Source organism: Phytophthora ramorum (assembly GCF_020800215.1).
Source record: "Phytophthora ramorum isolate Pr-102 chromosome Unknown Phyram_PR-102_s0002, whole genome shotgun sequence".
Lineage (NCBI taxonomy): Eukaryota > Oomycota > Peronosporomycetes > Peronosporales > Peronosporaceae > Phytophthora > Phytophthora ramorum.
The window spans coordinates 244337-518500 of NW_027150648.1; the positions used below are offsets into that span (position 1 = coordinate 244337).

Below are 274164 nucleotides of genomic sequence, written 5' to 3' on the forward strand. Positions count from 1 at the left end.
GGGTACACAAGGTGAATACAAGGTTCCGATCACGCTTGATCAACGGAGTACCCTCTCCGATAGTCCGCAGTCCGGGCGTACCGCTAGCAAGCCTAGGATCGCGACAGCAATTTTCGTGAACCCGCTTCGCCACACTACGTCAATCAACTTGAGAGGCGGTATCACGAGTCGTCCCGGACTGGGACGGTTCAACCGTGCCGTATAGAAGCGAGGAGCTAGACAGGAGTCATAACAACAGACGCAAGCAAACCGTAAATGCAAAAATACAGCTTGTTACGTTGGTTTCTGGGTAAATTCACGACTGATCCTTCTTCTTTATCTTCTCAGCGGGAGAAAGCCGGCCTCCCGACTGCTCGAGTCATCCACAGAACGCCAGCGCATCCCACGCGGCGTGATGACTGCACGCGCGACACCCCTTCTCCTTCTTGTCCTTGTCCTTTGTCTTCTTCAGGTTCTTTGGCTCGGGGCCGACGGGTCATATCGCCCGTCCGGCCGCTGCTTCTTTGCGGAGTGCCGCCGACGCCGCCAGATCGGTTGTGGGGCCGGGCAGGCTCAAAAGCCACTGTTGATCGTTCCCCTGTCCCACAGACCTCATTTCGACCAATAGTGTTTGACCCAGTTGGTGTCGTACCCTTCCGGAATCCGAGACCGGGCCTGATGACTGCCCTGTCTCTCTGCCTCTTCAAGTTGCGTCAGTGTTGACCCATCCCGCCGACGGCCGGAACCGTGCCCAATACGGTGACCTCCATTTTCCCTCGTAACCTCCTCCCCGATGAAAACTCGCCGAGACGCCGCATCTCGATCCGCTTGCATTCTTTCTTGGAGCGCTCGTTGTTCAGCTACCAGGCCGCTGCGCGTTCGCACCTGTCGGCGACTTGCGGAACCGCTTCCCCCGTCCATTTTCCAAAGGCCTCGCTGAGCCGCTGAACTTGGTCTGTAATGGGCCCCTCCCATTTACATATGTAGGTAGATCTATATAGGTAGATCTACAAAGTAGGGACAAAGGCACGCGGCTAGCGTGTGCCTCGTTGTCATCCTGTGATTGGTTGAAAGTGAGGAGCCAGACCCATTTCGATCAATCAGGTGTCGACCTGCATTTGAGTGGTTCACATGGATCCGAGGGCCATCCGCACCGGTACCAATAATAAAACAGCGTTGATTTTACCCTAGACTAAACACTTGGTCTCAGTATACCTGAGCTTGTTGGACGCTTCCTCACTGCTATGTGTAAGCTAGTGACGGGCACTCACCTGGCCCGTTACATGGTCCAGCTCCTCACAGCGTCGCTGCCAATCCGCATAACCATCCATTGCCGTCTTCATCGGCGATCGACCGTCCGTGGACGATTCATATCATCTCCACAAGTGACTAGTTACAACTACAGCCAGGATGACTACATTCCAGGCTGCGACCGTCCGACAGAGCATCTCCCTTTCACCACCATTCATCACCAATAAATAGACGACCACTACTACCGCCAATACCCCAGGTAGACCTTGGCACGCCCATTCCATGCATTCATAGGCAAACAGGACAGCGCAGAACATCGAGTATAACACCAGCAAGGTCACTCCTTCTAGCACCTGTAGTAGCATCCAAGATCGGTCGACAGAACGACGCACCTCCACTAACGTTACCTGCCGATACTTCGCCGTTTCCCTGCCGTCAGTCAGTATCGATTCGGGTAGAAACACACACTAATCGGTGTGGAAAGCGTCACACCATTTGAATAGGAGTCGCCCGAGACCCATCTCGTGCTCACAGCGGGCTTGGAGCACCACCATCGGCGTAGCTCACAACGCCTCGTAAGTCTTTCACCATAGCGACTTCCAGGGCTGCTCCTGAACCATCCTCCCCCTCACATAACTTCTGTATCGGCGGAGGCAAGCTGTGGCTAGACAGGTTCACTTGTACACCGCAAAACCCACGACTTCGAACAACCGGACGGCGACGTTCCTAATGGGTTCAGTGACCGTCCATAGCATGTCTCCGACGCACAGCCACAACCGCTCCTTCTTGTATCGCAGGATGGTTTCGACGGTAGCCTCGAGGCCACCTCCAGCGTTCATCTAACCCATCCCGGGGCAGTCTTCGCTCGTCACCTTTGTCCGTCTCGTAGCAAAACTGAAACGTAGACTACGAGTGAGAACGGCTATTAAGCCGGCGTTCGTCTTTATCTTTCCAGCGCTTGAATGTAAGACCCAGAACGGTCCTAGCTGTCTCAGTAGATGTCCATCAATCCGAATAGGAGAAGTTCCGACCGTTCTCGCGTAGCCCACCGGTAGCCAGTTTGGACCCCGGTCAGACCGGTAGTCACCTACTTCTTAAGAACCGCATTAGGTAGACAGAAAGTGACGAGATCAGAAATCCGACGAACCGGGTCAGATTCTATCCATCACAGAACCACTATCCTCGTCCGAGCTCATTCCCGAACTTGCTCCTCCGCGCACACCCCTCCCTTAAGATGACCAAGACTCTTCCTCACAGCCCCCACTTCCTCCAGCAGCTCATCATGGAAGATGGAGCCGATCCTTAGAATGCTGATTCGATCATCCGAGCTCAGGCTGACTTCTGGGCCCGAATGCGGTCCCTGTTGGCGGTGAATGGAGCGACCACGGGGTTCCGCGCTCGACGACCTCACCGTGTCGGTGCTCCTCGACGAGGCTACGGCTCTGTCCACGGCGGTGCACCTCCTGCCACTGGTGTCAGTCATGCAGGTCGGTCTCTCTCTCGAGCATGAAGTCTTCTCTCCTGCTCATATGACCGCGGCCACCTCCTCCACTGTTTCTTCGGCCGTCCCCACCAAGGCTTCCAAGCGCCCTGCCACGCGGAGTTCCACCAAGACCATGTCGCCGCCCAACAAGAAGCAGCGTGCCAGCGCACAGAAGACTCCTTCGCCCGTTGCGTTCTCGTTCGACTTGGCCTGTGACACACCGGCCAGTATCCGACGCGACCTTGCGCGTTTGGTAAAGCAGGCAGCCGCTGAAGGAAAGGGATCCTTCCGCTTGGCGTATCCGTGGCGCGGGCAGCGTGATTGGTACGCCCCCAACGGCTTCGCGCACCTTCATCTCAAACAGTGGCGCCTGTGGATGAAACACCGCCGCACCTTCTTCGTTCTGGCGTTCTATGCGCCCTCCAATAAAGCGGAAGCACGTCACAAGGCGAAGGCCAGCGCCATACAGGGCCGGTTACAATTCCTGAGTGCGAACATTGAAGTGTTCGGCTATTATGACTTCATGGATCGATACGAGCACGAAGCCCACGACAACTTGATGTGGCTCGGAGGTAAGGCTCCCAAGCACTCGGCAGACGCCAAAGACTCAGGAGACCGCCCACAAGAGGATCTCGTCACACTGTTTCGCCGTGACCGACCTATTTACGACCGTACCATCACCAGTACTCTGGATCCGTTCACAGTCGACGAGGACGGATGCAGATCCATCCCCGATTTGCTCGAGCAATTGCAGGCCTTGGACCCGACGCGCAGGCCCCATTTGCGACTTTCAGACAAGGCCCTCGCCCGCAACGCGTTGGATGTCGCCGGTGGCGACCCTCCCGTGCCTTATTAGGTCGGCAATCGGCCCAGCGGGTCCTGGAAGAAGCTCTTGTCCGACTGCACGCTTCGCGCTACGCAGGCCGATGTGGCCAAGCCAATCCTCGCTGGAGTCAAAATCTGGGTCGAAGACTTGAAGCCGTACAAGCCCAGCGAGAAAGGCGATGATGGCTCAGACTTTGAGGACGAGGATGAAGAGTTCATGGTGTTGCCGCCGACGCCTCCGGTCTAGTCGAAGAGTGCGAGCCAGCGCATCAACGAGTCGCCGGATTCATAGGAGTCAGGTGACCAAGCCGACGACGAGGAAGCAAACGACAAGAACGGCGAGTCGTCCGGCACCCCCAAGTCCGGCAGAAGCGGGAAAAAGAATTCTTCGCCGACGCCTTCCAGTCCCCTGAAGACCGGCGCACCCACCTCTTCGTCCAAGTGACTGTACGCGTCCCGCGCACTTACCAGGCAAATGTAGACCACGACTGAGACGTTGCAGGGTTCCGTTCCATATTCTTCTCGTTTGCCTTTGATTCAGTAAGAAACATCCCCAGTCTGGTGCTAAAATTTAAAAATAGAACATGCAATTTATCTCCGTTTTCTCCTTGAGTTCCAAATCCATAACTCCATAACCGTCTCATAATTCTCAAGGAAGAGTAACGAAGGTCGCATCATCAATAAGTCTGCGTCGTCGACTTCCGCATTGGCATCCGCCAAGCGAGCACTTCGACACAACGCAGTCAACCGTCCTTTGGCCCTCTCTGCTTTCTCAAAAGCAGTGACCAGTTCCACATATTCGGGCATAAGTGCCACCCGCGACAAACAAAACGTTTCATAATTCCCAGTCAGAGCCAGATACTCGACGGTAAAATCTACCGTCCGCTTTGCCACAACTTCTAGCAAAGGAGAATCCTATTCTACAATTACTGTGCCCCCTTGCCCAACCGTCAGGCTTTCAGTGAAGCTGGACGGTGGCAAGTCCGACTCCTCAAGCGGACCATCCTCAGCTTCCTCATTTTCTTCTATCCCCTCAGGCACATCATCAGTATAGGGGCGAGTCCACCTTCCACGGATTTCCTTCAACCGGTTGACATAGATAGGAACCACTTAAGCATGGTGCGTCGGAATATCGATCCGGTACACGTTCTCCCCGACTTTGGGTACAACACAGCACGGACCGTGCCAGGAGAACGCTAGCTTCTTCGTTCGTACTCCCTTTCACTTGACTCGGAACGGCTGGTACACCCAAACCTGGTCACCCTCCGCATATCTCACCTCGACTTGTCCTCGCAGTCATCGTTCGTGATGATCCTGTGCTTTCACCAATTGACGCTCTACCTTTTATCGTGAGTCCTTCAGAGAGCACTTCAGTTCCCGACGATACCGTGCCACCTCATTACTTCTCCATTTCTTCCCGAGATTCAAAAACGCAACGTCCAGCGGCAACACCGGATTTCGACCGTACAGAGAAAATGGGGGAGTCACCCAGCGCTTCATCGTAAGCCGTCCAGTAGGCGAACAATACTCTACGCAAATATACATCCCAATCCGTCTGAGCTTCGCTCACATGCATCTTCAGCATCCCGATAAGCGTGCCATTGAATTGTTCCACCAGGCCCTGGGTCTAAGGATGGTACGCAGCACCGTACCATTTCTTGATTCCAAGAGTCTGATAAAAAGACTTCGCCACCTCCGACGTGAAGTTTGACCCATTGTCACTTAACAACCGAGCAGGCACACCGTGCCGCGAGACCACTCCATTCACCATATTTTCGACGAACGTCACCGAGTCTAGACGGTTGAAAGCGAACGCCACTACCCATCTAGTAAAGTAACCCACGAACACCAGGATATATTTATTGCCCCGGTCCGTCTCCGGGAGAGGACCAATAGCATCCACTATCACTAACGAAAAGGGACCGGTCAAGTCGACGACAGGCGTCTGTTGCATTAGCCCAGCGTTCCAGGGACGGTGTTCTTTACCGCTTCCACACTTGTTGCACTCTCATATATACTCGCCAACGTCCTGCCGCCATCCTGGCCGCGTGCCGATGCACTTTCTCCAAGGTCTTCGTGAGCCCCAAATGTGAAGACAGTAAATCCGAATGACACCGTTTGCACGTACGGTATGTGTGGCGTTGGGTTTTGGAGCCGAACTGTCAAGGTCCGGCGGACGTTGCACCTTTCAGTGAACGCCGACAGAGTGCTGGTCTCATTTCGCGCGCTATAGTGACCTAGGAACAATAGTGACCGAGGTCTCGGCTGGGTCTAATAAAACCCCGGCCGAGGTTAAAAGCCTCGTTTGTACCTATTTCGTGTCGTACCCTCGGCTGTGTAGAGCCGGCTATACGATTTCCCATAGAGATCTGTTTACACTTGATATTTGTATAGAGATATAGGACTAGCTAAATGATGACCTACAGAGGCTCTCAGAGCTGTAGGTAAAGAGAAATAAATCAGCAGTCTTCCCCACAAGCCACCAAGGGTCAAGTCCGTCTTCGGTAAGTCTAGCTAGCTTGTCTTAGGGTCTGGATACGCTCGGCTGCGTGGGATGCCTGTCAGCGAGCTTGAGGTCCATTGAACCGAGAGTGTGTTGCTGGTCAGTCCAAGAGATAGGAGTGGCCGAGAGTTAGGGACGACGGGTAGAGTCGGTCCCTATATATTGGTGGGACCCGAGTGTTCCCAAGTGTATTTCACTACCCGCCGAGGTTACCCTCGGCAAACCCGTATCAGGCGTGACTGACAGTACCCTTCCTTCTGAGGGACTGCGGGGGTTCGCGCGAAAGCGCAATATTGCATTCTAGCCCTCGCTCGTAGCTCGTAGTGCAGGTTTTATGGTTGACCGAACTCAACCTTGGTATACAGAGGTGCTTGCAACCAACCCGGTGTAAGGGATCGTTCCTGACCTTCAGGTGTTGATCCAACGTTCGCTGACCTTTCGCGAGGGAAGCGTGTGTTGCTGGTGGGACTGATACCGTTCGGTAGTGAGATTTTCTGCGTGTTCCTACACGACAACTGGTGCCGCGACCCGGGATTGGTGTGACCTTCTGTGTGTCTTGGTTGCATATAGGTTCTTACCTTAACGAGCATTCGAGAGAAGAAAGAAGAGAAGAAGAGAGAAGATGGCGAAAGAAGCGAAGTCAGTGGTACCAGCAACGCCGGTGAGGTCAAGTGGAACGCGTACCGAGGGTTCGGGGCGTTCCGGTTCGTCGTTCGCGACGCCGAGTACGTTGGCGTCGATCAACGAGCGTTCGGACAGTTTTGATGAGCCGATGGACTATTCTGACGCCAAGGAAGATGACAAAGAAGATGACCTGGAAGAGAAGGCAGCAATGCCCGAGCTTTCGGAAGCCGCTGCAGTATCTGCAGGACGCAGCGGAGGAGTGAGGTCGCTTGCGCGAAACCTCACCGAAGAGTTGAACGAAGTGGCTGGTCCCGAACCAGCCAACGGTTACGACGAAGATGGGTCCGACGATCACCGATCGTCGGCGATGGCCGAGGATGCGAATTCTCGGCCGAATAGCGGCCGGCCTCCTCTTAACGGAGACACCCCGGCCGCCAACCGAGTTCTGGGTCGATACCTAGAACTCATGAAGGTGAAGAGCAACTGGATGCGATCCTTCGCTCCAGAGGTTGTTCGCCAAGCCATCTGGATGGAGCTCGGTGGAGAATTGACTGTGCCCGTGGAGGCGTGGAATACTCGGCCGGTGGCCGAGGACACGGTGCAACTCCTACGCGCTATGGGATGTGAACCCCAAGTGTTCCCGTCGGAAGCAGACCTCCGAGCATGGGCACCCGAGGACGCCGCTACGGCGCTTCGCAAGTGGAAGCAGAAGCTTCGGTCGGCCTTCGGGGTGGCCGAGGCGGGAGTTAGCCGTCCACCGAACGTCCGCCACGCATCGGATCCGGTCGACCCGTCCATGATTCCATTGCCCTCGACCCCTGGGAGACGCCCCAGGGAGTCGACCGAGGCCGGAATATGTTCGGCCCAAGGTGCGACGTCGACGTATTTCCAAGACTCTCACATGGTGACGCCAAGGTCGGTCAGTCGTACAGAACGACTGGCGAGAGAGGCCGAGGGATATCGAACCGCTCCGACTGCTGGACGAAGCGCAAGTCGGACGCGCAGCCGACGTTACGACCTCCGCGATGACTCATCTGACGAAGATTCGTTCGACGTCGGAGACGTCGGGGGTGACTTGACGGGAGAGTGGGCGCGCCAAATTCGTGAGTTGAGCGCGGTGGAGAATGACAGTGCGACACCGAGGCTAGAGATCGCCACGCATCTCCCACTCGGAAACATCAAGCCGTACTTGGGACTCCGCGATAAGAGCGAGAAGTCCATGCAGTGGCTCCGAGCGTTCATATACGAGATGAAAGGGACGCACACGCCGCCCAACGAAAGGTGCATGGCGTTTGAATTGAGCCTCCAAGATGGTGCTGTGCATTGGTACCGACAGCTGCCCCGCAAAACGAGGCGCACGTGGAAATTGTTGAGCGATGCGTTCATCAAGTACTACTGTGCGAGGTTCAACCAGTCTGCGAAGGCTCGGTACTACTTGGCCAAGCGAGAGGAGAAGGAACATGTGTGCGACTACCTCAACCGACTTAACGGTTATGCTCGCAACGCCGGAGTGCAGTTCGAGCATGGCGGTCGTGATGCAAAGGACCACGTCGAGCACTTCTTGGATTCGTGCGAAGACCGAGGTCTAGAAGAGCGTCTGTGCCATGTCCGAGTTAAGAACATTCACGACCTCGAGGATATGATCAATGATATCCTTCGTCGCAGGGAGCGAACATCTGGACGCGAGTCCTCGGTCCGCCGCCCTCGAGGGCAAGAGGTAGCACGCCGACGCGATGGTGGACGCTCCGAAGATCCGCGGGACGGCTATCGCCGAGACCGACGTCACCGAGACGACGACCGTCATCGAGAAGACCGTTACCGAGACGATAATCGTCGCCGGGATGACCAACAGTATCGACCAAGGGTCACTCTCACTGACGCACTGACCAACATAGTGACAGCACTGAATGCGGGACGCTCGGCGGACGCGCGTGGAGAATATCCAAACGCATACAACGGCGGATATGATGACACCGAGGAGTATGGGCCGGAGTCTCACTCTGGCGATGACGACCGATACTCCGAAGCGTACTCGGACGATGGATACGCGTCGACCGAGGACCGAGGCCACGTGGCTGCTGCAAACGACTCTGAACGTCGCAATGCGGCTGAAGGAACGTTCGCTCGCGCCGACAACCGTCGGCCGAGGGCAAGTAACGACCAACGCCCGTATGACCGAGACGACCAGCGCCGAAACTCCACCGGACGCGATGGTCGACGCCAATATGGCCCATGCGCCGTCTGCGGAGGACTCACCCATTCGGCTCACTACTGCTTTAAGCGATGCAAGATGTGCAAACAGGTTCATGATGCCGGGAAGTGTGAAGCCTTCCAAGAACTCACGAATCTCCTCCGAGCTGAGGTCGAGAAGAAGGACCTCTTGCCGGAATTGCAGGAACTCGTCTATGGGAGTCATTTAAACTAGGCAGCCCGCCAACTGAAACTGGGTTGGTCCCAATCGGGCTGCCACAGTTAGCCAAACCTGCGCTGGATGCGGACTATATGTTCGCATTCGCAGGTGTGAGCAAACGGCCTGATGACTTGAATATGGAAAATGTGAAAACGACGGAAAATGTAAAGGAGAGAGGCTTCAGCCTCGGTGAGAGTGAACTGAATTGGCGACGTACGGACGGAGTCGAAGTGGAGTCAACCGAAGCTTCGATCCTCAGCAAGGCCAAAATCGACCATCCATCCCGAGACCTCGGCCAGACGATTAAACTGTTATCTGGCGAGAGAATGGGGTGGTGGTCATCCCAGCGCTATGACAAGAGAAAGCGATTGCGAGCCCTCGTCAATGGGGCCGTAAACGACTCACGAACGAGGATTCTACTGGACACTGGAGCGAATGTCAGTGTGATTTCCGCGTCATATGCGAAACGGTTGTTCTTGCTCGAAGTTCAGGACCACGGTAGGAGTCTGGAAGTGCGGGGAATTAACACAGGGGTGATGGAAACCCGCAGACGAACACTCGTCAAAGTCACCCTGGGCTGGGAACGCGTGTACGAATTTGAGGTATGGATTATGGATCACAGCGCAGGAGTTGATGTGGTCTTGGGAACGGACTTCATGATTCCTGCCGAAGTCCGGCTGGATCTGTTCCACGGCACTGCGAGATTACCGGACGAGGTAATGGTGCCCTTGGTGAAGTCGCAGAACCCAGCAGAGGCCGAGCCCTACAGCATGCAAGTGACTGGACGCCCGACCGAAGACTTGTCGGTCCCAGGGCGTGAGTGGCGAGATTTTAGGTTACCACGACGACGGCCGCCTCTGACTACTCATGACGTTTGGGACCGCCGGATTGGAAGCTTGGTGCCCACTGTAACGAGGTCTCGACGGGGGCAGCTGACGATGGTGAGACTAACAAACGTGTCACCGAGGATTGCTCACTGCGCGAGACACGAATCGGTACTGCTGTGGGTGAAAAAGGGGGACCTGCCGCAAGGAGATGGATACACTCGTTTGAACTCCGCTAAGTATGAGGAGTGGCAAGTCCTGGCGTACGCGGAGTGTCGAGACGAGACTTTGTTCGCGCGGGAACGCAAACTCTACGAACGATGGTTGGCAGATCAGCCACCAGCTGTAGAACAACGAGACTATCCGACACCTCGTGGCATCCTACCTCGACCATCCGACGACTTGGGAGGCCGAGACGAGGGCCAGATAAAGTTCGCAGATAGGAGTGCTGAGGAACCGACGGAACGAGGCCGAATGCCGTTGACGACTACGATGCGATCCTCTGACTAACCCGTTGGGGGTAGTTGGGTCGGCGAGGACGACGACTCGGTTGGCTACCGACACCTCTGATGGTGCGTATACCATAAAGAAGAATCCACACCAGTCCTCGGTGATGGCCCGGAGACCCGATTGGACTCTGCCTTTGTGGCCGTGATGCATGAGATTACCACGGGGGACGGTTCAGGTGGTGAGAACACCGATACCAATGCGTCCGAACATTTGGCGAATGAGATCGAGTTGACGGACTATGCGCACTAGTTGGCGCTTCTACCGGACCTGACCGAAGCCTCGAGAACGGTCCTGGATTATTCAGGACTGAATGTTCAGAACCCGAGCGCGACTGCCCGTCAACAAGAAAGTCTCGCTGCGGTACTGAAACGACACAAGAAGATCATGATTCCGAGCAGGAATGCTCTGCCACCACCAGCGTACGGTGTAGTGTGCGATATAGACGTGCAGGGGCATCCACCCAATAAACAGAGAGCTCGGAGAACACCGCTCTGACACCTTCGGAAGCTGTACGAGCTTCTGAAAGGCTTGCTGAAGGATCGCCTAGTGGCGTTTTCGGGCAGCCCATGGGCGTCGCCCATCATGATTGTGCTCAAGAAGAATGGAGTTGATATTCGATTGTGCATCGACTACAAGCTGGTAAATGCAGTTACGGCGATTATGGAGTACGCCATGCCGTTGGTTGATGACTTGTTGACCGACCTGGAAGCCTACCTATGGTTCTGCTCGCTTGATGCGGCCAGTGGCTTCTGGGCCATTATGATGGCGATGCGAGCCAGCAAGGTCTCAGCCTTCGTCTGTGCGCTCGGACACTTCGAATGGCTTCGTATGCCGTTTGGATTGAAGAACGCACCGATGATTTACCAACGAATGATCAATGCTCTGTGGGGATTTGTCCAACCCAAAGGCGGCTGGCTCCACTTTTCGGAACTTATGCGAACGGCCGAAACCCACGCCGAGGATGCACGGACAGGGGTGACCGACCCTTCATTGCGACAACCCGAGGATTCAACAACTCGGCCGACCAAATTCGAGGCCGACCGAGAGTCCTCGGTCACGCTTGAGGCAGTGAATCAGTTAGTGAACAGCCCTGTTGCCGACATGTTCTCCACCGGAGAACCGGATGAATCCTCGTTGGTGCCAGTGTTCGACCGGTGGTCGTTTGTCGATGATATCTGTTTTGGGTCTGAGACTTTCGACGCGTGCCTAGAGACGCTAGACCGACTGCTCCAACGGTTCACCGAATGTCGCATTAGTGTGAGCTTTACGAAGAGTATCTTTGTCCAGCCGAAGGTGGCTTTCCTGTCACACGAATTCTCTGCAGAAGGTATTCGGGCCGATACCAAGAATATGAACGCAGTGACCGAGCTGCCATTCCCTGCTTCGAAAAGGGGATGCAGTCTTTCCTTGGTGCGCTGAATTACTACAGTCGGTTCATCCAAGACGTCGCAGTGTATGGAGCAGCTTTGTATCAGTTGAAGGACGAAGACTTCACACCTAGTGGCAACCTCTCGGCGACCAAACGAAGCTTCGCGGCGCTCCAACAGAAGGTTGCGGAGGTACCGATCCTCCGGCACTTTGACCGAGACAAGGAGGTGCATGTCACGTTATTCGCGAATGAGTGGGCATTGAGCTCCACTTTGATGCAATACCATGATGACAAGCTGCACCCGGTTCGATTTTGTGGCCGAGTCCTCAAGGACGCCGAGATGAACTACCACCCGGCCAAGAAGGAGGTCTTAGCGCTACTGCTGGTGTTGAAAGTGTGCTACTCCCAGTTGGTGGGTCGGACCATCCACGTCTATACGCGTTTTTCGACGCTCGAATGGGTGCACAAATCCAAGACACTGTTCGGTCGAGCGACCCACTTTGCGGTTATGTTGTCCCCGTGGCACCTGGTGGTCAACCGAGTCAAGGAACGTGATTGCACGTTTGCTCAGCTTCTCCAAGCTGGCCTCACAAGCTTCGTAGAATTGGAAGACTCGTTAGCCCCGGTTACACCGCCGACGACAGGGTCACCTACTGCTCGTATGGACCCCCCCCACTTGCTTTATGCCTGCCTACCGAGGTCCTATACCGGATTTGTGATGTCGTTCGATGGTTCGGCCAAGACCGAAAAGAACGGTGGATACGGCAGTTGCTCGTGGATTTTGTGGAAATTACCAGAATGGACGGTAGTGACGGCTGCGAGTGCTTATCTCGAGACTACCACGGTAAACCTCGCTGAGTATGCTGGAATGAACAACGGCATCTCGGCTGCGCTCGAACATGGAGCCGAGAATTTGGTCATCGTTGGAGAATCGAGTCTCGCAGTTCATCCGTTCCTAGGGGTGATGGCATGTCGAAAGGAGTCTCTGATGGTACAACTGAATCGTCACCGAGAACTCACGACCAAGCTGCGGTCAGTGAAGTATTTCCATGTGGTCCGAGAATTCAACGCTGCGGCAGATTCGTTGGCAAGCGAGGCTCTCAGCAGCAAAGAATCCAGCATAGCTTCGACCGAGGCTAGGAAATTAGAATTGGTCGAGCTGAACCGGATCGGAGAGGTCATCTATGAACCCTCAGTACAGACCACAGCCGAAGAGGAACCGGCAGTCAGCTTCGCCCGAGCCCAAGTAGCCCATGGAATCTCCCGTGACAAATTTGTTTTCGACTTTGTGTGGGACGAACCAGACTACCTAGCTGCAACAACCAGACACCAAGCAAAAACAAGGAAGAAACGAGTCCGGTTTGCAGATGAAACTTCGGTGATAGGGCCGAATGATGCTGCTGAACGAGACGAAGCGAATGGTGTGATCACCGAAGCTCAGAACGAGCTGAGAGCCGAGCAATCGAGCAACGAGGCGGACCCTGGCGCTCCGAACGTAGAAGACGTTGACCCTGTGGTTATACAGGAAGAGCGCCGGCGACGAATCTCCGCCGCCCAGGACGAAGAACTGAGATGGTCGAACCTAAAAGCGGTGAGGAAACAGACCTAAGCTACAGAGCAGCCAGAGATGCTTGGAAGATGGCCGACAAGTTCGTACTTAGCGAGGATAGGGTACTGTATTTTCTTGGAACGAACTGTCGGTGGGGCAACGAACGCCGAGAGGAGACAACGATGCGTCTAGTGGTGCCCACAACGATGATTCAGGAAGTACTACGGAGTTGCCACGACTCGTTGGAAGATGGTCACCAAGGTATCGGTCGAACCTACCACCGAGTCAAAGCAGACTATTTTTGGATCGGACTATATGCAGACGCCGAACGACACGTCAAGTCCTGCCCCGACTGTAGTTCGAGCAAAAGTCGACCACAGTTCCGAGGCTATTCGCCAGGAAGCGTCTTGGCAGAGCGACTGTTCCAGATGGTGTCGATGGATTTTGTCATACCATCACCGAAGTCTCGTCGAAGCAATTCAGCTTTATTACTGTTCCAGTGCGCGTTTACAGGATTCGTCATGGGTAAAGCTATGTCAGACACTACCGCTCTGAAGGTCGCACAGGCTTTCGAGGAAAGCGTGTACCGAAGATTCGGAGCACCAACTCTAATCCGACATGACCGAGACCCTCGCTTCATGAGCGAGGTGTTCCAGGCCTTTGCAGAAATGATGCAGTCTCGGTCAAGAGCGACCCTGAGCTATCGGCCGGAGGCGAACGGACAGCAAGAGAGGCCGGTGAAGACGGTCATGCAATCGGTGCGGGTGTACGCAGAAGACCCGCTGCAGCAAGACTGGGACGAGATCGCGGAGCGATTGATCTTCGCTATCAACAACTCTCAAGATGGCACCCGGAAGGACACTCCGTTTTACCTAGTTCATGGGTGGGACGCACAATCCACGCTGCGAGCGATGTCATCGTCACTCAAATGAGGATTCGGAGGCCAGACTGACGCACTGGCATGGCGCCGAGAAGTGAACCGGCAACAGGAAATCTCGTGGAGAATGGCAATGGAGTACCAAAGTGTCGAGAAGGCTCGGAGGGTGAGAGAACATAATGAGTCGCTGGAGCGGCGCGAGAGTGCTGCAGTACCGAATGTCGATAAAAACGAGACCTCTGACGAGTTACAGGTGGAGACGGGGGCAACGTCTGACCCCACTGTCGAAGGACCGAGATCTCTGTTCCAACCTGGAAGCAGAGTTTGGTTGTATATGGAACGAGTCAAGCCAGGGTTGACCAAGAAACTGGCCCACCGATGGCATGGGCCATTCAGGATCAAGAAAAAGATTGAAGAGTTTGCGTACGAGTTGGAAGTGCCAGACCGAAGTGGGTATAGGTTCTACCCGGTGGTACACGTGTCCCGACTCAAGGCCGTCAACGAATTCGGAGACCGACCGAAGAGTCGGTTAGCACCTGAAGTGACCGAGGATACGAGACTGGACTTCGATGAGGAGTTGTTGCCTGAAGATAGCTGGGAGCCGGACCAGCTCGCTGGCGAATATGAAGTTGAAGCCATCCTCGATGACCGATCCCCGTTGTCGACGAGCACTAGCCGTGCTGTCCGAGAGTTCAAGGTGAAGTGGATTGGGTATGACGAACCCACGTGGGAACCTGCCTCAAATTTATCATGTGACGGACTACTTTATGATTATCTGCGGACTCGGCGCAGCGAACGACGATTGCAGATGGTTTAAGTTGCTGACGAGAACTAACCTGGAGAGCTACCGAGAGTTGAACTGTCTACGGGGGTGATACAGCCTGTAGCAACAGATGAAATTTGCTACTGTATCAAAATTGCGAGTGACCGACTATTGATTGCTACCAAGCCTCTGACGAGGCCTGGTTGCGACGTCGGTTGACGAATGAACTGCCTGCGGAGATGATGCAGCCCGCAGTGACAGACGAAAACTGCTACTGCATCGAATTCGCATATTTACATGGACATGACACACTTTCGAATGGAATTGGATTAAATGGAATTACTTGGAGCTCAAGAACTGCCGCTACGGATGACTACGGGCTTCGGACGGCACACTGGCAGCTTGAGGAACGAATGTGAAAATTGGAGGGGGCCTGACCGAAGCCTAGACCTCAGTGGTCGACGCGAGGTTGGCCAAAACATCCAGGTCTGACCCTAGGGGAGGGGCCGACGTGTTGGTCGGTGCTGGAACCGGGGAGTGACCAGGCGAAGATTCGGAGACGTCTTCATCGGCTTCCTCCTGGTTCGGTTGGTCGGGAGCACCACCGACGGAAGCCTGGGCAGCCCATGGAGCCGTCACCGACGACGACGGCAACGAAGGATCCACCATCAAACCCGACACCACCTCCGCCTGAGTCATCCCTCGGGGCACGAACATTGGCACCTGAGGGTTGCATGGGGCGAACGTGGTGTTGAGCGGGTGGCTAGCCGGCGCGTCGACCCAACAATTGCGCCACGGCTGCCTGTCGTCCAACGTGGCGAGCTCTCCGAGCCAATCGTCTGACGCCGGAGCCCACTCAATTACCTCGAACGAATATTGTAGGTACATAGGCTCCAACAGAAACTCGGTAATCGACTCGCGAGGCTTGCCAGTGCGTTCAATGCACCACTCCCAACAGCGGCACAGCATCTGTTGGCGGATGCGGTCGGCACGGAGGTAGCGGGCTTTGTTATACTCGGTCCAGGCGGCACGAAGAGCAACGACCGACGGATCGGTCGCCCCAAGTCTCTGTGCCTCGCTCCGGAGATAAGTCTCAACGGCAGCTACCTGGACCCAGTGGCGTCGTTCCCACAAGGCGAGACCGAGGTCGTCCGATCGGTGGAGATGCCTTGGAACTGGCGCCACATCTTCACGGTGCGTGCAAGCCCGCTGGCGTGAATCGAAATCTTGGACCCTGGCGGATTTTGGTCCAGCCCGAACAGGCATGGAACCTCCGGCATCTTCTGGCGCACTTGCTGCCATGGATGGTCCGGGTCGGTCCAATCAGCCAGAGCCCGGATCCCAGCGACCGAGCATGGGGACTCGACACCCTTTGCGATGGGTGGAGTCACGCTCTGGTTCTGGATTTGGCACCAGGCAGTTTGTGCGCCTGGTGTCGTGAACCCAGGGGTCAAGAACGGGTTCGCCAGCATCGAAAGACGCTGGGAATCCACGCTCCCCGGCACCGTCGGCACGGGCGGAGCGAACGAGTTCGGGTCCGTGCCAGGAGCGGTCGACAGCGTGGTCGTGACCTCGGAGTGCGCGCGACGCGTCGCAGACCGAGCAGCCGAAAGGTGTGCGCGTGGCTGGCTAGCCGACGCTGCAGAGGCCTCGGGAGCACCCGCAGCCGACCCAACCGGAGTGGCCGGTGTTGGAACCGACGAGACCCAGGGTGGCGCCGAAACTGGTGGGCCGGCCGAAGTCACCGGGACGGCGGGCGACTACTCAACGCCAATGGCCGGAACCAGGCCAACAATATCATGACTGGTGGGAGCCACCGAAGGCACGGAGACCTTGGAAACCTCGGACGACTGGCCAGAGCCGAGGATGAAGTCGTCCGAAGCCTCCAGAGTCTACAGAGCCCTCATCGAACGCAAATTAGCCAGCACCGAAGCGCTGCACGACGGGCGACCGTCATGCCGCGGTGGAGTAATCACCGGAGACGAAAATGGCACGGACGCCGGAACCGCAGCCACTGGAGCTTCGGTGACGACCTCCTCCCCCGACAAGTCAACGCATTCGGCTGAAGACGGAGGCACCGAAGAATCCGGGGCAGGCGTATGCGCTGGAGACCCAGATGACAACCCCGCCGGAGAGATCGGCGAGGGTGCAAGGGTCGACCCAGACATGGGAGATGTCACGGGGGTCGACCCAGAAGCGCCCGAGGGTCCACCTTGAGCGCGAGCTCGAAGGTAGACCGACGGTCGGCCCAACCGCTTGCCAGCGGGAAGAGCCGACTTCGACGGCGAGCTCGGAGAAGAGCTGCGCTGTCGGAGACGCTTACGCCAGTCATGCCGACGCCTGGAGACCGAAGGGATGAGCGGCAAGTCATCCGACTCATTGCTGTCATCCCCGGCGCCGGCGGACACCTCGGCTGGAGCCTTGGTCTCGTCGCCAGAGTCCATGGCAGCATCGGGGCTGTCCTCCGAACTCTCGGAGGAAGAACTCCGACTGCGCTTGGAGCAAATGCTCGGAGGCGACAGTCCGAGCAACTCCCAGTCGATGTCCCCTGCGGTGATACCTGATAGAGGAAGCATGAAGAGTTAGAGGATGAGAGACGACCGAACAAGTGGAGACCGAAGACTTACCAGCAGAGGCAAGGACCAAGGTGTCCACGTCCAGATGGTGGGCGGCCGAATGGCGACGCGAGATGGGATTCACTCGCTTCAGGCTCGCATTTTCTGTCTGCAGAGCCTGCAGCTGATATGGAACCGTACCCACGTAGGCTTGAGCAGACGCGGCGAGGTCGCTCCGATGCTTGGCAAGCTGCGCCGTGTACGCAACGAGGCCAGCTTTAAAACGCTCCCGATTCTTCTGGACCAGTCGCTGAGAAGCCGCCGCCGAAGCCTCGGCAGCTTTGGCGCGAGCCGGCAAGCCTGCCATGATGTTGGTATGGTGCCCGAGAGCAGCATTAGCGGTGTTGTGGTGCCGGGTGAGAGCCACGTGATCCTGCCGGAGCTGACGCAAGGTATCCATGGCCTGGTTGCTGTCGCTCGACGCCTGGGCGCAGAACACCTCAACCTTCTCACGCTGCTGCACCCCTGCGTGCAACCGATCCTCGGCGTCGGCGCACTGGGCTTGCAGCCGAGCGATCTCATCCCGGAGGGAGATGATCTCCTCGGGCTCGGCAAGTGAGAGCCGAGCAGGCGCAACGGCAGCCGACAGAATCTCACCGAGATCTGTGGCGCTCTCCAGACGACTGTCCATGACAGAGTCGACGCGTCGTGGACGCTGGCGCGCGACACCGACGGCCAGGTGACCCAGCTGCAATAGCCGCCGCTCGATGGACGAGGGGCCCGAAGGCTCGGCTTGAGCACTACGGGGAAGATCACCGTCGGTGGGGTCAGTCTGACACCCGACCGAGGAGCTGTGGGTCGTCGGGGACCCCGGCGGTGTTGAGGCAACCGCCAGAGTGGCGCCAAGGAGGTACGCCAACACCGGTGAGGATCCCGGTGATGACGGAGGCGTGGGTAGGGACGAACCCTCCGCACCCCCGCAGCCAGAGGCGTGGCAGCCGGCGACCGAGGAACGGTCCCCGATGCTCCAGTGGAGCCAGAAGTAGCGGACGGAGTGCCGCTAGCTTCCTGTGAACGTGGATAAAGATGGAGGCAAGCACCGAAGGGTCAAACAAGGTTCGAGGAGCATGAAGAAGAAAAGAGAGACAGGAAACGAACCTCTTCGGAGGTGTCGAGAACAAGAGGAGCGGCGGTCGTAGCTCGGCTCAGCAACGGCGAGTGGCGAGCCATCAGGGCGCGATCAAGAGGCGCCGCGACGCGCACTACTTGCGGAAGCTTGCGTCGAGGCGGGGGCAGTTGTGGCGTTGAGTTTTGGAGCCGAACTGTCAAGGTCCGACGGACGTTGCACTTTTCAGTGAACGCCGACAGAGTGTCTTGATTGGCTGGTCTCATTTCGCGCGCTATAGTGACCTAGGAACAATAGTGACCGAGGTCTCGGCTGGGTCTAATAAAACCCCGGCCGAGGTTAAAAGCCTCGTTTGTACCTATTTCGTGTCGTACCCTCGGCTGTGTAGAGCCGGCTATACGATTTCCCATAGAGATCTGTTTACACTTGATATTTGTATAGAGATATAGGACTAGCTAAATGATGACCTACAGAGGCTCTCAGAGCTGTAGGTAAAGAGAAATAAATCAGCAGTCTTCCCCACAAGCCACCAAGGGTCAAGTCCGTCTTCGGTAAGTCTAGCTAGCTTGTCTTAGGGTCTGGATACGCTCGGCTGCGTGGGATGCCTGTCAGCGAGCTTGAGGTCCATTGAACCGAGAGTGTGTTGCTGGTCAGTCCAAGAGATAGGAGTGGCCGAGAGTTAGGGACGACGGGTAGAGTCGGTCCCTATATATTGGTGGGACCCGAGTGTTCCCAAGTGTATTTCACTACCCGCCGAGGTTACCCTCGGCAAACCCGTATCAGGCGTGACTGACAGTACCCTTCCTTCTGAGGGACTGCGGGGGTTCGCGCGAAAGCGCAATATTGCATTCTAGCCCTCGCTCGTAGCTAGTAGTGCAGGTTTTATGGTTGACCGAACTCAACCTTGGTATACAGAGGTGCTTGCAACCAACCCGGTGTAAGGGATCGTTCCTGACCTTCAGGTGTTGATCCAACGTTCGCTGACCTTTCGCGAGGGAAGCGTGTGTTGCTGGTGGGACTGATACCGTTCGGTAGTGAGATTTTCTGCGTGTTCCTACGCGACATAAGGGTATCGCAGGCACGGTCAATGATCGCGCCGGGCCTACTCTGGCCGGCAAGTTCACACGTCTCATCAGGAGACCTTCAGACACTTCAAATTTAGGCGCTATTTTCACCACACGAGCTCGCAGGAACGGGTCCAGAGGCAACGCACGATTCGTCAAGAAAGCTACCAGAGCCTTGATCCATGATACATTATGTTGCTCCATCCAGAACAGCTCGCTATCCAGTCCGAACGTATCAACGGACGGACACGAAGCGTCCAGTTCAGGACCGTCCTCACCAGGGCCATGATCGACATCCGCCTGTTCTTCATCGGACTCTTCACGCTTTTCCTCAGTGTCAATATCACCGTGATACGGTCCACCGGAAAGTTTCCCTGGTTCTGAAGGCTCTCCGACTAAGTCGAGAGTCTCGTCATCGGCGATCTCCACCGGGTTCAACAAGTCAGCTAGAGTTAAAGCGTTCACTGAGTTAGCAGTCAACAGGGAAAGATCATCAACATGCCCCATCATCGTTTTGGGCTTGTGCTGCACTTTGAACTGGAAGTTTGACAACTCCATCGCCCAACGGGCTAGTTTAGCGTTCGTAGTACGGTTTCCAGGGCTGAAAATCCAAGTCAAAGCCTGGTGATCCGTATAGAGGTCGAACTCGCGCTTATCCAGGAAACATCGAAACTTTTGAGTTGCCCATACAACACCCTAAAACTCGATCTCGGAGATTCCATCCATCTTGTGCATCCAATTTTTTCTGAGAACCGGTCAGGAGTTTGCTCGCATAGGCGACGACACGGTCTCGGCCGTCCACTTCCTGCTTGAGGCACGCTCCAACGTCATACCGAGGCGAGTACACAAACAATTCGAACCGTATTTTTGAGTTGGGATAGATCAAGATAGGCGGCTTCACCAACGCACGCTTGAGTTGTCTGAAAGCGGGTTCACATTCAGCATTCCAACCGAACGGAGCGTCCTTCACCGTCAATCGTTCCAACGGCGCAGAGATCGAAGCGTACCCTGGGACATATCGTCTGAAGTAGCTAGTTAGACCGAGGAAATACCTGATCCCATGCACATCTTGCGGCCTCGCCACGTTCATCACCGCCTTGAAGTTCTCCGGGTTCGGGAGAATACCTGTCGGGGTCATGATATGACCGAGGAACGCTACCTGGTTCCGTCCCCAATGGCACTTTCTTATCTTCAGCTTAAAACGAGCTTGTTCGAACCTCGTGAGCACTTGTCGAACGCGGACCAGATACGACGGGAAATCTTTGCTGAAGATGACTTAGTCGTCTAGATACACCAAGCAAATACGCCACTTGAGATCCACTAGCACAGTCTCCATCACCCGTTCAAATGCCGGTACCGCATTGCAAAGACCGAACGGTATGACCATCCACTCATAAAGACCGTACTTGCAAGTGAAGGCAGTCTTAGCGATACTGTCCTCGTCCATAGGCACGTTCCAGTAACCGGACGCAATATCCATGGTTGAAAACAACTGAGCATCACCCAAAACATCCAGGACATCATCGATCAAGGGAGTAGGGTAGCAGTCTTTCACGGTAACGGAATTCAACCGTCGATAGTCAATGCAGAACCGTATTCCACCGTCAGGCTTCCGGATAATCAACATCGGGCTAGCCCAGGGACTGATCGAAGGACGAATGATCCCGAGTTGTAGGTACTGCTGAATCTCGGCTTCCATTACCTCACCTTCTGCTACCGACACCTGGTACGGTTGCTGCTTGATAGGCGCATTGGACCCCGTGTCAGTACGGAAGTGCAGTAGATCTGCCCGTCCGGGAGCCTTCGAGGACTCGACAAACAGACTATCGAATCGATTTAACTCCGTCTGGAACAAGGCATTTTACTCCGTCGACAACTTTGACTGAGAAAAGTCAGCATTCATACTCCCTCCTTTGTCTGGGGCACTTCCGGTTTCGTGGCACTCTCCTTTTGAGCCACCGGCTCCGTCTGCTCTTCAACAACAGACTTTACGGTGTCCGGAGGATGGTCTTTAGCCGGCACTATCTCGGATACCGGCTCATAGTTTGCTTGAGGCTTCGAAAATCTAAAGGCCGACTCAGGAACTACTGACGTCGAAGGGACAACCGTTCCCTTACGGATTCAGATCTCATCCGTGGTTGCATCGCAAATTTCTACGATGATCTTTCCTTTTTCAACTGTGCACAGCGAGCAGGCCACACACAGAGTTGGTGGTAACCCAAGTGATCCTTCAATAAGTGCGGTCGACTGGTCGTCAACATCTCCAACTACTTCCGTCGTCACCAGTGCTTGACCGTGCGGAGGCAGCCGGACCGAAGTAGCCATAGTTGGCATAAACGAATCATAAACCACCGCTGCGCCCAACGACAATACTTCCCCGGTGAGTTTTAAAGTCATGGTTCGTTCCGCAACGTCAATCACCGCGCCGAACGCACCAAGCGCATCGACTCCCAAAATCGCGTCGACATGCAAGTTGTGAGCTACCAAGACTCGGAGCGTGATCTCCATGGGACCGAGCCGCTTGGTCCAGCCACGAATGCGCACCGGATGACCGGACGAACTATTTACTCGGCCGTCATACCGCTCCAGTCGCTCAGTAGACCGCCCTAATCGCATCATTACCAACTTGTCCACTAGACACAGAGTAGCATAGTATCCACCAGCATATGCGATGGCAAGCAGTCAATATAGCCGCCTGACAAGGCCCACAGAACACACAACATCTCCTCCACTCCAAGTGTTTCCACATCCTCCTCTCCTCCTTGGACACCATAACCATTCGGTAGGTTGGCCGTGACTGTCTTCGCAAGACCGGTCCGCTTAGCACGGCTAGTGATACGACGGCAAGGGCCGATCATTTGCACATAGTGCGATATGTCCTCTACACGCTCGGGCCTTAGCCACACGGACCTCAATTCCTCAGCCGATTTCCCATATAGAGTCGAACAATCAAAGCACAGCGGTTTTCAAGACCGACGTCTTCGTTGTCTCCGACGGGTACTCTTCGGATTCAGTCGTCCAGATCGGTTAACCAGCGTCTTCCAAATCGACGAGCCGTTCTCCTCAAAGTAGGTCTTCACGTAAGAAATTACAGGGATCTAAAAATCACCATCCAGGCCAAGTTCTTTATAGACACAGTCAGCGTACCAATGTAGACGCACGAATTCCAAACAAGGCACCTTATCTCTCAGAGGAGGGACTTGCACTGGTGGGAGGACGGATCCTCGCATCTCCGCGAGCGCGCTCCAATACTTCCTTCAATAAACGGTAAACGGCGACTTGAGCAATATTCCTTACCGCCGTCGGGTTGATCACCTTTCGATTCAATAAACCGACCATAAATTCATCTGCACGGGACACTTCAGCGTCGGTAACCAGTACGACGTTCTTGAGAATCGTTCTCTCGTCCGTCCGCATTTCGTTCAGCTCCTCCACACAGATTCCGACGGTTCCATCGTTACCGTCACTCCCGGAGCCCTTCGAGTTTTCACTCCATCAACGGAGGACACCTTCCCATCACGCACTTCGACATTATCAGCGCTCGCCACCACCGCACTAGGGGCTGTTTCGGCTTTTAGGAAGTCACGGTTTGCTCTTTTGGCTTCCTCAGAGCTTTCTAGCGTGTCACGGAACCAGTCCTGCCAATACTCAGGAGACGAAGTACCATCCAGAGAAGCCGTCCGTGTCCGTTCCAAGATATACAACGGAATATCCAAATACCGGGCCATGTCCCCCAGGGACGGTTCCTTATCACTGTCTTCATTCTGCTTCATTCGACGTTTAATTTCCACCTCGTCCAAGGGTAGAATCGGTCTTCCAGCTCCTTTTTATATTCTTCCGCCTCTGGCAAAGTCTCAGTTCCAGCCAGGACAGTTGCTTCCGAACCGGGTTTACATTCTTCTAAAGTGTCGAATTCGTCGTCAGTGAAGAGTCGAGCATACCGGGGCCTATCTTCTCCCGCACAAATCGTCTTCTCCGAGAGCCCCTCGTCCTTGGACTTCTCCGTGACCAAGGCACATGGTTTTTCTTCACGATCCGGTTCAAGCGTCCATTCCGAGAAAAGAACCTCCCCAAAATCATCAAAACCGTCGTCCCAGTCCTCTTCCTCGCCTGACCACACATCTTCCTCACGGAGCACGTAGAAGCAACCCCCACGGAGTATGCACCTCGACAGCACTGTAGGACGGACTATTGACTTCCTTTCACTGATCGTCACGGTCCTGGCCAATGCGGGTTCGACTTCCTTCCCCATGTCAACCGCCACCTTCTCAATTTTCTTCTTCACAGCAACCTGAGTAACCTCTCCTTCCGTAGTCGTCTCAATCGCGACATTCACCCTTTTCGTTTCCTTCACAGCAGTAACCCGTAAGACGTTCGTCACCGTCCCCTTACTAGCTGTGGTAAACTTTCCCCCGCAGGCACTATAGGCGGAGTACATTCCTCGTCGTCCTCTTCTATTGACTTCGCAATGTCTTCTTCTTCTTCAACCAACCAGGTCATTTCAACCGTACCCGGCTTGACCGTTTCGTTCTCGTCCTCATCCATTACATCGATAACCGCGCTTACTTCGTCATTTCTTCCACGTTCGTCCTACGAGCCACTCACCAAGCAAGAGGAAGGGTTAAATCTTTCCTCCCCTCACTCACGCCACCTTCATTGGCTATTACCCGCGCGCATAGGGACCGAAACGGAACCACCATTCCGCGGCATCATTCCTTTCATAGACCGTAGCGTAGGACATGCTGCTATACCGTGACCGATTTCTTCACAGAAGAAGTACTTGGATGACGAACGACCTGCATACCCCAAACTCGTCCGGCTTCCACCACTCCGCGCAGACTCACACTCAGTCCGAATATGACCGTATACTCCACAGATGTTACATGTCATCGACTGGCGTTTGCACAGGGCGCGACCGTGACCTTGGTAGTTACATCGCCCGCATACTTGGAATTCCATCCTGAGTACGGTTGTCGTCGGCCATCGAAATTCCACGCAGTCGGCGACTACTTTCCTTGCAGCGCTGGAGGTATAGGAGGCGGACCGGTAGTAACAGCTGCTACAGGAGAACGGTTTCGAGGTGACCGAGACGGTTGGTATCGGTCAGCCTGCATTTACTGCTGCCACAGTTGTTACTGGTCCATGAAGGACTGGAGCCTCTGGGCGAGAGCACCGACAGAAGCCAACACCGGCGTCTTCTTCTCCTTCTTCTTGGACGGTCCCTCATCCGAAAATTCTTCATCTTCCTCTACAGGATGGTACATATCCCTGACCATCGGCCATTCGCAGGCTTCTGGGATGTCCGATGTCAGACCCGAGTCCAACGTAGCGAGTATTCACTTGTCTCGAAGCCCTCGGCGGAATAGTTGGTACCTCATCTGAGGGTTCGGATAGTTCAACGACTCACAGAGGTCCGAGACACGGTCTCCCCATTCTTCCACCGACTCACCACGCTCACGCTTAGTAGTCTCCAACCGTTCCCACAACTCGTCAGCCGTCCGGCTGAGAAATTGGTTATGGAACCGCAGCTTCAGCGTATCAAACGTCTTAATGCGGGAGTTACCCCACCACCGTTCCGCTTCACGTCCTTTCAGCTTCTGACGGAAGACTAACAACCGTGAATTGTCAGGCAAACCGTCCGTGTGAACGGCAAACATATCCCAGAAGTCACGCGCTTTTTCCACCGTAGCCGTGTCCGAATAGAACATAGGCAACACCTTCACAGCATTGGACACCAACGTCGACAAGCCGTAGACACTAGTCGCCAGAGATGATCAGCTAGCAACTGTGCGCTGCCTGATTCGTGCTGACGGGGTCGGTCCCTGTTTAGTAGGACGGTTCTGACTCGCTTGACGAGGGCGGTTCTGCCGGGTCGACGTGTTCTTGCTGCCGTAGACTTCACTTGCTGCCCATGAGTACCGTGAGTTCCACTACTCATGTTAGGCGGACCGGTCGCACCCGTATAGGCACGGTTAGTCTAGCCTTTCGTCCTCGCCCGGGGTTTCCTTACCCCAGTTTCCTCGCCAGAGGAGCGACAGCCCCCAGTTCCAGTCACGGTCTGCTGCGAGCTCCAGTACCTCCAGCCAAACACAGGACGGTTGGGCTGACGCGCCTCGGGCCCTGGGTACCGCAGGATGAAACCGCTCGGGCTGCGGGCCAGCGGAGCGTCGTCAATCTCCGGCACCTCGTCATCCGAGTAGAATTCTCCCACGTACTCCACTTCCCCATAACTGCCATATTCCTAGGAGTCGTACGCTTGACCAGAAACCTGAGACCGGTCTCGACCCGACCCTCGCCTCTCGGACGGTCTACCACCGCCCTGCTCCGCACTCGCACGAAGCTCACTTTCTTCCTCCACCCCAGGTTCCATCTTGACTTGCCTCTCAGGGTTTTCTTTTTCTTCTTCCATCAACTCTCGCATCACGGACGACTGCTCCGTCCGTCGGCCGGCCGACGTCGACCGCTTCTCTTCATCTTCTTGCTCTCCAACTTCCTCATCGCTCAAGGTATCTCCTTCGTACCTTCATTGACTGGACGCTCTTCATACTCAGCGTCTCCTTCTTCTCGATTATCACTTTGCTCAACCATCTCGACCTTTCTTCAATTTCAATTCCAATTTCACACTGCGCGCGGGCTCTGCGCCTTGGTCTCCGAGACCGTACTCTTCACGCCGTCCGCTGGAACGGAAGATCACCCCTTTCATGCCTTGTCGTGCGGCCTCCAACGTTTACTTCTAGCGCGGCCGACGAAACTGTGCTGCATGACTTACACGCACCTAATTCAATGCGAAGCATGAGTCCCTCCAATCCACGTCCAGACGCTCAACCAATACTCCCCAGCTCTACTCACTTCACGGCAGGTAAACCGTCCCCTGCTTTTCCACCACGTGTTGCGAGTCGTCCCGGACTGGGACGGTTCAACCGTGCCGTATAGAAGCGAGGAGCTAGACAGGAGTCATAACAACAGACGCAAGCAAACCGTAAATGCAAAAATACAGCTTGTTACGTTGGTTTCTGGGTAAATTCACGACTGATCCTTCTTCTTTATCTTCTCAGCGGGAGAAAGCCGGCCTCCCGACTGCTCGAGTCATCCACAGAACGCCAGCGCATCCCACGCGGCGTGATGACTGCACGCGCGACACCCCTTCTCCTTCTTGTCCTTGTCCTTTGTCTTCTTCAGGTTCTTTGGCTCGGGGCCGACGGGTCATATCGCCCGTCCGGCCGCTGCTTCTTGCAGAGTGCCGCCGACGCCGCCAGACCGGTTGTGGGGCCGGGCAGGCTCAAAATCCACTGTCTATCGTTCCCCTGTCCCACAGACCTCATTTCGACCAATAGTATTTGACCCAGTTGGTGTCGTACCCTTCCGGAATCCGAGACCGGGCCTGATGACCGCCCTGTCTCTCTGCCTCTTCAAGGTGCGTCAGTGTTGACCCATCCCGCCGACGGCCGGAACCGTGCCCAAGACGGTGATCTTCATTTTCCCTTGTGACAGCGGGCTGAAGTGGACAGCGCTGCTTCAAGAAGCCAGACTGTCGCCACCACCGATCGCCAAAGGAAATATATCCTAGTTAACCTGTTCCTCCATGTAAGCTGAGTCAGGCACCAGCTGCCTGACCAGCGATCAACATCAAGTTACCCTTGTCCTCGACTGGCAGCCGCAGGACACATTAGGCCCTTTGTGATGTCGTCTGTGATCATTCTCTGGTGTCAACTGCGGCGGAATCTAAGCTGAAACGCTCGGCATCCACTGCACAGCCCCCGATGCTTGGTTTCCGCTGCTATCGGCGCAACACGTCAATCAGTCTCAGCATCAACTATTCACATCGTCTTGGATACAGCGATAGCCAACTGCTACTCGTCCATCAACGCCAGGTGAACTTAGCAGGGCTAATAGCTACATGCACAGGCAGTAACTCGGCTAGACCCACTACTACCTGCATCATGGCGAAATAGTCTCCATCGGCATCGGTCCTTCGCGACCTGGAAATTTGGGCTTGTCTTGACCACCGGCCGTCGTCAACAACATCTCACCACTCGAAAGCTACCTGCGGCGGCGGCGAGAACGACGTGGTCGATGCTGCTCAGCACGCTGGGGCTCCGACGTGGACGCACCCAGCGCAGTCACCGGTCTTGCATGTCGATGTAGGGGCAGTGGAGGGCCACTGCTCCCATCCCTGATCGATCGAGTCCGAGTGTATCGAGGTCCATCCCCAACGCACTCAAAGTGACACCATCTTCCTGCTCCACAGGATTCGGGCATCGCTTTCTACCAGATTGTCGACTTCTTGTCTCCACGTTGCTCTGCAGCACCCTTGTTCCGCTGGTAGGAGAATCTACTGGGACTTCGACCTCTGCTTCTTGCGAAATGGTCGTCAATAAGTTATCCCCAGTCAGCTTTGCCCTGTGCTCACCGAGCTTTAGGTCTCCAGCTTGAGCTACATAGTTACTTGTCAGTACACGAATCTCTCTGGATAGGTTCTGAAGTGGTTCATAGGAGTCTTCAATCAACTCCAACCCTTTCCAGCTGACCAAGATGTCGTAGTCATTGGTCGCAGCATTCCACTTGTGCTCCTTTAGGCTGTCCACGGCGAGTAGGATTCCTTGCGAAGCTACATGCTCCAACATCTCTATCCGTCACCTCGAGACCATCATCCCCGTACAGCTTCAAGCGTAAATCGTGTACGTCGAGCTCGTCCCCTATTACCTGGTGCTGAACTCTGAAAGAGTGCGTGTCGGCCCATCCAACTCTGTACGACCACTTGCAGCTTGTTTGCATGTGTCTGGTCAACACGAGAGCGTAGAACAAAATCACCCTCGGTGACGTTGACCAGGGCCTCACCCCGTCTTCGCTTCTGATTGAGGAGGCGCTGTTTCTCGCGTTGATCTTCTACGGCGTTATGCATTTTGAGCAAGCCGCTGCGTAGATTGTCCAGATAGTGCTCACTTTCAGGAATAGTCTGCATCTCGCCACTCTCGGGCAAGTAAAATTCCCTTAGCGCCGTCGGGCACTGCAGACCTGTGAACAACTCCACCGGCGCGTGGTTTTCAGCAAAGGCACGGTGGTGTGATTCAAACTTGACTGTACCATCGGCAGAAGGTACACCCAGTCCTTGTAGCTGGTCTTGTACTCTAGAATCATAGCTCAGATAACCTGAAGAATTTCCCTGTTGACTCGTTCGACGGAGCCATTAATCCATGGGTAATATGCTGGTGTGAATGTCTGCTTCGCGCACAAACGACGACACAATTCACTCACAATTTTATTCTTGAAGTGACTGCCGTTATCGGATATCCACACTGGCGGAACTCCGAACCGTGCGTGCCAGGTACAGGAAGTCAAAATGTAGAACTTCATTACGAGAACTGCAATCTATCGTCTCACCCCATGGCCTGGGGACCCCCCCCCCCCCCCCCCCCCCACGAGAATGTAGACACAGTAGACACTGCTTCACAAAGTCCGCGATATGTTCAATCACAAATAGTCGGCGTAGTTGGTCGTCATGGCGTGTGATAGAAGGTATGGATCTTGACACCGAAGCTTGACGGAGCGGAGGGAGGGCAGCACTCTGGGCGAGACCGGAGCGGAGACTGGAAACCACTTGAGGGGTAGAACGAAGATTCGAAAGTGATTGATTGAGGTCTTTAGCTCGCTAGCCATCTCGCTACTCTAGACCTACAGGATACACACTACTTGATTCTTTACTGGATACTGAGTTACTTCAGCCAATCAGAGAGCGCCACGTCGAAGCCCATCTTGTACCTACAATCTTGTACCCACAGGTGGCGTAATCGACAGTGGCGTAATCGGCGTGGGTTCGGATTGGAGCGGTTCGGGTTAACCGGTTCACGGTCAACAACCGATACCAAACCGGCAAACCTCCATACCCTCAATAGCGTGTTGGCCACGATGGCCTTGGGCACCACAGTGTGCCACGATACAAAGTCGTTGTATCAGGTCCTTGGCATTCGTTGGAACCCAAATGCGATTGTCGATCACAAGGATGTCATCGTCATCACGGACAGCATCCGCCGGAGGCTGATGTGCACATTGAATGTCAAAAATCTCCACGAGCTTGGGCCAATCGAAACTTTTGTCGCCCAGTGATCGTAGAGGCGTAGGCGTAGTACTTGTAGAGGCAGGCGTAGTTCTGCGACGACTTGCGCTAATCCTCTTCACCGAAACTGTAGGAGTGTGGTTACCAGCCCAACGGGAGATCATATCTTCCCAAATCATGTCGGGGCCTGGCACATGCTCAACCACGTAGCGAAAATTCATCAACTTCATCGACCACCGAAGAAGTTTGCCCCTCACATGTTTCTTGACACTGTCGTGGGGGGCGAAAACATGTACGAGGTTGCGATGATCGCAATACATTAGGAAGGTCTTCGGGCGCAACAACAAGTAGTCAAGCTTGTCGCACGCAGTCACAATAGGGAATGCCTCTTTCTCAATCACAGTCCAGTTTAATTGACTGCCCGCAAAACGTTCCACTCATGCAATGCAGTAGGCGGTGCTGCTGCTCGGTAGCAGGCACCTTTGAATCAAAGTTAGTCACTTAAGTTACCAAAATTGACCATCCAACATCGAATGCATCATTGAAAAGGCAGGTCACAGCATCATAATCCGGGAAGTCGAGAGTGGCTGCGTTCGCCAATATTTCCTTCACTGTGTCGAATGCTTTGCTTTCGTCGGCGTCCAACTCCAGTTCGATACTGGCAGCGGCTTGGCGAATACGTTTGGTATCCGCGAGGGCTGCGTCAAGTCGTTTCTGGAGCGGAGCTACGTGCCGTGCATAGTCCACTATACACTCACGCATCCAATTTATGGCGCAAACAAATTGCTGGAGTTTCCCAGCCGTCCTTGGATACGGCATCGAGCGGAGTGTGTCTATACGCTCGGGGTCCTGACGTACGCCTTCATGGTTGATGATTTTCCCGCACCACTTGACCTCCGTCTGGGACAGGCTCGATTTCTTGACGCTGAACTTCAATCCGACCTGGTTGAGCAACCCGAAAAACTCTGCAAGCTTGACGAGGTACGTCTCCATGTCAACGGCATACAGAAGTAGATCATCGATCCAGATCAGGAGATGTTTGTCGAGCAGGCTAGCAAAACAGGTCTTCATTGTCTTCTGAAAATAAATGGCTGCGTCACTACAGCCTTGAGGAACTAGTCGAGGAGTGAAGATCTTCTCATCCGTCATCTAAGAGAAAACCTCCTGACAAGGTTCAGCAAGTGGCAATTGCCATAATCCTTTCAGAAAATCAAATAGTCCAAAGTGTTTCATTCCACGTGCATTCTCCATGACTAACGAAAGAACAGGCATCACGGCAGCCAGAACTTTAGTCATATCGTTCACCGCCCGATAATCCGTTGTCTGGCACAGGTACATCAGGTCCACCGACGGGCACGACAGGACCCGCCCAACGACTCTCAGCGTTCTCGTATACCATTCCTGTTTCACGAGACGATCGTTAAATTCATGTTTAAATTTCCGCCTATGAGGCGGGTACTTGCGGGGCTCACACTTCGTTGGACAAGCACCGTCCCGTAGACGCACTTCCAGCGGTGGAACATTTGCTCGTAGATCGTCACGTAGCTCCAAACGCCACACGTCGTACGCATGTGCGATGGTTCGCAATTTCACCACATGATCGAGAGGGAATCTATTTTCCACTGCGGCGAAAATATCATCATCACTCGATACTGACTCGGTCGGGTTCACAGACATCTCGTCTGCCTCCAGCTCAATTGAGTCGCCACTGTTTTCATCATTTCCATGGTCGACCAGCTGTTCCAGCTGTCTATTGATGTCGATGTCCAGCGGCGTCAGCAGGTCATTGCCAACGATGAACTCGTCGTCGTCTACGTCGACGATCAACACATCCACCGCACTCATAGGCTCCACGGGCCTAGCAGCAGTGTGGATCATCACATGAAGACTTGTCTTGAACTCAGCCTTAACCGATGTAGCACCAAACGTTTGAGTTCGTACGGGTACGTCGAGTTGCACCGCTTCCACACTGGCGTCCGCAGCGCGCAGCAATTTCCAGTGGGAGCGGCCACTCATCATACAGTCTAATCCGCTGTCAGGACAGTAGGGTAGAGTCAGCACTCCGTTCAAAGTCACATTTCGTTCAGAGTCTGGCAGCATCTCGCCAAGGCGTTTCAGGCGCGCTTTCTTCGAAATCCTAGCCTCGCGTAGCTGCTTGAACAACTTCTCCTTCTCGTCCTCCGTCGCCTTGACACATTCACACAGCCAGTGCAGTTCCTTGAACTTGGGGCATGATCCAGGCGGTGGGCGTGAAAACGAAGTCTTCGAATCACTTCTCAGCGTTGGTTTTACTGTATTTGTAGCAGGTGATGAAAGCACCGAGGTCGACGTGAACTTCTTGTCGTTTCAATGTCTCTTCTGCTTCTGCTTTGCAGGTTCAGCAGGTTTGCTTCCTCCTTGGCCACGGTCTGTTATCTCCTTCTTCTTCTGCTTGAGTCACTGATACTACGCTCCTGATCAGTCGGCAGCTCCACTATCAGCTCGAAGAGTAGTCTCGGATCCGTCGCTGCAGCCTTATTCGTGAAACGGACACACTGGTATACCTCCTTCTTCAGCGAGGCTGGCAGCAGCGATGCCATCAGGCGTTTGCACTGCTAGCGGTTTCCGTCGTTTCCGCTGAAGCACTCGAACAGTCCATTGTCCATGACGATCTTGTTCATCTTCTTAAAGTAGTCGAGGACGCGGGCTTCGACATCTCTTTCACCCACATCCATCTTCAATTCGATCTTGAATAAGGCCTAGATGTCAGGCAACGTGTTGTTCTTCACGCTGGTAATGTTGTGCTCGATCACGCAGTCAACATTCCCTCCGTAACGTCCGTCGAAGATCTGCGCAACTTGAGATCGCAGAACACGTCCAGCAAGTCACGGTCGAAAGCACGGGCGATTATTTCCACCATGGCGTCATAGTTCTCGCCAGTAACTCGACACTACGCTTGCAGTTTGGCCTCGTACTCCCTCCATTCTCGTTTCCACTTGACGAGTGACTTATGAGAGGTAGAGTCGATCCGCGGCGGTAGAACCGGCGTGGACAGTGGAACTGAACTGTGTGGCAAAGCGGGATCGCGAAATTTTCTGACGCGATCCAAGCTTGCCAGCGGTAGGCCCAGACTGCCGACTATCGGAGGGGGTACTCCGTTGATCAGGCGTGATAAAAAAAACCTTGTAGTCACCTTGTGTACCCGACGGCGGGGCAGGTTACGCTCTTCCGGTGTTCACTGAAGGCGTCAGTGCGTGACCAAGGGGAAGTTGGAGCTGGACTGCTCCTTCCGGGGAATGGGTGGGTGACGGCCACGCGGGTATCCTTCACGCGGTCGTCGGTTGGCGGTGATCGGGTCTTGGGACAAGTCGATCACGTGGAGGTTGTCCTTGGGGGTGAGCTGTTGTAGCCCTTTCCGTTGCTTGCCGCCTCCTCTAGCGGGGTCTTGAGTTGAGATAAGAGTATGCGATCGCCCGCTGGTCAAGCTATTCAGGTCTGCGTGGTGTCCTTGGTTGACTGGGCGGGTCCTTCGTCGGGTAGGCCAATGTAATCCCTTCCCCGGAAAGTATGGACGCCACTTATGCCTTGCAAAGCAAATCAGAATCACTTAACCAAATGTAAAGGCCCTAACGATCTCTCCCTATTCTGCTCTCTCCCTATCCCGCCTGCGCATCTCTTGATTGCACACCGTAACTTGGCCTGATGTACCAAGATCTTGGTACCCGTGCCGAAAAGATTGGTCCATTGTACCCACAATAATTGTGAGTACAGATTGCGTATCGAAATTTTTATCGCATGTCGATCTGGACCAGATCGCGTATCGAAATGATTGCTCAATATCGATCTCGATCAGGTCGGCATAAATAATTACGCCATACTCATCAGGTCGACATGTATCCACTTCAGGCCGGAGGTGGATGTCTTCTGAACACAACCGGACACAACTTGACATAACTGGACACAACTGGACACAACCGGTCATAACTGGACACAGCCGCCATCCTTCCACCGCGATTCCTCCAAACGTGATCTCATGCAATCAGTCCTCCAGGTCGCTCAATCCTTCAAACTGGCGAGTCGCTTCACCTCAACTGTGTCGCTCATTGGGACCGTCGGATGTAGCCATTCTACGCCGGTTGTAGATTCTAGATTCCACTGAGCGGTGCAGTACGGTTAGCGATACACGCAGGCAGTAGAAATCTCACTAACTAATTCTTTGTAGTATATACCGGGTCTGGATATCTCAAAAGCATCAATATACTACGATGCGGGGGCTGAACCCGCACGGAAAGGTAGCATAATGTATTGATGGACACCAAACAACCGCTTGCCAGGTTGATGGCGAAAGATGAAGTGAGTGAGAGCTGGCTTTCGCTCAGAGTAGATTCATGGTTAGTTGCTACGTCAATCAACTTGAGAGGCGGACCGAAGTGGACAGCGCTGCTTCAAGAAGCCAGACTGTCGCCACCACCGATCGCCAAAGGAAATATATCCTAGCTTACCTGTTCCTCCATGTAAGCTGAGTCAGGCACCAGCTGCCTGACCAGCGATCAACATCAAGTTACCCTTGTCCTCAACTGGCAGTCGCAGGACACATTAGGCCCTTTGTGATGTCGTCTGTGATCATTCTCTGGTGTCGACTGCGGCGGAATCTAAGCTGAAACGCTCGGCATCCACTACACACCCTACCTGAGTTCATAGTACGAAAGCAAGTAGTAGAAGCAAATAACGTCAAATCCGGTTGTGGTGATAAATGCTCTGTCATTTCCAGCGCCATAGATCGCCTCCCATGTCGTTCCATATCGTGGCTCAGGGTGGAGATCGGCTCTCGTGAGGTAGTGTTGGCCGCACTGACGATCACGCCTCTCCCTGGCCTTTGGCGGTGAGTGCAAGCATCAGAATGAGCACAATGCTCTCGCCGTTGCCCTCGTAGCTCATATTGCTATAGATGCGGAACAAAGTGCTGCGGGTGGGCACGTACTTTTCTTAATCTGTGCGCACTAGCTAAACCTATGTTTGGCGTCCTAGAATAGCTGCGGGAATCGCTCCAATGGAGGGAATCGCTCAAGATATTGAACGGCATGGAAGGCGATCTACGGCGCTGGAAATGACAGAGCGTTTATCACCACGACCGGATTTGACGTTAGCTGCTTCCACTACTTGCTTTCGCACTATGAACCCAGGTAGGGAGCAAACAGGCTATGGTTTGAGTTGTCACCTTCATTTTCACTTAGCACCGGAGGAGTGTGGGATTCTGTCGAGTGGCTGTCCTCTTCATTGCTCAAAGGTCTTTCTTCGCCAACGTCGTTCTCCACAGGCACCTTTTCTTCGATCCGGCGCTGGATTTGACGGGCCACCCGGACGTTTTCAGGGCATCTTGGATCCCCCGTTGGCTTCTTGCATTTAACAATGCTTGAAATTTCTTCTTGAGCGACACCAGTTTGCGCTCTGCGCGGTTGGTTTCGACCGCATAGTCTTTATAGCTGTGCCGCACTGGCTCCTATTCATTCGCACCCGTCGGCAGAACGTCACTAATGAACTCCAGGAGGACGTCCACATCGTGGGGGCTATCATTCTCGATACCTGTGACCCTCCCGCGCCTTGTCATGATGCTTGTGATTGCTGATGCCAGCTCAAAGGCTTGAATAGGTTCTTTTACGCGCCTCCACGTTGAGAATTCCCAGCTTCTGCTCGCTCCACTGCTGTCGCTCGGCCTCTGTGTCCACCTCCGCATCCGTGATGAGCAGTCTGGAGTCTTGAGATTGATGCGGGACAGATATTGATGCGGAAACAGAATGTGGCTTGTTAGTTGAAGTTATTAATATTGACAGGTAGGGCGCTTAATTGAGGTCATTTTATCCATGTCCGTAGGTTTATTCCGCCAAAACCCAGATCCATGATCTGAAGGGGAGGGGGGGGCTCTTTCAGATTTTGAGTCTGAACCGCTGCCTTTAAACAATTGAAGAATAAAATTGTTTTTCTATGTATGGGGTAGGGTAAATCATATCTGAACCAATTCAACTGGCTGTGGGAATCGCTCCGTTTACCCATTCGCGACGCCCTTGGATAAAATATATTATACAAGGTCAAGATACTCCGATCTAACAGGGCACAAAATTCGCCCTTTAAGGTTTTCACGGTACTCGCGTGAGGCTTGAGTGTTGTTCACTTTCCTCCCGGCTGCGGGATAGAGAAAGCCGGACGGTCTAAAAGGGTACAAAATTCGCCCTTTAAGGTTTTCATGGTAGTTTCCAAAGACGCAGCGGATTGGCTCATTTTTTCTGTTCTTGCGGCGACTAGACAAATTCGACGATCATTGGTTGAAATTCAACGAAATTTACGCGGTACGAAATCGCAGCCTTCGTGAAATACCATACCAGTCTCGTCTCCGCGCGATGGCGCGGTTTGAAGCTGCGTACACGTCACTACGATGGCGACGCCAGCTAGTTGCCCTGGGTTAGCGAGGCAGGCAGCCTGCCGCAGGCTAGCCGCGGTCTGTGCGGGAGCACAATATACAGTCGTATGGACGTCTAGTGCAGTGGGGAAAGGTAGTTTAGCAGATGAATAGATAGACCAGAGAATTGTGTTTACAAGGCTGGTTAGCAGAGATGAACGCTGAACTGCTGTGCGCTTGGCTACTATGAATTGTGAGTTTTACTGATTTGGTCTTTCATATATGCATCTGATTGGGAAATGCTATGCCTGTCTATTCTCGCTCTATCAATAAGCACCAATGGGAGTAAATATCTCTGTCTCACTCGATTTACTCATCTAAAGAGCCCCTGGGGTGAATTTTAGTTTTGGCGCGAACCTATAAAATGATCACCTTCCCAATCCAATTGGTATCAATTAGAGTAATGAATAAATGATGTCTGGCATCATGACTATATTAATTTATGCCTTGAGACATGAAACCCATGCCGCTTGCAGGCCACACAACCGATTTTTCTCCCTCGCGGGAATGCCGAAGCGCGAAATATCGTAGAGAAGCGTCCACGTCGACGGGCGCGCCATCTAGCGAGCGCTGCAAGCGATCTGGGCGGTGTCGTCGCATTCAATGATGTGTGGTCATGGCTCAAGAAGTCTGGCTGGTATTCTAAACCGCCTCTCAGACGTAGTCTGGACCTGCGCTATCGCTACATTCGACCGGATGGTGATGCAGATGGTCAAGAAGGCGTCGATTACCTTCTTGGCGAGGCTGATGTTCTTCGGTACGCTGCCGCGCTCACAAGTACGAGTCTTGCTTGTGTGAACGTGCGCGGCAGTGGTGTTAACGACGCATGAGGGTTGTTATGTCATCAGGAGGCAGTAACGACAACGGCAGCAACGAGCTTGCCGAATCCAGGTCAAGAGTGGACGAAGATCGAGGAGGACGCGAGCGCGGGCGAGGCAGTGATGGCCCCGATGGCAGCCATGGCGTGGCACCGGGTGCGTATTCGACTTGATTCAAGAGTAATGACTGCAGCTGATGATGTTTGTGCGTGGTGGTACGTAGCAGCATCAAAGACGGCAGCGGTAATCTGGCGGCATCCAGGCCAAGTGTGGATGGAGCTCAAAACAAACGCGGACACGAGCGTGGGAGTGGTGGTAGCGTCGGTGAACGTGGCAGCGACGGCGGACGTGGCGGTGGTGGCGGACGTGGCAGTGGAGGCCGCAGCGGTGGAGGTTGCGACAACGGCCGTGGCGATGCAATGGGTGCGTAGTTGTCTTGTTGCCGTGAACTGTTTAAGCACTCATTATGTATGTATTAATATGAATATTTTTATACTTGTTGTAGTATCAAACGCTGTTCCTGGGACGCCACAAGCCACAACTCGGGGGCAAACGCCCGACTCGTTACATCAGACCCAACCAGCGAGGACACCTCCGATAATGATGCAGGAGGTATACATGAATAAGTTGGTGACATTCACTCCAGAGCGCGAGACCTGGATGAAGTCCAAGCTTTACCGCCCTATCGGACCGGCATACATTGTGGAGCGTGTTTGCCGACACCCGATGCGAGGAAAGTTTGCGTCACTGTTTAAGATCCGCAGGCTGGATACTCAGTTCCAGAACGCCGTGGAACACGTGAGTGTCGGATGTGTTCAATCCGGGGCGGAGAACTACAAGGAGCTTACCCGGTTGAAGGACAACCCAGACTGGCAAGGGCTGGTTACGGGTGATGCCGACGATGACATTGACGTGGATGATGACGACAATTTGCACGTGGTGGAAGAATACAGGGAATTTGATCCGGGTGTTTTGCTTCCTGCCAACATAGAAGAAGTCGAAGCGATTCGAAATCTGCGATTTGAGCCCAACGGAGAAGTTGACGCGCCGACTGACCTCTACCAGCTTGCCGACGGCTCAACGAAAACGACCCTTCTACCACAGTATAAACACCTGTTTGAACACTCGGTCACCTCCAGATTTTTTGCGTACCTGCCTCTGTACTTCTGGCGCCAAGTGCTGTTTGAGACGAACAAGTGTTCTATTGTGCACGACATCAAAATTGGAGCGCCATTCACACTCGCGGAGCTGATGGCGTTTCTGGGCATCATGTTTTATATGGCCTTGAACGACAAAGGTGAATATGCGCACTACTGGGGTCAACAACCAGAAGACCTGATATTTGGTGGGAACTCCGTCTCGCTGGATAGCGCGATGTCTCTAAGTCGCTTCAAACTTCTGCGGTGCTGCCTGAGTTTCAATGCTGTACCGTCCACACTGGATCGTGACGCTGCTGCTCGTATCCGACCTCTACTAAACTTGCTGAAAGTGACTGGTGGTCTCTATGTCAAGGTTGGACGTAATGTGGCTTTGGACGAAGCCAGTATAGCGTGTCGGGCTCGACAAGGAAGGCACATGATCGTGTTCAATCCCATGAAGCCAACGGGTAAATACCATTTTCAGTTCTATGCTGCCTGCTGCTCATCTATTGCTTTAAGCTACAAGCTACATTGCAGTAGATGTGATATTGGCGACCGGCCCGATGGTGTAGTTGGACAGGAAGAAGCACTGTCGCTGCGAGTAGAATTTGACAAGGTGTCTAAGATTCGACAGCACGTGTTGGGGGTCGTGAGGCCATTTTTCGGTACTAACCGCATCATCAACATGGACAATTACTACACTTCGGTCCAACTGCTTCAAGAGCTGAAGCTCAAAGGTCTTTACGGTCGAGGAACCATCAAATCTAACAGCAAGCACTTCCCTCGTCACACGATCCTGGATGATTCTAAATGTACGCGCGGCGACCTCCTCCAGGCCATCTCCCATTATTATAGCATGATCGCTGCGTCATGGTGCGACGGCGACATCGTCAACATGGTGTCGAATGCCGACCCATGTACGATTATACATGTCTCAAGAATGGTGGGCAATTCGTCACAAGAATTTGCTGCTCCGACATGCATAGGTCAGTACAATCAGAATATGCAAGGGGATGGACAGGTTGGACCAGATCCGAGGCTGATTTTCCATTGCAGATGGTCACTCCTTCAAGAAGTGGCATAAAAAACTTGCCTTAGCAATGATAGACACTGCTCGATCAAATGCGTATTCGACGCGGCGGCTAGCAGGAGTCGGTCCTCCTGCGCGTGATCCACATCGCGAATTTGTCATGGATTTGGCGTGTCAGCTCATGGATGGCAAGTGGATCGAAGCTCCCAGCGAAGGTCGTATGGTGTACGGAACTAGTTCACTAAACAATGCCGTGGATGTGGAAGGCGTTGAGCCGACGCCAGTGTCGACCCCCAGCGCGAACGTTCCCGTCCAGCGATTCACTGCCGTTGCCTCGAAGCAAATTCACAGCAAGAAGAGCCGGAAACGACGCAGATGTGTTGTGTGCCGCTGGGAGGATCGCTACCCGACAGAGGTAACAACATACTGCCTTACCCACAGTGTGTTCTTGTGTCGAGAAGTAAACGAGAAGCCCCCAACGAGCTGGATGTGTCCACAGCAATCTGGACATGTTGGGATAAATTTCACAGGTTTTATTTGCTCCAAGATCTGTTCACCGTGAAAGGTAACATTCGCAGGGGCTTGTCACTAGCTCAAGCTAAAAGCGCTGCTGCTGAAAGTAATCCTACCAAGCGCAACCTACCTGAACCAATCTCAAAGCCAGACGTTGTGCGTCAAATTATCATATACTGTAGCTTCTATCGTCGGTGGGTGAGCTGCTTAAGCTGGCTCGATGCTGGCAAGGTTGTGCTGTTGCCGCTGCTGGATGGGCCGGTGGTACTTCTGCTGGCGGTCCGGTTGTGCCGCTGCTGCTGCTGGATGGGATGGTTGTGCCATGGTGATGGTGTCAATATGATGTTGGCCAAGCTATTGGTGTTCGTGCAGACGCGTTCCTCGTAGTGCTCAAGAAGTTTGTAGTATTGGTGGTATTATCACTAACTTTTGTTGTAAGTATAGATCGGGGTCAAATTAGACTTTCCAGCTGCATTCTACCATCCGTTCGTCGGCTAGCTTCCAGCGGAGACAGAATAGTTGCAAACATCTACCACTGTGTCACGGACAGAAACGAGCAGTCGCAACAATAATTCATGCATTTGGCATGGCGCTAAGTTCTTGGGCTACAAATAGCTTTGCTGATTCTTTGAAAAGAAAGTAATTCGCGTAGATAATTGTAGCATCAGAAGTTGGACTTCGTACAGACAGTGCCACGCCTCGTACATCTGTAGCCTTCATGACCACCTTCCGCAGAAATGGGAATGAATCAGCATATCTTTGAATGTACTGTTCTCCGAGAGTACACAAATCAGATCGAACTTCGACCCCAACACATTTGCTGGTGCAGGTAGTAAGAGCAACTTGAGTTAGTACATTGCCAATACCAGCTCCCACATCAAGAAAGATGTCATGCGTGTTCAATGGCCCCAGATCCGTGATCATGACAGCAACCCCGGATGGCAGCAACTCCCCCGCGTTGTCTTGCTTTCTACCAGCGTCTTGGTGAATGTCTCCTGCAGTAATATTGCTAAATGTCGAGGCCAGAACTCGTATTGCGTCATGCAACGGGAGCAACGAAGAGCATGACGTTGCTGGCAATCGGGGCGGAGCCTGAAGTTCCACCACTACACTGGCCGACTGCGCTTCCAACGCATTACCAGGTCTCTCCACCCTGCGCACGCCGACGGCTCCAACGCGCAGATCAACTGCTCCATCGCCGGAGGTATCGACGAATCCAACGTGCCGCCCAACTGCTCCATCACTGCACTGCTCGACGGCTTCGTCACCGCAGCCGACCGCTTTGTCACTGCGCCTATTTGTTGCCTCACCACTGCATTGCCTGATGGCTCCACCTTCCGCCTCACTTCTACGCTTCCTAATGACCCCACGTTTAGCCGGGCATCTGTAGACGACAGCAAACATCGCTCTGGCGCTGATCCACCAAAAAAGCATCGCGGAAAGTCCTAGACGAACTTACCATACGTCCGCTTGAGAGATGCGAGACGCAGCCGAAGCTCGGCAGCTGTCCGCTTAGACTTGGTCATGCGTCGCACCACGTAAGCCCATGTGATCCGAATGCCTTCCTTCTCAAACTCGTAGGCGATCTGAACAAGTTGTTGTCTTCCCAATCGCGAAAGCTGGTGCGCATGGCAAAGGTAGTGCGTGTATCTTAATTTAACTATAGCTCCACTGCAACTGAATGATGCATGTGTATAGCTGTTTGTAAGGCCGCCGCGACTGGCGCTGAGGGGAGGGTTGACTCGGTAAGATTAAAAAAAATGATGGGGGATCCTCAGTTTATGAACGCAAATGGGTGACGTCGCACGTATTTTATAGAGCCAGACCAAGGCACGCGCTTGCACCCTCTGCTGTGATTGGTAGTAACAAAATTCGTGAGTACGTCAGGCCTCAAAAAGCTAAAGGGCACAAAATGCGCGTCTCATTTGCACCGTGTTTTGCAAAAACCCTAAAAGGGCGAAAAAAGTATCCTTTTAGCGCGAAAGGGTTAATAAACAAAATTGTTGGGATTCACCCTGAAATAAATCTCAGTCTTGGCACGAGCCTGTTACACATCGGTTATATTAACCTAGCAAGCGAGATCCACTCCTAAGAATGTATCTTCCTTCGTCTTAAAAGTAAAAGCACGTGTTGAAGTGTTCTACGTTCCTTCCGTTTTCGTGTGCGGCGCGGCATTGCACATGCCACTCGGTGGGAAGTCTCCCGAACAGATCTAACGAACATCAATATGATGCACCGAAAACAGAGGCGAGCTTTTACAAACGGTAAGCCCAGGGGGCCTCAAATTCATGATCCTTCGATTGTGAGAAATACTCTCCGTGTACTTGCCACGGCCTTACTAAAACTAGTATTAATGGTTTCGGCGTCCCGTCATCGTTTTCGTTTTCAGTGAGGTACATTGAGTCACTTAGAATTCTAACGACTTCTGATGTCCGTTCTAGCTATTGCCTCTATGTCAATTGCTAGCATTCTCCCGGTCCAGGCTTTCGCCTCGCCGTCACACACCGGCCTCCTTTGTGGCAGTCGGTCACGGCTTCCGCTTGAGCCGTGTCTTCTATTTTTCCAAGCCAGGGTAACATGTCTATCCCCATATTCCTGAGCACTGTCTTCCAGCGTTGGTCTGCACTCTTGCCTACGAGTAGTGTTCGTTGCATACTGGCCCTTTTCGTCAGGCGTCCCGTCACATCAGCACAGCGCCTCTTTGGTGAGCACGACACTCTTTTACCGAGACGTCTTCGCGTAAATAATGGTAGTGTCATCGCTGTTTGCGTTCATAAGAAAACACCAGCCAGTGTCCGAGTTGCCGTTTCCCGTTTGTTCAGTCGTATCCCAGACCCTGGGCCAGAGGCACCCTGTTGGTTATCAAGGAATCGGTAGGAAGAGCTCATTCGAAAATCTGCGCTCGACCAACCAAGAAGCATCGAAATGCTTCTGGACTTGCCCTGTCGGCCGCCGTTGCCCTGGCGGTGCTCACCTCTCCTGCCAATGCCCACGGGTACCTCGAAGAGCCCAAGCTGAGTTGGACCAGTGGAAGTGCCAACTCTGGGTGGATTACCAAGGTTGACAACTACTGGGATATCGGCTCGGGTGGAGATCAATGCGGCCTGTACAAGACCATGGCTGCGGAGAAGAAAATGACTGTCCGCGATGTTGTGCTGGATATTGTCAAGGGCCAGAAGTGCGGTAACACCGACGACAGCGCAAGCCCTCAGCCAATTCCCAGCGATGGGAAAGCGAAATGGCTGGGCAGCGCAGGTGGTGGCTTCACGCACGTTGGCCCCTGTGAGATTTATCTCGACGACACGATGGTGCTCCACAGCGACAACTGCCAGGACGACTACCCCGGTGGTGATGTCGGGTCGACTCAAACGTCGGACATGCCGGTGGACTACTCGTCGTGCAACGGGAAGTGCACCTTGACCATCTACTGGCTGGCGTTCCAGAACGCCCAATGGCAGGCGTATGGTAAGTCGGCTACGTTTGCAGTGCTGTGGAGCCTGTTTCTGACTTGTGTTTCTGTGTGTCTATTGTAACAGTCAATTGTGCTCCCCTATCGGGAAGCGGGTCTGCGACTCAGACGCAGTCTACCGCAGGTTCATCCACGAGCGCTCAAGAGACACCGGCGACGCAGGGGTCTTCGTCGGAACAGGAGGAAGCAGACTCATCAGCAACCGAAGCACCTTCATCGGAGCAGCAGTCCACCCAGGCTCCTTCTTCGGAACAACAGTCGACTGATGCCCCTTCTGCCGAACAACAAGAGACCCAGGCGCCGGCGACCCAGGCTTCTTCGGAACAGCAGTCGACTGAGGCCCCTTCTGCCGAACAACAAGAGACCCAAGCCCCGTCAACTGAGCAGCAGTCAACTCAAGCCCCGTCGACGCAGACCCCTTCATCGGAGCAGCAGTCCACCCAGGCTCCATCTCCGGAACAACAGCCGACGCAGGACCCTTCGCCTGAGCAGCAAGCGACCCAAGCTCCGTCAACTGAGCAGCAGCCCACCCAAGCACCGTCAAACCAGTGGACCCCTACTCCGTGGACCCAAGCTCCATCGTCGCAATGGACTCAGGCTCCGTCTACGCAGTGGACTCAAGCCCCGTCGACCGAGCAGCAGTCGATGACTTTCAACACGCTTAACGGCGAAACAGGTACTGTTCAGCCTTCCTCGAACCTTCGTAAGTAGTTTGTGGCATGCTCCGTGGTTATAGCAGTATACCACAGCAACGTAAATGTAGTCCGCGACCTCACAATTACCGTGATGAGTTGCCTGTGAATCCATTCAGTACATTTCTTTGGAAACGGTTGGACTGTACTTTCGGGTAAACTAGAACATAGCTCATCGGATGACAAGATCCAGACAAGCCACGTGCGAGTCAAGGACTGTAGAATCTTCGGCTGGTAAAGAAGCCACGAAGATAGATTCGCTTGGGGGGCATTTTGCTTTTCAATCTCGAGCAGCACGAGATTGATAAGCGTTACTGTCGACGGTCGAGTGGGTCAGCATCTCTGCCGAGGCCTCAGTTGCCTGATCCTCAGGACGGAACTTTCATCTCCCGCATCGTACATACATGTAGGAGTTGTGCTTGATACAATTTGAATTCTGGAAGTGCAAGCCGGTTTATGATCTGACGCAATTGTTAAAGTAAATGTAATGATTTGCAGAGGATTACGAGAGCGGAGGATAGCGCAAAGAGTAAGATAGAGGAGGAGGGTGTCAGATTATACAGATTGTGGGGCGAAAACATACAATCATGGGGTCATTCCATACTGGATGGGGTCTCGCCATTCATGTTGTGTCGAATGGGTATCGGTTACACAAGTGGTGTTTCCGTTTGCCTGCTGGTCCGCTGTGTTGTGCTGAGCTACGTATTTATACTCAAGTGCCTTCATAACCTAGAACTCCCATGGATATACGTGCAGAAGCAGTTCGCAATTCGCGCTCTCCGAATGGCCGGTGTAACAGGATCTTTCCTTCTCTTGGACGCGAACCCCCATGTAGGACCAAGGCTGGAACGAGGAGCTGCTCTCCGTGCGTCAGGGGGTGAAGGCCACCACCTGGCAAGTGCCACACAGTTCTTCATAAGCCACGGGAGGCGGACATGGTGACCCCGCGGACCTTCAAAGAAGGACACACACCAACTCGCGATGGACCTGGCGGACTCTTCGCGTTGAAGAAGATCGCATCGCCAAGGCGCACCAAGGCCCCAGTAACCCTCGGAGCGCTCAGGACAAGCAAATACCAAGGCGCATTGACATGGTGAACCCTCGCGCACACGCAGCTCAAACACCAAAGCACGAAGGGCATGGAGACTCTCCACGTGCTCAAGATCTCACACACCAAGACGTATCGGGTCTGGTAAGCCCCTCGCGTTCCCGTTCAAGCACCAACGCATAAAGGAGTTGGGACCCTCGCTGCTCACGATCCCCCCCCCCCCCCCCCAGAGTGCAATACAGCAATCCATAGACATACATACCTCTTACCGATATCGCCCTCGAAAGGGACTCAGCAGAGCCCGACCAACGGATACAGCAACCACCGCATCAGTGTCTGAATACTCGTCTTGGCGTGAAGACCCAGATCGACCGAACAAGACCTCTCAGAGAGGATCCACTGTAGCGGATATGGTACACCCACCGCATGAATGACTGAAGGAAAAGACCGAGGTAAAAGCTTCGAGGAAGACAGGCAGATCTTTGACGTCTGCCTAAGAAAAGACATCTATAGGAAATAACATAAGCATCAAATAGTAGGCCGCTTAGCCATGGATATACATAAGCTGCTGTTTGTACACCTGGTCGAGAGAGGCAACGCACGTCGAAGGGGAGGATCTCGTCCAGAAAAGAGTGCAAACAATGAGCGAGACTATCAGGCGTAAGCTGCATGTGTGGACTAGTCTGGTTAGTGCTGAACAACTCATTGATCATTGCATGCAGTGCTTGCTCCTCTTGTAGACGCTGTTGGGCTTGATTAATCAGAAGCCGCTCTTTCAGGACATCCACCTTGTAGCTCAACGACTTGGATAGCTTTACTTGAGCCTTTGCGGTACGGTACTGCATAGACAGCTCCTCTTTATCCCGCTTTGTACCCTTCACACTTGTGGACGATCGCTCCGCCGCCGTGATGCTAGTTTTTGAAGACTTCGCCGAAGTCATATTCCCGCTGGACGGCTCTGGCTGTAGCTCTATCTCCGAGGATTTACGATTGCTGACCGAGGGCGCTCAACGAACTTATCAAGCGCCTGCTCGACTTTAGGGCACTTCGACAGCACATCATAACACACGATGTACGCGAAGTGATGCTTGTTGCACTCGTAATACAGCGCCAACGTCTTCTTCATGGTGCCCTGCTCTGTCAACACTGTCGCAATGATTCGACTCGATTCGAATAGCCTACATACTTCGCAATAGACCTTTGAATCTGGCCGTAATTCGCCTGAAGGCTTGATCAGGATCGACGTTCCAAGATCTTCGCTGCTAGAGCAGCGGCAATGGGCTCAGATCTCAAGATCTTCCACTGGGTCATAGTTCGTCCCCGCACTACCTTCTCTCGTGCTGCCATCTCGTCTCGCCACCAAGCAATGATCGCCAAACACACGGATGGTCGCCCACTCACTTCGCCAGGTTCAATATACGGAAGTGTCAAGCTGACACTCCCGTATATTGAACCTACCCTGTTTATGACTGTATATTTTGGAGCCACCGTCTGTATACAGTAGAAGATTGAGAAGTGAGGACTGGGAGTCCTAAGTAGGGATAATAACCCCTTATGTGCCATAAGTTGACTGATCTGCATTGCATGGGATACTAATCCCTAATACTACTTGAGTACTATGAAAAAACGTAGGCACGGAGATGCATATTTTAACAGCACATCAACGTGACCAATTAGTCTATACGAGTAGATTCAGGCTCTTTTTTTTCAAAACGGAAGTAGATTGAAGTCGGAATACATGAGATCTTATTCTTGCTTGGCATGCTGAGTGGGATTCTTTACTTTGATCCTTCAGGGTACAGCCACGGCTTCACAAGTTCCGATATGATCTCGACAGGAACGGTAGGGGTGAAGTGAGCGATGCAGCACTGTCTGGAGGCATTAAACGAGCTGCCGGACTCGTTTCAACTGCCTCGCGACCCTTGCATAGCAAGATCATCGTGAGCAAGTGCCATGTGATGGTTTCGGAATCCGTGTCTTCGTCCTGATGGTTTTGCTCGATCTACTTGTACGTGGTCTACATTTTGCCCTGGATCTACTTGAGTAGATTACTAATAACTGCTCCATCGCTTTGCCAGGCGAGATACTTTGTCATCAAAAATGAGGTGCTATTTAAATAATAAGGTACATGTAGCATCATTATATTTTGATGATGCTATCATAGTATCGTGCCATTGTATGTGCCTATCCAAACACATTCCAGCGCAAAGTTCGAGCGCATATGTTTAATGTGTGTACGGTACCGTATTCGGTGTGCTCATGCAAGACACACCACTGGTGAGCTGTGCGCACAAAAGCAACTTGTCTGGTGTGATTCAAGGTGCTTTGCCGCTACTGTGTGTCCTTACGCTCTTATAAACTGCTACTTGAAGTAGGTTTGCCATCATTGATGGTGTTGGTTTGCCATCATTGATGGTGTTCAACGACGAACACATCGTATTACGACTCGTAAAGGGCATTGTACGTATGTATGTAGTTATCCGTTAGCAGATGTAAAGAGCCTTTACATCAGCATCCCGCGATTTCCTCACCGAACAGGCTTTTGCCTGTGGGTCAGGCTGACCCAAGCCAGAGAATCGAAATCGCACTTGGCTTTACGAGACACTTTTAATTTTTGCAAACACCCGAACGCGATGCTGACTGGAATTGCTCTCTCGTCCGCCATTGCCCTGCTGGCTTTTGCCTCCCACGCTGACGCCCACGGCAATCTCAAGGAACCCGAAGCGACTTTCGAGGATGGCGCACCTACCGTCGAGTGGGTCACGCTGATTGACAACTACTGGGACATTGGTTCTGGTGGAGACCAAGTGGGCAAGTACAAGACCATGGCGGCGGAGAAGAAGATGAGCGTACGTGACGTTGTGCTGGACATGGTCAAAGACAAGAAGTGCGGCTACACGCGCACGGACGTGGACCCACAGCCGATACCCACCGACGGAAAAGTCAAATGGTGGGGCAACGGCGGTGGCGGCTTCACCCACACAGGTCCGTGCGAGATTTACATCGACGATACGATGGTGCTCCACGGCGATGACTGTGAAGAGGAGTATCCCGGTGGCCCTGATGGTTCGAACAAGATGTCGGAGATGCCAGTCGACTACTCGTCTTGCAACGGCGAGTGCACGCTGACCATTTACTGGTTGGCTTTCCAGAACGCGCAGTGGCAAGCGTATGTGAACTGCGTCTCGTTGAAGGGAAGCGGCTCGGCGACGCAGACCCAGACCCAGACGTCGAGTGCGGAGTCGTCGGCTGACCAACAGACGACAGAGGCGCCTTCAACGGAAACTCAGTCAGCTGCGGGATCATCGACTGGAAATGAGTCGACGGATGCTCCTGCCGCGACGACTCAATCCACGGAGGCGCCTTCAACGGAAACTCAGTCAGCTGAGGGATCTTCAGCTGGGACGGAGTCGACGGATGCTCCTGCTGCAACGGAGGCCCCGTCCACCGAGACGCAGGCGACTCCAGCTCCGGCAACGGAGACGAAATGCAATGCCCCCGCCCGTCGTCTCCGTAAGAAGGTTACGGTCCTATGAGTGATCCAGTAATGTCTGGAAGTTACAGGTTCTTCCGAAGAGAACACAAATAGTGAGTGAGTTTGAGCAAGAGCCTTTGATGTCAATATGCCGTTCCTAAATGTGCACACTTCCGAGTCATTCTACATTTGTTAGCTCCCTCGATTCCCTCGAAAATACTGTCACCGGCATGTCATCCATGACCCATTGGTGTCCGTCTCGGCGATAACAGATGAACAGCAGCTGATAAACGGCACCGAGCTCCTGTACCACGCTCGCTGCGCCAAAGAAATCCCCGCGAATGAAAGTCAAGACATGACACAAAGATCGGCCTTGCACTCGCCCAGTCGAGGGTGCCAATTGCAACGACACCAGAATTGAGACCAATGCCGCTGGATCCAGTCGTGGCAGCTTTTACCATTCTCCAAACTCGTCTTGACCAAGCAGAAGAAGAAATTTCGCAATGCTTTCCGATGTTGTTCTGTCATCCGCGGTCGCGTTACTGGCACTTGTGACCCACGTTGATGCCTGAACCAACGTTTATGGACAGCAAGTCCACCGTCGAATGGGTCGCGCAGGTCGACTACTACTGGGAGGAAGTGGGCTCCGGTGGCGACCAAGTCGACATCTTCAAGACCATGGCCGAAGAGAAGAACATGAGCGTGAAGGATGTCCTTGGCACTGGAATATCCGTGTGGCTACACGCGCACGGATGTCGATCCGAAAGCAATTCGGACGGACGGTTTGGCCATTTGGTATCGCAACGACGGCGGTGGCTTCACACACCAGGGCCCCTGCGAGATCTACCTCGACGATACCATGATCCTGCACGGCGACAACTGCGAAGACGAGTATTCGGGCGGCGCTGATGACTCGGGTATCATGTCGGACATGCCGATCGACTACTCATCCTGCAATGGTGCTTGCACACTGGCCATCTACTGGCTTGGTTTCCAGAACGAACAGTGGCAAGCTTACAGTGAATGGGTGGAACAGCAACTTCCAGCAGTCAGGATGGGGCCACTGTCAGTGCAGCGACTGCTTCAAGTGCTTCCGCGACGACGGCAAGCGTGCAAGCGAGCGGCTCCACGGCGAACGAAGCGAGCACCGAAACGACCGAGGTCACTGTCACTGAAATTTCGACCACGGAGGCCCCAGCAACTGAAGCCGCTGCGATGGAGATCACAGGTTCAAGTGAGTCGATTACGAAGGCTCCTGCTATGGACGTCGCCGCAAGTAGACAAGCAGTTTAGCAGTGGGAAGAGGAGTTATGTGTTGAGTACAGACTGAGCCTCCTGCTTATATGTATGATAAGCCTTTGGAGCGACGTTCGCATGAGTATTGCAGCTCAGCTCTCAATGACTCCCAAAAGCCAACAGTTCTCTTTTGCTGTTGCTTACTACACGAACTGAGACCCACCGGCACCGGCACCTAAACCAGCCCGAACCGAGGATGGCGCGTCCACTGTTGACTCGATCGTTCAGATTGACAACTATTGGGACGTAGATTCTGGCGGCGAGCGAAGTGGTAAAGTCGCACGCACCTCTTTCACGTTTGAGGTTCACTACGACGTGCATTCCGGTGGTGCGACAACGCACTTTGCTTCTTGGCTACAAGAACATTATGAGAACGAATGCTGCAAAGCGCCTCGCTACTGTCTAGATGCCACGTCAAACTACGATAGCCTCTCTTGAACCTCTCAGGTTGGAACCTTCACTCAAACTGTCGCCCCCCCCCCAAGACTTGCGTCGGAAAGTGCTCTACATGTATTAATGTATTATACTACACCCCGGAAGGAGTCCGGTTTGTACCGACTGTTACTTGCTCGTTCCCTTGACGAGATCGGCGCCAGTTACCACATTCCAGTTACCTGTGGTAACTTACCACAGGTATCCAGTTGAACCCTTCCAACAGTGAACCCAGTGACCGCCATAGCACACAAAACTTACATAAATTCAAGTTGTTCGCCCCAATGCCCCTCTCATTCGCCGTTTTAGTCGACGCCCCACACCACGATCGCCATAGTCGCAGCATCACCTCGGCCGGACTAAGAAATGTTCCACATCCCGGCCTTGGTCTACGCCTTCCTGTCGGGCCATCACGTGCCTCCCATCACAGAACGGGATGTGCTGCGGACAGAGCGTCCACAAGATACGGACGAGTTCCACGAGCTCTTCCGGAGGACATCCACACGCCTCCGCTGCATCCACACAAGTCTCATCGGCCGTGGCGTAGATAATTTGCGTACAAGTGTGGGGGTGTTGGTGCTGTTCCAGCGACTGGTCGCGAGGTTCCGAGCCGCCGTGCACAAGCACGCGGCGCTCAATGTGCTGGTGCGGTTTGTCACCAAAAGGTCGACGCTCGAGAAGTTGCAGGAGCTGCACGGGGTGATTGACCGCTTATTTGGGTATTTGGGTCTACTGGAGGACCCGGAAATGGTCACGTGGAGGGAAGAATGGGACGGTGACTGCGACCGCATGCACAAACTCTTCACCCAGCGCGTGGACCAGCCCAAATTCATCGTCGCCCGCCTGCCGAACGCAGAGATCGCCGAGATGTTGGCCATTCTCAAGTTTGAACTGGAGTTCCACAGAGACGAGCTGTCCCCCGAGCAAGAAAAACTGATGAAAGACACATGCGTCAAGGTGATGCGGTGCACCAACGTGAAGGTGCCCAGGATCTCTGCTTTTTACATCCCGACCATGGATGTGGACCTCGGATCGCACTATGAGAGTGTCCGAGACACAATCTGCGATGTGAAGCGAGGAGTGTACGACCAGGAAACGCGCCTCGTGGCTCAGTATTTGTACGCGGATAGATTGTATGCGAGGCAGCTTTTCTGGCGCGCTACTGAGATTTGGCACGGGTTCCAGCACCCGAACGTGTCCAAGATGCTGGGCGAGTCTCTCGTCCAGAACCAACCGCTCGTCGTGTGGGAAGATGCCGCTGCTCACGGCAATTTTATCCACTTCTTCGCCGGAGAGCACGACAACCACCAAAGACGCCTGTGGCGGATGTTTTTGCAGGTTGGACACGGGCTGAACTATATCCACCAGCAAGGGCAGACCCATGGAAATCTCAAGTGCTCGCACATACTCGTAGCTCGGAACGGCACGCCTAAAATCTGCCACTTCGAGCTGAGTAAAGGGTCCACGGTGGGTGGTGTTGATCGCTGGAAAAGTCCCGAGTACAACCTGGGTACGGGTATCGACCCGTCAAAGGCAGGGGATGTCTACGCCTTTGGACTGTGCATTATCGAGGCGCGTTCAGGGGGTATTCCGTATGGCCTAGAATGCGACGAGCATGTGAAAGATCAGCTTCAGCTGGGGGATTGTTACCCACGACCTGAAGATATGCGCGACGATGAATGGGACGTCGTCAAGCGGTTCGTTGCTCACAACCCGAACGATAGGCCCACGATGGCTCAGGCAATCGAGATGCTGGAGGAACTAGCCTGGAAGGAGGCTCTAGAGGAGGAAACTGACGCTGACAGAGGTGTCAAGACGGCATGACGAGGTCTGCCGTACCAAAGTGTAAGCGAGAAAAGTGAGCTTTGAGAAGCATGAGCTTTTCAAGATTGTACAAGTCGAATTCCGGCGGAAATGGATAAACTCGGAGCGCCGACACTTAAAGTGAATTGAATTCGCGTACAGTCGTACGCATGATGAAAAGCGGCTTCGTTGATGAAGTAGATATGGTATCTAAACTACAAAATCTTAAAACTACTACTAAAATGTAATACACGTGACAAACTGCAATCAAGATCCTCATCAGTTTCACTTCAATGGGCAGGTACGTTACTTGCATAAAGGTTGCAATGGGTGGATAGGATACAATGGAAGTATGAACTGGTCTGAATTAGGTGATCAACGGGAAGGGGGGGGGGGGGGGGGTACACGTGGCTTTTAGAGCCTGACCCAAAGCTTCCTCTCTCTAGCGGAATTGCCGTATTTGCCTGGAAACTGTTTTGTTTGTTTTCAGTGAGGTACATTGATGTCACTTAGTAAAACTAACGACTTCCTATGCTCGTCCTAGCTACCGCCCTTATTTGCCTGGAAATTCTCCAATGAATGGGACACCAGATCTCGCTCGCCAAGTTCACACACACTCCACGCAACGATCCAATACCTCCGGCATCGGCAATTGCCGTTTTAGTATCTCCGTCAATTGCCAAATTTATCAGGGCAGCAATGCTGTTTTCTCGCTCGCGGCCAGGACCACCGATTTGAAGAAGTCCCACCAACTCAACAACTCCACCAGATTTTAGCATCGCAGAGATTACAGGAGACGTAGCTTTGAACGCTATGTTCACCAATGCTGCTGATGTGTCTGCTCTAGTTCTCCTCAAACTAAGCTCGTGAGCGTACCTGATTCAGTTTGAACCATGGCAATTAATCAGGCCGTCTAATTTCTCGTGAATCTCGTCAATATCCTCTTCAAAACGTGGTTGCAATACAGTGTTACCACCATTCCTTCCTTGATCTGCCCTTGGCATCATCTCTGATGTCCAAGCCCACAAGAAATTTCGTGCAACTCTCTCCAGAGAGAGTGCGTCCGGTCCTCTCCGTCACTTTCATTTTCATCGGGCTGCCATCATGAACTGCACGTGATGTAGCTGCTGCGTTGTACCACGGCACTCGACGCAGCAAGATGTACTAGTGCAGATACGGCTGGAGCTCTTGTCGTGCGCTCTCGATCGCCAACAGCAGAAGCTCACGCATCGGTCGCCTGGGGTAGGACTCGCATTGGATTTCCACAGCGTCATTGCAAGCAGGAATGTCGCCCTCGAATGATGGCGCTCATTGGCCAGCGATTACTCGCGCACAATAAAGTAACTTACCGGCTACAAGTGTTTCTGTACCCACTGATTTATATAGCAATCGTTTCCCGCCCGACTTTTGCTCTCGTCAGTTGCGAATTTCGCCCTTGGACGACACACTCCGCCCCCCCCCCCCCCCCCCCCAGAGCGTTATGGTTTCCTCGTTGCAAGCGCTCACTGAGGCCCTCCGAGTCTTGAAAGAAAATGTGGTCGTCCTGGCGCACCAACTCATGCTGCAATCTGTACACGCCCGTGCCACTCGCGTAGGCGAGCGACTTCTCGCCTCGGTGGATCCTAGAAATGTATCCACTCAAAGAGTGAAAACTTCACCCAAAGACGCGGCCGTCACAACATTCCACGAGGTGGTGAAGACTTTGCAGCAATTTGTGACGACGTTTGCCAAGACGGACAGATTTGTGTTCCATCTGGCGAGTATGCGACGGATGTTCCTCGACCTGCACGCGGTCGGAGTGAAATTGGACTATATTATGGAGGTTGGAGGTCTTGAAGATATCGTGAAGAAGGAGAAAGAGGAACATTGGGAGAAGCAATTGCAGGCTGACAGGGAGAAGGAGGAGGCAGAGTTGAGTACACGTGCGGCCAAGAACGCGCTGCCGTTTGCGAGGAAGATGTTGCCCCATGAGCCTATGGAGGCGTTGACGCTGCTCAAGTTTGAGATTGACTTCTTCAAGCCTGGCAACTCCACCAAGCATGTGGCGAGCATGAAGAAGGTGTTTTTCAGCGTCGTGAGGTCGTCCAATGGGCGTGTGGCGAAGATCCCGGACTGGTACATCCCTCCGAACGCGATGAATTATTCGCGGGAGAAAGCGATGCTGGGATCGGTGGGCACGACGCACCGTGGAGTGTGGGAGGACAGGAAGCCGCCTGATGGGAAGAAGCCTGAAAAGCACGAGGGCGATGAACTGGAGCCGACATTGTACAATGTGGTGGTGAAGAGACTCCTCATCCACGCAGACGCAATTGAAGTCTTTCGACAGGAGGTCGAGACTTGGTTCATGATGGACCACCCGAATATCCTTAAGTTGTACGGCGCGTCGCACTGCAGTCGGCCTGCGCTTCTTGTGTTTGAGGACGCTACCAATGGACCTCTCGTGAATTACTTGGCTCGTATACGACAATCACAAAATGGACCAAAATTAAAGTACGCAATTTGGAACTTGCTGCTGCAGGCAGCGCTCGGTTTGAGATATTTGCACAAGAACAAAATTGTCCACAGTAATCTGAAGAGTGATAATATCTTGGTTACTGCCGGTGCCCAAGTGAAGATCGCGGATTTCGGACTGGGGATGCTGGCACTGCAGAATAAAGCCGTGCAGGACAAGAAATTCCTCGAGCTTGGATGGCGTGCACCCAACTGCCGTCAAAAGAAGATATTTCGCCGTCCGGCCTTTCTAGATGATATCTATTCGTTTGGACTATGCATCCTGGATATACTGGTGCCTGAGCTTTCGTCAATTGAGCAGGATAAAAGTCTAAGCACACCGAAGCATGTTGGCGACGAAGGCTTTGATCCTTTGTCGAAAGTAGTGATGGCAAAAATTCCTAACGATGGCAGCAGAAACTTGATTCTCGATATGTGCCAAGAAGACCCGGGAGCTAGGCCACCGCTGAGCAAAGTGATCTCGCGCCTGACAGAGTTGCGCGACACTGTGGCATTTGATTAGGAAAAGAGCACTACCTCCTATCGTGTCACCGGGGACACCACACCTACCTGGAACTCGAATGAAGTTGTCTGGGTGCCCTGTCGCCTGACAGTTCGAGCTAGATCGTTAGGTGATCTCACGCGAATACGTTTGCGACCGGTGCATCGAATTTTTTTTAGCACTTCAAGACTACGGTAAGACTCACCGGGTGAGTGGCGCTTACCTGCACATTGGCGGAATTGAGCGCGCCTGCAAATGGATTGAGCAGAAGAATAGCTATGGCAAGCACACAGCAGGCGACAGGGGTCGACATACGGAAACGGGGTCTAAAACGACTACCAGACAAGTAGAGAAATGGCGGCTCAATGCGAGGTGATGTAGGCGTACGGGCGTAAAGCAGAAATGAGGAAGGTGGAGTGGGCAAGGTAGGCGAGGGTGGTGAGAACGAACAAGCAACAAAGTCGATGCCCGGAGTGCTTGTATATTTTTTAATTACTCGAAGATAGGAGATCTCCATGAGCGAAATGGAGAGAGATCCTTGATACCTTAAGCATGCATGTTTGACAGGAATGCACAAAATTAATTTGAGCAAGATGCCAGTCTTCTTTAGCTTGTGTAAGCCAAACGTGGGATTGAAGACAGTCCTGATTGTAAATATGCGCAGCTATATTATTGCCGCCTCTATGCCTTGTGAGCGCTACAACTGCTCACCCGTTGAATGGGTAGCATTCTCGCAAAGCCGCTGGCACCCCCATCCGAGCGCCCATGTAGAACATACGTCGACGTAGCAACTGCGGTGCGAAATTGTCTGGCAGTGGGGTAGCCCCAAAGCCGCGAAGGCACTCGTTCGGCCAGCCGTCTATAAAATCTGTCTTTGTCTCGCCGTTCGGAGCACGCTTCTGACGCGGCGAAATGTAGGTCGGATTGGTGTTGTACAGCACGTTAGTCGTGGCTGTGTGGTGGCTCGTGAGTCCTTCTGCGAACGGGTCCAGCAGCGCCTTGCCGTTGACGTATAAGAACTCGGGGACGTCTTCCTCCACAGGCATAAAATGCGCGATGCTGCCGCACAAGGAATCCTTGTGTGTCCCTAAGTCGTTGTTCGTGGAGGAGTCGATGACGCTCACACCCCACGGGGAGAAAAAGTATTCCTGCTTGGCCAGTTCGAACGCCAGCCAAAAAGCCTCCTTGTCGCCGTAGGAGAAGGAGTTTTCAAAGCGCTCCTTGGTAATGAGCCACCACAGCGCCTCCATCGCCTGTCCAGCCCTCGCTTTGTCCACGACCACCACGGACGAGTCCTGCTCATGCTCCGTCTCGCCCCGATACGCGAAGGACTGCGTCAAGTGCTTGGACGGCTCGTAGCCGTCTCTCACACCAATGCTAGCGTAGTCAAAGTTGTGCAGCAGGTTCAGCAGGTACGAGGTGTCGTTCTCCGTCTGCCCGTTGAAAAAGTGGTCCCCTGGGATGACTCGGTCGTAGAAGAACGTCGTACCCGTTCGAGTGTACCCCTCAGTCTTTCGCAGCGCCGCCGGGTTACGCATGAACATGTCGTCCACGTCTAGCAACATCACCTCCGTGGAGTCGGTATGGTAGAGCGCGAGCGGCTTGATCCACCAGCTGCGGAAGTGCCTGGCCGTCTCCTCGTTCAGCGCGCCACGCTCGACCAGGTCCGAGCACACGTCGACGATCTCGAGTCTGGCGTCCGCTTCGAACAGCATCTCTCTCGACTTGACGGACAGCTCGTCCGGGAAGCAGTGGTACACCTGGATGAGCTCGTGATTGCCCATGCAGCGCAGTTCGCGCACCAGCGAGAGCCCCATGGGCACCACTCCGTCGTGCATGCAGAGCACCACGGCCTTGTCCCGCTCGACGCTGCGGTCGAACTGGGCACCGCGCGCTCGGAAAAGCGGCGGGCGCGTCACCAGCAGCGACAGCAGATAACTCGCTGCGGTGACGGCAGCAGTGGCGTACAGTAGGAAGAGTCCAACTCGGCGACGCAAGGAAGGGTCCACCTCCGACGGTTTCGAGGTGGACTTGGTGAAGTGGACATCTCCAGCTTCGAGGTCCTGCTTGAGCTTCTGCTTGGGCTTGGCGGCCATTTGCACTCAGCAGGAAGACAGCGCAGGAAAAGTGAGCAGAGGACCGACAGAAGGTGAATGGCCTCTGTAAAAGGCTAGCCATCCGAGCCGTTACGCTGTATTAATACCACCTTGCTGTTCGGTCCAAAAACAGAGCTTGCATTCATAGCAACGGGGATGTTCATCTTGTGTATAGTTGTACGTCGCTGTTAAATCAACTTTGTATGTACTTATTTATTCGTTTGAATAAAGTTCTAACTATTGGTACCTTGTTATAATTATATTATATAATATGACAGTTCTATCAGTATAATCAGTCACAACTAAATCGGTCCGTAAACCGGAGTCCACACCTCTTCCTCCAAGCCAAGTGGCACGATTTGCTAATGCTTCACACGATCATAACTCGTCGCAACGTGGCTGCTATCGGCTCGCACACCTTTCTCTGTAATTAACCTTGCCGTTTGTAAGTCGGCGTCCATCCCCTGCAACCCACTCTCAAGTCTGAACTACAGTCTCCATGTTGGGCGGCAGCACGGTGCTGGGTCGCCATGGCGGGCGCGGCGAGGACTCTCGGGGCTTTTTCTCCGACTTGCTGGCGCCAACCGACTCGTCCAGGAATCGCAACCGTACACTCAACTACTCGCTGGGGCTTTTCGTGCTCTGCTGCGTGGCCGTGGCGTCCACCACGCTGGCGTTTAGCGTGCTCAGCTCGGCGGACAGCCACCCGCGGCAATGGGCCAACTCGGGCGGCATCCACCAGCGCAAACACAAGACGACGGTGACGCGATTCGACGCCTCAGTGTCGCGGGACAAGGGCGTCGTCATGTGCATGCACAACGCGGCGGTGCCCCTGGGCCTCTCGTTGATCCGGGACCTCCGGTGTCTCGGCAACCACGAGCTGGTCCAAGTGTATCACTGTTTCCCCGACGAGATGTCCGACGAAAATCGAGCGCTGTTGTTGGGCTCCGATGACAGAGTGGAGATCGTGGACGTGTGCTCGGATCTCGTGGACCGCCAGGTGCTCAAGCGCGAGACAGCCGAGAAGTTCCGGAGCTGGTGGCTGAAACCTTTGGCGCTGTACCACACGGACATTACAGAGGTGCTCCTGATGGATGTGGATGATGTTTTCTTGCGCGACCCGGCGGTGTTGAGATCGACGGACGGGTACCAGCGGACGGGCACGACGTTCTTCTACGACCGCGTGCTGTGGAGCAAGGAGTGGTTCAACCAGGAGGTGAACAACTCGACGTATTTGAAGACGATGCTGAACGAGTTCAACTACGCCGCGTTTGGACTGAGTGAAGGCGTGGAGATCCCAGAGTATTTGGAGCGTAGCTACGCGTACAAGGGGGAGGCGTCGCACGAGCAGGACTCGTCCTTGGTGGCGGTGGACAAGTCGCGGTCAGGACAGGCTATGTTGGTGATCTTCTGGCTCATCACGGTGCAGCGCTTCGAACGCGAGTTCTCGTTCGGAGACAAGGAGACATTTTGGATCGCCTACGCGCTGGCAAAGCAAGAATACTTCTTCTCGCCGTGGGGGCCAAGCGTCATTGAGTCGTCGCGGAATCAAGACATGAAGAACCACCCCGACTCGCTGTGCGGCAGCTTGGCGCACTTTATGCCTGTGAAGGATGACACGCCTGAGCTGTTGTACGTAAATGGTAAGGCTCTCCTGGATCCGTTCCCAGAAGGCCTCCAGAACCGAGGCAAAGCGTCTGCGAACGTGCTGTACAACCCCACGCCATCCTACATCACGCCGCGGCAGAATCGTCGACCGAACGGCGGCACTTCGACCAGCTACGATGGGGAGTTCCCAATGGAGTGCCTCATTGGCTTCGGCGCAACGCAGCTTCCGAGCAACTTTGCACCGCAGTTACTTCGTAGGCGCATGTTTTACATGGGCATTCGTATGGACGTAGTTTCTGTTCTGGACTCGTGCTACGCCTTTGAAGCATCGTAGGCCCACGCAGGCAAAGGCTGATAATAAAATAAATCGATTGAACTTTATTATCGCAACCGCGCTGTACCCGTCGGTATGAGACTAGAAATCAAAGCATGTTAGCGCTCGCTGCTGAGAGAGGCGATGTCAAAGTTAGTCAGTCTCCACCGAGAAGCTACAGCTACGAAAAACAATTGATTGATTTCACGAACACGCACTCATAAATGTATTGCATCATCGATTTTTCTTGCTGCAACTCGAGTAAGAGTCCTAGTCGTGCTACTACAGCAGTAAGAAACGATTGCACTTCAACGAGCATGTTGCACCGTCGAGAAACAGCAATTAGACTGTACTGGTCTTCTTACGCAGACGGCGAGCAGGGGCATTGCACTTCGTGTCCGTCGTGGGAGCTTCGGTCTCGGATGGCGGTGCGTCGGTCACCAGAGTCGTAGCAACGGGAGCATCAGTCGTTGGGGCCTCCGCCGTCTGCGTTTCGGTCGTTGGGGCATCCGTTGTTTCCGTTCCAGCCGACGAAGCAGCAGTCGATTCTGTCTCCGTCGCCGGGGCTTCCGTTGTCTCCGATGAGGAAGCTTCAGATCCCGTTTCAGTGGACGAGGCAGCAGTCTGCGTCGTCGATCCGCTTCCAGTCAGAGGAACGCAATTGACTGGGGAAAGGCAAAAACAAGGCATCAGGAATACACATAATACAACATCGCTGCACTCCACAGCGACGTACCGTACGCCTGCCACTGCGCGTTCTGGAACGCCAACCAGTAGATGGTAAACGTGCAGTCTCCATTGCACGATGAGTAGTCCACGGGCATGTCCGACGTGACGGTTGATCCGACGTCACCGCCAGGATAATCGTCCTCGCAGTTATCTCCATGGAGCACCATCTTGTCGTCAATGTAAATTTCACACGGACCCGCGTGCGTGAAGCCACCGCCGCCATTTCCAAGCCACTTGGCCTTTCCGTCAGTAGGAACGGCCTGCGGGGCAGCACTGTCATCGGTTTCGCCACACTTCTTGTCTTCTCCGACCATGTCCAGCACGACGTCTCGTACGCTCATTTTCTTCTCCGCCGCCATGGTCTTGAACAAACCGCATTGATCGCCTCCTGATCCAATGTCCCAGTAATTATCGACCAGAGTAACCCACCCAGGATTGGCACCAGGCATCCCGAAAATTCGATATATATTTATTGCAACACGAGGAAAGAAATACGTATTTGTTTGTCAGGACAAAAGGAAGGAAATAAATAACTGCAATCCAAGAGTTAGAGCAGTAAATTACTGCAATAGTGTTCGTCAAGTTCATCTCCTACATGCACTGCTCGGCAGTCGCCACATCCCACAGGCAATTGTTCACCTTCAAAAAGAGAATCATCTCCAGCATCAAGGGAGACAAGCGATGACGCTCGTGGCGTAAAACGGCACGAACCACGCTAAAGAGACGCTCCCATTGGAGGTTGGTGGTACCGCCCCTAGCAGCGTGTAGGTGGCCGCAATGGGCCTGTCCGATTGGATGGAGGGGAGAAATAAGTTACCGAGAATTAAGATTATAAAACATAAATTACTGACCGAACTAGGAAAATTCCCAAAATAAATTATTGATACGTAAGATGCAAATATATTTCCCGCGATATCTATTTTTCGGGATCCCTGATTGGCACTGCCACTTGTCCAACTCGGTTTGGGCTCTTCAAGGTAGCCGTGAGCGTCGGCGCGTGAGGCGAATGCCGCTAGGGCGATGGCGGAGGAAAGAGCGACGCCAGCGAGCATCGGCTTTGGGTTTCTGGGTAGACTGCAAATTGAAAAGTGACAATGCTCAGACGCCCGGTTTGAGAAGGCACGGCTCGAAGTCTTTACGCTGTCGGTACGGCATCGATGATCGCGTTGGAGGACGTTAGTTGAGCTCATTCATACATGGATTAATACTTAGACGTCAAACGGCACAACAATTGAGCGACGAGCTGATCGTTGGTACGCTGCAGTCATGCGAAATTTCGTTATCGCTTGAGTCCTGCTGGTATAACGGAAGCTGCGCAACCACTGACTTTGCCTTGGACAAACACATAAAACGAAAGCGACCACCGAACAAGCCTTTCCTTCCTTTTGCGGGGGTGGTTTCTCGGTGAGGAGGTTCTTGAGGGTGGAAGTTCCTGCGCGTTGTGCCAATCTCTGGAAAAGATGAACGCTGTATGGCCCGCTTTAGTCCTGATGAGACGCTTCTACACAAGTTGAATTTCCGTTGGCGCACTTCTGGTCGTGGTCACTAGCAATCGTCATCAGTCTGTCAACCTCTTCGAGTATGATCTTGAAACACAACACAAAACATCTTGTTGGGTCTTGGAGTCTAGGGAATCACCTGCTCGAAGGATCAACTTGCATTTCTGGCAGATTTTGCTGTCTCCCAGCTAGTGAGGTAAATATTTGGCCCACTAGTGTTAACTCTTTTGGTAAAGCCAGCTCGCGGTCAATGACGGGGTCGAGCAGGCCCGATTGGGAACGAAACATCTTCGGGTTTTAGGATGGCTTTACGTAGATACGATTGATGCTGGTCCACATGTATGTAGCTTGCTCCGGCGGCCTCATGCTGTGAAACCCCCGTAAAGAAAAACCGACACCAAAACGGACAGCTCGAAGATACTAAAAACGGGCTAGTATCGTTGTCCTTGCCGCGGGCGCTGTATTTGACTCAATTCGAAGAATATCTATACACCAGATCACAAAATGTACAAAGTGTGTTCCTGAGATCACGATGTCATAGTCACTTACAAGCAGCCTCTATACTTCTTGTTGCATTGAATGCTGTGGCTGACACCTCGAGATCTGGATTGTAAACTAGTTTTTGGCACCCATCGACGGACTTATAGCTAGGTGGCAAGGACTAACGAACTAGATATCTTCTTCCCCCCTGACTTGCTACAATGGAGAAATTTCATACGCGCCCAGCAACAGACTGAAACGGCGGCAATGCTCTATTTCTCGGCCAGCACAAGCACAGAGAGCCGAAGAGCCGCTTTTCCAAGATCCCATGGTGTTGGTTCCTCTGCCGTCGCCTCGGCCGCATTCATCTCATCAGGCTCTGACGACCGAAAATGGGGTCGGAAGCTGGTGGTAGGTGGCCTTCTATTTGCTGATATGTGTGTTTCCTATAGAAGCTTTTTGATAATATAAAAGACGTCATTCGCTGGGTTGAATCTGGTTGATCTTGTAGCGTGAAGTTGGTGAGGTAGACCTGCAGCGGATCCGGTATTCGTCTTTGTTGTTGGAGATAGAATGTGCGTGTCGTGTGTGTTTTGCCAGTGTCCGAACTGCTTCCAGGTCGTGTTTTGCTGGTGCACTCCATTGCACAGCGAAAACTCTTGGCCCAGTTCCTGGGTGTGGCCCGTGGTTGTAGTTGTGTCGGGCCGGTCGGTTCATGGACGCAGAGCCACTCACAGTATGAGCCACACGCCTTCGTTGTGGGTCACCAATCCACTTCACTGTGAGTGGCTCTGCGTCCATGAACCCTCCCCTCCGGCTGCCATTCACAAATATCATCAAAATTGTCCGCAATATCCTGCATCGCATCCGTTCAGCTCAGTTTCACTTCGGCCGCCTGCTGCGCAAGCCCCGTCCACCCTCCCATGGAATCCCTCTCATCGACGGCCAGCGCGGACCTCCGGGTGCTGCGCAGTCCGCAGCTCTCCCCGCGCCCGCACCAGGTCATGTTCCAGGCCGTGCACCAGCTCGCGTTGGACGTGGGGGCAGCTCTCGTCCAGCAGCTCGCAGCGCAACCCCCAGCCAGGAGAGGGGTCGGCATCTTCCGCCGCCACAGCAGCGCGTCCACGAAGAAGCCCCAGAAGGACAAAAAGAGGCTCATTTTCGCCAACGCCAAAGCCCGTTCCGCTCCAAAGATCGAGCGGGACTTTTCCCAAACGGATCCTTGTTCTCTACTAAGCGATATGGAGTCGCAAAAGGCCTCAAAAGTGCCATTCGAGACGGCTGTGGTCGTGTTTCATCAGGTGGTGAAGACTTTGCAGCAATTTGTGACGACGTTTGCCAAGACGGACAGATTTGTGTTCCATCTGGCGAGTATGCGACGGATGTTTCTCGACCTGCACGCGGTCGGAGTGAAATTGGACTATATTATGGAGGTTGGAGGTCTTGAAGATATCGTGAAGAAGGAGAAAGAGGAACATTGGGAGAAGCAATTGCAGGCTGGCAGGGAGAAGGAGGAGGCGGTGTTGAGTACACGTGCGGCCAAGAACGCGCTGCCGTTTGCGAGGAAGATGTTGCCCCATGAGCCTATGGAGGCGTTGACGCTGCTCAAGTTTGAGATTGACTTCTTCAAGCCTGGCAACTCCACCAAGCATGTGGCGAGCATGAAGAAGGTGTTTTTCAGCGTCGTGAGGTCGTCCAATGGGCGTGTGGCGAAGATCCCGGACTGGTACATCCCTCCGAACGCGATGAATTATTCGCGGGAGAAAGCGATGCTGGGATCGGTGGGCACGACGCACCGTGGAGTGTGGGAGGACAGGAAGCCGCCTGATGGGAAGAAGCCTGAAAAGCACGAGGGCGATGAACTGGAGCCGACATTGTACAACGTGGTGGTGAAGAGACTCTTCATCCACGCAGACGCAATTGAAGTCTTTCGACAGGAGGTCGAGACTTGGTTCATGATGGACCACCCGAATATCCTCAAGTTGTACGGCGCGTCGCACTGCAGTCGGCCTGCGCTTCTTGTGTTTGAGGACGCTACCAATGGACCTCTCGTGAATCACTTGGCTCTCCAACGACAACTTCAAGCGGAGAGTCGCAGAGAGAAGCGCAAACGTGCTCATGAATTGGAGCAGCAATGGCCGTATCGCAACCAGCGGCACGCGCTGTGGAGCCTATTTCTACAGGCCGCGGAGGGATTGCTGTATCTGCACGATGACCGCAGACTGGTGCACAGTAACTTGAAAAGCGATAATATTTTGGTGACAGCTGACGGTCAGGTGAAGCTGACGGACTTCGGGCTGGGGATGCTGGCGCTGCAAAACCACGCTGTACAGGACAAGAAATTCCAGGAGCTTGGTTGGCGCGCGCCCAACTGCCGCCAAAAGAAACTGTTCCGCCCGTCCTTCCAAGATGATATCTACTCGCTCGGTCTGTGCGTGCTGGATGTGCTGGTGCCCAGCCTCTCTTCAATTGTGCAGGCCAAGAGTCCAAATGGCCCGGGACGCGTTGGAGAGGAAGAATTCGATCCGCTGGCAGACAGCGTGTTAGCTTTGATTCCTGTCGAGACGCACAGGGAGCTCGTCGTCGACATGTGCCAGGTCGAGCCAGAAGCTAGGCTGACGCTGGAGCAAGTGATCTCGCGCATGCAGAGGATGCGCGACGAGGCAGCTCTGGAGCCCGCGGATTCGAGCGAGTGCTGCATTCTTTGAGCCGATGGAGTTATGTGGTGTCCCACCTTGGCTTTTGCTGAAGGTTGGTCGTTATTTATTTATTTATTAGCGCTGCGCAGGTACTTGTTCGTGTCCGTCATAATGAAACTCGTTTGGATGGTCTTGATCTGCTCCACGTTGCTGAACTGATGCCACCCGATGCATCGCTGATACGCCAAGAAAGAACCTAGCAGAGACCTTCGCAACGACACGCGAAGTGCCATATATCACTGCGTCTGCTGAAGCCACTTCAACCCAGCTCTCACTTCCAAGTGATGAATCCGCGCTACCATTGCGTCGTGCAGATTCAAGGTGCAAAGGGTGCAAGTTGCAGTGCAGGCTAAAAGCTTACCCACAGCTCTAGACGCAAGGCCCAGCCAAGGATATCTTTCGAGAGTTACACACTGTAGCTGTAGTTTTGTAAATTTTGACTTTTAAGACGCGTGTCGTGCGTTCTTCTCGGCGAACGGGGAGGCAGACATCAATGCACGGATGCCATCAGGTACGAAGAGAGTTTGTCGGTTCGTAGTATAAGCAACGCGCACTTTTTCGCGTAGAGACGATCGCACTTTCCAGATTGGCAATGGCGGCCGTTGCGACCCGTGCCGGAGAAGGCCGTGCGCTGCTCCTGCTCGCGACCAAGCTCGCGCTGATCTTCGGTTGTGCTGTGGGGATCGTATTAGGCCTCTGCCTGCTGCTGGTGCGCCGCGTGCGCGAACATGACGCGGCGCTGGGGCTCGCCACGTCGAAACTGGACTCTCTGTCCGTGCGCAGCCTCTCGTCGCTCGAGGAGCTGCAGCGCTCGCATGAGACTTTCCAGCACGTGTTCACCGTGCAGTTCCCACTGGCATTGACCTGCTTCACAGTGTTCTACATCCTTAAACAGGTGAAACAAGGCAACCCCAAGTATACTTAAATAAGTGCGATCATGGAACACTAACGTTGATGCTGATGACAGACGTTCGCCATCCCCGGGTCGGCACTGCTCAACGTGTTCGCAGGAGCCTTTTTGCCATTGACGCTGGCTTTCCCGTTGGTGTGCACCTTGACGGCGTGCGGGGCGTCCTGCTGCTACTTGTTGTCCCAGTCGCTGGCGTCCGAGGAGATCGTGCTGAGTTTGAGTGAACGAGTGCTGCCGGGCAAGCTGCACACGCTCAGACTCAAGATTGAAGACGCGAGAGAACGAGGCCAGCTGCCCTTCCTGCTATTGTTCCTAAGGGTCTTCCCGTTCACGCCGAATTGGTTCCTCAACATAGCGAGTCCGTGGCTGCAAGTGCCGCTGAAGCTTTTCGCCCCATCGGTGGCGTTCGGGCTGCTGCCGTACAACTTCGTCACGGTGAACGCTGGCGCTATGCTGTCGACGCTGCGGAGTACGAGCGACCTGTTGGATCTACGTACAATGGGCTTGCTGGTGGTTCTGGCAGTGGGGATGCTCATCCCGGCGCTGCTCAAGAAGAAGGGCGTTGAAGCGAAGGACGAAGCAGACGAGATCGATGTTGACGGCCAAGCTGAGAGCAACAGCAAGAAGATGGATTGAGAGTGCTGTACGTGGCGAAATGAATCCTTTCAAATGATACCTGCGTGATATTCTGAGTTGACCTGGGTATTTTGAGAGTGCTAGTAGTACAATGTGTGGATGGTAACTTACACTAGAGCTGTCCTTCCGGCCTCGTGTGGCTGTGCTTGGCTGCTGCTATCTTGCCCCGAGTCTGTCGTTCCTCGATGCTCTCCGTATGCAGCGTTCTGTCGAATGCTTGAATGCAATGCCGGATCTGGTCGGCTGCAGCGATGCAGCCTTCGAGCTGGAGTGGCGCTAACTTTTCTGCATCTGTACCGCTACGTGGCAGCAGTCCATGAATTTGTGACTCCAAGTCGGGTCTTTCTGGTCCAGGGTGATTGACGTCTCTGTCATTTGCATCCGTGACAGGAGTCGGCACGACCGAACCGGCCGTCAATACCGCAGGAGGCTCATCGCACAGCACTTCATCGATCTCTCCTTGCAGCTGCTGCTGGAGCTCGATCGAAGAGTCCTCGTCCGCGTTTAGAAATGCGCACACTCGATCTCTTGTGTCGGCTGGAGTACTTATGTCGCTCGTGATCCACACGCGACCAGGGAGAGAGCTGGTATCCAGCATATCTTCAATCTTGGAAGCGATTTCATCACGATAGCGCGTCACAGTCGCGAAGGGAATTTCCGATCCAGTCGGTGGCGCGGGGGCTGCTAGCAGCTTCGACGGCGGGACCAAATTTGCACGGGCGAAGCAGTTCTCCAATAAGTCATCGGGTACCTGACCCCAGGCTTGATCAAGCAAACGTGCAGCATCCAGCAACGTCGGTCTGTGGCCAAAATGAACGCCTCCGCTATATCCGTTATCACTCTTCTCAGCTGCTTGGAGTGCCGCCTTCACTTCCTGGGGAGCGTTGTGGTACGACAGCGCACTCTGCACCAACAGGTACTTGTACTGTGCCTTCAGTACAGCAACCACACTCATCTGCAGCGGTCTCCTCCACCAAGTCTTCAAACTAACCGGGGTAGTACCAGGAGCGTCCACCGACCCAGGGGAGGACTGCGTTGTATGTGGCAGGAACACTGCCCGAATCCCTTCATCTTCAAAATCTCCCTGGTGTCCGGGTCGCTCTCTGTCCACAACTAGCAACACCGGTTTACTCGTTCGTTCACGCACAAACGGTACGAACACCGAGCTATACCATCTCCCGAATGTAGCTCGATCCAGCCACGCTCTCTCCTGCATCAAGTACGGCGACGGGAAACTCGAAGGTCTGCCCGGTCGAGGCGTTCCTCCTTCACTTGGCCCTTTTTCCTTCCCGACCAGGCAGATCGGCAGCGTCACCCGTCCTGTCGAGTTGCAACTCACCACCAACGTCACCCGGTTCCTCGTCTTCTTCTCTCCGACCAGCTCTGCATCGAATGGCAGTGCGTCATAAAATAACGACGTCTCTTCCACTGTAAAGATCCACTCGGGGTCGTACTCCGCCATGACGGCATGCAGTTCCTGCAGTGTCTTGACCTCTCTAAATGTATACCCACTGTTCTGCTCGGTCGTCACCTCTGCGCCGCCCACGAAGGCTGTGCGGACGCCGTAGCGTCGACTGAACTTGTCATACCAGCCCCAGCTGGCCTTGAAGTCATCGGGGCGGATGCCCATAGCTCTGGCCACCAGTTTCGCCTTGTCGATCACCACCGAGGGCGAAATTTCGGCTCTGGCTCGCTGTCGGGCGTCGATCCACGCCACCAGCGTCCTCTCCAGCTCTGGGAAGCGTGGTGTGGGTCGCCGGTGCACTTGACCTCTCCTATTTAATATTGCCGAGGAATTGGCCCGCGCCTCGATATCGGCGGATGCAGCCACCACGCGGCGAATAGTCTTCTCGTCCACCTCATAGTCGCGCGCTAACTGGCGCAGAGAGAGCGGCGGCTCTGCGCTCTGGTGCTTGCGGATGATCTCCAGTCGCTGCAGGTCGTTCAGCCGCGGGCCCACGCCGCGGCCGCGCTTCCGCTTCGTCGCCATGCCTCAACTTGAGGCTATGCTATTCGACAGGTCCTATCGAGATACATACGACCCAACTCATTTTCAATTTGGAAATAATGGCACCAGGTGAAGTCAGGAAAGGTTTCTTGTGCTGTTGCGGTATGTGCTGACGCTCGTTTGCCAGGAGGTCGCGTGCGCAAGGAGCTCGAGGAGTGCCAAAAGGACTCGCAGCTGTCGGGCGTCACAGCCGCGCCCGTGAACGCGGCGTCGCTCTCGGAGCTGCGCGGCTCAATCCAGGGCCCAGCGGCCACGCCCTACGAGGGCGGCCACTTTGAGCTGGAGATCATCATCCCTCCCAAGTACAAACACTATAAAATGTGGCAGAAGACGTGCAATGGACTAATGCTGTGTATTACGCAGGTACCCGTTCGAGCCGCCGCAGATGCGCTTCATGACCAAGATCTGGCACCCCAACATCTCGTCGCAGACTGGAGCCATCTGCCTCGATATCCTCAAGGACGCGTGGTCTCCTGCACTCACCATCAAGACGGCACTGCTGTCCATCCAGGCGCTGCTCTCAGCGGCCGAGCCCACGGACCCGCAGGATGCAGAGGTGGCCAGGATGTACCTGCACGACCACGAGCAGTTCCTCAATACTGCGCGCTTCTGGACCGAGTCGTACGCCAAGCAGACGGACACAGGCGACGACGCGGCGCTCTCCAGGCTCATGGACATGGGCTTCCCTGCTGTACGAGCTGCAGAATGTTAGGCTGCTGAGTGGGGATGCTAATTGGGTTTGTGTGTGTGTTGAGCAGGACAAGGCCAAGGCTGCACTATTGGCGGCTAACGGCGACGAGAACGCTGCGATTGAGAAGTTGGTCAGCAGCATGTAGCGGCCTAGTTAGCCCTCCCTTTCGGGGCGTGGCTAGCTGAATGTATAGATTACTATTAGCTTGCCACTCGCTTGCTGTCTATCTATCCGGTAGGTGCCAAAGGGCTACTTCTTCTTGGGCTTCGCTTGAGTTGTGCGGCCCGCTGTCTGCGCAGATACCTTCTCCTCGAGTTTCTTCTTGAGCAGTTTGCGCTTGTCGCCCGTCAGCTTCTTTTTGGGAGCGGCCGCTGATCGTGTCGCCTGCTGTTGGAACGCTGCCCGTTCGAACTTACGCACAGCGTCGCCGCAGCCGTGCACCTCGGGCAGTGCGTGGTCGTAGCAGAACTTGAGCTTGCAGAATTTGCACACGCTGCCCAGCATTGTCGTGCTCTTCTTGCAGCGACTCGAGCTCTGGAACGCGCAACTTGAGCTCTTGCTAGCCTGTCGAGTGAGGAACCCCAGCTCATCCTCGCCGTCTTTCAGCTCGTCTACCGGAGCTGTGTTGACCGTTTTCGCCTGGCCCTTTTTCTTCTTGTTCTTCTTCTTGCTCTTTTTGCCGGGAGGCGTTGGCGCCGGCGGTGGGACCGGCTGTCGAGCAAGCCGACTAAGGTGGAGGTCGTTCAACAGTGAGTTAGTTGCCTTGAGATCGCTGCCATCGTCCGGGGTGCTTTGCTGGGACTTGAGCTTGTGCGTTTCAGCACCATCGTCTTGATCTTTATCGCTGTCGTGCTCGTCGGCTGAGCTATCGCTGTCAGAGTCCATCAGCTGGAAAACACTCTTCGCTGCTACAGCCTTGTCTTCCACCTCGTCATCGTCTTCTTCCTCCTCAACGCCGACTGCAGTGCCAGCCTGTGCCTTTGTTTCAACTGTCTGCGCTTTCTCTTCAGGTACAGGATCTGTTTCCTTCGTCTCAGCTGATGCAGATGTAGGTTCCGATTTTACTTTCACCGCTGCTATACGTTTCTGTTCCTGTTTAGCCTTCGTCTTCACCACGTTGGCTTTCGGTTGGGTCTTTGAAGGCGAGGTGACTGGAACTGGAGCAGAAATACCGCGCGGTTTGCTTTCGCTTGCAGGGGCACTGAGAGACGAGAGCAACGCCTCGTCCACTGTGCCTTCCACCACATCTTCATCCAGATACTCTTGAGCACTGCGATACTCGCCAAACGTTTCAAAGTGCTTCACTAGCACAGCCAGAAACTTGTGCGACGAGATAGTATCGGTATCGCACACCACTGCAACATGGCGTTTTGCACGCGTGATGGCCACATTCATACGCCGATCATCGGCAAGGAAACCCACCTGTCTGTTAGCATTCGAACGCACGAGACTCATAACCACGGCCTCCTTTTCACAGCCCTGGAAACCATCCACCGACCGGATTTCAAGCCTCGGGTAGTTCTCTAGTAGTAGCGCCTTCAACGTCTGCACCTGCTTGTTGTACGGCGTGATTACTGCCACTTCGTCCTCTTTCAGGCCAGTTTCCAACAGCGCACGGACATGTCTAGCTACGACGCGCGCCTCGCCCTCGTTAGACTTCGATAGCTTGAGGATGTTGCGGCTTTTATCGTCGTCATCGTTAGTATCTTCCTCGAGTTCACATCCTGCCGTGTCCAAGAGCAGCAGAGTCGCATCCAACAGCTCGTCGTCTTTCGTGATGTTGACATGTGGTAACTCATGCAGCTTACGCTTCGCCACGCCCTCGAAACTCTCGAGCTCACCCTTGTACATTGCCTGTGAGCTCCACTCGCTAATGTTCTCGTGCATACGGTATTGGATGTTGAGCATTTTCACGATCCTCTGCGTGCTCGGGAAGCTCGTGATTCGGTCAAACAGCGTTACCTCCAGGCCTTTCGCTGCTGCTGTCTTTGACTTGATGGTGGGTGGCAGCTGCAAATGATCACCGGCAAGCACACATCGTTTGGCCTTCAGTATAGGGACCCAGCATGACGCCTCGAGTGCCTGTGCTGCCTCGTCAATAATAACCAGGTCGAAGGTCACACCCTTAAGCAGCTTGGACGCCGCACCCACGTTGGTAGCGAACACCACGTTGCTGTGTTGCACGATATCGCCTACCACCCTCTGCTCACGCTCTCGGATTTCCTTGCGGTTGGCCTTCATATCACGGCGCAGCTGGTACCGCACGCTCTTGTCGCGTGTCTTCTGCAACTTTGTCTGCATCGACGACATCTCTTTCCGGATATCGTTCACAATATCCGTGCCTTCCGCGCTCTGAATCTTAGCGTCCAAACAATACTTCAAAATCTGCGGCAATACACGCGCCGGGTGACCTACGCGCGTAAGCCTCAGCTTCTTTCCTAGCACCGAGCACGTACTCGCCAGCTTATCCAGCACGTTGTCCACCGCAATATTCGACGGTGCGCACACGAGCACCTTCAAGTCAAACTTGGTCACCGCCTGCAAAATGAACTCGACCACCGTCGTCGTCTTGCCCGTGCCTGGCGGTCCATGAATCAGCGCCAGATCTTTCGACGCCAACGCAAACCGGATCGCGTCCACTTGAGACGCGTTCAGTCCCTGATTGAACGGCGTGATCTCCGGCAGCGGCGTGTTCCAGCTCGGCTCCTTCTCCGAAAACACCCTGCACATACAAATCAAGCTGTCAGCAGTTATAAGCCACTCTAAAACGTACTATTGCTACCTACACGTCGACCACGGCCTGAGCAGCTCCGAAGTCAAATTTGGTCATTTGGTCCAGCGTACTCGTCAATTTGACAAAAGTTGCATTGTTCACCAGTCGGTCCAGGGTGATACCAGCTGCAGCCCCCAGCAGCTCCACTTCGTCCACGTCGTCGTGGTCGCTGTTAACTGCCACGGAGAGGCCCTTCTCCTCCACTTTTGACACGATGCCCGTGGGCAGCTTCTCCGCGCTCTTGTGCAGCCGGATCTGCACCAAATCCCCCACCGAGAACTGGTGTGGCTTGGCCTGGCGCAGACTGAGCGACGGGAAGGAGAATTGCAGCAGTGTGCGCCCGAAGAGGCCCGTGGAATAGCGCGCGAGCGTCAAGTGCGTCAAAACGTTCGGGTTCTCGTGGTCGTCCAGCGTCGCCAGTTCCTCACGCATGGCCTGCATTTCCTCCTGCTGCTCCAGCGACAGCAGGCGACGCGTGGACGCCACCCATGACTCCAGAGACACAGGATGCAGCGCCCCAGCGTCGTCCGCAGCCTTGCTCTTCCTCGGCATCTTCACGCTGGGGTACTGGCGTAATAATGATCATGGTGTACAGCACACAAATTGTGTATTTTAGTCAAATCAGATCCGCGGAAGAGGAGCTTCTTGGTAGAACGCGACCACCTCATCACTATCCTCAATTGTCATGGCGGTGGGCACGACGGACCCGGAGACCAATGGACTGCGGCGCCGCCACGTACAGGGCGAGAACCAGGCGGCGGATGACGCGCGCCAGTCGACGCCGCGCCGCGTCGCGAGGGCCCCCAAGGGCTTCGTGGAGCTGCTCATGTCCCCGCTGAGCTTCGTGTTGGGCGACGGGGAACCCGAGGACCCGCAGGCGGCGGCGCGCAACTTCACGCACAGCCTGAGACGCCGCTACGGGGAGAACGCGACGCCGCGCTTCGAGCACACGTCGTTCCGGGACGCGGTGTCCACGGCGCGGACGGCGTCCAAGTTCCTGCTCGTGTTCCTGCACTCGAACATCCATGACGATGCAGACGCCTTCTGTCGGTAAGAGCTCAAGAGCACGAGAGTGGTGCATTACAGTTGTAGAGCAACGATCTGATTGGTTGCCCATGTTGATGTTGCAGCAAGGCCATGTGCACCGACAGGATGAGCGCCTACCTGAACAACAGCGACTGCATCGTGTCGTGGGCGGGTTGCGTGCAGCATGCAGAGGGCTTCGGAGTGAGTTTGTCGCTCGGGTGCGCCACGTTCCCGTTCCTGGCACTGCTGTCCTGTGTGTCGCGTGGTGTTAACGTCGTGGAGAAGATCACAGGTGGGTGGAAGAAGGTGCAGGTTTTTTCTTAGGGGAGGAGGCTGACGTTGTTGTGTTGTTTGGTGCTAGCCAACCTGCCGGCGGACGAGATTATCGAGAAGCTGAATGCGGCGGTGGACCGCAACAACCAGCTCTTGGCCACGGCGCGCCACATCCGCCAGCAGCGGACGGAGGCGCAGATCTTGCGGGAACAGCAGGACCAAGAGTACCAGGAGTCGCTCGCGGCTGACCGTCGTCGTGAGCAAGAGGTGCGAGAGCAGGCTGAGCGTGAGGAAATGGAGCGACTGAGGGAGGAGGAAGAGCAACGACGTGCAGAGGACGAGGCTCAACGCGTCGAGGAGGAGAAAATCCGCCAGGAGCAAGCGTTCAAGGCTGAGATTGAAGTGAAGCGCGCTCGGATCGCGGACGGCCCCAAGTCGCGCGTACCTCCGCCAGGCGCTGACTACAAGACGGCAGTGATCAAGTTCCACCTGCACAACGGCACCCGCCTGGACCACATCTTTTACGCGCACGACACGCTGAAGACCGTGCGCGACTTTGTCGACGTGGAATTCTTTGACCGCGAGATCCCAATCCGAAACTACGAGCTGGCCACCAACTTCCCGAAAAAGGTGTACGGCCCGGAGTTGCTGGATGTATCTCTCACGGATGCGGTACGTGCTTTGACTGCTCCTCTTTGCTGCAGTCGCGGTAGACTAACGTCATGCATGGTTGATGTGAACAGGGCCTCGCGCCGCAGGCGCTCGTGTATGTGCAAGACCTTGACTCGTAGCCCCGTTGCGCCACCATCTCGAAATGCTAAATGCCAGCCCGAGCGAGTAACATCCCCCGTGGGGATAATTTAACATCCGCCGCCTTGTTACCTTACTTAGTACTACATTTTATTGCTTGGTAATGGGAAACAGCGATTCATGCATTGAATGGTCGAGCTTCTCTATAGGGGGCTACGAATGCAAGTGATTCTCTGAAAGTACAATAGGTAATGCGTGGGCTCTAGCTCCTCTAGAGCTGGAGCGAGCGTTGTTTGCCCGATGCCGCACGGTACATGCGATCATGCAGCGCAGCGGCCTGCTCGTGGTGTTCAGAGGCAACGCCAGTGATGACTACGCGCTCCACGCCCTGCACGTTTTCGGACCAACGCAGCGAGTCGAAGATGCGCTGCGACGCCTCCGCTACGTCTCCACTCGGCGAGAGGTCGAGATATGCCCGTACACGGTCCTTCAACCTCGCCAGCTTGCCATTGAAGTCAATCACGACCCAGCGGCTCACATCCTGCTTGCTCGACGCGTCCATTTCCTCGGCCGCTCCCACCTGATACAGATACGTGTCCACATCGGGGGCGTAGTGCGTGATCATCTGTCCGGGGGCCTGTTGCGCCTCCTTGGTCTGCATCTTGGCCTCTTTCTGGATGGTCACCACCTCATACCGCCCTCCTAATAACTCTGCGTTCTTCTGCAGCACCTGCTCCAGTGCCAGTTCCGACACACCTCCGCGACGGAACACGATGAGCTTGCGTTCTTCGGGGACGATCTTCACCACCGTCGACTCGATGCCGACCTCGCAGCATCCCTCCTCGTCCGCTTCAATGACACTGAGGTTCGCACAGGCACCCAGATCGTCCATCACATGCTTCGCCGTCGTCGGGGACACGTGTCCGAACCTGTTAGCACTCGGTGCAGCCACTGGCACCTTGGCTTCCTTCAGCAGCGCCTGAGCGATGGGGTGTTTGGGACAACGCAGCCCCACGAAGCCCGTGTTGGCCGACAGCGTCAACGGCAGTTCCGGGACCGCCTTGGCGATGAGCGTCAAGGGTCCGGGCCAGAACGCCTTGCCCAGACACTCGAAGACCTCACGACCCGAAGGCGTCAAGTCCACGAGCTTCACAGCGTCCTCCAGAGCGGGGACGTGCACGATCAGTGGATCCGTGAGCGGCCGCGCCTTGGCCTCAAAAATGGACAGAACAGCCTCAGGGTTGAGCGCGTTGGCGCCCAGACCGTAGACGGTCTCGGTAGGGAAGGACACGAGCTGTCCGAGCTTGAGCTGCTGTGCCGCGAAGGCGAACCCTTCGGCGTCTGGTTTGAGCAGGCGTGCCATGGTGGAGAGGAAGCAATTGCGAGCGCTACAGATCGAGGTGAGACGTCGCGACAGGTGCAAACGGAGCGAACTCGTCTTGGGTTGGAGGTGGTGCAAGCGGCAGCGAGCGGGGTCCTGGCGCTGCGGGGATACGGCACGGCGAACGAGATGCACGTGCCTTTGATGGCTGGCGACGAGCTCCGTTTAACGAAAGTACTGTGACTCCGGATAACACGATCCAAATCATCCGGATAACGACATCCTGCAAGACTTGAGCGAAACGTATTTCTTCGCGAGATACTTTCCGCTTTCAATTTGTTCACACCTGGTCGATACAGCAGGCAGGCAACAAATGGCACTGCGACAGCATGTCGATTGCCAACAGGCATCGAACCTCTTAAAACAGCCTCGCCAAAGCGGTGCCGTAGTGTAACCAGCAGAGCTCCCGCACTCGTTCATTTCCGTATGTCCGTCAACGCACTTGGTAACCATCAGTTCAACAGCAGACATGTTCATATGCTTTGTGAAGACTCGCAACTCCACTATCCCGGGCTCCATATGAATACCGGACCCAACCGGCACATGCCACCTTCAAAATTGGATAGCCACCTCTCCCTCCTCACGGCGAATGCAAAGCTAGCAGCGCACCACACTCGTCACTCTCAATTCCACTCCCAAGCACTCAAGGCCACTTTCCTCTCCCCTTCTCAACATAATGCAGTTCTTCCAGGTCCTCGTCATCGCCGCCCTCGCCGTAGCTGGTGTCAGCGGTCAGGCTGCGACTACTGGAGCTACGACGCCTGCTGTCACCCCTGCGACTGGCGCCCCCGTTACTGGCGCCGCCGCCACCACGGCAGCCTCCGGAACTGGTGCCACCACCGCCACCGTTGGTGCTTCCGGCAGCGTTTCAGTTGACACGTCGGTGGGCTCCTCCAGCTCGACTGGCTCGGTGAGTGCGGGCGACTCGACCACTTCCAGTTCAGCCACCGACTCCTCGCTCAGCTCAACGACCACGGTGTCCTCGATCACGGGCGACTCGAGCTCAACGGCAGCTTCGGCTTCAGCCAGTGCGTCAGGCTCGAGCGGTGCGTCTCAGATCACGGGCGCCATGGGTGTCACTGCTGCTAGCATCATGGTCGCTGGCGCGTACTTCCTGTAAGCATCCACAACCCGAGTGGGCTAGCAATTCGTGATATAGTGCACAGAATACAATCCATTTCGACTTGTAACTTTCACTTCCCGTTGCACTCGTCTTGAAGTCACGCTCAAATGGCTACATTGTACCCAAACTTGATTTTCATAACCGGTTACACTTTACGCTCGTCCGTTTTCATTCCTCGACATTCGCAAAAATGGACCAGATCAAGTTGGTGATCAGTGGCGCTGGTGACAAGGTGGCGGGCGCTGCGAGCGATGCCAGCAAGAAGTTGGCGAGCGTAACCGGCGACAAGAAGGGCGCGACCAAGGCGGACGCGCCGGCGTCCAACCCTTCGGACTCGCTCCCCAGCACGTGCCCGAGCCTCACCAAGCAGCAGCGCATGGTCGGCTTCGTGTCCTGCTTCGTGCTCGGGTACCTCGTGAGCTTCGGGGTAATGCAATTGGCAGTGAATTGCCTACGGTAAAGAGTGGGAGCTAACGTGTTCTTGGACTAATATTCCTATTTGTTGCTTTTGCCAGTCGACCTTCGCCTTGATCGCGGGCTCGGACAATGGCACCAAGTTCGGCATCACCTACACTCTCGGCAATATCATCTCGCTCTGCGGGTATGTGGTTGGATACTGTAAAACTGTGCTGAAAATCTGGCAGACTGACGTTGGGTGGTGTTGACTGTTAGCTCGGGCTTCCTGGTTGGTCCCAAGCAGCAGGTGAAGCTCATGTTCAAGCCCGTGCGACGCATTGCGACCATCGTCTACCTGCTGATGATTGTCGTGGTGTTCACAGTCGCCATTGCCGTACGTCGCCTCGTTGAGAATTTGAAAGTATTGCTGTTGGCGCTTATGCGATGAGTTGTTTTGCGAAATACACAGGCGCCGGAGCTGGGTCTTGTGGTGTTGTTGCTGGTGCTTATCCAGTGCGCGGCCGCGGTTTGGTACGATTTTGAGAGATTGAGTTTGTCGGCGATTGGTTCTAACGTTGCTCTGCTTTTCTGAGGCAGGTACTCAGCAAGCTACGTCCCGTACGGACGCAAAATCATTGCGGGTGTTGCCAAAAAGCTTTGCGGTACCGTCGTCTAAGTTTGTCGACTCAAGCGCTGCAATATTCCACTCCAAGCTTTCGCAAAATACACGACAGTTCTTCCTATGACCAAGATCAGCAGAACGAGAAGAGGACACTGTTTGCAATAGATCATTCCGTTTATTTACTACCTACGTGCTATGAGGAGCTAACAACGTCAAAGGCGACAACAGGACGGTCACGGCCAGCTTGCCGCCACGAGGGGGGACACGGTGCCTTGCACGAGCAAACAGCATGCCCCCTTCCGTTGGCGCAATAGTGCTAGCTGTGGGCGTCCTAGTTGTTGCCGTAGTAGGTCGTGTTGGTGTACACGACCATGTCGTACTCCGACGGGCAGTACGGGAACGTCTTGTCGCTAACAATGTCGAGGAACAGGTCGTGGCCGGTCGTGTACGTCACGTATCCGCCGAGTCCGGTGCACACAACGATGATGAAGGCGCCGATGACCTTCTCGTACCAAGGAGTGCGGTTCCAGAACACCTTGAGGTAGAAGAAGATCGGCAGGATCATACACGCGAGAGACACGGCCCAGGCGCCGACGAAGTCCGAGAAGTCCATGAAGTGGTCCTTGAAAATGATGGCCAGGACAAGCAGAACCACCACAACGCAGATGCGCAGCGTCACGTACTTCATGATCACTACGGGTCCGCTGTTGTGGTACTCGTTCAGCAGCGCTTCAGGTGTCAGGTCGTGCTCAGCGTCGGCCATCGAAGTAATTGAGGGGCGGCCGGTGACCGTAGGCGTGCCGTCCTTCTCGCCGACGTGGCCTTGCGGGGTGCTGATGACGTTGAACGCCGGGGATTCCTCGTCCATAGGGGGGAGCAGAGGACGCTTGTGCATGCCCAGAATCCCGCGCTCAAGGATGTAGAGCACGGGGTTCAGGATCACGGACATGGCGATGGTGATGTGCAGCTGCATGAACATGTAAGCCAGCACGACAGCACCGCGGTTCGCGTCCAAGTTCAGCGCCGTGCCGTTGATGGCGAACAGCAGGTTGCCCGGGATCTGGCAGCCGACGTACGAGTACGAGGTCTCGCCGATGATCAGGAAGCAGCAGGCAGAAAAAATCATTGTGGTGGCAACCACGCGAGGCATACGCTCGGGCTGCGAGTGCTCGCGCTGCAGAGCAGGCACCAACACGGCGGCGGAGTAGGCCAGCGCGAGGTTACCGAAGGAACTGGCGGCTTCGCTAAACTTGATCTCCGGGTGGGGCACAGACGGGTGGTCGTTGCCAATGCCCACAGCAAGGACGGCAATGGCGATCGCATCAGCCAGCACGGTGCCCAAGCAGCCAGCGAAGGCGGCGTACGCGCCTTCTTTCAGGGTCGGCGTCACGATGACAGGCAGCAGCATGGCAGCCATGATGATGCTCCAGTACTGCGTGTCGAAGGCGCCTGGGGAGATACCGTCAAGCAGAATCCCACCAAGCACGAGGTACGCGCAGGGCACGAGGAGGCACACTCCGAACTGCGCGAGCAGCACGAGGTAGCGTCCGATCTTGCCGCAGCACCACTCGCCGACATCGCCGTACGTCTTGAGGTGCTTGGGGGCCGCCAAACACACGCGCGAGATGGCCACGCACGAGCAGACATTGGCGAAGCCCATGAAGAGCAGCGCTACCGTCGCGATGGGCGCGCCGGAGCGGGCAAAGTTGGCCGGGAGACCCAGCGTGCCGATGCCGTACACGGTGCAGAAGAAGCTGAAGGAGATCTTGAAGTCCTCGAGTGTGAAGAACGGCATGTTGGCACCGATGTTAAGCCGCCGTCCGAGGTGGCGGAGGGGGAGCTTGGGGCCAACGGAGAAGAATCGGGAATGAACGGAGGCTGGCTGCCACTCGGATGCGGAGACCTCGTCGAGAGACGCAGCCCAAGCACCAGCAGTGAGCACACACGAACAGAGGCAGGCGGGACCTTCGGCGACATCACTCTGCGCACGCTTCCAATCAGCGGAGACCGAACGTGCCTGCGCGGGTGCTGAGTGGCTCCGTGAGCTGGCGGCTTTCGCCCCGTCGATTCGCCAGGCCGGTGGATGTCGCCTCCATGCTGCGCACTGACCGTGCAGGGCTTCTTCGTGGCTCGACTATTTCATGGGAACAAAAGTCTCCGCTTGTGACGCGGAGCAATGCGTGGCGGAGGACTCGCCCGCGACGAGCGCCGCGACCCGTCTCTGTCAGGATGAGAGACAGATCTGTCGACGAACAAGGGGGATGAGCGATAGTGCACCGGCACAGACCTGCCTCGTCACAAAGTGCGGGCGATCGACTGTTAAGGCGAGACGAGAACGCCACGGGGTCGCCGCAGCAAGCGCGGCGGGACAGTTTGATGGTGCTGCGAGCTGTCGAGAACTGGAGCCAACTCTCTCGCTCTCTCACAGCGGCGCGGATGGTCGACATTTATGCACGTGTTCGGCTAGAGAAATCGCCGAAAGCATCCTCGTTCACTTCAACTCGATGAACACCGTTGCCACGACAGGCAGCACAAGAAATCCGCTGACATGGCAATCCTCGATCACGATATGTAGCGAGGCAGTCATCGCTTGGATTGCGCTTCCTGTCACTGTCTCCGTCACTGTCTCCGCTGATCATCGCGACTCACCCTGTCGATTGCCTCAGTCGACTGCCGAGGCACTCGTTTGCTTGGCTAGGCGTGGATTGATGAATTCTCAATTCGGCCTCGCGGTGCGCTTTGCTCTGTGTGCTCTTCTTCCTCAAATTTACAAAATCCCAGTCGCACACATGCCATTCGCCATTTGAACGGATTCTTTGGCTTTCGGTAGTGGATCGGGAAACAGGTTAGCCGAGGTATCACAAAAAACTGAAGTTTGTCTTGCTGGACAATCAAAAGACTGTTGTGGCGACACGTACTGCAGAGTCGTGGTTTGAGACTTTCGCATGAGCCGCTCGAACTTCAAGCCTCGAAGCAGCTCCTGATGTAAGCACAATTAAACCTGCACATTCAGTTGAATAGATCATAGTGTTTATTACAAGAGCATATTGCCAGGGCCAGCTTGACACCACAGCGATAGAGCGGTGTTATGCGTTAGCACAGCAGCACTCCACCACTTCGTTGGCGCAATATGCTAGCCGTGGACGCTCTAGTTAGCGTAGAAAGTCTCGTTCGTGTACACGACCATGTCGTAGCCCGACGGACAGTACGGGAACGTCTTGTCACTCACAATGTTCAGGAACAGGTTCTTGCCCGTCGTGTACGTCACGTATCCGCCGAGACCGGCGCACACAACGATGATGAACGTGCCGACGGCCTTCTCGTACCAAGGAGTGCGGTTCCAGAACACCTTGAGGTAGAAGAAGATCGGCAGGATGATGCAGGCCATCGACACAGCCCAGGCACCCACGAAGTCCGTGAAATCGACGAAGTGGTCCTTGAAAATGATGGCGATAACAAGAAGAATGACAACGATGACGATGCGGAGCGTCATGTACTTGGCAGTGACCAGCGGGCCGCTGTTGTGGTACTCGTCGAGCAGAGCCTCAGGGGACAGATCGTGCTCGGCATCAGCCAGCGAGGTGACAGACGGGCCTGGGTTGACCGAGGGACGGTCCTTCTGGTGCGGCGTGTTGATGACTTCAAACGCCGGGGACTCCTCGTCAGCAGCAGGAAGAAGAGGACGCTTGTGCATGCCCAGAATGCCACGCTCAGCGATGTAGAGCACGGGGTTCAGGATCACGGACATGGCGATGGTGATGTGCAGCTGCATGAACAGGTAGGCAAGCACGACAGCACCGCGGTTCGCGTCCAGGTCCAGCGCCGTGCCACCGATGGCGAACAGCAGGTTGCCCGGGATCTGGCAGCCGACGAAAGCGTACGAGGTCTCACCGATGATGAGGAAGAGGCACGCGGTGAAGATCATAGTCGTAGCAACCACGCGAGGCATACGCTCGGGCTGCGAGTGCTCACGCTGCAGAGCAGGCACCAGCACGGCGGCGGAGTAGGCCAGCGAGAGGTTACCGAAGGAACTGGCCACCTGGCCAAAGTCGAAGTCGGGGCTGATCACGGACGGGTGGTCGGAGCCGATGCCGTTCACGAGCACGCCAAGAGCGATAGCGTCGGCCAGAACCGTGCCCAAGCATCCAGCGAAAGCAGCAGCAGCACCCTCCTTCAGAGTCGGCGTCAGAATCACGGGCAGCAGCATACAAGCCATGATGATGCTCCAGTACTGCGTGTCGAAGGCACCCGGGGAGATACCGTCGAGCAGAATTCCTCCAAGCACCAGGAACGCGCACGGCACCAGGCAGCACACACCGAACTGCACGAAAAGCACGATGTAGCGGCCGATCTGGCCGCAGCACCACTCACCGACGTCGCCGTAGGTTTTGACCGTCTTCGGGGCAGCGAGCATCACGCGGGAGATGGCCACGCACGAGCAGACGTTGGCGAAGCCCATGAAGAGCAACGCGATCGTGGCGATCGTAGCTCCCGAGCGGGCAAAGTTGGACGGCAAGCCGAGCGTACCGATGCCATATACGGTACAGAAGAAGTTGAAGGCAATCTTGAGGTCCTCGGAGGTGAAGAACGCCATCCTGCAGCCGTGTTAAACGCACGACGGTCTCGACTCTTGCGTTGAAGGGACTTACTTGACCGGAGCAAAACGAGAAGTGGACGTGGCAATGGCTGCAGTGCAAAAAGGCTCTGGGTTAATCTGTGCCTTTCGAGAGACTCGCCTCCAGTCGCTGCGGCTTGCCAATCACCGCACACGCAAGCACGGGTGTGCAACGCTGACTGGGCAGCTCGGCTCTCAACGATAGGACAAGTCGCTGGTGCCGGCTCCACATTGCCAGCGCGAGAGTATCGGCCATAGCCCGGGTCTCCGCAAGTGACGCGAAGGCTGGCAGGACACCGGATTGGCGGGCCGATGCGAGCGATGCTCCGTCTCCGTTAGCTTTCCCGCAAGAGACAGACCTGTGGACGAACGAGAGATGATGGGCACGCGCATAGAAAAACTGAAGTTTGGAAGAGCCGGTCGTTTACACTTGATCTTTGTATGCCCCTGTGATGCGCCAAAACGTCCGGTTCCGGTGCAGAAGATCGGAGACGGTTGATATGTGATCGCTCCGATTAAAATTGCAACGCCTTCGTGTGGCCGCTGGCATTGCTCGCCGACTTGCCTGTAAAACGTGCGTTGACTCTTCTAAGGGCGCTGCATATCTGGCAATGGCTTCAACATACACTGGAGGTAACTTACCAATTTCACTGACCTCGTTGCCAGCCGAACGAGAGAAGGACAATCACGCCGGCACTGCAGTGATCTCGCTGTCTCGCTCAGCGACTGGGGCTCAACCTGAGCAAGTCGCTCGCCCTGCATAAATGAGCGCAGGCGGGAAGGCGGCGATAAAATGCGGGCGGCACGAATAGGGATCCGTCCGCTGGCAAGTTGCAACAACGCGAGCATGCGAAGTTTTGCCATGGGGGACACGTTCGAAGGGGTACCGCTGGAGATGCGTCCAACAGCTTCATTTATGTGTCATGAACGACAAGATCGATGACTCGCAGGTCCTGCGTTCCTCTCGGATCCGGTGCAATTTCATCCCTCCCAAAGCGGTCATCGTGCGTCTTCACGATGGCGACTCGCTTGCGCTTGCCTGCAAGCAAGGCCAACCTTCGGCCCGCATCACTTCTCACTTAAAGGCTTTCGCACTCGTCGCCTGCGACGAAGTTATGGTATCCATTCCATTCTCATCGGCTCAAACCGGATGTTCGTGTCCCCCACGTTGTCGACGAAAACGATTTTCACCAGCTGATTGGCCTCCCAGGGTGGGCTCCACTCAGTCAGCAGCAAAGTCTCGCATGAAACTTCCTGCTTGGAAGCGCGGAGCTGAGCAAGTCGTGTCACCCACCGCAGCCGCAGCGAAGGCGATCAGACACGCGAGTCGACCTGCATGCATGCAGCTGCGGCTTGGCGTCAACTCCGCTGCTTCCAATGCTTTGTATTTATGCTTGAACATCGCTACATGTAATTGGCCTTGCAGACCAATTTGTGGAGTCCTCAACACGCTGCTGCGTTTTGTACTCAACAAGTCGGTAGCCACAGGTGATTCCTCTGTCACGTGCCGCTATGACTCACTCAATGAATTACTGTATATCCCCACACAAATCCTACCGCCTCTCTGCAATGCCTCTATGACATGCATTGCCTTGTTCACAAGCACCACAAACTGTAGACGAGCGAGCACCACGCACACGCCCGCGGAGACGAGATTCATATATGCTCACCTTTTGGTATCAAACATATTATGCTCACCTTTTGGGACGACAAATGCACTCCGACAAATGCACTCCGACAAGTGCACTCCGACAAGTGCAAAGTTCTGTATTGTCAACTCGAGGGTGTGAGGACATCGTACAGGTACACTGTATCCTGTTCTGCTACTGCTCGAGGTCGTCTCGACCTTAATTTGGAGATGGAGTCCATCAGGTTCGATGTCGTCTCGATCTTACTTTGCTTCTTCGAGCGGTAGCAGTACAGTGTATGCCCTCACCTCCTCGAGTTGGCAATACAGTGAGCCTTGCGTTGGTGCCTGGCTGTCGTGCTTGACTTGGTTGAAGTGAAACGTGATCTAACTCGGATCTGTCCGGGCGTCTTCGCATATTGTGCCCCATTTCATTCGGGGCAGGTTAACTGGGGTACATGTAACCCAGTTTTATTCGACGAAACTCCTACTAGGTGCGATCCGCTCCGCTCCACAATAGTTGGAATCGCCAACTAAGTGCGATCTTCTCCATTCCAGACACTGGCCTAAAATGAGCGCTCTCTTCCCGGCGCCCGTGCGCGCGTACACGACGTTCTCGGACGCCGCGCCGACGTCTGCGCCAGCGTCCGCGCCTCCCCCGCGCGCCTCCGCCCCCAGATACCCCCTGCGCGTCCAGCAACAATTCGTGCCGCGCCGCAACGAAGACTTCGGTGACGGCGGTGCGTACCCCGAACTCCATGTTGCCCAATTTCCGCTCGGAATGGGTAAAAAGGGCGGAAAGGGGGCCCATTCTAAAAATGGAGGCACCTTAGCCCTCCAAGTACGTGGCGACGATGGCAAAGTGAGCTACGACGCCATTGTGACGCAGCAACACCGGGACAAGACCAAAGTGTACACCAAGTTCAGCGACATTGTGGAGAAGGACGGGGACGCCTCAGCCCTTGCCTTGCCCAGTAAAGATGAGGAGGTGGAGACTGCCAATCGCACTAAAGACGCACTCCAAGCTCTAGTACAGGGCAAGGTGGCCAGCGCTCTGCCTACCAATGTAGGACGCCAGAAGAGCGCCAAGGAGACGGCCAAGTACATTCGCTACACGCCCAATGACCAGGGCACGTCGGGCGCCCCAAAGCAGCGGATTATCCGCATGGTGGACGTTGCCAAAGACCCCATGGAACCACCAAAGTTCCAGCACACGAAGGCGGTGCGTGGGCCCCCGTCCCCGCCGGTGCCGGTGCTGCACTCGCCGCCTAGGAAACTTACCGTGGCGGATCAGCAGTCGTGGAAGATCCCGCCGTGCATTTCCAACTGGAAGAACTCGAAGGGGTTCACCATTGCATTGGATAAACGTCTAGCGGCGGATGGACGAGGACTGCAACAGGTTACAGTGAACGACAACTTTGCCAGCCTGTCGGAGGCGCTTGCGATCGCGGAGCGGAAGGCTAGAGAAGAGGTCAACATGCGCGCGCAGGTGCAAAAGAAACTGGCGATGAAGCAGAAGGAGCAGAAGGAGAACGAACTGCGGGACTTAGCGTCAAAAGCACGCATGGAGCGCGCTGGTATCCGCGCGGATAGTGGAGATGAGGATGACGACCGGAACCGTAGTCGACGTCGCCGCTCCTCCAGTGCCCACAGCGACCGTAAGCGTGGTTACAGTGACGACGAAGATGACAGTGACGCCGAAGGACGGCGGGATCGTGACCGGATCCGTCATGAGCGCAAGAAGGAGCGTGAACGCGAAATGCGTATGGAGAAGCTGGGCAAGAAGGGCAAGCTAGCGCGTGATGAAGACCGTGATGTCTCGGAAAAGATTGCGCTCGGTCAGCTTCAAGGTGGTGGCCGGGCCGGTGGCAGCGACGCCATGTTCGACTCGCGGTTGTTTAACCAGTCGCAGGGTATGAGCTCGGGCTTTGGCCAGGAGGACGAGTACAACGTTTACTCGAAGCCGATGGTGGACCGCGGCAAAGCTAGCGTGTACCGCCCCAAGGGTGACGATGGTGCTATGGATGCAGAAAAGGACTATGAGGAGCTCAAGGGCGGTCACTCGAAGCGCTTCAAGGCTGATAAACAGTTCCGCGGCACAGAAGCTGTCGCGCGAGGAGGTAGTCGTGACGGACCTGTACAGTTTTCGTACGACAACGTTAAGGATGAGGATGTCGAAGACGCTAGCAAGGCTCGGGTCCCTGATGCTCACAGTGGTGATACGCGTCGGTCGCCTGCCGGATCTCCTCCGCAGTCTCGGCAGAAGGCTCGTTCCCCGTCACGATCGCCGCCACGAGCTCGGGGTCGTGGCCGTTCGCCTCCAGGATCTCCACCTCGCTCTCGAGGTCGTGGCCGTTCTCCTTCAGGTTCGCCGCCTCGCTCACGAGGGCGTGCTCGCTCTGCTTCGGGTTCACCACCGCGTCCAGGAAGACGCGGTCGCTCACCGTCAGGCTCACCACCACGCTCACGAACGCGTGGCCGTTCGCCGTCACCCTTCCGTGGCCGCGATCGTTCGGCGCCGCGTGGACGTAAGCGCTCACCTTCGCGCTCTCCTTCAATTTCGCGTGAGCGTGGCCGCCCGCGTGCGCGTTCGCGCTCTCGCTCGTATTCGCGAGGCCGCAGTCGTCGGCGTTCACCGTCCTACTCCCGATCTCGGCGCTCTCCGTCTCGCTCACGCTCTCGCAGTAGGGATGGCGACCGCAAGCGACGTCGCCGTTCACCCAGTGAAGACAGCGAGGACGACCCGTTCGGCTTGGACCAGTTCCTAACTGATGCTAGGAAGGGCACAGACGACGTACGTCGCTCACCTGGTCGTGACCGTCGTCGCCGTTAGAAGGCCAGCTGGACTTGGAGCGTCACGAATATCAAGATACAGCAGGTAAAGTCAACTTGTGACGGATGCATTCCCAAGATACGAGCATTCGGTAACGTGCAAAACTGGTGGTGTTTGCACGCACAATACATGCATTTGAGCTGATTAACCCAGTGTGTTTGCTGAATGGACAGGCCGTTTGAGCAAGGCGGTGTCTGATGTTGGCAGGGCAGCATAGATCGGAAGCAATCTCTTTGTATTATACATGTATTGTATGCACTGAGACTACCGAAGGGCACATCAGTTGAGCCTGGACATCTCGACCGCAGTTGCTCCCGTTGCGTCGCTGGCTTACAGGAAGTATGCGCCGACGGCCATGACAGAAGCAGCAGCGAGGCCGATGGCTCCCGTGAGCTGAGTCGAACCGCTCGAGCCTGACGCACTAGCTGAAGCCGAAGCCGCCGTTGAGCTCGAGTCGCCCGTGGTCGAGGACACCGTGGTCGTTGAGCTGAGCGACGAGTCTGTTGTTGAACTGGAAGTGGTCGAGTCGCCCGCACTCACCGAGCCAGCGGAGCTCCAGGAGCCCGAGGAGCCGACCGTGGTGCTGGTGTCGGCGCTTCCAGTCGCGCCGACGGTGGCAGGGGCGGCACCAGTTCCGGAGGAGGCGGAGTCCACAGCATCGGGAGTGACGGCACCGGTGGTGGTCGTAGTCGTGGCGGCACCGGTAGTCGTAGCAGTTGCCGTGGTGGCCGTCGGAGTCGTGGCAGTCTGACCGCTGGCACTAGCGACGGCGAGGGCAGCGATGATGAGGACCTGGAAGAACTTCATTGTTGTTGGAAGGGACTGGAGTCTTGAGCACTTGAAAGTGGATTTGAGAATGACATGCCGAGTGCGACGCGAGTTTAGCAAACGCAGCGAAGAGGGAGAGGTGGCGCTGCAGAGGTTTGCCATGCGATCGTCAGACTGTGGAAATATGTTTACCATGAGAGCCTGCTGTTTCCATGGTCGTAGTTTCTACAGACCAAGAGGCAACTGGCAGACCATGCGAAGATGCATAAGATGAGAAGGACGAGATCAGTTGATCGGTTGGGACTTTGAAGGTCCCCGATACATCTACGAGCGTTTGGCTTTCGTAGTCTTGGTGGTCGTCGACTTTTTGGTCGTCTTCTTGGCCTTCACCTTTTGCACGTGAATGACCTTGGGGACCGCATCCTTACGAGGCGTCGTGGACCTGGTGGCTCGGTCACTGACCCCAGCAGCACTTTCCGGCTGCAGCACTTGCTCTGTATACTGTACGCTGCTTTCATTGGGGAAGCCTGCGATGTGCGGGAAGTTGATGAGGTATCCCTCACGCACCTTGAACTGGGTCATGTAGAACTTGAGCTGCTTCATGTGCTCCGGTTTGAGCCCCGTCGCGACCGCCTTGAGCTCAAGAATCACCGGTTTGTCCAGCTTAAGGTACAGATCCACTCGCCGAGTGGCGATCTTCTGGCCCTTGTAGAAAATGGGGATTTCCACCTCGGACGAGACCGTCACGCCTCGGTCTCGTAGTTCCAAAGCCAGAGCTCGTTGGTAGGTGGCCTCGAGGTTGTAAGCGCCAAGGACACGGTAAACTTCATTGCAGATGGCTGGTAGCTCCCCTTTAAGCTGACTGGAGCTCGTAATATTACTCAGCTCCTCGGAAGAGGCGTCTTTTGGCTCTCCGAACGAAATCTTGTGCAGATGCTCCGTGAGCTCCGCGATGGCATCGCGCGTCTTGGCTTCACCAGTTTCTTCGTGCTCTTCTTGGTTGTTACCTCGGTCTTCCACCGTTGCTTCCTCTGCCAGGGAAACACTGGCGACGACGAGGGGCTCGTCCTGCTCGTGGCTCTTGCTTCTGGTGTTCATCGCGGGAGGGAAATCTCGAATGAACCCTCTCGATCTTTCCGCTCAGCGGTAGTGACTCATACAAATGCCAAGTGCAGATGAGTTGTATGCATGTCGCCTTTGTTACCACGTTATTGCCGAGGAAGCTGCACTGATCGACCGGAAACTACTTCGGCCTGCTCAACACTTGAACGATTTAAACAAGCGCAACCCCACCAAGAAAACGAGATAACTGGGGCGACGGTGGAGGTAAAAGCTCCTGCGAAATTCAAGAAAACCTACGGATACTGTGGATGGTTGTTGGTAAGTACAATATCAAAAATGAGCTCAAGTGTGGAATGTTAACGAGGCGGAATTGAAAGGCTCGTTGGCTGCCAAACGCCTTTGAGAACGTCTATAAGTCTCAACTGATCCATGCAAACTGGAAGGAGAAATCGGCACCTGAAAGTCAGCAAACTTGTCAGTAAATGGATGTCCGTCTGATAGTTTTACACGTACCAAAATGAATCACCCGATAAGTCAACGTCATCATCGCCCAAATCAGCATTTTGGACTGGACTAGTGCGGTCTGCGTTTCCAGCACGAATCCAAGATGATACAGCGACCGAATGCCGCAGTTTCGCTGCATGATGGCTGCAAGCGCAACAAATGACACGAGCTCCAGTAGCCCGTAGATGAAAACACTATCTAGCGAGCTGCTGACATTTTCCCGAGTGAGACCTTCCATCTCCCGATGATACGCTGCACTGGGCAAATGGACCATCACCAGCGTAAAGTTTGCGTAGAGAATTGGGATGAAGGTTTCCAGATATTCTGCCAGAACAAGACACTCAGCCGTGAAGAGAACTTCAAGGGATTCTTGGAGAATACCGACGCTGTCGTCCCCGACCGAAATCGCCGTCTTTACTGGTTGTACTTTGCTGCTGCTGCACCATTTAAGTTTTGGGTCGGGCAGAATAGTCGTCGACGACGCGTGAGGCTTGACAGAAAAACTGTGGAGAGAGTTTGTCCGTGAGCTGCCAAAGGAGCGGCTATCCAGTCTTTGCAGCAGCAGAGTACTGTTCTGCGATATCTTGTGAGAGCTGATGCACGACCGTAGCCGAATGGTGGAGCGGGGCCGCTCTTCAGAAGCTTCTTCTACACGGGTGCACATGGACCTAATTGCACCTAAAAGATCCCCGTTCGTTCCCCCGTTAATGGCTCGAATGCGAGATAAAACGCTACGAGTCCTTTTGTCAAGTTCGCGCAGCTCAAATGCTGTCTCGATCATGTCCGCCGCCATGATCACCACCACCGTTTTGATCGACTTTACGTGCTGCATGCACGTCGCCAAATACAGTGCGTCGAAGAAATTGACCGAAAAGGTGATTTCCTCCGGGAGCATGTCCTCTTTGGTCGTGAAGGTGCGCATATACACGTTTTTCAAGACTAACTTCAGGACAGGCAGCAGTAAAATCGTCAGCTGTTCCCATTTCGTGTCCAACGTGGCTTCAAAGAGGACCTCGAAAGCTGGGTACGCCGTCACCATCAGAATATTCACCGAGTGAAAGTTGTTGTACTCCATGAGCTGTTCTCGCTGCTTCGCAATTTCACTAAAAGCCTGAGCCCCCACGATCGCGCGGAAGACCGCCATCATAATGAGGACTACCACCATCGAGAGCGAAATTGTGAAGAAAGGGATCGGGAATGTCCAAAGCGCGGCGATTCCCATATCCGCTACTACGCTCAAAGCCGCCACACAGATGCAGAATGTCACAAGCTGCCGTGTCGAGAGTGTGGCGCCATCAATCGTGTTACCTGCGTGTATCGCCGATGTAAACGCTAATGTCCCTTCCAATATGAATACACGGATCCAAAATCCGTAGTTCGCGCTCCAACCTTCTGCGGGGTCCTGCAACGGGACACTTTCCTGAGCTATCACGAGCAAAGCCATCGGAATCGGTGTGGCTAGTATCACCAGCAGCACACGGCGCAGGGAAGTGGCTCGAACGTACTCGTCCAGCGCCAGCATTCGCTCGACGGAGTATTTCCCGCCGTAGTTGGTGAGTTGTGTTGCAAGCCAGGCACGAATAACCTTGGCCCCGCACGACTTTAAACGCGTGCTACCAACCTCTGTACTTGCAGGCTGCGGCGGCGTGCGGCTTGGCTTCCCCCCGGACGATATCTTGGGGACCATGACGTACTGACGTTGGGAACCAGAATCAACTCGTTGAAGACAATCGCTGCCAAGAGTAAACTCAAGTGGACCGTGATAAAGTCGCTGACAGTTTCTGGTAAATTTGTTTTAGAAATACATCGTACCTGGTCCATCGTGGTAAGAATGACCGATATATCTCGGACCTTCTCCAATGTAGAGGGTTCGTATAGCTGAAACGTGTTGAAGTGGTTCCTCCTTTGTTGCTGTTGATCTCGCATATTGATCCCGGTGTCCACCAGATCTGAATAATATCACTTATACTGAGCAAGACTTTTGCTTCCAATTATCCAGGAGAATTAGGCAAGAACTGGAAAAAGAAGAATTCAACATGTACGGATCAAGCAGTCGAGTGTTTGACAGCAATTGAGTTCGAGTCATCGTTCCCTCTTGACTGCATCAGGGCGATAGTTTGGTTGAGAGTGTAGGTCGAAGTCATGGACGGTCGCGACTGCAAGCTAGCCACAACTTTGAATTGTCGATCACGCGGTTAAGAGGGCATTTCAAACAGCACTGCTCATCTCGATCGTGTTGGTGGCATCCTTCCTACCTGTTTATCCTCCACGCAAAGGCGCTGGTAGCCTCATCGTTGGCGTTGGCGCCTCTTCACGCTGTCCGCCGGTCACCTTCGTTCCGTTGGAGAACCGTCAGAAACGGATGCACGTGATCACTTGCGCGGCAACTTTTGGTAGGCGACGCCTGGCGGAGGATCATGGAGACCCGGTTGAGTTTGCGCAGGCGCTTGCTTCGTATCGAAGACACCGACGCCTCCGTCGCCTCTGCGTCGGCCTCGTCAGCCCTCGTATTCAATGGCTCGAACCAGTCGCGCAGTTCCGCTGGACGCCGTCAACAGCCACAAGAGTTCGACGATGAAGATGACGAAGGAGACGGCGAAGGCGATGGCGACGAAGACGCAGACGACGAAGAGAGCGGGGACGACGAAGAGAACGACGCAGACACTGAGCCGGACACCAATGGCAGAGCGCCCAAGCACTCGAAACCAGGCGACAAGTGCCCAACTGCACGGGTCGTCAAGCTGCTTTTCAGTCGCAGTGACCCCCTTGGACGCAACCCCACCGTGGGGTTCGACTACCCGCCATCGCTCGGGGTCGTCCGAGACTACTCGGGTCTGGTAGTCGCCACGGTCGATTCACAGGAGCTCTCGTTGCTCTATCGAACGTCCTGGGAGCGGAACTGCGTCAAAAACGCCTTTGCTGCCGCGGGGTTCTTCCGAACTCGCAAGATGTGGACTGCGTGGCATCTCGCGTGGGCCAAACCGGTGCCCAAAACGCAGTTCGAACGATTCCGAGGCGACCACCCGCAGGTTTTCAACCACTTTCCTGACCCGTGGGTAATCGGACGCAAAGACCGACTCATGAAGACGCTCGCCAATTGTCGTCGGCGCTTTGGGTCAAGCTACGACTTCTTCCCTGAAGGCTTTTCCCTTCCTGATCAACTTGACGCCTTTCGTCGTGCACTGGAGCGTAACGAGGCGTTCATCGCAGGAACATTCCCCAGTTCAGTGGTGACCAAGGGCGTCGATGAGTCTGCACGAAAGAAGGCAGACACGGTCGGGCCTCTCTGGATCACGAAGCCCCCAGCCTCCGCCTGCGGACGTGGCATCCGTGTGCTCACACATCGCGACGCTTGTAAACTGTGCGAAGAGGCTCGAAAGCTCTCGAGGAAGCCCAAGAACGGGAAAAAGCCCAAAGCTTGCATCGTCCAGAAGTACGTGGCAGATCCGCTCCTGCTTGGCGACGGCGACCGCTTCAAGTTTGATCTGAGATTGTACGTCGTGGTGACCAGCTTGGACCCGCTTCGCATTTACCTTTTCCAAGAGGGGATTGCCCGCTTCTGCACAGCGCCATACTCGCTCAAGAACCCACGCAACCGCCTCGCACACCTGACAAACTACGCCATCAACAAAGGCAGCGACGGGTTCGTGGAGAACGCAGACGCCCAGCGCGCTGATGCCGGCAGCAAGTGGAGTCTCTCGGCTTTGCTACGCGCACTTCAGGCGCAGCAGCTTCTGGACGACCCAGAGACACTTATGCGGCAGATCCGAGCCATCGTCTGTAAAACGATCATCGCCGCTGAAGCGCACCTCACGCCGCTTCTTCACCAATTTGCTGGCCAAAGCTCTTGCTACGAGCTCTTCGGGTTCGACTTGATGCTCGACGCGAAATTGCGGCCGTGGCTTATTGAGGTGAACGTGTCTCCGTCTCTCATGGGCGGATCTCCGCTCGACCGCCGCGTGAAGGGCTTGCTTCTGAGCGACACGTTCCACTTGGTTGGGCTGCAGGTGCCACTCACAAACGTGCCTCGCGAGAGGATGCCCGCTGAAGTCAACACCGCGCTAGAATCGGCAACTATCCCACCAGAACCAAGTTCATCGATTCCTTCAGCAGCCTCATCAGGCAGACAGTTCCGACGCAGCAAGACAATGCGAGCCAATCCAGTAAACCGCCAGCTGCACGAGGTTGTTCTGGACCCAACGATCGAGCGCTTCGAGGCTACGCACTTAGATCTCTTCACAGCTAGCGACTGGGACACTGTGCGTGCCTTGGACGACGAAATGGATCGGCGTGGCCACTTCGATCGAATATTCCCAGCTTCATCGGGGTCTTTTCAAGCAGCAGCGGAAGAGACTGCGAGCTACTCGCGCTTTTTTACTTGCCAGCGGTATTCGAACTCGCTCTGCGCCAAGTGGATGCAAACTCCGCGAGCTGTTCGGCAGCGACTAGTGCGCCAGCATTCGGCTAGAGCCAACCCCCGCCCAGTCTCACTAGCAGGAAGCCGCCCAGGCAAGAGTATCCCAGCAACCTCAGTCAAATAGACAGTTGCTGACAATCAGAGCGCGTGTTCTAGATAGTGCCAGCATCGTTGCCTTCGTCATCGTCCTCTGATCCGTCCTCCTCATCGTCTACTGCATCTTTATCATCCTCGTCCTCTTCGTCTTCACTTTCCGTGTCAGCCTCAGCCATCACCGCCAGCGATGGTCTGGTGGCCAAACTATGCGCGGAAGGCGAAGCGTTCGGGGTCGAGCGTCTTGCTTGCCCGCCTCCAGCTTCAATCAGCGCTACGAGAACGGACTGAGCACTGCCAGTACTGGTTGCACTACCACGCGGGACGCTCAGCTTGCCAATCTCTGGCGGGACCAACGAAAGAGAGCTTGCCTTCCTGCGAGCAGGACTAATCGCGCGGTGCAGTCCGTTCAAAACTTCGTTCATACTCGCGTTTTCCGTCAACGCTACAGCGTTTTCCACTGACGGTACCTGCACCGTACCGAGAATGGCTGCCAAGGCTGAGCCTGAAGGTTCTCGTGGGCCTAGTACAATCTTGGACGCTTCCCGTGTCGAGAACATGTTGCTACGACGGCCATCATGGCCACGGTTTAGCCGAAGAGCCTCCGGCGGCAAGTCATTCATGCGGGAACTGTGCTTGACCTTGAGCGTGACAGCCACTTGCGTCATTTTCCGCTGCAACATTTCCAAAAGCTCTGGAGACGGAGTCTCAGTCCAATAGAGTGAGTGGGTACTTGAACCTCCGCTCTTTCCATTGCTGTTGCCACCACCGCTGCTACTGCTGGCGTTGGCCTCGGAAAGCTCAGACCCTCCGTCGATATGTAACGCGTCAAGGCATCGTAGCATGATGCCGCGCAGTTTAGCGTGCTCCCGGTTGCGCTGCTCGCGTAGCTCGTTGTATGACCGTATATTTGAGAGCGCGGTCTGGATACGCGTCTGCATGCCACGCTCCGTCTTCTCGCTTGCCTGCATGATGCCTCGCACGTTGGCTCGGTTGGACTTCTTCTCCGTGTTCACCGCGGACAGCTCCTTCTCCAACGTTGCGACCTCGTCTGCTAGTGTGAGATTTGCCTTATACTTCGAGAGCAGTTGCTCCTCCGTAGCTGTGAACTGCTGCTCGAAGGTCGTCAAGTCCTCAAAGCCTAGCGAGTTTTGCAAGACGCGGAAGGCCGTCTACAGAGCAGTACACAGCAGTGAATGCGTCAGTTAGGCAGACAACTCAGCACAAAACATAGGACGAAACAATTCGTACGCAGTGGTCCAACAGGGACTTCGGGAAATCAGCTTTGCTTCCGCGTTGTTCGTAGTGACCCCTTGAGGGCTTCTCACCATTACCCTGTGAGGGCGTCGTTGCTGTCGCCGCACCAGGGTTAAGCGCCACCAACGATCTGCTCAAGCTACCCGTGTCTGTAAGTCCAACCGTAGCATCTCGACGCGCCGAGTTGCGTTCCTGGACCGCACCCATGAGCTTGGACACATCGACAATCACCGCGTCTTCAGGGGGGAGATTCAGTCGCTGGGTCTCTAGTTCCACCTCAGCACGCTGTTCAAGCTCGCTCAGCTCCTCGGACAGTTGGTTGCGGACGGTCTTCGACGCGTGTATCTTTTCCTCGTAGTTTTGGTTGGCCTGTGCTACATCCTCGATGTCTTCCTGGAGCTTCTGGCGTACCTTGCGCAGAGATAGCAACTCCCGACGGACACGATCGACATCCATCTTCACTTCTTGCTGCTGGGTGACGAGTTTCATGTACTCCTCCTCAGCTTTTGATAGCCGATGTTGCATGATGGACGAGCAGTGCGCCACAGCCACATCGTTTTCACGCACGGCATTCACGCCGCGGACCTTTCGTCGCAAGCGGCCGATCTCGGTATCCAGATACGCTTTGGTACTCTCTAACTCTGCGAGCTGCTCCTTCATTAGTCGAATCTGTGTCATGAACGCTGCGTCGCTCTCGAGTAAGTGTTCTACCGTACCTTTGACGGTTGATTGGGCAGCTCCTCCAGACGCTGCAGTCACTGACCGTTTAGGGAACACCCCCCTCGTTTTGAGCTCATCCAGAGCAGGAGCCACACTTACTGGCACAGCGCTGCGACCTCGCTGGTGGGCCTCTGCCGATACGTGAGACGAAGATGTTTCTGGTACGGGTCTGTGTTTGAAAGCTCCAGCAGCTCCAGACGACTCCAACAGCTTCGTCGAGCCGAAAAGTGCCAAGCGGTTAGCAGCCGATGACTTTAAGACAGGCTTGCAAGACGTGGCCAGCACTGTGTTCGAGCTAAAGTTTCGACTCAGCCCTTTCAACGTCGCAGCATTTGTCCTCTTCGCGGCACCAATTCCATTATCACCAACTTCATCGGCATCCGTAAAATCACCCACAGTACTCAATCGAGACGCGCTGGCGCTGCCTCTTCGCAGTGATTGATCAAATGAAGACGTGCATCCTTGTAGAATCCCTCGCGAGGCAGAATGTTGTCTCCATGGCATCGTTTGCGACTCAGGAAGCTGTAGTGGGCCTGATCCGGATCGAGGGGGCAACCTTTTCCTTCGGTGGATTGGCTTTTCGGCGATATGTACCACGTACTGGTTCGGATTGTCCGGCTGTGTCTCCACTCGTTCAATGACTCCAGTTTGCTGCATCAGCTCGAGCGAGTGGCGATTTCCAAGCAAAAACTCGCGACGTTTCCCCAAATTGGTGTCCAGCAGCGCGTTGTACTCGGGAATGCTGTCCGTCGGTAAGAACCGTGTCGAAAACAGGCGCGCAGGCGCAGCTCGTTGTTGTTGATTGTCCATCGTGAATATTGAGGAGAATATCGTACACCAAAGCTTCACCTTATGCAACCATGCCCCCAAAGCCTCACCGCGAGGAAGAAACCGGAAGCAGCAAGTGAACGTACCACCCACTGATCACAGACACAGCGAGGACACGGAGCAACGCGCTTGGGTGAAGCTATTTTTGCAGGTGAGCCTGCAGCAACGCCATTACCTAGCATCGTCACACACACAAACCAGAAATACACGATAAGTGTGCTCGAAATACCCTCTATTTCGCCATCCAGCGGTGTCAGCAGCTAAGCGCCAGCCACGCAGGACTTACGTGTATAGCACATTGAGCGATCCCGACGCGCCATCTTCATGCGTTGATTCGCCACTCGGCTGGAAGAACAGTGGGCGGTCCAGCGCGCCAAGTACAGACAAGGAGGACGCAGCCAAAGGCAGAAAGCTGCGCACCACATCAACCGAAGTAGAAGACACGTCCCGCAGACTCACGAACACGCGCACACGACGCTTACAGAGCTCACCCTGCACAGCACCCAACCGAAAATGAGGTCATAACTGTACTATCAATCTCCCAGCCCGCCAAGCATCAAACCTACATGAGTTAGTAGAGCTGCCGGCACTCCAGCAACAAACTGCGGCACCTCCAGCGGTCGCACTGGAGTCGTGAGTTTCAACTCCTCCGTCACACTGGACGACGCGAGCATCCTGAGTTTCGGTCCGGACTCCCCGTCAGCGAACTGGTCCGCGTAGATCGTGCACAGCTGCGAGTCCAGACACACGATCTCCTCTGCGTCCACGTGCTCTCTCAGCTTGTTGAGCCAGGCCCACGTCGCCGAAACCGGCACTTCTGGCCCCACCAGCACCGCCAACGTGTTTCCAGGCTCCGAGACCTTCACTCCGGTCTTGGACAGGATCACCGCCGACTTCAACTCCGCCTGCAGGGAGCAGGACGGCTTCACTCACACATAAAAAAACAAAAAACTCTAAATTTAGTCGTCGGGTCTAAAAGATCTGGAAAGGGCCGTACAATGGTCTGGTCAGTGGTCACCAGAGTTCCCACTGGGGTCCAAGTCGCTGCCAGCTGCTGCACAAATTGCTGAGCGGGTGCCGACACGGCCACCACCAGCGTCTTCACTTGAACAACTTCAGACCCCACCAGTTCCCGCACTTTGCGGCTCCACTGGAAGCACGCACAAAAATAAGCACATTTCGTTACCAAAAGCAACATGAAAGTGAAACAAAAGGGTCAGGTTTACCCGGAAGATAGCCTTGCTGGGGGCCACGTCGGGCATCTCCAGGGACGAGACGTCGCATGCACGCGAGCTACAGAGATATGGGGAGGGGATCAGTCTCTTCCGGGGGGCTGTAGAGCGCTGCAGACGCCAGTAGAGACGCACCTGAACTCGCCTTCCTCGGCGAAGCGAAGTGCGAGCGCCATGATACAAAATTTGGTAATATAATTTATTATACCTGTTGTATTTTATGGGGGAAAAAACGCGAGTGGTCCCCGCGAACAGAATAAACTCTTCTCCCTGACTGGACCAACCCATCAATCAAACCGCATATGCAACTTGTCAGGGTCGATCACTACGGGTAAAGGAAGCAAACTCGCTGCGCCGAGACCCAATGAATTCTAGTGCGAACACTCGCTTGGTTGAGTCAAGGTGTTCCGGAGCCAGTGCGAGTCCCGAAGGTCTCCGCGTGGTAGTCGTTGAACGTGAACTCGCTGTAGTTGCCCGTACCATCCAAAACAAACTCACCGTTGATGGATAGTCCATTTGTTGTGGATCATTTCACTGGCCCAGTCTTGACAGGGATACCCTCGTCCTTAAACTTGTGGAGCCATTTCAGGTTCTTATTCCTCGTAGTACAACTATCATGCGGATAGGTAAAATATGAGCAAGTGCTTGTCGCTGCTTTCTGTTTTTACATGGTAGAGCATGGTAGAAAGATCACACGGTACGTACAGAAGACAGTAAGACTCCGGCTTGAAGTACTGAAAGGCGTACAGTTTACAGTGTAAGCTCTCACTCCGACCACGTGTCGTTGATTTGCATAACGTTTTAGTGATGACACCCGAGCCATACGGCCAAACGAGAGCCGTCCGAGATCTGTCGGAGCATGTCGGGTCAAACCTTCCATTCCAAAATCGGCCTCGCTCAAGTCACCCGACCCAGAAAAGCTCACGCAACATGCAGGACTGTCCGCTTTACCCGCCGAATTACCGGTGTATGAGTGACAACGTGATTTCCGATGTGGTAGTGCGGCACGCCGTCCGTAGGGGCAGCGGCCCAATCCTCATGAAGACAAACTACTCACCCCCAAGACCCAGACAGCCGAACACCCAACGTACCCAGCAATGTGCATCTCATCCTGTTGTACACAAGACGACACGGCATGAACCAGCTTCAGAAAATGACCAAGGCGTCAACAAGTTGAGTCCCGCTGAAGCAACGCTCATGCTCAATCGCGAACGCCGCAGACTGGTCCAACAACGATACCGAAGCAAATGGAAGACTTATGCTACTGGCTTGGAGGTCTCTGTCGTTCAACTGCGAGAAGATGTTCAGGGGCTAGAGCGGACGCTGCAGTGTATGAGACCCCCGAACAACATGACCGAGTCGGCTGCGTGGAATGCGGTGGTGGAGTACTTTCGCCTCTTTCGTGACGGCTTCAAGCCTTCCGTCCCCGTGTCAGAGCTTTGTCGTAACCGAGCAGCGCTGTGTGTGGACCAAGCACACACGCAGGCGCAGTTCTTTCAAGCCACACTGGCACCAGATGTGCTTTCGAACGCCGGGTATGGGCTGGAAACGGCGCTTGAAGATTGGCGGCAGGTTTCGATGCATCACGAAGACCTGACAATCGAACTTGTACAAATGCGGCGTGGAGCTGACAACTCGGTGGTTGCCTTCATGGACGGAGTTACTACAATCACTGCTGGCATGCTACAAAATGCGCTCCCCGCTTTCGGAGGGGAAACCAATTGGGAGTCGATATCTGCAAGACTTATTGGTCAGCAGATTCTGGTCCCCGCCACAGTGCACTTTCAGTGGGATAACACCACACGCCGTATTACCAGTCTTTGCTACGTGTCAGACATGCTGACCCCGCTGCTGAAGTTGTTGGGCAACTTGGAGGACGCTAGCCGTGTCCTCGGCACCGCACTCGATATCCAGTACTGGAGTAAGAAAATCAGCCGACAATGAGTGACTAGCAACTAGGACGGCACAGCAAACGCCAACACAATGTTTCGCTTTCCACCCATGTATCCTGCGTCGGGCAGCTTGCGGGTATTTTCGAGGTGCTAGGTTCGTTAGCAACCAGGGTGATTCTACGATCAATGCTATTCACTCTTCTACATTTGAATGTACGCCACTTCATAGTAGCAAGCAGCGCCTTTTGTCCGTGGCCCCGAGACCTGCCAGAAAAAGCTTGATTGCTGAGCCGACCCATTTCGCGCCCCCAAGCAACCACGCCGAGCATTCCAGTCAGCAAACGCATCGGGTTGCGACTTCGATGCCGCTCGAGATAGCATCAAATTTCTTAACTAAAACCAAGTTCCAGGCTCAAGCGCACCGGGTGAATCAGAGGTCGGAGGGGGGGCCACGTAGTAGTACAATTTCACAACACTAAACAAGTCCGTAATTGGCGACTAATTTGCACAACGTGTCTGTGAATGTAGTTGAAAGAGGTTTTCAATCATTGATAGATGACAGATTTGGTCTTTCAGATGATTTTTTCTTCACCAATTTCTGATTGACAGTCTCAGCCTTTTGCTCCGACACCACCGTGCATTTAGTGTTCTGCGTTGATAGCGGCAATCGTACAATGGAGAAAAAGCAGCCCTGGAGTCCTTTCGACGTGCTTGGGCCCAACGGCAACATCTACCACTGTGGCGTCGAGATGATACAGGAGGAGTCGGTCATTCGACTGGTAAACCAGACCACAGGCGACAAATGGTGAGGTTTCGCAGTGGAATTCTTGCTTGCTTTCCAGGATCGTGCTTACTTCCTCGTTTTGCAGGAAATGTCACGTGACTTCCTCAAACGTTAACTCTTTTCGATCGAAGAAGTGCACGGAGCTTCGTCTTCGTGGGCTGCGGCAAGTCGTAGTTGCAATTTTGCAGGTAAGATACAGTAGTGCTCAAAGTGACAGCTGCGACGCTTACTTGCCTCTGGGGTGTATTGTGGTGAACAGGAGGCGTTGAAGGGAAACATCGGTCCTAGGGTCAGCAGTTACGCGGCCAACGAAGACTGGTACACGCTGTGCTTGAAGCAGAAGTACTCGAAGTACTTCATGAAGCTGAAGCTCGAGTGCCAGATTGACGGCATGAAAGGCAGCTGGTCGTTCCCAATGAACCCAGACGACCCAGGAGCGATTCAAAAGCGAGATAGAAGACTGGTTAAGTACATTCGCGAGTCGGCCACACTCCCAGAAGAAGCCCCAGCCGACTTAACGGCCCAGAAGCGCATGAGATTGACACGTCAGCCTGTGTTGAGGACCTCAAAGTCAGGGAGTCAACCGGTGACCAAGGCGTCAACTACGCAGAAATCTGTCGGCATGCTCCAAGGGATGAACCGTCAACAGCGCCGTCTGACGAACGTGCAAACCACTTAGAGCTTCATCTACTGCCGCCTCGAATACAAAGCATACACTATTACGCTATCTTCTTCTTGCTGGGTATCGATGAGGACACATAGTGTCCACCTCACTTCAACAACCCTCCCATTGGCTATATCTCCCCTAATTCCAACCAATCCCGTATCTTCCCACTCTCTCATTGGTCGAAAACCCCACACCAACCAAACCGCCAGCAGCTCCTTGTGCTCCACCCACTCTATCAATTGTCCAGCTTGTCAACATGGTGGTTAAGGCGTCCGAGATCGCGCCGGCCGCGTACGCCGCGGGCAGCACCAGCAACGTGCAGAAAGAGGACGACCTGGCGTACGACCTGGGCAACCTGGCGGCCTTCGACTCGCACCCGTTCGCGTACCAGGGCGAGAAGGAGCTGGCGCTTCATGCCCGTGAGAATGTTCAGCTGCTGATCAACCACATCTTTGAGCTGCCGCGCGTCATGTCGGACATGGGTCCGTTGGCGCAGCTGCCGGCGCCCGAGTCGGTCCTCCCGCGTGAGAAACCGCTGCCCAAGCCCAAGGTGGAGACGCGGTGGGAGAAGTTCGCCAAGGAGAAGGGCATCGACAAGCGTAAGAAGAGCCGCAAGGTCTTTGACGAGAGCACGGGCGAGTGGGGCCACACGTGGGGATACCAACGCGCCGGAGATGACATGAAGGACTGGGCCATGGAGGTCAAGGCCGGAGACACGGAGGACCCGTGGACCAAGCGCAAGCAGGAGAAGCGCGGTCGCGTGGACAAGAACCTGCGCGCGCAGGCCAAGAACCTCCAGCAGGGACGCGGCAGGCAGTTGGCTGGTATCGCCGGCCGCACGCCCACGGGGATCCCCGTCGAGTTGATGCAGACGGAGGACGTCAAGGCCAAGCAGCGCGGCAAGGAAGGCACGACCAAGACGCTCGAGAAGGTGCAGTTCGCCACGGCGTCCATGGGCAAATTCGACAAGATGCGCGAGGGCGAGTCGGAGCGTAAGATCAAGGGCAAGCGCAACCACTTCCTGCCCACGACCGGCGCCGAGACGACTGAGAAGGAGCGCAGCATGAACGCTCTCAAGCGCGTGCTGGGGCGCGAAGAGAACGCGGGAAAGAACAAGGGCAAGTCGGTCGACGACGACGACGACGCGGAAGGTGGCGGCAAACGCAAGAAGAAGGGCAAGAAGCTCAAAAACTTCACCAAGGGCGCCACCAAGAAGCAGCGGACCAGGTAGATCTGGCACCAGCCAGAGTGGATGACAGGTGGGAGCAGTACACGACTGCCTTACTGTTCATAGAAAAGATAATATATGCTGCATGTCGAGCCAACCTACGAGTGTCTGCCTTGCTAACAGCAACGAAAACTTAACAGAGACGCAGGCTGCTGCACTGCTGCATCCGAGCTATAGGCCTGATGTCCACTCCTCACCTCTTGAAATTGATATAGTATTTATATTTATTTTAAAGGGGAGGTTTGTGCTCTTATCCTTACATACTAAACACAAGTGAAACGTGCTTAAATGATTAGTGTATTCGCTTTTTTTCTCGCACTTTTGAAGAACGCTCACATTGAACCCTCGAGTGCGAAGCGCCACCTCCCTCTGCGCGTGTATCTGCTCTCCCAGCGCTCCGTGGACCCCGCGCGCACCTTCATCGTGTAGCGCGTCGCGTGATCTTCCCTCTCGGTCCCTTTTCCCGTCGCTCTGCCCGCTGTGGGGAGGAGCCTCCGGTCGTCCACCCTGGCGACGACTCTCGACCCCAGCGCCTTGTGGGACGTTCTGGGCCAAGCCGCGTGGGACGTAGGCGGCGGACTGATCGGCCGCATGGCGCAGTTCGCGCATGGCATCTCGGCACTGGACGTGGCGCCGTCCGCGGCACTTAGTGCCCCCGTGTGGTTGCTGGGCACGCGCTACGACGACGTGGCGGCCGCCGACTTTGACGCGTACAAGCGCAGCTTCGAGGCCATTCTGTGGTTCACGTACAGACGCGACTTCCCGTCCATGACGCCCTACGAACACACAAGCGACGCTGGCTGGGGCTGCATGCTGCGCTCGGCGCAGATGCTACTGGGCCAGGCGCTGCAGCGGCGGCTCCTGGGGCGCGACTGGCGCATACCCACGGTCCTATTTGACACGGAGATGGACGCCCGACTGCCTGATACATACGTGCAATTGCTGAAATGGTTCGCGGACTCGCCCGACGTCGAGTGCCGCTACTCGATCCATCACATGGTCAAGCTCGGTATGCAGTACGACAAGCTGCCGGGCGAGTGGTACGGCCCCACGACGGCGTGTCAAGTGCTCAGGGACTTGGTGAACCTTCATAGACGGGAGTTTGGAGGCGAATTGGCCATGTACGTGCCTCAGGAAGGAGTCGTGTATGGAGATGATGTGTCGAGACTCTGCGTCTCGCATATTGACGAGGAAGTGAAGGACAAGGTGGAGACGCAGACGGCAGCACCAGAGTTCTTTGACCCGCTGCTGCACCCACCCACTGCCAAGGACAGCAGCGACTGGAGCACGGCGCTGCTCATCCTCATCCCGCTGAGACTGGGACTGGACCAAGTGAACGAACGCTACGTGCCAGCGCTGGAGAAAACCTTCGCGTTCCCGCAGAGTGTGGGGATCATTGGCGGCAAGAAGGGACACTCAGTGTACTTTGTTGGCACGCAGCAAGATCAGCTGCACCTCCTGGACCCGCACGACGTGCATCCTGCTCCGGAACTTAACGCCGCCTTCCCCACTGCGGTACGAATTGGACAAGCGGTGTTTTGTGTGTGAAACTAACGTGTGTTGTGCCCTGGTATTGACATTTGACAGACACATCTCCGAACGGTGCACTCGTCTCGCCCGTTGGTGATGAACGTGACTGGCATCGATCCGTCGCTAGCTCTGGGCTTCTTGTGCGAAAATCGCGCCGACTACGAAGACTTCGAGCGGCGTGTACGCGTTCTTCACGATGAAGTAAAGGCCGACGGTGGCATGTGTCCGTTTTCGGTGGCAGCGCACCGACCGGATTACGCTGCAAGCGGAGGCGACCTGCTCATGGCTGACTGCCTCTCGGGGGACGACATGAACGAGGAGGAGATTGCAAGTGCCTCCGGGGGTGCAGCTGGTACTGGGGGAGACGACGAGGATGACTACGTACTGCTTTGAAATGGGTCCATTTCATTGTTGACGTCCTCCTGTATTATAGACGGCTTCATATCGAACAAGCGAAGAATCGGATGGATAATGTCTTTTCAACAACGATAGTTCTCTTCCAAATAATGGTCAATAAGGCTTTCGCAGTAAAATTACTCGGCAAGACTATCACCATTGGGCCTTCATCTCTTCTACCGACTCTGGCGTCTTCAGGAACGTAACAAGCTCCAGCGCAAGAAGAAAGGCAAGGAGCTCAAAAACTCCAAGTAGGTTGCACTAGATGACAGGTGGGAGCAGCACTGGAGGGCCTCACTGTTCATAGAAAAGATAATATATGCTGCATGTCGAGCCAACCTACGAGTGTCTGTCTTTTGCCTCCGTCTACTGTACTAGCATCACGTCTTACAGCAGTGAAAACTTGAACAACCCCGAGAGCATTTGCAGACTCCCATCTAGCCACAGCAGCCTCCACCCACTGCACGAAACACCACACAACAAAAGACGTCAGCTCACTTGTCAGCACACCATTAACACCTTCAACGCACTGGGCATGTTGATTGTCCCGCGGTGATTCACTCCGCCCATTCGACGCGGGCCCCCACGCCCGTCGCCGCCACCCAAGCCGCGGTTCGACGAAGTCGATCCCTGGCCGATGTTGCTGTTCGGGCGAGTTGCCGTCGACGGGTCCTGTCGGTTGTCAACGGTTAGCCAAGAGTCCTCATGGCAACACACAGTAAAAGACAGCGCCTCTCACCGAGAAAATCGATGTCACGCTGGTGATGCATGTTATACAAGAGGTCAGCTGAGCGTATGAGGGATTATTTCCGCTGCGGTTGCGGCACGTACAAGAGCCCGACGAAGTTGATAACGCCCCAGAACGCGTCCGTCACGATGGAGATCCTCCAGGGCGAGCGCTTGGCCACCACGTCGCCTCCAGTCACGTACGTCATGTCGTCAAACAGCGATCAATTCTGGTACTGGAGCCGTCGTTTCAGAGCAACCGTTCTGTACGTAATCATGTATAATTCGTATTCTCTATCTAAACGTTGTGTGACGATAGCCAATAAGACCATCATTCTGACAGTCTCGGGCTTTGTGTGGCTCAAACGCAAAACAGGTTTCCGACACGATGGCGATGGCGATGGGCATGGCGCGCGTCTTTGGATGCAGCGCGGCGACGGCGCGCATTGGCGCCAAGAGCGAGGGCGTGTACAGCCAGACGTGTCGTTGGGCCTCCAAGAAGGCCGGCGGTTCTACCAAGAACGGCCGCGACTCGGAGTCCAAGCGCCTCGGCGTCAAGAAGTTCGGAGGGTGAGTGTCAAAAATGCGGAAGCGTCAAAAATGCGCAACTTTTCACCTAACTGTGATCATTTTCGACAGAGAGAGCGTGTTGGCCGGCAACATTATCATCCGCCAGCGCGGTACCAAATATCACCCGGGCACGGGTGTGGGCCTCGGCAAGGACCACACGATCTTCGCCACGCGCGACGGCTTCGTGCGCTTCTGGTACAACACGCCCAAGAAGCGCCAGGAGGTGTCGGTCAAGAACACGCGCGAGGTGCAGCGCGCGGTGGCCCAGAGCTGCGCTTAGAGGACAGAGAAGAGATTCAGGTGCAGACGGAGGTCGAGATGTTAACAGTGCTGGGGTTTCTTCGCTTGTATACAGCAGAGTTTGGTTCAAAGTTGAGGGCTGGCAGGTAGTATTGATGCAGCAGGTGGAGCTCTAGTGGTTTCTGGCATGCAAGTGCTACGGCCATTGTAGTCCCTCGTCTTGGAGCTCTATTTGTTGCTCGATGACGATCGGTTGCTCTTCTTGTGAAGAGCTTGGTGCTGGTGCTGGTGGCGTGTAGTCAATGTCGTGCGGACGTCGGGGGTCGTTGTCGTAGTTCTGCGTGCTGGAGACCAGTCGGACTGAGAGTTGATCGTGCACGCAGGAGCTTGTAGCGCTGTGGACCCAGCGGAGAGCGAGGCAGAGCAGCAGACACAGTCTAAGCCAGGGTTGTCCGACGGGCATGGTAGACGGCTGGTGTTTGCGGTGATTTTGAGCGCAACCGCTGGCGAGTATGAAACCCCCATGCGCACACTGGCCAAGAATCACGACGCAGTCACTTGGCAACGACGATTCCTGGCCATTTCCAAGCTGGAGACTACCGCTAAGATGAGTCCTCTACAATCTGTATGCCATCAGCATGGTCGCCCTTCAACAACGTGCATTGGTTCAAGCAGTGCCTGTACAGACTCTACAGACTCAACAGACTCACAACGACGCGCTGAGTTTCCATTAGATTTCGCGACGATCACCCCGCTTCACGAGCCGCAATCGACGGTCCTGCCATCAATGCGATGGATAGGCCTACTGACCCTTCCTGCGGCGTGCGGCTGGCATCGATCCACACATCTCGTTGCTGTGACTTCACTTCGCACATCCTGTTGTGACTCACAACTTGTGAGGCTCTCGTTGGCATGAGCTTATCCATCGTTTCACTCGCGCCGCAGGGTCAAGAGCCTTTGCAAAGGGAACTGCTAAAGCAATTCCTCGTCATCATTCTGCTGCCTGTCCCCCCTGCGCTCACCCGAGACGATCTCGAGATACAGTTGAAGGCGAGTCAGAGACGTCTCGGTTGCATTCAATCGCTCGGATAGCCTCTTAAGCCTTTCGCAGCCTGTGCTAACGAGCAAGTGATGACCCCAGTCGCGACGAGCCTCACCTGAGACTGAGGCTTGCCATTCTCACTTTCCTCCGTCAAGCACCATCCACAACTGAGTGTTCCACCAAGCAACAGCAATGCAAGTCCTCCGCTTCTTCGTCCTCGCTGCTCTCGCCGCCGTGGCGCTCGACACGGTCGCAAGTTCCCCTCAAGCGGACTCCAACACTGCCGAAGAGGTCTCGCACGACGCGCTTGACGTTATCCTCGGAGCCTCCAGCACGGCTGGCTCCGTTATCGCCGGCGCGACCGATCCGGCGTCGGGCTCCAACAGCGCACCAAACGCTGCTGCGCTGGGTGTCCTCACGACCGCCATGGTGGTAGCCACCGCCGTCCTCATGTAGACACTGCAACCAAGAACCAATAGCTCGCCGGTGGCAGCTCTAGTGTAGAGCGCTATCCAGCTTATAACGTTGCACATTCAGGCCTCAACCTCCGAGGCCTCATCGACGAACGACCCGTAGTAATAAACGTTTTGCGCTGTCTTGCTCCGACCACCCTGCATGCTATGCGTGTTGCCTTGTTGCACAGCTAATGCCGCTATGGCGACCGGTGAGATCTCATGACGGTGAGCCGAGCCTCTCGTGCGCCAATTTGGCCAGAAGCCTGGTCGAGTCGGTGGGGAAAGCCGACGTTGTCGGGATCGCAAGCTCATTTGGCCCCCCGGCTCGAGGTACATGTACGTCGTGGATCGATTTGGAGCCATCGCCTCGGGAACGTGCGCTCGGCTCTTCCTCGAGACATGCCTGAGACTCTCGCCACGACACCACACTGGGCATGTGGTGTTGTCGTGAAGCCAGTGATAAAGCCCCGGAAGTGTCCAGCCCCGCAGCGAAGTTCACCGTGAACGGCCGCGTTCACTTCAACATCACGATATCTTTTCGCCCGATGCCGCCGCACCAGTGCGGCGGGTCTTCCAGGAAGCGCCGCCTCGGTAACGGCTGCGCCACAGCTTGCTCAGCCTCCGCCCCTTGAGCTCAGTCTCACTTTCGCCCTCCAGAGCCCAAGTCTCCAGCATCCCAACTCCACACCTCTCGCCATGAAGGTCCTGCAGTTCTTCGTCCTCGCCGCCGTCGCCGTCGCCGCCGTCAACGGCCAGACCACGGCCACGGCCGGATCCAGCGCCGCTGCCACTACGTCGGCCGTCTCCTCGACGGCTGCGTCGGGTGCTGATGCGACCGCCGCTGCTACTTCGGCAATGGCCTCGACGGCTGCCTCAGGCGCTGACGCCAACGCGACGGCCACCAGTGGAACGGGATCCGCTGACGTGGGCTCGGGCTCCTCCACCACCTCGTCCTCAGGAAGCACGAACGACGCGGTCGCGGGCTCGTCGGCCTCCGGCTCCAGCGGCGCTTCGCACGTCGCAGGCGCAATGGGCGCCGTCACGGCGGCCGTGCTCGCGGTGGGCACCTTCTTCCTGTAAGCGATCGCCTCGACGCGTAATATCCCGAGTTCCCGCTAACAGTTCGACGTGCATATGTAGATAGCAGCCTTAACCACCATTAATTAAGCTCTGCCTCCACTTCCTTCTTCGTCCTAGGATATCTATTTTCACTGGTCGATTCCTGCCTTTCATCCCTCATGCACCCCGTCGCCTGGATTTGCAGGCAGTCAATGTCCTACGATGGAGGCGAGATGACCCACCGCCGATGGGTTAACCGATTGGCACCGGACTCGCCGTGACTTCGGCTGGCGTGTGGCCGGCTGGGGCAGCAGAGTCAGTCTCTCTGGCCTGATACGTCGGTGGTCCATGCTAATAGCAGCTTGCTATGCAGAGGCGGCAACCACCAAGTGCATGGTACATGTAGGATAGTGCCAACGTAGTGAGGAGGAGGCAATGCCATTGGCATGGCACCACGCACACAACACCACAGCACTTCGACAGAAAGGCAACTTCAACGACCCTACGAATTAGCGCAAAACGTCGAAGATTAGTCCTCTCGCCCAATCACATCGCGCCAAAGCCTAATTCAACCCTGCGAAAAGCGAACCCTGCGTGAAAAGCTTGTCCAACGACACCTGGAAAAACAGTCGGCTCGCACGCCATGCGTACGGCGCCATGGTCTCTCCACGTCACCACGATAGCGAGCGCTGCTCGGTTCGCTTTGTTCATTCTCACTTTCACCTCCAAGTGCCCAAGTCCCCTCCCAATCTCCACCAAAACCATGAAGTTCTTCCAGGTCCTCGTCATCGCCGCCCTCGCCGTCGCCGCCGTGAACGGCCAGGCCAGCACTGCCGCCTCCACCGCCGGATCTGCCGCCGTGACGTCGGCTGTGGCCTCGACGGCCGCATCGGGCGCTGACGCCGCCACTACCGCCGCCTCGGGCGCTGCCACGACCGCCGCTTCGGGCGCCGTGGACTCGACGGTGGGCGCCACGAGCACCACGGGATCAGCCGGCACGGTGGGCTCCAGCACGACCGAGTCGTCGGGCTCCTCGGGCGTCACGTCCTCGTCGTCGACCACCGACGCCAGCAGCACCACGTCGGGCTCCACGGCCGCCAGCGCCAGTGCCTCGGGCTCGAGCGGCGCTTCCACCGTCGCCGGCGCCATGGGCGTGGCCACTGCCGCCGTCGTCGCCGCTGCCTCGTACTTCCTGTAAACTGTCTGACGAGCTACCTGCAGTGCGAGCTCTACCGAGGATCCTGGCTCCATTTAGTTGCAGCACTGTAAAGCGCAAGCAATAGACGTATATTTGCTGTTTTCATGACTTTTGGGTTGGTGCAGTGAAGAGGGAAGTTTAAAATTTCGTCACGATGGGAAACTTTGGTGCGGAAGTATCTTCGACATCGCTTGCACGGCTGCAGATCATTTCGCCGCTCGAATCGGGCGGCTCGCTGCATTTTGATCTGCTCGCATCATGTCGAGGCTATCGCCGTTGCGGTGGACGGCCAGCGCTCTTCAACCTGTTCAAGACGCGACCTCCGATGGTGGTAGAGGCGACCTCCGTCTCGAGTCTTGCAGGTGTTCGTAGAGCTTCCAGCCAGAAGGCATTTCCCACGTGTTGCTCACAGACGGAGGTGGATTTGTACCGGCAGTCCTGTCCACGTGTCTCTAGTTCCGAGAGAGTATCATGTGATTGAAGATCTGCTCCGCCGCCACAAGATGGCGCACTCGTATGGTACACAGAGAGAGGCTTGGTTTCCGTACATGTACTCCAGCGCCACCTCTCCCTTTGCGTCGGTCGCTCCTTAGCTTGTCATTCCCAATTTCACTCTCCAGTGCTCAAGTTCCAACCGACTCCACCTACCTAACACCCACCATGAAGTTCTTCCAGGTCCTCGTTATCGCCGCCCTTGCCGTCGCAGCCGTGAACGGCCAGTCTGCTGCCAACACTGTCCCCACGGCTGCTGTCGTCACCCCCGCTGCCGGTTCGACTGCCACTGGCTCGGTTGCGACTATCACCGCTGCCTCTGGAGCTGGTGCCACCGCCACTGTTGGTGTCGGAAGCGCTGCGGTTGCCACGACCGTCGGGTCTTCGAGCGCTGCTGGATCGGTGGATGCTGGTACGACCACTTCTTCTACGTCCGGATCGTCCACGACGACGGCTTCGTCGTCCACAACGGACTCGAGCAGCTCGACGGCGGCTTCGGCTTCTGCCAGCGCTTCGGGCTCGAGCGGAGCCTCGCAGGTCACTGGGGCTATGGGCGTCGCTGCGGCCGCCGTTGTTGCAGTCGGCTCCTACTTCCTGTAAGCCGTGGACGTAGCTGATGCTTTCAAAGACCACAAGCTGTCTGTTGATTCCGACCTCGCTGTATTGAATACAAACAACTTTTATCAAACGATTCTTGGCACTTTGCGTACGTGTGATCTCATAAGAAGTCAAGGCTCTAAACTTTGAAGTCTAGCTTTAGCTTTCTGTCATTGATAGATGACAGATTTGGTCTTTCAGATGATTTTTTCTTCACCAATTTCTGATTGACAGTCTCAGCCTTTTGCTCCGACACCACCATGCATTTAGTGGTCTGCGTTGATAGCGGCAATCGTACAATGGAGAAAAAGCAGCCCTGGAGTCCTTTCGACGTGCTTGGGCCCAACGGCAACATCTACCACTGTGGCGTCGAGATGATACAGGAGGAGTCGGTCATTCGACTGGTAAACCAGACCACAGGCGACAAATGGTGACGTTTCGCAGTTGAATTCTTGCTTGCTTTCCAGGATTGTGCTTACTTTCCTCGTTTTGTAGGAAATGTCACGTGACTTCCTCAAACGTTAACTCTTTTCGATCGAAGAAGTGCACGGAGCTTCGTCTTCGTGGGCTGCGGCAAGTCGTAGTTGCAATTTTGCAGGTAAGATACAGTTGTGCTCAAAGTAACAGCTGCGACGCTTACTTGCCTCTGGGGTGTATTGTGGTGAACAGGAAGTGTTGAAGGGGAAGATCGGGCCTATGGTCAGCAGTTACGCGGCCAACGAAGACTGGTGCACGTTGTCCTTGAAGCAGAAGTACTCGAAGTACTTCATGAAGCTGAAGCTCGAGTGCCAGATTGACGGCATGAAAGGCAGCTGGTCGTTCCCAATGAACCCTGACGACCCAGGAGCGATTAAAAAGCGAGATGGAAGCGTGCTGGCCATTCGCCTCAATTGAACAAGCACTCATTGACGCCAGAATTCTTTACGAGCGACGTGCAATAGCATTTTATTTCCGGTTTGTGAAGTCTTTTAACTCGGAGGCTGTACGAGAAGAAGACATCAGTAGGTACAAACTATCGCGCCATCTTGTACGTCATTCGTTCATCGAAGCAAGGATAGGTCCAGTTTTCGAATTACATTCAAAAGAGCTTGTCTAAGAAAAGAAAGCATCCATCAGAAATGATGGTCAGTCTCGTATCTAGGAAATGTTCTCATCCAAAACGATCACTGGGCTTCATATCCTGCTTCCATTCACTTTAGATTTCCACAGTACAACCGAGACACTACTCTCCACGTCTCCAAGCTTTCCGTACCAAAGCCGTGAGCCCTGCTCCGTCTCGTTTCACCCCAGCAGCGCAATTCAAGAAAATATGGCTGAAAACGAAATCGTGCTGAACGGCTACAAATTCCGCTGTGAAGTTGAATCAACGGTAGCAGAGTCGACGATTCACGTGACGAACACAGCGACACACGATCTTTGGTACTACAGAATTTACAACTTTGCGAGGATGCGGTGAGTGATGTGATACGAGAGCCTAACCTTTTCTACTGTAAACGCTTGTGCAGGACGTGCAAAGTGACGCGTGAGAATTTGACTCGCTTCAGAACCGGTGGCATATGTCTGGATCATCTTCACCGTGTCGTTATGGCGGTTTTGCTGGTATCATTTTCTTTATCCCCTGAAGTCACGATGTTCCCACAAACACACTGACGAGCCTAAAATTATGCACAGGACGTACTGAGCGGAAATCTCCCCCACCATACTACCCAGCTTTCGTTGATTCAGGACCACTCTCCTTATTGCATGAAGCTTCGACTTTGCTGTTGTATTGAAGGAAGGAATGGAGAATGGATGTTCCCAATGATACCGAACGACGCTGGTGCCATCCAAAAACGAGAGAAGGAAAAGTCTCGGTCAAATACCCTCGAAGCTCTCGACGCTTGAGATAAGGAAGAGCAGCAAAAGTTGCACTCCATATCCACCATTAAACATCATTGATCTTTGAAAAAGTTCCCGTGAACGTTCGTGCACAGCGTTAGTGTGGTGCTGATCATCATCTGAAAACGCCATCGCAGGCTCTCAAGCTTGGGACATCAGACTTCGCCTCGTAGTTGCCGAACGCTTTCTTGAAACGCGATCGCCTTCCCGTCCCATATCTTCCGTAAGGAGTTGCGAATTGTCACCGAGCTCGAATTGCTGCGAAGCGCGCTCTAGTTTGGTTGGATACGTGGCCCCCAGACGATGCACCCATGCTCCTGTCACCCTTCGACGCAGTCGTCGACGTCGCTTTGCTTGAGGCGGACCTGCACACTCGTAGTAGGCGAACCGACAGTGCGTGATTTCTTCCTCTCGTGCATTCATGTAGATGCAAACGACCTCGTGGACGGATTTACTGCTGAGTGGACTCTCGACAGACTTCTTGGGCTTATTGACGGCTTCTCACAAAATACAAATGCAGGGTACTTTTGGTTCGTGGACTTGGGGAGCTCGTTGCCGTTGCTGTTCACTTGTACCAAAATCAACGACACCTCAGTCTCTGAATCGTTCTTCCGAAAAATCGGGATCACTAGATACGACCCTTCCTGGTGTCGGGGAAGAACACCTGCGGTTCGACACCCCAGCAAGAACCAGAGCGTATCCCCGTTCGGCTCAAGCTCCAGCTGCACAAGTGAGGGAATTCCATCCGCCAGCTTTCCCACTGCGATTGCCACCCGCTGAATTCCGCCTTCGTGGTCTCACTCGCCGCAGTTATCCCCGTGTCAACACCACACGAATGCCTGCACTGAAACAACGACTTCACCGACGCTGTCGGTGTCGAGTGCTTCGTCCAACAGCAATTTCGTAGGCTGGGGGAGAACAAAAGTCTGGCCAACGCATATCCGGATATCACAGCCCAACGTAAGCACCGGGTCCGACTCGTAGCTGCTTAGGTAGCCCTCCTTTTCGTAATTCATATCATGAAGTCTGCAATGGCCCGAGACGCCAATTCCGACGTCAGATACGGACGCACAACTTGTCGACACAGCATGGACGCGACATGTTCTCGTTGTAGCTGCTTGTTTTGGGAGCAGTATATTTGCTGCGAGACTGATCACGTCTGCTTTCGTGTCGTTTGTGACGACACCATCTCTCTCAGTCGGTGAGTTGAAAGTGCTTGCTCACATCGGACGACCCATTAGCATCAGCGCAGCCCACACGTCGCTCTTGCTTCCGATCACGACGGACTTGTACGTTGCTATCATTCCATTCGTTGCCATTTTCTCTTCACACACCAGCTTATTGCCATCACCGCAGCCTTCAAGACAATCACGAACCCTTCAAGGCACCTCCATGGTGTGCAAAAGGCGGGAACGGCGCTTGTTGCAGCTCGAGATGTCGGGGCCAATGATCTCGGTGACGCCACGTCCGAAATCTTTGCGTTTGTGTCCACCAGCACACTAAAACTACTCCCTGCACCAGCGAATGTAAACGTTTGCGGGCACAAGAGAGTGCCACAACATACTAAAGTAGTTGATGTGGTACTCAAGAGGACCTTCAAGATCACAACTTTTCCCCCGGGCGATTTCTTGTTGCTCCGCCCAGTCCTCGTAGGCGTAGCAAACTATCACCTCGAGACGAAAACTGATCCTTTCGGCGGTGGAGCCGCAAGTACCTGACAAACTTGTCAAGGACATCGTGGAGAACGCAGCCATGTGCAATGTGCGTGCGGTCGAGTCACCGTCTCTTCAGTGGCAAGCAACGGAACAGAGTAAAGAGTTGACGGAATGGCAATCCAGGCACTGAAGAGACTGGGCTGGATTCGATCGCCGAGACTCCGTCTCGTGGCCTGAAGCAGCACAAAAGACCTCTTCAGCACACCACAGCACCAACGGAAAGTGTCGATTGTCTGGGTCATCCCTCCGCTGTCGCGGATCCAGCCGGTGTCCGATCAGGGGTCGGCTTAGACTCGGTTTCACTATGCGCGTCGGCCATTATGTAAAAGCAGCTGGCTTTTCCATAGTAAAAGCGCCAGCAGGATGGTAAAACTGTGCTGTGCCCAATCTCCAGGACGGCGCCATTCGCCAAGTTTCGAGCGTCGATAGCTGAAAGGATAGAAATGCTTCGCTCCGTGGTTGCCACAGTGGCTGTGGGTCTCCTGCTCGCGCCCTCGACGGTGGAGGGATACGCCAAGTACGTCAAGCTCATCCCGAACGGCGGCGACGTGCCGGACTCGCCCAATATCGGGCACTTGGACGCGGCCGGCAACACCGGACTGAGCGACTTTGGCACCGCGTTCTCCAAGGCTGGAAACGAGTGGGGCGCGGCACTGTGCCAGGAAGACACGGACGGAGATGGCTACACGAACGGCCAGGAGCTCGGAGACCCGTGCTGCACCTGGACGACGAGCAACACTGCCGGCCTCGTCACGGACGGCGTGAGTCACCCGTCGGACGCGACCAAGATCCCCACGAGCAGCGAGCTGCTGGCCGGTTGCACTAGCAGCGGCACATCTACCAACTCCACGGGCAGTGGCGACTCGATCGGCGACGTGGTGGGCACAGTAGCCCCCGCCGGCTCGTCGACGGGCGAGATGCCCCCCGATGACGACGAGGACGACTCGTCCGAGAGCGCCGTGCTGACTGCAGGGGCCTCTATGGCGACTTTCAGTAGCTTTGCAATGGGCGTAGCAGTGGTGGCTGTGGCAGTTGCATGGTAGAAGCAAAGAGCTGCGTTGGTGTCTGTGCGGTCTGCTTTAACGTTAAACAAGAAAGTATTTTTCAGTAGATGGTGTATTATGTGTACAATCCCCTGGTAGTCGAAGCGTTGGCGTTGAGGCCCCAACAGGAAAGCTGCAAGTGGAGAAGAATAGGCAACAAAAACGTCTCGGTATGTTGGAGACGGCGCCAACTCCGAAGTTGCCTCTCCGCGCCTCAACTGGCGACTGCACTCGATGGAATTTAGTTGGGCGCCGGAATCACGAACACGATGATAAGAATCACCACCAGCAACGCGATCACGCCGTATAACTTGCACGCCTGCACAAAAGGCAACCTCTACCCGTCAGCTCCAAAAGACAACACAGTTCTCAAATACAAACTCGCCTTCTTCTTGCGGGCGTTGACCTCCCGCGCGGCCTGCTCTTCCCTTGAAATGTCTTGGGTGGCGTTATCCATTCGCTACCATTTGCACAGACGCAATAACAGTGTGAGTTTCCTTTGTCTCTGCAGTGAGTGCCTGTCTGCCTGACGTACGTTGCCGATGTCGTCGATCATGACATTCTGCTCCACGACTTCCCCGTTGATAGCGTGCGCCTGGTTCTTGAGTCCCACGACGCCGCCGTGGATCTGGTCAAGCAGCGCGTCCTGCCGGGCCTCGTCGTCCGCGCGACGGCGGTCAAACTCCTGCTGGCCGTCCATGTTGCGGTAGTTCTCTTCGGCGCGGGGCATCTGTGTGGGCTGGTGTCTTGCTACGGCGAAGGGTAGAGGGCTCTCACGGCCGAGAGAAGGAAGGCGATTGAGTGATTGTTCGCTTCGCTTATTGCGGCGAGATGACGGCAGAGATTGGCAGCTGGCTGGCTTCTTTAGTGCTCTCTAACTGTGGGAGCGGATTTTGGCGTGTCACACACAAACCGGGTACAGACGGTTAGCGAGCTGAAAGGCATCTGCCGCTATGCTGAATAGGACGATGACGTGGAGGACGATGTCGTCCTCCTCCGAGTGCAATGCATCGATGCACAACCTTCACCGACATATGAGCATACATTGGCCCCATGTGTACATGTAACGCGTGAGGACAACAAGTGAGTTTTCGGGAACGGGCCAACGGGGACCGATGCCGCTTGCATCGGCCTCCGTGCCGAGCAGGGCTCGCGTCACGGTGTGTCATACGATCCGAGTGGATCAATCTCCAGCATCTCAGGTTATGACTGCAGTCTAAGCACCTCTGCTGCTTGGATTAACTGGACCCAGCACAGCACGGGCGCCGATAACCTTCAGTTTTTCGTTGTCTATTGCCGTGCCATGTGGCCTCGTCCGGGCATAGACGGCGAACGCCCGCTTTTCCGCCCTGCCAGCCGCAGCTTGTCCTGTCGTGCTTGGTACGCGCAGGATCTGATTGATCGAGTTGTCGACTGGTTGAAAGCCGTCGCGCTCCAGTGCTGCCATTCTGCAATTTGACTTGGAGCAGCGCACTCGACCGTCGAGTTTACCCCCTTCTTCGTGAAGACTTCCACCACCATGCAGCTTTTCCGCGTGACTCTCGTCTGCGCTCTGGCTGTCAGCGCCGCTTGCGCGCAGGACGTTTCTAGCTCGACGTCCACTGTCGCGTCTGCGTCGACGAGTGCCGTGAGCTCCGGCTCGGGCTCGTTCACGCCCGAGGAGGACAACTTCGACGACCCAACCGACGTCCTCAGCTCCACCAGCACCTCCAACTCTGCCGCCTCCACAGAGACGGACGACACCTTGTTCGACGTGTTTGCCAGCAGCACAGCTGGTACCGTGAACGTCGGCAGCTCGTCCAGCGACATCGCCATCTCCACCTCGTTCGTCGACAGCAGCGCGTCCAGCTTTGGCGACACGACCGTCGGCTCCGACACGTCGGCCAGTGCTACGGTCGAGGTCTCGAGCGCCAGCACGGACACCGACGTGACCATCACCAGCAGCACCTCGGGCTCCTCGGACACGATCACCGACTCGTCGACCTCCTCCACCACGGACACGACGTCGGCGTCTGCGTCCGCGTCCTCCTCGACGGCTGCTTCTTCCTCCTCTGGATCGAGCAGCGCCTCGTCGATTGCCACCACTTCGCTCGGCGCAGCTGTGGCCAGCGTCCTCGTTGCTGGCGCTTACTTCATGTAGGAAGCCTCGTTTCCAGGTGCAGCGCGGAGCAGATAATAAATGTCCTTCACTCTTTTTCTGTAGGAGCGTTTTTGTCCAGCGGGGATTATGGGGACCCTTGTACATGTATACATACCCATTTCACCGAGGTTTCCTCGGGGTCTTCTTACCGCCGACATGGCTTGCAGCATGATTCTTCAACTTGGATTTGCCATTGCCGCCAAGTGACGATCGCCGCCACCAAATGGAGCACCTTGTCCGCCACCAACACCGCCATGGCGCCGGCCATCGCATGCCACCGCCAACTGCCAGCATCTCCAAAGTCACGGGTCGATCGGTTCCCTTGGAACTTCCCGCTGGCCTAGCGCAGAGAAAGATCCGGATGACGGCGATGTGGTGATATACGTGTTCATGTTGGACCTCAGAGCCGCTCCGGTCGCTCACCTCGACGTGAGCTGAGTCCGTGAATCCTCCGCTAGTTGTCCGTGCTCGTCGCCTGCACCAGCACCGCTAGCAATATCCACTGCCATCGCCATTGCCGCGCCATGTAAATAGCTGTCACACGCTTCCGGCAGCCACGGCGCGCAATGGACACTGGGCCATGGAGGCTTCTGCGACCGGTGCGACGCGACCTTGAAGTACAGCTCTCAGTGGAATTCAGACCGCATCGACACGCAGCGGACCACCGACCGCCATGGCATCGGCAGCTCTGCCTCCGTCGAACATCGCCGTCGAGCACCTCCGCCATGGCATGGCAGTGCCATCACGCTCCGCGTTGTTGCGCCTGCCTGCATGAGCAGCTTGATAAATGGATACGAAGACCAGCACTTCAGAGCGGAAATGCTTTCGATGGTCACTCTTTGATGGCCATGGGTGATGGGGCGCAGGTTGCAGTTGCCCTGGCTGCTGAATACTCGTCCACGGTCAGCGAGACCGCAACGCACTGGAGCTTCCCTTTGCCATTCTGCAATCTGCCAACTCCCCGCCACTTGTCCAAGATGTCCACCACCTCCACCTCCAGCTCCGTCGCCTCGTGCAGCTCGTCCGTCCTGAGCTCGCTGCTCACAGACCAGTACATCTCGCAGTGCTCGACCGACTCGGGCTACTCGTTCACGGATGCGTCCATCCCGACGCAGGACGTGATCGACCTCATGTGCGCCTCGAGCGCGTGTCTCAGCTTGCTGGCCGACGCGCAGGCCCTCAACCTGTCGGAGTGCATCCTGCCCGTGGGCGACAACATCCTGCTACTGGCCGACCTCATCGACTACGTGCCGCCCCGTTGTCCGTCCGCCTCGGGCAGCGCCGCCACCACCGCCGGCTCCACCGCCACGGACAACACCGTCTCGGCCAGCTCCACGGCCGGCAACGCCACCGCTAGCTCCAGCTCCAGCAACACCGTCACGGTGCCGTCCTCGGCCTCCAGCGCCACGACGTCCACAGCCTCGTCGGGCGAGACGTCGACGTCCGCTCCGTCGTCTGGGACGTCGGCCGCCTCTGCTGCTGCTTCCGCGTCGGCGGCCTCGTCGTCCTCGGGCTCCAGCGCCGCGGCGTCGCCTGTGGGTCGGGCCATGGGCCTCGTGTCCATCGCCGCGCTGGCTGTAGCCACCTACTGCCTGTAGACAACATAAGCAGGTTCTAGTTCACTTTAAGTTGCTGAGATCAATAGACCTCCTGCGTGTTACCAATTTGTGACTGATGCATCAACCATTTCGGTGTTGCAAAATGCAAAATGAACATTGAAGGAGCGCGCAATCGGATTGCGAGACGCACTCGATTGGAGACCACGACAGCCCCACAATGCTCTCCACCGTCGGCGTTATCGTTTTCGATCCAAAGGAGGGGGCGAGCATGAGTCGGTTGAAGTTGCTGGGGCATTTGTGAATTTGCCAGGGCGGGCGCACGTCGATTCATGCGGAGGTCTCAGCTGGTTGCCGTTGTGAGCAGTTTGCTGCCATCGGACGCAACGTGGCCGGACGTCCGACTCAAGGATGACAAGACGGTGCTCATGCTGGTAACTACAGTGACCGACCGTCGACTGGCCGTGAAGCTCATCGACTTGGTGAACCCGCAGGCCGAGGACTTCTGGGCGCGGGATACACGAGGTCGCCACGTGATCATGGACGCCTGCTCCCGGGGCGTGCATCCGTCGGTGCTGCTGCGGTTGGTCAAGTGGGCTCGGAGCCACCGTCTCAACTTGATCGGGCTCCTGTCCATGCAGGACATTGACGGTCTCGATGCTGTCGAGCTGGCGATCCAAGGAGGTCACGGATCACTGGCCTCCTGTCTACTGGGACGCCGCGTGCCGGAGTCGTACAACGTCTCGCTGTGCCCTCATTGCCCGCTCCAAGTGTTGGAGTTAGCGATTGAAACTGGCAACGAGCAGTGTGTGCAGGACGTCCTAGCCAACAAGCGCGTGGTGGGCGACCTCCAGGCAGGACTGACGGAGCGTCTGAACTTGAGAATGCGCTGGATGCAACGCCAAGCGCCCAAGAAAAGGCTTTTCAACGTCTACACGTGCGTTGACGCTGCTGTGCGCGGCAGCATGCCACGCGTCGTGCCAGCGATCTACAGCATCAACCCCCAGGAGACCCACCAGGCCGTTTGGCTTGCCGTCTGCAAGCTGAGATTGGCGTCTCCAGCTATGGTTGCTGGTCTGCATCCGGACGTGAGGCGGATGGCCAGGTCCTACCTGCTGGACAAGTCATGGCCGCAGCTCAGCGTGATTCTGCTGCTCCGACAGTGGAAAGTGGCGGCGAGGAGCGAGCACTCGAGGTCCCCGTGGGAACAGATCCGGCGCTTGATACGGTGCGGACACCGCGACTGGGCCGCTATCGCCTCGCACCCGTGGACGACACTCCCGAACGAGATGATCGCGCGGATAGTAGACTTCGTAGTGCCGTCCGAGAGGTCCGAGATGAAGCACATGAGGTTTCTGGTCGAGTACTGATACAGATGAGACTCCTCATGCGTCAGAACTAGAGAATAATGGAGAACCAAGTCGTCAGCGAGCAAGCAGCAAGAAAACTCTATGGAGAAGAAACTTCGCTATAAAGGAAGACGTGCTTGACAGAGTTTCACGGGATACATCATAATCCTCTAGCCGACAGATTGCGTGACAACAAAGTTTTCATGATCGACTTCGCGAAGCGGCACCTCATCCTGCCGACGCGTCCGAAGTCACTTTGAGCATCAACACTCGAGGTTGACTCCAGCGGATCGTCATTCCTGTACTTGCCAGCTCGGACGAAGCTCATGCGAAGGTCTCAGCTCGTCTCCATTGTGCGCGGCTTGCTGCCGCCAGACACGACGTGGCCGGACAACCACAGCGCCCCACTCAAGGAGGACAAGACGGTGTTGATGCTGGTAGCTGCGGTGCCAGATCCTCGACTGGCGGTGAAGCTCATCGATTTTGCATGTCCGCACACTGTCAACTTCTGGGCGAGAGACGCTCGAGGACGCCATGTCGTCATGGACGCTTGTGCTCGAGGAGTGCATCTCTCAGTCCTGCAGCGGTTGGTCAAATGGGCCAGGAAGGAGCGCTACGACCTCGTCGCGCAGGTGTCCAAGCGCGACAGCGACGGCTTCGACGCCGTTGAGCTTGCAGTTCGAAGAGGCCACGGAGCGCTGGCAGCTTGGCTGCTCAATCAACGGGTTCCATCCACGTACTATGCGTCGCTCTGTCCTCACTATCCGCTCGAAGTGCTGGAGCTGGCGATTGAATCTGGGCACGAAGAGTGCGTGAGGAGCATGCTTGCCAACGAGCGCGTCGTGGCCGATCTCCAGCCAGAGCTGACGGACGGTCTCAACCGCAGAGTGCGCTGGCTGCAGCGGCGAGCGACCAAGAAGAGGCTGTTCAACATCTACACGTGTGTGGGAGCTGCTGTACGCCGCGGTATGGCTGAGGTTGTGACTGCCATCTACAAGGTCAACCCCCAGGAGACCCACCAGGCCGTTTGGTACGCTGTGGCGAAGCTGCAGTCAAAGTCTCCCGACGTGGTGGCCGAGCTCCCTCCGCTTATACGAAGAATGGCCAGGTCCTATCTGCTGGACAAGTCATGGGCGCAGCTCCACATGATCGTGCTGCTTCGCCAGTGGAAGCTGCTGAATGGACGCACGAGGTCGTCGTGGAAGCAGATGAAGCGTCTGTGGAGACGTGAGCGTCGGGACTGGGATGCAATTCTCTCTCATCCGCTGTCGACGCTCCCCAGCGAGATGATTATGCTGGTGCTGGGCTTCTTGCTGCCATCGGAGCGAGCCGAGATGAAGGAGACGAGGTTCTTGGCCGAGTATTAGCTGTGTACATAGTGAATAATGCATTTGCTTGGCGTTGTTGGGCCCATGGTAGCCATGAACCCAAGTAAGTGGTTTCCATGTTGAAGCGGCATGTGGCCGCTCTCAGTTCATTCTCGCACTGACGGTCTCCGAGGAAGAGCGCCATGCGGAAGGCCGAGCTGCTCTCAACCGTTCGCAGTCTGCTGCCTCCAGACACCACCTGGCCCAGTGAACGCGACGATGTTCGACTCGAGGGCGGCACGACGGTGTTGATGCTGGTAGCACACGTACCAGAGCCTCCATTGGCCGTAAAGCTCGTCGACTTTGTGTGCACGCACACTGCCAACTTCTGGGCGAGAGATGCTTGGAGACGCCATGCAATCATGGACGCTTGTTATCACGGCGTGCATGCTTCGGTCTTGCTTCGGCTGCTCAAGTGGGCTCGGAAGCGCACTGTCAGGGTGCTCGGTCCGATGTCAAGACAGGATATCGATGGGCTGGACGCCGTGGAGCTGGCAATTCGAGGAGGACACGGAGCACTGGCGTCGTGTCTGCTTGAGCAGCATGAACCGAGTTCCCACGACGACTTGCTGTGCAAACACTACCCGCTCAAGGTGCTCGAGCTCGCCATCGAGTCTGGATACGAGCGGTGCGCTTTAAACATCCTGGCCAACAAACGTGTCGTGCACCACCTCCAGCCAGGAGCTGCGGTGCGGCTGAACCTGAGCATGCACTGGGAGCAGCGTCGAGACCCCGTGAAAAGGCTGTTTAACGTCTTCACGTGTGTTGGGGCGGCAGTGCGTTGTGGCAAGCCAAGCATCGTACACGCTATCTACAAGTTAAACCCGACGGAGACTCGCCAAGCGGTTTGGTACGCGCTGTACAAGCTGAGAGCGCAGTCTCCGGCCGGACTGACGGTGATACCTTCAGAGGTGAAGCGAATGGCTAGGTCCTATCTGCTGGACAAGCTGTGGCCCCAGATTCGAGTGATCGTCGTGCTGCGGCACTGGCAGCTTCTAGCGAAGAACAAACCCACGCTATGGGAACGGATACGGCGCCTGTCTTGCCGTGGTCACTGCGATTGGAACGCTATCGCCGCGCACCCGTGGGCAACACTGCCCAACGAGATGCTAACGCGAGTTCTGAGCTTTTTGCTGCCATCTGAGACTGCGGAGGCGAAGAAGATCGCGTTCTTGGTCGAGTACCGCGAGGAGTGATGGCAGACAGACGTGGATCCGTCTTGCTGTTCGAGAGAGAGTGGAACTCGTCTCGTCGTGATACTAACGCCACGAAGGGGAGCCGAGCCGGGATCTGCTCAAAGGAGGCTTGTGCACCGTCACCCACGCGGAAAAGCAGAGCAGCGCTGGCACGTGGCGCACTATGACCCGCGCTGGGCTCTCCATCTCCGTCGCGCGACGATCGTTGACGCTCGGTCCGTCGCTGGTACCTCGACGCCTCTATAGTTCCCATGAACACTTCCAGCCCTTTACCGTTGCAGGTGGCGGGGGATGCCGCTGGATGGAGCCATACCGAAACCGACGTGGTAAGGCGGCGGCGTCGCCTTCATGTGGCTTGCAGGCTAGTTGAAGCGACGCTTTCTGAAGTTACCTGAATCCCCTCCGACTCTACGTCCCCATCTCTGTCCTCTCCCGGTCCTCTACGTCTGCCCGCTCTAGAGCTCCCTCATTCCCAAAGTCTCCACGTGTAGATCAAGTCGAAAGCTATGAAGTTCCAGCTGCTCGCCATCGCCGTCGTCTTGGCGCTCGCGTCCTCGAACGTCGAGGCGCAGACGCTCGGAGACAGCGTCGTCTCGGGCAATGACAACGGCGCCACCATGACAACCGAGAGCATCGCCGACAGCACCGCTGCCAGCGCCACGACGGACTCGACGGCCACGTCGGACACGCACACGGCCGGCCACATGGGCCTGACCACCTCGACCACCTCTTCGGCCGAGTCTTCGGGCATCGGCAGTGCCGACAGCTACACGACCACGACGGTCTCGTCCTCGGACGCTTCGGCGTCGGTTGACGTCGGCAGCAGCAGCGTCGACGCCTCCAGCTCCGGCTCCACGTCCAGCACTACCAGCAGCTCCAGTGCCGACGCGGCCACTAGCGCGGCGAGCGCCAGTGCTTCCAGTGGCAGCAGCGACGCTCCTCGCGCCGTCCTCGCGGCTGGTACCAGCCTGCTGGCTGTCGCTGTGGCTGCCATGCTGTAAGCACCCACCTGCACGCTGCTATCTATGCTGCCTGTGTAGTGTTGCTCAACGAATGAACTACCTGTGCATCTGAACCCATGCTTGTCTGTTGTTTGGTTACCTGTGTCCTTGTCTACACCTTGGCGATGATCTTAAAACTGAGAACTCTGACGAGACGGAGGCTACACTAACTGGTTTGTCTCTTGATCACTAATGCTCTCACGTACATGTGTCAACCGCTGAAGTCGAACGAGCCACGTCTGCTGGGCGGGAACAGGTCTTCGTCGTCCTGCGTCTCCACGAACTCCTCCGTGTGCACCTGCGGCGTCGACATCGGCGACGAAAGCATCGAGCTGGCTACTGAAGCTGTGTCATCGTCCTGTCCGCGGCGTAGCAGATCCAGCTCCGTTTTGGGCTTTCGCTTTTTCCTCTGGGCCTCGAGCTTCCGTTGATCCTCCTTGTCTACCATCTGCGTGATGACGTCCACCATCTCGGCATCCAGCGGCGCCGTCGACGCACGCAGCGCTATCTCGATCAGCTTGGCGTGGTTCTTCTCCTCGTACTTAAACTTGCTCTTCAACTCCTTTCGCTTTCGCGTCGGGAACAGCGTCGCCATCATGGAAAAGTTCGGACCGACCTGGCTGAGGCAGTAGTAGAACTGCTTCGTCTCCTCCTTGCCCCAACGCTTGCCTGGGCCGTTCGGGTGGGAAGAATTGTACCGAGCGCCCGAGTGTCGCGGCGGCAGCCTACTCTCCCCACTAACGCTGCTCTCGCCAAGTGCGTCAGCCGTACGCTGAAGCTCGTCACCAAGCTTGATCGTGTTCTCCAGCACGACCATCTGGCCATCCACAATCTGCACCTGCGGCGTCACGAGCGACCCAGCAAAGGCCGCAGACTCAGACGACACTGACAGCGATCGCACCCGGTTGAGCGCATTCACGTTCAAGAGGTCGGATCCTTCTCCAGAGCCCGTCATCGGCGTGTCCAGAGCAGCCTCTTCGCGCTCATGACGTTTCATACGCCTGCCCTTGGGCACAGTGAGCGCCAGCTCGCCCATCGTCATCTGAGACGGCTCCTTCTTCAGCAGTTCCTCCATCTTGCTGCGAGGGATAATGCCACTTCCAATACCCGTCACAATAGACGAGACCGACGAGGCCGTCGAGTTGCTGCGCTTCCTGCGGGTCGGAGTCTTTTTCTCGCGCACAACCAGCGACGTGTCACCGTCCTTGCTGTTGTTCCTTTCCCCCTCCTTCTCGTCCTTCAGAAGCGACCTGGCCCACATCGTCGCGCGCTCACGTGCAGGCACGTATACCTGAATTCACAAACGTTAGCTGCAGCGTTACCAAAGCAGGACTATCACTGTCACTTACGTTCATCTCGTTCTCGGGCAGATCCAGGTCGTTCGGGTTCACGTCCTCACTCATATCATCATCCGGCTCGCTGCCTGAGCTGCCATCATCACGGTACGCCTGCGAGCGCTTGGCCGTTCTCCTTAGCTGAATGCACAGACCTGTGATTAGTTTCCATCCAAGCAGGATAGTGCAACAATTCTGCCCAGCGTACCAATTGACGCGACGAGCTGGCGCCATTGGTCTTAACAGCCGTAGCCTCGCTCGTCTTCCGTCGCTTTGCAGGCACCGGACGCTTTTTCTGCGCCGGAGGGGTTCTAGCGCGAGTAGCCTTCGGAGCGGTCGCACGCCGCGACTGCTGCGCATCAAGCTGTACATCAGGGATATCCTTTCCATCATCCGACGCAGGCTTACCGCCAAGCATCAGCGGCGACGCCGGTCCATCCTGGTTGCGAAGATTCTGTTGTTGCTGCATAGCGGAACGCCGCGGTGACTGGTGCGGCTTAATATCGAGCTTCCGAAGCAGTCTCTGCTTCATCGGGTTCGCCTGCGGACCAGTCGCCGGAGAGCTGCCAATGCTACCACCGCGGGGACGCACTGCCGGCGAACTCCCAATACTCCCGCCACGCGGACGCATCACCGGGCTCGCTCGGTACACCGGTCCCGCCGACGTGATCTTTGCCAGTCTCTCAGGACGTCGCTGCACCGGCAACACAATAGGCGAGCGCACGGTAGGCACAGGTCGTGTCCCTAGACTCTTCGAAGCAGCACTTGGTGACGTCGCCGACAGTGAGCCACCGACCGAAATCCCACCCGCGCGACGCGGCTGCGCAGCAGGTGACGCTGTTGCATCAGCAACTGTAGCAGTCGTGACAATTGCAGCTGGGTTAGATACTGCCGCCGGATTGGGCTTAGCAATCAGCGACGATTTAACCACCGTCACCGAAGCTTTGGCGACCGCTGAAGGCGTGGCGGCTGCAATTTTCACCGTTGGAGCGGCATTTCTTGCTGCAATTTTGACGCTGGAAGATGGCGTCTTTTGCGTCGTGCCTACAAGTTTCCCCGTCGCCTTCTTTGCCTGCAAAAATCAAATCAAAATCACAATTGTCCAGTATTAGTGTCTGAGTCATTCTGGAGATCCTAGAGCGAGTTTTCGACCCGAACTTGGCACCTCTGGGGTCATCATCGTCTGCACCGCATCGTTCTGGGGGTTGTCGCGTTCTACGGCTGCTGGACGTTTGGCGCGGGGCGCTAGAAGGTCGAAAAAGCGTGCAAAAAGTTAGAAAATTCCGCGTTTTGCAGCGAGTTCTCCACCGATTTGGGCCGGAAACGCACCGTTAGACGGCTTGGCGCGCGGTGCAATCGGCAGCCGCGAAGGTTTGCGGCCCTTGCTCTTGACCAGCAGCGGTACGCGCGACGCCGAGGCCATGGAGACGGCCGGAGACTCGAAGTCACTTGGCCACAGAAAATGTATGGCTTTGTCAAACGACGACACAGAACGGCAGCCGATAGGTGCAAAACAGTTTTATTAATTCAACCAATTACAGACGATTATTATCCGCCAATGAGAATGAGGGAGAGCTCCGCCCAGTCAACTGTATTGCCATTACCCATTGAAGGCTCGAGCTAAGACTCGACGTGGACCCCCTCTTTCTCTCCTTAAACACAGTACGACGGACATGGACCCGGTGGCCCGTGCGCGCGAGATTGCGGCGCGTCTGGCGGCGGCTGCGATCCCCGGAGGTGACGCGCTGGGCAAACGCAAAAGCCGGTGGGAGGTGAGTCATTTTGAGCGCTGTTTTAGTGAAATAAGGCTGTTTTTAGCTCACGACGGACTATTTTGTATGGCTTTTTGTGACAGGGCGACGGTATGATCTTTTGGCCCAAGTAGTTGCAGTTTTTGTTGTGATTTGCACACTGATGATTTTGTTCTGTGTTGACGCTGCAGTGGACGGTGGTGCACGACCTGGGCCTGGTATGGGCGACAAGAAGCGCAAGAAAGTGTACATCCCAGTGGACAAGTACCCGGACATCAACTTCATGGGCCTGCTCATTGGCCCCCGCGGCTCCAACCAGAAGCGCATGGAGGACGAGTCAGGCGCGCGCATCTTGATCCGAGGAAAGGGGTCGTCCAAGGACCCCACAGGCGATCCCGACGAGAACGAGGAGTTGCACGTGCTCATCACTGCAGATACCGACGAGTCGCTGGCCAAGGCGCAGAGTGCGGTGGAGGACATTCTGTTCAACCCGCAGCAGGCCATGAAGCTCAAGCAGGAGCAACTGCGCAAGGTCGCGGAGCTCAATGGAACGCTGAACGACAACTACGGCGGCGCAAGGAATGACGGTGAAAACCACTCGAGTGGCGGCGGCCAGGGTGGCAACGCTCACTATGGTCCTGGTGGCGACGACGCGACTATTGACATGAAGGTGCCCCGTGACCTGGTGGGCTACATCATTGGTCGTGGTGGTGAGACGATCCGCGACCTGCAGATGAAGAGTGGCGCGCACATCCAGATTGTGCGTGAGGAGGAAGGGGCTCCTCAAACGCCCGACCGCTACGTGAACATCAAGGGCAACCAGGAGGCACTGGATCTCGCCCAGAGACTCATTCAGAACCTCATCGACGAGCGCCAGCAGAACCAGGGCAACACCGGTGGCTTCCGCGAGCGTGATGACCGTGACCGTATGGCGCGCTACGGTGGCATCAACCCCGACGGCTCCGACTCGGTGGAGTTGTTGGTGCCTAACGAGCGTGTTGGACTCATTATCGGACGCGGCGGGTGCACGATCAAGGCTATTCAGCAGCGTACGGGTACCAGCGTCACCATCCCTCAGACGCCAGACCCAAACCACCCCGCCATGCGCCTGATCACCATTCGTGGTACGATGGAGGCGAAGGAGGCTGCCAAGTTTGAGATCGAATCCATGATCAATGAGGAGCCTGGTCAGCGTCACAGCTACGGCACGACATCTGGCCAGACCATTTACATGCAGGTGCCCAACGACCGCGTGGGTGTCGTCATCGGTAAGCGCGGTGAAACGATCAAGGGCGTTCAGGACCGCCACGCTGTTCGCATCCAGATCCCGCAGGTGCCGGATCCGGGCTCGAACCCACCTGTGCGGACGATCTCCATCCAGGGCCCTGCTCAGAACCTTGCGGGCGCGAAGGAGGAGATCGACATGGTAATCTTGCAAGGTGCCGGTACTCACAGCTTCGGTGGTGGCGGCGGCAGCTACGGTGCATCTGGAAGCTATGGAGGCCAGTCTGATAGCTACGGCCAGCAGCAACAACAGTATGGAAGTTATGGAGCTCAAGGCCAGCAGGACGCATATGCTTCATACTACCAGCAGCAAGGTCAGCAAGGGCAGTACTACCAGCAGGATGCCTCTGCGACCGCGACGGCAGGGGCTGCTGCGGGTGGTGACCAAGCGGCAGCGACAACCGCAGCAGCCACTGCGGACCCGAATGACCCGAATGCCTACTGGAACGGCTACTACGAATACGCTGCGTACTACGGTGTGGATGCGGCCAACGCGGCTTGGGTGTCACAGGTGCTGCGGCGCAAGCTAGTGCTGAAGCATACCAGCAGTACCAGCAACAGGCTGGAGATGGCGCTGCTGCTGCCCCGGGCGCTACTAGTGACGCACCTGCCACCGCTTCTTCGACTTCTACTAGCGACGCACCTGCGCCTTCCGCCTCAGCTGATGGCGGCGCTGACTCGACTTCGGCCCTCGGAAGCGCAACTCCACAGGTTTGTTGAGTGCATTGTTGTGTGATTTGTGTATGCGGAATCCCGTCTGTCGGTCTCGATGCTCTGTTGTGCTCGATCATCGGATCGCTCAGCGATTCGTCATGCCGTACCGCGAGCTTTTGGTTGCTATCCATGTTTATCTGAGAGTTTGTGGTTGGTGGCGAGCATGAGACGACGGAGATAGTGGCGATGCTCTTGTTGGTGAGGATGATGTTGATGATGCTTTGTCCCCTGTCTTGTGCCTATGTGGTGGTTTGGTCCATGGTCCTTGTGGTGCCTTGTGTTTCGTGATTCAATCGCTGCTCAAAAGACGCAAGGACCCCCAGGTACGGCTTAAGCGTAGTGCGTTGGTCGACTGGAATGCGAGGCTTGGGTTTTGTTCAAGATAGCCGGCGGAGACAAGGCAGTTGACGGCGGGCGGAGCAAGCGCTTGGGATCGAATGCTGAGAGAAAAGTTGGAGTTGAAGGACAAGGAGGCGTTTGCTGCGTAGTGTGTGGACAAGTTTGAGGAGCTTTGTTGTATCTGGTTGTGACCAAAGCTGAGGTGTGCTGGATCGGATTGGAGTGGGACCATTTCCGGGTACTTTTGCGTGTACGCGCGCGGACAGGTAGGCGCCGGAGAGCATGCAAGGCGTAACCCACACCAGGACACTCGTTATGAATGCAACGTTCGTTGCTCTATTGTTTGGGAGGTTGTACGTTTATTTGTATGAATTACAGGACATGTCGGTACGCGAGGAGCGCCTATTGTCAGTGACCCCGAGACCTGCCAGAAAAAGCTTGACTTTTTGAGCCTCACTTGCGGTTGCCAAGACGATTCGGATCCAGTGCTGCGCGTTGGCTGGCTTGTAGTCGTCGCCGAACTGTTCCAGCACTCGAGATAAGCGGAAGCGGAAGCTGTGGTCTGCCATCTTGACGGAGGCGTGCAGCATATCTCGGTAGTACATGATCATGAGCACCTCTTTGGCTTCGAACGGATGCTGGAACAGGTACGTGCACCGATCCGATGCGAAGGTGGCCGGACACGGGAAACGGCACTCGAGTTTGCCGACGCTGAGGCCAATGGTGGTGGCCTGAAACGCGTTCTTGTCGTGGGTGAGTTGGTCGGGCTGGGTGCGGCTACTCGATGACGAGAGAGCAGGTGCGTTGGTGCGGCCCGGCAGGCTGTACATGGTCGCAAGTTGTGCGGTGATGGCTTGTGCCCCCTGTGAAATGGACTTGAGTTGTTCGGAAAGCGATGGCCTGAGACTCGGAGAGTGCAGTGGCCGCTTGTTGAAACCAGCAGTAGCGATGCGAGCTTTGCGAGGCGGTGGTCTGTCTTGCTCAGGTTTCGATGCTGCTGTCAACAGTGTAGCTGAAGCCTGTGCTACAGGAAGCCCAATTGTTGGATGGACTTGAACGTCGGTAGTCACAGCAGCGGCGATGCACTGCGGAGTTGACCCCCGGATAGAGCGATACAGCACGTACTGCGGGAAAGTGTCGCCCTTGAACGGCGTCGCGGCCGAGGCGGCTTTCACCGGCATCTGAGACGAAATACGGTACACCCGATCCTGGGCTGGGTCGGCTTGTATGGTGCCTGTGGCTGTCGGCGTAGGAACGCAGCTAGACTTTCCACTCGCAGCGGATACTAACGCGATCTCATGGGCGGTCTTGCCTGGACTGGGAGCGACCACTATCAGTGCAGCAAGCTCAGCCAAGCACCGGAGGATGATTGAGAGACTAAAAATACGTCTTCGTCTTCACTTGGGGAGATTTTAACGGCGTATCAGCTCGAAACATCCTTTTGGTAGCTGTAACGCGAGAGAGCAACGCTAGAGAGCTCTTCTGACCCAAGCAGACTGGAGTTGCAGCCCAAGTTGTCGCTGCAGGCTGTAATGGTCCCACCTTGAGAATCTCAGTTGTACGAAACGGCATTACTATCTGCCCCGTCGTGTTGCTCTTCACGACGTCGTCGTCAACTGCCGGTCAGTGCAACGAGGGCAACACGTGTCACCGCGCAACAAGATACTTGAGCTGCCGTTCAACTGCCGGCGTCGGTGTCGTGGCGTCGCTGGCCGACTGCAGAGACAAGAGAGACTCGGATACTTGAGTTGACAATTGTGGTTGACAAGTGGTTCCGTCCAAAAAGATCCCCAACTGAAGGTTGGCCATAGCGCCCTGGACAAGGATGTGGACAGCGTGCTCGTACGCCAATGGATGTGATGCAGCCCGGTGGGTTCAACTCGTCATCGATCTGCCAGGGCCGGGAAAGGATTTTTTGGCTGTTTACCGTTATGGCAGTCTCACCTCTGACTGCAGACACATCAAACAGCCATTCATTTACTCGTTCGTCATCGATCCATCCATCTCAGTCCGTTGATATATATCAAACGGAGTGCCATTGCCTTCAGTCGAATACTTTTCCACTGCATGTCGTTGGACATGTTGCCCCTCAATTTACCCAAAAATAATCTGGCCCGTTTCCACGCAATTACACACGCCGTCTCCGTCCCGTATCAACTAGTGCGCTTGCTCGCAGTACAGTTGTGCACACTCTTTTGCACTCAATATACAAAGTGCAAATTAATCATTTCTCACAGTTAAATTCAACGTATTTTCCATCTGGTGAGATATGTTGTACCAATCTATCCATTGATACAGGAACTTAACCAACTGTACTGCTGGTCGACCTGGTCCGTTAAGAAGGGTGCATTACTCCACCTGTCGCGTCCCCCCTCTCGGAGAAGCGCAATTGCCATTCGGCATTTTCCTACCCTTCAGACGGCATTCGCTGGAGGCAGTACCCCCCCCCTCCCCCCACTTGATATGAGCACAGCCACCGCGAGCGCGACGGACCCCATGCAGCCCGCCGAGCAGGCCGAGGCAGAGGCTCAGCGCGCCTGGGAGCGCGAAATGGAGCAGGCCGTGCAGGGCCGCGGCCGCACGCGCAGCCGCTCCATCCTGGCGGACGACGAGGACTCACAGGACGCGGAAGACGACTCCAGACGCTCGCGCGCGCGCTGCTTCAGCTCCCGCGAGGTCGGCAGCGCCCAGGAGGAGGACGAGGACCGCGCGCGGAGACGCAGCTGCTCGTTCTCGGCCCTGGAGCCGCCCCGGAGCCTCTCGCGAGCCGCCGAAGACGAGGAGGAAGACGCGGCCAAGAGAGCCGCGTCGCTGAGCAAGATTTACTTGGCCGGGTCGGCTCCCGTGGACGTATCCAAGCTGCAGGACGACAGCAAGATCGTGGGCGTCAAGAAGGTGGAGGTTCTGCAGCCCACGGGCGCCTTGTCGGCGGCGGCGCTGGATGCACTTTCGGAGGGCCTCCAGCTCTCCGTAGAGAACAGTGTCATGCCCGCATCGAGTTTTGGAGGTGATCAACTCACAGAGGAGCAGCTGGAGGAGAAGAAGATGGAGGAGGAGGAGGACCATAAATTGAAGGCCGAGAAGCTGTCCGCGCGCAGGTCGCTGTCGGTCAGAGCGTCGCTGTTTAGGAACAAGATGTTCAAGAGCACGTCGAGGCTGCTGGGCAACTCGGAAGAAGGAGCGAAGTTGGAGGCGGCGAGGAATGGCAGCAAACCGCCGACCGGAGTCGAGAAATTGACGTCGGAAGTGACGGAGGTGGCGCCGCCCGTGCAACCCAAGAAACGGCATAAACTCAAGCTGCTGCTGCTCGGAGATAGCGGTACGTTTAGCTGTGAGTGTATGGATGGGCGTTGGGTGCTGATTTAGCGTTTTGGTGGCGATGCAGGCGTTGGTAAGACCAGTTTGATGCGCGTCTTCTCCGGCGACGAGTTCTCCGAGTCGATGCTGGCAACTGCTGGGTACGTAGTGGCGATCTTGTTGTGGTGATGGATTGATCTAATTTGTATTGGTTGGGGACGAATTGAAACAGGGTGGACTTCAAACTCCGACATATTAACGTCGCGGACGAAGCAATCACGCTTCAAATCTGGGATACCGCAGGCCAAGAGCGTTTCCATCGCATCACTGCTAGTACGTTTGCTGCTGCTTACAGGGGCTTGGTTGTGGCGTGAAAGATTGCTAACACTCGGTGTTTATCCGTGCAGCATATTACAAGGGCGCGAACGGCATTGTTCTCGTGTACGACGTCAGTGACAGACGCAGCTTCGACAGTACGTGACTGAATTTGTGTGACCTCGCCGAAACGAGAGGTACTAATTGCAATCTGTGGCGCAGATGTTGGCTACTGGAAGAACAACATTCGGCAGTATTCGGCCCCGTCGCAAATGCCGGCCATGCTCCTCGTAGGAAACAAAATCGATCTGCCGAACCGCGTAGTCTCGCTGGAAGAGGGCCAAGCGGCTGCAAGCCAGTACGACTGCCGATTTATTGGTACAATCTCGCAGTATGAGCCCACGTGTGACGGTGCGAAAGGTCTAACTGAAGTGCTTTGATCGTGTTGACCTACAGAAACGAGTGCAAAGACGTCGGAAAACACGAATGGCGCGCTCGAAACTATTGCGCGTGATGCCTTCATGATCAGCGTCAATCGTAAGTGTATTCAGCAGTTTTGCTACATGTACCTGATAGCTGCTCGAGTCGCGATTCTAACGTTTGTTTTTTATCTATTGCAGCCGCACTCACACAGAAGATGGTGATGGACCGGGAGAAGACGATGGCTGGTCGACGCAACAAGGAAAACTGTGTTATCCAATAGCCACTCTCGTCTCCTTCCTGCCCTCCGTCCACAGCGGAGGGCACCCCCACCAAGACCAAAGGAAACTCTTTCCGAGCACCAACAACAGAGGTTGTACAAGCATGCCGACTCGCCGTCTCACTCGGCGCAGCGATGAACGAGGCAGCGGCGACTTGGCAGCAACACACACGACACGAGCGACAGACACGAAGGCAAGCGGGTGCGCATACCCGCGAGCCGCCCACACTATAGCCCCAACTAGGCGGGGCACAGCAAAGCAAAAAATTATCCAACTGAAGTGCAACCGCAGAGGGGTAGACAGACGGCCGACGGAGCACACAAGCCGGTATTTAACGGGCGGCTGACACGAAATATTAACAACTCGCAGCGTACACCGAGTCCCCGTCTTCTATTAGCAGTGTCAACGATACTTCTACTGTTCGTCTTCCGGTGCTTTGGTCTGCACTCGAGAGCGCAGAAACTGCTCGGCCTCCGCCTTGCGCTCGGGGTTGTTCATGACCTCCATGAACTCGCGGGTCTGCCGCACTCGAGCCCGGTGTGCAGCAGTGCAGAAGAGTCTATGGGCGCGGCAATACACAAATTCGAGTTAGCTCGTTTAATGAGTAGTTTATGATTAGGTTGCGTACGTGTAGCTGCTGGCCACGAAGAGGAAGGCGCCGATCGCGTGGTCGCAGGACCTGCGCGTAGGCTTCTTGGTGCGGAAGCTGTGCGCGCCTATGAGCGCGGCCACGGAGATGCCCCACATGAGGCCCGAGCGGAAGCACGGCGGGTTCTTGAGCACCGAGTCGCTCGAGGACGCCATTTTGATGGTTTGGGCCAGAAAAGCGTGCGGAAATCCGGTTGTGTGTGACACACAATGGACAGAAAGCACGACAGTCAGCTTTTGCAGGTCCCTGTATCCACTGGGTCATCCAGACAAATGGTTGTTTGTAGTCGAGTGGGGAAGTCGATAACTCCCTGCTTGGTCCAGTCAGGGATCATTTTTTGTCTGCCTCCCTCAGGGATCTGCTCAACAACCTGAATTGCTTTTGTCGACGACCAGCACTAGCAATCGCGGTGTCGATATGACCAGTAGTCGTGCATCAGCGTTCGAGCCCAGTGATACTGAGCAAAGATGAAAGTTAGATACTCCTCGGGGACGGCACGTCGACGGAAAACGCCAATTAGCTTCCTTGTTGTGACTGGAAAACCTGTCGAACTTGTGTTTGGATGCCGACGGAGCCTCCAGTTTTTCATCACCGCCACGACGAGGTCCACGATGCGTTTGACGGAGACTATGCCAAACACAGTAGAAGCACGAGTTATCGTGATGAGCACTTGCCTCATAGCTCTCACATTTTCTGTTGAGAACTGCGAACCCCGGTTCGTCCCCGAATTTTGTGAATTGACTCACAAAGCAAAAAACAAAACGTCCGATCGCAACGGAAGCTGCGAAAGGCGGTGTTTATCAAGCAGGTCTAAGCGATTCGGCTCAAGTGTATATAGTTAGGAGATTCGTGACGCGGTTTGGTAAAGCGAAACGTAGTGTCAGACATCTAGTTTGCTACCTTGGTCTCAATTCTAGGCCCGTAATGTTGTGTCATTTTCTCAGTCTAGCTGCGCTAGATGTGCGGATTTAGCCGTTGGAAGCACAATTACACTTACGCTAGCTAGAATACGGTGAATGGATTTATCCGCCATCAATTCGTGTCATCCCTGGCATCTCCTGAGCCCTTGTTGACGTCGAGCAAGCTGCATCGTCAGCTCGCGACGAGATCAGAGCAGTATCGAAGTACTTTGCAAATGATCACAATGATCAGGATCATATTTGCGCTTTGAAGTCTGCAACCTGCGAACGAATGCTGTGCGTACACCAACAAAAATGAAGCAAATTGAAAGAGTCCAAAGCACCCCGGCACAGCGTCGATGCAACGGAAGATGTTAAATCATTTGAGCATTCACACCTCTTCATTTCCGAATCGGATCCCAAGCTGCAATTACTCCATCCGCCCACCTCGATCATGCACCTGACTTTCTTTATGATGTTGGCTATGGCTATTGCCTGCATCGGTCTCGCCAGAGTCGAGAGCTCCTCCCAGACCGACAAAGTTGCCCTCAACGCGGTCTTGAGCCTAGTCAAAGGTGGAAGCACGCCTCGTTACCTGAAAAGAACGCAGAAAACAGCAGAAGGCGAATACAGTGCTGAGGACGAAGAGAGAGGCTGGGCTGAAGTTGCGGAGAAGTTGAAACAGGCTGAGACCGAAGGAAAAGTCGAGGGTCAAACTGCCGCCGCAAGCCGATGGGAAAGTCTCGCCGCCAAGGTCAAGGAAGGACAACTCAAAAATCTCGACACTAAGCAAAACAAGTGGCAAAGCGCTTTCACCAAGCTGAAGGCGTCCGGACAACTCAAGAACGTCGACGAGGCGGAGGTTGTGAAAGTCACGGACGAGGTTGCACAGGCGCTCAAGCAGGACCCCAAGAAATGGTCCAAGCTTAAAAAGGCTTTGACGATTACGTACGGTGTAGCGCTTACGGCTCTCATCGTCCTTGGAATTGAAGGCATGATTTCTAAATAATGAAGCTGCCTTCACCTAGAACTTAAATACTTGCGCAAGCTCTAACTCACGAATTTCGCACAGATGAGAGGCTTAGCGCCTTTATGAGTAAATCTCTGGGAATAAAAACATGTTTTTGATATTACTACAGTGGCTGCTACCCATGAATCGAGTTGGCTTTTGCTGGCCTTGTTTCAGTGGCTCTTCGAAACTTCATAAACGTTTCTCCAGCTCCGGTAGAACTTCTTTTGCAATTTTATGCCAGCGCCGGTTGCATTCCGTCAACGGGATTTTGATGCCCATAGTTTTGTTTTGTTGGAGAACAGATAGCCCCCTAGGTCAACTACAGAACTACTGTACAAGTAGATACATAGCAAGTTTGGAGCACTTGCACCGAATCCACAAACTACATCAAGGGATTCTGCGTAGATTCTCGTGATACGAAGTAAACGCCAAAATCTCGGACACGTTGGCAGCCAATTCAGTTCTTAAGGTTAAGTGGCCTTCTATTTGCTGTTTATATCATTTTCCTGTATAGAAGGCTTATAAATATAATACGCGACTTTATGTCGTTCTTCTGTCTTGGAGTGTTTTGCTTTTGGTCGTGGAATTCGAATTGGCGGAGATATGCGAGTAGCGGGTCTCGTGATGTTCCTGTTGGGTCTCGTAGTTTGTAGGTTTTTGCTGTTTGTGCTCTCACCACCAGACGTACTGCTTCGAGACTTGCTTTTACTGGAGTTTCCCATTGGGCGACAAAAAATTGGTGTAGTTCTTGGTCCATTTGTTGTTGTCTTCCTTTTGTTCCGTCTTGGCGCTGAGGTGCTCCTGGATTGTTTTGTCCACACTATCAATTCGGAGATACGCTTCTGCTGCTTCCTCGTGGTGTTTGAACGCTTAGAGCCCTTTAGCCAGTATTGCCATCGCATTGCTGTGTCTTGATCTCTTGGTTGGAAAACAGAGGCTTGCCGCTTCTTTCCCGTACCACACCTTGTCTTCTTTTTTAACAAAATCCATCCTTAAACACTTGTTCCTCCGGTGATGTGCTAAAGTGATACTGCACCATCCATTTCGACAGTACCTGCGTCGGTTTGTTGGTGTCTATCATCATCACGATACTTTGACATGCGCTGAGGCAGTGTCCTTGTATTCTACTCTTCTGCTTCCGTTTCCATGCGCTGGCGACTGCCATGACTCGGTAGGTTCCTGCTGCTTGGACTGTTGCTTGTGTTGCTTGTACTGACGTTGCTTCTCCGTCAAAGACCACCTTGTTTCGCAATCTCCATAGGATGACCAGAGTCCAGATTCGCTGCGGGGGTCATTGGTCGTATGGTGTGGTGTCCGTCTTGCTATACATTGCTGTGCTACTGCTAAAAGTTCCGTCGTAATCTGTGGAGCTTTATTGATGCTACTGCTGCCTCCTCTTCTTGTCGATCGTCTGCTGTTGTTGTTTTCCCTAGCCATTTGTCCAGCCATTTGTCCACCACACCGCTTGTGCGTGTGCGCACTTCCAGACAATATGATCGATTGTTTCCATTGTGCACGTGCACTCTTCTTGAGGGCATTCCGGATTGAGTTGTCATCCGCTGTGTCATAGACTTAGCTTTCCGATTGCTGTCCTGTAGAGTGTCCAATTCTGGTAGTCCGAAAAATTCCGTGCCGGTCGCACAAGTTACCAGGGTTTTGAGTTAGCGCTGTTTCCCCTCTCTGGTCTAGCTGAAATTCTGTCGATGATCGGTTGTAATTGCATGCCGTGGTTTGTCTGAAGTATTTGGATCGCTGACGTCTAGTTGTGCTGCTGCGTGCATTGCTATTGTTGCGCTGTTTACTTTCCATGGATAGATTGCTGTCTGTGGGTTTGTGTGGAATACTAGCCCAATGACACGCTCCCATGCTGTGAGCTCTCGAAAGTCCTTGGATGCCATGTAAGATTCCGTTGTCCATCCGTCGTTCTTCAGTTCTAGTTGTAGTACTGGGTTGCTTAGTGGCTTGCTCTTGATCGTTGCTACTATGCTCCCTTCTAGTATCGTATCCATTCCCCATTCCAGCTGATGTTGAAGGTCTGGTATCGCGTTTGGTTTAATGGCACTCTCATCCATTTCCCGTAAGTTCCATGCTAAACAGAGCAGTACGTCACAGCACCATTTGCGGACTGTTACTTCTTGTCTTCCTCGCAACATCGTCGTCTGCAGTTTGGTGTTATGATGCTGCTGTGTTTCCTATTGCCGTCAACGTCTTCATGTTTATGATCATAATTTCGTTGATCCGACATGGTTGAATAAGGGGTAGTCTTGCTTCCGGAGTGGTTTTCCAGTCTTGTCGACTGCGGCCTTCTATTTGATGTTTATGTGTTTTTCAGCCAATTCAGTTCTCGGGCTATTACCAAAACTTTATGTGCAAACGGACAGTGCAAGGTATGCAATATTACGTTTTTGACCACACAAATGTTAATGCTGATAGCTCGAGGTGCCTGTGTGCCGGTGTATTGGTGTAGTACGCCCTTGCCTAGTTAGGTGAGGTCGTCGTGGTGGTTTGGACTCGGTCGTCTTCCTAGAGCGCGATGTTTTGACCTAGAAACGTTTAGCACCTTCGTTCACTTTGTGTAAATTACAGAGTTGGTCCCTCGGTTTCCTCACGCATGATGCCAAAGCTTGGGGACAGGGAAAATGCCAGTTTCGTTCATTTTTCCGACATACAATAATTGAAGCTTTGACACCATCAAGAGATTGCAACGGCGAACCTGCCACGAGAATGATTGAAGTGGTCGATGTTGTGAGACTTCTTTTGCTTTCATCTCGTCGTTACGACTGCATGGGGGTCTCTTGCCTCTGGCATCCCATCGCGAGCGCTCATTGTATTTCAAGTCATGCATGGCTAACTTTCGTTGTTGCATTCCATACATGTACAGCCTCGCTGGTCGGCTTTAATCAGTGTTTCGATGCGCAGCTTCTGCTAAATGTACGTCCAAAAAATGTTTTCGTGTACTAGAAATCATATCGCATGCTGGGACGTTGCAACTCAAATACCCACGGGTCAGCAGTGCGTTGATAGCGGAAACACATGAAACAAGGAAGACTGTCCATTCCAGTCAAACCATAGTCCTAAAGGCGCCGAATCTACACAACACGTGCTGTCTACGAGCCCATCATCCCCTGAATACCAATGACGATGAGGACCGTAAGTCCTACGCCGAACAAAATCTTCATCGCCTTCCCGAAGTAGCTCCATTTGCCGGGCTGCTTTGCGACCTCCTTCGCAATACCCTCCGTGACTTTTGCAATCTGCGCCTCGTCGACGTTCTTGATTTGGCCCGACGACTTGAGCCTGTTGAAGGCATTCTTCCACCGGCTCTGCTTCGTGTCGAGGTTCTTGAGCTCCCCAGCCTTGAACTTGTCCGAAAGACCCTTCCACTTGGAGATGGAAGCAGCTTCATCGTCGACATTCTTGAGTTGGCCCGACTGGAGTTTATCGGCCAGGGTTTTCCACCGGGAGGTGGTGGCGACCTCATCGTCGAGGTTCTTAAGCTGCCCCGCCTTGAGCTTCTCAGACAAGCTCTTCCACTTGGAGGTGGCGGCGATCTTGTCATCGAGCTGGGCCAGCTGCCCCGACTTCATTTTCTCAGCCAGGCCCTTCCACTTGGACGCCTGGTTGTTGAGTGTTCCTGCGGCAGCGGCCGCCTGCGCCTTCGCGACAACGTCTTTAAAGCCTCTGTCTTCATCCTCAGCATCGAGCTCCTCTTCCTCGGTCGATGTCTGCGAGCCCTTCAGATAGCGAGGCGTGTTATTATCTTCGACTTTGGCGACCTGGACGCCGTTGGCGCTAGCGAGATCGATGCAGCTGAGAGCGAAGGTGGCCACTACCAGCAGCACCAAGAAATTCGGACGCATAGCGTATCGAAACTAGCAGCAGCAATGGCAAGTAAGTAGTCTTGCCGCCCCAGAGCCGATTCGGAAATGCAAAGCTGAATGGTGAACTGCTCCCAGGTCCGAAGGTCTGTACACGGTTTTCTGTTCGAATTCAGGATCGGGCTGTGTCGATTGCATTTATGCACCTCTGTGCGATTTCGCAACATGAACACATGGTATTATAGCAGAGACTATTATACTACCACAATCAGTATTATATGAGGGATGTCGAGTGTTTGAATATTTGCAAAATCGTAGCTGTCGAAATGAAATCTATCGCCCAAGCCGCGCCTCTGAAACGGCAACATAATCCTAATACGAGCAAGATGCAACCTCGCTTGGTCCCGGGATTATACCGGCAAGCGTGCTTCAGCTAGGTCTTCACCCCTTCGGCCATTTTTTAGTAGAAACGAGCCAAAAAATGGCCAACACAAAAAACCATGTTTAGGTAGCTTCTTTCTTTAAACAAACCCACCTACACCGGATGCTCCAATACTTTAGTTTTTAATAGCTCCAGGTCAATATATTCAATACATGCATTCATATTAACTTACATGTAGTCCAGGACGTGGACATACACCTGACCTCCACCGTCGCGGATCAGTCACTGGCTCAGTGATTTATGCGAGGTCGGAGATTGGACGCAGCACCTTGCAGCAACGACAATACGATTTGGCGACCCGTAAAACCCCTCTTGCAAAATTGTATTGTGCTGCAGGCGCCTGGTTACAACGACATACACGTATACCAGGCTGGTATACGTGTATGTCGTGCGCACAATCCAACCGAGTACTGCCCCTCCGTCTACCGTTGCATGTAGGAGCGAGCCACTATCCTGGGCTTTGAGGTCGGTCCACCTGGTTGATCGACATGGGCATGGTATGAACGTAAACATCAAGCATCGCAGTGTGCTGGCACGGGTGAGATCTTGTGGTCGACACCAATTTCATCTGATACTTTCTATACATGCATAAAGGAGCATAACTGTGACGGCGGATGGGACATGTACCCAAATTCTGAAATTTGTGTCGCCAGTCATTTGCTCGGCCAGGAAGATGAAGCCTCACTCAGGATTGCAGCTACAGGTGCTGGCGCTGTACAAGAAGGCGCTGCAGGCGGCTAAGCGCAAGGATATCGACACGATGCGCTACGTGCGCCAGCGCTTCCACGAGGACGTGCGTCGATGCCGTTAGTTAACGCAAAAACTACTCGCTATCTCACGGATTTCGTATACTTCTGTCGCTCCCTCTCAGGCGTCGTCAGTGGACCGCAAGGACTTTGTCGTGATCGAGTACATGCTGCGCAAAGGAGAGCGAGACCTCAAGATGCTGGACAAGATGAAATCGGCGCATTTTGCGCAAGTTTCGCACCAAAATTAGCATGACAATCACTATAGATTCCGATAATTATGTCGCGACGCTGGAGGACCTTTCCCAAGCACAAGATGGACGCTGCTACTCGTTCTTTATGCTGTTTTTTGTTTACAGAAAGGAGATGATGACTACCAGTGCTGCGGTTGCAGTCAGTCCCATAATATTGGAGACTTTGGAGGCCGAGCTGGAGCCTGAGCCGGAATTTGGCTCGATGCCGCCCCCTGAAGTGCTGGTAGATGCCGGGACGGAGGACGCACTGTTGGACGCTTGCTGTAGGCTCATAGAGGAGCTTTGGTCGGTGGCTGATGCACTGGTGGACGCGGACGCTGACGAGGAGACGTAGGACCCGCTGGAACTTGCGGAGTCGTCCGTTGACAAGCTGATGGACGCGTCAGTGGAGGACGAAGTGGACGTGGAGAAGCTGCCAGAACTGGAGAGTGACAGCGGGGCGCTGGAGTTGGAGGAAGCGAACTCAGAGCTGCTGCCTGTGGAATCGGACGAGCTGCTTGACGAGTCGAGAGGGAGCGAACTGGAGGGGTCACCGACGGAGATCGACCCAGCGCTGGAGGACGAGGAATCACGAGCGGTGGCGCTGGTGACGGTGACGGCGAGGAGGAGGATGGAGAAGACCTTCATTGATAACGGTGAGTTGGACGAGAATGCTCGGCTTGTGGGTTTGGCTGGAAAAGCGACTGTGCCGACGGGGATTCTGTGTCCGTTTTGCTGGCGGATCAGCGACACGCGTTACTGAGAAACATGCGGGTGTCGAAGTGAAGGAAGGCCACAAGTCGCAATGGAACTCCACGTGCACTCGGAGTGTTGCCAACACGGGGCGGTGGACCATGTGCTCTTGTCTCTGCCGCACCAGGTGGAAAACACCATGTGACCACCAACATCGGCGCCAGTAAGTTACCTGTACGTTGACGTTCAAATGGCTCGACGATAGCATTGTCGATTTCCATCACCGACATGACCGTTAACGAGTTCGCTCGAGGCATCGTCCCATCCTGCGGAAGCATGTTTAGACGCTATTTCGCTGAGCATTTGGAAATTGCTGCTCACAGTTTGATTGACGCAATGCTCTGGTTCCGTGACCCTGCGCCTTACCTTCCAAAGGATCTCTGCCGTGCCTTTCACGCTATCATCCTTGACGGGGATATCGATGAGATGCTGGAACTTGTCGAGATTGAGCCACTACTGGTGCATGCTCGCAACGAAGACCGAGCAACTTCACTGATGATTGCTACCAGTCACCCGGAACCTTTGCGTGCTGTGGAAATGATGAAGTTACTTGTCCAGCGAGAAGCTTATCTTGGAGCACATGACAGCGATCGTCGACACCTTGATTTACGCTTGTGAACACAATGCCGGGGTCTTGTGGTGGAAAATCTTCTTCAGTGGAATGACCAGTGCGGCGGCACCAAATTTCACTGGTACGACTGTGATACCGAGGACAAAGCGCTTTGGTGCTGGCCAGCAAGCGGGCTAATACACCCGTGGCTACGCTCCTGCTGGGAAAGTTTGACATTCGATCGTACGCAAAGCAAAACCACCCCTTTAAAACACTGAAGGTTGCCATCGATTCCGGAAACGCACAACATGCATTGATGATCGCACTTCATGAGAGCATCCAAGCCTCAATTAAGACGCCTGAGATCACTCGCTACAAGGCATCCTACACTGCCGTGGACAATTTCCACCTGCACAGAAGCTGCTATCGACCAAGGCATGATCGACCTGGTCCAAGTGCTGAATCAATTGAACCGGCGAAAGGTATCACGCGCGGTGTGGTACATGATCCACAAATTCTTTTGTGATGGCGTCCACGTTTTGACAGCCGTACCGCGAGAGCTCCTACTGATCGGGAGATATTTCACCGATGCTTGGAGGTGGAAACAAGTTCGAGAGCTTTGTCTTATGCGCTACGGCTGTAACTAAGACGAAAACGGAGGCACCGGATCGCCTCCTTGCCAGTCTCCCTGACGATGTTTTCCATCGGGTTGTTGCGTTCGCGGTGCCGTCAGCATTCCAGCATCCGTCCGATTTCGAGAAGCGGTGGTGCAACTGCGACAACGTAAACGTATTTGGCGAATGCCGCTGGCACGATTGCTACAAGGCAACTCAAAGCGACTACGACCGGTTGTTCAACTACAGCGGGACTCTTTAGCGGATGCACTGGGGCTGTCAAGTGAGTGGGATCTATTGGTTGGAGTCTTGTTGTTGCACGATGCAGAAGGCGCTCTTGATTGGGACGACACATTCTTGTATCACAAGCCTCTACCAATTTGTTGGCCCCTCCTCTGTAGTCACAGCCATCCCGGTGGATTTAAACTGTTCACAATCTTCTTTCTGGTACCGTCGACTGTTCTACACTGAAGAATCAAGTCAAAAGAGACAAGAAATGGCACTTCGTGTTGATGGTCAATGGTTTGGTGCTGTGTTAGTTTGATGCTGCAGCCACTATCTGCTAGGCTTCATTTACTCGCATCCTTGAATGCAACCACCCGGTCATTATTTATCAATGCAAGACCCGAAGCGGTGTTGTACGAGAAGCATCATCATCCTTCTATACGAGAAGGCCGTGCTGGTGGCCACCATCCAAGTGGACACATTCACATCACCGGAGAGATGCCGCCATGAATTCTTGAATCTCGCCCAAGATGAATCGCCTCAAGCTGAACTTACGATGACAAGACATTCGCGGGGTTCGGGATGCAATATCAAATCGTGGCTCGAAGAGCAACTACAGTTGGTTCGAGCCTGCAAACCTACGTGCAGGCTTGGAGCTTCTGCATTTTGTATGCTTGGATCGAGTTGCACGAGGCAAGAAGAAGACCAGCACCGTCCCATTTGCAAAAGAGCTCACGTTCGGTCGGACAGTTGTGATTGTCTGCGCAGTTGGCATTATGAGTTGGAGCCTGCCATTCTACTTTCCTGGGTATCCTCTTCGACGACGCTGCACTACTCTGTGTAAGCACATCCGAGCTGGTATATCGATGGCGTGCAGGAATTGCTTCGCAAGGATTCCAGACTGGTGCACGCTCGCAACAAGAAGGGAGTGACTTTGTGATGCTTGCTGCGATTCATCCAGACGCCGCTCTCGCAGTGCAGATGATCGATGAACTCGTGAGCGAAGGCGCCTCTCTGGAACGCCGCGATCGTCGCAATCGACATGTGTTGCTTCACGCGTGTTTGCACGGCGCCGGTCGTGCAGTGATGGAAAGACTCCTCGAGCATGGTGGATACAGCATATTCAAGTGGAATGACTTTGGTATAGACGGACAAACCGCGTTACTTTTGGCCTGTGCGCGTGCTGACACGCCTATGACCACATTCTTCTGGACCGGATTGAAATTGAAACGTACGCGAAGCACAATCACCCATTCAAAGTGCTCAAGGCAGCCATCGACACCGGCAACGAACGTCACGCGCTGGAAATCGCACAGCACGAGAAGATCCGAGCGTCAATTCAGGACCCCAACGTACCGTTACAAGGGCAGTGGAGCGACGAGCTAGCATGGACGATCTCTACTTGCACGGAGGCTGCAGTCGGGAAAAGCATGATGCAGTTGGTGCAAGTGATGGATCAATTCAATTGGCGAAAGGTGTCTCGCGCGGTGTGGTACATGGTCAATCAGCTCGTCCGTGAAGGAGTGGACGTCTACGCGACAGTTCCGGCAGAGCTCCTGACGATCGGGAAGCAGTTCACGGGTGACTGGAGATGGAGCTTGGTTCGAGAGCTTTCTGCTGCGCGTTTCGGTCGTGGAGATGAAGGGCAGACTCATCCTCTGGCGCGTTTACCCGACGATGTATTCCTCCGAGTGGCGGCCTTCGTGGTGCCACCACCATTTCGACACCCTTCGGAATACGTCTCGCAGTGGTGCCGTTGCAGTGGTAGGGCTCTCTTCGGTGAATGCTACTGGCACGACTCCTACAAGCCACTCGAAGCGACTACCACTGGCCGTGCAACTGGACTGGAAGTTCGTAAACTATATAGTGATCGATCTGCCATTCGAAGCGTCCTTACCTTTGTGGTACCGCAAATGGACACAGTAAACGTCCTGTTCTCAATTTTGCGATTATTCAAGTTGCCAAGACAGCAAGTAGAAGACGAGGTGATCGTCTAAGGTGATCACCACGATTCATCTGCAGCATGCAGGTACTGGGTATGTTAGGATCACGTGATCAGAATTGGTAGCAAATCCGTGATCCTTTCCAAGACGTAATGGGATACACGGCACCTTGGAAATGCATAATCATCGCCCGATGTTCTGCTAACTTATCAGGCTAGGTATCTAGCCACACTTCCCAATTTCCCATTGAGCCATGAAGACCACCCGTAGAGCTGAGAACGAGACCTGATACTGCCTGAGGTGCTGGAACTCTTGGCAAACTTTGACACGGACGAGAACGAAGCTGACACGGACGAGAACGAAGCCAACACTGACGAACAAGAGAGTCGGTCGAAGAAGAACTCGATAGACCGGATCAAGAGGCAGAGAACATCTCGAGTGTCGACAAAAGGCGGTGCAAAGGATCTTAGCCTCGTGCCGTACTCGACGGAGTTGCAGCGTCGAAAGAGACTCGAGCTGAGAACCCTTAAAGCGAAGGCGCTCGAGATGGAAATGACCCTTGCTCAGTTGGAGAAGACCCATCGAGAGAACATGAAAAAGGCAACAGAACGATCCCATTCGACTCGATGGCGCAGTTTCGCCGCAATTACACGCGCTGAGAGACAGCGCGCTGAGCAAAGGAACCGAGGACTGAAGGCGATCCTGGCGGACCAAACGAAAGTGTATGCTTCCATCGGCAAGTTTTTCGAGAAGAAAGACGTGCTTAAGGTACATTCACGTGCAGAGAGTACGTTAACTTCTCCTGGTTGTGCTGACAATAATTTGTTTTTGCCGTAGGAAATAGACTTCGTGTTCCAGCTAGAGGTCGATAGACCGTTGCTTCAGCTCGAATTCAGTGCTGAAATTGTGGAGATTATGACCGAGGGACTACCGTGCTTATATCGAGCAATGGAAACAGAGCTCCCGAGGCTCGATAGCGAGACAACGGTCTCTATCCGCTGCGAAGGGATTCCCCTGGGAGACGGCGGAAAAGGGATGCGGATCAGCTCGATCAACCTCTGGCGTGCACCGTACAGGAGGCTGGAACCTGGATTTGGGATTATACACGAAGGTTCACCAGGATTCTGGCAAGTATCAAAGCTTCAAGAACGTATGATTTCACATTTGGAGTGGCTACCACTGATTTTGGGACTTTAGACTCACGTTTTATTGATTCTTTTGCAACAGATTCTGAAGACGACCCCAATCCTTGGGATATGAACAGCATGTCGACAATGCGTGCAGGTCTCCAAGTTATGAACATGAATCCACCTTTCGTAGATACGACGAGGGTTCTCGGACCGTTTTGATCGGGACAGCGAAGTGGTTTCTTCCCGACGGGAGCCTCCTGCTGCAAGACTACAACTGGACCGTGATTTCTCCATCGCCCTCGGACCCAGTGCATTCTTGTGTGATGCAGAATTGCTACAAACTGGAGATGGCATCGACACTACCATCCAATGCAGTTGAAGCGCAGAAGGCGATCATGATGCTCGACACAGTGGGCCTCCAAATGCGGAAAGCCATTCAGTCGATGCAAGATATTGTTCTTACCCGAATGGGGGTCGGTGGGGTGTAGAGGACAGTGGCAGATCAATACAAATATAGTACTACAAGCGGTACCCCCATGGTACAGTAGAGCAAACTGTTCAATCGATTGTATAGCTCAGTTCAGAACGTGAAAATTACCATCTCGAGACTCAAACCACAATTTCTAGTCTTACCCTTGCGTTAGCATGTATTAATAAAGCACTACGCCATCATCACGCGCAAAATAAAATCAAACAGAAGGCCAACTTACCACCTTCTAAAAGCATGACGCGCAGAAATCTACAAATCGTCAACGAGCAGTCAACATGTGGAGTTCATAATTTTTGTCGATGCGATTGATCGGTCTGCATAATCACCTACCTGACTGCTCTACCACACAGCACTCACTCGGATTAAGTTCTGAGTGAGGCCTGGCGACGGGGAAACCCCATTATGGCCACCCAACTCCCACCAGGAAGCAGCACAGCCAGATTAAAGGCGCCGTTCCGTATTCAACCGATTTACAACGTCGCAAGAGAAGGGAGACACGAGGACTACGAAGCGAAGAGAACGAGCTGCGAGCTCAGCTGGCTGAGTTGCGATCTGCACGTCAAGAGCACGTGAGAAATGCGGCAGCACTGGCGACTCAGCCTGGCACGATGAATCAGTGGCGAAGTCGCGCTGTTCTCGAAAACGAGAAACGAGCACGCGCCGAGCGTATCAATCGGGAGCTGAAAGACATTCTAGAACCGCAGATGCAAATTCGCTCTGCCATTTGTAAGACGTTGGCGAAGACTGGCACGTTCGAGGTGGGCGACTGACAATTTGTGTTATTTTGGCTGGGTTTGCTAACAATTTGAGTTTCTACAGGGAATGAGCTTTGTGGTTGGACTCCATCCGTGGTTGATAAACTTCACTCGAAAGTGTATAGACCTGTGCCGGGACTCAGCGTCAGCCAAGTTGCTTTGGATGAAATCACGAACAGTCTCGATTGGCTTCGCTTGGACACCGACTCGATGTTCCCTGTTGTTGAGGGGGGCACCGTCGTCTCTTTTCGGTGCCAGAGTCTGCCTCAGAGAGGCAGCGTGCAGATGAGCTCCATCACACCAGCGGGTTGCTCAGCACAAGAACTAGGAGACGTACTATGGCGCCATGCCACAAACCCGAAACGAGCTTCTGGCAAGTGTTTTCACTGTGTAAGTGTGTGTACGACACTGTACTAATGGTAGGTGAACGAAAGGCTAACCATTTTGATTTTGAGATGCCCACAGATCAGTCGGAAGACTCCGAGTCCACTTGATTTGAATGCCACGGCATCGCTGCTTGAAGGTGCTCTGTGTGTCAGTGCAGTGAGCTCCTTTCGCAGGTATGACGAAGGTGATCGGATCATTTGGTTGGGACTACGAAGTGGTTCCTTCCCGATGGAAGGCTTTTGTTGCAAGACTACCACTGGACCGTGATTTCGGCGTCACCGTCAAATCCACTGAATGCTTGTGTGATGCGAACCTGCTACCAACTTCGAATGGCATCGCCTCTATCAGGCGACGCAGCCCACGCACAGCAAATGGTGTACAATTCGATTAACGGTAAGATGCGCAACTTCTACCAGTTGATGCAGGATAACCTGTTGAGTGGTGTGGAATGCAGACTGTAACAATAATCACCACTCATGAATGCATTGGTACCTTAGCATTTGGCTCTTGTGTTTAACACAGCTATAACAGAAATGCCTGACACAGCAATTCAAACGGTTCGGTTTACGTTTAAAGCTTTGCCGTCCTGGCCTGCATTACAGCATCTAAGCAATTGCTTCTACCTCATGCTTCTACCTCGGTGCATACAGTTTCTACGAGTCAACTGGACATTTCAGAGTGCTCTTGCTTGCTTGAGCATCCAGCAATCTACGAAGGAGAACGCGCTTATCAGACGTGATTGTCCTCTCACATTCAATCAAAATTCGTGTGTCAGTATGATTGAACTAGCCGATTTTTTAGAGCAGCCAGCTCATCCATCTACTTGTCGATTGTGTCGGGCGAAGCGATTCTGAGCTTATTCAATGCAGTGTCCAAACTCACAATTTCTAGTCTTACGGCTTGGTACCCTTGCGTTAACATGCATTATAAAGCACTACGTCATCATAACGCGCAAAATAAACATCAAATAGAAGGCCAACTTACCACCTTCTAAAAGCATGACGCGCAGAAATCTACAAATCGTCAACGAGCAGTCAACACGTGGAGTTCATAATTTTTGTCGATGCGATTGATCGGTCTGCATAATCACCTACTGACTGCTCTACCACACAGCACTCACTCTGGATTAAGTTCTGAGTGAGGCCTGGCGACGGGAAACCCCATTATGGCCACCCCAACTCCCACCAGGAAGCAGCCAGCCAGATTAAAGGCGCCGTTCCGTATTCAACCGATTTACAACGTCGCAAGAGAAGGGAGACACGAGGACTACGAAGCGAAGAGAACGAGCTGCGAGCTCAGCTGGTTGAGTTGCGATCTGCACGTCAAGAGCACGTGAGAAATGCGGCAGCACTGGCGACTCAGCCTGGCACGATGAATCAGTGGCGAAGTCGCGCTGTTCTCGAAAACGAGAAACGAGCACGCGCCGAGCGTATCAATCGAGAGCTGAAAGACATTCTAGAACCGCAGATGCAAATTCGCTCTGCCATTTGTAAGACGTTGGCGAAGACTGGCACGTTCGAGGTGGGCGGCTGACAATTTGGTATTTTTTTTGCTGGTGTTTGCTAACAATTTGAGTTTCTACAGGGAATAAACTTCGTGCTTGGACTCGGTCCGCTGATTGATAAACCTCTCTACAACATCAACTTTAACGATGCCGCGCGCCGAGTGACGAATAGTTTGGAGAGTCTTCGTATGATGACGGACGTGGTGATTCCACCTGTTGATACCAGCGTGACCATCAGTTTTCGCTCCCAACGCTCAAGACAGGGAGCTGTCGGAGTTTGCATGGAGACACGCTCCATCACGCCGATGACTTGCACAGTGCAGGAGTCTGGAGATTTAGTCTGGTACTATATCACCAAGATCAACACGAACGACAACCAGTCCTTCGGAAAGGTAAGTTCGCTGTATTAACTCCAGATTGTGATCGAGAAGAGACACTTACACAGTAAATTGCTTGGTGTACCAGATTATCAAGTGGAATCCGACTTTGTGTGATGTGAACAGCGTGGCTTCACTACACGAAGGGCCCACAAGCGTAAATGCCGTGAACGCCTTTCGGATGTACAATGAAGGCACCCGAATGGTCTTGGTTGGCAAAACCAAGTGGCTTCTTCCTAATGAAGGGCTCTTATTTGAAGACCAGAGTTGGACTGTGATCTCGCCGTCACTGACTGATCCAACGGGAGTCTGTGTGAGTCAAAACTACTACAGAATAGAAGCGAAAACTTCGGGTTTTACTTCCACCATATCCATGGCAGCACTTGAAGCGCAGAAAATGGTTTTCGATGCAATCGGGGAGAAAATGCGAATCATGAACCAGTCAATGCAGGACATGTTTCTCACTTGCAACGACTTGAGCAGGTTGTATCATAGCTAGCGTAAGAGAAGAGAAATATAATGATTCCGATACAAGTTACTTCGAAGTACTTCGTTATTGAGCGAGCTACAATGGAGCTGCATGTACAGTACGACGCCCCCCAAAATTTCCCAAATCCCTCTACATAGTGAACACGTTTGTTTTTATTCCTGAAACCTCAAGCTGCCGACCAACAAAGTCGCATTGAAATTGGTGTCCACTTTTTTCTCTGCGCAGTGTAAAACTAAATTCACTGCTTTGCAAATCGGTGTTGTCCTTGCTCGCCTTTGTCTTTTTGGCTGGGACATTCGTAGGTGTTGGTCTGTTGAACATCTACTCACCATGAACCACAACTGGTTTAAACAGCGAAAGGTAGATTCGAAAAACAAAAACAAACAGCATTATGAATCAATCTAGCCATCGTTCTTCAATAGACTCAATCGATGCTGTAATTTCCTCGCTACTGGAGTAGGTTCTGGATCATTGGCTAAAGAAGATCGGGTTGCAGTGAGCTTCACATCGTGATGACCGCCTGAACATTTCAAGAATCGGTCTCATCAACATACTGGTCGCGATGAAGTGGACGGGTATGCTGCCCCACTTTTCGATCACCTTGTCACTCAGCCTCTGGGTTGTCGGGCGGAAAGAGTATACGATTAGTGAAAGCTGACGGGCTGAACACTTCTTGCTGAGCTTCGAGACGTCACAGGCTGTGGAATGCGTCATTCAAGTTAGCTATTGGCACTCGATCACCATTCAGGTCAAGTGTGCTCAAGAGAAATTGTCAAGTCTGTGTAAGTGCTCAGACCAGATTTGTTATACAGTGAGTCCTCATAGCAAATGAACACATATTCGGCAACCAATGAGCCTCATAAGAAATCACTTATCCCCTAGATGAACCGAGCAGAAAAATTGTGTTCCTATAGCACAGCAAAACCTAGTGCCCGAATTGACGAACAGAGCCACCGAAATTATTTGTGATCGATCTCCTTCATGGTCGTCGAAACTGTCGGTGCGCTTCTATTTAACACTTCTGTTGCACCATCTTTCTTCATCTTTCCCGCCTAAAGCTCTTCGTAGGGAAACCATCGACGCTCGTGCACATTTGACGTTGAAGCCCAGCATCTTTGAGCAAATCACTAGAAAAAAATTGGAGGAGGAAGCTCACCGACGCCTGGCTTGCTACTCAGATTACGAACTATGGCGGGAAATATTCCATTGAGCGGATGCTAACGCTTGGAGAATACACGCAGAAGGCATCTTTAATTCGCGTTCTGTTAGTGATTATGGCGACACCAGCTCCTGTCTTGTTGATTGTGATCGCACTGGAAAGTGTTCCACTACAGGATGCTGCAGCATGTTGGAGTGTCAACTACGGATTTTGGGCTCGCTTTGGAGTATTGGCCAGATCGATCGCGTACGGAACAGTCATGCACGCTGAGAGTATGGTCAATAGTGCCAAACTCTCACCGCACAAGATCGTACTTTTTGCCCTTTGCGTGACAGTGAGCTGCTTAGTGACAGTCATGGCGATTGCTGCAGGATTAGTATTCCCGATTCCGTTCATATCCATAACATTTCGATGACGATGGTAACGATTATGGGGGGGGGGGGTCCTTCCGTGCCGTTGTCAGCGTACGCGTTCCACGAAAAACAGGACAGCGAGACCAGCTTATTCGGTTTGCCAAGTTTGCGTCGGTACAATGGTCAATGTCAATGGTTTATCTGGCGTACCAGGTTTTGTTTCAGGCTGCGAACAATACACAATGGGAGCTAGTGCTTTTACTTCTCCCCGTCTTGAAACTTGCACTGAAAAATGTCTTTGTACACACATTTCCACCCAAAGAAGATATGATCCCTAAAGGCGTGATATTCACAGTAGATGTTTTCGATGCGCTCTACCTCTCGACGCCAGAGACGATGATACTGATTGTGAAGCTGCTGGAGAACTTGAACGATGCGGCTAGTGCATTTGATGGGTGTGGTATATGATAAGCACATTGAGGTTTGCATCTGCGCTGTGGTTGACTAAGCCGAGTGAACACTACCGATCGTGTATAATAAACAATTGCAACCACTAACCTGAAATTCTTGTTCTCTCTAGCTTCTAAAATTTGCAGCAGAGTAGCTGCATCCTTCTCAAACTGTTCGCTTGCACTGAAGCACGCTTACCAGGAGGATAAGTTCAATACCGTTTTGAACCGCTCCTTCTGGACTTCTTCAGCGTCATTAAATTTGGGCTTCAAAACTCCGCAACAATTCGAAACACCGCATCCGGCAGCTCAGCCACGATATTCAGCCGCACCAAGCCTCGCTTCATTGCCGAGCGATCAGGAGCATAACGCATCAAAAACACAATCTGTATCCGCTCCCAGATACAGTCCCGTCGATACAAGGCTGCAATCTCGTCAAACTCCGGTCGAACCGGTCCTGGGCGTCTCACCACATCCGTCTTCCCCCGACTGCAAGTCTCCACCTCACTACACAGTGCGAACCACGTTGCATGACCCACACAGTGCCGATTCAGTCGGTGCATCGCCTGCACAGCCCGAACCATCTCCTTCTCCACCGCCGCTGCCACACAACTCGACACCGAGACATCATCATCCCCACTCTCCACCCTTTGACTCTGATTCCACTCTCCATGGGCTGTCAACTTGTCCACACGCCGATTATTTCTGATCACCCACTGCACTTTCCTGTGGCGTAGTAGCTCTAACACACAGCGTTCGTCTCCGCTTCGAAGTGCGAAATTGAGTGCGTGCAGCGGCCCAACCTCCTCGTCTGGGGTTAAAAGATCCAAAACAGGACGCTAGGCGTCCGTGGCCATGAAGACACGCGAGTCCGAGCGCCGTTCGGCCTTGGTCGTCTCTGTCACTCCATAGTAAAACTCGGTGGTCGGAAGTACTGTCCCAGTCTAAAAGACTCTGGAGGACGTGGGGGTGGGCTCCAGAGGCACAAACTGCCATGAAAACATGACGACGATGGTCGTCCTTGGTCCGCAGCGAGGCTCCTTTGGCCAGCAGCATTTTTACTAACGTTTTAATAATTTTCAGGGACGCCGAGGGACTCGTAGCGGAGACCATAAGCGACGTCACGCGGGGACTCGACGAGGACCGCGCGTTGGCCAGTAACGGGTCATGGAACAGCAGACGACGCGCAGCGTCCACTTGACCGCGATGAAGCGCCTCATGGAAACGAGAGACGCTCAAGGCATCGGGAGGAGGCGTGCGGCGACATCGCATCGGACGAGCGCAAATTTCGAAAATGACTAACTAGAGGGTGGCATGTGTTAATATGCCATTCTTAAGTGATATAGTTATTGAGATGTTCACGACGCGCTCAGACGCCTGGAAGATCTTCTCTCCATCCTTCGGAGCCGTTTGGCCTTGCAATGGCCTGGGATGCATAGTCTGGAACAAGTTGGGCAAGGCCTGGCTTCGATGAGGAACTTGAGGATCCTGGCTTCTTTGTCTTCGTGCAGGTCGACGAAACTCAAGATGACGGCGAAGGCTTCGTCCGGGAGGAGGATCAGAGGGTGCACGGCATGAAGCTCTCGTTCTTGTCGTCGACTTGCTCTGCGTGGACGAGTTTTGCGTTCTCGAAGCAGTACAAACGCTCCAATTTGATCCCAGAGCCATGCACGACGTTGTGCACGTGCCATTGCAACGAGTTCACGGGAGACTTTCAGCTGTAGATGCTGGCCCTTGGCCTCGGTCTTGAGTCGGTACAGTGCGTACCATGTAGCGAGTCGAATGTCTGCCGGGTTGTAGCGATACAGTGCAAAAACGACGCGAGGCATGTTACTGAGGACGGCAGCCTGGACGCACGTGATGACGTTAACTTTCTGCTGCTGTGGATCTCTTGGAACCTTGTGCGTCGTGGTGCTTTGGATGAGCTCGTTCCGGATGCGCTGCTCGCGGAGGACTCGCCATACCTTGCTTTCATCTCGAGTTTCAATGGCGTCTTGCAGTAGTTGCAGTGGAAACTCGGGGTGACGGTGCAGAGCGTTCGAGCTGCTCGAGAAGAACGACCACATCGTTACGAGGACTGTGGTGCTGACACGGCACAATCAAGAGTGAGCTGCTTGGTTGCGAGGTCCAGCACAGATTCAAGTCGCCATGTTGCATCCACATCTTTGTCGGTTGTGCGTGGGGCAGTCACAAAGGCAGTCACACCATCACTCGAAAGATCTCGGTGTCGGCAAACCTAGGATACGGTACCCCTACTGTAGTTACTCGAACGGAGACCGAAGTTGGACACGATGCACGGGGGCATTGTCGATTGGACCGGGTCAGGTAAAGATGAGGATCCCTACGGCACTGTGGCCGCTTCCTCGAGGAGAAATGCAGCGGCTGTGCAGGGCAATTCTTTCGAGCGGTGACCGCAACGCGGTTTGCCGGTGTTTGAACCGCATGTGCGCTGGGGATTTGGTCGCGGTAGCTCAACCCGAGTGTCCAACGCAGTGGTCGAGGCAACACGTACAGTAGGAACCGGGGCAAGTGGCTTCTTCATTCAATAGAATAGATATGACGCTAGTTAATTGGCAAAGTACTTGTCCTTCATGACTCGACGAATCGTCGTAAGAACCCACGGATTCCACCCGCCAGGAGCGACCTCGTTGCCGTCCGGACCGAGCACTGCAGGGGGCTGCTACCGTCGCTGCCGCAATGCCCAACGGAACCGCACCAGTTGCACCGATGCTGTGGAGCACTGCACTGCCTTCAGACCCCCCCCCCCCCCTGAAATTGCAGCACTTGACTTCATCGAAGCTGCGGTTGATTCTGCAGCGATTCCAGTGGCTGTAAATCCGACTGTATAGACGACAGGTACTATGGAAGCCCCCCTACGATGGCTCTTACACCCAAACCCAACGCGCTGCTTTAGGCGAGCCAACCATTTCACTTGCGGAGAAACTGAGGAATGGCAACTGTACAATCCTACAGATTGACGGAGATTGACCCAACATCTTCTCACCGTTAATAGCGCTATGTAAAAAGTATTGATAGTCTGGATGAATCAGCGTTGCAGACGCAATATCTGGAGGCTAAAACCTAAGGTTAAACATACATGAAGTTCCGGTGCATATCCCAATTCTCGGTTGAGAAATTTGCTTAGCGTCGTCAAGGTAAAAGTGCGATGTGCTGAGACTGATCTTTGGCTCAGCGCAGTAAAGCCTTACTTGGAAGCGATTTGAAATAATCAAGCGGGGCGAATCGAGACAGGAGGGGCTCCAAGTCGGGTTGCTGACCTCGTTGCAAAACTTTGGTACGTCTAAGTCGAACGTGCGTGAGCGATGAACACTTCTTAACAATTTGTGTGGACGTTACAGACAAATGCAGTGCCATATTTGTGCTTGCACAACTCGGAGATCAAGTTGGACGAGTTCATCGTTTAGGAGCGACAACACGTTCCCTCATTTCCTCTGATGGCTTGTGGCAAACGCATTCTGCATACCGGTTCGCCGTTTTCCCAGCCAACCGTCCATTTGGTGCCCAACTCACGATTTGAGTTGAGGTCGCAGTGCGTTGGGTGGACGGCTAAAGGAATGGTCGATTACGCTGAGTCTGCAAGTGCGATCAGGCCCACATCTAAATGAAAAACGTTCAAATAGCACCCTGAATCTCACTCACAACCTTGACAAAGAAAACCTCCTGAAGCACTCAGGCGTACGTGCACGTGCGGAGACTGGAGATACATCAATTTCATAACACACTGCGACTTCCTCAACGACTGCGGAATTTCTCCGCCATGACACGACGAACTGTGTTAATTGCCCAACCATTGATCCCGGCACTTTGAACTTCTCCTCCTTGGGGATTATACAGCACCCTGCTGCACCAAATGTTGCTGAATGCCTCGCGTGCCTCTTTCTCCGTGTTGTAGCGGCAAACACGTACGTTACCCCACCCTTCCTCGGTAGCAATAACCCATTTTCCTGTACTGGTATCGCGGAGATCTTCGTACGCACTCAACGACTCGTGCTGTCCACTGCGGCACGTTTTGACAATTCCAGCGATGCCGACCCCCATCACCGTTGGAACGGAGACTGCAAGTGCAGCGATGCCCATTGGAACTGCAGCGACAGCTCCAATGCTCTGCATAACGGCCACGGCGCTCCCGCTGGTAACTGCACCCCCACCTGCGATCGCAGCACTCGACATCATTCCAGCAGCTGCGGATTCCGCCACGACACCAGCTGCGGTAAATCCTAGCGCTTGGACGACTGGGACAGTGGCGGCAGTGGCCGCGATGCCCAAGGCTGCCCCTGCCCCGGCACCCAACGCCACAGCCGATACTGGGTTGTCCATCATTTCTTCGGCTGACGGCGTTTAGGCAAACATTCGCATTTAGGATGGGAGAGAGAGCTACCTCATCTCTACATAACAAATGAAATCAGCAACAACATCGAGCACAAGGGTAAACATCAAATAGAAGGCCACCTTACCACCAAAAAAAAAAACATCGAGCACAAGGGTAAACATCAAATAGAAGGCCACCTTACCACCAAAAAAAAAAACATCGAGCACAACACCATTACCATCCATTTCAAATAAATGCTGATGCTTACTACCGGTAGCATGAATGGATGCAGCTTAAACAAGCTACTGCGGTGTCGGTGGCAGCAACAGTACATCCATGAAGCTGTCTTCCATGTACAACTTCCCACCTCCAACGTACTTGACGCTCAAAGTATCCTTCGCCTCAACAGGGATCGTGTGCACGTACGTCGTCGAAATTCCAATGGAAAAGAGGCCACACGTGTAGTCATACACACTCGCAATTTCCGACATGCCCAGGTACACTTTAAAAGCGATGTCCGACCAGCAGTTAGTGGCGAAGCGTGATCGATTGCAGAAGACCCGGCTCCGCAACTTGACTCGAGCGAGATTCGCCGAGAAAAAGTTCTCGTCAAAGTTGGGACTTGGCTTCCAATAAATCGCTTGGTTGTGACCTCCAACGGCATACGGTTTAACACTCGCGAAGGCAATTCCTCTAGTGGGTTGAGTCGCAATACCACCAATAGCAACGATGGCAGCAGCGAAAATAACAAGTGCCACTACCATGAGGCTGCGAAACAGACAATCCCCGTAGCTGGAGGATCGGAATGACCTTGTTCCGTCACAGGGAGAGTGGGTCGTGGCAGGGTGCTCGACTCAGACGACATGGTTGCGATACTGGCTCGCAGCTCGATCTTTTCACGCCGCTCAGCATCAACTTGCTCCAGCATGAAGTTCAAACTTGGTGTCCAGTAGCAGTGCTCCATCCCAAATCGCAGACGTAGCTGCAAAACAACCAGTTCCTCGACTTGTTCGGTCAAGTCCAAAACCACATCTTTATAGCCACGTCCGGTCCCCAGTGCGGCAAGCCCAATCTAGGCAAAATTCACCCAAAAATTAGTGGGAAATTGACACTACACAAATGGGTCTCCATTCATGCCTTCACGAAAGACTTGACCTTGTCCAGTGGAATCCTTGTCGTTGCATCTGCGCACAAACCCAGGGTTTCTGTCGTCACAGTGCAGGCCCTGGTAGGCAAATAGCACAATCCTGATTCTACTGTACTGCTACAGTAGCGCAGTTAGAGAAGCACTTACCATGCCTGCTCGGTTGCTCTATCAAAGAGCTCGATTTCAAATCCGCCTTCCTTGTCGACAACTCGGCAGAAGAATGGCGCGCCAGGGTGGGAAGGAAAGCAGCTAAAGGCTTGCTGCACGACACCATGGCTCTCTCGGCGAAAACGAAAGTGAGAGAACTCGTAGCAAAGGAGCTGCACGGGGGAGTCTGAGACCTTGCGAAGAACACCGAGCGCCTCTTCTCACGTCGGGCAAGAAGATACTGGAAAATATACTTGCAATCGCTGACGAAATACAAACGCCGTTCCCCTTCCGAGTTTGAAGAAAATGTATTCAAGATACGAACGGTTTGAAATCAAAGAGGTTGAGAGCTAGATGGTACGACCCTCGGAAAGAAAGCAGAACTGCTGCACGTCAACCGTCTTCAGCCTACTTACTACATGTAGAAGTGGAGAAGCGACTCGTTATCCCCTTATCCTTATTTCGAGCCGGAAGTTACTGCGTATTGGTCCAACACAAGCTGGCGGACGGCGCTCGTAGCTTGCGTCACAGTGTCTCGGACGATCCACCAGTACTTGACCACAGCATCTCTTGACTTGTGAACCACAGCAGTGCCCCACTCCGTCGCAGCCTCAACATGCGTTCCAGAGTGCTCCAAAACTTGTTTGGTTAAGCTACACAAGTACAGCCAGGACTGAGTGCCCTTCAAAGCCACAGTCTGTACCACCATTTCCTTGTGTGCCACGGGGCGATCAGCATCCTCCACTACCCACGCGGGAATGATGGCGTGGAGACGCTCCAAACTGTCGGTGGCGTCTCGAAGCTTGGCCGTCAGCATTTGAGTCTCCGTGACTTCGATCGGCTGGAGCACAAACTGGTACTCGGGTTTCCACACAACGTCAGCAATCGAGAACTTGAGCAAGAAATCGAGACGCATGCGGCCTTCGCTCATTGCGATGAGATCCACTTCGTAGTCTGTATCTCGACTTGCCTCCGATCGACCGAGACTCAGCTACAGTAGCCAAGAGGAGACTGCAATTAGCTTTGGTTTTGGTACATTAGTTTGAACACCATTAACTTACCGCGAGATAGTCCATGACGATTGCGTGTGGGATCCCAGCACCTTTCAGAGCAAAATCGTCACAGACGACACCGTGCACTGCCTAGACGTTAGTAAGAAATACCGTAGCCAAGCCATTAGCCCTTCAAAGCAACAACAAACCAACTCGTTATAGGCGCACCTCACCATTGTTGCTTCGTCTCTGATTCTCCAGCCAAACCCTCGCAGGCGACACTGAAAAGCGAAACACCGCTCCGCGCTGCGAACTGAACTCGTCTTCCCCGTGGTTTCCGTCGTCTTGCTCATGGTTCTGCAGATCTAAACCCGAAATGAGCCACTTGGTTGGTTTGTTCCCAAGAGCTCCCCGTCCCAAGGAGACAATAACGAGCAGCTCTGGTGACGGCCGAGCGTGGTGCAGCTTTTAAAGTCAAGTCTTTCACATCAACATCAATCCGACCAGAAAGCTTCGGACACGATGAGAATATTGTTTGACGTGGCCGTGCTGTAGAGGTATACTATTATAGTACACGTTGAAGTGAGAGGCTACTATTCGAAGTGTCAATTACCCTACCTATCCGTTATATCCGTGGTACACCATACAAATACCAAACCACAAGACGTCGTCGGCTGGGTTGCTTGGTGTCGGCTGGAGTCGCACATGCGCAGGGATTCACATCGACGCCGAGACTGGACTTTGTGGCTCTGCTTGGAGAGATCCCAGCTGCCTCCTGTCCACTTTCCTTCTCATCCAAATCGGCTTCACTTGGCTTTTGTATGGCCAAGTCTGGACCAGTGCAGTACTATCCCACGTGCGACGATGTCGCTCTTTGTGCTCATGTGGGCTCTACTCAAGCTCACTCCTCAATTAACCTGCCCCACCGCAACAGCTCCGAGTCTCCCGCAATGAAGTTCATCCGCTGCCTCGCTGTCGTCGTTCTGGCGCTCACCGCCGCTACAGTTGCTGCAAGTTCCTCGGAAGAGACCGGCGCCCAGGCCCGCCACATGCTCGCAATGGGCGACGAGTCCGTCATGTTGGCAAGAGGTTCCTTCCGCAGGGTACAAGGCTCCGATTAGACATCTGCTCCACAGGAGACGGCCGTGCACTATATAAGCTCCAGCGAGCTGTAACCTATTAATTTCACGCCAGTATCTCCAAATTTGACGTTTCGTCGTTACATTTTGGTGAAGTGGGGTAATTTTGGTTTAGCGAATTAGTACGGAGAGCATGGCGACGTTGTCGCAGTTGAAGGATGCGTTGACGGCGTTGGGGGTGTCGACGGCGACAGGGACTTTACGAGGAGAAGCACGTCGCGATGAGCTGGCGAGACGATTGCGGCAGACGCGAGTCGCTAGCGGGGAAGTGGGGAATAGAGAAGGTGAAGCAGGAGCACTGGACTGCAACATTTGTCTCTGGCAGAGCTTCGGAGTGCTCTGGAACTCCGTGCGATTTCGACCCAGACGCCAGGACTGAAGGGCGACGCACGACGACATGCTCTCATCCAGAGGTTGATGAATTCATACAGAGGACTGCAATCGACCAAGGGAGGAGGTTCGAGCTGTGAGGACAGTGTTGAACCTACGAGCAGCCGAGTTGGATCCAGTGACGGCGAAGCAGATGACACCAAGTCCGAGACGAGTTCGAGCGCCTACTCCACAGCGACCGATTTCTTCTTTTATGAGGCTGTTGATAGCAGAAAGAATGCAGACCCAGCGCTGCAACTGGAGGCGAAGCCGTTGATGCCTCACTTTCGTTCACACGCCTCCAAGCGAAAAGCGAGGAAACAGAACCTACTGGGAAACTCCAACGGGAACTGTTCGCGCTTCGAACAAAGCTGCATACAGCTCGACAAGAACAGCAGAACGAGATCCAGCGGGTCTTACGGGAAGCGGGGATAGAAGCCTCGTTGAGTGAGATCTCGGCTCAGCTACAGTCCTTGGAGCGGGAACGGCGACGCCTTCAGGAGAACTACTTCGGCCATGAACTGGTCACGTCGGAGATGTTGACTCCTGGCAGCAATCAGGTTCAGGTCGAGTATATCCAGGAGGACGCACTTTTACTGATTGAAAAGCGTCAAGAAGCGCTGAAGCAACTGGCGGAGAGAACGAAGGAGGCGATGGCTGTGGCGAAATTCCACGTTCTTCAGGTTGAACCAGCCAAGATGGAGTCAGCTAGACAGGAAGAGGAAGCTGTGCTCAAGCAGATCCAGCAAATCGAGTTGCATCTTCACGCTGAGGTGCCCCAAGTTCTTTGCCTCCAAGCCGAACCTCTTTGGTTTCCTCAGAACCCTCTACGCCAGTTTTGGCGCGGTGCCGATCCATGCCAAACGGTCTTCAGCATGATCTGTGGGCGCAAATGGACGTCAAAGAACGCCGAGAACTGCATATCGAGCTACAAACAGCAGCTTCATTCATATCCGACGGGACCGTGTGTTGCTGAATGCGCTCGAAAGTTTAGATCTGTCTTCACCGGCCATCCGAGCTCCATCTCAAGCTGATAAACTTGGAATGAAGGCTCGGTTCATGGAGAAAGCCAAGCGAAACCCGAGTGAGATCATGCAAGTGTATCAGAAAGCACTGGAACTCGACAACCGCCACGCTGAGAATCGGCACTACGCACTCTTCTTGTGTACTACTTGCGCTCAAATGGACCAGGCAGAAAACTACTTTAAAAAGGCTCTTGGCGCTGATCCAAGCAATGCCAGGAACCTTGCTAACTATGCAAACTTTCTCAAGTGCGAACGCCAAGACTTTGCAGAGAGTGAAGCCTGTTACAAGGAAGCGTTGCAAAAATCTCCTAGAGACGCGAACATTTTAGGTGGATACGCAGATCTTCTTGCCACTAAGTCACACGGCAGTCGTGACGATCTTCTTTGGCCCGTCGAGCTTTGAAGAAAGCATTAAGCATATCGCCCGCGCATATCCAGAACCAACTGCGACTGGCTTTGGTGCTTGCCGATTTGAAGGAGGGCGAATCTGCACAGCGTTGCTTCAAGCAGTTAATAGTCGCCGTGGAGCAGCAGACTACGGCGCAAAGCGGCGATCAGATTCGAGGCTGCCAGAGTCGGAAAGAGAACGACACACTGGCTTCCATCTACGAATACTACGCAAATTTCCTGTGCAAGTGTGGACAGTGGACACAGGCAAAACAAATGTATGGGAAGGCTCTTGCTGGACCCTCACCGGCCTTCTCTCCTCCGGAACTTGTAAGTTCTCTTGGATGTGTTCATGTATATGGAGAAGCCATCTCACCAGAACTGTTGCTCTTGCTGGTCAGTTCCTGCTTCCTGGGTGAAAGCAAACCATTTCTGCCACCGCAAAGTGATGCAGCACTGCGATGAACGGTGTTGGTAGGCAAGCTCCAAGAAGATATACGGTACATGTACCGTACCACTAAATTGATCAGGTTGAGTCACGATCCTCATGATCTATAGCAGCGATGCACGTGGGCGACGGGTATTCGATGTACATGTAGGAAATTTCCGTTCGACTACCAAGGGGGATTAATCAAAGTGCCAAGCATAAACGCGTAAGACTTCTCTGTGTAGGTGCTCCCAATAGTATATACGGTAGTACATTGAGGCAACGAGCTTCACGTGCACCGAGTCTGCGTTGAGCCAGCTCGTGTTAGCTCGTAGCTCGAAACTTTCCGCTCCATTGCGTGGTGTGCTGGAAAGCGATGTGGTTTCTCGGAAACCAACGACGCCCGTGAGTCAGGGTCGTCTAGTGATGTTGAAGCGAGATGGTGTGCCAAGCACATCGCTCTACGGATCGTGATACCAGCGCATAATCGAGGCTGGTGCTCTTCAATCGATGATTATGTGAGATCACTCGATCCTGAGATCTATCTCGGTGGACTCGCGATTCCTGAGCTATCTCGGCTGTTCGAAGCCTGCACTGCTCATTCGGTTAGCTGCCCGGGGGCAACGATCAAAGCACCGCCGATCTCTCTTTTGCTCTTTTCAGCAGCGCGCAAACATCAAGAGCCTGGACCGAAGGCATAGGCTGAAGCGAACATCTCTTTGACGAACCGGACGTCTAGTCCTTTAAAGGCATGTCAAGGACGGCTCCGCTCACCCAGCTGCTTGGTAGCACGTCGGACACCAATCTGAACAATCTGAAGCGCTATGGTGCACTTTCCGTTCGCAACACGCCTCCGAGGGGACAGGATGGTGCTCTGCAGCAGTTCATAGCTGAAGCAAGCTCATTTCCGAAGTTACCTTCTCCAGTTCACAGCCTCCAACGAACACCAAGCAACCAGCTAACCATGAAGTTCTTCTCGACGCTCGCTCTTGTTGCCATCATCGCCCAGTGCGCCGACGCCCACCAAATGCTCCGCTCTGCGTCCACCAAGTCGGTTGACTTTTCGGTGCTGAGTGGCGAAGGATCGAACTCCGTTGGCTCTATGAAGCACAAACGCCACGACGGCTCGTTCGATGGCAGTTGGGGTGGCCGCCCGCCCACCCGAAGGGCTCGTTCGACGGTAAAATGATGGCTGGATCCTTCGATGGTAGCTGGGGTGGACGACGCCACGGCCCTCACCACCCGAAGGGGTCTTTTGACGGCAGCTTCGACGGACACCACAAGTGGGCTGGATCGTTCGACGGCAGCTTCCCCGGACCTCACGGCAAGGGGCACGGCAAGGGGCACGGCTCGTTCGAAGGCCACGGCAAGGACATCCCGTTCCCTGGTAAGGGAAAGAAGGGCAAGAAACCGACTGGTTCTGGCTCTGAAGAGGCCACCAAGCAGCAGTCGACCGAGCAGCAGACGGCGTCGGGCTCGGACTAGATCTTCGGCTTCGCATCGCACAAGGCTCGGCCTTCCTCGTCCTCTGTACCTGTACATGTGTTCAACGTTGCGTAGCTCAACTTTAAATTTGATTCATAGCGGACGAGCAAATACACAATTTACAACTCTTTTTGCACGAACAAGCTCGTCGAGGCAACATGATTCTTCGTGTTTTCCTTCTTTTACTAGACATTCGGAAACGCAATACTCGTGACGTGTACAACAAAAACTGTGTAACGGGAGCAACCAACTCTGGTCTGCATGCACTCGTACGAGTCGTAGCACACATGCAGGTGGCTGCTGCTTACTCAGTAATCGCCAGAGCGCAGCGGTGGGAGTCCTCCTCCGTTTCGGCCGACAACGATGACGTTGGCGTTGCTCCCGTCACGCAGGTGGCGCCCCACACCACCAGTGGTGGTGCAGCCATGCTCGAATCCTGGGCGTTCGCGGGCGGGTTGATTAGCGCTGAAAAATCGATCGGTCGGTTGTCGGATCGCACGAAGTTGAGCTGGGCTGTCGTAAGCGTGCACTGCAGAGCTACGGCGAGGAGAGCGATAGTCGAGATAAGCTTCATCGTGGGTTCGGTAGTTGGGGAATGGTGTTCTTCGGAGGCGGTAGATTGGCAAATGGTTGTTGCTACCGAGTTGACGAAAAGTCTTTGGCGCATCGATAGCGTTCGCCCCGAACAACAGGTTATTTCGTGAGGCTCGTAGACTACGCATGATCAGATGGATAAGATCCGATCCGATCCATGCCCAAGACCCTAGCCATCGCAGCCGAAGATCAGTGTTGTTACATGTAGCGTGACTGTCCAAACCTGTTGGCATCATGATGGCTTCCACAACAGTCCTTATTGAACAAACAGTATGGCAATGTATTGAACGGTATTTACTCAAAGGTGGGCTTTCCTCCGCCCGGTGCTCGCCACTCGGACGCACGCTCACTTGGACGTAGTCTGCGTAGTCGAGCCGCTAGTCGTCGCGCTCGTGTCGGACCCCGACGTCGTAGTAGTGGACGATGCCAACCCATCGGTGGTCGAAGTTCCGGTGGCAGCGCTAGTGATGTCACCGATGCCTGTGCCGCTGGTCAAGGAGGAGAGACCACTCGTACCGGTGATGGAAGACAGACCGTTGAGGGATGAGAGCGCACTGCCACCCGTGAGTGAGCTTAACCCACCGGTGAGAGAGCTTAACCCGCCAAGGCCGCTGCTCGCGTTAGTGAGGAAAGCGAGTCCGTACTAGGTAGGGTCCCCGAGATCCCGCTGCTGCTAGGCAGCAGACTCGTGATGGAACCGATAGAGGGGACTGCCGCGCCGGCCGTCGTTGATCCGGTGAGGGCAGAGAAGTCGAGGGGTGAGTCGTCTCCCGCCCGAAGCAGCTTGCGCTCAGGGACAGCTTGCACATACTGGACAGCCGCTGCAAGGAGGAGGATAGTCGACAGAAGCTGCATCGTTGGAAGTTGGTTTTGGAGGCTGTTGGAGGTTGGGCAAATGGAATAATGAACAGCGTGGTGTTCTTATCGGAGCAGCCGAAGTTGCGCCGCGACTACTAGAAGATACGGATGGACCGACTCACGCGGTAGGTTCTCAAAGCGGCTAGAACTCGACTGCATGAACAGCCGGTTGCAGTACTTGTGGTAGTCGTGGTCTTGCCGATGCTGGCGCCAGTCGTGGATAGTGTGACGAGACGTCCCGGTAAAAGCTTCGCAATATAGTTTTTGCCACGTTTAAGAGCGCTTTCTCGAGCAGGAACGCGGCGCTTTCTCAGCTGGAATTGCTGGACCACAACTGGCATTCCTTAGCTCAACGAGTTGTATCGAATCACACACGTGATGAGCTAGGCCTAAGTTGTCCGTACCACGTTCTAACACGGTAGGCTAAGAGTACCAGGTTCCACACATGCTGGCCACGATTTGTGTATGAGTTTTGGACAGGCGAACAATGTGCCTAAGAAAATTAGGATTCCCAAAGCAAACACAACTACATTACACATCTACCTGTAGACGCGCAGGACTAAAGGTTACACGACCAGTCGCTTGACCGGAGACTTCTCCGGATCCGGCGTCGGTGTCTTCTTCACGTTTGGCCTCGGGAATTTGTTCGGGAACATCTTCATCTGGTTGGTCTTCGTTGTCTTCTTGTTCTTCTTGTTGGTCGACTTCTTCTTGTTGGTCGTCGTTTTCTTCTTGGTCTTCATTGACCTTTGCTTGGGGATGGCGACGGAGTTGTCTTTAGCCTTGTCAGTGCCCGGTCCTCGGACTTGTCCACGTCACCCGACGAGTACTTCTTGCCTCTAGTCGAGGTTGTCGTGGTCGGTGGGAGTCCTAGTCCATCCGTTAGACCTGACAGGTTGTCTGGGCCGCCCAAGAAACCCTTGTTCAAACGGTGCTACTGCCACCGCTGATTGGCAGTGACGGCAGTTTGCCATCCTTTCCGACGCTGTTCAGACCATTGCCACCAGTCAGTGACTGTAGTCCGCTCCGTCCACCGATCGGCAGTGAGTCAGCACCCGGTAGGGGTCCGCTCTTCGTGGTAGAGTCGACACCGGGTACTCCCGATGGCGATCCATGCTTCTGGGAGGTGTCTGCCAGACGCGTAAGGTCGGAAAAGTTGATGGGCGAGTCGTACCCAGACCGGAGCAACTTCCGTTCAGGTTCAGCGAAGGTGTACGTGGCGGCAAGGAGCATGAACGCTAGCGTTGATACGATCTGCATTCTTGAATGGGGGTGCAAGGTAAAAGTGGTAAGACTCTCTGGTATGTGGTCGGTCAATCCGAAAATGAATTTGGTTTTGTGAGCTTTAGCTTTGTTGGGTGTCTTTGGCTACAGCATAGCAGGCATCGAAAGCCCCAGCGAATACTGGGAGGTATAAGATTCTAGCGTGCACCGACAAGGATCAACGGACTTGCAGTTGGTTTTGATCTCTTGGTGGACGCCATGAACGCAGCCAAATGGTGAGACCCACGTGGCACAGAGTTGACGAATCGAGCCAGGGGTGATGTGCGCATGGCCCGTATGTCCACGGTAAGCTCTACGCCGAGTGCAAATCATCGACGTGAATGCGTGCAAATCCGTGAACTTCTTAGACTTATGAGTTCACGGTGGAGGGTCTGTCGTCGATTTCTGGCACTGCAACACCACGGGCGTGTACTCGGGGATCGTGGCCAGCGGCAACGGCGACAGCTCCGACGCGGCCAACGTCGACAAGACGTTCCTGCGCGGACTCACGCCCACGGATGAGGACGGCGTGGCGTCCTACACGTCCATCTTCCCGGGCCACTACACGTCTCGCGCCACGCACATCCACCTCATCGGCACGTACAACGGCACGCTGCTGGAGAACAACACGTACTCGGGAGGATACGCGTCGCACGTGGGGCAACTCTTCTTTGACCAGGACCTCATCAGCGAGGTGGAGGCCACGGCGCCCTACAGCACCAACACGCAGGAGCTCACGACCAACGCCGACGACTCGATTCTGTCGGAGGAGGCGGCAGAGGACTTCGACCCGTTCTTCGAGTACGTGCTGCTGGGCGACACGGTGTCGGACGGCGTGCTGGCCTGGATCTCCGTCGGCGTGGACATGACTCAGGCGCAGACCATCACGGCCGCGGGCACACTGACGGCGGACGGTGGCGTCATGGCCGACTCGACGGGCACGACGACTGGCGGCGGGGGTGGCGGTGGCATGGGAGGAGGCTCGGACATGGCCGGTGGCTTCGGCGGATCCGTCGGCGGACCGGAGAGTGGCAACGGCAGTGTATCGCTGGGAAGCTTGGGTGCTTGAAACACTGTCTGAGGAAGTGGTCGTGGTTGTCGAGCCCATTTGAACGCGTGCATAGTCAAGCAAATGAACAGTAAAATGTGATGTAGTGATGAGGGCGATCCGCGCTAATAAACGGTTTGTCTACGATTCGAGTGTTGGCGAGGTGGCACCGACTGTGAGTGCAGGCCTGTCGAATCGAATCGTTGTTTGGCGTGCGAGTGGTGTGATGTTGGCAACAACGTGTTGCTGGGTCGATTCAATAGACCAGTCGACTCGATTGGTCTGTGGTGGCTTCATTATTGTCAGGTCGAGGTGACGATGCCAACTTGGATTTAGTATGCCTCAAGTTGAAGTTGGACTCCGGAGCTATTCGATGTGGCTCTGCAATGTGCCTCTTCAATGTGGCTCTTCAATGTGGCGCTTCCAGCGCTCTCCAAACGACCACGACTCCAAACGATCACGACTCCAAACGACTCAAACGATCACGTTACGTAAACGACCACCTTCTCCAAACGACCACCGTGCGTAATCAATCGACAACGCTTGAGCGCTCGACCGCCTCCAAACACGAACAGCAGCACTTATACAAACGTGAACAAACGGTATTACTCCTGTATCTAGCTTTACAAATGCAACACTCCGCACCATACGCGAGACTACATCTACTCCATTCAGACGACGGGTTTCTGGTCTGGAGACTCCTCCGCCTCCGCCTTTGTAGCGGTGGGGTTGCCGTCTGACTTGTCCGTGGACGTGGCATCTGCCTCCGACGAGTACGCTTGCTTGCCGGCGTCGGCCGACGTCAATGTCGACGGTAGAGCCAAGCCGTCCGTGAGTCCAGAGAGGCCGCTTGTGATGCCGGAGAGACCCTTCGTCGAGTCCGCTCCGTAGCTGCCACTGATGGGTAAGCTCGGCAACGATGGCAGCTTGCCGCCTTTCGTCAGACCGCTCGTGATGCCGTTCGTGATCGAGCCGAGTCCGTCTCCTTGGTCAGTCCACTCGTGATGCCGTTCGTGATCGAGCCGAGTCCGTCACCCTTGGTCAGTCCACTCGTGATGGAATCCAAGCCACCGCCACCCGTCAAAGCCGACAGGGACGACAGCGCGCTTCCACTCGTGACTTTGCTCAAATCCACCGGGAGGCCGTTCTTACCTCCCTTCGTAAGAGAGGAGAGCGCGTCCGTGCTGGGCAGGCCCGACGGCAGGAGCTTCGACAGACCACCCTCGCCACCCGCACCACCGGTGATGCCTGAGAGGCCTTTTGTGAGGGAGTCGACGCTTGGAAGGCCTGGTAGCACCGCGCCGGAGCTATCCCTGCTTCTGCTGCTGCTGGGAGGTGGGGTCGGTTGCGCCGCCTCCCGTGAGCGTTGAGAAATCGACAGGCGACTCGTAGCCGGATCGCAGCAGCTTCCGCTCGGGTGCTGCGAGCGTACACTGAGCAGCAATGACGAGGAATGCGAGGGTGGAGAGAAGCTTCATGGCGGCTGTGTGTTGTGTGTTGTGTGTTGTGGGACTGTGTGTTGTAGTTGTTGGGTAGTGGTGCCTTGCAAGAAGGATACCAAATTGGAAATGAACGTCAGGAGTAGTGTGCATCCATATCCATCAGGGGTCACGATGAAAGAGAAAGCTGTGTCTCCACACAGTCAGCAGGAGCATAGTCCTTGTAATGTACTAGATCACCTGTTCATACGAATTGACTTTTGTGGCTTTAAAACGAATCGGCTGCGATGGGCCCCCGATAAGATTGAGACGATGCTGCTACGAGAGTAGTAACTATAGTTGCACTGACGATGCATGCAGCGACTTTCATTCGTGACGTACGAATCGCGAGAGGGCCCATGCCACAACGACATACCAAATGGACTTGTCCATCTGGTGGAAAGCTTGACGACTATATCAATAGCAGCGCCAAGCTGCTGGTGCATCTGGAGGTGTACGCCGGCTGTGTCCATGGACGAAAGCAGCCGCATTCGGAGATCGCCTTTCAGACCAGTGCGTCCTTGTTATTTCCTTGTTGAAAAACGGCCTGTGGCCCAACAACGAGACGCACACACGCACGGCGTCTTCGCCAAACTATAATAGTTCGGCTTGCTTTCGTTGCACAGGATCTACCGGTAGATCTACCAAATACCGGTAGGTGGAACGAGCCGTAGCGGGAAATTGCTGGGTGGAGCATCATTGACCCCGTTCGTTAAGAGAGTGTCGGCAGAGGTGAGCTGCGGTATTCGCACAAAGTGCTTCAACCTACGCGCTCCTAATGGCCAAGTGGAGTATCGTCACAGCTGTATCGCTTCCAGTCCTCACGTCCAAACAACAAAACAAGTGGAGTGGCCGTGTGCGCGACATATTGTTCGCCATTTGGTCCCGTACTATCCGTTTCCATCGCGTCTGAGCCGCGCCAAGGCCCACAGTAGCAGCAGCCCACATCAAGTCCTTCATGGGTCTTCGCCCGTCGAGGACCTTCACCACATTTCCAATTTGGTATCCTTCTTGCAAGGCACCACTACCCAACAACTACAACACACACAGTCCCACAACACACAACACACAACACACAGCCGCCATGAAGCTTCTCTCCACCCTCGCATTCCTCGTCATTGCTGCTCAGTGTACGCTCGCAGCACCCGAGCGGAAGCTGCTGCGATCCGGCTACGAGTCGCCTGTCGATTTCTCAACGCTCACGGGAGGCGGCGCAACCGACCCCACCTCCCAGCAGCAGCAGAAGCAGGGCGATAGCTCCGGCGCGGTGCTACCAGGCAAGCGTCGACTCCCTCACAAAAGGCCTCTCAGGCATCACCGGTGGTGCGGGTGGCGAGGGTGGTCTGTCGAAGCTCCTGCCGTCGGGCCTGCCCAGCACGGACGCGCTCTCCTCTCTTACGAAGGGAGGTAAGAACGGCCTCCCGGTGGATTTGAGCAAAGTCACGAGTGGAAGCGCGCTGTCGTCCCTGTCGGCTTTGACGGGTGGCGGTGGCTTGGATTCCATCACGAGTGGACTGACCAAGGGTGACGGACTCGGCTCGATCACGAACGGCATCACGAGTGGACTGACCAAGGGAGACGGACTCGGCTCGATCACGAACGGCATCACGAGCGGTCTGACGAAAGGCGGCAAGCTGCCATCATTGCCGAGCTTACCCATCAGTGGCAGCTACGGAGCGGACTCGACGAAGGGTCTCTCCGGCATCACAAGCGGCCTCTCTGGACTCACGGACGGCTTGGCTCTACCGTCGACATTGACGTCGGCCGACGCCGGCAAGCAAGCGTACTCGTCGGAGGCAGATGCCACGTCCACGGACAAGTCAGACGGCAACCCCACCGCTACAAAGGCGGAGGCGGAGGAGTCTCCAGACCAGAAACCCGTCGTCTGAATGGAGTAGATGTAGTCTCGCGTATGGTGCGGAGTGTTGCATTTGTAAAGCTAGATACAGGAGTAATACCGTTTGTTCACGTTTGTATAAGTGCTGCTGTTCGTGTTTGGACGCTCAAGCGTTGTCGATTGATTACGCACGGCGGTCGTTTGGAGAAGCTGGTCGTTTGGAGAAGGTGGTCGTTTGAGTCGTTTGGAGTCGTGGTCGTTTGGAGAAGGTGGTCGTTTGAGTCGTTTGGAGTCGTGGTCGTTTGGAGAGCGCTGGGAGAACCACATTGAAGAGCCACATTGATGAGCCACATTGCAGAGCCACATCGAAGAGCTCCGGAGTCCAACTTCAACTTGAGGCATACTAAATCCAAGTTGGCATCGTCACCTCGACCTGACAATAACGAAGCCACCACAGACCAATCGAGTCGACTGGTCTATTGAATCGACCCAGCAACACGTTGTTGCCAACATCACACCACTCGCGCGCCAAACAACGATTCGATTCGACAGGCCTGCACTCACAGTCGGTGCCACCTCGCCAACACTCGAATCGTAGACAAACCGTTTATTAGCGCGGATCGCCCTCATCACTACATCACATTTTACTGTTCATTTGCTTGACTATGCACACGTTCAAATGGGCTCGACAACCACGACCACTTCCTCAGACAGTGTTTCAAGCACCCAAGTAGACCAGTAATACCGGTGCCAGACCCTCGGAACGCATTCGTCTCTCATTCTCGGTTTTGCGAGCTACCACACAACGAACGCCAACCGCACCGGCACTTTCAGCTCAACCGCAACACGAACCGACATCCAACCAGCGCAAGCATGGCCCCCATCTACACTACACTCCTCATTGCCACCGCAGCCATCGTCGCGTTCGCATCCCGCGATTCCGTGTCCGTACACGGAGGTCAACCCGCTCACGCGCGCTCACCAACTCTCAAGCGATCACTCAAGGACTGGGCGAGCCAAGTGGATCCCGAGCCCGAGGTCACGCAGGGTCCGTACTACGTCAACGGTGAGCTCGTACGCTCCGACGTCCGCGAGGGCTAGGAGGGCGTCGACCTCTACGCCGACGTGCAGATCATCGACGTGAATGCGTGCAAATCCGTGAACTTCTTAGACTTATGAGTTCACGGTGGAGGGTCTGTACGTCGATTTCTGGCACTGCAACACCACGGGCGTGTACTCGGGGATCGTGGCCAGCGGCAACGGCGACAGCTCCGACGCGACCAACGTCGACAAGACGTTCCTGCGCGGACTCACGCCCACGGACGAGGACGGCGTGGCGTCCTACACGTCCATCTTCCCGGGCCACTACACGTCTCGCGCCACGCACATCCACCTCATCGGCACGTACAACGGCACGCTGCTGGAGACAACACGTACTCGGGAGGATACGCGTCGCACGGGGGCAACTCTTCTTCGACCAGGACCTCATCAGCGAGGTGGAGGCCACGGCGCCCTACAGCACCAACACGCAGGAGCTCACGACCAACGCCGACGACTCGATTCTGTCGGAGGAGGCGGCAGAGGACTTCGACCCGTTCTTCGAGTACGTGTGCTGGGCGACACGGTGTCGGACGGCGTGCTGGCCTGGATCTCCGTCGGCGTGGACATGACTGAGGCACAGACCATCACGGCCGCGGGCACACTGACGGCGGACGGTGGCGTCATGGCCGACTTGACGGGCACGACGACTGGCGGCGGGGGTGGCGGTGGCATGGGAGGAGGCTCGGACATGGCCGGTGGCTTCGGCGGATCCGTCGGCGGACCGGAGAGTGGCAACGGCAGTGTATCGCTGGGAAGCTTGGGTGCTTGAAACACTGTCTGAGGAAGTGGTCGTGGTTGTCGAGCCCATTTGAACGCGTGCATAGCCAAGCAAATGAACAGTAAAATGTGATGTAGTGATACAAGAGTGAGGGCGATCCGCGCTAATAAACGGTTTGTCTACGATTCGAGTGTTGGCGAGGTGGCACCGACTGTGAGTGCAGGCCTGTCGAATCGAATCGTTGTTTGGCGCGCGAGTGGTGTGATGTTGGCAACAACGTGTTGCTGGGTCGATTCAATAGACCAGTCGACTCGATTGGTCTGTGGTGGCTTCATTATTGTCAGGTCGAGGTGACGATGCCAACTTGGATTTAGTATGCCTCAAGTTGAAGTTGGACTCCGGAGCTCTTCGATGTGGCTCTGCAATGTGGCTCATCAATGTGGCTCTTCAATGTGGTTCTCCCAGCGCTCTCCAAACGACCACGACTCCAAACGACTCAAACGACTCCAAACGATCACGTTACGTAAACGACCACCTTCTCCAAACGACCACCGTGCGTAATCAATCGACAACGCTTGAGCGCTCGACCGCCTCCAAACACGAACAGCAGCACTTATACAAACGTGAACAAACGGTATTACTCCTGTATCTAGCTTTACAAATGCAACACTCCGCACCATACGCGAGACTACATCTACTCCATTCAGACGACGGGTTTCTGGTCTGGAGACTCCTCCGCCTCCGCCTTTGTAGCGGTGGGTTGCCGTCTGACTTGTCCGTGGACGTGGCATCTGCCTCCGACGAGTACGCTTGCTTGCCGGCGTCGGCCGACGTCAATGTCGACGGTAGAGCCAAGCCGTCCGTGAGTCCAGAGAGGCCGCTTGTGATGCCGGAGAGACCCTTCGTCGAGTCCGCTCCGTAGCTGCCACTGATGGGTAAGCCCGGCAATGATGGCAGCTTGCCGCCTTTCGTCAGACCGCTCGTGATGCCGTTCGTGATCGAGCCGAGTCCGTCTCCCTTGGTCAGTCCACTCGTGATGCCGTTCGTGATCGAGCCGAGTCCGTCTCCTTGGTCAGTCCACTCGTGATCGAGCCGAGTCCGTCACCCTTCGTGAGTCCACTCGTGATGGAATCCAAGCCACCGCCACCCGTCAAAGCCGACAGGGACGACAGCGCGCTTCCACTCGTGACTTTGCTCAAATCCACCGGGAGGCCGTTCTTACCTCCCTTCGTAAGAGAGGAGAGCGCGTCCGTGCTGGGCAGGCCCGACGGCAGGAGCTTCGACAGACCACCCTCGCCACCCGCACCACCGGTGATGCCTGAGAGGCCTTTTGTGAGGGAGTCGACGCTTGGAAGGCCTGGTAGCACCGCGCCGGAGCTATCGCCCTGCTTCTGCTGCTGCTGGGAGGTGGGGTCGGTTGCGCCGCCTCCCGTGAGCGTTGAGAAGTCGACAGGCGACTCGTAGCCGGATCGCAGCAGCTTCCGCTCGGGTGCTGCGAGCGTACACTGAGCAGCAATGACGAGGAATGCGAGGGTGGAGAGAAGCTTCATGGCGGCTGTGTGTTGTGTGTGTGTGTGGGACTGTGTGTGTTGTAGTTGTTGGGTAGTGGTGCCTTGCAAGAAGGATACCAAATTGGAAATGAACGTCAGGAGTAGTGTGCATCCATATCCATCAGGGGTCACGATGAAAGAGAAAGCTGTGTCTCCACACAGTCAGCAGGAGCATAGTCCTTGTAATGTACTAGATCACCTGTTCATACGAATTGACTTTTGTGGCTTTAAAACGAATCGGCTGCGATGGGCCCCCGATAAGATTGAGACGATGCCTACGAGAGTAGTAACTATAGTTGCACTGACGATGCATGCAGCGACTTTCATTCGTGACGTACGAATCGCGAGAGGGCCCATGCCACAACGACATACCAAATGGACTTGTCCATCTGGTGGAAAGCTTGACGACTATATCAATAGCAGCGCCAAGCTGCTGGTGCATCTGGAGGTGTACGCCGGCTGTGTCCATGGACGAAAGCAGCCGCATTCGGAGATCGCCTTTCAGACCAGTGCGTCCTTGTTATTTCCTTGTTGAAAAACGGTCTGTGGCCCAACAACGAGACGCACACACGCACGGCGTCTTCGCCATAACTATAATAGTTCGGCTTGCTTTCGTTGCACAGGATCTACCGGTAGATCTACCAAATACCGGTAGGTGGAACGAGCCGTAGCGGGAAATTGCTGGGTGGAGCATCATTGACCCCGTTCGTTAAGAGAGTGTCGGCAGAGGTGAGCTGCGGTATTCGCACAAAGTGCTTCAACCTACGCGCTCCTAATGGCCAAGTGGAGTATCGTCACAGCTGTATCGCTTCCAGTCCTCACGTCCAAACAACAAAACAAGTGGAGTGGCCGTGTGCGCGACATATTGTTCGCCATTTGGTCCCGTACTATCCGTTTCCATCGCGTCTGAGCCGCGCCAAGGCCCACAGTAGCAGCAGCCCACATCAAGTCCTTCATGGGTCTTCGCCCGTCGAGGACCTTCACCACATTTCCAATTTGGTATCCTTCTTGCAAGGCACCACTACCCAACAACTACAACACACACAGTCCCACAACACACAACACACAACACACAGCCGCCATGAAGCTTCTCTCCACCCTCGCATTCCTCGTCATTGCTGCTCAGTGTACGCTCGCAGCACCCGAGCGGAAGCTGCTGCGATCCGGCTACGAGTCGCCTGTCGATTTCTCAACGCTCACGGGAGGCGGCGCAACCGACCCCACCTCCCAGCAGCAGCAGAAGCAGGGCGATAGCTCCGGCGCGGTGCTACCAGGCCTTCCAAGCGTCGACTCCCTCACAAAAGGCCTCTCAGGCATCACCGGTGGTGCGGGTGGCGAGGGTGGTCTGTCGAAGCTCCTGCCGTCGGGCCTGCCCAGCACGGACGCGCTCTCCTCTCTTACGAAGGGAGGTAAGAACGGCCTCCCGGTGGATTTGAGCAAAGTCACGAGTGGAAGCGCGCTGTCGTCCCTGTCGGCTTTGACGGGTGGCGGTGGCTTGGATTCCATCACGAGTGGACTGACCAAGGGTGACGGACTCGGCTCGATCACGAACGGCATCACGAGTGGACTGACCAAGGGAGACGGACTCGGCTCGATCACGAACGGCATCACGAGTGGACTGACCAAGGGAGACGGACTCGGCTCGATCACGAACGGCATCACGAGCGGTCTGACGAAAGGCGGCAAGCTGCCATCGTTGCCGAGCTTACCCATCAGTGGCAGCTACGGAGCGGACTCGACGAAGGGTCTCTCCGGCATCACAAGCGGCCTCTCTGGACTCACGGACGGCTTGGCTCTACCGTCGACATTGACGTCGGCCGACGCCGGCAAGCAAGCGTACTCGTCGGAGGCAGATGCCACGTCCACGGACAAGTCAGACGGCAACCCCACCGCTACAAAGGCGGAGGCGGAGGAGTCTCCAGACCAGAAACCCGTCGTCTGAATGGAGTAGATGTAGTCTCGCGTATGGTGCGGAGTGTTGCATTTGTAAAGCTAGATACAGGAGTAATACCGTTTGTTCACGTTTGTATAAGTGCTGCTGTTCGTGTTTGGAGGCGGTCGAGCGCTCAAGCGTTGTCGATTGATTACGCACGGTGGTCGTTTGGAGAAGGTGGTCGTTTACGTAACGTGATCGTTTGAGTCGTTTGGAGTCGTGATCGTTTGGAGTCGTGATCGTTTGGAGTCGTGGTCGTTTGGAGAGCGCTGGAAGCGCCACATTGAAGAGCCACATTGAAGAGGCACATTGCAGAGCCACATCGAATAGCTCCGGAGTCCAACTTCAACTTGAGGCATACTAAATCCAAGTTGGCATCGTCACCTCGACCTGACAATAATGAAGCCACCACAGACCAATCGAGTCGACTGGTCCATTGAATCGACCCAGCAACACGTTGTTGCCAACATCACACCACTCGCGCGCCAAACAACGATTCGATTCGACATACCTGCACGCACAGTCGGTGCCACCTCGCCAACACTCGAATCGTAGACAAACCGTTTATTAGCGCGGGTCGCCCTCACTCTTGTATCACTACATCACATTTTACTGTTCATTTGCTTGACTATGCACACGTTCAAATGGGCTCGACAACCACGACCACTTCCTCAGACAGTGTTTCAAGCACCCAAGTAGACCAGTAATACCGGTGCCAGACCCTCGGAACGCATTCGTCTCTCATTCTCGGTTTTGCGAGCTACCACACACAACGAACGCCAACCGCACCGGCACTTTCAGCTCAACCGCAACACGAACCGACATCCAACCAGCGCAAGCATGGCCCCCATCTACACTACACTCCTCATTGCCACCGCAGCCATCGTCGCGTTCGCATCCCGCGATTCCGTGTCCGTACACGGAGGTCAACCCGCTCACGCGCGCTCACCAACTCTCAAGCGATCACTCAAGGACTGCGCGAGCCAAGTGCATCTCGAGCCCGAGGTCACGCAGGGTCCGTACTACGTCAACGGTGAGCTCGTACGCTCCGACGTCCGCGAGGGCTAGGAGGGCGTCGACCTCTACGCCGACGTGCAGATCATCGACGTGAACGCGTGCAAATCCGTGAACTTCTTAGACTTATGAGTTCACGGTGGAAGGTCTGTACGTCGACTTCTGGCACTGCAACACCACGGGCGCGTACTCGGGGATCGTGGCCAGCGGCAACGGCGACAGCTCCGACGCGACCAACGTCGACAAGACGTTCCTGCGCGGACTCACGCCCACAGATGAGGACGGCGTGGCGTCCTACACGTCCATCTTCCCGGGCCACTACACGTCTCGCGCCACGCACATCCACCTCATCGGCACGTACAACGGCACGCCATTAGGTGGCGTTAGCGAGAGATAAATGACCTTAATGTACCAAAATTCAAATTCAAATACAACGGCACGCTGCTGGAGAACAACACGTACTCGGGAGGCTACGCGTCGCACGTGGGGCAACTCTTCTTCGACCAGGACCTCATCAGCGAGGTGGAGGCCACGGCGCCCTACAGCACCAACACGCAGGAGCTCACGACCAACGCCGACGACTCGATTCTGTCGGAGGAGGCGGCAGAGGACTTCGACCCGTTCTTCGAGTACGTGCTGCTGGGCGACACGGTGTCGGACGGCGTGCTGGCCTGGATCTCTGTCGGCGTGGACATGACTCAGGCACAGACCATCACGGCCGCGGGCACACTGACGGCGGACGGTGGCGTCATGGCCGACTCGACGGGCACGACGACTGGCGGCGGGGTGGTGGTGGCGGTGGCATGGGGGAGGCTCGGACATGGCCGGTGGCTTCGGCGGATCCGTCGGCGGACCGGAGAGTGGCAACGGCAGTGTATCGCTGGGAAGCTTGGGTGCTTGAAACACTGTCTGAGGAAGTGGTCGTGGTTGTCGAGCCCATTTGAACGCGTGCATAGTCAAGCAAATGAACAGTAAAATGTGATGTAGTGATACAAGAGTGAGGGCGACCCGCGCTAATAAACGCTTTGTCTACGATTCGAGTGTTGGCGAGGTGGCACCGATTGTGCGTGCAGGCCTGTCGAATATAATCGTTGTTTGGCGCGCGAGTGGTGTGATGTTGGCAACAACGTGTTGCTGGGTCGATTCAATGGACCAGTCGACTCGATTGGTCTGTGGTGGCTTCATTATTGTCAGGTCGAGGTGACGATGCCAACTTGGATTTAGTATGCCTCAAGTTGAAGTTGGACTCCGGAGCTCTTCGATGTGGCTCTGCAATGTGCCTCTTCAATGTGGCTCTCAATGTGGTTCTCCCAGCGCTCTCCAAACGATCACGACTCAAACGACTCAAACGATCCGTTACGTAAACGACCACCTTCTCCAAACGACCACCGTGCGTAATCAATCGACAACGCTTGAGCGCTCGACCGCCTCCAAACACGAACAGCAGCACTTATACAAACGTGAACAAACGGTATTACTCCTGTATCTAGCTTTACAAATGCAACACTCCGCACCATACGCGAGACTACATCTACTCCATTCAGACGACGGGTTTCTGGTCTGGAGACTCCTCCGCCTCCGCCTTTGTAGCGGTGGGGTTGCCGTCTGACTTGTCCGTGGACGTGGCATCTGCCTCCGACGAGTACGCTTGCTTGCCGGCGTCGGCCGACGTCAATGTCGACGGTAGAGCCAAGCCGTCCGTGAGTCCAGAGAGGCCGCTTGTGATGCCGGAGAGACCCTTCGTCGAGTCCGCTCCGTAGCTGCCACTGATGGGTAAGCTCGGCAACGATGGCAGCTTGCCGCCTTTCGTCAGACCGCTCGTGATGCCGTTCGTGATCGAGCCGAGTCCGTCTCCCTTAGTCAGTCCACTCGTGATCGAGCCGAGTCCGTCTCCCTTGGTCAGTCCACTCGTGATCGAGCCGAGTCCGTCTCCCTTGGTCAGTCCACTCGTGATCGAACCGAGTCCGTCTCCCTTGGTCAGTCCACTCGTGATGGAGTCCAAGCCACCGCCACCCGTCAAAGCCGACAGGGACGACAGCGCGCTTCCACTCGTGACTTTGCTCAAATCCACCGGGAGGCCGTTCTTACCTCCCTTCGTAAGAGAGAGAGCGCGTCCGTGCTGGGCAGGCCCGACGGCAGGAGCTTCGACAGACCACCCTCACCCCGCCCCGCACCACCGGTGATGCCTGAGAGGCCTTTTGTGAGGGAGTCGACGCTTGGAAGGCCTGGTAGCACCGCGCCGGAGCTATCGCCCTGCTTCTGCTGCTGCTGGGAGGTGGGGTCGGTTGCGCCGCCTCCCGTGAGCGTTGAGAAGTCGACAGGCGACTCGTAGCCGGATCGCAGCAGCTTCCGCTCGGGTGCTGCGAGCGTACACTGAGCAGCAATGACGAGGAATGCGAGGGTGGAGAGAAGCTTCATGGCGGCTGTGTGTTGTGTGTTGTGTGTTGTGGACTGTGTGTGTTGTAGTTGTTGGGTAGTGGTGCCTTGCAAGAAGGATACCACATTGGAAATGTGGTGAAGGTCCTCGACGGGCGAAGACCCATGAAGGACTTGATGTGGGCTGCTGCTACTGTGGGCCTTGGCGCGGCTCAGACGCGATGGAAACGGATAGTACGGGACCAAATGGCGAACAATATGTCGCGCACACGGCCACTCCACTTGTTTTGTTGTTTGGACGTGAGGACTGGAAGCGATACAGCTGTGACGATACTCCACTTGGCCATTAGGAGCGCGTAGGTTGAAGCACTTTGTGCGAATCCCGCAGCTCACCTCTGCCGACACTCTCTTAACGAACGGGGTCAATGATGCTCCACCCAGCAATTTCCCGCTACGGCTCGTTCCACCTACCGGTATTTGGTAGATCTACCGGTAGATCCTGTGCAACGAAAGCAAGCCGAACTATTATAGTTATGGCGAAGACGCCGTGCGTGTGTGCGTCTCGTTGTTGGGCCACAGACCGTTTTCAACAAGGAAATAACAAGGACGCACTGGTCTGAAAGGCGATCTCCGAATGCGGCTGCTTTCGTCCATGGACACAGCCGGCGTACACCTCCAGATGCACCAGCAGCTTGGCGCTGCTATTGATATAGTCGTCAAGCTTTCCACCAGATGGACAAGTCCATTTGGTATGTCGTTGTGGCATGGGCCCTCTCGCGATTCGTACGTCACGAATGAAAGTCGCTGCATGCATCGTCAGTGCAACTATAGTTACTACTCTCGTAGCAGCATCGTCTCAATCTTATCGGGGGCCCATCGCAGCCGATTCGTTTTAAAGCCACAAAAGTCGAACAGATGATCTAGTACATTACAAGGACTATGCTCCTGCTGACTGTGTGGAGACACAGCTTTCTCTTTCATCGTGACCCCTGATGGATATGGATGCACACTGCTCCTGACGTTCATTTCCAATTTGGTATCCTTCTTGCAAGGCACCACTACCCAACAACTACAACACACAGTCCCACAACCACAACACACACACACACAGCCGCCATGAAGCTTCTCTCCACCCTCGCATTCCTCGTCATTGCTGCTCAGTGTACGCTCGCAGCACCCGAGCGGAAGCTGCTGCGATCCGGCTACGAGTCGCCTGTCGACTTCTCAACGCTCACGGGAGGCGGCGCAACCGACCCCCCTCCCAGCAGCAGCAGAAGCAGGGCGATAGCTCCGGCGCGGTGCTACCAGGCCTTCCAAGCGTCGACTCCCTCACAAAAGGCCTCTCAGGCATCACCGGTGGTGCGGGTGGCGAGGGTGGTCTGTCGAAGCTCCTGCCGTCGGGCCTGCCCAGCACGGACGCGCTCTCCTCTCTTACGAAGGGAGGTAAGAACGGCCTCCCGGTGGATTTGAGCAAAGTCACGAGTGGAAGCGCGCTGTCGTCCCTGTCGGCTTTGACGGGTGGCGGTGGCTTGGACTCCATCACGAGTGGACTGACCAAGGGAGACGGACTCGGCTCGATCACGAGTGGACTGACCAAGGGAGACGGACTCGGTTCGATCACGGGTGGACTGACCAAGGGAGACGGACTCGGCTCGATCACGAACGGCATCACGAGCGGTCTGACGAAAGGCGGCAAGCTGCCATCATTGCCGAGCTTACCCATCAGTGGCAGCTACGGAGCGGACTCGACGAAGGGTCTCTCCGGCATCACAAGCGGCCTCTCTGGACTCACGGACGGCTTGGCTCTACCGTCGACATTGACGTCGGCCGACGCCGGCAAGCAAGCGTACTCGTCGGAGGCAGATGCCACGTCCACGGACAAGTCAGACGGCAACCCTACCGCTACAAAGGCGGAGGCGGAGGAGTCTCCAGACCAGAAATCCGTCGTCTGAATGGAGTAGATGTAGTCTCGCGTATGGTGCGGAGTGTTGCATTTGTAAAGCTAGATACAGGAGTAATACCGTTTGTTCAATTTGTATAAGTGCTGCTGTTCGTGTTTGGAGGCGGTCGAGCGCTCAAGCGTTGTCGATTGGTTACGCACGGTGGTCGTTTGGAGAAGGTGGTCGTTTACGTAACGTGATCGTTTGAGTCGTTTACGTAACGTGATCGTTTGAGTCGTTTGGAGTCGTGATCGTTTGGAGAGCGCTGGGAGAACCACATTGATGAGCCACATTGCAGAGCCACATCGAATAGCTCCAGAGTCCAACTTCAACTTGAGGCATACTAAATCCAAGTTGGCATCGTCACCTCGACCTGACAATAATGAAGCCACCACAGACCAATCGAGTCGACTGGTCCATTGAATCGACCCAGCAACACGTTGTTGCCAACATCACACCACTCGCGCGCCAAACAACGATTCGATTCGACATACCTGCACGCACAGTCGGTGCCACCTCGCCAACACTCGAATCGTAGACAAACCGTTTATTAGCGCGGGTCGCCCTCACTCTTGTATCACTACATCACATTTTACTGTTCATTTGCTTGACTATGCACACGTTCAAATGGGCTCGACAACCACGACCACTTCCTCAGACAGTGTTTCAAGCACCCAAGTAGACCAGTAATACCGGTGCCAGACCCTCGGAACGCATTCGTCTCTCATTCTCGGTTTTGCGAGCTACCACACACAACGAGCGCCAACCGCACCGCACTTTCAGCTCAACCGCAACACGAACCGACATCCAACCAGCGCAAGCATGGCCCCCATCTACACTACACTCCTCATTGCCACCGCAGCCATCGTCGCGTTCGCATCCCGCGATTCCGTGTCCGTACACGGAGGTCAACCCGCTCACGCGCGCTCACCAACTCTCAAGCGATCACTCAAGGACTGCGCGAGCCAAGTGCATCTCGAGCCCGAGGTCACGCAGGGTCCGTACTACGTCAACGGTGAGCTTGTACGCTCCGACGTCCGCGAGGGCTAGGAGGGCGTCGACCTCTACGCCGACGTGCAGATCATCGACGTGAATGCGTGCAAACCCGTGAACTTCTTAGACTTATGAGTTCACGGGGGAGGGTCTGTACGTCGACTTCTGGCACTGCAACACCACGGGCGTGTACTCGGGGATCGTGGCCAGCGGCAACGGCGACAGCTCCGACGCGACCAACGTCGACAAGACGTTCCTGCGCGGACTCACGCCCCAGATGAGGACGGCGTGGCGTCCTACACGTCCATCTTCCCGGGCCACTACACGTCTCGCGCCACGCACATCCACCTCATCGGCACGTACAACGGCACGCCATTAGGTTCGTTAGCGAGAGATAAATGACCTTAATGTACCAAATTCAAATTCAAATACAACGGCACGCTGCTGGAGAACAACACGTACTCGGGAGGCTACGCGTCGCACGTGGGGCAACTCTTCTTCGACCAGGACCTCATCAGCGAGGTGGAGGCCACGGCGCCCTACAGCACCAACACGCAGGAGCTCACGACCAACGCCGACGACTCGATTCTGTCGGAGGAGGCGGCAGAGGACTTCGACCCGTTCTTCGAGTACGTGCTGCTGGGCGACACGGTGTCGGACGGCGTGCTGGCCTGGATCTCTGTCGGCGTGGACATGACTGAGGCACAGACCATCACGGCCGCGGGCACACTGACGGCGGACGGTGGCGTCATGGCCGACTCGACGGGCACGACGACTGGCGGCGGCGGTGGGGTGGCATGGGAGGAGGCTCGGACATGGCCGGTGGCTTCGGCGGATCCGTCGGCGGACCGGAGAGTGGCAACGGCAGTGTATCGCTGGGAAACTTGGGTGCTTGAAACACTGTCTGAGGAAGTGGTCGTGGTTGTCGAGCCCATTTGAACGCGTGCATAGTCAAGCAAATGAACAGTAAAATGTGATGTAGTGATACAAGAGTGAGGGCGACCCGCGCTAATAAACGGTTTGTCTACGATTCGAGTGTTGGCGAGGTGGCACCGATTGTGCGTGCAGGCCTGTCGAATATAATCGTTGTTTGGCGCGCGAGTGGTGTGATGTTGGCAACAACGTGTTGCTGGGTCGATTCAATGGACCAGTCGACTCGATTGGTCTGTGGTGGCTTCATTATTGTCAGGTCGAGGTGACGATGCCAACTTGGATTTAGTATGCCTCAAGTTGAAGTTGGACTCCGGAGCTCTTCGATGTGGCTCTGCAATGTGGCTCTGCAATGTGGCTCATCAATGTGGTTCTCCCAGCGCTCTCCAAACGACTCAAACGACTCAAACGACTCAAACGATCCGTTACGTAAACGACCACCTTCTCCAAACGACCACCGTGCGTAATCAATCGACAACGCTTGAGCGCTCGACCGCCTCCAAACACGAACAGCAGCACTTATACAAACGTGAACAAACGGTATTACTCCTGTATCTAGCTTTACAAATGCAACACTCCGCACCATACGCGAGACTACATCTACTCCATTCAGACGACGGGTTTCTGGTCTGGAGACTCCTCCGCCTCCGCCTTTGTAGCGGTGGGGTTGCCGTCTGACTTGTCCGTGGACGTGGCATCTGCCTCCGACGAGTACGCTTGCTTGCCGGCGTCGGCCGACGTCAATGTCGACGGTAGAGCCAAGCCGTCCGTGAGTCCAGAGAGGCCGCTTGTGATGCCGGAGAGACCCTTCGTCGAGTCCGCTCCGTATGCCACTGATGGGTAAGCTCGGCAACGATGGCAGCTTGCCGCCTTTCGTCAGACCGCTCGTGATGCCGTTCGTGATCGAGCCGAGTCCGTCTCCCTTGGTCAGTCCACCCGTGATCGAACCGAGTCCGTCTCCCTTGGTCAGTCCACTCGTGATCGAACCGAGTCCGTCTCCCTTGGTCAGTCCACTCGTGATGGAGTCCAAGCCACCGCCACCCGTCAAAGCCGACAGGGACGACAGCGCGCTTCTACTCGTGACTTTGCTCAAATCCACCGGGAGGCCGTTCTTACCTCCCTTCGTAAGAGAGGAGAGCGCGTCCGTGCTGGGCAGGCCCGACGGCAGGAGCTTCGACAGACCACCCTCGCCACCCGCACCACCGGTGATGCCTGAGAGGCCTTTTGAGGGAGTCGACGCTTGGAAGGCCTGGTAGCACCGCGCCGGAGCTATCGCCCTGCTTCTGCTGCTGGGGTGGGGTCGGTTGCGCCGCCTCCCGTGAGCGTTGAGAATCGACAGGCGACTCGTAGCCGGATCGCAGCAGCTTCCGCTCGGGTGCTGCGAGCGTACACTGAGCAGCAATGACGAGGAATGCGAGGGTGGAGAGAAGCTTCATGGCGGCTGTGTGTGTGTGTTGTGGGACTGTGTGTGTTGTAGTTGTTGGGTAGTGGTGCCTTGCAAGAAGGATACCAAATTGGAAATGTGGTGAAGGTCCTCGACGGGCGAAGACCATGAAGGACTTGATGTGGGCTGCTGCTACTGTGGGCCTTGGCGCGGCTCAGACGCGATGGAAACGGATAGTACGGGACCAAATGGCGAACAATATGTCGCGCACACGGCCACTCCACTTGTTTTGTTGTTTGGGACGTGAGGACTGGAAGCGATACAGCTGTGACGATACTCCACTTGGCCATTAGGAGCGCGTAGGTTGAAGCACTTTGTGCGAATCCCGCAGCTCACCTCTGCCGACACTCTCTTAACGAACGGGGTCAATGATGCCCCACCCAGCAATTTCCCGCTACGGCTCGTTCCACCTACCGGTATTTGGTAGATCTACCGGTAGATCCGTGTGCAACGAAAGCAAGCCGAACTATTATAGTTATGGCGAAGACGCCGTGCGTGTGTGCGTCTCGTTGTTGGGCCACAGACCGTTTTTCAACAAGGAAATAACAAGGACGCACTGGTCTGAAAGGCGATCTCCGAATGCGGCTGCTTTCGTCCATGGACACAGCCGGCGTACACCTCCAGATGCACCAGCAGCTTGGCGCTGCTATTGATATAGTCGTCAAGCTTTCCACCAGATGGACAAGTCCATTTGGTATGTCGTTGTGGCATGGGCCCTCTCGCGATTCGTACGTCACGAATGAAAGTCGCTGCATGCATCGTCAGTGCAACTATAGTTACTACTCTCGTAGCAGCATCGTCTCAATCTTATCGGGGGATCGCAGCCGATTCGTTTTAAAGCCACAAAAGTCGAACAGATGATCTAGTACATTACAAGGACTATGCTCCTGCTGACTGTGTGGAGACACAGCTTTCTCTTTCATCGTGACCCCTGATGGATATGGATGCACACTGCTCCTGACGTTCATTTCCAATTTGGTATCCTTCTTGCAAGGCACCACTACCCAACAACTACAACACACACAGTCCCACAACACACAACACACAACCACAGCCGCCATGAAGCTTCTCTCCCCCTCGCATTCCTCGTCATTGCTGCTCAGTGTACGCTCGCAGCACCCGAGCGGAAGCTGCTGCGATCCGGCTACGAGTCGCCTGTCGACTTCTCAACGCTCACGGGAGGCGGCGCAACCGACCCCACCTCCCAGCAGCAGCAGAAGCAGGGCGATAGCTCCGGCGCGGTGCTACCAGGCCTTCCAAGCGTCGACTCCCTCACAAAAGGCCTCTCAGGCATCACCGGTGGTGCGGGTGGCGAGGGTGGTCTGTCGAAGCTCCTGCCGTCGGGCCTGCCCAGCACGGACGCGCTCTCCTCTCTTACGAAGGGAGGTAAGAACGGCCTCCCGGTGGATTTGAGCAAAGTCACGAGTGGAAGCGCGCTGTCGTCCCTGTCGGCTTTGACGGGTGGCGGTGGCTTGGATTCCATCACGAGTGGACTCACGAAGGGTGACGGACTCGGCTCGATCACGAGTGGACTGACCAAGGGTGACGGACTCGGCTCGATCACGAACGGCATCACGAGTGGACTGACCAAGGGAGACGGACTCGGCTCGATCACGAACGGCATCACGAGCGGTCTGACGAAAGGCGGCAAGCTGCCATCGTTGCCGGCTTACCCATCAGTGGCAGCTACGGAGTGGACTCGACGAAGGGTCTCTCCGGCATCACAAGCGGCCTCTCTGGACTCACGGACGGCTTGGCTCTACCGTCGACATTGACGTCGGCCGACGCCGGCAAGCAAGCGTACTCGTCGGAGGCAGATGCCACGTCCACGGACAAGTCAGACGGCAACCCTACCGCTACAAAGGCGGAGGCGGAGGCGTCTCCAGACCAGAAACCCGTTGTCTGAATGGAGTAGATGTAGTCTCGCGTATGGTGCGGAGTGTTGCATTTGTAAAGCTAGATACAGGAGTAATACCGTTTGTTCACGTTTGTATAAGTGCTGCTGTTCGTGTTTGGAGGCGGTCGAGCGCTCAAGCGTTGTCGATTGATTACGCACGGTGGTCGTTTGGAGAAGGTGGTCGTTTACGTAACGTGATCGTTTGAGTCATTTGGAGTCGTGGTCGTTTGGAGAGCGCTGGGAGAACCACATTGAAGAGCCACATTGAAGAGGCACATTGCAGAGCCACATTGAAGAGGCACATTGCAGAGCCACATCGAAGAGCTCCGGAGTCCAACTTCAACTTGAGGCATACTAAATCCAAGTTGGCATCGTCACCTCGACCTGACAATAATGAAGCCACCACAGACCAATCGAGTCGACTGGTCCATTGAATCGACCCAGCAACATGTTGTTGCCAACATCACACCACTCGCGCGCCAAACAACGATTCGATTCGATAGGCCTGCACTCACAGTCGGTGCCACCTCGCCAACACTCGAATCGTAGACAAACCGTTTATTAGCGCGGGTCGCCCTCACTCTTGTATCACTACATCACATTTTACTGTTCATTTGCTTGACTATGCACGCGTTCAAGTGGGCTCGACAACCACGACCACTTCCTCAGACAGTGTTTCAAGCACCCAAGTTTCCCAGCGATACACTGCCGTTGCCACTCTCCGGTCCGCCGACGGATCCGCCGAAGCCACCGGCCATGTCCGAGCCTCCTCCCATGCCACCGCCACCACCACCCCGCCGCCAGTCGTCGTGCCCGTCGAGTCGGCCATGACGCCACCGTCCGCCGTCAGTGTGCCCGCGGCCGTGATGGTCTGTGCCTGAGTCATGTCCACGCCGACAGAGATCCAGGCCAGCACGCCGTCCGACACCGTGTCGCCCAGCAGCACGTACTCGAAGAACGGGTCGAAGTCCTCTGCCGCCTCCTCCGACAGAATCGAGTCGTCGGCGTTGGTCGTGAGCTCCTGCGTGTTGGTGCTGTAGGGCGCCGTGGCCTCCACCTCGCTGATGAGGTCCTGGTCGAAGAAGAGTTGCCCCACGTGCGACGCGTAGCCTCCCGAGTACGTGTTGTTCTCCAGCAGCGTGCCGTTGTACGTGCCGATGAGGTGGATGTGCGTGGCGCGAGACGTGTAGTGGCCCGGGAAGATGGACGTGTAGGACGCCACGCCGTCCTCGTCCGTGGGCGTGAGTCCGCGCAGGAACGTCTTGTCGACGTTGGTCGCGTCGGAGCTGTCGCCGTTGCCGCTGGCCACGATCCCCGAGTACACGCCCGTGGCGTTGCAGTGCCAGAAGTCGACGTACAGACCCTCCACGGGTTCGCACGTGTTCACGTCGATGATCTGCACCTCAGCGTAGAGGTCGACGCCCTCCTGGTCCTCACGGACGTCGGAGCGCACGAGCTCGCCGTTGACGTAGTACGGACCCTGCGTGACCTCAGGTTCGAGGATGCACTTGACTTCGTCGCCGAAGAGCTCGCTGGCGTCCGTCTCGTTGGTGAGGCCGGTGAGGTTGGACTTGTGGCTCGTGGACACGACGGTGTCGACGTCGAGGCGGCGGCGCTGGCGACGTTCAGCGCGGATGCTGTCGGCCTTGGCGGCTCGGCGGGCCACGGCGCGCTGCTGCAGTCGGCGCGAGGCCTCGGAGTTGGCGCAGTCCTTGAGCGAGCGCTTGCCCTCGGCCATGAAGAGTCGGCGTTGTTCGAGTCGCTCGGGCGAGCGCGCGTGAGCGGGTTGGCCTCCGTGTGCGGACACGGAATCGCGAGATGCGAGCGCGACTATGGCTGCGGTGGCAACGAGGAGGGTGGTGGAGATGCGGACCATGCTTGCGCTGGTTGGATGTCGGTTCGTGTTGTGGTGGAGCTGGAAGCGCCGGTGGGGTTGGAGTTCGTTGTGCGTGGAAGCTCGCAAAACGGAGAATGAGAGACGAACGCTGCGGTGGTTCGTTCCGAGGGTGCTGGTCTCATTGTTCCCCGGTCTACTTGCGTTGACCAGATCGCCGGTGAGGCTCACGTCATGTCCAGGTCTACCGGTTTCTGGTCGCAGAGCTCTTGTGCTCAACACATCGCTCTAGTCGTAGCACGGCTGGTCTTTGTGAAGTAGTCGGAGAAATTAACTACCAGCTGGTGCTGGGTCAGCTATCGCGATGTAACCTCTCGATATGTTGCGGGTGCCACAATACACTTCTCGGCATACTGTATAATACAACAAACCGGTTTGCCATGAGATTCCGTAACTTAAGAGGTGAATCGTCCAGCACGAAGAACAGATCCTTCGCACGAGCCTGTTCTTTGGTGTGTGCGACTGATGAGAAATTCTCATTGAGAGGCCAGGGGATTTGCTCGGTCTGTGGTTTAACATCGTCATCACGTTCACGTGATTGCAGCAATCGAGCCCGCCGGAATTTATGCAACGGTGCTCGACACCGCGAGATACTTCCTATTTGAGAAGAGCAAGACGCAGCGCAGCGCTCCGGTGTGTGCGGTACTTGGTTCTAAGTTGACTTTGCTGCCGATGGTCGCGCGCAGACTGCCTGGCAGTCCAGCAGTCGAGATGCTAGACTGTGTCTTGTGTCTAACACGTAAAATCATCCTTTCAGCTGGGACAGCCGAATAACCAACCGGAAGTCTGCTGCTCTAGAAGGTCCAGAACTTGAGGTGAGGCTTACGTCAAACTGCATCAGCTGGTGGTAGGCTGCGAGTCCGAGACGAGCACAGCTGTACTTGGAGGCAAGCAGCAAAATCCATGCTCGAGAGGCAAAGTGTCCAACGCAGCCTTTGAGGGTGCTGAAGGTAAACGAAGATAAGCGATGGCGGCTTTTTAAAATGAGAATCTCCTTCAAGTTTATCCTTTCTCATCCCAGGTGAGGGTGTGTGGCAAATCACCCACGAAGGCGCATAGGCATCATGGTTGGGCATCTTCGTTAAAACGTCGTGACGCTGCACGACTAGAAAAATATGCTTTGTCTATCGATACTAAAGCATAGTCCCTAAGTAGACTTGTCAAATACTAGGAGCCTAAATCAATGTCAAGGGCGCTTCACCACTGAGACTGGAGTTCACGTGAGTCAAACGACCACCAATCCCCAACTGGTCGTTATTCGGCGCCTTGAGCAGAAGGCGGTGGGGATAACATGTATTGTTGAGCACCGATGTGCTGTGCACGGGTGTGCCGGGCTGGCGTGAGATTTGCCAGCATTGGACAGCAGTGAATAGCAATATCCACTGAGTATGGCGTGATCCCCGCTCAAAGCTCAAAACAGATCCTGGGATCACCTGCGAAGCCAACTTTTACGTCTGCCTTACGATGTAAACTCCCGAGGTATCCTAGCGTCGGAAGGCTACTGTCGATGATCCAAACGTCCGTATCCCTCATATCACTAGCAATACGCATACTGGTGGTCCAGCAACACAACCCCCCTCAAGACCTCTCGCCGCTGGTTGCAACTCAGGTGGACGCATTCGTCTCTCATTCTCCGTTTTGCGAGCTTCCACGCACAACGAACTCCAACCCCACCGGCACTTCCAGCTCCACCACAACACGAACCGACATCCAACCAGCGCAAGCATGGTCCGCATCTCCACCACCCTCCTCGTTGCCACCGCAGCCATAGTCGCGCTCGCATCTCGCGATTCCGTGTCCGCACACGGAGGCCAACCCGCTCACGCGCGCTCGCCCGAGCGACTCGAACAACGCCGACTCTTCATGGCCGAGGGCAAGCGCTCGCTCAAGGACTGCGCCAACTCCGAGGCCTCGCGCCGACTGCAGCAGCGCGCCGTGGCCCGCCGAGCCGCCAAGGCCGACAGCATCCGCGCTGAACGTCGCCAGCGCCGCCGCCTCGACGTCGACACCGTCGTGTCCACGAGCCACAAGTCCAACCTCACCGGCCTCACCAACGAGACGGACGCCAGCGAGCTCTTCGGCGACGAAGTCAAGTGCATCCTCGAACCTGAGGTCACGCAGGGTCCGTACTACGTCAACGGCGAGCTCGTGCGCTCCGACGTCCGTGAGGACCAGGAGGGCGTCGACCTCTACGCTGAGGTGCAGATCATCGACGTGAACACGTGCGAACCCGTGGAGGGTCTGTACGTCGACTTCTGGCACTGCAACGCCACGGGCGTGTACTCGGGGATCGTGGCCAGCGGCAACGGCGACAGCTCCGACGCGACCAACGTCGACAAGACGTTCCTGCGCGGACTCACGCCCACGGATGAGGACGGCGTGGCGTCCTACACGTCCATCTTCCCGGGCCACTACACGTCTCGCGCCACGCACATCCACCTCATCGGCACGTACAACGGCACGCTGCTGGAGAACAACACGTACTCGGGAGGCTACGCGTCGCACGTGGGGCAACTCTTCTTCGACCAGGACCTCATCAGCGAGGTGGAGGCCACGGCGCCCTACAGCACCAACACGCAGGAGCTCACGACCAACGCCGACGACTCGATTCTGTCGGAGGAGGCGGCAGAGGACTTCGACCCGTTCTTCGAGTACGTGCTGCTGGGCGACACGGTGTCGGACGGCGTGCTGGCCTGGATCTCCGTCGGCGTGGACATGACTCAGGCGCAGACCATCACGGCCGCGGGCACACTGACGGCGGACGGTGGCGTCATGGCCGACTCGACGGGCACGACGACTGGCGGCGGGGGTGGTGGTGGCGGTGGCATGGGAGGAGGCTCGGACATGGCCGGTGGCTTCGGCGGATCCGTCGGCGGACCGGAGAGTGGCAACGGCAGTGTATCGCTGGGAAGCTTGGGTGCTTGAAACACTGTCTGAGGAAGTGGTCGTGGTTGTCGAGCCCATTTGAACGCGTGCATAGTCAAGCAAATGAACAGTAAAATGTGATGTAGTGATACAAGAGTGAGGGCGACCCGCGCTAATAAACGGTTTGTCTACGATTCGAGTGTTGGCGAGGTGGCACCGACTGTGAGTGCAGGCCTGTCGAATCGAATCGTTGTTTGGCGCGCGAGTGGTGTGATGTTGGCAACAACGTGTTGCTGGGTCGATTCAATGGACCAGTCGACTCGATTGGTCTGTGGTGGCTTCATTATTGTCAGGTCGAGGTGACGATGCCAACTTGGATTTAGTATGTCTCAAGTTGAAGTTGGGCTCCGGAGCTCATCGATGTGGCTCTGCAATGTGGCTCTGCAATGTGGCTCTGCAATGTGGCTCTTCAATGTGGCGCTTCCAGCACTCTCCAAACGATCACCGACGGGAAACGGACTCGGCTCGATCACGAACGGCATCATGAGCAGTCTGATGAAAGGCGGCAAGCTGCCATCGTTGCTGGGCTTACCCATCAGTGGCAGCTACGGAGCGGACTCGACGAAGGCATCACAAGCGGCCTCTCTGGACTCACGGACGGCCTGGGTCTACCGTCGACATTGACGTCGGCCGACGCCGGCAAGCAAGCGTACTCGTCGGAGGCAGATGCCACGTCCACGGACAAGTCAGACGGCAACCCCACCGCTACAAAGGCGGAGGCGGAGGCGTCTCCAGACCAGAAACCCGTCGTCTGAATGGAGTAGATGTAGTCTCGCGTATGGTGCGGAGTGTTGCATTTGTAAAGCTAGATACAGGAGTAATACCGTTTGTTCACGTTTGTATAAGTGCTGCTGTTCGTGTTTGGAGGCGGTCGAGCGCTCAAGCGTTGTCGATTGATTACGCACGGTGGTCGTTTGGAGAAGGTGGTCGTTTACGTAACGTGATCGTTTGAGTCGTTTGGAGTCGTGGTCGTTTGGAGAGCGCTGGGAGAGCCACATTGAAGAGCCACATTGCAGAGCCACATTGCAGAGCCACATCGAAGAGCTCCGGAGCCCAACTTCAACTTGAGACATACTAAATCCAAGTTGGCATCGTCACCTCGACCTGACAATAATGAAGCCACCACAGACCAATCGAGTCGACTGGTCCATTGAATCGACCCAGCAACACGTTGTTGCCAACATCACACCACTCGCGCGCCAAACAACGATTCGATTCGACAGGCCTGCACTCACAGTCGGTGCCACCTCGCCAACACTCGAATCGTAGACAAACCGTTTATTAGCGCGGGTCGCCCTCACTCTTGTATCACTACATCACATTTTACTGTTCATTTGCTTGACTATGCACGCGTTCAAATGGGCTCGACAACCACGACCACTTCCTCAGACAGTGTTTCAAGCACCCAAGCGTCCTACCGATACACTGCCGTTGCCACTCTCCGGCCCGCCGACGGATCCGCCGAAGCCACCGGCCATGTCCGAGCCTCCTCCCATGCCACCACCACCCCCGCCGCCAGTCGTCGTGCCCGTCGAGTCGGCCATGACGCCACCGTCCGCCGTCAGTGTGCCCGCGGCCGTGATGGTCTGCGCCTGAGTCATGTCCACGCCGACAGAGATCCAGGCCAGCACGCCGTCCGACACCGTGTCGCCCAGCAGCACGTACTCGAAGAACGGGTCGAAGTCCTCTGCCGCCTCCTCCGACAGAATCGAGTCGTCGGCGTTGGTCGTGAGCTCCTGCGTGTTGGTGCTGTAGGGCGCCGTGGCCTCCACCTCGCTGATGAGGTCCTGGTCGAAGAAGAGTTGCCCCACGTGCGACGCGTAGCCTCCCGAGTACGTGTTGTTCTCCAGCAGCGTGCCGTTGTACGTGCCGATGAGGTGGATGTGCGTGGCGCGAGACGTGTAGTGGCCCGGGAAGATGGACGTGTAGGACGCCACGCCGTCCTCATCCGTGGGCGTGAGTCCGCGCAGGAACGTCTTGTCGACGTTGGTCGCGTCGGAGCTGTCGCCGTTGCCGCTGGCCACGATCCCCGAGTACACGCCTGTGGCGTTGCAGTGCCAGAAGTCGACGTACAGACCCTCCACGGGTTCGCACGTGTTCACGTCGATGATCTGCACCTCAGCGTAGAGGTCGACGCCCTCCTGGTCCTCACGGACGTCGGAGCGCACGAGCTCGCCGTTGACGTAGTACGGACCCTGCGTGACCTCAGGTTCGAGGATGCACTTGACTTCGTCGCCGAAGAGCTCGCTGGCGTCCGTCTCGTTGGTGAGGCCGGTGAGGTTGGACTTGTGGCTCGTGGACACGACGGTGTCGACGTCGAGGCGGCGGCGCTGGCGACGTTCAGCGCGGATGCTGTCGGCCTTGGCGGCTCGGCGGGCCACGGCGCGCTGCTGCAGTCGGCGCGAGGCCTCGGAGTTGGCGCAGTCCTTGAGCGAGCGCTTGCCCTCGGCCATGAAGAGTCGGCGTTGTTCGAGTCGCTCGGGCGAGCGCGCGTGAGCGGGTTGGCCTCCGTGTGCGGACACGGAATCGCGAGATGCGAGCGCGACTATGGCTGCGGTGGCAACGAGGAGGGTGGTGGAGATGCGGACCATGCTTGCGCTGGTTGGATGTCGGTTCGTGTTGTGGTGGAGCTGGAAGTGCCGGTGGGGTTGGAGTTCGTTGTGCGTGGAAGCTCGCAAAACGGAGAATGAGAGACGAACGCTGCGGTGGTTCGTTCCGAGGGTGCTGGTCTCATTGTTCCCCGGTCTACTTGCGTTGACCAGATCGCCGGTGAGGCTCACGTCATGTCCAGGTCTACCGGTTTCTGGTCGCAGAGCTCTTGTGCTCAACACATCGCTCTAGTCGTAGCACGGCTGGTCTTTGTGAAGTAGTCGGAGAAATTAACTACCAGCTGGTGCTGGGTCAGCTATCGCGATGTAACCTCTCGATATGTTGCGGGTGCCACAATACACTTCTCGGCATACTGTATAATACAACAAACCGGTTTGCCATGAGATTCCGTAACTTAAGAGGTGAATCGTCCAGCACGAAGAACAGATCCTTCGCACGAGCCTGTTCTTTGGTGTGTGCGACTGATGAGAAATTCTCATTGAGAGGCCAGGGGATTTGCTCGGTCTGTGGTTTAACATCGTCATCACGTTCACGTGATTGCAGCAATCGAGCCCGCCGGAATTTATGCAACGGTGCTCGACACCGCGAGATACTTCCTATTTGAGAAGAGCAAGACGCAGCGCAGCGCTCCGGTGTGTGCGGTACTTGGTTCTAAGTTGACTTTGCTGCCGATGGTCGCGCGCAGACTGCCTGGCAGTCCAGCAGTCGAGATGCTAGACTGTGTCTTGTGTCTAACACGTAAAATCATCCTTTCAGCTGGGACAGCCGAATAACCAACCGGAAGTCTGCTGCTCTAGAAGGTCCAGAACTTGAGGTGGGGCTTCGTCAAACTGCGTCAGCTGGTGGTAGGCTGCGAGTCCGAGACGAGCACAGCTGTACTTGGAGGCAAGCAGCAAAATCCATGCTCGAGAGGCAAAGTGTCCAACGCAGCCTTTGAGGGTGCTGAAGGTAAACGAAGATAAGCGATGGCGGCTTTTTAAAATGAGAATCTCCTTCAAGTTTATCCTTTCTCATCCCAGGTGAGGGTGTGTGGCAAATCACCCACGAAGGCGCATAGGCATCATGGTTGGGCATCTTCGTTAAAACGTCGTGACGCTGCACGACTAGAAAAATATGCTTTGTCTATCGATACTAAAGCATAGTCCCTAAGTAGACTTGTCAAATACTAGGAGCCTAAATCAATGTCAAGGGCGCTTCACCACTGAGACTGGAGTTCACGTGAGTCAAACGACCACCAATCCCCAACTGGTCGTTATTCGGCGCCTTGAGCAGAAGGCGGTGGGGATAACATGTATTGTTGAGCACCGATGTGCTGTGCACGGGTGTGCCGGGCTGGCGTGAGATTTGCCAGCATTGGACAGCAGTGAATAGCAATATCCACTGAGTATGGCGTGATCCCCGCTCAAAGCTCAAAACAGATCCTGGGATCACCTGCGAAGCCAACTTTTACGTCTGCCTTACGATGTAAACTCCCGAGGTATCCTAGCGTCGGAAGGCTACTGTCGATGATCCAAACGTCCGTATCCCTCATATCACTAGCAATACGCATACTGGTGGTCCAGCAACACAACCCCCCTCAAGACCTCTCGCCGCTGGTTGCAACTCAGGTGGACGCATTCGTCTCTCATTCTCCGTTTTGCGAGCTTCCACGCACAACGAACTCCAACCCCACCGGCACTTCCAGCTCCACCACAACACGAACCGACATCCAACCAGCGCAAGCATGGTCCGCATCTCCACCACCCTCCTCGTTGCCACCGCAGCCATAGTCGCGCTCGCATCTCGCGATTCCGTGTCCGCACACGGAGGCCAACCCGCTCACGCGCGCTCGCCCGAGCGACTCGAACAACGCCGACTCTTCATGGCCGAGGGCAAGCGCTCGCTCAAGGACTGCGCCAACTCCGAGGCCTCGCGCCGACTGCAGCAGCGCGCCGTGGCCCGCCGAGCCGCCAAGGCCGACAGCATCCGCGCTGAACGTCGCCAGCGCCGCCGCCTCGACGTCGACACCGTCGTGTCCACGAGCCACAAGTCCAACCTCACCGGCCTCACCAACGAGACGGACGCCAGCGAGCTCTTCGGCGACGAAGTCAAGTGCATCCTCGAACCTGAGGTCACGCAGGGTCCGTACTACGTCAACGGCGAGCTCGTGCGCTCCGACGTCCGTGAGGACCAGGAGGGCGTCGACCTCTACGCTGAGGTGCAGATCATCGACGTGAACACGTGCGAACCCGTGGAGGGTCTGTACGTCGACTTCTGGCACTGCAACGCCACAGGCGTGTACTCGGGGATCGTGGCCAGCGGCAACGGCGACAGCTCCGACGCGACCAACGTCGACAAGACGTTCCTGCGCGGACTCACGCCCACGGATGAGGACGGCGTGGCGTCCTACACGTCCATCTTCCCGGGCCACTACACGTCTCGCGCCACGCACATCCACCTCATCGGCACGTACAACGGCACGCTGCTGGAGAACAACACGTACTCGGGAGGCTACGCGTCGCACGTGGGGCAACTCTTCTTCGACCAGGACCTCATCAGCGAGGTGGAGGCCACGGCGCCCTACAGCACCAACACGCAGGAGCTCACGACCAACGCCGACGACTCGATTCTGTCGGAGGAGGCGGCAGAGGACTTCGACCCGTTCTTCGAGTACGTGCTGCTGGGCGACACGGTGTCGGACGGCGTGCTGGCCTGGATCTCCGTCGGCGTGGACATGACTCAGGCGCAGACCATCACGGCCGCGGGCACACTGACGGCGGACGGTGGCGTCATGGCCGACTCGACGGGCACGACGACTGGCGGCGGGGGTGGCGGTGGCATGGGAGGAGGCTCGGACATGGCCGGTGGCTTCGGCGGATCCGTCGGCGGACCGGAGAGTGGCAACGGCAGTGTATCGCTGGGACGCTTGGGTGCTTGAAACACTGTCTGAGGAAGTGGTCGTGGTTGTCGAGCCCACTTGAACGCGTGCATAGTCAAGCAAATGAACAGTAAAATGTGATGTAGTGATACAAGAGTGAGGGCGACCCGCGCTAATAAACGGTTTGTCTACGATTCGAGTGTTGGCGAGGTGGCACCGACTGTGAGTGCAGGCCTGTCGAATCGAATCGTTGTTTGGCGCGCGAGTGGTGTGATGTTGGCAACAACGTGTTGCTGGGTCGATTCAATGGACCAGTCGACTCGATTGGTCTGTGGTGGCTTCATTATTGTCAGGTCGAGGTGACGATGCCAACTTGGATTTAGTATGCCTCAAGTTGAAGTTGGACTCCGGAGCTCTTCGATGTGGCTCTGCAATGTGGCTCTGCAATGTGGCTCTTCAATGTGGCGCTTCCAGCACTCTCCAAACGATCACCGACGGGAAACGGACTCGGCTCGATCACGAACGGCATCATGAGCAGTCTGATGAAAGGCGGCAAGCTGCCATCGTTGCTGGGCTTACCCATCAGTGGCAGCTACGGAGCGGACTCGACGAAGGCATCACAAGCGGCCTCTCTGGACTCACGGACGGCCTGGGTCTACCGTCGACATTGACGTCGGCCGACGCCGGCAAGCAAGCGTACTCGTCGGAGGCAGATGCCACGTCCACGGACAAGTCAGACGGCAACCCCACCGCTACAAAGGCGGAGGCGGAGGCGTCTCCAGACCAGAAACCCGTCGTCTGAATGGAGTAGATGTAGTCTCGCGTATGGTGCGGAGTGTTGCATTTGTAAAGCTAGATACAGGAGTAATACCGTTTGTTCACGTTTGTATAAGTGCTGCTGTTCGTGTTTGGAGGCGGTCGAGCGCTCAAGCGTTGTCGATTGATTACGCACGGTGGTCGTTTGGAGAAGGTGGTCGTTTACGTAACGTGATCGTTTGAGTCGTTTGGAGTCGTGGTCGTTTGGAGAGTGCTGGAAGAACCACATTGAAGAGCCACATTGCAGAGCCACATCGAAGAGCTCCGGAGTCCAACTTCAACTTGAGGCATACTAAATCCAAGTTGGCATCGTCACCTCGACCTGACAATAATGAAGCCACCACAGACCAATCGAGTCGACTGGTCCATTGAATCGACCCAGCAACACGTTGTTGCCAACATCACACCACTCGCGCGCCAAACAACGATTCGATTCGACAGGCCTGCACTCACAGTCGGTGCCACCTCGCCAACACTCGAATCGTAGACAAACCGTTTATTAGCGCGGGTCGCCCTCACTCTTGTATCACTACATCACATTTTACTGTTCATTTGCTTGACTATGCACGCGTTCAAGTGGGCTCGACAACCACGACCACTTCCTCAGACAGTGTTTCAAGCACCCAAGCGTCCCAGCGATACACTGCCGTTGCCACTCTCCGGTCCGCCGACGGATCCGCCGAAGCCACCGGCCATGTCCGAGCCTCCTCCCATGCCACCGCCACCCCCGCCGCCAGTCGTCGTGCCCGTCGAGTCGGCCATGACGCCACCGTCCGCCGTCAGTGTGCCCGCGGCCGTGATGGTCTGCGCCTGAGTCATGTCCACGCCGACAGAGATCCAGGCCAGCACGCCGTCCGACACCGTGTCGCCCAGCAGCACGTACTCGAAGAACGGGTCGAAGTCCTCTGCCGCCTCCTCCGACAGAATCGAGTCGTCGGCGTTGGTCGTGAGCTCCTGCGTGTTGGTGCTGTAGGGCGCCGTGGCCTCCACCTCGCTGATGAGGTCCTGGTCGAAGAAGAGTTGCCCCACGTGCGACGCGTAGCCTCCCGAGTACGTGTTGTTCTCCAGCAGCGTGCCGTTGTACGTGCCGATGAGGTGGATGTGCGTGGCGCGAGACGTGTAGTGGCCCGGGAAGATGGACGTGTAGGACGCCACGCCGTCCTCATCCGTGGGCGTGAGTCCGCGCAGGAACGTCTTGTCGACGTTGGTCGCGTCGGAGCTGTCGCCGTTGCCGCTGGCCACGATCCCCGAGTACACGCCTGTGGCGTTGCAGTGCCAGAAGTCGACGTACAGACCCTCCACGGGTTCGCACGTGTTCACGTCGATGATCTGCACCTCAGCGTAGAGGTCGACGCCCTCCTGGTCCTCACGGACGTCGGAGCGCACGAGCTCGCCGTTGACGTAGTACGGACCCTGCGTGACCTCAGGTTCGAGGATGCACTTGACTTCGTCGCCGAAGAGCTCGCTGGCGTCCGTCTCGTTGGTGAGGCCGGTGAGGTTGGACTTGTGGCTCGTGGACACGACGGTGTCGACGTCGAGGCGGCGGCGCTGGCGACGTTCAGCGCGGATGCTGTCGGCCTTGGCGGCTCGGCGGGCCACGGCGCGCTGCTGCAGTCGGCGCGAGGCCTCGGAGTTGGCGCAGTCCTTGAGCGAGCGCTTGCCCTCGGCCATGAAGAGTCGGCGTTGTTCGAGTCGCTCGGGCGAGCGCGCGTGAGCGGGTTGGCCTCCGTGTGCGGACACGGAATCGCGAGATGCGAGCGCGACTATGGCTGCGGTGGCAACGAGGAGGGTGGTGGAGATGCGGACCATGCTTGCGCTGGTTGGATGTCGGTTCGTGTTGTGGTGGAGCTGGAAGTGCCGGTGGGGTTGGAGTTCGTTGTGCGTGGAAGCTTGCAAAACGGAGAATGAGAGACGAATGCGTCCACCTGAGTTGCAACCAGCGGCGAGAGGTCTTGAGGGGGGTTGTGTTGCTGGACCACCAGTATGCGTATTGCTAGTGATATGAGGGATACGGACGTTTGGATCATCGACAGTAGCCTTCCGACGCTAGGATACCTCGGGAGTTTACATCGTAAGGCAGACGTAAAAGTTGGCTTCGCAGGTGATCCCAGGATCTGTTTTGAGCTTTGAGCGGGGATCACGCCATACTCAGTGGATATTGCTATTCACTGCTGTCCAATGCTGGCAAATCTCACGCCAGCCCGGCACACCCGTGCACAGCACATCGGTGCTCAACAATACATGTTATCCCCACCGCCTTCTGCTCAAGGCGCCGAATAACGACCAGTTGGGGATTGGTGGTCGTTTGACTCATGTGAACTCCAGTCTCAGTGGTGAAGCGCCCTTGACATTGATTTAGGCTCCTAGTATTTGACAAGTCTACTTAGGGACTATGCTTTAGTATCGATAGACAAAGCATATTTTTCTAGTCGTGCAGCGTCACGACGTTTTAACGAAGATGCCCAACCATGATGCCTATGCGCCTTCGTGGGTGATTTGCCACACACCCTCACCTGGGATGAGAAAGGATAAACTTGAAGGAGATTCTCATTTTAAAAAGCCGCCATCGCTTATCTTCGTTTACCTTCAGCACCCTCAAAGGCTGCGTTGGACACTTTGCCTCTCGAGCATGGATTTTGCTGCTTGCCTCCAAGTACAGCTGTGCTCGTCTCGGACTCGCAGCCTACCACCAGCTGATGCAGTTTGACGTAAGCCCCACCTCAAGTTCTGGACCTTCTAGAGCAGCAGACTTCCGGTTGGTTATTCGGCTGTCCCAGCTGAAAGGATGATTTTACGTGTTAGACACAAGACACAGTCTAGCATCTCGACTGCTGGACTGCCAGGCAGTCTGCGCGCGACCATCGGCAGCAAAGTCAACTTAGAACCAAGTACCGCACACACCGGAGCGCTGCGCTGCGTCTTGCTCTTCTCAAATAGGAAGTATCTCGCGGTGTCGAGCACCGTTGCATAAATTCCGGCGGGCTCGATTGCTGCAATCACGTGAACGTGATGACGATGTTAAACCACAGACCGAGCAAATCCCCTGGCCTCTCAATGAGAATTTCTCATCAGTCGCACACACCAAAGAACAGGCTCGTGCGAAGGATCTGTTCTTCGTGCTGGACGATTCACCTCTTAAGTTACGGAATCTCATGGCAAACCGGTTTGTTGTATTATACAGTATGCCGAGAAGTGTATTGTGGCACCCGCAACATATCGAGAGGTTACATCGCGATAGCTGACCCAGCACCAGCTGGTAGTTAATTTCTCCGACTACTTCACAAAGACCAGCCGTGCTACGACTAGAGCGATGTGTTGAGCACAAGAGCTCTGCGACCAGAAACCGGTAGACCTGGACATGACGTGAGCCTCACCGGCGACCTGGTCAACCCAAGTAGACCGGGGAACAATGAGACCAGCACCCTCGGAACGAACCACCGCAGCGTTCGTCTCTCATTCTCCGTTTTGCGAGCTTCCACGCACAACGAACTCCAACCCCACCGGCACTTCCAGCTCCACCACAACACGAACCGACATCCAACCAGCGCAAGCATGGTCCGCATCTCCACCACCCTCCTCGTTGCCACCGCAGCCATAGTCGCGCTCGCATCTCGCGATTCCGTGTCCGCACACGGAGGCCAACCCGCTCACGCGCGCTCGCCCGAGCGACTCGAACAACGCCGACTCTTCATGGCCGAGGGCAAGCGCTCGCTCAAGGACTGCGCCAACTCCGAGGCCTCGCGCCGACTGCAGCAGCGCGCCGTGGCCCGCCGAGCCGCCAAGGCCGACAGCATCCGCGCTGAACGTCGCCAGCGCCGCCGCCTCGACGTCGACACCGTCGTGTCCACGAGCCACAAGTCCAACCTCACCGGCCTCACCAACGAGACGGACGCCAGCGAGCTCTTCGGCGACGAAGTCAAGTGCATCCTCGAACCTGAGGTCACGCAGGGTCCGTACTACGTCAACGGCGAGCTCGTGCGCTCCGACGTCCGTGAGGACCAGGAGGGCGTCGACCTCTACGCTGAGGTGCAGATCATCGACGTGAACACGTGCGAACCCGTGGAGGGTCTGTACGTCGACTTCTGGCACTGCAACGCCACAGGCGTGTACTCGGGGATCGTGGCCAGCGGCAACGGCGACAGCTCCGACGCGACCAACGTCGACAAGACGTTCCTGCGCGGACTCACGCCCACGGACGAGGACGGCGTGGCGTCCTACACGTCCATCTTCCCGGGCCACTACACGTCTCGCGCCACGCACATCCACCTCATCGGCACGTACAACGGCACGCTGCTGGAGAACAACACGTACTCGGGAGGCTACGCGTCGCACGTGGGGCAACTCTTCTTCGACCAGGACCTCATCAGCGAGGTGGAGGCCACGGCGCCCTACAGCACCAACACGCAGGAGCTCACGACCAACGCCGACGACTCGATTCTGTCGGAGGAGGCGGCAGAGGACTTCGACCCGTTCTTCGAGTACGTGCTGCTGGGCGACACGGTGTCGGACGGCGTGCTGGCCTGGATCTCTGTCGGCGTGGACATGACTCAGGCGCAGACCATCACGGCCGCGGGCACACTGACGGCGGACGGTGGCGTCATGGCCGACTCGACGGGCACAACGACTGGCGGCGGGGGTGGCGGTGGCATGGGAGAAGGCTTCGGCGGTAGCTCTGCCATGGGAGGCTTCAGTGGCTCTGTTGGTGGACCGGAGGGTAGTGCTGCAACTGGATCGACGGATGCTACTCAGAGTACGGCTACGGGTGCTACCCAGACCACTACTACGTCAGGCAGTGTGGAGGGCGAGGCTGCGGAACCGTCGTGCAATGTGCGCATGCGCCATTAAGATGGCAGCTCGGTAGTCAGTTGCAGAGGTAACCTGCAACCTGCAAATGTCGTCTTAACGTGAAAAAAGTCAACGTTCCGTTGCGTGCATGCTATACTACTACAGTCTATCATTTTGGCAGACCACAATGATGCATTGCCATCAAATGCACCCAAGTTGGTGTGATAAGCACTTCGATCTACGATCTTCACGCGTTTTCATAATTATCAGCGCATTCAAGGCGCGGGCTGAGTTCTGGTGTGTCAGCTGATACTTTGGACGACAGCTTATTTTGTTCAGGAGGAGATTAGAGCTAACAACAGAATATGCACTGCCATTAACCCCCCATTCACCGATGTCAGAGGGTACGACAAGTCTGAAATCCAGAGGCGACACGTGAATGTCGGCTATTGTTTGATGAACTTTCGTATGTTTCACAGTGTATGAAAGTGTATAGTACTAGCGAGGGGAGCTGCCCAGTCCAGACATGGTCTGTCCGTGCAGCTCTCTCAAGTCTAACCATTGCTGGCCGTACGCATTGTCCTTCTACATGTACGCGCTTCAACATTGTTCTCATGAACCCAGCGTCTGCATCCGATTCGACGATGTTCTCAAAGGTGTTGTTGTTGGGTACGCCACGAGGCTTCCCTGCCGATGCTTCACTGCTCCAGCAAGCTCTCACTTTTCATTTCGGTTCGTCAAGCACACTCATCCAGTCTCCAAGCTCCAGCGCGCAAGTGCCGTCCTCCGCGGAGGCGAGGATGAGGAGGAAGAAGAAGAAGATCGCTGAAGGAGTCCCGACAGCTCGTTGTTCGCTGCTGGGGAGCTATCCGCCACATCCAAACATGCTTTCAGTCATCGTCGCTTAATGGATTCAGCCGTCGCCAGCAAAATGTAGAAGCTTGCATTGTAGCCTCCACAATGCCAGGGTGTGGCGGCTCAAAGATGAACGTCTGAAAGTAACGCTACGACCGCTCCTACGCCTTGCGCTGGTTTCATCTTTGCTTCCTAGTCTCAAAAGCTATTTTCATGTATGCACATGAAAATAACCAAATACATGTCACCCTCTAGTTAGTCATTTTCGAAGTTTGCGCTCGTCCGATGTGATGTCGCCGCACGCCTCCTCATGATGCCTTAAGCGTCTCTCGCTTCCATGAGGCGCTTCATCGCGGTCAAGTGGACGCTGCGCGTCGTCTGCTGTTCCGTGACCCATTACTGGCCAACGTGCGGTCCTCGTCGAGTCCCCGCGTGACGTCGCTTATGGTCTCCGCTACGAGTCCCTCGGCGTCCCTGAAAAGTATAAAAACGTTAGTAAAAATGCTGCTGGCCAAAGGAGCCTCGCTGCGGACCAAGGACGACCATCGTCGTCATGTTTTCATGGCAGTTTGTGCCTCTGGGGCCCACCCCCACGTCCTCCAGAGTCTTTTAGACTGAGACAGTACTTCCGACCACCGAGTTTTTCTATAGATCGGCTAGATTTCGACGAAGCGTTATTGCCGGAAGATAGTTGGATCTTGGATCTCGGATCCAATGAATACGAAGTCGAGAAGATCACGAATCTTAGATCCGGCAAGCGTACGAGATATGGGCGGATCTATCGTGAATTCCTAGTACACTGGCGTGGATATGAGGAGCCCAGCTGGATCGACGAAGCGGATCTCAACTGTGGTGCGTTGTTACACGAGTTCCTACGGGATCGCGCGAATCACAACCAGTTTGGTGTGATGCAGTCTCACGAAGAATAGTGAGGCGGGACCCGTTGGTGTGGGTTGGCCACGCCAGCAGGAAATTGAAGAAGGAACTGCAGGAAGGCTGCAGTTTTGGAAAGATGGGGTATATGTGGATTAATGAGTATGCAATCGAAGAAGAAAAAACAGGTGAGCCCCAGATCTGGATCCGGAATAACCCACCCGGAAGATCCAACGCTCTGTCGCCGAGTGGATATGCGTACGAACGTGCAAGCATAACAAAGAGACGCGACGTGTTAAAAAGGAGTGGTTTATTAAGGACGGGAAGACTACTTGACGATGGTGGAGAACTAGATCCGAGTTTCTGCAGAGATCATGGAGTAGCGGCCGGGGCTGGCCGCACGCCGAAGATTATGCCTGCGAGGCGGGGGAGGCGATGCGCTGGATGAGCCGCCGGCGAGTCACGGTAGTGGTTGCGCCAAGGACCTGCCTCATTCCACTCGTCGAGAGCCTCTAAGAGGGTGGTGGGCTCGACGTTTGGTAGGAGAGGGTTTGCCAAATTCGCGAGACGCGAGACCACGCCGGGGTACCACGTAACGTTCTCGGATCTGGTGGGAAAGTGAAGAAAATAGAGAACCAACAGGACATCCAGATCGCACCAATCATCTCGCATAGCCAAGATCAGGATCCAGAGTAGTTGTTTCTAACGATTCCCCGCATGGCCGCGGCGATGACTACGGCTCTTGCGGTAACGAGCCAACCACGGGCTAGCCAAGCATTTGGCTCGGGAAATCGGAAACGGATGCGTACTTTGCCAGTAGGCCTGCAGATCCCGTGTCTCGTGGACGAGATACTGTCAGGCGAACTCACCCAACCGACCTGCCGCAACCGGATCAAAACTGATCGCATCTCCAGGATTCTCCAGAACCTCCCAGGGACGAGTGTCCAACAGGTCGCGGACGTTCGTCTCCGTGATCAGATCCTCGCAATGTTGGCTCTCACGCAACGCTGGCATCGCGGTTTCCTCCGTCGGAAACATCCACCCAGGCGTGATGGGGAGTGTAGGGAACAACGCGGAAATCGCTATGTTCATGATCGAGGTCTGATTGAGACCTCGAACAATCCAGGGTTCAACATCTTGCATGTACATAACTCGAGGTTGAGTACGGCCCGGGATGCAAACGGAGTCCGGCCCGAAGGGTGCCGCCGGCAAGGAGGTGTCAGCCGAGCGTGAGGGACGCGGAGTGGCTGGATCAGCGCTGCGATTTGGATCCGGGGATCTAGGGGGAGGAGAACTTCCTCCGTGAAATGATCCACCCGGCGAGCCAGATGGGCCCCCAGATCCACCAGATGTCTGGCCCGAGGACGGTCGGTGAGGAGGTGTGGCATGTTTTTGACGTCGGTCCTCCGAACGTGACTGCGCCAAGGCTCGCAGAGTGTCTTAATCGAAAGCGTCGTCCGCAGCCTCCGCTGAATCCTCTTCCTCCTCTTCTTCTTCCTCGCCAGTTTCTGGAGATGACCTATGCCCCCCAGATCCTGATGCATCGGATAAAGGGGACCGCGAGGGACTTCGAGTGGAATGGGCGGAGTGGGACTCAGATCCAGGATCCGGAGACCCTCCAGGGACCTCGAGGGCGTTCTCGTCTGGATCCCCATCGGGACCCCCATGGTCATCGGCGCCAAGGAGATCCCCGTCCTGGCCACCGTCGTCGTCGATCTCGGAGAGGTTTCCTGGCGCTTCATTGTCCTAGATCTCGATCGGACGATTCCGTTTTGACAGACGTTGGGGGGAAGATCCACGGGAAGAAGATGGGCTACGAGGACGTCTCGAAGAGTCGCACCTTGGAGAATTGAGAGGACTCCTCGCCCCGCCTCCGAGGTCATCAGCGTGACCACTAGAACCCGGATATCTCGGCGATCCCGGCGGGGGAGGACTATGGCGGTCGTGCTCTGACGCCGGATGCTCTTCAAGGGGGCCCGAATCCGATCCCTCCTGACCCTCATTGGCCCCCCCAGGAGGGAGATCAGCTGCTGACCGATCGGATTCCGCCGGCGGTTGCTGATCTGGGACTGGGAACAAAGTCGCGTGCGCCCGCGCGAGACGCGGAGGCGATGCCCCCACCGCAGTAGCCACTATGGCAAGGCGCTGAAGAGCAACATCGCGTTCGATGGTCACCGCATTATTGTCGCGCGCGAGAACTGCTTGTCGGGTCTCCAGATCCGCCATCTCCCGTTGTAGTCGCGCCACAGTATCACGAGCGACATTGAGGTTGCCTCCTGCGGAAGCAAGTTGTGTGAGTTCATGGTCAACCAGCCGCAAACGGAGACGGCTGAACGTACCAAGATCTGCCAGGTGGCTTTGGAGCCCGACGATTTCACTTTGGGCACGTGTAAGATCTTGAGTTTTCTGATCCAACTCCGCCCGCAGTTGAGCCTGATCGTCCGATGCAACAGACAGATCCGCCTGTGCCAGATCCCGATCCGCGTCGACCCGTGCCAATGTGTCACGGAGGCGTTGAAGCTCCCCATCAGCGGAGGTGTGCGCCGCCGCCGCGGCTAGCGCATGGTCTCGCTCGGCTGTCAAGGCCATCAGAGCTGCGAACGGGGAAGGCGTACTGCGAATGGCCAGCTGCTTTTCGACGTCGTGCAGGTCGTCTCACAGACGTTCCAGAGTGTCTCCAGTAACTCGAAGATCATGATATGCGCTCTCAAGGGCGATCTCAACCTCACGGCGATCGTGCTGAGCCGCCTCGGTCTCATCGCCGGCCAGCTGTGCCTCCCTTGCGAGACGATCACTGTTTTCCAACTGTTCGTCGCGCTGACGGGATACGCGGTCGGGTTGGCATTCGAGACGGTAGATCTCAGCAGCTTGCCGATCGGTGAGCTGACGAAGCCGTCGGATCGGATCCGATGGCTCCCCACCCGGATCGGAATGCTCTTGCAGACGGATGACTTCATCTTGGAGACGAGATATCTCTTCCTGTTGGCGTTCGCAGGCTCGGAGGTCTTGAGTAGATCGGAGAAGGGCCGTCTGCACGTGCTCCTCGTTGCGGAGAGCCGCATCCCGAGCCTCCCTAGCATCGCGAAGCTGAGACGACAACCGGGAAATGCGGTCGGCGAGACCGCCAATCTGACGACGGAGTTGATCTGGGGTCGGAGCAGCGGCCGCCGGAGAGGTCGGCCGAGAAAGGATGATCGAGGTCGGTGGGGACCGATCCCCGTCAGGACTGCCAGGCGAGACCTGACCGGAAGCAGACATCAGGACCACCCTAGCCCACACCGGAGTCGGCGGAGAACACTGGGAGCTTGCTCGCAGTGATGCCGTTGGGCGGCAACGACTACGTGCAGGAGGCGGTTGTGGTGAAGTGCTCTCCGGAAATGTGAGCGGAAAAGAGTGAAGTAGCCACAGTTCCGGAACAGTGACAGAAGAACGGGTCCGATTGACGGATCCGAACAAAGACGACGGTACTGCCAAGAAATGTGGCAGAAAGTGCGAGATGAGGGATGGGTCCTGTAGCGGGGCTACACATTCGGTTCACCTCCTACCTTAGTGCAACATGCACTAAGGCACACATTCAGGTGACCACCACAGGGTGGTCCACATTCATAACAAAAGGCATATGACTGGTAGAAAGTAACACCTTTCTACCAATGAGAGTCATTCAATAGATAGGGGTTCTGCCAGCCATCCAATGGCAGAACCTCTCATTAGAAATATCAGTTTTAGGAGGAAACCCAATTTACAATCAATACAGTTCTCATTTACCACCAAAGCTTCCGTTTGGTTCATTTATCTAGGTTTAAGTATACTTGTGGATACAAGTATACTGAACTTAAGTAATTTACTCCTACGCTTCCTCCTACACGTGCGCACACGTGTAAGCTTAAGTAGTGGGTCTAAGCAGACCCATTACACCTGGTAGCACTTTGTAGTCCGTCCAACGACCGACTAACACGTTCGTATGGAATACGAACGCGGGGCTGAGAACCTGCCCTCGGACAGTAACATGTCCGTGGGTAGCCCAAACACGTCTGCAACGCATGTTGCGCGTGCAGACTGCCCCCACCTGTCGGAACCAGAGTGGGAGGCCCTCCAACGACTGTCAACAGTCATTGGGGAAGCGGCGGTAGCAACGATGTTGCGAACGCTATCACCGACGGAGCAACACGGAGTTGCTCTGGGTTTCATCGTGAAGGAACAGCGTGAAACCGCTGCTCGAACTTCGGTGTCGCCATCGGCCACACCGCGCGTGGAGTCATTAAAACTCCACGTAAGCAGCTACGTTGGAAGAGAGGGCGAACCTCTCCTCCGTTGGCTTGTCGAGGTCGACACTGCCATTACGGCTCGACGTCTCGTCGACCCGTTGTCGAAGGTTGCGTTCGCCATGTCATGTCTTGGCGGACGAGCGAGGAGTTGGGCGTACGGACGCCGACTCACAGATCCTACGTGCTTTAGCACGTACGAAGAGTTCAAGGAGGAGCTCAAACTAGCGTTTGAGCCCCCGCAAAACGAGTTCCGATCGAGGGCGGAGTTCCTCGATCTGCAACAGGGCAAGCATGACGTGCATGCTTACGCCCAAAGAGCACGGTACTTGGTCTCGAACATCGTGACCAACCCGATTGACGAGGCGACAAAGGTCGTCACGTTCATGAAGGGCCTTAGAGATGGGCCTGTGAAGACCTATCTCTTCCGAGAGTATCCAAATACTCTCGAGGCTGCAATTGCGCTTGCAATGCAAGAAGAGTTTAGCCTGCGGCAGGCTAAACTGCATGTGAACGCCCCACGGCTGATGCCACGACCGGTGGCAAGGCCGTCGGGAGGTCCCGAACCAATGGACCTCTCGAGTGCGACAGCTGCTGGTTCCCAGCAGCGTCGTGGATCAACGAATGTGCGTTGTTTCCGCTGCGGAAACATCGGTCACTACGCCCGCGAGTGCACAGCACCTGTGCACGCGGCGAGAAGCCGTCGTGGCGATACTGGGTATCGCCACGGGCAATCAAAAAACTAAAGGGACCAGCAGGCGCGGGGCGCCCTGCTGGTGATGCGATCGAGCGTGTCGACATCGGACACGCTGCAATGAAGATCGCTGCCCCCAGTGAGAGTCAATCTCACTGCAAGAAGCAAGATGACAAGCCGAACCTTGTCATCCTGAAGGTAAGCTCGAAGAGAGAGAAGTCTCTTCGTGCTCTAGTGGACTGTGGAGCGTCGAACAACTTTGTTCGACTGCAGAGCCTTCCAAGGCTTGACTTCGAGGAGGTGGAAACACCTCGAAGTCTATTGGAAGTGAGGCTAGCAACGGGTGTCGTTGTTAGAACCGAGAAGCGTATCGTACGCGTACGCTTCTCTTATCAAGAGAAGGAGTTCGTCGACGAGCTTATCGTCCTGGAAATGGACGATAAGTTCGATATGGTGTTGGGCATGCCGTGGCTTGCACGGCATGATCCGGTGATCGACTGGACGAAGCGCACGATCGTGCGCTTCGGGAGCAGCAGCAGCGCGACAGAGAGCGATGGCCCTGTCGGCGCAGCACATGCACCGCGTGGTGCATGCGGCCCTCCACTAGAGACAGCGCGGAATGCGGCTGTCTCCGGTCACCCCAAGCGAACGCCAACGACTGCGAGAGTCGTTGGGAAAAGATGTGAACCGAATCAGCAGGGCCTGGTTCAATCCGATTCGAGAGGGACTCGAAGCGTCCGGAGCGACGCGGTAGTGTCGACAGCTAATGTCGACACACAATTGGTCGAAAGACACTCCGCCGTTAGGCGTAGAGGTAAAGAAGACGCGTCGGCTCTGGGAGCCGACGCTGCAAGCAGTGCGGACGGTTGCAAACGTCCCGCACCGGAAATGCTTGCGAGCTCGCGTGCAGCCGGGCTGCACGACGAAGCGGTGCGCGATCAAGCCGGGCTTGAACGCGTGCGCCCGCGGGTAAAACCCGCCGGCGAATACAAGGAACAACTGTCCACGGCCGGGCCTGGACAAGAAGAAACTCGCGGAGCCGGGCTCCGCACGAGAAGTGAACGGCGCAAGCGAGAAAAGCTGCGCAAGTCTCGGTCAGGGACCGAGACGCTACAAGCAGTGTCTGCCGGGCAGACACAGGAGTTGGAGACGACCGTCGAGACATTGAGTGTCTTGACGCGTACGAGTATTGGTCTCCAATACAAGAAGATGAGGCTGGATAATCCTCCGACGTTAGCGTCGGAGTTGATGTCGCTCCCAGTCACAAGCTGGAAGCGTTTCGCTCGCGAACTGCACGATGGACGCATCGAGCAGATCTGCATCCTCTCGGACGTCGAGAGGATGACGTGTGAAGCAGAAGAGCTGAATCAGCTCATCTCTGAGGGCGCGGACGCCCTCAGCGCGAAGTCGAAGAAGGAACGCTTCGACGAGCAAGGCTGGGACTCGCTCAAGGCGAGCCCCTTTTACAAGGTCTTGCGTGAGTACAAGGATGTACTCCCGGACGACATTCCTGCGGAGTTACCGCAGGACAAGGGTGTTCAGCACGAGATTGATCTCGTGCCGGGAACGAAGTACTGCGTCACGCGACAGTGGCCACTGCCGCGTGAGCAAGTCAAGGCAATCGACGACTTCTTTGAAAGTCGTCGCAATGCAGGACAAGTGCGGGAATCGAAGTCCCCGCACAGCGCGCCTACGTTCTGTGTGAAGAAACCACAGGGCGGGTGGCGCATCGTTCATGCGTACAACAAGCTGAACGATGCGACGGTACCGACACAGACGCCGATACCTCGAAAAGATGTGATCATCGATTCGATGACCTCGAGTACTATCTTCAGTACTCTGGATCTGAGAGACGGGTTCTATCAGATCCTCATGCGTGAGAGTGATATCCCTCTCACGGCGGTAAGCACTCCGAGCGGCATGCTCTGGGAGTGGCTCGTGATGCCGCAGGGGCTGAAGAACGCCCCAGCGACGTTCAACAGGTGCGTCACGCACTTGTTGCGCTCGGTGCGCGACTTCGCACCGAGCTATTTCGATGACGTGTTCATTCACAGCCGGGCTGTGAATGGGAGATCGGATGTGGAGATGCATACAGAGCATCTCCGCAAGTTGCTTGAGCTCATGCGAAAGCACAAGCTCTACGCGAACCTGAAGAAGTGTATCTTCGGGGCGACCGAGATACCCGTACTTGGGTGTCTCGTGGGGAAGAACGGCGTACGCCCTGACCCAGGAAAGGTCAGAGTGATCAATGAATGGCCTACGCCTTCAAATGTAAAGGAACTGCGGCAGTTCCTTGGACTCGCCACGTACTTGTGCAAGTACGTGAGCAACTACGCGGGCAAGATTCGCCCGCTGTCGCAGCTCTTAAAGAAAGAGGCTGCATGGGAATGGACTGCTGATTGTCAGCAGGCCTTTAAAGCAGTCAAGCAGGGCTTGACTGAGGCGCCGATCTTGGCGGTGGCCGACCAAGATCGCCCATTCCACGTGGTGTGCGATGCATCCGATTTCGCGATCGGATGCGCACTGATGCAACTCGATCACGAAGGTCGTGATCGTGTGGTTTACTACCAATCGCGTCAGCTGAAGCCAGCTGAGCGCAATTACCCGGTACATGACAAGGAACTCCTTGCCATGAAGTATGCACTCGCAAAGTTTCGAGTGTATCTACTTGGGAGTAGACCATTCGTGGTCTACACCGACCACGCATCGTTGCGTACGGCGATCAAGTCGCCGCACATATCACAAAGAATGGCACGGTGGCTGTCATTCTTTGCTGAATACAACTTCCAGGTTGAGTACAAACCTGGAAGGTTGAATGTCGTGGCCGACGCGCTTTCGCGTCGACCAGATTATGCGGTGCAAGAGGCCGACGCCAACGCAGTTGGCGTCGTCAGGACGACTACACCCTCGTCGTCCTTGCTGGACGAAGTGAAGGCCGCATACGCACATGATGCGGATGCGAAGCAATTGGTGGAGTACTTCTCCACACCTTCTGACAAGTCTCGTCAGAAGCTGGCCAAACACCTTCGTGCCCGTGTACACCGTTATCGTGTACACAATGGTCTGCTGCTTTACAGCGCACTCGACGACAACGCAGATCGCATTGTCGTGCCGGATGATCATGAGCTGAAGCTCAAGATCACGTATGAGTACCACGATGCCCCGACATCGGGACATCCTGGCCGTGAGAAGACATATTTGCTTCTCACGCGTGACTTCTATTGGAGTCACCAGTACAAGTGGGTACGCAAGTACGTTCGTGCTTGCGAGGTATGCCAGCGCGTGAAGCCTGCGCCCAACTCGCAGGCTCCGCTTCAATCACTACCGACCCCGTCGGAGTGCTGGCAGTCCATTTCAATGGACTTTGTTTTTGGTCTTCCGCAAGACAACAAGCGGAGGACTGGTATTGTGGTCTTTGTTGACCGCTTCAGCAAGATGGTGCATCTTGCTGCAGTACCAGCCGAGGTGACAGCCAAACAGACGGCATGTCTGTTTGTCGACATGGTGTTTAGACACCATGGTATGCCACTCGACATCGTGTCGGATCGGGATCCGCGCTTTACAGCGCGATTCTGGCAAGAAGTGTTTACACTTCTTGGGACGCAGTTGTCCATGTCGACTGCGGATCACCCGCAGACCGACGGACAAACAGAGCGTGTCAACCGCGTGCTGGTTGACACCATGAAGAGCTACGCGCACTCGTTCCATCAATGGAGCGACTGCTTGCCGATGGCGGAGTTCGCCATCAACAACTCGGTGCATGTCTCGACAGGACACACACCGTTCTACGTGAATGCCATGAGGCACCCACGCGTACCGAGCGTACTCGGTGCGGTAGCTCCTTCCTTAAGTGGGGGAGGATATCCGGTTAATTCAAAACAACCGGATAAGCACGCTGATACAAGCAATGTATCAGCTGTGACGACTCGCGCACGTACTGCGCGCAGTCATGGCGTCGACAACGCAGTGTCTACGACGGGCGTAGTGTGGTGTAGGGAAACTCATATTTTGGGTATACCACCCATTCTGGCTCCACTAAGTACGTCGCACCTAATCGGAATTCGCACCTAAGCGGCGAACTCGGCGAAGCGGTCGGACTCGGCGAATCCAAGACTCGGCGACTCAGCGAGCGTATTCCACTTGGGAGTTATTCCACATGGGAGAGGATAAATCAGGAATCGGAGCGAAGGGTCGGCCGAGATCTATAACGATCCGACCCGGCGAGGATCAACTAGGAAGCTGAGTGAAGAGTCGCCAGGAGATCTATAACGACTCCATTTCATTAGATATTTGTATAGGATAAGATAGGAGACCAAAGGGGGGAGCCGAAGGGACTCCCCGAAGACACAGAGATAACAAAACAGAGCAGAATCTTCTAAGTCCAAGAACAGCGTATACTTTCCGGTAAGTCCCTGCGTGGGCTGGATTATGTCTGCCGTCGTTCCCCGAGAGGCATAGCTTGTAGGGGAATCGACTGGTAGCGCCAAGAGATCAAGGTCGGCCCGGGGTGGGCACTTCTCGCTACCAGCGAAGACAAACCTCGTCGAATCGACGAGTCGGTGGGTCTGCACAACCCAGGACACCGCAATCTTCTAGCTGAGCGTACTCTGCGCTCGGTGACCTGTAAAAGCGCTCGCGCGCCGACGTCCATCCTTTGGTGGAGGTCACAGGGTTTGAGGAACGGAAGCTGCCCCGCTCAGGCGAGCTTCTGGAGTTTGGATTGGTACTCAGCGAGAGCAGGGCCTCAACTGGACCCGGCTGGGCCGAACCGCAAAGGGAACCAACAGAACCCTGCGCAAGCCCAACAACGCCGACCTGACTCGGCGAATTGTTGTGTTGTTGCGTGGAAGCCGCACTAACGAAGTTTTTGTGAATCACAACACCACAACTGGTGCCGCGACCCGGGATTCAGGAGTGTGCTTTGTTTTCGTAGGTACCAAGTAACCAAGTTTCGAGCAAAAAGTGAGAGAAGATGGTCAAGGGATCGACAAGTCCGAGCGATGCAAGTCCGGCGACGGTCGGAGGATCGCCGCTCGCTGAGTCGAGCTCGACGAGGGCAAGCGTCGCCGCCATGGAGGCGGATGTGACGCGGACCGTCCAGTTCGATGAGTTCGACGACGATGACCAAGGAAGAGAAGAAGAAGAGAAGGATGATGATGAGGAGAAGACGGGGTACGACGGCGTGAAGACGGCCGCCGAACTCCGCGAAGAAGTGGAAGAAATGTCGCTGCAAGTCAGCCGCGTAGGGAACCCTCGACCTGTCGAGCGCAGCCTAGCGGCAGAACTCAGCGAAGATGCTGATGATGAACAAGGCCTGGCCCCGGGTGACCGACCGCCACTGGTTCCGAAGGCCACGAGGAACGCCGAGACTCCGAAAGCTAATCGAGTCCTAGCCCGACTCGTCGAGGAGATGAGAACTGGGAGCCGGTGGATGAACATGTTCGCGCCCATGTACATGTGCCAGGCTAAATGGCCGGAACTCAGCGAGGAGTTGAGCCAGCCAATCAATAGCCAGACTATTGAGCAACTCGTCGAGGACACAGTGCTGTTACTCCGAGCGATGGGCTACCGATGTGGCCACAAGCCCAGCAAACCCGCGCTGACAACGTGTAATGTGAGTTCGGTCGGGGTTGAGCTGATGAGATGGAAGCGCAAGCTGAAAGACTTGTTCGGCATGCAAGGGGAACTTAAGGGACAAGTGCCGAAGTCCCGCCGAGCTGATGAATTGCTCGACGAGCAGAAGGCACCTCCGCACGCGACCGTACAACCGTACGTCACGGAACCGTATGTGTTCCCAGAACTCAGCGAGGACCCATCCAAGGTCCCGCTACCGAAGACCCCCGAGACCAAGCGTGGAGTGTTTCGACGCTCCGAGGGGACACCGTACTTCGCTGACTCGCACATGCAAACTCCCAATAAGGTCAATGAGCAGCGCAGCCGACGTCCGATGGCGGAATTTCTAACGGATGAAGAAGCTGCAGAATTCAGACGCTTGGTGCGTGCTGATGCTGCAAGGACGTCAGGCAGAGACGACGAGCTGAGCGAGGATGACAATTACGCGGACCGACGCGAATTTGACGAGTCACCGTACGACCATATTCGTCAGCTCAGCTTCGATGGGGCTGAGAGCGACCGAGGTCAAGTGTTGGAGATTCGGACGCATGCGCCACTCGAAAAGATTGCAACATTCGATGGCAAGCGTTATCGATCTGACGACGCGTTGCAATGGATCAAGCGATTCATCTATGAGATGAAAGGAACGTGCAAGCCACAAGATGAGTGGTGCGAACCATTTTCGCTGAGTCTGGGCAAAGCTGCCAAAGGGTGGTATCGCCAGCTTCCAAAGAAGACCCAGCGAAAGTGGAGTCTACTCAGCGAAGCTTTCCTGGATTATTACTGTTCGCAATTCGACCAGTCGGCCAGGTCCCGCTACTACTCAGCGAGACGTCGAGAAAACGAACACGTCTGCGACTTCTTGCTGCGACTTAATGGTTATGCCCGGACGGCACAGATCCAATATGAGAGAGGGGGCGCTGACGCTGCTGATCACGTCGAGCATTTCCTGCTAAGCTGCGGAGATGACGACGTCATGGACCTATTGTATCCACAGCGACTCAGCGATATCCACAAAGTCGAGAAGATAATCAATCAGCGACTACTCGGCGAGAAGCGCAAGAAACAGCGCGACCGCCTGAGCACGGCCCGTAGCCGAGAACCTCGGCGAGGGGACTCGAGGAACGACCCAAGTCGTCGGAGCGAGTCTCGCAGAGATAACCGACGCGATGATCGCCGAGACGACAGACGTGACCGACGTGATGAACGCCGAAGCCGTCGAGAGGATGATCGCGATCGACGAGTCACTTTGGCAGACGCTTCTGTGAACGACCTGTGGGCCGCACTCGACAATCGCCGAGCAACAGGAGACACTGATCTATACGACTCGTCGAATGGCGGAAGTGATCTTGATCAACTCAGCGAGTCTGAATCTGACTATGGGTCCGACTACATCGACGCGGGTAATACCAGCGATCGACCCCGCTCGTCCAATGAGCGCGGGGAGTCATACCGGGCCCGTCAGAACTCAGCGAATCGCCCTGACCGATCGAATGAACGTCGAGACCGATCGGATCGCCGAGACCGTCAAGACGGGTCTCGCGAGCGACGAGCTTACGGCCCATGCGGAGCATGCGGAGCCCCAGGCCACGACGCACATTTTTGCCGCAAACGTTGCAAATTCTGCAAGCAAGTACATGACGTAGGCCGGTGCGAGCTATTCCAGCGTTTCGAGAAACTCGCCAAGTTCGTCAAAACGTCGGTCGACAAGTCTACCGTCCCGGAAGATCTCCAGGACATTTACTCGTCGAGCCATTTAAACTAGTGGGCTCGCCAACTCTGACTGGGTTGGATAAAACCGGGCTGCCACAGTCAGCTGAACCAGCGGTAGAAGCGAATTTCGTGTTCGCTTTCGTTGGTGAAGCGGAACGGCCCGACGAGTGGAGGAAGATTGACGGGGAGACGGAACGGATGGATATGGATATGGATAAGAACGACGGACTCGGCGAGTCGAGCGAAGACGACGACCGAGTAATTGGCGGTATGAATATAACTCAGCGATCGATGATCTCGATTGGTCAAGCCAAGAAATGGAAACTGCTCCCTGGTGAGCGACTCGGTTGGTGGTCATCGAGGAAGTTCGATCGCCGAGTACGAATGCGAGCTCTTGTTATGGGAGCTGTGAATGATGAACGAACCAAGATATTGTTGGATACTGGAGCAAACGTTTCCGCAGTAACTGAAGCCTTTGCAAGGAGGCTACGGTTGAAGCGATTGACCAGCCTGGATAAGAGAATCGATGTTCAAGGAATTGCGAAGTCCAAAGTGGTGACTACTTCTCGAGCAATGGTTAAAATCACGCTAGGATGGGAAGTAGCTTACGAATTCGAGGTGTGGATTATGCCCCACCACGCAGGGGTGGACCTGATCCTGGGCACCGACTTCATGATACCAGCTGGTATTAGGTTGGACCTGTACAACTCAACGGCAAAGCTTCCTGATGAGGTTGTAGTTCCTTTGATCAAGTCGTCGAGAGATTTCGACGAGACAGAGTACGGGCGCGAAGTAATCGGTGGTCCTCCGGAGTCATTAGATATTACAAGCCGAGCTATCGCCCAGTTCAAGCTTCGACGGAGGCAACCCAGCGAGTCAACTCACGAACTGTGGGTTCGACAGATGAAAGGGGTGATCCCGACGATCGAACATAATGCGAAGGGACGAGCGGTGCGAGTGTTGCTGACGAATATCTCGTCGAGACTCACGTGGTGTCCTGCTCACTTTCCGGTGATCATGTGGATTCCTCACGGAGTATTACCACGGGACGAAGGGTATGTGCGAGTGAACTCAGCGAAATATCGTGATTGGCAAATACTTGCCTACGAAGGCGCTCTCGACAACAGGCTTCTCAAGCGAGAGCAGCGCTTGTATATGGAATGGCTGAGTCGACAACCCCCCGCAGTCGAGCAACATCATTACAAAACTCCCAAAGCGATTCAGAAACGGTCGAGTCGCAGCGAGTTCGCGGATGAAGCAGGAGTACACGCACCAGAAGAACTCAGCGAGGCCCCAGACTATCAAGGGAGTTCCGCGCTTGCTGACTACGGAAAAGAAATTGATGACTCGGCGAATATACCAAAGTTGGACCCAGCGGAAGTTCACGATGATTCGCCCCTCAGTGAACCCAGATCAGACTCAGCGAGTTGGAATCCGGGACTCTACCCGGTCAATCGCAAACAAAGTTCGCTGAGTCTCACTGATGAACCACCGAAGCTAACAGTAGCTACAGCCGAGAGAAATGTTGAAGAAGAGCACGTGGTAAATCACGAACACCCTATAGTTCGTTCGTCTTCAAGCAATGATACACAAGAAAAGTATTCCAACGAGATGGACAGGGGTGACCAATGGGACCCGGGCGAATCCAACTCGAGCAACTCGATGAGGGAGAGTAAACCACAGTTACCATCTGAGGACGATGTTCAACAAGAAAAGACCGCTCAACAAACACTCGATAGCGGCAAACAATGTCTCATCGACTGTGGAGGGGTAGACATCGCTGACGACCCTGTCGAAAATCTCCGGTTACGATTCCTCAATGTAGTGAATGCTACCGAAGCGTCTGTATCAACGACCTCTGGTCCAGATGATGACACACGGCTCGCTGAGTTTGAACACTCGTCGAGCGACGAGAGTCTGACAGATTACGCGCACGAGTTGGCCTTCTTGCCCGATCTGACGGATGTCCAACCAACCGACCTCGATTATGACGGTGATAACGTTGTGTCGTCAGCGCATGACGCTGAGCAGAGAAGACAACTCATCGCCACCCTGAAACGGCATAAAGCGATAATGATTTCTAGTGGAAACGCACTCCCACCTCCAGCATACGGAGTAGTATGTGATATTGACGTCCAAGGACATGAACCGATCAAGCAACGAGCTCGGCGAGTGCCACTAAAGAACCTGAGTAAACTATACGAGCTCTTAAAGGCACTGCTGAAAGCCGGACTGGTGTCGTTCTCGAAGAGCCCTTGGGCATCACCCATCGTGATAGTGATGAAAAAGAACGGGGTCGACATTCGGCTATGCATCGACTACAAGATGGTGAACGCCATTACAGTCAACATGGAATATGCTATGCCACTCGTCGATGACCTCCTTACAGAGCTGGAAAGCTATCTCTGGTTTTGTTCGCTTGATGCAGCGAGTGGATTTTGGGCGGTGATGATGACTCAGCGAGCCCGAGAAATATCCGCCTTCGTATGCGCTCTGGGCCATTTCGAGTGGCTGCGCATGCCGTTCGGCCTAAAAAATGCGCCAATGATCTATCAACGACTCATCGATAATGCCCTTTGGGGGTACGTACAACCGAGGGGTGGATGGACTGCATTTGCCAAGAACATGCAACGAGCGGAAACAGCAGCAACAGCTCAGCGAGCGCAGCGACCAACTCGCCTATTCCGAAGTAATGATTCACCCCCCCACGGGGCTAAATTCGAAGCTGATTATCGTGCCCTTGCTGAGACAGACTCACTCCAGGAACTCATAAACAGCCCCGAGAGTGACATGTTTAGCACCGGCGAGCCCGACGAGTCCGAATTCATACCCGTTTTCGGCCGAAGATCGTTCGTAGACGACATTTGTTTCGGTGGTGCTACCTTCGATGAGTGTCTAGCCACACTTGATCGCTTACTGACAAGATTCGCTGAGTGCCGAATAAGTGTGAGCTTTACGAAGAGCATATTCGTTCAGCAGAAGGTAGACTTCCTGTCTCACAAAGTGACAGCCGACGGGATCGCAGCTGACCCGAAGAAGCTGGCAGCTATCGCTGAACTACCATTTCCGAAAACGAAGAAAGGCATGCAAGCCTTCCTTGGGGCATTGAACTATTACAGCCGTTTTATTCAAAACATGGCACTATATGGAGCGGTCCTCTATCAGCTCAAGGAAGACGATTTCATGGACGAAAGCCAGCTGACGGCTGCCAAAACATCTTTCGCTGAGCTAAAACGGAAAGTGTCTGAAGCACCAATACTGCGACACTTCGACTCGGCGAAGGATGTCCATGTCATGGTCTTTGCTAATGCCTGGGCACTAAGCAGTACAATGATGCAGTCCCACGACAACAAACTCCACCCGGTTAGATTTTGCGGTCGCGTGCTGAAAGAAAATGAAGCGAACTACACGCCAGCGGAGAAGGAAGTGCTGGCATTGTTACAGTTGCTCAAAATATGCTACACATTAGTCGCTGGGAAAACCATCCATGTCTACACGAGGTTTTCGACGCTAGAATGGTTATTCTCATCGAAAACATTATACGGGCGCGCTGTGAGTTTCGCCGTCCTGCTGTCACCCTATCACTTGAAGATCAAGCGTGTACGTGAACGAGATGTCGAATTCGCTCAGCTTTTACAAGCTTCGATCACTCCTTTCATCGGACTCGACGAGTCACTAGCTCACATTGCACCCATGCCTAAGAACTCAGCGAGTATCCGAATGGATCCCGAGTTGCTGTACGCGCGCGTGCCGCGCGACTTCGACGGACATGTCCTGTCTTTCGATGGGTCGGCGAAGACCGAGAAATACGGCGGTTATGGAAGTTGCTCGTGGATCTTGTGGCGTTTACCGAATTGGGACATTGTGATCGCCGCGAGTGCTCACCTGCCGTCAACAACAGTTCATATCGCTGAGTACACCGGGATGAACCACGGAGTCCTCGCGGCACTGGAAGGAGGGGTGACTGACCTGATCATTGTGGGCGACTCCAGGCTCGCAATCCAGCAATCCATGGGGGTGATAGCATGCAAGAAGGAGACCCTGCAAAGGGAACTAGCACGCCACAAAGAACTCGTCAAACGCCTGAATTCAGTCCGCTACCTGCATGTAGTCCGTTGCTATAACTCGGCCGCAGATGCATTAGCCACTGAAGCTCTTGAAGCCATGGCAGGACGCGTTGTCCTCAGTGGAAATCGAAAAGCAGAGCTGCGAACGCTAAACAGAATCCAAGAGAAGTTGTATGCCGTCACAGACTTAACCGAAGAAGAAGAGATTCCTAAAGTCTCGGCAACCACACGAAGCCACGCCCGTCAGACTCGCCGAGTCAGATTCGCCGAGGACGAACAAAATGACTCAGCGAATGAACCAACAACGCCAGTAGCGTTAAGGAGAAACGATTCGCCAAGGCTCACCGATGACAGCGATAAATACGACGAGTTCGAAGCAATGTACAAGCCTCCAGGAACTCAAAGAGTGATTGAACAAGGTCACACTACAATTGAGCAACAAGAGCCACCAAGCGCCCAGAACATTGACCCGTTAGCCGTTCAGACAGAACGGCGGGAACGAATATCGGCCGCACAAGACGAAGAATGCAAGTGGTCAGACCTAAAACAATACCTACGAGGTGAATTCGACGAGCTCACTCGACGAAGAGCTGGAAATGCAGGCAAAGTTGCTGACCGATTCGTGCTCAGCGAAGATGGCCTACTGTACTATCTGGGTCGCCGACGAGAGCGAAAAGAACCCAGTGAAGAAGATATGAAGCTGAGACTAGTAGTTCCGACAACGCTCATCGACGAAATCCTAGCGAATTGTCACAACTCCATCGAGGGTGGACACCAAGGAATCGTGAGAACGTATCACAGGGTGAAGACAGACTACTATTGGATTGGGTTGTATGCCGATGTGGTCAAGCATGTCCAAGCGTGTGAAGACTGCAATACCAGCAAGAGTAAACCCCACTTGCGAGGATATTCGCCAGGTAACGTAGTATCAGACAGACCATTCCAGATCGTGTCCATGGATTTCGTTATTCCATTACCAAAGACTCAGCGAGGAAACACTGCACTGCTTCTCTTCCAGGATCACTTTACTGGATTCGTGATCGCCAAGGCAATGAGCGACACAGGGGCACTTGAAGTGGCAAAGGCATTTGAAGAATGCATTTTTCGTCGGTTCGGAGCTCCTTCGCTCATTCGACACGATAGGGATCCAAGATTCATGAGCGAAGTCTTCCAGACGTTTTCTGAGATGATGCAGTCTAGGTCACGAGCCACCCTGAGTTATCGACTTCAAGCAAATGGTCAACAAGAGCGTAGTGTCAAGACGATGATCCAGACAGTACGAGTCTACGTAGAGGACCCGTTACAAGCTGATTGGGATGACATCGCAGAAAAACTCGTCCACGCTATCAACAACTCAAGAGATTCGACTCGGCGAGAAACGCCATTTTACTTGGTACACGGCTGGGATGCTCAGTCTACATTAAAATCGATGACTTCATCCATTCGCCGAGCCTCAAAAGGCCCAGCGAAACAGACAACGTCAGCAAACGCTATAGAATGGCGCAGAGAAGCAAACCGGCAGCGAGAGATCGCGCTCATTCTTGCCAAAGAATACCAACTGAAAGAAAAAGCCCGGCGAGCCAAAGAGCATAACGAATCGTTGAGCCGAGCGGAACAAGGAGCTGTTCCTTCAACGAGTAACGAAGACAATGGACAATTAGCCAAGACAAACTCAGCGAGAGATGACACAGCAACTGCAAGCGCGAACGAAGAATTAGCTGAGTCCGTGCGGTCCCTATTCAAAGAAGGAGACCAAGTCTGGTTGTTCATGGAACGGGTCAAACCCGGATTGAAGAAGAAACTTGCACACCGATGGCACGGACCTTTCCGAGTCAAGCACAAGGTAGAAGAATTCGCGTACGAGCTAGAACTGCCGGACAAGAGCGGTTATCGATTCTACCCCGTGGTTCATGTATCACGGCTGAAGAGGTGACTGAGCTCAGCGAACGTCCCACGACTCAGCTAGTAGATGGTCTCAGCGAAAACGATCGATTTGACTTTGACGAGGAGTTGTTGCCGGAAGACAGCTGGGAACCTGACGAACGAACTGGGCGATATGAAGTAGAAGCCATTCTCGACGATGAAATGCCGCTTTCGACGAGTACCGACCGAACTCAGCGTCTGTTCAAAGTAAAATGGGTGAGATATGATGAACCCACGTGGGAACCCTTGTCGAATTTATCGTGCGGAGGCCTTCTGTTCGATTACCTTCGCCAGAAGAAACGTGAAAACCGTCTGCAAATGGTGCAAGTTGCAGACGAGTGTTAAAGGCTATTGCATACGAAGATCGACTACCAACCTGTGAAGACAGCAGGCAGGTTGGAGGAATGGAATTGCTACTGCGTCATTGCATAAATTGATATTACGAAATGGATGACATATGGATTACGAAGAAACAAGAAAGAACCACCAAGACTCATCGAAATCAGCGACTAAAAGAACCTGGGCCTTGGCAATAAGAGACAACTCGTCGATGAAGAACACCAGACGAAGTCTGCGACTCGACGACCTACGACTCGTCGAAAATACCTTCAAATATGCGAATGTCCGCACGATTAGCGGGAGGAGCCGCACTCCCATCGACAGATGGAGGGCCTGGTTCATTTGGATCCACGTCCTCCTCGAGATCGAGCTCGATCTCACCGATCGAAATACCCTCGGGAGCGAACATAGGGAATTCGGGATTGCGCGGACGGAAACAGGTGTTGTACGGGTGCTTCTCCGGATGGGTCAACCACCACACTCGCCACGGTTCCTGGTCATCCAACTCGTCGAGCTCGGCGAGCCAATCTGACCGGGTAGGAAACCACGGCTGGTTAACCAGAGCATACATTGGGACAGTTGGCTCGAAATATAACTCCGGGTCGAGAGTCGGTGCGGGACCAGCTGCTGAACGAGTCGCCACAGCTTCATGAAGAGCCTTCTCGAGAGACTTCATTACAAGTCTCAACAAGTCCCCACGACGTTTACGCTCGGCGCTATACGCGAGCCACAGCGTTAGGAGCTCGGCGAGCTCGGCGACCGATCGACCAGGGTTCAAGTCGGGATGCAAACCAATGATCACGCTCAAATCTACCAACCAGTGGTTCCGCTCCCAGAGCGCCACAAAAATCTTGGTTCGGGTATCATTGTCTTGAGCCTCGTCGAATTCGCGCGAATCTCCAAGAAATCGGGCCCAAGCATCACACAAGATAGCCACTGGGTCAGTTGGCTTCGCTGACCTCTTCTTCATGTGAAGACGATGGCGAGCCAAGTCAATAGCATTTTCCGAGATGAACATGGGAGTCTCAGGAAACTTGGCGAGAACATGCTGGCAGGGGTGAGACGAGTCGAAGACCTTCATCATCTGCCGAAGGCCATCGAGAGATACCGGAGTCGACATAACTTGAGGCTTCCCGTCGATATCTTCCATCTTCACGGGAGATCGACAAGCCGTGATTTTCGCCCAGCACCGGGCAGAACCATAGTGGAAGAATACCACGTCACGAGTCTGACGCATGGCCGGAGTCTCGCGTGCCTCACGAGCAATCGCTTGCGCTGCGCGAGCACGCAATTTCGCGAGTGGCAGAGCGAGAGTGCGGAAGTACTCGGCGAGGCCAAAGTTGGTTTCGCCGAGCGAGCTTGACGCGGGCTGGTCGGCCGACGAGAGATCAAAGAAGAGTTAATCTTCTCCGGAGACCGAGGTCCCGACTTCTGAGGCCGCCCCTTCGACACCTTTCGCGGAGCTGTCGGTTTAGAGACGGGTGCTGGAGATCTCGCCGAGCTCTTAGCTTTCTTGGTAGCTCGGCGAGGAACCTCAGGAGCAGCACGTTTCTTCCGAGATGACTTGGGGGGAGCGACAGGGGCACAACCACGCTTCACCACTGACGGGACAACTCGGCGGGCATCGGCGTAACTCTGAAGTTTCCCGCGAGGTGGAGTTTGCTGAGATGAGAGATCCATAGTGCTCGTTGACGACGGATAATCGTCATCAGACTCAGCGACCATACTTGCATCCGGAACAGGAGGCAGTATCTCGCTCGACGAGACGGAAGGTGCTGCGGCTGTACCCAGAACGTCGTCATCGGCAGCGTCCAGCTCCTCGAGGACAGCATGTGTGATGCATGTAGCATTACGCGCAGCCGCTCGAGATGGGCGACGTCGGAGCGAAGCCGCCGGTTGGAGAGGCATCAGTGCCGGGGCAACCGAAGGAGCCGTGTAGACGATTATCGCCGAGCTGCTGAGAGAAGTACTTGAGACAGAACTCGTCGAACGGGCCGGGACTGAACGCGATCCAGCTGTAATGCCCCTCGACGAGCTCGGAGAGTGTGACGGCGAAAAAGCTTCACTCGACGAGTCCAACAGCTGCGTAGATACGGAAGCCGAACTCGACGAAGGGCTAGAGCTGTCGAGAACTGTAACCTGAGCCTGAGACAAGCTGGCCAACACGACCGACGAACGGGCCAGGTCAGAATCGGCCGTACTGGGCGATTCGGGTGACGGTTTACCAGAGTCAGTAGTCGTTGGCGGATCGGAGCTTGGCGATGGACTCAGCGACGGTCGCTGAGGGCGATAGCCAGACGATCCAGGCCCGAGCAGACTGGAGGCCGGAGCTCGGAGGCGCTTCCGACCAGGGATCAGGAGAGAAGGAGAATACTCGTCGATCACCTCAGCACTGAGCAAAGTGGTGGCGGGATCGAAACCCTCTTCTCCAGGAATCGGACGTTCGTAGAGACCACGGGGAACACTCTTCGAGCGACTCCGACGAGAACCAGCAGCTGTGGGGGAAGCTGGATTCGCGTATCGGCGAAGACGCTCCGACGAGGTCAGATCGCGGAGTGGTGCGTTCCGCAACTGGGAGACCGAACGACGACTTTGACGACGCGACTGGCAACGGGAATGAGTTGAGCGGGAACGACCAGATAGAGCCTGAGAAGCTGCACTCGCTGAGCTCGAGTGAGCAACATTCGCTGAGTTTGAATGAACCCCGCTCGGCGAACTGGCAGAAACCTGAATCGATGAGCTGACTGGGCGAATCCGGAGAGTGATTTCGCTGGGACTCGTCGAACCAGCCAGCTCAATCGACTCGGGGAAACGCTCAGCGAGGATTCGGCACAACCGAGCGTTCAGATGAAGATCCCGTGGATCCAGCCCAGGCACGTCAACTCCAACAAGTGCAGCGACCGCTAAGTGAGGGTCGTGCACCGGATAACGGCCATTGTGGCGAATGACTGCCTTCTGGCTCAAGATTACCTCAGCCTGTCTCGAGATGGTGCGCTTAGCGTTAGCCAGAGCGTAGTCACCACCCGAACACGCCAAGACGGCGGCCTCTTGCGCGTCGCGAAAATATTTCGTTGCCACCCCGCGGAGAACAGTCTGCGCAGCATTCGCTTCGACCAGCTGTCGACCAAGCTGATCGATGGTCTGCTCTCGAGCAGCTAACTCAGCGTTGAGACCTTGAATAGTCCTTTCGGCAGCCTGAGTTCGCTCGGACTCAAGCTGCAAGTCCACCTTAGCTTGAGCCTTGAGCTGAAGGATGGTCTTGTTGAAGGACTCGACGAGCTCAGTGGTCCTCAGCGATGCTGCCCTCCACTTCGCTGTTTCATGTGTAGCGGTGTCCAACCGGTGTAGGGTGTTGGCGGACTCGGCGATAGCGGACTCCATCCGCTTGAGGCGGGCAGCAGCGACTCGCTCGGACTTGGCGAGCTTAGTCCGAAGGTCAGCGACCTCGCTCGCTGTATCAGGAAGCGGAGCCACATCTTGTCTCACAGCCACCAGTATGTCGGCGAGTGAATTAGCGCCCAAAATGGATTGACGCAACGACGCATCGTCAGGAAGAGGAGCGCTGGTCAAAAGGAGAGAAACGAGCGAGGCCAACGCGGCGTCACGCTGCTTCTGGGACTCCTCGTGCTCGGCGAGCACACGCCGAATCTCAGCGAGGCCAGCGAATTCGCCTGCCGCGAGATTCGACGAGTCGTACCCAGCGAGGCGAGCCAAATCAAGAAGAGGAGTCGCCGGACTGGGCGAATGGGAGCGAGCAGAGGCTCTAGCTCTACCAGGCATCGACGAGACCTCTGAGGGTGGAACAGGAGCCGGCGTAGCTGGCGGTCCAGCACGGCTTGGCGAATGCACCATGCTAGCGAGTCGTCGAAAAGATCACCAGCGTAAATCTGCGGCGAAGAGACTCGACGATGAGTCGACAGAGACCAGGAGAAGACGAACGTAGCCAAACGCCTCGCAACGAAGTCGGACGAGACACAGCGAGTGTACACGTCAGCAGGAGCGATGGTGAAGCGTGGCGATTTAACGAGAAGCTACCATAAGCACAAGAGAGCGGCATTAACACGTCACGAACAAGCACAAGCGGCGCCAGAAGCAACAGTACGCACCTGGTCGACGGAAGAAGGCGACGGAGTGTTCGACGAGCTCGTGGACGGTGGTAACGAGATTTCGAACGAAGTTCCGACGGTTGGAGAGCAGAATGATGGTCGAGACACTTACCAGCCTGGCTCGTATCACGCCCGGGGCAGTTGTGGTGTAGGGAAACTCATATTTTGGGTATACCACCCATTCTGGCTCCACTAAGTACGTCGCACCTAATCGGAATTCGCACCTAAGCGGCGAACTCGGCGAAGCGGTCGGACTCGGCGAATCCAAGACTCGGCGACTCAGCGAGCGTATTCCACTTGGGAGTTATTCCACATGGGAGAGGATAAATCAGGAATCGGAGCGAAGGGTCGGCCGAGATCTATAACGATCCGACCCGGCGAGGATCAACTAGGAAGCTGAGTGAAGAGTCGCCAGGAGATCTATAACGACTCCATTTCATTAGATATTTGTATAGGATAAGATAGGAGACCAAAGGGGGGAGCCGAAGGGACTCCCCGAAGACACAGAGATAACAAAACAGAGCAGAATCTTCTAAGTCCAAGAACAGCGTATACTTTCCGGTAAGTCCCTGCGTGGGCTGGATTATGTCTGCCGTCGTTCCCCGAGAGGCATAGCTTGTAGGGGAATCGACTGGTAGCGCCAAGAGATCAAGGTCGGCCCGGGGTGGGCACTTCTCGCTACCAGCGAAGACAAACCTCGTCGAATCGACGAGTCGGTGGGTCTGCACAACCCAGGACACCGCAATCTTCTAGCTGAGCGTACTCTGCGCTCGGTGACCTGTAAAAGCGCTCGCGCGCCGACGTCCATCCTTTGGTGGAGATCACAGGGTTTGAGGAACGGAAGCTGCCCCGCTCAGGCGAGCTTCTGGAGTTTGGATTGGTACTCAGCGAGAGCAGGGCCTCAACTGGACCCGGCTGGGCCGAACCGCAAAGGGAACCAACAGAACCCTGCGCAAGCCCAACAACGCCGACCTGACTCGGCGAATTGTTGTGTTGTTGCGTGGAAGCCGCACTAACGAAGTTTTTGTGAATCACAACACCACAGTAGACACTTTAAACCACAACGGACATCACGCGCAGGCCGGGCCTGCTGCGAACAAGGAGCACGAACTGAACCAGGGGTTCAGCTCGGATGCAATGGACTTTGTCCAGCGTCGACAAGCCGTAATTCGGTTTGTCCAAGATGCAATAGCAGCTTCTGTCGATCGACAGAAGCTGAATGCCGATAACATCGGCAGGGGAAACACAAATGAATTCAAAGTTGGTTCATTAGTTCTGTTAGTTACTCAGAACCTAGCTAAACATGCAGTTTCCGATTTCGGAGCAAGCAAGCTTGCTCCGCGCTTCATTGGGCCATTCACCGTGTTGGCGAAGCATGGCAACGCGTACACACTGGACATACCGTCCAGCATGCGCTTGCACCCAACGTTTTACGTTGGGCGACTGAAGCCGTACGTGCAGCACGAGTCACCTACGTCTGGTGACTCGCCAAAGCGCTCTCGAGCGCGGCGACGCGCTTCGAGACGCCAGAGAGCCTCGTCCCGACCTCGACCTTTACGTTCGAGGCCGTCTGCGCAACCTCCGCGAGCTGAGCCTTTAACAAGCTCAGCTCCTGACGCAGAGCAGCGAACTGCGACGCTTGGAGACGCTCAACAGCCTCCAAGCGAGACTCAAGGTTTGGTTGACCAAACCCGGGGCGTCTACCCGCCCCCCCCACCCCCGTTGCGAGACGCACGCGGGGCAACTCGCTGGATCGTCCAGCGAATTGTTGGTCATCGGAACCAGACCCGAGGTCCGGTTCATTTTCGAATTCGTTGGAGAGGATTTTCTCCCCAACACGATACGTGGGAATCACGGAATGTCCTGATGGAGGACATTGCGGAAATGGTGACGGCGTACGAAGGCCGCCACCGCCACCTCCGCCGAAGGGCGTCAAACTTGGGCGAGCGCTGTAGTCGCCTACAGCACTCGGATAAGTGCTGCGAATATCCGCAGCACTAGAAGACGCCTGCGCCTGAAAACTGGCGCGCAGGGTCTTGAGGTCGTCAGGTACACACATGGACGTGTACCCGTTGATGTCCCGCTCGGTGATGCGTACTGCCCCGGGGTAGCAGTACTCACAAGCAGTGTCGTAAGGCACTGCGTAAGGAAGTCCAATGCCGACTGCACCATGGTGCAGTCGTTCAAGTTTACCACGCTTCGAGAACTTCTCGTAGCGCTCCCGCGCCTGGCTAATCCGATCGCGATAGCCAGCGGGGTTCTTGTTGAAGTTTTCAACAAAAGCACTCCAACTTTGACAAAGTGCCTGCCACTCGGGCACTTTGCTTCTGCGAGAAGTCTTCTTACTCGCAAACCATCGGAGCTCATGGAAGAGCCCGATGTAGTAGTCGCGCCTTTGCTTCGTTAACGGATCAAAGTGTACTCGCTTCGCGACGTCATCGTCAACGATGGCGTTGCACGAATACAGCGCGTACAGATTCGGTGGCGCGGTCGCACCGAATCGGCTGCCGATCTCAGACTGAGACGGCATCCACGGCTCGCGCACTGGCTCAGTGCGCGAGGCCGCAACAACAGCGGATGGAGCAGAGTCATCTCCATCCCGCGGAGTCGTTAAGGCTCCAGCGGCAGCGAGCGGTGTTCCACTGCCGCTGCGCGAACGCTTCGAGCTCGAAGCGTTCGGGTCGTCCTCGCGTGGACGACGCAGACCCACATTGGGGTCAGTGTGGCCCGGAGACAAGATGTCCTTGTCTCCTTCGAGTTCCCCCTCCTCGACTTCGCTTCCGTAGTCGAGGGGAACTCCCTCTCCACCCGGAGAGTAGATGCCCACTCCGGTTTCGACAGCAATGATCTTGCCTGTCTTGTTTCGAATGGCATGTTTCTCATGCCATCTCGAGTGGTATCCAGCAACAGAGAGGCGACTCTCTGTTGCCGCGCTTGTCGGCATCGCCGTCGAGGCGATGCCAGTAGCGGTCGTGGCTGAGGCAGCGGCCGTCGTCGCCTTGGAGGCGACGACAGCACTTGCTGTTGCCGAAGCGGCCGACGTCTTGGACGAAGACGTCGTTGGCGTGCTCATTGGGAATGAGCACGTGTTCTCCCGAAGAAAATACGGATTGACGTGTCGAGACCGGCACGTCAAATCCTAACGGGGGGATGGTGTAGCGGGGCTACACATTCGGTTCACCTCCTACCTTAGTGCAACATGCACTAAGGCACACATTCAGGTGACCACCACAGGGTGGTCCACATTCATAACAAAAGGCATATGACTGGTAGAAAGTAACACCTTTCTACCAATGAGAGTCATTCAATAGATAGGGGTTCTGCCAGCCATCCAATGGCAGAACCTCTCATTAGAAATATCAGTTTTAGGAGGAAACCCCATTCACAATCAATACAGTTCTCATTTACCACCAAAGCTTCCGTTTGGTTCATTTATCTAGGTTTAAGTATACTTGTGGATACAAGTATACTGAACTTAAGTAATTTACTCCTACGCTTCCTCCTACACGTGCGCACACGTGTAAGCTTAAGTAGTGGGTCTAAGCAGACCCATTACAGGTCCCGCCAGGGACGCCAGATCCGACAGATAGCCCGGACGAGCACCCATGTCCAGATCAAGATCGGAACCTGTGGAAAACACATCACGATCTGTGAAGCTACCAGGCAGGGAAGTAGTGCTGGGTAAGGAACCGAGGAGTGCAGATTGGGGAAGTGACGGCGTACCTGGATCAAGCTACACCGAGATAGCAAGTGCTTGGAAGCCGAGCCGACCAGATCAGGATCTGGCTCCACGGTAATGTTTGCCTAGATCATGATCTGGATCCGTGGGGAACCAGGGGCGGATCCCTGATCTTGGATCTCGGATCTCGCCCAGATCACGATCTGGCTCGGTAATGAGGCAGAGGCGGATCTCGGATCTCGCCCGGATCGTGATCTGGCTCGGTAATGGGGCGGGGGCGGACCCCGGATCTTGGATCTCAGATCCTGCACAGATCGTGATCTGGCTCGGTAATGGGGCGGGGGCGGACCCCGGATCTTGGATCTCAGATCCTACACAGATCGTGATCTGGCTCGGTGATGGGGCGGGGGCGGACCCCGGATCTTGGATCTTGGATCCGGCCCGACTGTGAAACATGGGATGGTGAGGAGCCGCAGTCAGGCGATTACATCATGGTAGCCGGTGCAGACGACGACGGGGAGGATAGTGAGATGGTAGAAAAGACGCCTAGTCAGTCGTACACCGTAGATGAGCGGATGTAGGATAGTACAAAGTATGGGATAGGACTTAACCACAAATCAGAATCGAATTTGCCCTGAACTACAAGAGTGCTTCGCCTCCGCCAAGTAACGGGAATTCCATTGGCCCTACAAGGTGTTGGCAGGACAAGGAGTGTAGCGGGGCTACACATTCGATTCACCTCCTACCTTAGTGCAACATGCACTAAGGGATACATTCAGGTGACCACTCCACAAGGTGGTCCACATTCATAGCAAAAGGCATATGACTGGTAGAAAGTAACACCTTTCTACGAATGAGAGTCATTCAGTAGATAGGGGTTCTGCCAGCCATCCAACGGCAGAACCTCTCATTAGAAATATCAGTTTTAGGAGGAAACCCCATTCACAATCAATACAGTTCTCATTTGGCACCAAAGCTATCGTTCGGTTCATTTATCTAGGTTTAAGTATACTTGCGGATACAAGTATACTAAACTTAAGTAAATTACTCCTACGCTTCCTCATACACGTGCGCACAAGTGTAAGCTTAAGTAGTGGGTCTAAGCGGACCCACTACATCTGGTAGCACTTTGTAGTCCGTCCAACGACCGACTAACACGTTCGTATGGAATACGAACGCGGGGCTGAGAACCTGCCCTCGGACAGTAACATGTCCGTGGGTAGCCCAAACACGTCTGCAACGCAAGTTGCGCGTGCAGACTGCCCCCACCTGTCGGAACCAGAGTGGGAGGCTCTCCAACGACTGTCGACAGTCATTGGGGAAGCGGCGATAGCAACGATGTTGCGAACGCTATCACCGACGGAGCAACACGGTGTTGCTCTGGGTTTCATCGTGAAGGAACAGCGTGAAACTACTGCTCGAGTTTCGGTGTCGCCATCGGCCACACCTCGCGTGGAGTCATTGAAACTCCACGTAAGCAGCTACGTTGGAAGAGAGGGCGAACCTCTCCTCCGTTGGCTTGTCGAGGTCGCCCCTGCCATTACGGCTCGACGTATCGTCGACCCGTTGTCGAAGGTTGCGTTCGCCATGTCATGTCTTGGCGGACGAGCGAGGAGTTGGGCGTACGGACGCCGACTCACGGATCCTGCTTTAGCACGTACGAGGATTTCAAGGAGGAGCTCAAACTAGCGTTTGAGCCCCCGCAAAACGAGTTCCGATCGAGGGCGGAGTTCCTCGATCTGCAACAGGGCAAGCATGACGTGCATGCTTACGCCCAAAGGGCACGGTACTTGGTCTCGAACATCGTGACCAACCCGATTGACGAGGCGACAAAGGTCGTCACGTTCATGAAGGGCCTCAGAGATGGGCCTGTGAAGACCTATCTCTTCCGAGAGTATCCAAATACTCTCGAGGCTGCAATTGCGCTTGCAATGCAAGAAGAGTTTAGCCTGCGGCAGGCTAAACTGCATGTGAACGCCCCACGGCTAATGCCACGACCGGTGGCAAGGCCGTCGGGAGGTCCCGAACCAATGGACCTCTCGAATGCGACAGCTGCTGGTTCCCAGCAGCGTCGTGGATCAACGAATGTGCGTTGTTTCCGCTGCGGAAACATCGGTCACTACGCCCGCGAGTGCACAGCACCTGTGCACGCGGCGAGGAGCCGTCGTGGCGATACTGGGTATCGTCACGGGCAATCAAAAAACTAAAGGGACCAGCAGGCGCGGGGCGCCCTGCTGGTGATGCGATCGAGCGTGTCGACATCGGACACGCTGCAATGAAGATCGCTGCCCCCAGTGAGAGTCAATCTCACTGCAAGAAGCAAGATGACAAGCCGAACCTTGTCATCCTGAAGGTAAGCTCGAAGAGAGAGAAGTCTCTTCGTGCTCTAGTGGACTGTGGAGCGTCGAACAACTTTGTTCGACTGCAGAGCCTTCCAAGGCTTGACTTCGAGGAGGTGGAAACACCTCGAAGTCTATTGGAAGTGAGACTAGCAACGGGTGTCGTTGTTAGAACCGAGAAGCGTATTGTACGCGTACGCTTCTCTTATCAAGAGAAGGAGTTCGTCGATATGGTGTTGGGTATGCCGTGGCTTGCACGGCATAATCCGGTGATCGACTAGACGAAGCGCACGATCGTGCGCTTCGGGAGCAGCAGCAGCGCGAAAGAGAGCGATGGCCCTGTCGGTGCAGCACATGCACCACGTGGTGCATGCGGCCCTCTATCAGAGACAGCGCGGAATGCGGCTGTCTCCGATCACCCCAAGCGAACGCCAACGACTGCGAGAGTCGTTGGATGGAAATGTGAACCGAATCAGCAGGGCCTGATTCAATCGGATAGGAGAGGGTCTCGAAGCGTCCGGAGCGACGCGGTCGTGTCGACAGATAATGTCGACACACATTTGTCAAAAGACACTCCGCCGTTAAGCGTAGAGGTAAGAAAGACGCGTCGGCTCTGAGAGCCGATGCTGCAAGCAGTGCGGACGGATGCAAACGTCCCGCACCGGAAATGCTTGCGAGCTCGCGTGTGCCCGCGGGTAAAACCCGCCGGCGAATACAAGGAACAACTGTCCACGGCCGGGCCTGGACAAGAAGAAACTCGCGGAGCCGGGCTCCGCACGAGAAGTGAACGGCGCAAGCGAGAAAAGTTGCGCAAACCTCGGTCAGGGACCGAGACGCTACAAGCAGTGTCTGCCGGGCAGACACAGGAGTTGGAGACGACCGTCGAGACACTGAGTGTGTTGACGCGTACGAATATTGGTCTCCAATACAAGAAGATGAGGCTGGATAATCCTCCGACGTTAGCGTCGGAGTTGATGTCGCTCCGAGTCACAAGCTGGAAGCGTTTCGCTCGCGAACTGCACGATGGACGCATCGAGCAGATCTGCATCCTCTCGGACGTCGAGAGGATGACGTGTGAAGCAGAAGAGCTGAATCAGCTCATCTCTGAGGGCGCGGACGCCCTCAGCGCGAAGTCGAAGAAGGAACGCTTCGACGAGCAAGGCTGGGACTCGCTCAAGGCGAGCCCCTTTTACAAGGTCTTGCGTGAGTACAAGGATGTACTCCCGGACGACATTCCTGCGGAGTTACCGCAGGACAAAGGTGTTCAGCACGAGATTGATCTCGTGCCGGGAACGAAGTACTGCGTCACGCGACAGTGGCCACTGCCGCGTGAGCAAGTCAAGGCAATCGACGCCTTCTTTGAAAGTTCCCGCACAGCGCGCCTACGTTCTGTGTGAAGAAACCACAGGGCGGGTGGCGCATCGTTCATGCGTATAACAAGCTGAACGATGCGACGGTACCGGCACAGACGCCGATACCTCGAAAAGATGTGATCATCGATTCGATGACCTCGAGTACTATCTTCAGTACTCTGGATCTGAGAGACGGGTTCTATCAGATCCTCATGCGTGAGAGTGATATCCCTCTCACGGCGGTAAGCACTCCGAGCGGCATGCTCTGGGAGTGGCTCGTGATGCCGCAGGGGCTGAAGAACGCCCCAGCGACGTTCAACAGGTGCGTCACGCACTTGTTGCGCTCGGTGCGCGACTTCGCACCGAGCTATTTCGACGACGTGTTCATTCACAGCCGGGCTGTGAATGGGAAATCGGATGTGGAGATGCATACAGAGCATCTCCGCAAGTTGCTTGAGCTCATGCGAAAGCACAAGCTCTACGCGAACCTGAAGAAGTGTATCTTCGGGGCGACCGAGATACCCGTACTTGGGTGTCTCGTGGGGAAGAACGGCGTACGCCCTGACCCAGGAAAGGTCAGGGTGATCAATGAATGGCCTACGCCTTCAAACGTAAAGGAACTGCGGCAGTTCCTTGGACTCGCCACGTACTTGTGCAAGTACGTGAGCAACTACGCGGGCAAGATTCGCCCGCTGTCGCAGCTCTTAAAGAAAGAGGCTGCATGGGAATGGACTGCTGATTGTCAGCAGGCCTTTGAAGCAGTCAAGCAGGGCTTGACTGAGGCGCCGATCTTGGCGGTGGCCGACCAAGATCGCCCATTCCACGTAGTGTGCGATGCATCCGATTTCGCGATCGGATGCGCACTGATGCAACTCGATCACGAAGGTCGTGATCGTGTGGTTTACTACCAATCGCGTCAGCTGAAGCCAGCTGAGCGCAATTACCCGGTACATGACAAGGAACTCCTTGCCATGAAGTATGCACTCGCAAAGTTTCGAGTGTATCTACTTGGGAGTAGACCATTCGTGGTCTACACCGACCACGCATCGTTGCGTACGGCGATCAAGTCGCCGCACATATCACAAAGAATGGCACGGTGGCTGTCATTCTTTGCTGAATACAACTTCCAGGTTGAGTACAAACCTGGAAGGTTGAATGTCGTGGCCGACGCGCTTTCGCGTCGACCAGATTATGCAGTGCAAGAGGCCGACGCCAACGCAGTTGGCGTCGTCAGGACGACTACACCCTCGTCGTCCCTGCTGGACGAAGTGAAGGCCGCATACGCACATGATGCGGATGCGAAACAATTGGTGGAGTACTTCTCCACACCTTCTGACAAGTCTCGTCAGAAGCTGGCCAAACACCTTCGTGCCCGTGTACACCGTTATCGTGTACACAATGGTCTGCTGCTTTACAGCGCAGTCGACGACAACGCAGATCGCATTGTCGTGCCGGATGATCATGAGCTGAAGCTCAAGATCACATATGAGTACCACGATGCCCCGACATCGGGACATCCTGGCCGTGAGAAGACATATTTGCTTCTCACGCGTGACTACTATTGGAGTCACCAGTACAAGTGGGTACGCAAGTACGTTCGTGCTTGCGAGGTATGCCAGCGCGTGAAGCCTGCGCCCAACTCACAGGCTCCGCTTCAATCACTACTGTGGCGAAGCGGGGTCACGAAAATTGCTGTCGTGATCTCCGGCTTACCAGCGGTACGCCCGGACTGCCGACTATCGGAGGGGGTACTCCGTTGATCTGGCGCGATCGGAACCTTGTATTCACCTTGTGTACCCGACGGCGGGGCGGGTTACGCTCTTCCGGTGTTCACTGAAGGCGTCGGTGGTTACCAGGATGGGGTGGGGAGCTGGACGGCTCCTTCCGGGGAACTGGGGGGTGACGGCCACGCGGGTATTCTTCACGCGGTCGTCGGTCGTCTGCCGATCGGGGCCTGGTGGGGCTTGATCGGCGTGGGGGGTGTCCTTGGGTGTGTTCCTTTACGTGCTTGCCGCCTCCTATGGCGGGGTCTTCTGGGGGGGGTTAAGTGGTTGCGCACCTGGCCAAGCGATCCAGGGGCTCCCGTGTGATTACCTTGCGCGACGAGGTGAGTCCGAAGTCGTCAGGAGGGCCAATATACTTCCCAGCCTGGAATAAACGAACGCCACTTGTGTTGCAAGGGAAAGCTTCTTCTTAACAAATTAAACAATGACCTCAGCTTCCTATCCCCCCCTTTACTGGATTCTTTCACCCATCTCCCGAGGTACCTTCCACAGATCTTTTACTTCCGGAATGATTGCGAGTGTACCACCAAAGTGGTACGTCACGATCGCCATTTGCGATCGGGATCGCGATCGCAGTGGTGGCCATGATCTCATATCGAAATGATCGCACCATACCGCATACCGGTATACACCGATGACTGATGGCGCCACTGTACCCATTGGGTCTCCATACCCCTACCCCTCAGGTCCAATTTAATCCCTCCAAAGTCTGCCTTCATCAACCTCCGATCGTACGTCCGGTCCCGTCCGATCCTAGCCCATCGTTGGTCCATCACGAAATTTCCGACATCCACTTCACCACAATCGCCCCCTGTACATGCCGGGGCTGCCCAACAGTCTTGGCGTGCACACTCGTCACTTCTTCTTATCGCTCCTCGCCACCACACCTCCACAGCACCATGTCGGACAACTCTTCGCCGGATCAGGGGCGTTCCCCGAACGATCCTTCTTCGCACTCGCCCACGTCAGCTTCCTCCCGATCTCCTTCATCGCCGCAGAGGGCTACGACCTCGAATTCGTCCACCGCTGTTCCTGTGGCTTCCGATGCCACCGTCACAACTCCTGCAGCTTTCTCCGAACATGTACGCCGAATCGAAGGTCAACCTGGCGATCTCTCGACCGAGTCGTTGCCTCAAGCTGGTTCCTCGTTGCCGCCCTTAGACCAGATCACCATCCGGAGATCGTTGGCTGCAGTCGAAGCCGCTCTGGATCGCGAGAGTGAGTTTCAGGCACTCCAGCGCAGCTACAACGACTTGTTGCAGTCCTACTTCGCCTTGCGACAACGTGTGGCAGACCTGGAGCACACAATTCGTTCGGCAGCTCAGTCGGCGTCCCCATTCGTCTGCTTCGTCCAACAGAAGTACGATCAGCTGTCCCATCGTCTCGCGCAGTCTATCCTGGACTTAGCGGAAACCCGAGAAGCTCTGGCCCGGAGACTCGACAATGCAACCGAGCTCACCAACCTCCGTGATCGTATGCGCCTCCAAGATCACGTACACGCGGAAGCCGTCGCTGACTTCCAAAGGGAAATCGATGATTTGGAGCGGCGTCTAACAGCTGCATTGGCAGTTGCCAGCACGACTTCTGGTGACACAGCTCTGCCTCCGCCTGGGGTCAACCCGACCACCCTTCAACTCCAATCCCAGCTGAACGTGGCGATCGCAGCCCAAGGTCTAGCGAACCGCGATCTGGATCAGGCCCGCGACTCAATTCGCGATCTCGAGACCTCCCAGAAGGCTCTCGAGGGATCGGCGCAGATCCTCCGGCAACAGGTGGCGCTACTCGAGCGTCGTGCGTCCGAATTGCGCGACCAGTTGGCGCAAACCCGACACGGTTCCCGGCGTGCCCTCGACCAGAGTCTTCAGGAACGACAACGGCTGCAGGACCTGCTGGACAAGTCCGACCAAGATCTAAGCGATCAAGCGGCGAAACTACAACGGGTGACCCAAGAACGTGATCGCGCTCGGAACGAGCTTTCACAAGCACGTACGTAATCGCGTCGATCCTTCAGTGTCCGTTGATCTAATCGCGTTCTCTTTCTTGCAGGCAACCAAGTCACATCCGCCCGCCTTTCCATAGCTCGGCTGGAGCAGCGAGCAAGCAGCCTCCAGTCTTCGGTAGCCGCCAACCACCAGCTGAGCAGCACTAATGCCGTGTTGCGTGCTGACCTCGCGACCGCCCGTCAATCCCAACAAGATCTGGAGAGCGTGCGTGATCAGCTGATCACAGAGCGAGACGGTGCTTTGCGGCGCCTTTCGGACATCACCAGCATACTTCAACCTGGCTCGATCGTTCCTCCAGCGACTCCTGTTCCCACTCCAGCCAGCGATCCCTCCCTGCTGAAAAAGATTCCATCACGGAAACGTCTCGCCAGCCGCTCTCCTTCCCGTCGCTCTCCATCAAGTCCGTCGTCTCGTCGCAAGCGGCCTCACAAGTCTCGACGTCGCCGATCTCCTTCATCCGGCGACAGCGACGATGATGACGCTCTGAACGCCGGTCTCGCTCGATCGCGTTCGTCTGGTAGACGATCACATTTGTCCCGATCGAAGCGTCGCGCAGCAGGTACCCCTAGCAAGCCGATCAACGTCGACTCTTCTAGCGATCGTGGATCGGATGGCCAAGCCAGCGACGACGGCAATAACGACGATGGCAGTAACGCTGGTGACGATGACCGCGATAACGACGATGGCGGTAACGCCGGTGACGGCGACCGCAATGACGACGATGACGACGGCGACGGCGACCGCAATGATGACGGTAACGACGGCGACAGCGATAACGACGGCGACAGCGACCGCAATGATGACGGTAACGACGGCGATAACAAAGATAGCGACCACGAGGGCGACAACGACGGTGGCGGCGGCGACGGCGGCGGTGACGGCGGTGACTCGTCCGGAGGCAGCTCCGCCGGCGACCACCACTCGGGCGATTCCGACAGCAGCGATTCAGCGAACTCTGTCTTGTCCGATGCCGAGCTCGATCAGCTCGATCCCACCACCATCTCTCGGGACCATTGGATCCCCGGGTACCGGAGTCCTGTAAGGTTCGCGGGTACGGACGTGGACCCTTGGCCTCTTTCTCCGGTTCGTCAACTCAGCGTCCGCCATTTGACGGTCGCCACGTTATTTCGTCAGTGGAGTCGTCCGCCATCTTGGCTATTCCCGCGTCGGACCCGCACTCCTTCTGCTGGCACCTGGAATCCCGACTTGATCACCCAGGCTAATATCTTGGCGTTGTATAAACTGCGACCATGGATTGTGTTGGGTCGGGCAGTTCCGCCGCGATCGTTTGATGCGACAGGATGGTTCGCGGAGTTCGTACAGTTGTACGCGGCATTCGAAGAGGAGTTTCGTCAAGCATTCTGGGAGTCTACCCACAAGCTACCGATCACCAAGGCCATGAAGTTGGCCAACCCTTTTCTGGCTAAGTTTTGGCTCGGGTGCAAACAGCGTCGATCTCGCGCCGGTCCCCGGTGGCAGACCGTCCTCAAGCATCTACTGGCTGGGATGATCGCTGGACACTGTGATCTCGACCTGCTTCTGGATCCCTTCTTCCTTCATTTTCCGCGCCAAAACGAACGATGCTTTTGGTATCCCGGTTTCGGAGCCACGCGGGCGCCTCCTGACTTAATCAACGCTCTTCCTACCGCCGATTCTGCCGACCCGTGGCGCAACCAATATCGCACACAACTGAGCGATCATCCCGGGTCCCGCATCGCACGCCTAGACGGTAAGTTTCGGTCCATCGTCGATTCTGAGTGAAGTAACCCTCTCCAAGGTCTTGATAAGCTTCTGCAATACATTCTTTCTCCTCTCTTTCCCTCTTTATTGGGTCACCCGACCCCGATCGGCCTCTTCCTTCCCCGATCGCAAACTCACAAATCACAAATTACCCCTTCCTCCGATGTGCGGCCATCCCGCACATCCTTCATTCTCCTCCTCCCCTACAGTGCCTGTTACTGCAGGGGGTCTTCCGCTTCCCCTTCATGGGACTGCATCACCTCAAATCTGTTCCGGCTGGCCAGTCCTCGTTCAAAGTCGCGCAACATAGCGCCGCAATTAAGGTCCGCCTCGTCGACCCAAGTTGGATCGTCGTAACCCTTCCAGAACACCAGAAAATCTCGATGGACTCGTCCGTAGCGCGTCCGGCGGCCTGTTCTTACATCCGCGATCTTCTCCACTTCAAACTCGCCTTCGTCGAGTGGGGTCTCCCAGCTGTCCTCCGGCAGGAGGGCCTCATCGAAATCCAGGCGATCGCTCTCAGCCACAAGCAACGGTGCGTCAGGACGATCGGGAAAACTCCGGACCAACTTCAATTTGGACACATGCACGATCGGGAAGATCCTATACTCCGAACCCGCGATCTCAAGACGTGCGGCGTGATCGTCGATCATCTCGGCGACACGAAAAGGTCCATGCCACAGGTGTGCAAGTTTCCGTGCATACCCCTCCTTGACTCGATCGAGGTGTAGCCATACCTGAGCGCCCACCGCAATGTTGTGGGGTCGCAGATCTTCGTTGTGTCGGTTGGCTCTGCCTCTGATCGCCTCGCGCAGTCGCTCACGAACCTGTTCCCGCGCTCGCTGGTAGTGTTCTTGTACGTGGTACCTCCATCGACGGGGCTCCTGATCACGTCGGCGCGTGCTGCCTAACGGTAGCGCTGCCTCCAGTGTCGATCGCGGGTCCCACCCATGGGCCAAGTAGAATGGCGTGTCGCCACGAACTCGATCCTGGGCCGTGTTTAGAGCGAACGTGAGTCGCTCCGCGTACTCGTCCCAGTCTCTCTGGTTCACGTCTGACACGTACATCTTCAGCGATCGCGTTAGAGTCTGCACCATTCGTTCGGCAGTTCCGTTGGCTTGCGGCCGGTACGCCATCGTAGCTCTCTGTTTCTGACCCACTATCCGGCTAAAAGCACGGAAGAAATCTGACATAAAACCGGGCTCTCGATCATGGCGGATAACCTCACTCGCGCCGAAACGTCGAAAGACGCATTCTTCGTAATTCTCGGCAATCGCTTGGGCCGTGCGAGAGGCGCTAGCCTTCGCGATCACGTATCCGGTGAAAAGGTCAACCCAGATTAACAGCTCTGTGTTTCCTTTGTACGACTTCGGTAGAGACGGAATGTGGTCCATGGCGATCATTTGGAATGGGTACGTAGCTTGTACATTCCCTGGCGATTCTCCCTGAATGAGGGGGCGCCCTTTCCCAGTTTCACAATCCACACATTCTCCCACGAACCGCTGAACACTCCTGAACAGTCCTCTCCAGTGGAAGTGCGCCTTGACACGCTGGTAAGTCCTCCCGATCCCTTGGTGCCCGCCTTCCAGGCTAGCGTGGTAATGATGCAGGACGTCTTGTTGTAGCGTCTCCGGGATGACCAGCCGCGCGAGGGAGTCTCGGTCCTCGTCCGATCGCGGTGTTGTCGGGCAGTAAAGCAGAAGGCCGCTTTCGTCCAGCTCGTAATCGCAGGCGGTCTTGGCGCAAGACTTAGCGTCGGTCGACGACAGGTCGGTCACCTCACCCCGCAGGTACGATTTCATATTCGCGATCCACTGCTCTTCGTCTTGGGCTTGCGTGATCCGTTCACTTCTGATGCGTTGCACGATCGCTTCTTGCAGAACTCTCGGCACTCGTCTCGACCGTCGTGCCGATCGCGTCACCGCTGATACACGAGCTACAGCGTTATTATCCTTCGGCTTCAGGAGCTCGTCCAGCCGATTGAGTGTGATCAGGTCCTGTCGATCAGCTTCCGAGGTAACTACAGTTCCTTCGCCTCGTTGAAGAGCTTCGCTAGCTAACTTGTCCGCACTCTGGTTCCAATCTCGTTTCATATGTAAGAACTCGTGTCTCGGCCACGATCGGAGCCGATCCATCGCTTTCTCGCGCAATAACAACAGGCCAGGGGCCTTGCATGCGATCTCACCACGCATTTGCCGGATCACTAAATTGGAGTCTCCGCAGATCACGACCCGCCCCCTGTCCATAGTGGACAGGAGACCGAAACACAACAGCAGTCCGCGGTATTCAGCTTCGTTCACCGTCAGATCAGGCATGTACTCCGATGCGGCCGTGACGATCGTCCATCCCGGCAGCCTCCACACGATCGCGCTATAAGCGCCACCACTGCGTTTGACACGCGCTGATCCGTCGAAACTCGCGACCAGCAAGGCTTCATCCGCTTCGACCGTAGGGGGTGGCATGGTGATCGTCTGTCGGGGCTGCTTTACTGGGGCAATTGCGATCAACGCCTCGTCTACCTCTGCGCGAGGTGTGATGCTTGCTGCGATCGCTCCCAGAATCTCATCCTCCCCTTTCGTGCACTTCCTGATCTCTAACGTCCATTCTGACAACAAAGCTGCCCAATTACCCAGTCTCCCCTGGAAGCCAGCCGAGTTGACCAGCCACGCCAGCGTCGAATGTCTGGACAGCACCAAGATCGACCTCGTCGCCAACAGTGTGTAATTCACGTCTAGCATCCGCAGGAGTGCCAAAACTTCCTTGTCGACCATCCCGTAGTTGATCTCGTTGGGCTTCAGAGTACGACTGGTGAAGGTTACTGGCCAGTACACGCTATCATGCTCTTGTACGAGTGCCGCGGAGATCGCCCACTGGCTCGCATAGACTACGATCACCGGGGTGCGATCTGGATCGAAATGTTTCAGTACCGGGGTGGACACGATCTTGGCCTTCAGCATCGTGAATGCGATTTTCGCTCGGGCCCAACGGTCAGCATCTTCTGCTCGCGTGACAACGCCCCCAGCTACTTGTTCGCCGGGGATGGACCTATTCTGCTGAACCATCTCGTGGAAATCCGCTTCGCGCAGCTCGTACAGGACAGCGGCGTAGACCGCGAAGTCTTCGATGAACCGACTGTAGTAGTTCAAACTTCCAAGGAAGGACTGCATCGATCGCAGAGTCTGCGGGAAGGGAAGGTTGCCTAACACTTCAAGATCTTTCGGATGGGCTTCCAAACCGTCGACGGACACTCGGTGTCCCAAGTAGTCTACTTTCCGTCGGCCCCAGAAACTTTTGACCACACTGATGGACAAATTCCATCGTTCGCAAGCATCGAGCAGTGCTTCAACCTTCTCACACAGCATGTCCCAAGTGATCGCAGTCACCAGAATATCATCGATGTACGATCGCCTTCCCAACACTGACGGTCCCGGCTCTGGTTCTGGCTCGCCTGAATCGAACACGTCGATCGGTTTCGACGGATCGTGACCGGCGCGGATTCGGAAGTGTCCATACAGCGCGTTATCAATCAATCGCTGGTAGATCTGTGGCGCATTCTTTAACCCGAAAGGCATACGCGTCCACTCGAACAACCCGAACGGTGTGATGAACGCAGAGATCTTTCGTGCGCGTTCTGTCATGGAGACTACCCAGAAGCCACTTGCCATATCGAGTGAGCAATACCAGAGCACTTTGTCCAAGTCTTCCAAGAGATCGCTAATCAGCGGCATGGGGTACACCATCAGTCTCGTCAAACTATTCACCAGCCTGTAGTCGATACAGAGCCGGATGTCAACGCCGTTCTTCTTGATGATGATTACGATCGGAGAGGCCCACGGTGAAGTTGACGGCGTGATCATCTTCGCCGATAACAGGCTCTTGATCAGATCCGACAGCTTCTCACGGAACTGTGGAGCGACTTTTCGGACACGTTGTGCAACAGGAGCTGCTCCTCCCACATCGATGTCGCAGACTGCGCCAACGGCAGCTGGTGGTAACGCGTTCCCCTTCCCGATCAGGAGATGTTTCCGCCTCCAAATTATCTGTCGCAGGCGATCGATTTCTTCCGGGGTGTTTGACTCAGCATCGCCCACCTGGATATCCTCGATCGTGACTTCATCGGTGGTGGTCACTACTTCCGGCAAGATTGCCATCTGTCTCTCCACATCTTCCGCGAACAGGTCGCCACCTTCGTGGTAACATACTTCTTCGTCATCCAGCGGTTCCGGATTAACGATCAGAGGCGTTTCGGCCCGGGGCACAGACTCCCTCTGGTCCGCAGTCATCTCGTTTCGTGTGGCCTGCTCTATTGGCGGAGATTCTCTCGCGTCCTGATCGCCGGTGCCACCTTCCTGATCCCTTGGAGACCCCTCAGCTTCTGGTTTCATCTCGGCGGGTCGAGGCACGGTTAGTTGTGCGACGACCGATCTCGAGGTTCCGCGGTCACGACGCAGGATTTTCATCGGTGTGTCGTACTGAGGTCGATCTACCATGGGTCCGGTAGGAGCGAGTTCATGCTCTTCTACCTCCACATGGTCTGTAGTAGACTGGAAAGCTAGATTCTGCCACTCGGCATACCTGCGCGATCCAAGTAACACGAAACCGGGAGTGCGAGGTACGCGTCCTCCTTCAAGCCACATGCCGACATGGGTGTCGTCTTGCAATACTAACTTCTGATCGCTGATATTCGTGATCTTCAGATAGCGAGTTTTCCCCAACCCTGTCACCAGACTCGGTACCCATTTATCTCCTCGAGTAACCCACAGTTTCCGGTGGCTCGACAAGATGAAACCCTTCCGAATCTCGATCGACTCTCCGACTTCCAACTGGCAATGTTCTCCGAGCTTGACCTGCGTGACCTTCTCTCCGTAGAGTTGACGTCGGCCGGCTAGCTGAATACGCACTTCGTCTGGAAGATTTATTGATCCATCAGCCAGATCGAGGCGAATGCCAGCTGGCACCATGAAGTCCATCCCCAGGATCAGGTCTTGGCCGCCTGTGGGCGGACCAACCCACGCGTCGAAGTAGTACACCAGTGATCCAGCGAGCGTGATCTTGATTCTGGTACGTCCATCCGCCATATAGGGATTCTTACCAACCCCTTCACATTCCAACTCTTGACTGTTGTCTATGTAGCACCCAACCTTACGAGCAAAGGCGGCATCCAGAATGGACACCTCGGCGCCGCTGTCAAACAGCAATGTGGCTCTTTCGTTGTTGATCTTCCCCATGGCTTTCGCCTGCCGGAATTTCTTGTCTGGCACATGGTACTTCCAATATCCTCGCGACTCTCCGTGCAGGAGATCCAGAGCCATCGTCACTTCTGATCGCGAATACTCGTCGACTTGGTGGAGGCTGGAGATCGCCATGGTACGTTTGTCATGAAGGTCACATGTATTGTCCGTCGGCCGAATCAGCTTACTCACCTCTGACTTCGACTGTTTTTCGACATATGCATAGATGCAGAACTGAGAACGCTCGTCTCGTACCGGATTCAAACCCGGCGAGCGTTCTAGTTTAACATCTTTTCAGCCGCTTGCGGGAGCATTCCACCGTGCTTGGTGGGGTTGTACCATTGACGGATCAAGTTGTAGAACTCTTCCATCGGGCACTCTCCGGCTCCGTGAATCTCGCCGCAGGCCTTGCAGACGAAGAGACAGCGATCGGTCGGGTGGCCCTTCTTGCCACATTTCTCGCACGTCAGACGCTTCCAGCAACCAAGATCGGTGTGCTTCGACGATCCACAGTGGGAACATGGCTTCCGCGGGGCTTCTCCCTCGAGAGATCCGGCTGGACGATCGAGGCGACGGTCGTTGGAATCTCGACTAGGACGGCGTTGCTCCTGATCCGAATGCGATCTGGTCGGCTGATCGGGCGTTGCCGCGAAGTACACCTTGCGTAGGTCTCCTTCTCCCTCCGATCCGCTGGTTTCCAATTCGGAGTCGCTCGAGTTGACCGTTGCGCGGATTGCGCGGACTGCGCGAGCATTCGCGGATGGGGTGATCCCCGTGGGTGATTTCTGCTTGGGTTTGATGGACCCATACACCGTCTTTCCTTGTCTCGCCTTCGCACGTTGTCGGGATCGCAGTGTCTCTTCGAGAGTGTCTGCGTCCGGAATTCTTAGCAGTGCCAGTTGGCTGGCTAGATCGCGATCGTCGAGTGTTTCGATGAAGTGATCGACGTGTTCACGGCGGACCTCAATCGATCCATCCTTGATCGAGAGCTGAGCTCGCAGACCGGCGACATTCAGACGGTGCAGATATTCCAGCGGCGATTCATCCGATCGCTTTCGCGCATGGTAGTATTGTCTCGCGACAGACACGCCACGTCCGCAGTATTGAGTCTGGAAGTTCTTAGACAAGCTCTTCCAGTTGCCGCGCGTCGTTCGACTCAGCTGTCGGTACCAGTTACGTGCGGGTCCAGTGAGCAGATCTCCAAACACCAGACACTTCTCGCCGTCAGGAGCTTGATCGCGGACAAAGGCAGACTTCAGTTTGCCGAACCAGCTTCTGGCACGATCTTCGTCGTTGTCCTTCCCCGAAAATTCCTTCAGTTCTGAGATCGCGAAGACTCGGATCCTTGTGGCTGAGAGTGTTCCGCCGCCTGTAGTCCCAGCAGATGCGACTGCGGCACGAGGGGTAGCGTCGACACCCAGGTCATCTGGATCGTATTCGCTCGGGTGCGAATGGTCCCGGCGATTCGACTCCACGGACTCCATGTCAACGTCTTGAGCTCCAGGTGGCTTGGTTTGGTCGACGACTGGCGTGGTCGAGACCGCTTGCTGTTCCTTCAGGAAACGCTCCATTGCTGCATTGAAGAACGATTGCATGCGTTCAGGGGAAGCTTGGGCTGGATCGCTCGTCGCGATAACTGTCGGCTTGGTTTCCGATCTCTCCTTTCGCGACTGTAGCATGGCTGCTCCGGTCGGCCCAAGTGTCATCCGCTGCAGCTCGATCGAGCTGTCCGATCCCGCTTCGGATGTGGCTGAGGCATATTGCGACGATCCGGTTTGGCTGCGAGTCGGTGCTGGTCTTTCACGTTGAACCGGGACGACACTACCGACAAGGGGCGTCAGCTTCGCGAACAGGCTCAGCGTTGATTCCCTGATGATTGGCAATTCCAAGTCAAATAGCTCGTTCGCGTCGAAGGAGCCGAGCACGATTCCCGCTTCTTTCAGCATGCGCATCAGCAGTTTCACCGCCTCGAGTTGGCTGGTTACTTCCTTCGGTGCCTTCACTGGACCTTGCAGTTCCCCAATTGGCTTCGGGCGCACGATCTTCATTACAGGGTCTTCGTGCAGGAACTTGTAAAGGTCCTTGTAGAAGAAGGCAGACTCCAGTTGCTCGTCCGTCCACGTGTTGCGATCCTCCTGGTCTTCGGCTTCAGACTCCGGTGCCTTCAGCTTCTTGCGTGAGGGCTTCGACTTCTTCTTCTTCGAGGTTGCGTGCGGAACTGGAGGAGTGGTTTTGGATGAAGGTCCTTCGGTTTTCACCGTCGGACCTTCGTCCGGCGGATCACGATTCGCATCGCGATCCGCGGGGGTCCCCGAGGGGACCTGGGGAGGGGTTTGAGGCTTTTCTTCTAGGTCCATCGCTGAACCTTCCTCTTTCACATCGTCAGAGCTCCTCCCGGCACTCTCACGATCAGTGGATCCTGGCGCTTTCAGCGCCGTCGGCGGCGATCCTTCTTCCGTCGACGACTCGTTCCCTGGTTCCATCTTGATTTTGACGTCTTCTTCTGTGGACTCACGGTGAAATCCCTGTGAATCACCAGAAGATCCGGGCACGCGCACCATTGTGGCGAAGCGGGGTCACGAAAATTGCTGTCGTGATCTCCGGCTTACCAGCGGTACGCCCGGACTGCCGACTATCGGAGGGGGTACTCCGTTGATCTGGCGCGATCGGAACCTTGTATTCACCTTGTGTACCCGACGGCGGGGCGGGTTACGCTCTTCCGGTGTTCACTGAAGGCGTCGGTGGTTACCAGGATGGGGTGGGGAGCTGGACGGCTCCTTCCGGGGAACTGGGGGGTGACGGCCACGCGGGTATTCTTCACGCGGTCGTCGGTCGTCTGCCGATCGGGGCCTGGTGGGGCTTGATCGGCGTGGGGGGTGTCCTTGGGTGTGTTCCTTTACGTGCTTGCCGCCTCCTATGGCGGGGTCTTCTGGGGGGGGTTAAGTGGTTGCGCACCTGGCCAAGCGATCCAGGGGCTCCCGTGTGATTACCTTGCGCGACGAGGTGAGTCCGAAGTCGTCAGGAGGGCCAATATACTTCCCAGCCTGGAATAAACGAACGCCACTTGTGTTGCAAGGGAAAGCTTCTTCTTAGCAAATTAAACAATGACCTCAGCTTCCTATCCCCCCCTTTACTGGATTCTTTCACCCATCTCCCGAGGTACCTTCCACAGATCTTTTACTTCCGGAATGATTGCGAGTGTACCACCAAAGTGGTACGTCACGATCGCCATTTGCGATCGGGATCGCGATCGCAGTGGTGGCCATGATCTCATATCGAAATGATCGCACCATACCGCATACCGGTATACACCGATGACTGATGGCGCCACTGTACCCATTGGGTCTCCATACCCCTACCCCTCAGGTCCAATTTAATCCCTCCAAAGTCTGCCTTCATCAACCTCCGATCGTACGTCCGGTCCCGTCCGATCCTAGCCCATCGTTGGTCCATCACGAAATTTCCGACATCCACTTCACCACACTACCGACTCCGTCGGAGTGCTGGCAGTCCATTTCAATGGACTTTGTTTTTGGTCTTCCGCAAGACAACAAGCGGAGGACTGGTATAGTGGTCTTTGTTGACCGCTTCAGCAAGATGGTGCATCTTGCTGCAGTACCAGCCGAGGTGACAGCCAAATAGACGGCATGGCTGTTTGTTGACCTGGTGTTTAGACACCATGGTATGCCACTCGACATCGTGTCGGATCGGGATCCGCGCTTTACAGCGCGATTCTGGCAAGAAGTGGTTACACTTCTTGGGACGCAGTTGTCCATGTCGACTGTGGATCACCCGCAGACCGACGGACAAACAGAGCGTGTCAGCCGCGTGTTGGTTGACACCATGAAGAGCTACGCGCACTCGTTCCATCAATGGAGCGACTGCTTGCGGATGGCGGAGTTCGCCATCAACAACTCGGTGCATGTCTCGACAGGACACACACCGTTCTACGTGAATGCCATGAGGCACCCACGCGTACCGAGCGTACTCGGTGCGGTAGCTCCTTCCTTAAGTGGGGGGATATCCGGTTAATTCAAAACAACCGGATAAGCACGCTGATACAAGCAATGTATCACCTGTGACGACTCGCGCACGTACTGCGCGCAGTCATGGCGACGACAACACAGTGTCTACGACGGGCGTAGACACTTTAAACAACAACGAACATCACGCGCAGGCCGGACCTGCTGCGAACAAGGAGCACGAACTGAACCAGGGGTTCAGCTCGGATGCAATGGACTTTGTTCAGCGTCGACAAGCCGTAATTCGGTTTGTCCAAGATGCAATAGCAGCTTCTGTCGATCGACAGAAGCTGAATGCCGATAACATCGGCAGGGGAAACACAAATGAATTCAAAGTTGGTTCATTAGTTCTGTTAGCTACTCAGAACCTAGCTAAACATGCAGTTTCCGATTTCGGAGCAAGCAAGCTTGCTCCGCGCTTCATTGGGCCATTCACCGTGTTGGCGAAGCATGGCAACGCGTACACACTGGACATACCGTCCAGCATGCGCTTGCACCCAACGTTTTACGTTGGGCGACTGAAGCCGTACGTGCAGCACGAGTCACCTACGTCTGGTGACTCGCCAAAGCGCTCTCGAGCGCGGCGACGCGCTTCGAGACGCCAGAGAGCCTCGTCCCGACCTCGACCTTTACGTTCGAGGCCGTCTGCGCAACCTCCGCGAGCTGATCCTTTAACAAGCTCAGCTCCTGACGCAGAGCAGCGAACTGCGACGCTTGGAGACGCTCAACAGCCTCCAAGCGAGACTCAAGGTTTGGTTGACCAAACCCGGGGCGTCTACCCGCCCCCCCCACCCCCGTTGCGAGACGCACGCGGGGCAACTCGCTGGATCGTCCAGCGAATTGTTGGTCATCGGAACCAGACCCGAGGTCCGGTTCATTTTCGAATTCGTTGGAGAGGATTTTCTCCCCAACACGATACGTGGGAATCACGGAATGTCCTGGTGGAGGACATTGCGGAAATGGTGACGGCGTACGAAGGCCGCCACCGCCACCTCCGCCGAAGGGCGTCAAACTTGGGCGAGCGCTGTAGTCGCCTACAGCACTCGGATAAGTGCTGCGAATATCCGCAGCACTAGAAGACGCCTGCGCCTGAAAACTGGCGCGCAGGGTCTTGAGGTCGTCAGGTACACACATGGACGTGTACCCGTTGATGTCCCGCTCGGTGATGCGTACTGCCCCGGGGTAGCAGTACTCACAAGCAGTGTCGTAAGGCACTGCGTAAGGAAGTCCAATGCCGACTGCACCATGGTGCAGTCGTTCAAGTTTACCACGCTTCGAGAACTTCTCGTAGCGCTCCCGCGCCTGGCTAATCCGATCGCGATAGCCAGCGGGGTTCTTGTTGAAGTTTTCAACAAAAGCACTCCAACTCTGACAAAGTGCCTGCCACTCGGGCACTTTGCTTCTTCGAGAAATCTTCTTGCTCGCAAACCATCGGAGCTCATGGAAGAGCCCGATGTAGTAGTCGCGCCTTTGATTCGTCATCGGATCAAAGTGCAATCGCTTCGCGACGTCATCGTCAACGATGGCGTTACACGAATACAGCGCGTACAGATTCGGTGGCGCGGTCGCACCGAATCGGCTGCTGATCTCAAACTGATACGGCATCCATGGCTCGCGCACTGGCACAGTGCGCGAGGCCACAGCAGCAGCGGATGGAGTGGAGTCATCTCCATCCCGCGGAGTCGTCAAGGTTCCAGCGGCAGCGAGCGGTGTTCCACTGCCGCTGCGCGAACGCTTCGAACCCGAAGCGTTCGAGTCGTCCTCGCGTGGACGACGTAGACCCACATTGCGGTCAGTGTGGCCCGGAGACAAGGTGTCCTTGTCTCCTTCGAGTTCCCCCTCCTCGACTTCGCTTCCGTAGTCGAGGGGAACTCCCTCTCCACCCGGAGAGTAGATACCCACTCCGGTTTCGACAGCAATGATCTTGCCTGTCTTGTTTCGGATGGCATGTTTCTCATGCCATCTCGAATGGTATCCAGCGACAGAGAGTCGACTCTCTGTTGCCGCGCTTGTCGACATCGCCATCGAGGCGATGTCAGTAGCGGTCGTGGCTGAGGCAGCGGCCGTCGTCGCCTTGGAGGCGACGACAGCACTTGCTGTTGCCGAAGCGGCCGGCGTCTTAGACGAAGACGTCGTTGGCGTGCTCATTGGGAATGAGCACGTGTTCTCCCGAAGAAAATACGGATTGACGTGTACTTCAAATCCTAACGGGGGGATGGTGTAGCGGGGCTACACATTCGGTTCACCTCCTACCTTAGTGCAACATGCACTAAGGAATACATTCAGGTGACCACTCCACAAGGTGGTCCACATTCATAGCAAAAGGCGTATGACTGGTAGAAAGTAACACCTTTCTACGAATGAGAGTCATTCAGTAGATAGGGGTTCTGCCAGCCATCCAATGGCAGAACCTCTCATTAGAAATATCAGTTTTAGGAGGAAACCCCATTCACAATCAATACAGCTCTCATTTGGCACCAAAGCTATCGTTCGGTTCCTTTATCTAGGTTTAAGTATACTTGCGGATACAAGTATACTAAACTTAAGTAAATTACTCCTACGCTTCCTCATACACGTGCGCACACGTGTAAGCTTAAGTAGTGGGTCTAAGCAGACCCATTACAACCAGCGCAGGCAGACCCAGGCGATGTTGTTATGGCGGAGTCGGGTCGTGCACGCGCTCGGAGTGATCACCGGTCGAGAACGTCACGCAGGCATGCACAGCCCCGAAAGTCGAGTGCAAGTGAGTCCCCGAGCGATTCCAGCTCGGATGATGAGAGTTGGCGCGAGCGTCGAAGCTCCAAGTGCCATGGTCGTTCGAAACGATCGGTGAAGTCCGAACACTCGGGCTACTCCGGAAGATCCTCGATGTCTGGTGCATCTCAGGTCGCCCTGAACGCCATGACGTCGACACAGGACGCGCTCTCCCGAATGGAGGCCAAGCAAGACGAGCTGCTAGCACAGCAGGACGCCAACATGGACCAAGTATTCCAGGCGATCCAGACAGGATGCCGCGCAAGATGAGCATCTGCTCCAGATGTTGCAGTCCCGGATGAAAGTCCCTGAGGCTGCCCCTGTCGTCCCGCAGTCTGTGACGCCTGAAGCCGTTGAGGATGTACGAGCGGAGACTGCACAGCGCGCACGTGAAGCCACCCAGGTGGAGATCGAGCAGCACTTGCAGCAGTTCCAGGCCGGTGTCGAAGTTGAGAAAACGTCGTTGTGGCGGAGCGGGATTACAAAATTACTGGTGTGACCGGCACTCGCCAACGGTTGCCCGGACTGCCGACTGTCGGAGGGGGTACTCCGTTGATCCGGTGGATCTTGACCTTGTAGCTCACCTTGTGTACCCGACGGCTTGGGCGGGTTGCACTCTTCCGGTACTCACGCGAGGAGTATCAGTGGTGATCGAGATCGGGGTTTGGGCTTGATGGGCTCTTCAGGGGATGTGTGTGTGTGTGTGTGACTACTGCGCGGATATGCTTCACGCAGTCAGTCGGTATCAGGTGTGGGATCGATCACGGGGGGTTGTTTTCCTTTGCGGGGTCCTTTACGTTGCTTGCCGCCTCCTATGGCGGGGTCTTAATGAGTTGAGACAGAAGGGAGAGCGCGCCTAGCCAAGCGATCTAGGGGCTTCCACGTTTACACTTGATTTCACTATGTGGGTTGTCGGGTCGTCGGGTAGGTCAATATACTTCCTTCCCCGGAATTCCGCTGGCCACTTGTGTCTTGCAAGGAAAATTCTGGTCTGTTTATCCCTTAAGAACTATGTACCCACTCCCCATCCTGATTCCTATCCTACGATCCACAACCCATCCTATACCTCCCGTGTACCCTTTCAGTGGTACCTTGCCAAATGATCAGCCGATCTGTACCCATCTCCTCGGCGATCGTCCGAGTGATCGCGTGTACCCATGTCGATCATCTATTCTGTAGCCATGTCCTGTGTGATCGCGTGTACCCATGTCGATCATCCGATGCAGAGTGATGGTCCCATGTGAAAGTGATGGTCATCCGCATTTTCGGACTTACCGTCCCACGGCCAGATCCACCCATCTCAGGTCCCAATCCCATCCTTTCATGATTGATCGGCCGTGACCGCCAAATTGACTGATCGCTTCGCCACAACTTGGTCCAGTCGGTCCGGACGATCTTCTTGAGCTGCCCACACCAGTTCGGGACTGGAGGCGACATCTTGAGCTTGAGCTGGTAGCCCTTCAGCTCGTCGCTTCACCCAGACTGAATGGCCAAGTTCAGGAAGCGCTCCTACCAGCGACGACATGCGGCAAGCGAGTCCTTCTCATTGAAGTCCTCTAGTGTGCTTGAGTTCACGTACTGCTTGAACGTCACGGTCGTTGGGGTTGACGAGTGTGCGGGCACACCGTTGCTCGAGCTGTCAGTGTCGTCGTCGTCATAGTCGTCACTACTGGAGTCTGGGTCCGAGTCGGGGTCAGGGTCGGGGTCCGGGCGGCCTACATGGCAGCGCGAGGGATTCTTGTGCGAGTCTTCCCGGGGGGGGGGGGCTTCTTGTCTTCGGGTTTTCGTGGCTCCTTAGACTTCGAAGCTGTTTTCGGCGCAGATGCTTGGGATGAGCTCGGCGCCGCAGCCTGGATGACTGCCTTTTCTTTGACGGCTGGCTCTCTTTTCACGTTCCCCACACCCGGGGAGCCCTGTATGATTGGGTGCTTCTGGGCTGCGGGAAGATTGCTGACTGTTGGACTCGCTGGATATTTCGCCTGACCACTTGCGTTTCCAGGGATTGCGTTACTGGATACCGTTTCAGGATTGGGGTCAGATCTGGTTCGGGTTGCCAAATCATGGTTGGTCGATCCTTGACCGTCTTGAACCTGGGGTAATGTTGCCGGTAAGTTGCTGGAGAACGTTCCGTAAGATTAGGATTGTCGTTTGGTCCCTTCTTCGGGCTTCTTCCAGGGCGTCGATTTTTTGCTAGAAAGACTCAATCTGCGCATTCAGGCTCTGCTGGAAGCTTGAGGACCACGATGTGGCGAAGCGATCAGTCAATTTGGCGGTCACGGCCGATCAATCATGAAAGGATGGGATTGGGACCTGAGATGGGTGGATCTGGCCGTGGGACGGTAAGTCCGAAAATGCGGATGACCATCACTTTCACATGGGACCATCACTCTGCATCGGATGATCGACATGGGTACACGCGATCACTCGGACGATCGCCGAGGAGATGGGTACAGATCGGCTGATCATTTGGCAAGGTACCACTGAAAGGGTACACGGGAGGTATAGGATGGGTTGTGGATCGTAGGATAGGAATCAGGATGGGGAGTGGGTACATAGTTCTTAAGGGATAAACAGACCAGAATTTTCCTTGCAAGACACAAGTGGCCAGCGGAATTCCGGGGAAGGAAGTATATTGACCTACCCGACGACCCGACAACCCACATAGTGAAATCAAGTGTAAACGTGGAAGCCCCTAGATCGCTTGGCTAGGCGCGCTCTCCCTTCTGTCTCAACTCATCAAGACCCCGCCATAGGAGGCGGCAAGCAACGTAAAGGACCCCGAAAAGGAAAATGTGGCGAAGCGGGGTCACGAAAATTGCTGTCGTGATCTCCGGCTTACCAGCGGTACGCCCGGACTGCCGACTATCGGAGGGGGTACTCCGTTGATCTGGCGCGATCGGAACCTTGTATTCACCTTGTGTACCCGACGGCGGGGCGGGTTACGCTCTTCCGGTGTTCACTGAAGGCGTCGGTGGTTACCAGGATGGGGTGGGGAGCTGGACGGCTCCTTCCGGGGAACTGGGGGGTGACGGCCACGCGGGTATTCTTCACGCGGTCGTCGGTCGTCTGCCGATCGGGGCCTGGTGGGGCTTGATCGGCGTGGGGGGTGTCCTTGGGTGTGTTCCTTTACGTGCTTGCCGCCTCCTATGGCGGGGTCTTCTGGGGGGGGTTAAGTGGTTGCGCACCTGGCCAAGCGATCCAGGGGCTCCCGTGTGATTACCTTGCGCGACGAGGTGAGTCCGAAGTCGTCAGGAGGGCCAATATACTTCCCAGCCTGGAATAAACGAACGCCACTTGTGTTGCAAGGGAAAGCTTCTTCTTAGCAAATTAAACAATGACCTCAGCTTCCTATCCCCCCCTTTACTGGATTCTTTCACCCATCTCCCGAGGTACCTTCCACAGATCTTTTACTTCCGGAATGATTGCGAGTGTACCACCAAAGTGGTACGTCACGATCGCCATTTGCGATCGGGATCGCGATCGCAGTGGTGGCCATGATCGCATATCGAAATGATCGCACCATACCGCATACCGGTATACACCGATGACTGATGGCGCCACTGTACCCATTGGGTCTCCATACCCCTACCCCTCAGGTCCAATTTAATCCCTCCAAAGTCTGCCTTCATCAACCTCCGATCGTACGTCCGGTCCCGTCCGATCCTAGCCCATCGTTGGTCCATCACGAAATTTCCGACATCCACTTCACCACAATCGCCCCCTGTACATGCCGGGGCTGCCCAACAGTCTTGGCGTGCACACTCGTCACTTCTTCTTATCGCTCCTCGCCACCACACCTCCACAGCACCATGTCGGACAACTCTTCGCCGGATCAGGGGCGTTCCCCGAACGATCCTTCTTCGCACTCGCCCACGTCAGCTTCCTCCCGATCTCCTTCATCGCCGCAGAGGGCTACGACCTCGAATTCGTCCACCGCTGTTCCTGTGGCTTCCGATGCCACCGTCACAACTCCTGCAGCTTTCTCCGAACATGTACGCCGAATCGAAGGTCAACCTGGCGATCTCTCGACCGAGTCGTTGCCTCAAGCTGGTTCCTCGTTGCCGCCCTTAGACCAGATCACCATCCGGAGATCGTTGGCTGCAGTCGAAGCCGCTCTGGATCGCGAGAGTGAGTTTCAGGCACTCCAGCGCAGCTACAACGACTTGTTGCAGTCCTACTTCGCCTTGCGACAACGTGTGGCAGACCTGGAGCACACAATTCGTTCGGCAGCTCAGTCGGCGTCCCCATTCGTCTGCTTCGTCCAACAGAAGTACGATCAGCTGTCCCATCGTCTCGCGCAATCTATCCTGGACTTAGCGGAAACCCGAGAAGCTCTGGCCCGGAGACTCGACAATGCAACCGAGCTCACCAACCTCCGTGATCGTATGCGCCTCCAAGATCACGTACACGCGGAAGCCGTCGCTGACTTCCAAAGGGAAATCGATGATTTGGAGCGGCGTCTAACAGCTGCATTGGCAGTTGCCAGCACGACTTCTGGTGACACAGCTCTGCCTCCGCCTGGGGTCAACCCGACCACCCTTCAACTCCAATCCCAGCTGAACGTGGCGATCGCAGCCCAAGGTCTAGCGAACCGCGATCTGGATCAGGCCCGCGACTCAATTCGCGATCTCGAGACCTCCCAGAAGGCTCTCGAGGGATCGGCGCAGATCCTCCGGCAACAGGTGGCGCTACTCGAGCGTCGTGCGTCCGAATTGCGCGACCAGTTGGCGCAAACCCGACACGGTTCCCGGCGTGCCCTCGACCAGAGTCTTCAGGAACGACAACGGCTGCAGGACCTGCTGGACAAGTCCGACCAAGATCTAAGCGATCAAGCGGCGAAACTACAACGGGTGACCCAAGAACGTGATCGCGCTCGGAACGAGCTTTCACAAGCACGTACGTAATCGCGTCGATCCTTCAGTGTCCGTTGATCTAATCGCGTTCTCTTTCTTGCAGGCAATGTGACGGGGGTCACACGCACCTTAGCCTTAGAGGAAGCGTTAACGCGCTAACCACAACAGACGCCTGGCGTCTCTGTTGTAAGCTTGCCTTCCAGTCGTTTCCGGGTACCGAGTACCAAACGACTTGCGAACTTCCAGGTTAGAGTTAAACTGTCTGTATTAATCTCACTTGTAAGGTTCTAACTACTGTAAACTATCTGCATACTGAACTCCTGTCTAAACTGACGATCTTCCAAATGGGTGGCCCCCATTTGATCCGCTACGGTAAGTCCGACTCCGTACCTAGTGTGATGTACACCATCGTACTTAACGTGCTGCCGAGTGCCACACACCAATTCGTGTGAAGTACGTACTCGTACTTAAGGTGACCAGTGTGAACCACACCGAAGAACAATGGGTCTCCCCCTTTCACAAGTTCTTTTGCTCGGCAACGGTGTAGGCCAGCGTGGCCCCATTACACCCTCCCACACCCAAACGGGAAGCACCTGTCCCAGGGGGAATCCAGCGACGAAGAAGGCCCTGCCTCATTCCGCATTTTGCGCCCGAGTGAACACGCACCGAGGACACACCAGGCCCAACGGGCACGCGACCGAGACGCCCACATCCGGGATGGCGAAGACAGGCGGAGCCAAAGCGCATAGCGCTGCCGATGCTAAGAAGAAAGGCGATGCCGCCCAGGCGCAGAAGCCTCCCAAACACCCGAGAGCAAAATCCGCTTCCAAGAAGCCGGGCGATCCGCCCTCTCGAGCCAAGCCTGCCAAGACCAAGTCCCGATCCAGCAGCAAGCGCACAGCGGTGCAGCTGCCCGGTCCGCAGGAGGCCAGCAGCAGCAGCGAGTCGGACACCGACTGTACGAACCCTGGGCTCATTCTTGGCGACGAGGATTGCCCGGATGTCGACATGGAGGAGGCTCCAGGAGCGGACGACCAGCATACGCCGTCGGCATCTACGGCAACGCCTCCAACGACCTCGGCCAGCGGCAAGGAAACTCCAAGAGCTAGTGGCGGGGCCTCTACGCCTGATGAAACCCAGCCGGGTGCCCCGCGGGACTCGACAAACGAAGGAGAGGCTCACACAGCGCACGACGCCCCTGATTCGCAACCTGCGGGCGATGGGCAGGTTGCCGCCGATCGGACTTCGTCCGTCACGGAGATGGAGGTTGATCAAGGCCCGATTCGGGACGCGAAGCGTTCGCCTCCGGAGGACGTCTCGAACGAGGTCGACTACGACGAGTCGGACTCCGAGAAGGGACTCGAGCAAGGGGAGGTCAACGACCCCAATGCTTCCCCCAAGCTCACGGAGCAGCAACGCGCTCTCCATCCAGGGAGTCCCATGACTCCTCGCAGCAAGGCTGCCGTTGAGCGCAACACGGAGCGAGCGAAGGCCGAGCCTGCGCGTCAAATCCCATCGACCGAGCGGGAACCGCAAGTCATCACCAACGTCTGTAGTGAAGACGACGTCCCGCTTGAGCTGCTGCAGCGCGACAACCGACAACATCTCAGCGAGCGCGCTCGAGATGTGAAGGTCGCCATCGAGCAGCGCCGAGACTCGAAGCGCGATCACGAGTCTGCGACTCCTCGAACGCGAGAGCAACTTCTCGCATTGCGATACTGGTCCTTCCGAGACTACAGCGAGTATCTCCGGCGGAGTCGGGAACCCGGGCACAGGTTGCCGCACTACGACGAGTGTCCGGTCGTCTTGTATGACGACACGGGCCTGGCCCGTCAATCCAACGAACTTGAGTTCACGCAGTGGCTCCGCCACTTGGGATATCCCATGCCTGAGTTTCCGGATTCTCCGTATCGCCTCGATTGGCTCGCCCAGCGACGTCTTCGGTTTCGTATGGCGAAGATGGTCGTCGACGGCCAGTGGCGCACCCGCAGCTTCGACCGCAACCTGCCCACCCCGGGGGTCATCCTCGAGGAGGTCCTTCAGAAGGTCCAGAAGTCCTGGCAGTCCCAGCCGATAGAACCTCGAAGTGTTCTTGGCCGGGTTAACGCCGACCGGCTCCGTGGGAACGCTCATAAGCGTCCACGAGGTCGGCGCAGTCCTCCGAGAGGCGGCTTCCAGACTCCCACGTGTTTTGATCCTCTGGATAACCGCGCCACTTCACCAGATACTGGTAGTGACCGATACGCCCGCGGCGCTTCAGTATCCTCTCGACATGATAGTAGAGAGCGCCCTCATTACCAATCAGTGGGGGCGGGGGACGCCACGGACGTGTCGACGGACCAGGACGCCTCGCGTCACTCGTCGACGTCGTACACCTCGGCGAAAGACGTCTCGTCGGCCCGGGGGAGCCTCCTGACTGCTGTGGAGGGCTGCCAGAGGCTGCTGGAGATGCAACGGACGGATCTTGTGTCCCTACGCGGTCGCGTGCATCTTGTCGAGTCGACTGTTGAGTCAAGACGGGACGTCCCTCACGATTTAGGTCGTCTCGAGCGCGGAGCGCATGATCTGCAACAGCGGGTTGATGGCCTCGAGCAGGAGCTTCGTCAGGTCGCCCACCGCTGCTCGGAGAGCGACCGAGCCCTTCAGGAGGACCGCGGTGCCCTTCGGGATCATCTTCACTGGATCCGACAGCTCTATGCCCGCGTGGGCGCACTGGAGGATCAGACCCCTCAGAGGGCCGCTGCTCCGCCGGCTGTTCCAGCCCCACCCCAAGCTGACTTGATGCAGATGATGGCGAGCGTCCTTCGGCAGTATTCGAACTCGTCGGACTCTCAGAGTCGTCTGCCTCAGCCGGGCGATAAGGCTTGAGCAAGCCCACGTAGAACGTTGGATGCGTGGCCATGGCCGATGGCAGGTCCAGCGTGTACGCGTTGCCGTGGACCCCAATGACCGTGAACGGCCCCACGAATCGTGGCCGAAGCTTGGTGCTGCCCACCGCAGTGACTGCCTGGATAGGAAGATTCTTAGCGTTTAAGAGGACCTGGTCCCCAAGTTTAAACACGTGCGTGTTCTTACGCCCTTGCCTGTCACTGTGTTCCTTTTGCGTGTCTTGAGCAGCCGCCATAGCGTCCCGGACGCGCTGTCGTACTGCTTCACTTGTCTCGATGAACGTGAGGAGGTTCCGTTTGACGGACGAACGGAGGCCTTGGAGGCCACGCGAATCTTCGGCGATAGCCTCTCCCCCACCCAAACTCGAAGCCGGTGGCAACGATAGCGGCGTACGCGGATGCCGCAAGCCATTTACGTAAAATGGGGTGAAACCCGTCGACGAATGCACAGCATTATTCAGCGCAAACTCCACTTGGGGTAGCAGCGTGCTCCACTTGGTGGGGTCTTCAGTGCAGATGCTGCGCAGTACGTCTTCCAACACTCGGTTCACGCGCTCCGTCTGACCATCGGTCTGTGGATGGTCCGCTGTGGACATGTCCAATCTCGTACCGAGAAGACGGAACAAGTGTGTCCAAAAGTGTGACACAAAGCGCGGATCTCGATCACTCACGAACGCCTCCGGGAGGCCATGGTGTCGAAAGACATTATCGACGAAGAGCTGTGCCGCTTGCGGCGCCGTCACGCTCTTCTTCACCGCGACAAGCCGCACCATCTTGCTCAGTCGGCAGACGAAGACCAAGATGCCAGTGTGGCCGCGCGTGTCCGCCGGAAGCTCAAAGATGAAATCCATGCTCACCGAGCGCCAACAGTCAGCCGGCACCGGCAAGCTCATCAATGGAGCCGACGACGATGGGGCGGGCTTCACGCGTTGACACGTCTCACACGTCTGCACGTACGTGCGCACCCACTTATACATATGTGGCCACCAGAAGTTGCGCGCCACAGACGTATACGTCTTCTCTCGGCCAAGATGGCCGCTGAGCGGCGTGTCGTGTGCCTCGTAGAGGACTCGATGACGTAAGTTCTCGTCGTTGGGAACCACGATACGGGGCTCGTCGCTTTCGTCTACCTGATAGTAGAGGAGACCGTCCGCTAGTGAGTAGCGGTGCAACCGTGAGCGCTGCCGAGCTGTGAGTTTCACAGCCTTTTCAGGCACCTTCAGTGAAGTTACGAGATCGGCGAGATCGTCATCCTCTGCGTACGCCTCGCGTAGCAGCTCATAGAGTGGGGACTCGAGATACGCAACGTGCGCCAGCTCATAGTCCGGGCGCCGGGACAACGCGTCCGCGAGGACGTTCTGCTTCCCTGGTTTGTACTCCACCGTGAAGTTATACTCCGCAAAGAAGGAGAGCCACCTCGCCATACGCTGAGAGAGGTGGGGCGACGACGTCGCTGTCCGCAAAGACGCATGATCTGTGTAGATCACGAAGGGTTCGCTGCCAAGCAGGTGTACCCGAAACTTTACGAGCGCGTACTTCATCGCCAGAAGCTCCTTGTCATGGACAGGGTAGTTCTTTTCAGCCGCCTTGAGTTGGCGCGACTGGAAAGATACTACCCGTTCTCTGCCATCGGCATCGACCTGCAGAAGGGCACAGCCTATGGCGAAGTCGGATGCGTCGCATACCACACTGAAGGGACGATCATCGTCGGGCAAAGCCAAAATCGGAGCGCTCTGCAGGCTGCTTTTGATTGCCTCGAAAGCCTGCTGGGCTTCATCGTTCCACGACCATTCCGCCTCCTTCTTTAAGAGGTTCGTCAGTGGCCGTGCCATCTCAGCGTAGTTGGCGCTGTACTTGTGTAAGTAGTTGGCAAGGCCAAGCCACTTGCGCAAGTCCTTCTGGGATACTGGCACTGGCCATTGTGCGATCGCGCATATCTTCTCAGGGTCCGCACGGACACCATCCTTGCCAAGGAAACATCCCAAGAAGGGAATCTCCTCGGCTCCGAAGATACACTTGTTGATGTTCGCATACAAGCGATTCTCGCGCATGCACATCAATACCTCGCGGAGGTGGTTAACGTGCACTTCGACAGCCGTCTTGTCTCCTGAGGCACGACTGTGCACGAAGATATCATCAAAGTACGTCTGTACGAACTGCCGCATCGGCCGGAAGAGTTGAGTCACCAATCGATTGAACGTGGCTGGTGCGTTCGACAGCCCCTGGGGCATCACGAGCCATTCCCACAGCATCCCGCTGGGTGTGCTCACCGCTGTGAGCGGGACGTCTGATTCCCGCATCAGCAGCTGATAGTAGCCATCGACCATGTCGAGTGCACTGAAGATGGTGCAGCCCGCCATGTTGTTCTGTAACACGTCCTTGCGAGGGATTGGCGTGGACGCCGGGATGGTTGCTGCATTCAACTTGTTGAACGCATGTACCATACGCCACTTCCCATTGGGTTTACGCACGCAAAACGTCGGAGACGAGTGCGGCGACTTTGACTCGCGCACCATGCCCGCGGCATATTTCGCCGCGAAGAATGCGTCGATCACATCGACTTGCTCCTTCGGTAGTGGCCATTGGCGCGTGGTGCAATATTTGGTGCCCGGCACCAAATCGATCTCGTGTCGCACACCTCGATCTGGAGGTAACACCGACGGTGGGTTATCGCTGACCACATCCGAGAACTCCTTCAAAAGGGGGTAGTACGGATCCGACGGGTCTTTCAAAATGGCCGCGCCATATCGTTTCTGCCGCGAGGAGGTCCTCTCGTCTTCCAACACCTCGGGGTCCATGACCGAGGAGGTGTTGAGCTCGATCGAATCGAATTCGCGTCGGATCAGGACCATCTCCTCGAGCACGCCCGCCTTCAGAGAGTCGAGAAACTCGACATACGAGAGCTCTTCGAGTTCCAGTAGCTCTGCTACCGCGGGCAGAACAGCTAACTTCCCGCCGTCCTTGTATTCGCCCGTGAGCATGTCCAATACCGTTGGTCCGACCACCCTCTCGGAGGGGTCTGCAATGCGGCGTCCTACGCCTGGACGTAGTCCCGCTGTAGTTGTGCCAGCTCTAGCGTCTTCTCTTGCGTGAGCTGCCGCAGCTCGAACGCTTTGCGTAGCGGGAGACCCCGCTCGACCACTCTCGGTTGCGCGAGCCCCAGCTCTAGCGTCTTCTCTTGCGTGAGCTGCCGCAGCTCGAACGCTTTGCGTAGTGGGAGACCCCGCTCGACCACTCTCGGTTGCGCGAGCCCCAGCTCTAGCGTCTTCTCTTGCGTGAGCTGCCGCAGCTCGAACGCTTTGCGTAGTGGGAGACCCCGCTCGACCACTCTCGGTTGCGCGAGCCCCAGCTCTAGCGTCTTCTCTTGCGTGAGCTGCCGCAGCTCGAACGCTTTGCGTAGTGGGAGACCCCGCTCGACCACTCTCGGTTGCGCGAGCCCCAGCTCTAGCGTCTTCTCTTGCGTGAGCTGCCGCAGCTCGGACGCCTTGTATGCCGCCCGCCCCGTGGGCAAAGGCGACGTTCTCGTTCTTGAGAGTTCCATGAGCCTCATCCTGAGGAGCACACAAAAATCCCATAGCTTCTCCCACACCCACCGAAGGCACATAAGCTCTCGAGGATGTAGAACTCGCGGTCGGCATAGCCGAAGGCAGTCCAAGTACTTCCGAAGTACCTGCAAAGTGCCGTTCGCCGCGTGGCACACGATGTTCGTGCACAAACCCGTCTCGGGAAGAGGAGGGGACATGACCCGCCAGGGCTCTGTCCGCGAGGGGTTTGTGACTAGCACCGATGGTGCGACTTCGCCAATCAATCCATGGCTCATGTTTAGTAAGCCAAGGCATGCCTAGGATAAGATCGTATCGATCATCCATGTCGAGGACAATGAACGGTTCGACCGAATTGAAGTCGTCAAACTTGACGTTTAGAGATAGTAGAACCTTCCGTGTAGACACGATGGATCCAGTCGCCAGGCGAACAGATACGTTTGTATTTCGCTTAGATGCTTCCAAAGCACTAGCATACAATGCACTGTTCCTAGCCACACTGGACTTCGTCGCGAAGTTGTAGGACGCTCCCGAATCAATCAGGACCTTCAACGGCTCGTCATATCCCTTAACGCTGGCTGTGACAACCACGAGGTTGGACCGCGCGGCGGCCACGGAGAGACACAGAAGTGTCGTCCCTGGGACTTGCTCCCCAGGAGGTGGAGGTGGCAGAGCTACCGACCTCGAGGAGGAGCGATGTCTCCCAGCAGGGCGTCCCGCACCTACTGGGAGTCGCCGTTTTCCGAAACCGCAGACTCGATCACATTGAGTGACGGAGCGGCCTTGCCGCGGCCCGTCTTCCACGGATTCGTTGGGCAGTTCCGGCGGAAATGACCAAGCTGATTACAGCCAAAGCAGCGACCACTCGCGCGTTGATTGCGCTGGGGACGAGCCGACTCGGCCGACGAGATCTCCATAGGAGTGGGATCTTCCGTCGCCTCTGCGCGACCCGCATAACCCTGCGCCGAGCGCACGCAATGATCTTCCAGCATGGCGATGTGCACGGCATCGTTGAACGTCGTTGGCTGTCTGCGGAAGAGCTCAGTCCGAACCGGGCCCGGACGGACGCCATCCATCAAGACCGTCACCTTAACGTCCTCAGAGAGGGGAGCACCTGCCATGGCAGCTTCGAGATTCTGCAGCTCCATGACATAGTCTTGAAGCGTGCGCTTTCCTTGCTTGCACCGCAAAAAGAGTGACCGGTAACGGTAGGCCACATTGGCCAGAAGGAAAGTCGAACGCAGTTCTTGTTCCATGAACGCCCACGAGGTGAAATACCCAGGAGACGAAGTCTCTCGTGCCATCGCCCATGCGCGTGCACGCCCTCCCAGATTGGAAAGCGCGAAGGCAACTTGGGCTCTTGACTCGTAGATCTGCCCAGCGCTCAGCGCTATCTCGATCTCACGAATCCAGAAGACAAGACTGTCTGCTTCTTTGCCGTCGAACGTCGGTACCGACATCCTGACGGGCTTCGTAGTTCCTTGCCGTGCGGCGTATGAAGCAGGACCCGAGGGGTTCGCCTGCGCCACACTCTGCGCCTCAGCTCGCATCGCCGTGCGAGCAGCTTCCTGTGCTGCAGTACTCACGTGAGCAATCAGCGACGATTCGTACTTGTCGAAGCGTTCCACGCGTGACCTCTGCTGCTCTGCAGGGAGGTTGGGGAATCCAGCAAACGCTGCTTCGCCCAGGAGACTGACCATCTTTTCTAGCGTAGCCCAGTGGGCATCTGAAAGATGAGGAAAATCCTGCCGGGACGGCAGCCTGCTCTCTGAGTCTTCCATCCTCAGAGAGATCTTGATTGTAGCGATCCGCGCCGGTCGCGGGAGTGACTACAAGTGCTACCAGGTGTGACGGGGGTCACACGCACCTTAGCCTTAGAGGAAGCGTTAACGCGCTAACCACAACAGACGCCTGGCGTCTCTGTTGTAAGCTTGCCTTCCAGTCGTTTCCGGGTACCGAGTACCAAACGACTTGCGAACTTCCAGGTTAGAGTTAAACTGTCTGTATTAATCTCACTTGTAAGGTTCTAACTACTGTAAACTATCTGCATACTGAACTCCTGTCTAAACTGACGATCTTCCAAATGGGTGGCCCCCATTTGATCCGCTACGGTAAGTCCGACTCCGTACCTAGTGTGATGTACACCATCGTACTTAACGTGCTGCCGAGTGCCACACACCAATTCGTGTGAAGTACGTACTCGTACTTAAGGTGACCAGTGTGAACCACACCGAAGAACAATGGGTCTCCCCCTTTCACAAGTTCTTTTGCTCGGCAACGGTGTAGGCCAGCGTGGCCCCATTACAGGCAACCAAGTCACATCTGCCCGCCTTTCCATAGCTCGGCTGGAGCAGCGAGCAAGCAGCCTCCAGTCTTCGGTAGCCGCCAACCACCAGCTGAGCAGCACTAATGCCGTGTTGCGTGCTGACCTCGCGACCGCCCGTCAATCCCAACAAGATCTGGAGAGCGTGCGTGATCAGCTGATCACAGAGCGAGACGGTGCTTTGCGGCGCCTTTCGGACATCACCAGCATACTTCAACCTGGCTCGATCGTTCCTCCGGCGACTCCTGTTCCCACTCCAGCCAGCGATCCCTCCCTGCTGAAAAAGATTCCATCACGGAAACGTCTCGCCAGCCGCTCTCCTTCCCGTCGCTCTCCATCAAGTCCGTCGTCTCGTCGCAAGCGGCCTCACAAGTCTCGACGTCGCCGATCTCCTTCATCCGGCGACAGCGACGATGATGACGCTCTGAACGCCGGTCTCGCTCGATCGCGTTCGTCTGGTAGACGATCACATTTGTCCCGATCGAAGCGTCGCGCAGCAGGTACCCCTAGCAAGCCGATCAACGTCGACTCTTCTAGCGATCGTGGATCGGATGGCCAAGCCAGCGACGACGGCAATAACGACGATGGCAGTAACGCTGGTGACGATGACCGCGATAACGACGATGGCGGTAACGCCGGTGACGGCGACCGCAATGACGACGATGACGATGACGACGGCGACGGCGACCGCAATGATGACGGTAACGACGGCGACAGCGATAACGACGGCGACAGCGACCGCAATGATGACGGTAACGACGGCGATAACAAAGATAGCGACCACGAGGGCGACAACGACGGTGGCGGCGGCGACGGCGGCGGTGACGGCGGTGACTCGTCCGGAGGCAGCTCCGCCGGCGACCACCACTCGGGCGATTCCGACAGCAGCGATTCAGCGAACTCTGTCTTGTCCGATGCCGAGCTCGATCAGCTCGATCCCACCACCATCTCTCGGGACCATTGGATCCCCGGGTACCGGAGTCCTGTAAAGTTCGCGGGTACGGACGTGGACCCTTGGCCTCTTTCTCCGGTTCGTCAACTCAGCGTCCGCCATTTGACGGTCGCCACGTTATTTCGTCAGTGGAGTCGTCCGCCATCTTGGCTATTCCCGCGTCGGACCCGCACTCCTTCTGCTGGCACCTGGAATCCCGACTTGATCACCCAGGCTAATATCTTGGCGTTGTATAAACTGCGACCATGGATTGTGTTGGGTCGGGCAGTTCCGCCGCGATCGTTTGATGCGACAGGATGGTTCGCGGAGTTCGTACAGTTGTACGCGGCATTCGAAGAGGAGTTTCGTCAAGCATTCTGGGAGTCTACCCACAAGCTACCGATCACCAAGGCCATGAAGTTGGCCAACCCTTTTCTGGCTAAGTTTTGGCTCGGGTGCAAACAGCGTCGATCTCGCGCCGGTCCCCGGTGGCAGACCGTCCTCAAGCATCTACTGGCTGGGATGATCGCTGGACACTGTGATCTCGACCTGCTTCTGGATCCCTTCTTCCTTCATTTTCCGCGCCAAAACGAACGATGCTTTTGGTATCCCGGTTTCGGAGCCACGCGGGCGCCTCCTGACTTAATCAACGCTCTTCCTACCGCCGATTCTGCCGACCCGTGGCGCAACCAATATCGCACACAACTGAGCGATCATCCCGGGTCCCGCATCGCACGCCTAGACGGTAAGTTTCGGTCCATCGTCGATTCTGAGTGAAGTAACCCTCTCCAAGGTCTTGATAAGCTTCTGCAATACATTCTTTCTCCTCTCTTTCCCTCTTTATTGGGTCACCCGACCCCGATCGGCCTCTTCCTTCCCCGATCGCAAACTCACAAATCACAAATTACCCCTTCCTCCGATGTGCGGCCATCCCGCACATCCTTCATTCTCCTCCTCCCCTACAGTGCCTGTTACTGCAGGGGGTCTTCCGCTTCCCCTTCATGGGACTGCATCACCTCAAATCTGTTCCGGCTGGCCAGTCCTCGTTCAAAGTCGCGCAACATAGCGCCGCAATTAAGGTCCGCCTCGTCGACCCAAGTTGGATCGTCGTAACCCTTCCAGAACACCAGAAAATCTCGATGGACTCGTCCGTAGCGCGTCCGGCGGCCTGTTCTTACATCCGCGATCTTCTCCACTTCAAACTCGCCTTCGTCGAGTGGGGTCTCCCAGCTGTCCTCCGGCAGGAGGGCCTCATCGAAATCCAGGCGATCGCTCTCAGCCACAAGCAACGGTGCGTCAGGACGATCGGGAAAACTCCGGACCAACTTCAATTTGGACACATGCACGATCGGGAAGATCCTATACTCCGAACCCGCGATCTCAAGACGTGCGGCGTGATCGTCGATCATCTCGGCGACACGAAAAGGTCCATGCCACAGGTGTGCAAGTTTCCGTGCATACCCCTCCTTGACTCGATCGAGGTGTAGCCATACCTGAGCGCCCACCGCAATGTTGTGGGGTCGCAGATCTTCGTTGTGTCGGTTGGCTCTGCCTCTGATCGCCTCGCGCAGTCGCTCACGAACCTGTTCCCGCGCTCGCTGGTAGTGTTCTTGTACGTGGTACCTCCATCGACGGGGCTCCTGATCACGTCGGCGCGTGCTGCCTAACGGTAGCGCTGCCTCCAGTGTCGATCGCGGGTCCCACCCATGGGCCAAGTAGAATGGCGTGTCGCCACGAACTCGATCCTGGGCCGTGTTTAGAGCGAACGTGAGTCGCTCCGCGTACTCGTCCCAGTCTCTCTGGTTCACGTCTGACACGTACATCTTCAGCGATCGCGTTAGAGTCTGCACCATTCGTTCGGCAGTTCCGTTGGCTTGCGGCCGGTACGCCATCGTAGCTCTCTGTTTCTGACCCACTATCCGGCTAAAAGCACGGAAGAAATCTGACATAAAACCGGGCTCTCGATCATGGCGGATGACCTCACTCGCGCCGAAACGTCGAAAGACGCATTCTTCGTAATTCTCGGCAATCGCTTGGGCCGTGCGAGAGGCGCTAGCCTTCGCGATCACGTATCCGGTGAAAAGGTCAACCCAGATTAACAGCTCTGTGTTTCCTTTGTACGACTTCGGTAGAGACGGAATGTGGTCCATGGCGATCATTTGGAATGGGTACGTAGCTTGTACATTCCCTGGCGATTCTCCCTGAATGAGGGGGCGCCCTTTCCCAGTTTCACAATCCACACATTCTCCCACGAACCGCTGAACACTCCTGAACAGTCCTCTCCAGTGGAAGTGCGCCTTGACACGCTGGTAAGTCCTCCCGATCCCTTGGTGCCCGCCTTCCAGGCTAGCGTGGTAATGATGCAGGACGTCTTGTTGTAGCGTCTCCGGGATGACCAGCCGCGCGAGGGAGTCTCGGTCCTCGTCCGATCGCGGTGTTGTCGGGCAGTAAAGCAGAAGGCCGCTTTCGTCCAGCTCGTAATCGCAGGCGGTCTTGGCGCAAGACTTAGCGTCGGTCGACGACAGGTCGGTCACCTCACCCCGCAGGTACGATTTCATATTCGCGATCCACTGCTCTTCGTCTTGGGCTTGCGTGATCCGTTCACTTCTGATGCGTTGCACGATCGCTTCTTGCAGAACTCTCGGCACTCGTCTCGACCGTCGTGCCGATCGCGTCACCGCTGATACACGAGCTACAGCGTTATTATCCTTCGGCTTCAGGAGCTCGTCCAGCCGATTGAGTGTGATCAGGTCCTGTCGATCAGCTTCCGAGGTAACTACAGTTCCTTCGCCTCGTTGAAGAGCTTCGCTAGCTAACTTGTCCGCACTCTGGTTCCAATCTCGTTTCATATGTAAGAACTCGTGTCTCGGCCACGATCGGAGCCGATCCATCGCTTTCTCGCGCAATAACAACAGGCCAGGGGCCTTGCATGCGATCTCACCACGCATTTGCCGGATCACTAAATTGGAGTCTCCGCAGATCACGACCCGCCCCCTGTCCATAGTGGACAGGAGACCGAAACACAACAGCAGTCCGCGGTATTCAGCTTCGTTCACCGTCAGATCAGGCATGTACTCCGATGCGGCCGTGACGATCGTCCATCCCGGCAGCCTCCACACGATCGCGCTATAAGCGCCACCACTGCGTTTGACACGCGCTGATCCGTCGAAACTCGCGACCAGCAAGGCTTCATCCGCTTCGACCGTAGGGGGTGGCATGGTGATCGTCTGTCGGGGCTGCTTTACTGGGGCAATTGCGATCAACGCCTCGTCTACCTCTGCGCGAGGTGTGATGCTTGCTGCGATCGCTCCCAGAATCTCATCCTCCCCTTTCGTGCACTTCCTGATCTCTAACGTCCATTCTGACAACAAAGCTGCCCAATTACCCAGTCTCCCCTGGAAACCAGCCGAGTTGACCAGCCACGCCAGCGTCGAATGTCTGGACAGCACCAAGATCGACCTCGTCGCCAACAGTGTATAATTCACGTCTAGCATCCGCAGGAGTGCCAAGACTTCCTTGTCGACAATCCCGTAGTTGATCTCGTTGGGCTTCAGAGTACGACTGGTGAAGGTTACTGGCCAGTACACGCCATCATGCTCTTGTACGAGTGCCGCGGAGATCGCCCACTGGCTCGCATAGACTACGATCACCGGGGTGCGATCTGGATCGAAATGTTTCAGTACCGGGGTGGACACGATCTTGGCCTTCAGCATCGTGAATGCGATTTTCGCTCGGGCCCAACGGTCAGCATCTTCTGCTCGCGTGACAACGCCCCCAGCTACTTGTTCGCCGGGGATGGACCTATTCTGCTGAACCATCTCGTGGAAATCCGCTTCGCGCAGCTCGTACAGGACAGCGGCGTAGACCGCGAAGTCTTCGATGAACCGACTGTAGTAGTTCAAACTTCCAAGGAAGGACTGCATCGATCGCAGAGTCTGCGGGAAGGGAAGGTTACCTAACACTTCAAGATCTTTCGGATGGGCTTCCAAACCGTCGACGGACACTCGGTGTCCCAAGTAGTCCACTTTTCGTCGGCCCCAGAAACTTTTGACCACACTGATGGACAAATTCCATCGTTCGCAAGCATCGAGCAGTGCTTCAACCTTCTCACACAGCATGTCCCAAGTGATCGCAGTCACCAGAATATCATCGATGTACGATCGCCTTCCCAACACTGACGGTCCCGGCTCTGGTTCTGGCTCGCCTGAATCGAACACGTCGATCGGTTTCGACGGATCGTGACCGGCGCGGATTCGGAAGTGTCCATACAGCGCGTTATCAATCAATCGCTGGTAGATCTGTGGCGCATTCTTTAACCCGAAAGGCATACGCGTCCACTCGAACAACCCGAACGGTGTGATGAACGCAGAGATCTTTCGTGCGCGTTCTGTCATGGAGACTACCCAGAAGCCACTTGCCATATCGAGTGAGCAATACCAGAGCACTTTGTCCAAGTCTTCCAAGAGATCGCTAATCAGCGGCATGGGGTACACCATCAGTCTCGTCAAACTATTCACCAGCCTGTAGTCGATACAGAGCCGGATGTCAACGCCGTTCTTCTTGATGATGATTACGATCGGAGAGGCCCACGGTGAAGTTGACGGCGTGATCATCTTCGCCGATAACAGGCTCTTGATCAGATCCGACAGCTTCTCACGGAACTGTGGAGCGACTTTTCGGACACGTTGTGCAACAGGAGCTGCTCCTCCCACATCGATGTCGCAGACTGCGCCAACGGCAGCTGGTGGTAACGCGTTCCCCTTCCCGATCAGGAGATGTTTCCGCCTCCAAATTATCTGTCGCAGGCGATCGATTTCTTCCGGGGTGTTTGACTCAGCATCGCCCACCTGGATATCCTAGATCGTGACTTCATCGGTGGTGGTCACTACTTCCGGCAAGATTGCCATCTGTCTCTCCACATCTTCCGCGAACAGGTCGCCACCTTCGTGGTAACATACTTCTTCGTCATCCAGCGGTTCCGGATTAACGATCAGAGGCGTTTCGGCCCGGGGCACAGACTCCCTCTGGTCCGCAGTCATCTCGTTTCGTGTGGCCTGCTCTATTGGCGGAGATTCTCTCGCGTCCTGATCGCCGGTGCCACCTTCCTGATCCCTTGGAGACCCCTCAGCTTCTGGTTTCATCTCGGCGGGTCGAGGCACGGTTAGTTGTGCGACGACCGATCTCGAGGTTCCGCGGTCACGACGCAGGATTTTCATCGGTGTGTCGTACTGAGGTCGATCTACCATGGGTCCGGTAGGAGCGAGTTCATGCTCTTCTACCTCCACATGGTCTGTAGTAGACTGGAAAGCTAGATTCTGCCACTCGGCATACCTGCGCGATCCAAGTAACACGAAACCGGGAGTGCGAGGTACGCGTCCTCCTTCAAGCCACATGCCGACATGGGTGTCGTCTTGCAATACTAACTTCTGATCGCTGATATTCGTGATCTTCAGATAGCGAGTTTTCCCCAACCCTGTCACCAGACTCGGTACCCATTTATCTCCTCGAGTAACCCACAGTTTCCGGTGGCTCGACAAGATGAAACCCTTCCGAATCTCGATCGACTCTCCGACTTCCAACTGGCAATGTTCTCCGAGCTTGACCTGCGTGACCTTCTCTCCGTAGAGTTGACGTCGGCCGGCTAGCTGAATACGCACTTCGTCTGGAAGATTTATTGATCCATCAGCCAGATCGAGGCGAATGCCAGCTGGCACCATGAAGTCCATCCCCAGGATCAGGTCTTGGCCGCCTGTGGGCGGACCAACCCACGCGTCGAAGTAGTACACCAGTGATCCAGCGAGCGTGATCTTGATTCTGGTACGTCCATCCGCCATATAGGGATTCTTACCAACCCCTTCACATTCCAACTCTTGACTGTTGTCTATGTAGCACCCAACCTTACGAGCAAAGGCGGCATCCAGAATGGACACCTCGGCGCCGCTGTCAAACAGCAATGTGGCTCTTTCGTTGTTGATCTTCCCCATGGCTTTCGCCTGCCGGAATTTCTTGTCTGGCACATGGTACTTCCAATATCCTCGCGACTCTCCGTGCAGGAGATCCAGAGCCATCGTCACTTCTGATCGCGAATACTCGTCGACTTGGTGGAGGCTGGAGATCGCCATGGTACGTTTGTCATGAAGGTCACATGTATTGTCCGTCGGCCGAATCAGCTTACTCACCTCTGACTTCGACTGTTTTTCGACATATGCATAGATGCAGAACTGAGAACGCTCGTCTCGTATCGGATTCAAACCCGGCGAGCGTTCTAGTTTAACATCTTTTCAGCCGCTTGCGGGAGCATTCCACCGTGCTTGGTGGGGTTGTACCATTGACGGATCAAGTTGTAGAACTCTTCCATCGGGCACTCTCCGGCTCCGTGAATCTCGCCGCAGGCCTTGCAGACGAAGAGACAGCGATCGGTCGGGTGGCCCTTCTTGCCACATTTCTCGCACGTCAGACGCTTCCAGCAACCAAGATCGGTGTGCTTCGACGATCCACAGTGGGAACATGGCTTCCGCGGGGCTTCTCCCTCGAGAGATCCGGCTGGACGATCGAGGCGACGGTCGTTGGAATCTCGACTAGGACGGCGTTGCTCCTGATCCGAATGCGATCTGGTCGGCTGATCGGGCGTTGCCGCGAAGTACACCTTGCGTAGGTCTCCTTCTCCCTCCGATCCGCTGGTTTCCAATTCGGAGTCGCTCGAGTTGACCGTTGCGCGGATTGCGCGGACTGCGCGAGCATTCGCGGATGGGGTGATCCCCGTGGGTGATTTCTGCTTGGGTTTGATGGACCCATACACCGTCTTTCCTTGTCTCGCCTTCGCACGTTGTCGGGATCGCAGTGTCTCTTCGAGAGTGTCTGCGTCCGGAATTCTTAGCAGTGCCAGTTGGCTGGCTAGATCGCGATCGTCGAGTGTTTCGATGAAGTGATCGACGTGTTCACGGCGGACCTCAATCGATCCATCCTTGATCGAGAGCTGAGCTCGCAGACCGGCGACATTCAGACGGTGCAGATATTCCAGCGGCGATTCATCCGATCGCTTTCGCGCATGGTAGTATTGTCTCGCGACAGACACGCCACGTCCGCAGTATTGAGTCTGGAAGTTCTTAGACAAGCTCTTCCAGTTGCCGCGCGTCGTTCGACTCAGCTGTCGGTACCAGTTACGTGCGGGTCCAGTGAGCAGATCTCCAAACACCAGACACTTCTCGCCGTCAGGAGCTTGATCGCGGACAAAGGCAGACTTCAGTTTGCCGAACCAGCTTCTGGCACGATCTTCGTCGTTGTCCTTCCCCGAAAATTCCTTCAGTTCTGAGATCGCGGAGACTCGGATCCTTGTGGCTGAGAGTGTTCCGCCGCCTGTAGTCCCAGCAGATGCGACTGCGGCACGAGGGGTAGCGTCGACACCCAGGTCATCTGGATCGTATTCGCTCGGGTGCGAATGGTCCCGGCGATTCGACTCCACGGACTCCATGTCAACGTCTTGAGCTCCAGGTGGCTTGGTTTGGTCGACGACTGGCGTGGTCGAGACCGCTTGCTGTTCCTTCAGGAAACGCTCCATTGCTGCATTGAAGAACGATTGCATGCGTTCAGGGGGAGCTTGGGCTGGATCGCTCGTCGCGATCACTGTCGGCTTGGTTTCCGATCTCTCCTTTCGCGACTGTAGCATGGCTGCTCCGGTCGGCCCAAGTGTCATCCGCTGCAGCTCGATCGAGCTGTCCGATCCCGCTTCGGATGTGGCTGAGGCATATTGCGACGATCCGGTTTGACTGCGAGTCGGTGTTGGTCTTTCACGTTGAACCGGGACGACACTACCGACAAGGGGCGTCAGCTTCGCGAACAGGCTCAGCGTTGATTCCCTGATGATTGGCAATTCCAAGTCGAATAGCTCGTTCGCGTCGAAGGAGCCGAGCACGATTCCCGCTTCTTTCAGCATGCGCATCAGCAGTTTCACCGCCTCGAGTTGGCTGGTTACTTCCTTCGGTGCCTTCACTGGACCTTGCAGTTCCCCAATTGGCTTCGGGCGCACGATCTTCATTACAGGGTCTTCGTGCAGGAACTTGTAAAGGTCCTTGTAGAAGAAGGCAGACTCCAGTTGCTCGTCCGTCCACGTGTTGCGATCCTCCTGGTCTTCGGCTTCAGACTCCGGTGCCTTCAGCTTCTTGCGTGAGGGCTTCGACTTCTTCTTCTTCGAGGTTGCGTGCGGAACTGGAGGAGTGGTTTTGGATGAAGGTCCTTCGGTTTTCACCGTCGGACCTTCGTC

General features: G+C 55.4%; 58 protein-coding genes across 58 annotated transcripts; 35 read left to right on the plus strand and 23 right to left on the minus strand.

Annotated features, from left to right (window-relative positions):
• Positions 1-43076: 43076 nt before the first annotated feature.
• Positions 43077-43879, plus strand: KRP23_1622 (uncharacterized protein; the record flags this gene model as incomplete). Its single annotated transcript, XM_067886279.1, has 2 exons — positions 43077-43164; positions 43236-43879. The coding sequence occupies 2 exons, from the start codon at positions 43077-43079 to the stop codon at positions 43877-43879; spliced, it is 732 nt and encodes a 243-aa protein (XP_067748955.1).
• Positions 43880-50477: 6598 nt separating this feature from the next.
• Positions 50478-51935, plus strand: KRP23_1623 (Tyrosine-protein kinase Fer; the record flags this gene model as incomplete). Its single annotated transcript, XM_067886280.1, has 1 exon — positions 50478-51935. One exon carries the CDS (start codon positions 50478-50480, stop codon positions 51933-51935), a length of 1458 nt encoding a protein of 485 aa, XP_067748956.1.
• A 1459-nt stretch (positions 51936-53394) lies between these two features.
• On the plus strand, positions 53395-54927 carry KRP23_1624 (Dual specificity protein kinase splB; the record flags this gene model as incomplete). Its single annotated transcript, XM_067886281.1, has 1 exon — positions 53395-54927. One exon carries the CDS (start codon positions 53395-53397, stop codon positions 54925-54927), a length of 1533 nt encoding a protein of 510 aa, XP_067748957.1.
• A 686-nt stretch (positions 54928-55613) lies between these two features.
• On the minus strand, positions 55614-57002 carry KRP23_1625 (putative alpha-1,3-mannosyltransferase MNT4; the record flags this gene model as incomplete). Its single annotated transcript, XM_067886282.1, has 1 exon — positions 55614-57002. One exon carries the CDS (start codon positions 57000-57002, stop codon positions 55614-55616), a length of 1389 nt encoding a protein of 462 aa, XP_067748958.1.
• Positions 57003-57501: 499 nt separating this feature from the next.
• Positions 57502-58944, plus strand: KRP23_1626 (putative alpha-1,3-mannosyltransferase MNN14; the record flags this gene model as incomplete). The annotated part of the gene is made up of 1 exon (XM_067886283.1): positions 57502-58944. One exon carries the CDS (start codon positions 57502-57504, stop codon positions 58942-58944), a length of 1443 nt encoding a protein of 480 aa, XP_067748959.1.
• A 321-nt stretch (positions 58945-59265) lies between these two features.
• On the minus strand, positions 59266-59747 carry KRP23_1627 (uncharacterized protein; the record flags this gene model as incomplete). The annotated part of the gene is made up of 2 exons (XM_067886284.1): positions 59266-59588; positions 59660-59747. The coding sequence occupies 2 exons, from the start codon at positions 59745-59747 to the stop codon at positions 59266-59268; spliced, it is 411 nt and encodes a 136-aa protein (XP_067748960.1).
• Positions 59748-62554: 2807 nt separating this feature from the next.
• KRP23_1628 (LEAF RUST 10 DISEASE-RESISTANCE LOCUS RECEPTOR-LIKE PROTEIN KINASE-like 1.3) lies at positions 62555-64339 on the plus strand (the record flags this gene model as incomplete). The annotated part of the gene is made up of 1 exon (XM_067886285.1): positions 62555-64339. One exon carries the CDS (start codon positions 62555-62557, stop codon positions 64337-64339), a length of 1785 nt encoding a protein of 594 aa, XP_067748961.1.
• A 583-nt stretch (positions 64340-64922) lies between these two features.
• Positions 64923-65876, plus strand: KRP23_1629 (Transmembrane protein 41A-A; the record flags this gene model as incomplete). Its single annotated transcript, XM_067886286.1, has 2 exons — positions 64923-65225; positions 65298-65876. The coding sequence occupies 2 exons, from the start codon at positions 64923-64925 to the stop codon at positions 65874-65876; spliced, it is 882 nt and encodes a 293-aa protein (XP_067748962.1).
• Positions 65877-65988: 112 nt separating this feature from the next.
• On the minus strand, positions 65989-67866 carry KRP23_1630 (Tigger transposable element-derived protein 2; the record flags this gene model as incomplete). The annotated part of the gene is made up of 1 exon (XM_067886287.1): positions 65989-67866. One exon carries the CDS (start codon positions 67864-67866, stop codon positions 65989-65991), a length of 1878 nt encoding a protein of 625 aa, XP_067748963.1.
• Positions 67867-67943: 77 nt separating this feature from the next.
• Positions 67944-68720, plus strand: KRP23_1631 (Ubiquitin-conjugating enzyme E2 27; the record flags this gene model as incomplete). Its single annotated transcript, XM_067886289.1, has 4 exons — positions 67944-67953; positions 68012-68186; positions 68248-68575; positions 68643-68720. 4 exons carry the CDS (start codon positions 67944-67946, stop codon positions 68718-68720), a joined length of 591 nt encoding a protein of 196 aa, XP_067748964.1.
• A 104-nt stretch (positions 68721-68824) lies between these two features.
• On the minus strand, positions 68825-71900 carry KRP23_1632 (DNA-binding protein SMUBP-2; the record flags this gene model as incomplete). Its single annotated transcript, XM_067886290.1, has 2 exons — positions 68825-71297; positions 71362-71900. The coding sequence occupies 2 exons, from the start codon at positions 71898-71900 to the stop codon at positions 68825-68827; spliced, it is 3012 nt and encodes a 1003-aa protein (XP_067748965.1).
• Positions 71901-72033: 133 nt separating this feature from the next.
• On the plus strand, positions 72034-73438 carry KRP23_1633 (FAS-associated factor 2-B; the record flags this gene model as incomplete). The annotated part of the gene is made up of 4 exons (XM_067886291.1): positions 72034-72398; positions 72479-72666; positions 72736-73319; positions 73391-73438. 4 exons carry the CDS (start codon positions 72034-72036, stop codon positions 73436-73438), a joined length of 1185 nt encoding a protein of 394 aa, XP_067748966.1.
• Positions 73439-73668: 230 nt separating this feature from the next.
• Positions 73669-74760, minus strand: KRP23_1634 (Threonylcarbamoyl-AMP synthase; the record flags this gene model as incomplete). Its single annotated transcript, XM_067886292.1, has 1 exon — positions 73669-74760. The coding sequence occupies one exon, from the start codon at positions 74758-74760 to the stop codon at positions 73669-73671; it is 1092 nt and encodes a 363-aa protein (XP_067748967.1).
• A 1331-nt stretch (positions 74761-76091) lies between these two features.
• Positions 76092-76973, plus strand: KRP23_1635 (Vesicle transport protein SFT2B; the record flags this gene model as incomplete). The annotated part of the gene is made up of 5 exons (XM_067886293.1): positions 76092-76328; positions 76417-76502; positions 76574-76691; positions 76767-76828; positions 76895-76973. 5 exons carry the CDS (start codon positions 76092-76094, stop codon positions 76971-76973), a joined length of 582 nt encoding a protein of 193 aa, XP_067748968.1.
• Positions 76974-80067: 3094 nt separating this feature from the next.
• Positions 80068-80667, minus strand: KRP23_1636 (uncharacterized protein; the record flags this gene model as incomplete). The annotated part of the gene is made up of 1 exon (XM_067886294.1): positions 80068-80667. One exon carries the CDS (start codon positions 80665-80667, stop codon positions 80068-80070), a length of 600 nt encoding a protein of 199 aa, XP_067748969.1.
• A 3065-nt stretch (positions 80668-83732) lies between these two features.
• Positions 83733-85324, plus strand: KRP23_1637 (SNW/SKI-interacting protein; the record flags this gene model as incomplete). Its single annotated transcript, XM_067886295.1, has 2 exons — positions 83733-85218; positions 85305-85324. The coding sequence occupies 2 exons, from the start codon at positions 83733-83735 to the stop codon at positions 85322-85324; spliced, it is 1506 nt and encodes a 501-aa protein (XP_067748970.1).
• A 20-nt stretch (positions 85325-85344) lies between these two features.
• On the minus strand, positions 85345-86653 carry KRP23_1638 (uncharacterized protein; the record flags this gene model as incomplete). Its single annotated transcript, XM_067886296.1, has 2 exons — positions 85345-85801; positions 86535-86653. The coding sequence occupies 2 exons, from the start codon at positions 86651-86653 to the stop codon at positions 85345-85347; spliced, it is 576 nt and encodes a 191-aa protein (XP_067748971.1).
• A 433-nt stretch (positions 86654-87086) lies between these two features.
• Positions 87087-87860, minus strand: KRP23_1639 (uncharacterized protein; the record flags this gene model as incomplete). Its single annotated transcript, XM_067886297.1, has 1 exon — positions 87087-87860. The coding sequence occupies one exon, from the start codon at positions 87858-87860 to the stop codon at positions 87087-87089; it is 774 nt and encodes a 257-aa protein (XP_067748972.1).
• Positions 87861-90745: 2885 nt separating this feature from the next.
• KRP23_1640 (Tubulin polyglutamylase TTLL4) lies at positions 90746-92777 on the plus strand (the record flags this gene model as incomplete). The annotated part of the gene is made up of 2 exons (XM_067886298.1): positions 90746-91761; positions 92714-92777. 2 exons carry the CDS (start codon positions 90746-90748, stop codon positions 92775-92777), a joined length of 1080 nt encoding a protein of 359 aa, XP_067748973.1.
• A 120-nt stretch (positions 92778-92897) lies between these two features.
• On the minus strand, positions 92898-94773 carry KRP23_1641 (uncharacterized protein; the record flags this gene model as incomplete). Its single annotated transcript, XM_067886301.1, has 2 exons — positions 92898-94010; positions 94090-94773. 2 exons carry the CDS (start codon positions 94771-94773, stop codon positions 92898-92900), a joined length of 1797 nt encoding a protein of 598 aa, XP_067748974.1.
• Positions 94774-95925: 1152 nt separating this feature from the next.
• Positions 95926-97051, minus strand: KRP23_1642 (uncharacterized protein; the record flags this gene model as incomplete). Its single annotated transcript, XM_067886302.1, has 5 exons — positions 95926-96135; positions 96210-96566; positions 96641-96793; positions 96870-96936; positions 97011-97051. The coding sequence occupies 5 exons, from the start codon at positions 97049-97051 to the stop codon at positions 95926-95928; spliced, it is 828 nt and encodes a 275-aa protein (XP_067748975.1).
• A 2390-nt stretch (positions 97052-99441) lies between these two features.
• On the plus strand, positions 99442-100230 carry KRP23_1643 (uncharacterized protein; the record flags this gene model as incomplete). Its single annotated transcript, XM_067886303.1, has 3 exons — positions 99442-99572; positions 99637-99739; positions 99811-100230. 3 exons carry the CDS (start codon positions 99442-99444, stop codon positions 100228-100230), a joined length of 654 nt encoding a protein of 217 aa, XP_067748976.1.
• Positions 100231-100474: 244 nt separating this feature from the next.
• KRP23_1644 (Ribosome biogenesis regulatory protein-like protein) lies at positions 100475-101449 on the plus strand (the record flags this gene model as incomplete). The annotated part of the gene is made up of 1 exon (XM_067886304.1): positions 100475-101449. The coding sequence occupies one exon, from the start codon at positions 100475-100477 to the stop codon at positions 101447-101449; it is 975 nt and encodes a 324-aa protein (XP_067748977.1).
• Positions 101450-102037: 588 nt separating this feature from the next.
• KRP23_1645 (Cysteine protease ATG4B) lies at positions 102038-103369 on the plus strand (the record flags this gene model as incomplete). The annotated part of the gene is made up of 2 exons (XM_067886305.1): positions 102038-102961; positions 103034-103369. 2 exons carry the CDS (start codon positions 102038-102040, stop codon positions 103367-103369), a joined length of 1260 nt encoding a protein of 419 aa, XP_067748978.1.
• A 440-nt stretch (positions 103370-103809) lies between these two features.
• KRP23_1646 (Selenoprotein K) lies at positions 103810-104307 on the minus strand (the record flags this gene model as incomplete). Its single annotated transcript, XM_067886306.1, has 4 exons — positions 103810-103832; positions 103903-104044; positions 104112-104130; positions 104204-104307. 4 exons carry the CDS (start codon positions 104305-104307, stop codon positions 103810-103812), a joined length of 288 nt encoding a protein of 95 aa, XP_067748979.1.
• A 179-nt stretch (positions 104308-104486) lies between these two features.
• Positions 104487-104948, plus strand: KRP23_1647 (50S ribosomal protein L27; the record flags this gene model as incomplete). Its single annotated transcript, XM_067886307.1, has 2 exons — positions 104487-104668; positions 104738-104948. 2 exons carry the CDS (start codon positions 104487-104489, stop codon positions 104946-104948), a joined length of 393 nt encoding a protein of 130 aa, XP_067748980.1.
• Positions 104949-106142: 1194 nt separating this feature from the next.
• On the plus strand, positions 106143-106406 carry KRP23_1648 (uncharacterized protein; the record flags this gene model as incomplete). Its single annotated transcript, XM_067886308.1, has 1 exon — positions 106143-106406. One exon carries the CDS (start codon positions 106143-106145, stop codon positions 106404-106406), a length of 264 nt encoding a protein of 87 aa, XP_067748981.1.
• A 695-nt stretch (positions 106407-107101) lies between these two features.
• Positions 107102-107485, plus strand: KRP23_1649 (uncharacterized protein; the record flags this gene model as incomplete). The annotated part of the gene is made up of 1 exon (XM_067886309.1): positions 107102-107485. The coding sequence occupies one exon, from the start codon at positions 107102-107104 to the stop codon at positions 107483-107485; it is 384 nt and encodes a 127-aa protein (XP_067748982.1).
• Positions 107486-108010: 525 nt separating this feature from the next.
• Positions 108011-108715, minus strand: KRP23_1650 (uncharacterized protein; the record flags this gene model as incomplete). Its single annotated transcript, XM_067886310.1, has 1 exon — positions 108011-108715. One exon carries the CDS (start codon positions 108713-108715, stop codon positions 108011-108013), a length of 705 nt encoding a protein of 234 aa, XP_067748983.1.
• A 1335-nt stretch (positions 108716-110050) lies between these two features.
• Positions 110051-110645, plus strand: KRP23_1651 (uncharacterized protein; the record flags this gene model as incomplete). Its single annotated transcript, XM_067886312.1, has 3 exons — positions 110051-110181; positions 110247-110349; positions 110421-110645. The coding sequence occupies 3 exons, from the start codon at positions 110051-110053 to the stop codon at positions 110643-110645; spliced, it is 459 nt and encodes a 152-aa protein (XP_067748984.1).
• A 3142-nt stretch (positions 110646-113787) lies between these two features.
• KRP23_1652 (Temptin) lies at positions 113788-114387 on the plus strand (the record flags this gene model as incomplete). Its single annotated transcript, XM_067886313.1, has 1 exon — positions 113788-114387. One exon carries the CDS (start codon positions 113788-113790, stop codon positions 114385-114387), a length of 600 nt encoding a protein of 199 aa, XP_067748985.1.
• Positions 114388-114628: 241 nt separating this feature from the next.
• On the minus strand, positions 114629-115117 carry KRP23_1653 (uncharacterized protein; the record flags this gene model as incomplete). The annotated part of the gene is made up of 3 exons (XM_067886314.1): positions 114629-114706; positions 114773-114847; positions 114923-115117. 3 exons carry the CDS (start codon positions 115115-115117, stop codon positions 114629-114631), a joined length of 348 nt encoding a protein of 115 aa, XP_067748986.1.
• A 560-nt stretch (positions 115118-115677) lies between these two features.
• KRP23_1654 (uncharacterized protein) lies at positions 115678-116646 on the minus strand (the record flags this gene model as incomplete). Its single annotated transcript, XM_067886315.1, has 2 exons — positions 115678-116513; positions 116643-116646. 2 exons carry the CDS (start codon positions 116644-116646, stop codon positions 115678-115680), a joined length of 840 nt encoding a protein of 279 aa, XP_067748987.1.
• Positions 116647-117504: 858 nt separating this feature from the next.
• On the plus strand, positions 117505-118125 carry KRP23_1655 (Acidic elicitin A1; the record flags this gene model as incomplete). The annotated part of the gene is made up of 1 exon (XM_067886316.1): positions 117505-118125. The coding sequence occupies one exon, from the start codon at positions 117505-117507 to the stop codon at positions 118123-118125; it is 621 nt and encodes a 206-aa protein (XP_067748988.1).
• Positions 118126-118415: 290 nt separating this feature from the next.
• KRP23_1656 (uncharacterized protein) lies at positions 118416-119453 on the plus strand (the record flags this gene model as incomplete). Its single annotated transcript, XM_067886317.1, has 1 exon — positions 118416-119453. One exon carries the CDS (start codon positions 118416-118418, stop codon positions 119451-119453), a length of 1038 nt encoding a protein of 345 aa, XP_067748989.1.
• A 305-nt stretch (positions 119454-119758) lies between these two features.
• Positions 119759-120799, plus strand: KRP23_1657 (uncharacterized protein; the record flags this gene model as incomplete). Its single annotated transcript, XM_067886318.1, has 1 exon — positions 119759-120799. One exon carries the CDS (start codon positions 119759-119761, stop codon positions 120797-120799), a length of 1041 nt encoding a protein of 346 aa, XP_067748990.1.
• A 143-nt stretch (positions 120800-120942) lies between these two features.
• Positions 120943-121995, plus strand: KRP23_1658 (uncharacterized protein; the record flags this gene model as incomplete). The annotated part of the gene is made up of 1 exon (XM_067886319.1): positions 120943-121995. One exon carries the CDS (start codon positions 120943-120945, stop codon positions 121993-121995), a length of 1053 nt encoding a protein of 350 aa, XP_067748991.1.
• Positions 121996-122501: 506 nt separating this feature from the next.
• Positions 122502-122996, plus strand: KRP23_1659 (uncharacterized protein; the record flags this gene model as incomplete). Its single annotated transcript, XM_067886320.1, has 1 exon — positions 122502-122996. The coding sequence occupies one exon, from the start codon at positions 122502-122504 to the stop codon at positions 122994-122996; it is 495 nt and encodes a 164-aa protein (XP_067748992.1).
• A 211-nt stretch (positions 122997-123207) lies between these two features.
• Positions 123208-125753, minus strand: KRP23_1660 (Transcription factor TFIIIB component B''-like protein; the record flags this gene model as incomplete). Its single annotated transcript, XM_067886321.1, has 5 exons — positions 123208-124287; positions 124346-124471; positions 124539-125402; positions 125496-125575; positions 125660-125753. The coding sequence occupies 5 exons, from the start codon at positions 125751-125753 to the stop codon at positions 123208-123210; spliced, it is 2244 nt and encodes a 747-aa protein (XP_067748993.1).
• A 250-nt stretch (positions 125754-126003) lies between these two features.
• Positions 126004-128567, plus strand: KRP23_1661 (Branchpoint-bridging protein; the record flags this gene model as incomplete). Its single annotated transcript, XM_067886323.1, has 5 exons — positions 126004-126102; positions 126186-126192; positions 126273-128076; positions 128387-128402; positions 128466-128567. 5 exons carry the CDS (start codon positions 126004-126006, stop codon positions 128565-128567), a joined length of 2028 nt encoding a protein of 675 aa, XP_067748994.1.
• A 210-nt stretch (positions 128568-128777) lies between these two features.
• KRP23_1662 (uncharacterized protein) lies at positions 128778-129599 on the minus strand (the record flags this gene model as incomplete). The annotated part of the gene is made up of 1 exon (XM_067886324.1): positions 128778-129599. One exon carries the CDS (start codon positions 129597-129599, stop codon positions 128778-128780), a length of 822 nt encoding a protein of 273 aa, XP_067748995.1.
• Positions 129600-130881: 1282 nt separating this feature from the next.
• On the plus strand, positions 130882-132733 carry KRP23_1663 (Ras-related protein RIC1; the record flags this gene model as incomplete). The annotated part of the gene is made up of 7 exons (XM_067886325.1): positions 130882-131737; positions 131804-131876; positions 131948-132048; positions 132123-132188; positions 132253-132408; positions 132487-132567; positions 132651-132733. 7 exons carry the CDS (start codon positions 130882-130884, stop codon positions 132731-132733), a joined length of 1416 nt encoding a protein of 471 aa, XP_067748996.1.
• Positions 132734-133145: 412 nt separating this feature from the next.
• KRP23_1664 (uncharacterized protein) lies at positions 133146-133535 on the minus strand (the record flags this gene model as incomplete). Its single annotated transcript, XM_067886326.1, has 2 exons — positions 133146-133290; positions 133360-133535. The coding sequence occupies 2 exons, from the start codon at positions 133533-133535 to the stop codon at positions 133146-133148; spliced, it is 321 nt and encodes a 106-aa protein (XP_067748997.1).
• Positions 133536-134733: 1198 nt separating this feature from the next.
• On the plus strand, positions 134734-135288 carry KRP23_1665 (uncharacterized protein; the record flags this gene model as incomplete). Its single annotated transcript, XM_067886327.1, has 1 exon — positions 134734-135288. One exon carries the CDS (start codon positions 134734-134736, stop codon positions 135286-135288), a length of 555 nt encoding a protein of 184 aa, XP_067748998.1.
• Positions 135289-138398: 3110 nt separating this feature from the next.
• On the minus strand, positions 138399-139151 carry KRP23_1666 (uncharacterized protein; the record flags this gene model as incomplete). The annotated part of the gene is made up of 1 exon (XM_067886328.1): positions 138399-139151. One exon carries the CDS (start codon positions 139149-139151, stop codon positions 138399-138401), a length of 753 nt encoding a protein of 250 aa, XP_067748999.1.
• Positions 139152-140224: 1073 nt separating this feature from the next.
• On the plus strand, positions 140225-140548 carry KRP23_1667 (Succinate dehydrogenase assembly factor 1A, mitochondrial; the record flags this gene model as incomplete). Its single annotated transcript, XM_067886329.1, has 2 exons — positions 140225-140344; positions 140423-140548. 2 exons carry the CDS (start codon positions 140225-140227, stop codon positions 140546-140548), a joined length of 246 nt encoding a protein of 81 aa, XP_067749000.1.
• A 376-nt stretch (positions 140549-140924) lies between these two features.
• On the plus strand, positions 140925-141293 carry KRP23_1668 (uncharacterized protein; the record flags this gene model as incomplete). The annotated part of the gene is made up of 1 exon (XM_067886330.1): positions 140925-141293. One exon carries the CDS (start codon positions 140925-140927, stop codon positions 141291-141293), a length of 369 nt encoding a protein of 122 aa, XP_067749001.1.
• A 3402-nt stretch (positions 141294-144695) lies between these two features.
• Positions 144696-145964, plus strand: KRP23_1669 (uncharacterized protein; the record flags this gene model as incomplete). The annotated part of the gene is made up of 4 exons (XM_067886331.1): positions 144696-144701; positions 144916-145383; positions 145453-145765; positions 145843-145964. The coding sequence occupies 4 exons, from the start codon at positions 144696-144698 to the stop codon at positions 145962-145964; spliced, it is 909 nt and encodes a 302-aa protein (XP_067749002.1).
• Positions 145965-148748: 2784 nt separating this feature from the next.
• Positions 148749-149291, plus strand: KRP23_1670 (uncharacterized protein; the record flags this gene model as incomplete). Its single annotated transcript, XM_067886332.1, has 2 exons — positions 148749-148898; positions 148962-149291. 2 exons carry the CDS (start codon positions 148749-148751, stop codon positions 149289-149291), a joined length of 480 nt encoding a protein of 159 aa, XP_067749003.1.
• Positions 149292-153067: 3776 nt separating this feature from the next.
• Positions 153068-153775, minus strand: KRP23_1671 (uncharacterized protein; the record flags this gene model as incomplete). Its single annotated transcript, XM_067886334.1, has 1 exon — positions 153068-153775. The coding sequence occupies one exon, from the start codon at positions 153773-153775 to the stop codon at positions 153068-153070; it is 708 nt and encodes a 235-aa protein (XP_067749004.1).
• Positions 153776-155462: 1687 nt separating this feature from the next.
• Positions 155463-156050, minus strand: KRP23_1672 (Interferon alpha-inducible protein 27, mitochondrial; the record flags this gene model as incomplete). The annotated part of the gene is made up of 1 exon (XM_067886335.1): positions 155463-156050. One exon carries the CDS (start codon positions 156048-156050, stop codon positions 155463-155465), a length of 588 nt encoding a protein of 195 aa, XP_067749005.1.
• A 291-nt stretch (positions 156051-156341) lies between these two features.
• KRP23_1673 (uncharacterized protein) lies at positions 156342-156803 on the minus strand (the record flags this gene model as incomplete). The annotated part of the gene is made up of 1 exon (XM_067886336.1): positions 156342-156803. The coding sequence occupies one exon, from the start codon at positions 156801-156803 to the stop codon at positions 156342-156344; it is 462 nt and encodes a 153-aa protein (XP_067749006.1).
• A 987-nt stretch (positions 156804-157790) lies between these two features.
• KRP23_1674 (uncharacterized protein) lies at positions 157791-158561 on the minus strand (the record flags this gene model as incomplete). Its single annotated transcript, XM_067886337.1, has 3 exons — positions 157791-158324; positions 158395-158475; positions 158559-158561. The coding sequence occupies 3 exons, from the start codon at positions 158559-158561 to the stop codon at positions 157791-157793; spliced, it is 618 nt and encodes a 205-aa protein (XP_067749007.1).
• A 4075-nt stretch (positions 158562-162636) lies between these two features.
• On the plus strand, positions 162637-163157 carry KRP23_1675 (uncharacterized protein; the record flags this gene model as incomplete). Its single annotated transcript, XM_067886338.1, has 2 exons — positions 162637-162738; positions 162813-163157. 2 exons carry the CDS (start codon positions 162637-162639, stop codon positions 163155-163157), a joined length of 447 nt encoding a protein of 148 aa, XP_067749008.1.
• A 1875-nt stretch (positions 163158-165032) lies between these two features.
• On the minus strand, positions 165033-165352 carry KRP23_1676 (uncharacterized protein; the record flags this gene model as incomplete). Its single annotated transcript, XM_067886339.1, has 2 exons — positions 165033-165102; positions 165180-165352. The coding sequence occupies 2 exons, from the start codon at positions 165350-165352 to the stop codon at positions 165033-165035; spliced, it is 243 nt and encodes an 80-aa protein (XP_067749009.1).
• A 41088-nt stretch (positions 165353-206440) lies between these two features.
• Positions 206441-207129, plus strand: KRP23_1677 (uncharacterized protein; the record flags this gene model as incomplete). Its single annotated transcript, XM_067886340.1, has 2 exons — positions 206441-206945; positions 207062-207129. The coding sequence occupies 2 exons, from the start codon at positions 206441-206443 to the stop codon at positions 207127-207129; spliced, it is 573 nt and encodes a 190-aa protein (XP_067749010.1).
• A 578-nt stretch (positions 207130-207707) lies between these two features.
• Positions 207708-208754, plus strand: KRP23_1678 (uncharacterized protein; the record flags this gene model as incomplete). Its single annotated transcript, XM_067886341.1, has 1 exon — positions 207708-208754. One exon carries the CDS (start codon positions 207708-207710, stop codon positions 208752-208754), a length of 1047 nt encoding a protein of 348 aa, XP_067749011.1.
• Positions 208755-208822: 68 nt separating this feature from the next.
• Positions 208823-210503, plus strand: KRP23_1679 (uncharacterized protein; the record flags this gene model as incomplete). Its single annotated transcript, XM_067886342.1, has 2 exons — positions 208823-210396; positions 210479-210503. 2 exons carry the CDS (start codon positions 208823-208825, stop codon positions 210501-210503), a joined length of 1599 nt encoding a protein of 532 aa, XP_067749012.1.
• Between the last annotated feature and the right edge of the window lie 63661 nt (positions 210504-274164).